The sequence below is a fragment of the Marmota monax genome, unplaced genomic scaffold (genome assembly GCF_021218885.2).
Source record: "Marmota monax isolate L192 unplaced genomic scaffold, Marmota_monax_Labrador192_F-V1.1 WCK01_AAM20220418_F8-fsc00018, whole genome shotgun sequence".
NCBI classification, from domain to species: domain Eukaryota; kingdom Metazoa; phylum Chordata; class Mammalia; order Rodentia; family Sciuridae; genus Marmota; species Marmota monax.
The window spans coordinates 3,919,905-4,172,500 of record NW_026692201.1 but is presented as its reverse complement, the minus strand read 5'-3'; the positions used below and the strand labels follow the sequence as shown (position 1 = coordinate 4,172,500).

The 252,596-nt window shown below is 41.6% G+C and overlaps 1 protein-coding gene and 1 long non-coding RNA gene across 6 annotated transcripts; one reads left to right on the top strand and one right to left on the bottom strand.

The window, feature by feature from the left end:
- Positions 1-14,924: 14,924 nt before the first annotated feature.
- On the bottom strand, positions 14,925-82,798 carry Znf366 (zinc finger protein 366). Of its 2 annotated transcripts, XM_046427297.2 has the most exons (6): positions 82,480-82,798; positions 81,680-81,878; positions 35,467-36,818; positions 31,729-31,920; positions 21,814-21,988; positions 14,925-18,915 (listed from the first exon to the last, which is right to left on the bottom strand). In XM_046427297.2, the coding sequence occupies exons 3-6, from the start codon at positions 36,802-36,804 to the stop codon at positions 18,380-18,382; spliced, it is 2,241 nt and encodes a 746-aa protein (XP_046283253.1). In that variant the 5' UTR covers positions 36,805-36,818; positions 81,680-81,878; positions 82,480-82,798; the 3' UTR covers positions 14,925-18,379. The 2 variants fall into 2 exon arrangements, with proteins under 2 accessions (XP_046283253.1, XP_046283260.1); XM_046427304.2 differs by lacking the exon at positions 82,480-82,798 and having other exon boundaries at positions 81,680-82,078.
- On the top strand, positions 39,639-160,646 carry LOC124081145 (uncharacterized). 4 transcript variants are annotated; one of them, XR_009225381.1, is made up of 6 exons: positions 39,639-39,863; positions 73,745-73,934; positions 78,061-78,239; positions 135,721-135,790; positions 153,193-154,106; positions 155,608-155,686. It is a non-coding gene; the product is annotated as an uncharacterized LOC124081145 (long non-coding RNA). The 4 variants fall into 4 exon arrangements; XR_009225380.1 differs by lacking the exon at positions 155,608-155,686 and adding an exon at positions 160,294-160,646 and having other exon boundaries at positions 39,640-39,863; XR_006847965.2 differs by lacking the exons at positions 135,721-135,790; positions 153,193-154,106; positions 155,608-155,686 and adding an exon at positions 113,633-116,078 and having other exon boundaries at positions 39,648-39,863.
- The last annotated feature ends 91,950 nt before the right edge of the window (positions 160,647-252,596 follow it).

Genomic DNA, 252,596 nt, shown 5'->3' with positions numbered 1-252,596 from the left:
CTGGAGATAATTTCCTATCAGTGCACAAAGAACTTCCTTATTGTTTTCCACAGCATATATAACTGCAATATATGGAGGCAGTGTGATAGTCAGCTTTCTGTTACTGTAACAAATACCTGAGATAATCAACTTATAAAGGGAAAAAGCTTACTTGGGCTCACAGTTTGGAGGTTTTAGCTCATGATTGATTAGCTGTTGCTTTTGGGCCTGTGGCAAGGCAACACATCATGGTAGTAGCATGTGGCAAAACTGCTTACCTCATGGAAGAGATAGGAAAGGGCTAGACTCCCACTGTCTCCTTCAAGGACACATCCCCAATGACCTAAGTCTTCTTGCTAGGCCCTACCCCTTAAAGGTCCCACTACCTCTCAGTGGTGCCAAACTGGGGATCAACCCTTTAACACATGAACTTTTCAGGGACATTCTAGGTATGAATTATAACAGGTAGGTGTTGTAATTTATTTAGACAATTCCCAATGGTTGGACATTTAATTATATTGGTATTTCAAAACATGATTCATGGCTCATATGTGTGCAACCATTTTTGTGAAGGAGTACATATGAAAATGTAGAATAAATCTCTAGAATTGGAGTTCCTGAACTCTAGGCTTTTCGTTCATTATGTAGCACTCATCTGCAGGAATGGCTTTGTTCTTTATGTATTGTCTACCTACTGCTGGTTCTCACCTAAGTGCTGGAAACTCTCTTTTGTGAACTGCCTGGACAATCCTCTAAATAGGGAGAACTTTATGTAAGCTCAGAGAAAACATTAAATAAAATTAAAAAATATTTTGAGGAAACTATTTCAACAAGTCTGTTACTATGTCCTGCATAGCCTTTGAATCAAGAAAAGATGCAAACACTTGCTGTGATAAGGCATTGTGAGGAAGCCAAAAGAAATAAAAGATGTGGTCTTCACTCTTCAAAAGCTGAAAAGCAACCCTGCCTACTAGTTGGGACCCAGAGAGCTGAATTCAATTACTTGTTTTTTTCTCTTTTACAGACATAGCTCCAGTTACCAGGGGAGAAACTGCCTGAGGCCCCTGATAATGTGAATCTACTTTTGGTGGACTGACTGTTTGTCTCTGTCTCTGTGTCTCACACACACCTTTCTATGATAAAGTAAAATTATACCTTATATGGCCATATTATCAAAGAGAGCTACAGCTTCAGTGCAATCCCCATCAAAATATCAATGACATTCTTCTCAGAACTAGAAAAAGCAACCCTAAAATTCATATGGAAGAGCAAAAAACCCAGGATAGTCAAAGAAATCTTGAATAGAAAGAGCAAAGCTGGAGGTATCACCATAACTGACTTCAAATTATACTTCAGAGCCATAGTAACTAAAACAGCATCATGGCCTAAAAACAGACCGGTAGTCCAATAGAATAAAATAAAAGGCCTAGAGACAAAGCCACATAGCTATAGTCATCTGATTCTTGATAAAGACATCCAAAAACATATATTGGAGAAAAAAATAATCTCTTTAGCAATTCAGGCTGGGAAAATTGGATTTCCAGATGTAGAAGAATGAGACTATATCCCTATCCCTCACCTTGTACAAAAGGCAACTCAAAATGTATCAAAGACCTAAGTTAAAGACCAGAAACTTTGTAATTGCTAGAAGAAGCAAAAAGGCAAAGCACTTCAACATATAGGTACAGGCAAAGACTCCCTGAGTAGGACCTCCATAGCTCAGGAAATAAGAAAAAGAATCCAGGAATGGGATGTCATCGAATTTAAAAGCTTCTGCACAAAAAGGAAACAAAAGAGTGAGGAGACAATCCACTGAATGAGAGGACTTCTTTGCCAACTACTTCCCCAACAGAAGACTAATATCCAGAATATTTAAAGAACTTAAAAAAAAACCCCTCAACATTAAAAGAAACAAATGACCCAATCAATGAATGGGCAAATGAGCTAAGGAGACACTCTTCAAATAAGAAGTGAAAATGGCCAACATCTTTAAAATATTCAGCATCTTTATCCATTAGGGAGATACAATCAGATCTATACTGAGATTCTGTCTCACTCCAGTGAGAATGGCAATCATCAAGAACACAAGTAACAATAAATGCTGGTGAGGATTCAGGGGAAAGGAACTTTTATATACTGTTGGTGAGAATATAGAGTCATACAGCCGCTGTGGAATTCATTATGGAGTTTCCTTAAAAGGCTAAAAACAGAACTACCAAATGATCCAATTATACCATTCCTTGGTATTTATCCCAAAGAATTAGAGATACATGTATACCCATGTTTATTGCAGCACAGTTCACATTTGTGAAATCAGCCTAGGTGTCCATCAACAGGTGAATGGATAAAGAAAATTGTACACACACACACACACACACACATACGCACGCACGCACACACACACACATGCACACACAATTAGTACTTAGCCATTCTTACAAGAATGAAATTCTGTCATTTGCAGGAAAATTAATGGAACAGGAGACCATAACTTTGAGTGAAATAACTCAGAGAAAAGAATCATGTGTTGTCATGGTTTGGATCTGGAATGTCTCCGCCCCCCAAAAGCTCAAGTATTCCAAGCATGGTCCCTGATGCAGCAAGGTTCAGAGGCAAGGCTTTTAGGCAATGACTGGATCATGGGTGCTCTCACATTAACAGTGGATTAATCCATTTGATGGATTGATAGCTGAATGGACTACTGGGAGGTAGGAGCTAGCTGGAGGAAGTAGGTCACTGGGGGCATGCCCTGGCACAGTTTATTTTCTCTCCATCCCCTTCTTCTTTCTCTCTGCTTCCCAGTTGCCATGAGCTGGGTAGCGTTCCCCTGCTATGCCCTTCTGCCATGATGTTTCTGCCTTGGAGTCAGTCGACCATGGACTGAACCTCTGAAACTGTGAGCCAAAATAAATCTGTCATTACAGTATTTTGGTCACAGAGATGAAAGCTGAGTAACACGTATGTTTTCTCTCATAAAGGAAACCAACATGAGAAAAGTGATGTCATGAAAGTAGAAGAGAGAGTCTTAGAGGAGGGGATCGAATGAAGGAAGAGGGCCAGGTAGGGAGGCGTTGGGGAGATAAATTGATCAAACTATGTTTTCATGTATGTACAAATATGCCACAGTGAAACCCACCATTCTGTGCAAGTAATATGCACCAATTTAAAAAGATTGAAAAAAACCCCTGCATATTATGAACAGAAGGCATTAATTGAATGCTTAGGTTTTCCATTATCATCATATAATCCTTCAATTCTGAGTGGATGTTTTCATTTGTTCAATACAAATCACATATGATTATTAATGTATATTATCCAGTGTTTAAAGGTTTTCAAACTATTTTGACCATGACCAATAATAAGAAAAGCATTGACGATGCAATCCATGCATTCAATCATCCATCCATCTCTCCCTCCCCCCTCTCTCTCTATATATATACACACACACGTGTGTGTGTGTGATTATACATATCTATCTATCTATCTATCTATATCACCCAAAGCCCTTAGCCTTATTATGCATACAACTCTCTGATATTTTCTATTATAGTTAATGCTGTCTTGTAAAAATACTGGTCTCAGCCCACTTGATTTCATGGTCCCCTAATGGGCCATGACTTGTTGTTTCAAAAACACTACTGTTTATGCCACCCCACCAGCCTGAGGTACAATTCAGGTGTTTGCCTTGTGTAATGCAAACCTTAAAAGCCTTTGCTATCTGCTTGCTAAATTTGTTCTTCCTTTAAAAGTTAGAAGTTATCTTTGCTAAATGTACTGGAAGCAACATCAATTTGAGACTTTCTCAGAAGTCGGCATCAATGCACTGTCATTCGGTGCCGGTGCTGGGAATATCAGTAAGTGCACCTGACGCTGCCATTCTGCTTGATTGTCTGTCACAGTTGGAGAGGTACTTTCCCTCCAGATGCCCTCTGATGCAGTTCACATGAAGAGAATGCTAATGCTAGTCGGCCCTGGCCAAGAATCCATCTCCTCACAGCTGACTTGGTTTCATGGCAGGGAGAGGCGCATGCCTGTGTCATTTGGAAGAGTGATCTGCTGTAAGGGGAAGCCTCCAGGAAAGAGGTGCAGACAGGGAGAATTCTCCCTAACCTAGGCCCTTGCTCCACTAAAAAATGCTGATGATTTCACAGTTGTATTTAGATCAGTTCAAGGACACAGGTTTTTGAGTCACCTGTGTGTCAGTCCCCGCTCTAGGCACATTCCTATGTGGTCAATAAAGTAAATACAAGAGCTAAAGTGTACGGAGTGCTTCTGTGTTTTAGTTATTTACAAGAATTATGTCATTTCCATCTCACAACTTTCATAAGTTGAATACTAGATGATGCCTAATTTTGCAGAGGAGATTGAAGCTTAGGGAGGGAGCCTGATTCCTTGGGGTCACTCAGCCGGTGTGAGCCAGTGCCAGGACCCAGAGCCCAGGCTGCGTGAGTTCAAAGCCTGTGCCTGCCACCACCACCCTGCTTTATTTCTATAGCATAGATGGGAAACTGGCTCAGAAAGATTAAGTAGTGTGTTTAAGATGTCACAGTTAACAGGTGTCACAACCAGGATTCACAGGAGTCTGTCTTGTCATGGTGCCATGTTTTTTTCTTACCAGAGGTCAGGAGTCCACAATGGAGCCTTGTAATTTGATTCTCAGCCCTTGGATATGACCATCTAAGATTAGGCAATTACCTGGGGCGCAGACACAGAAGTATGCAATGAGGCACAGACAGCATTTAGGGCAGGTCTATTATAAGGGGAAGGAAAGGCAAAAGAAAGTGAGATATACCCCAGAGAGAGGGTAGATCTGCTATGGACTGAAAAGATCAAGCTTTGGCTTTTTGTTAGGATGGGGGTGGGTAGAAGCTGTATTGGCCCCAAACCTTGGCCACGCCTCTTTGGGCCCAGTGTTTGTGTAACTGTTGCTATTGCCCTTTTGAGGGAAGTCAGACTTGAGCTGCACTAAACTTGAGAGCATGCACCTGTGTACTTGGGTCATTTTGCCCTTCTGGCCTAGCGCCACTGGCGGAAGGTCATATAATGGTCATCTGACCCCGGAACAGCTTGTGGGTACATGAATGACCTTGGGAACATGATGTGTGTCCATAAATTTAGGAGAGAGAGTACTGGATCTCTTCCTGGAATGTGGAAGAAGACTGGTACCTCTGGGTCAGTTCCCGGTCAAGAGCTCTTCCACAGCCCTGGGGCCCCACCTTCTCCCATTGGTGCTCATCTCCAGCTAATTATGTAGGCTAACATTTTCACAAGAACTGCTTAGTGCTGCTATTTCCCAGGTCCACAGCAACCTGGAGGAACTTAAGGGAAACCTCGTTTTTCCAGGAATGCAAGTTTGAATATGTTTAGGTGGAAAGAACCCAGAACTCCTCTAGAGAAACAGGTATTGTAGTATCAATTGTCTACTAGCCTGATGCGATAGAGGGCAAGGAGAGAGGGTCTCAGAAAACATGACTCTATATCTTCAGACAAACAAATATGCAAGCTCATGGACTTTTCTGATCTCCCTAAGGATCAAAACTAAAAGTGTGAGTGATTTGAAATCTGGTAAGTTAAACATAAATGTAAGACTTGACTTTTAAAATCCTTTCTTGGGAGACTTGGATTGTGGCTCCGTGGTAGAGCACTTGCCTAGTGGTAGAGCCATTGGGAAGGGGGCTCAATTCTTCATCAGCTGTCTGGCTTAGCCGTGGCTGGGGGAGCCAGTACCTTAGCTGGTCATTCATCTGGTATATTGATGTTCTGCATGGAGTTGGGGACATGGGAGTTACTTCTTGGCTAGCAGCCCCCAAGGAATTTTCTTTCACAGCCTCAAGCTTGGTTGATGGTAAGAATGCAGCCCCTAGCTTGTCATGGTCTTCCACTGTTCCTACCGTGTTTCCATGGATACTGTTAAATAATATGCGAGGCGCTGGGTTTGATCCTCAGCACCACATAAAAAAAATAAATTAAAAAAAATCCCTTCTTGATACTTTATTGCTCAGATGTGTAGAACACTTGGTGCTCAAGTTCTTCTCCACAGTTACCTTATAAAGCCTCAGTAAAAGCATTTATAATGCCAGGGAAGACAGTTAAAATTTTGATGAGGGGAGAGTTGTCCGGATTGGTAACATCTACCAATACTACCGCCAAGTACCTAAGTAATCTTCACAGTTGTTAATTTTATATCTAGTTTCAGGCATGGAATTCTAGATCATTGCCTCATCATGAACTTTATTATTATGCTTATGATTTGGAGACTTTTAAAATAGCTGAGGTATTGATGTTTGATAGGTCATTCATATCAGGGGTCTTTTTATAGACTGGCCTACTGATAATGACCTCAAAGGTCACTCAGGACAGTGACTATCACACTTATTCTGGTTATCTCTGGAGCCTCACAGTCACATAGCAGGTGCTCAATAAACATTCGTTGAATATGTAAATGAAGTTGATTCAATTGTTTGATTTCAAATGGAAAAGTGATAGCTATCAGAGGCTAAAGACTTATTTTTAACTTTGAGATCAAGTATCAAGGTTATGGTGAATGAATACTGTTCTTTATTTTTAGTGGTAAAGCTTTGATCACTAATGACTCATTTCTGTCCAAACAAACAAAGTCCCATAGAGTTATTTTTGTTCGCTTGCCCACTTTTTTTGAAGTTTTGACAGTTTTAAATGTGCATGCTTGGACAAGGGGAATGATAGCTTACCACAACTTGAATCCTGGTTGGGTACATATTCTACTGCTCCTGTAAGCACCTACCTCACCCCCAGTGTCATCCCTTGACCCCAGGGGAAGAAGCAGGGCTTGGCTACTCTTCACAGAGGATTCCTGGGAAAGATTCACTCCCAATCTTTTTGATACAAGTTTAAGGTCAATCAAAGGTACAGTCATTTTGCTATAGCTACTACATCATCCTGTACATAGGGTCAAGGGAAAACAGGACCAAAAGTAAAAAATGAAAATGGAACGATAAAACAGGAAAGCGTAGTATCTGGAACAAACCCAAGCAGAGTCCTTGTCCTTCAAAGAATATGAAGAACAAAATGACAGCAAGGTACTGGGAATAAAACCATATAAATCACTGGGATATCCAGTTTCTATTCACAAGGAAACAACTCTAGCTCATCTTTAATTTTCTGCTCATGAGAAAAAAAAAGGAATTATAAAATTAAATATGAATCTCAGCATTAACAACTGAAGAGAGAGAGGAATTTAAATGTTTAATTAAAAATTATGACCACAGTGTGATACTACTTCACGCCGATTAGGATGGCATTTATTTTAAAAAAGGAAGATAGCAAGTGTTGAGAATATGGAGAAAACAGAACCCTTGTGCATTGTTGGTGGGAATATAAAACGGTGCAGTTTCTGTGCAAAACAGTTGGGCAGTAATTTAAAAGGGGAACATAGACAATATGACTCAGCGATTCCACTTCTAGGTATACACCCAAAATGGAAATTGAAAGAATTGACAAGATTGGGACTCAGATATTATTCACAAAAGATAGAAACAACCCTGGTGTCCATCAACAGATAAAAAGATAAACAAAAGGTAGTATAAAAATACAATACACAACCCACGCAACTTCACATCATACACAACCACAGGAATGGGGCTCCTAATTGGAACAAGCTGTACTTTTATTCTATGAATGTATAATTGTCAAAATACACTCTCCTGTCATGAATATCTAGAAAAAACAAATAAAAAGGCAGGAAGTTGTGACGTGGGGTGAATATGGATAAAACTGGATTTAGACACAAAGGGCACATCGTGTGATTCCATGTAAATGAGGCACCTGGGACAGTCAGAAAGCACAGCAGGGATTATAGGGGTGGGTGGGGGTGAGGGGAAAGTGTGAGTTTTTGTGTTATGGGTGCAGAGCTTCTGTTTGGGATGATGAAAAGTTTCTGGAAATGAATAGTGGCGATGGTTATATAACATTGTGAATGTCCTTGATGCCAATGAATTTTACTCTTGAAAATGGCTAAAGTGGTGAATTTTATGTTAGGTATATTTTACCAAAATAAAACTATGTTTTACAACCTGTGAATATATTAATCATATTCACTATGCTGTACAACCATCACCACCAGCAACTGCCATCTGAGGTGATATAGGTCTTCCCTGGCACAAAAGTATGGGAAATGGAATCTGCTGATACTCCCTGACTCAGTGGGCCTTACTTCCCCAGCAAACTGGGGGAGACAGGAGCTGCCATGGGGCTGCCTAGCTAGAGATGCTCTTCTGTGCTCAGAGCCATTGGGAATGGGGCTCAATTCTTCTCCAGCTGTTTGGCTCAGCAGTGGCTGGGGGAGTGGGCACCTTATCTGGTCACTCATCCAGTATATTGATGTTCTGCATGGAGCTGGGGACATGGGAGTTGCTTCTTGGCTGGCAGCCCCCAAGGAATTTTCTTTCACAGCCTCACGCTGGGTCGATGGTAAGGGTGCAGCCCCTAAAGCTTGTCATGGCCTTCCACTGTTCCTACCGTGTTTCCATGGATATTGTTAAAAAAGTACTCCTTAAATAGTTGTAAGTCCTTTGATCAATCACCAAAGATTTTGAATGGTAGTCTTTGCTTGCTAATTTTTATCAATTTAATAGATGAGTCTCTGAAGGAGAGGTTTCTGGGACCCTCAAATTACTATTCTGGAAGGCCCACCCTCCCCCCAAACTCTTCCTCATAGAATTTTAATTAACCATCATGGGAAGATGCATATATTTGAACAGCAGCATTTTATACAGGTCCTCATAAAGATCCATTCATGTGTCAATCTTATACTCTTCTGACAGTATCCCAGGGAGAAGCAGAGCCGGAGACAGTGTGGTGGTGGCCTTGCCCTTTGCCCAGAAAGCTAACAGTTGGCATAAGGCAAAGCATTTGAGTAGATAAGCCCGAGATCAAAAGTGTAGCCTTCCTTCAGGAAGGTAAGGGGATGAGCAGCATGAAGACATTCAGAGCTTTTGGAAAAACACAAGCCCTTTGAAATCCACCAAATCACCTGTGTCTTCAGATAGGGGCTTACACCCTGTCATCAGTGCTTGCTTCAGAGAGATGCATCATTATCCTTGACGGATGCTTACTCAATGTCCCCTGGGAAGATGACATGGTAATAATCTGTTTCTAAGATTCTGCATAACCTTGCTTGGCTTTTTGCTTTTTCTTCCTATGAGGACTTTGCCATTGCTAGGTATCTCACATTTCTTTTATTTTCATCTGTTTTTTATGGTGTGAGAAGAGACGATTGGCTCAATGCTGTGTATGTATAGAATCTTGTAAAATCACCGCTGAGGAATCGGGGTTTTAAATATTATTCTGACTTGGAGAACCTGCCACTCAAAATGAAGCCGTTTTCTTTGCTGTGCTGACTACAGGTTGGAAGGGGAGCTGTCCTTCAAGAATAATGAATGACACAGAGATTGTCTCTGCAAGTCTAGAATGATTAATGGATTTCACCTTACTCACCCCCTCATTTGGGCAGGTTGGAGACCAGTTTCATTATTGCTACTTTGTAGAGGGAAAAAAAATGATTTGCCAGTAAGCTTAATATGATGAATTGCTAAACTGAAAGCAATATGCTTGTAATTCTTTTTGATGTCTCCTGATGTATCTATCCATTTTCCTTCCAGAGACCATTTGTTTATTAAGATCCACTCTGTGAAAAGACTCTCACTGCATATCTCACCCATCAGTTTAATGTATTCTCCAGGTAGGATGCCAGAAATGTTACTAGCCCTCCCCCTCCCATGGCCTCTGTGGTTTTTGGCAAGTCCTGCCAACCCCTCACTCTCTCACCCACTTTGCCCAAGTACATTCTGAATAGCAAGGACTTCTGCTTGGATGTAGTGTTTGGGTCAAGCTCAGAGAGTGTTCTCCTGTTTCTTTCATCACTGAATAAATATGGGTTGGGGGGTGGAGGCCAGGGGAAGCATGCCTTAGAGATGAAGGGCACATTGAGATCTTTGATTCAAAGACTGTGGCTCCTTCACTTTCTCTGACATAGAAATCCTATTCATGCCCCACTTCCTCCTGCAAATCACTTAGGTACAATATGACAATGCAGCAGATACACAAGGACTTTTCCCACATCACACTACAAACACAGCCACCCTCTCCGGGGAACATAAGAGAAACTTTTGGGCTTCCACTTCCCCTCCATTTGTTTGAAGGATCAAGAGAACACAGTTCCATTTTCAACAAAAATTAAAAAGGAAAATCATGAAAAGAGCCAACCTCCTCTTTTTTTTTTTGTTTCTCCCTTAATATATTGTTGCATCCAGGGAAGAGGAAACAGTGAGCGCCACTGATACTGAGTCCCCAGGGACCCCATAAGGGTTACTCCCCATCTATCACAGGAGCATGTCTTCCTCCATTTGCAGAGGGAGTTTATAATGGGCGTGGTGGTTACTCTTGGCTCTCTTCTGATGTGCAAAAAAGGAAAAAGAGAAGGAAAGAAAGAAATGCCACAGTGCTTCAGGGACCCAGGCTGGGTTCACACCTGGACTTTCACAGGGCAAGGAGTTTTTAAGTTTAAGGTGCTGGAGATTGGAGGACTCTTAGCCCTGTTCCCGCTGCTCTCTGCAAGTTGGCTAAGGACTGTGTGTTCCCAAGGGCAAGAACAAATTCCTTCCACATGTTTTCTTTCTTCCTTTCTTTCTTGTTTCTTAAGGTGATAGCAGTGGTGCTATGGGCTGATTGACTTTAAGACTTAAAATATGACAATATCTGTTTTTTTCTGCACTGTTGCTAAGTAAGATGGGTCCTGTATCAATTTTTCCAGATCACTGGCCTGTCACCATTTGAGAACTAATTTTTTTTTTACAGTGGAAATGCAGTTGGACTGCATTTGTTAATACATGTGGTAAGAATGATTAATTCTCCTTTGACAATGCAAACTTATGATCAGGAACATATTATTTTGCTGGCCGGATCGGAGATGTCCTCAGGAGCTGTGCAGATGAACAGGACTCTTTTGCAACCTCACTTTTTGGTGTTGGAGTCCCAGCCTCTTTCCACTGCTATTCTGATTTTCTGTGTGTGTTTTTCTCCCCTTCTGCTATTTCTTCCCAGCATCTGTGTCTGAGAAACTACTGCCTTCCTCCGTCTCAACCCTTTACTTCTTCACCAGTTGTAACTTAGAACCAAATTGAGAGAAACCAGATGGACTTAGTAAGTATATTTCTTAGTAAGTATGCACTCCTGCCAACCAAGTAGAGAGCATGGATATTATAAGAGATATAAATATCTAATTGATCCCTTTAGTCATTATGAGAGGAGCTGAGTTTCATATCAAGTGGCATTTTATTTTGTACTTAGAAAACTATGCATTTTATCTTCTTGTTAAATTTTGCCTTGGGTATTATAAGTCCATTGAATCTCCAAAGCAGATTTTTGACCCATTAATTTCTAAATTCTATGCTACATCCTTATCCAGGCCAATATTACCTCTCACAACATATTAAAACTGCATCTTCATTGTCTGCAAGGATCATTCTGACTTCCTTCCAACCCATTTTCTACACTATAGCCAGAATGAACTTTCAAAAATGTGAGTCTCAAAAAAAAAAAAAAAAAATGTGAGTCTCATTTTTTTTTACTTCCTTGCTCTACAGTTTTCCTTGGAAGTCTCATTGGGTATCACAATCTCTTTCCTGTTGTTAATGCTCCTTGACTGCTCCTTTATACCACAGGAGCTTTGCACAAGTGGTATATTCTGCCTGGAATGTTCTTCCTTCTTCTTATGGCTGGTTCCTTCTAACTTTCAGTTCTCAGATTAAATGGCACTTACTCAGAATGTTAATTCCTGACCATTTCACTTAAAGTAGTATTTACTGTTTTTCTCTGTCTGGGGTAGAGTTACATGATTGACATATGGCAGTGAACAAAAAGTGTGAAAATCTTTGAATCACATGTTAATATTCATCCCAGAAGAGACATCCAGTAGTAACCTGCAAGACAACATGACCTTGCCATTTGACCTTATCCAGCGTCTGTCAATAGCTATCCCAGTGCTGTAACAAGGAATGAAATACAACAGCAGCAGAAAGGGTGATGACATATGAGTTCAACAGCATGAGCTGCATTTACCATGGTTGGTCTAGTTGCTGCCATTACTGAATATCCAATGTGCTGATCATGGGGATTGATGCTGAGCTTCCACCATGATGCCATTACTCAGGAAGAGCCAACAATCCCTTGGTGAAATGTTGACTCTATCAGCTCCCAAAAGGCCAGCAGTGCACTGACACAGGAATAGAGAGGTATTCTGGGTATAAATGTGTCTTTGCTGCTTGTAAGAATTTAGCCAGAGCTGTACAAGTGGGGGAGGGGGGCTTTGGAGTGTTTGTTCTACTGGAACAGAATCCTACAGAACATCACATCAAACCATGAGCTTTGCTTTATAGTAAATGAGGTGTGGAGATGGGTTCATAGCCAAAGAATCTACTGGTCATATCACATGTGTACCACTTAGAGGTGGCCAGCACCCAAGAGTGCTTCTTGGATGAAATACTCTGGATGGATGGCCATCTTCCAGTATATATTGAATCAAAAATTTCTATGGTCCCAAATCCTCAATAGGAAGCCTGCATGGGTCCTGAGTCCAACAGTGGAAACAGGAATGTCCCCCACACTATCACTCCTGATGACACACTGGGAATTTGTATTTCTTATCCCTTTAACTCTGGGCTATGCCGGGTTAGAAGTTTTCAACCTCAAAGAGATTACACTTTCATCTGAGGACATAACAGAAGTATCATTGATAAAAACTAGGGCTGTCACCTAGCCAATTTTGTTCCATGTCTCCAGAGGCCAGCAGACAAGGAGAGGAGTAGCTATCTTGGCAGGGGTAATTGACCTGATCACCAGGTAGAAGTTAGGACTGTTCTTACACAATGTCAGGGAAGAATGATTTGGAAACTGGGTGACCACTGGATTTTTTTTTTTTAATTTTTACTTGACTTATGATTAGAAATGAACAAGTGCAGTAATCCTATTCTGCAAAAGGTATGTGCCTTAATCAGTTTAAGCTGCTATAACAAAATATCACAGGCCTGGTAGCTTAAACAGCATCCATTTGTTTCTGACAGTTCTGGAGGCTGGGAAGTACCAGATCAAGATGCAGTCAGATTTAGTGTCTGATTAGGGCTTATTTCCTGGCTTCCAGACATCTACATTGTCCCATGGTGGAGAGACACAGGTTTTTATCTTCTCTTTTTGTAAGGTCACTAATCCCAGTAAGAGGCCCCCACTCTCATAACTTTATCTAAATCTCATCACATCCCCAAATCCCACTTTCAAATACTATCACATTGGGGAGTCATAGTTTCAACATGAATTTTGGAAGAACACAAAGCATTTAGTTCATAGGGCTCTTGCGGGGTAAGGTAGAAATCTAAGCCATTGAGACTGGCAGTGGTGGTATCTCATGCTGAAGGGAATCTAGACTGGGTATCCTTGTCTGTTTTCTGTTACTATAACAGAATGCCTGAGACTGGATGATCTATAAAGAAGAGGTCCATTTGGATCCCTAGACTCATTGCAGCTGTGGGGGATGAAGTTTGTCCTAACCCTCTTCTTCCATCAGGGAGAGAGGCCCACCAGAACCCTACTGGAGAGGCTCTGTGAATCTAGGTGAAGAAATGGGCTAGAGATTGCCAGGGGTGGAACCACTGTATCTGTGGGAGACGCAGAGAAGAGCCACCTGGTCTCTCTCCAAGGAAGGCTTTGCACCGGCAAGGGGAGTGCAATCAGTCACCAGTCCCCAGCTGCCAGTAATAGGGGGTGGACCCCAGCTGTGGAGGGCATACTCTGACCTGGGCAGCCCACCTCTGGTGACTGAGCAGGGCAGGGGTGTAAAGGCCTGAAATTTTCTGCCATGCCTGGCACAACCCTGATGGGAAGTCTTAGCTCCAGAGCTGCATCCCAGTGGCTGAGGCTCAGTCAGAACTTCACCACAGTTTTTTCCTCTCTTGGCTCCATTTCCTTTCTTTTTTGCCAGTGTTAATCTTTAATAAATATCTTGTACCCAAATTTATCTCAGCAGCTGCTTCCAGAACACTGATCCTGCATCAGGCGGAGTGCTTGGAGGCAAGGTAGATGTTCATTTCCTAAGTAATTTGGGGCTAGTTATTTTACTTTTCTGAACTTCCATTCCCTCATTTGCAAAATAGGGATAATGTCTGCCTTGTGGGGTTGCGAGGCTTAAATGAAATTGAGCGTGTGAATCACCTGGCACAGTGCTTGGCATTTAATTACCTGTGTTCAGTATGTGTTGAAGTTTTACTGTTGTTTTAAAGAAACGTCCTCAGAAATGGACAATCTCCCATGCTAACATAGCTTTGTGACTTTTCTTTCGAGAAGGGAGAACTGAGCATGCGGGTTTTTGGTTATGTTGTTGGTAGTCATGGTGCCTGATTCTGTAGAATGAACTATGAGCCAGAACAATCCTATGAGGAGGGTCCACTTCCCAGTGCCATTCTACAGACAAGGAAACTGAAGACACAGAGAGGTTTGTGAACTGGTCTCAGATCCCAGATATTGGAAGAGGGATAGTAAGACTTGGAACCCAGGCAGGCTGGGTCCAGAATCAGTGCTGTGCTCACTGGAGTCTACTGATTCTTGGTTGAACTTCATTTTATAAAGAACCTGAGGCAGAATGAGGTAATCCTGTCTCCACTTGCCTGTGACAGCCCTCCAGAGTAAATCTTTCTGAATGGGTACGAGGAAAAGGATGGGAAGTGGTCATCTAACTGAAGAGGGGCTAAGGTGCATTAATCCTTTCTGCAGCCCTGAGAGAGGGAGATTTCAAGACCCTTCTCTCCCTGGGTTGAGAAGCTAATGACTGAGGAGCTAACTCTGGCAAAGTGAGATGCCGGAATGAGATGTTTACAATGGCAGCTTCCTCGCAGAATTTCACATATATACAAATAATTGACTCAGTTTTTTCAACATGTCTTTATTTGCTTAAATTAACAAAATATAGGTTACATGCTATTTCTAGGTAAACTGCCTTTTCACTGAAGCAGAAAGCAATATTCACAAACTTGGGCTGCTCAACACTTGGAGTTTTAGTTTTTAAACAGCAAGCCTGAATTCTGTACAAAATCAACATTTGGTGTGATGTTGTCCAAATATGCAAAGGATTTTAAATGTTAGCTCTGTTACATTTTGTTCCAGCAAAGCAGACAAAGATCATAATTCAAAACACAATGTTAATATTTTATTAAAAGCCTTCAGGGCTTAATAAATACAGTATGCATGTTGGGTTTTCTCATGCAACTACTCATATACAAAATAAACTAGTTACTTTTTGTGGATTTATGAAAGGTCAGCTTTAGTCTCATGGCCAATGTGGAATCAAATTTTTAGAAAGAGAAAATGAAAAGAGGGACTACAACGCAACAAGAGGGGCAGTCACAGACTTGAATACAGAGGATGAAAGACCTGCCACCTGGCTGGGTCATTGGTTGGTTCAAAGTGACAGTGGTCAAAAGCCTGGAAAGCATTTGGTCATGTCCCATTTTTAGAGTTTCACAATGTGATGAAGGTCATGGCCTTGGGATGGTGGTAACCTTGGATGACATCATTCCTTCATTCTCTGGGGATGGCCCCAGTGGGCCTTCCTTCAGACCTGCATTCTGGTTAGTCAGCTCAACAGGCAAGGCTGGCCAACCCTTTCTTTAGCTCTGTGTTCATTCACCAGGTGCTCATGTAAGGTATCATATAAGCTGGGATACTTTTGAGGATTAAGGGACACTGTTAGTAATTACCCCGGGACAGGAGATATAAACCAGAATCATCCCAGGAAAAACCAGGATGTTGGTTACAACCAAGATTTCAGCCTTGGCTCTCAGAGGGCCAGTGCTGTAGTACTCATCGGCTTCATTAAGTCTCTCGTATCCAAAGTCAAAAACTAAAAACAGGCCTTGGAACACACCCCATCATAAATTTTTCTTACCTTCCTGAGACCTTTTTTCTCCTGCCAAATGAAACTTTTCTTAGAATATTAACATTCAAAACAGACAAAATTTGAGCCACTTTGAGTGAAGCAGGTGTGGGGACTAAGAGCTTCTCCCCTAGTGGCTCTACAGAGGCCTGAGAGAGACCTTTGACTTCTCAAAACAACTTGAAGACCACTCTTCTAGACCATACTCTCTCCAACTCAACATTAACGGGTTCCTCAAGCATTCCCACAGGATTTGTTTTGGTTGGAAAGGACTAGAGTGTGCTCCTCTAGATTTTCCTGGCTGCTTTTCCAGCTGGGCATATCGGAAGCAACTGAAAGTCTGCAGCACGTGTGGTCAGGCACTGCACATAGTAGGTCTTTAATACAAGGTTGCTGAGTGAATACACATGTAACAGGACCTTAAGGGCTGGGGGTGTCACAGACCACTCTGCCCGCTCCCTGGACAATTTCATCAAAGGCACCGATGAACAGCATTCCTAGGGAATGAAAGAGAACTGGTCCCTCTGAGGACTTGGAATAATTTTTGGCCCAGAGTTGTGCTGGTGGATGTAGAAACCCACAGTATGCTCTCTACCATCCTCTCAGTGGGTTCCATGGAACATGGGTGGCAGTAAGAAACCCAAACTTTAGCACTTCCCAGCGGTGGTGATGCTAAAGGAAGGAAATTTAGGAAGGTGACAGTAGAAATGGATCAGGGATCCCACAGGTCAATGGTGGGGACTAGATGAGGCTAACAGGGAAGAACCATGGCCCATAGAAAAAGCCAGCCTCCAGCCCCTGGAGATGAACTAGCTCTTCAAAAGAAATGTACTGGGGAGTTTGGGAGGAGAGGAAGCAGTAACCAGCAGTACCTAGCTCTACAAATAAAAACTGAAACTCCCAATCCGGAGGCAGTGTTCATGTGCACACGAACACAGACAGTACCTACCAGGGTCAGAGTTGAACATACACAGCCCTATCAGTATTGCTCTACTCAGTGCCAGTGCTTAACTAAAGCCCATGGGCCAGGCCCAACCTGCCATCTAGGTCCTCCGTGCTGGCGGGAGTTGTGGTGCCAGAACCTAACAAGAGCAATGAGTCACTGTCAACATAAAAAGTGACCATGAACAACACAGGCATCTCCTAGTACAAAAAGCGTGTATCCGTATAGAGTATGTGTGTCTCCTTGTGAGGATCTTCCAGAACAGGTACAAAAACCTGAGTCAGCATCATGATTACAGGTATCCTGACCTCCACCTCAATGAGTCTGAAGCCAGGGACAGAAATATTTGTGGAGTCCCTGGGAGGGAGCCCTGGTAGTCACAGAAATGGATGAGGGTTATCAAAGCCCAGTGAATCCTTCTCAATCCTGGCTGTGCATACCCCACTCAGGGTAATCTGGAAATGACCAGAGCAAAGGCTCCATTCCGAACCAATTAAATCAGAATCCTGGGATGGGGCATTGAGACCCTGGCATTAGTATTTTTTAACATGCTCCTCCAGATGTGCATTGAGAACATAGCCCAGGTCTTCCTTATAGTGATTAGCTGATGATTGTTCTAATACCCTGAATAAGTCAGGACTTGTTTCAGGGAGAATTCCCCACCCACTCCCTACCTCCAGCACTGGGGAGAGGTCCATTGCTCACTGCCAACAAGTCTCTCTGCAGCTTTTTTTATGGGGCATGGGGCCACAGAGCAATGGTCTCCAGAAGGGAGCTGTGCTTTGGACACCAGAGGTTAGTCTGAGGAAACGGGACCCCCTGAGCATTGTCCAGTCATCTGCAAATATGTTTCAAATGCCCCATCTGATGAGCCAAAGCAGGACAAAAGATCCAGAAGGAATCCAGAAGCATGGCTGATTTTCCCTTCATCAAAACTACTCATCTTTTTCTGAAGTTTCATCTTTTATCTATAGCAACTACTTGAGAATATCCTTTTCAAAAGCTCACCCTTCTGTGTTATTTCTGGTATTTCTGATTATTTAACAAAGACTATTTTTATATATACAGCTATATATTTCTGGAAAAATATTATCACTTTCATGAACTCGACTAGATAGTTATTAATAAGGTAACTCATCAAGCACCATAGTTTTGCAACTAGAAGGAAATTTACCATGTATTGCATATTAGTAAAAGAAAAACAGAATTTCTGAAAGCACCTCAGGTTCAGCTTACAATTAGAAATCTAAAAGAATATGCATAGTTTGTTACAGGGGTGATGCATAAAATAACACTGAACACCCTGCATGCATGCTAAAATTATGAAGGACCCAAGAAATGACCTGGGAAGCATTTACACTACCTAGGCTGGCTCATTTAGTCTGAGCCATTTGTAAGGACTGGCATCGCCAGTCAGTCCCCAGCAAATGACAGTTCATGCAGAAAGCTATATTTGAACTGCCTACTTCTCATTTTCCAAATGTAATTTTAAAGCTGTCCACTTAGATACCCAAAAGCACTGCTTGTTTTTCCATTTTCCTCTCCAGTAATTCTTTTAAACTCTCATCTCTGTGCTTGAAGTACAAATAATCAGAAAAAGAGGGGCCCCGCCGGGAGCTCTGGAAAACTCTGAGGCTGAGACGCTCGTCTTTGCGGGCACAATCTCGCTCCTGAACACCTTCTGCCTCATGGTGGTCCTTGTTCCTCTCCTCCTCTTCTTCTTTGGGCACATCCTCCTTCTCCTCCTTGCAATTGTCCTCTGGCCCCTCGGGGGCCTGCTCAGGCTTGGTGGACAGATCCTGGGGTGCACCAAGCTGCTGGCTTTGGGGGGCCAGGCCAGGGCTGTAGGGTTCCACCTCATAGCAATTGTCATCGTCCTCCTCCTCATGGCAGGGGCTGCCCCGGGCACTTTCCCCATCCAACTGGAACATGGGCCCCTTTACCCCACGCTTCTGGGAGAGGTCAAAAGGCTCCTCCTGCTCCAAACTCCTCAGGACACCAGCTGACTGCGCCAAGGTGATTCTTCCTCTTCCCAAACCTGTGAGAGCAGAGTGAGAATTCATGCACACACGAAGAACAGTGGAAATGGAGCCTGGGGTGTATTGCAGAAGGGTAACCCAGGGCCATTTAACCTGTTCTGATTGTAAATATAGACACTTCCCAGTAAGAAGGTGGACATGGGAGGCTTGTCAGACAGTATCTAAATCAGCGTAACCCTGTTAAGGTGAACTTGGCAACAGGCACCAAAAGCTTTAAAAATAAGCCTTGACTTAGCAGGACACTACTGAGAATTTAAATGATTAAAAAATAGGCAGGCAGGAGCACAGAATGTATGTATAAGTATGCTCATCACCACGCTTTTTATTATAGTGAAACTGTGAGGACAATTTTGGTATTCAAGTTTTGGTTCAACACATAACAGTACATCCACACAATGAACTATGTGTAGGTGTTATGTGTTATAAAGACCCATTAACCACCATAAAATGTATTCTGTACTTAAAGTTGAAAAATATGCACATGTATTTATAGTGTAGACATGATTCATTTTCTTTCTGTAAAAAAAAAAATTCTAGAAGAATGTATGCCCAAATCTCAAACTTGATGAACTCTGAGATGATTATTACATTTTTCTTTCCATTTCCAAAGTATGTATTATTTTATTTTACACCCCCCCCCAACACACACACACACATACACACTCTACTGTAAGGAAAAAGATAAGCAACAATAAAGATATTCTCATCTTGAAAAAAGACAAAGAGAAATCACTTGAGGCTAGGACATCCACTAGAAGACCATGGCCCCTGTGCCCAGTAGTGAGGATATCTGAGGAGGACACTAAGCCCTTGTGTCTGACCATCAGTGTCCCCATGCTGGGCATGTAATCAGATTTCCAGTTTCAGTTTGAGACCCTGTAGGAATGAGCTTGGCTGTGCCCAACAGACATGGGATGGATAGTGGTTCATTCATCCCTTCTTTATAGGTCTGTGGTGACTCCACAGTCAACCAGGACTGTAAAGAGGAGAAACAGGAAGGGAGGGGTCTGGGATGCAGCTAGGCAGGCTTCAGGGTGGGACATAAAACAGATGGGTAGGGCCCTGAGGTCCAATGTTGAGTACTTTATGGTACCAGGCACTGCTGCTGTCTGTATCTTTAATCTTGCCAGGGGACAGGGAGGATCTTCTAATGACTTTTGAGTCATTTAAAAACCAGAATATAAAAAAAAAAAATGCTAACATTCTTTGTAGATGAAAACACTAGAATCATTGAAAGTCTGTAAAATTTTTCAAAGCAACCCTGCAATACATAGTGATGCTCCTCTTACTTCCCCCAGAGTGACAGAGCTGGTTTGAGCATGCCAGGATATGAACATGGGTACGTGGCAGGCAGTGGGGCCCAGATCAGGCTGTCAGCCAGAGGACCACCTCCTCATTACCTTGGCTGTCTCCCCCCTCAAGCAAGGGGACAAACTTTGCCTCTTCTGGAAAAATACAGGCCTACCTTGGGAAGTGGCTCAGGCAACTAGAGAGTCAATGAATCATTCAGGAGAGTAATTGCTTTTTTAAAAAAAAAAAAAAAAACAAGAATATTTTCAAGGCCTTTAAAAGCTTAAACTCCAGCCCTTTTTTGTGATGACCATGTTCCCTGTCACCCAGGAGTCCCCATAGAGTAAGGGGTTGCAGTGAAATGCCTAAAAGTGACAATCATTTTGAACATGCTGTGTATACAGGAGTGTGTCTTAATTATGAATCTGTGCTGATATCACTGTCATTGTAAGCAGCAAACACAAACAGATCGCCCTAGGTTCTTGCCTAAGGTAGTGAGCCTGGGCTTAATTCAGAAATTCTTTAGTTAGAAGTCCACTTCCACCTTCAGACCTGCTGTCTGACCTCAGCACACCTCTAGGCTTGATCTCCTCTTACCTAAAATGAGAATAACCCAATCTCTTTCATGAATTGGTAGGGGTGAGCAAGAATGCCCTGAAGAGTCTTGCCCTGTGCTTTGATCACATTAGTGGTCAAAAATCAGCTAATATGATTTTGTAAATTATATATATCACTGTCATCTCTCCCCCAACACAGACCTCCTAAAGGGCGGAGGTGGCCTTGTTCCTAAGGATCTGCCACGGCATGCAGCTCACTGTGTTGGACAGAGGTGCGTTTATTGCCGTTTATGAAGGACTGGTTGATTAGGTGACTAAGAAGCAAGTCTGATGAAGGCAGTAGATCCAGAACACAAACTTGACTGCTAAGGGCCCTGGGGATGCCAAGGGAAAGGAGGCGAGTACTTCATTAGCTCAGTTAAGACTCAATTCCAGGTGGAGGACATATACTCCTGCCCTGCCTCCGGGGCAATCAGCGGGAAACCAGTCCTTGGGTGAACAGGGAGGAGGGGGCTGCTACAATTCTGCTAGCAGCAGAACATGCAAACCTGTTTTTTTGTGGTTTTTTTTTTTTTTTTTCAAAAGAAAAGGAACATCACATGCTCTTTAACAGAAGTGGACACAATAAAGACCCTCGAGTCAGAAGGGTCTGCGTTCAAATCCTAACTTGGCAACTTTTCAGATAGGCAACTTGGGAAGCCTCATTTTCCCCATCTGCAAAAAGATATAGAAGTTCTTCCAGCCTGGAAGAGCTATGAAGATTTAAGGAGATAAGGCACCTGAGGGAATGTCTGGAACAAAGGAACCAAGACCTGAGCCAACTGGCATATTGTTTTGCTCTAAATTTACTCTGTGATTCTCTGTTATTTATGTCCTTCCCATATTAGTTATTACATTTCTTCTAGTAGCATTCTAAGTCTTGAAAAGTCACAGTCCTTTTTTTTTGACAAGAATAACCACCCCCAAAGTAATACCCCAAAGTTAAAAACAAATTCCACACCCATCTGCTGCCCACTGGACCTGGCAGCGTGGGGCTTCCTGCAGTGATACCTTGAGAGTGAAGTCCCCGCTCCATCACTCCATGCTTGACTTTCATGTGACGTGTCAGGTTCCCCTTCAGGGTGAATTTGCTGGGGCAGTAGAGGCACTTGAAGGGCTTGCTGTCTGAGTGCAGGTGCATGTGGCCCATTAGGTTGTGCATCCGGTTGAATTCCTTCCCACACAGCTGTTGGAGACAAAGATGAGGAGAACACAGTTATCCTGCCAGAGAGAACCCACATCAGGCCCTTGGAGATGGACATGTGGCGGCCCACAACCACTTTACTCTGCTTGGATCTTGGCATTTCAAAGATCTGTGATTACAAGGAAAATGACCCCTTGGACATCAGGGAGGGGTTGAATTCTGCCCAGCCTTGGAGGTGGAGCACGGAGGAATGGATTCATGAGACATTTGTTGCTGGTGTCCAGGGATCTCTGAATTCAAGGTGGAAAATTGCAAAGCCTGTAAAGCTGTTTTGGATGCAACCTTTAGAAAAGGTGAAGAGCTGAACTGAAAAAGCAGTTGCTGGAAGCTTGTTTAATTATAAGAATGCAGTGATGTGTTTGATATTTAGGGGGTGTTCACAACATGAAGGCATTGCTCTAAGTCTGTCAAGGAATATCTTACTTAATTCCCACATCAATCTTATGAGATGGATGCTATCATCACCCCTATTTAACAGGTGGGAAAACTAAGGGCTTAGGTCATTTGCCTAAGGCTCACAGCTAGTGGGTGCTGGAACTGAGCTAAGGAACTCAGGCCATCAGACCCCAGGGCCAGCAGGGTTCATACTACATCCCCCACAACATAGCTCTTTTATAAGACTGTACCAGACAATGCATTTTTAATTTACTAATTATTAGAATGCATTTCAAAGTTCAAAGAAATGAGATATTTAAGAAAAAGATGTGTCTGTTCTTGGAGTAGGCATATGAAGATGTGAGAATATTATCTCAGGTCTACAAAAACATGGGTTATTCATTTCTTTTTCAACATTTCTCTCTATTTCCATCCAAGTGCCAGTACGTGGAGACACAACAGCAGTTCTCACACTTCCTCTGGAAGAGTAGAACCTTCCTTCCAAACGCAATGTATGGGCAAGCAGAAAGTATAGAACAGTCCTGGGGTTATTTGCCTGTCCCCATGCCTTAGTAGAGCAGGGTTTTAGAAACTCCAGCCCTTCCTTGGCTGTCATGTTAGGGATGCAAGGGAGCATTTCTCTGTTTGCACTTGGACTAGAGTGTTAATGAAGGAGCAATCTCCTCCCACCTCCCCACATAGTCACAGACAGGACTAGAGGTATGGCACCTTCTGGGGCTGAGACAGCAGTGTCCTTTTTCCCTGAGACCCTTTTATGGACACTGTTGGAGATTCAGATTGAATTTTTATTAATGTAGGCAACATTTTTTTCAGGAAAGTGAGAGTTGAGTTGACTCTGGAGGAATGTTCAGACCTAACAAATGATGACTTCAGAAGGTTGGCCTAAAAGAACACTGGGTGGTAAGAGTCAGCCAGTCTAGGATTATGCATTTGTCACAGAATCCACATATGGATTATGAATGGCTGGTTTTGTATTTTTGGATAATTAGTACTTGCGGATTTTAAATACTTTTCCCTTTGCTTCCACACTAGCAAGACTGAATTTGGCAACCTGTATGGGTTTCCAAGCTGTGCACCACCTTCATTTGAAAATAATTATCCCCCTGGAGAAAAGGATGAGAGGATTGGCCTAATTCCAACATCCTCAAGAGAAGTAATATACGTATGGACACATCTTTTCTTTTATTCTCTATAGAGATAATTAATTAAGATATTTCATTTTATGACTCAATTTCACACCTGTATAAAAGTTTTGGTAAAGTTATCAGCTTAGGTTACCTACTTCTCTATTATGGCTAAAGAAATAAAGTTTCAAGATTCTACATGAAGTATTTCCAGTTGTGATCATTTTTAGAAAAGGCATACCTCCTTTGGTTTGTGGAATGGTTCCTGATTATTTGGAGTGATACTGCTGTTTGCAATTGCTAAGTGTGACCAGTACTTGGCTCGATATTTATTTCAGCTGTGTTCTCACCTAGTAGACTGCAATATCCATGAAGGCTCTGCCTGTGTTTTATTGTATTCCTGTCTAGGATAAGCTTGATGCATGCTAGGTTCTCAGAGAGAATGTATTGAGGGAAGGAGTGGGCACCTGGCAGCAGAAAATTACAGAAGAAACAGCCTGATGTGGTGAAGCACAGGCAAGTGGAGAAGAGGAGCTGAAGGCTAGAAGGGCAATTAGGCTACCGCACAAGTCTAGCATGGGTGGAGTCTCTAGGCTAGACAGACATCCTTGGAAAGGATGGGTGCCTTCTTGCACTTGACTCCCATGATGGGAGAAATTCCTCTGTGTTGGCTGAAGTAGTACAGGCTGGACTGACCTGATGAGGTTTTGTAAAGGCGATGGAATTTTAGCCTTTACCTTGAAGAATGTGCAGTGTCTTTTGTTTTTATTTGACCCATAAATAAATTGTCTCCATTAGATTACTTTTAGACACTCCAGTCAAACTTACACCACCAGGAAAAGGAACTATCACTTTTGTGATAATGATGAACTGCGTGTTGCTGTCAGACCTGCTGGGACATGGGAGTCAGGGCTGACCCTGCAATTCACCTGCCTTAAGATTGCACCTATCATCTCCCCTCCCCCACTCCAAATTCGGAGGTGTGCTCGTCAGAGTGGCTGCCTCTAGGCATCCTCCACATTCTGCATCAGCCTCAGATAAACTTCCTTTTATGCTCCTTTACTAGTGTATTTTTTTTCCTATAATGTATTTCTAGCTCAATTCATTCAGTACTGAACTTCTTGGAACATTTTAGCGGCACATAGGGACATTAGGATGTTAAAATGTATTGTCAATATCATTTTATATATATATTATCAAGACCTGTGGCCTCAGGGTAAGTCCATTGTGGGACATGACTGGTCAGCTATATCATGTGTGATTGGTAAAGGAGAATGATTTTTGTACTATTGGTAAGATTTAGTTTTGATATTCTAAATTTATCCTGCATGGTTATGTTAGCCTATTGGACACACCAATGGAGAGCTTTCCCAGGACTAATGGAAGTACACCAACTCTGAAAGGTGTTTGGGGCCCCAGACAGAGTTCCTGGTAATCTCCAATGCAAGGGTCAGCTCCCTTTTCTTTGTAACCAATTTCTCTATCAAGCACAGGACTATACACATATACCTTCAATGAATAGTTAAATATTTGGTCATGAGAATAAATAACCAAGTCAGGAAAATATCATTACCCCATGCAAACTTCTAAAAGCAGCCATTACCAGTTCTCTTCCTTTCCCCACTAAACCTAGACACATTAGTTAGGAAAATACAGTCCTCCCTAGCATGAGGATGGAGCCAATTAACTCAGGCCTAAGGCACCTGAGCTCCATTCACATATCAGCAGTAGTTGCTTAGATTCATCCTCTCAGCCTCTGACCCTTCCAAAAGCCCTTGGGGCCCTGTCCAGAACCAAAGGCCTCTTCATCTTTCTCAGAAGATTATCCTCATATGACATAGCACACAAGAGGACAGAGTTATTTTATGTCTTTGAAATTCAGGGAGAGAGACTTCAGACTGTTAGTGAAGAGGGGGCCAGCTAAGGATCGCACCCTGGGATGACGTCCGAGATGGCAGATCCAAGCAGAAGCACTTCAGTCAGGAGGGAAGCTGGCCTGGGAGAAGAAGAGTGACTGGGAGGAAACAACAAAACTCGTTTCTTCTCTGGATAAAAGCAGCCACTTAGATTAAGTCCCCTTTAAGTCATGAGCTGTGCGGCTAAGAGCTTACCCAAGTTAGGGCCTGCTGAATCATCTCCTACCATGGTCTGCAGAGCTTAAAACAAGGTATACAGGTGCAGGAAGCTGATGGAGGGGTGAGGGCAAAGCTTTCATCTTTTCAGAATCGTCTCAACCACGGTGCCTTTTGCCTGAATCCTCTCTAATGAGCAGCATCAAATGTGCCTCTGACGTTAAATCCCAGATTCTCCACCTACCCACTTTTTAAGAAGGAAGTGGACCTCAAAATCTAATTAAAAAAATAGAAGCAGCCGGGCCTGGTGGTTCACGCCTGTCATCTCAGTAGCTTGGGAGGTGGAGGCAGGAGGATCACAAGTTCAAAGTCAGCCTCAGAAAAATCGAAGAATGAAGCAAGTCAGTGAGACCCTGTCTCTAAGTAAAGTACAAAGTAGGGCTGAGGATGTGGCTCAGCTGGTCAAGTGTCCCTGAATTCAATCCCTGGTACCCCGCCACCAACCACCCCTCCAAAAAGAAAGCATTTTTAACTATACTTTAAAAATAGGTTGCCTGGATCATAAGGTTTTTCGATGACAATGTAGACAGGTGATAGTGGGAACCCAGAACAGAGAACTTGCTTTGTCTTCTCTTCTGTACAATGTTGATGACAGGTAGTTTCTTATGAAGGATGTTGGGAGGATCAAATGACATAATTCTTGCAAAGTGCTTGGCAAACAGCAAAAGCTCAGTAAATATTAGCTCTTATTACTATCATTATGGAGTGCACAGGAGATTCTTTAACATTCTAGAAATAGGATGATCTTCCAAGATGTGAGTTCTGTCTTTTTAAGCTAAATTAACTGAAGGAAATATCAAAGGAAGGATCCAATGAAGAATCCTCTAGGTAAATATCTGTCAGGTTACTTGGAGCCTGATAGAATGCAAGTAGCATGTGGGCCCAGGCTGGGCACTGAGGATGGGCATTGTGTAAATCCTAGCTTGCAGGCTTTGGGAGAGCCCACTCTCTGGCTTCTCAGAAATCAGTCTGCCTTTGAAGCAACTAGCAGATGCCCTGTTTGCTCCAGGCCTTTTCACTTTGGTCTCCTGGTGCCCTTTCCCTACGCAGTCCACGGCCAAGAGGCACCACAGGCTCACTCCCGTGAGCCTCTGCGACATGCTGACAGCCGGTAGCTGCCAGAGAGAGGTCGGCTATGGGGAGAGACAGGGCGATGGCAGTGGCAGCCACTTGGCTGGGGCCAGAGGCCCAGAAAGCCAAAAAGAAGCACACTACCCTGCTCCAGCCCCACGTGAGCTTTGGAGCTGAGATGCCCCAGGAAGCCCGAGTTTTCCTATTCTGAGAGAAAAGGTCAAAGAGCTGCAGGCCGCAGCCGAGAAAAAATGGCCTCACTAAACTGCCCTTCCCTTACATTCTTCTCCCTCTCTCTCCTTTAATAAGAAGGGTGTTCCTTTCCTCAAAGGGAGAGAGAGGGAGGGAGAGAGAGACTGTAAACTGTCCAAAAGGACCGTGAGAAAACAGGAAGCTTTGAAAAGTACAAGAGAAAGCAAGATGAAATCTATTTGCAGGCGGCCCCTGGGGACGCGAGAGGCATTGTTAAGCAGGCAGTTCATACAGCTATATCCTTCCTTCTGCTGAGGAGGGCTTTGCTGCCAAAAGGCTGCTATCTGGTCACTGCCTTAACCCCCTCAGTGCCAGCCTGAAAACCCTGACCCCAACCATGGGGCCTGCAAAGTCCCTCACCTGCTTTCTTCTTTTTAGAACATCAAAGAGCTCCAGAGGATAATGGAGGCAGCTTGGCAGTGGAGGTGGAGACCCTTTTCAGGGAGACTTCACCCCTCTTCTAATGGCTCTGCCCTCCAGCCTTCAGCCCTGTGCTGCAGAAAAGGCTGCAGATGACCTGGTGATTCATAACTTAGGCAGCTCCCGGCTTCACCCATCTCAAAAGAGAATTTGTCCCGGAAATTCTGGATGGCTGCTTTTCCTGGACAGGTTTTCCAAAGACGGCAGCTGGTTCTTTGCTGTTATGGAGTGCGGCCCTACAAGGATAGTATCCAAATCAACCCCTGCGTGCTTACGCAGAATCTGGGAAGCATATTTCTGAAACATGGCTCAAGTGAGTCTGCAGGCGCAAGCCTCTGGACAGACTCCAGCTGGCTTCAAAAAACAAGGAGTCCAGAAGTTGAGCCAATAGCAAAAGAGCCCTGAAGGGCAGTAATTTTTTTTTTTTAATATAAGGAAACAAAATTAAAAAGAAAGAAACAGAATGGAAACCTTTCTTCTCCTCTAATTTTCCATCCTATTGTTAATGCCTAAGACCACAGTTAGTAAATGTTTTTGCTCGCTGGGAACAGCTGTTTCCACTGAGCACAGGGCCATAGAGAACCACTTCATGTTGCAACAGGAGAAAGGATTTATGTTAGGAGGAAATTTTAATGGTAAGAATCGCAAGATATTGGAATCTGTTACCAAGAGAACCTCCCTCGTTGCAAGGTTTTGGGTAAAGAAGACATAGCTAACTATTAGAATATGGCTGCAGCAAGATCTGTCTTTCTTTTCCAAACATGTCAAACACAGGAAGAGAATAACTCTTCCCTGTCACTGCTCCAAGATCTTGTTTGGTTATCTGGGCCTGTTCTCCAATATTACCATGAGCCAGCCAGCCATTGGCCCGACGATTATGAATTGCATAGCCATGATCCTCCATCCCACTCCCAACTCCCAAACCCCTGACAAGGTTCACCCAGGGCCAGATTTCTAAGAAACTGGCACAACATAGATGGAAAGCAAGGTCCACAGGACACATCTCAAGAGGGCCTATCACACAGTTTCTATAAAACACTAAGAGCCTTTTTGCATAATTTGTAAATTCAGGCATGCTCTGGGAGTCTTTTGGAATGAAAAAGAGTGGTGGTACAAAAAGGATACCAAGAAGGGTGACAATTTGCAGAGATATGGTAACGGGGAAAGGAAGAACCTGGAAGTACATTCTAGCACTTTCCAGGAGACAGAGAGCCCTGGGTAGAGGTGACTGCTACCCATTATTGTTTCAAGATATTTAAGAAAGTAGAAGGGCCACCTAAGTTTGGCAAAAATGCCCTTTAATACCTTTTTGTCTAATAATAGATAATGCTTTCTAGGCAATCTAGTGTCTCACAATGTGGCCACATGAGAGAATGTACCCATTAGAAAAAAATGATCTTTGTAGATGACCAGCCCAAATCCTATGCCAGGGCCATCTTCTATTGTGAAATATAAACTGTGCATTATCTCAAAGCTGGCATTCCACTCTGTAAACATTCTCTTATGGGATCTGACAGTGTGGACCAGATATCCAGAGCCTAATCCAACCTCAGGGAGGAGGAGATTTGGAGTTTCTGAACTATGAAGCTGACCATCACATACCTTTTGAACCACTGGGGTGGAGGAGGACACTGTTATCCATGAGGGGCTAAAACTTTCAGATAGGATGGCTCACTCAGGCTGTATTTCTCTGTCCAGAGTTCTGGGCATTGGTACCTGAGAGAACTTCTAGAACTTCCAATACTTCTAGCCTCTAGAAATCCTCAAGGTCAAGGACATTTGAGAGTGGAGAAGCAGAACTGCCTCTGTGCCCACAAATTCAACACAGTATATATTGGCTCTGCCACTGATATATCCCCGATTTGAGGGGCATTCTCTGCCTGGTGGTGCCACAACTGCTGGATCAGAATGAATGAGATGGTTGGTCTGAACAGGTATGGATATTTAGGGGATAAATTGGGCAATGGCTCCCTTCACATTTTAACAACTTTATTCCACCAGAGGTTGATAAGATGAAAAAAAATACAATTCATGCTTTAAGCCCCCCAAATAAATCAACAAAGGGAACAAAGAATGGCAAAGAGACTCTGCTTGCACCTCCATATTAGGAGACAGTAAACCTCTAGAGGAGGGAACAGCTTTGATAAAAGTGAAGCACTATAGGGGCTCAATGGATTGGGAAGGAAATCAAAGATGTGCCTAAGGAGAGACAGAAGAGGTACTCTGTGGAGTCCATTGGTTCATGCAGCCAAGGATGGCTTCACAGGTGTTCAGCATGGGTTTCCTACTCAGAAGGGTACTGAGTCTGATTTGATGCTCTGTTTTCACTGTCTTGAAATTCTGAATAATGTTTGAACAAGAGGCCTTGCCTTTCCATTTTGTATTGGTCCCTGAAACTTATGAAGTCCATCCTGCATGCTGCTTCCTCCCCCTTAACTTGGCTGACTCAAGGTGGATATAAATTGACTTTCAAACCACTGGGAACTTGGAGAAAAGGAGGGGAAACAGAAGTGGGTGGCAGGAAAAGGGTTGGGGGGAGAAGTCTCCCTCTCCCGCCTCCGGACAATGCCCACATGGTCTAGGGAAGCTCTGGTTCCTGACCCCTCACCCCGTCTAGGAGTTGCCAACACAGGAAAGAAGTGAACTTCACAGGGGGTTCCTTTAAGTGGGAGCCATGCTGCAGAGGATGAAAGCAGCAATGTCCCCTAGAAGCAGGGAACCCCACTTCAGAAATATAGATCAATGGAGAATGTCACCCACACCCCATCAGACATGCAGTTACAGAAAGAAGCTCTACAGATGATCTGCATCTGGTATTTCCCTCTTCTCTCGTTCAGCCCTCCCTTCATGACCGGGATGACACTCACCCACACAGTGCTAACTACCCAATCTGAGCAAGATTCCTCATCTTAGAAGCAGAGAAGGAAACAGGGTTAAGGGGTGTGGAAGCCTCAGGAAGCCCGGGAACTTCTGAGCCACATTGGTCAGGGCTTTGGACCTTACGACTCTCCAGCTATGCATTTTCTCATATGATGAAATAAAAATCCAACCAAGTTAATCTGACACAAGAGCTTTTAACAAAGATGCTCCATTCCTGTGCTTTGTGGCACTTAGGAATAAATGAAAAACACTTTAATGACCGTGCTCACAGCATCTCTGAGGTCCTTTGAAGGATTAGCTTCAGAATCCCTTTCTTTTATTCTATTTTTTAGAAAATTTTAATTGACCCATAATAACTGTGTACCTTTATGGAACATTATGTGATATTTGGATTAGTATTTACAATGTGTGATGATCAAATCAGGGTAATTAGCATGTCCACCACCTTAAACATTTTTCACATCTTCATGTTGGGAATATTCCAAATTCTTTCTTCTGTCATATCCAATAAATTGTTAACTTGAGTCACCTCACTATGTTATGAAACACCAGAACTTATTCCTAACTGTATTTTCGGATCCCCTCATCAGCCTCTCTCTATCCTGCCTCCCTCCCTTCTTAGCCCCTGGTAACCCTCCTGCTACTCTCTACTTCTATGAGGTCAACTTAGCTTCCACGCAGGAGTGAGGACATGTGGCATTTGTCTTTCGGTGCCTGACTTATTTTACTTGACATAATGTGCTCCAGGCTCATCCATGTTTCTCTAAATGCCAGGATTCCATTTTTTATAGCTGAATAGCATTCCATTGTGTATATAAAGTACATTTTCTTCATCCATTCATCCTTTGATAGGCACCTAGGTTGATTCCATACTTTAGCTGTTGTGAATAAGTGCTGCAGCTACCGTAAGATCCCACAATCCCACCACTGAGTCTACCTCCAAAGTAAAGGAAATCAACCTGCGGAATCTCTTTCATCCTCTCTGGGAAGCCTGCCTTCAAATTATATAGTTCAGATTAAATGTCAGAAAAGGAGCAGGCAGAGGCAAGGAAAGGGCTATGCTAGAAGCTTCTCTGACTCCTTTCTATATTCAATTTATTGACTGATAAGGGAAAGAGGACCACACCTGTTTCTCCACCCTGGAACAGGAACTCTCCACATCACCTCCATCCCTTACCAACCCATTCTCCAGAAAAGCTGTCCACCCTCAGACCTTCCCCCAGGGCACTGATGACACAGTGAGACAAACTAGACAGGCTCCTCAGGGACCAGCCAAAAGCTTATGTGCACAAAGGTGTAGTGCAAAGAGGGACAGTAGAGGATGGGACTGGGGGTTGGCCATAGACCTACTCTGAGTAGCCCCACTGATGAAACAGAGTAGACTGTTCCCAGGTTCTCTTTCCCTTTGGGTATTTGCCCAACCCTCCTACCCTTCTTTTCTGCCCACCTTGCATTTGAAGGGCTTCACATCAGAATGGACAATCATATGTGCCTTGAGAGTCTGTTTCTGCACGAAGCTCTTGTAGCAGAGGTGACACTGGTAGGCACGGATGTTGGTGTGGATCAGCACGTGTCTCTTCATGTTGGCCAACAGGGTGAACTCACGCCCGCAAATGCCACATTTGTGCTCCTTTACACCCTGTGAGGAGGCAAGATTCAACAAATAATTGGTTAACAGGTAACAGGCTTCTGTGAGGTTTTGTTCTCTCTGCTACATAAATCCACAAACAGCTTGGTGAGGTTCCCAATAGATTACATAATCTAGGTGTTTTTGTTTTTGTTTTTCCTTCTGAACACCATAAACTATCCAGATCGGTAGAGGAAAAGAAAACTATCACTTTTGTTGTTCCTGTAACTTCTGGTATTTAATACTATAGTAACAATTCAAAAGCATTAGTAGGATTTTGATAAAAGCACTGTGGAATGTGTCTGTAATCTGGCTTTCCTGGTAATGAAGAAATAAAATCTTTTAAACTGGTATCATTTGCCATATGAAAAACAACGTCCTCTTGACATTAATGGACAGAAAAATTCCAGGAGAGCAACTCAGCCTCACTTCAATCAATTATGACTTGATTGTTGGTCCCCTGGTTCCCATGGGCCATTCTGAGTTGTATGACATGGTCCTGGATGCTCTCCTTCTGCTGGAGAAATTTGGCAGCTTTCTAATTAGAAAACAGGACAGAAGGTTTCCAGTTTGCTTGCTATCTGCAGAGCAGCGTTTGAATACTTGAGCATCTATGCCCTCAATCCAGAGCACTTCCAGGGACTCACACCTCGAGCAGCCCATTGGCTAAACCTATTGCTTCCCTGCAAAGGTCTTCAAAGATGTCTTGATCCAGAATGAACTTTTGTTTTCTAGGGTGGTCTTGAACTCAGACTCAAGTGATCCTCTACCTCCTAAGTACCTGGGACCACAGCATGCACCACTGTACCTGGCCTGAATGACTTTTTGAAAAGGAATACTTAGAGGACCAGGGATCTAAAATGAAAAATCTTACAGGATGAGAACAGGCTACTAAATGAACAAATCTTATAAATCCATATTTCCTGGAATCTATAGTACAGTATCCTTTCTTAGGTCAAAAGAAGAGTTTCCAAACTCAGCTCAGACTCTGACTATATTTTCACTTATCTAACTTGGAGCATGGTAAGAAAGTACCACTCCTCGGTTTTGGTGAGCCCGTGGTACTGAAGGGTAGGGTTCAGATCTCTGCCCACCCATTTACTGGCTGCAAAACTTTAGATAAATAAGTCCCATGGCTTTTCCTGGTGGAGGCTTCTCTTCTCAAGATGAACCAAAAGGTCTTGAAAATCCTAGGGTTCTTTATAGCTCAGTTTCTAGTCTAAATGATTGCAGATACATATGGATTTATGCTAATAAAGAGATGTAGGGATTGTTCTCCTTTAAAATTAAATTTTAATGCCCTCTAAAACGGTGAAAATACATTGCATATTAGTTGAGTTTAAAATTATGAAATCAATAGAAATAGTTTCTTGATGGTTTTCAAAATTTACTACAGTATCTTTCTTCTTTCCAGATGTTCTCTGGGCTGGGAGTGGCTCAGTGTGTTCAATGCATGCCTACCATGCCCAAGGCCCTGGTTTAATCCCCAACATCAAAAAATAAAAATAAATAAATAAAATATTTAAAAGATTTTCTTTGGGCTGGGCACTGTGGTGCACACCTGTAATACCAATGGTTTGGGGGGCTGAGGCAGAAGGGTCATGAATTCAAAGCCAGCCTCAGCAACTTAGAGTAGCCCTCAGCAGCTCAGCAAGAGCTCTGTCTCTAAATAAAAATATAAACATGGACTGGGGATGTGGCTCAGTGATTAAGTACCCCTGGGTTCAATCCCCATACCAAAAAAAAAAAAAAAAAAATTAAAAGAGAGAGATTTTCTTTGGGTGTGGCTATGATCTAGGACCAAGGAGAAGCCACTATTTTTCACTGGTTTTGGAATTTTTTTCTAGAGAATTCAGTGTCCAAAGTAAGACTCACATGTGGGCCCACAGAAGGCAAGGGAAAAGGAATTTGGACACAACTATGGGGCAACAAAAGAAGCTGTTGTTTCTCTGACAGGACTGGGTGGGGGGAGGTTAGGGATGAGGGGAAAGAAGGGGTGGAAAAGAGGAAGTTGTGAGAGTAAAGTGTTCAAGACTCAGACATTGGTGTCAGGGATTCCCGAGTGGCCTCTCCATGCCTTGGTGTCTTCATCCGCAAACTGAGAGTAGCTCTCATAGTTGTTGGGAAGTAAATAAAGATTAAATGAGAAGTAAAGCACTGGCCATAGAGAAAAAGTATTCAGTACTACCTTTCACTTTTTGCTTAAAATTAAAGCAAAAAATAAATTAAAATTTAATTTTTAATTTTTAATTAAAATGCAGCTTGTTTCCTGATTCAAATGAAATTTATTTTAGACACCAAGATGTTTCTCCCATTTTGACTTAATTTTCTACTATCTTACAGAATCCATATGTTCTAAAATGTACCTTTGATGCCTTTTCCATACGTGCAGGAGTCCCAAAATAAACAAATGGTCCTCTTTGTGGTTGAATCTTGGTCTAGGTCCTTTGTGATGGTTCCTGCACTTGGCAGGCAACTCCCCTCTGATGGTATCTATGGGAGCCCTTTGTAGGGCAGGAGCTGTTTGTGCAGAGCCCACAAGGCAGACCCACATTTCATCTCTGCTTCAGAGCCAGAAAATGCCCCAGGTTTTGTCCTAATCTAACAAATGAAATCCATTATAGCAGAGCAGAAGCATTATCTTGGCTGGGCAAAGTCCTTCACTGACCTTTCAGAATTAAAGAATGTTTTAACAAAACTTTGGCTTGCTAGAAGTCTTTCCTGCCAAGAAAACCACTGAGGTCAAGGGTAATGGATGAGGTCAGCAGGGCAAAACTCCCTTCTCAGCAGTTCAAAGCACTCAAGTCAGCTCAACCAGGCTAAGATTTCAGGAATGCCACTAGGGCCTTGTTTTAGTTCAGTCTGCATGACTCCAGGGCTTTAGTTGCAACCCAGACTGAAGATAGACCCTTGGGCTGTATATCTCCTTGAAGACCTGAGTCCAGGGAAGATAAAAACAAACCAAACAGAAAAGGATGTTTTCTCCTGCCTCCTACAATGCAAACCACAGGCCACCCAATCCACGCAGCTACCTGTCTCACACCCAGGAAGCACAGGCCTTGCAGGACCAGGCCAAGCCCTGCTCTCCTCAGAGCCCCTGCAGAGATCCAGCACACAGATCAAAATGTAGCCCTGCTTCAGCAGCAAAAGACAAGAATTCTCTAGAAGACTCTCACTGGTATATCCTATTGATCAGGGTCTGATGACACACTTGTGCTAGTGCCCTAGATGAAGTTACAGGAAAAAAAAAATTAGGGATTCTTGGGAAGTAGGAAGCAACAGCAAGACAACCAGCTGTTTCTTCATCCTTCCTCACTCTCCTCTCCAAATATCTGCCTTATTTATTTCTGGGCCCACCTTAGACTCTAAAAGGCTAGCCGAGGAAAGGACTTGATTGATAGTCTATGGTCTTGTCATTCTCTCCTGCTTAAAGGTGAGGAAGGGCATCAGGGCTCAGGATAGGCAAGCCTCTTGCCCAGTGTTACACAGCTCCTCAGCATCTATGGTGATCCCTCAAGATCCAGCAACCCTGTCCCTGGGAGGGGAGCCCCTCAATACCTTATGCGTGAGCGAGTGCTGCTTGAGATGGTGGGGCTGCACAAACTCCATGCCACACTCGGAGCAGATGTAGGGCCGGATGTCCTTGTGCTTCATCATGTGGTTCTGCAGCTGGCTCGGGTACTGGAAGGTCTTGTCGCACTCGGAGCAGTTGTACTGGATGGGGCCCCGGTGCGTGGTGAGGTGTCTCTTCAGCTGGGCCAGCGTAGGGAAGTCAAGGCCGCACTCCACACAGATGTTCTCGCGCCCACTGGCGTGCTTGGCCTCGTGGGCCTTGAGCTCGCTGGGGTAGGCGAAGCCCCGGCCGCAAACACGGCAGTTGTGCGGCTTCACCTCGCTGTGCTGCATCATGTGGCGCTTGAGGTGGCTGGTCTGGGTGAAGGCCTTGTGGCACACCTGGCATTTGTGGGGCCGCGTGCCCTGGTGGGTCAGCATGTGGGTGTGCAGATGGCTGAGCTGCTTGAAGAGCTTCCCGCAGCGGGTGCACGCGTGCGGCTTGATCCCGCTGTGGCCCAGGATGTGGGTCACCAGGTTGTACTTGGAGGTGTAGGACTTCTCACAGGTCGGGCACTGCCAGCGCTTCTGCGCCCCACCCACGTCCACATAGTAGCTGTCATCGATCTGGACGTTCACGTCCACCCTCTCCACCTTCTGCTTGGTCTCCTCGCTCTCCTGTGGCTCCACCTTCCTGGGCAACAGGGGTTCCGGTTCCGGGGGCTGCTTGGGCAGGAAGGTGTGCCGGCTGAAGTGGAAGGGTGGGGACGGGGGCACGAAAAAGGGGAACATTAGGCCAGGGTGGACTTTGGGGTAGTAGGGGTAGGGCGAAGGCAGGAAGGGAGGGGGCGTTGGCTGGGGCCACACTGCGCTGGGCTTAATGGGCTCCTGCTTGACAGATTTGCCCCCCAAGTGTTCCAGGGTGCGGTAGAACTGGAAGCCTACGTTGCACAGGTCAATCATCTGGGAGTCATACTTGGGACGTGGGGGCTGCGGGTAGAGCAGAGGGAGGCTCGGAGGGCCATGGTTTTTGTTCTCCTGCGAGTGGAGTGCGAGGGTGGCCTCTTCCGCCGGGTGGTTGTACGGCATCTTTGTGGGCATGCTCTTCCGTTTCCGGGACCCCCCTCCTTCAAAGACCCCAGCAAATCCGTCTAGGTCTCCTGGAGGAGGTTCATACCGAAACTGGGAAAAAGGCCCCCGAAGAGCTTCTGGGAATGGATGTCTTTGGGGTGCTTTACCCCGGGAAGCCACTGGTTGCAGACAGTGGGGAAAGGAGGGGGTGCTCTTCACACCCAAGTTGAAATGTACATCCTCATCTTTGATCATCTTCATTTCCTTCTGCATCCTTGGCAGTTTTCCTTTAAAGAGAAAGAAACTTATTGTGTGGGATTTTTTTTTTTCTTTTTTTGGTTTTGCTTTGTTATGAATCTTCTTTTCCCTTAAAGATCTTGGCTACTCATCAGTACTAAGTTATGAAGAGCAAGCTTAAACACTGACCCTCATTTGTCCTAGGGCTGTTCAAAGTACCACAGTTCTTTCTCCTTTCAAACACTGGCCTTCTGGAGGGAGACCCTAGAGCTGGGTCATACTGGACTCAAATGATGTTCCAACTACCAAACTAAGAAGGCAGGGAGTGGACTTCTCTGTTCTCTGTTTTCACTTAAGATGAGGGTCCCAAGGCCCAGAGAGATGAAATGACCTGCTCAAGTCACACAGTTACTCAGTGGAGGAGTCAGACTGGGACAGGTTCTGCAACAGCTTTTCAGTCTGAGATGTAATTGCATCTACTACTACTGATGATTTAAATGTGTTTATCTAAGGATGGTTTCTTCCTTAAGGGAATGCCTTTTCAGTACTACTCCTTTACTTGGACCTTTGCTTCTAGGGGGTGGGGATATTCAAGGGCACACTGGAGAAGGGACTATAATGCTGAACTCAGATCTAATATTTTGGAGTCTCCACTCTGAGCAAGGTGTGCTGCTGAGGAATATGGAGCAGATGAGATGGACGTGCTTAAGAAAAGCATTTGGGGCAACCCGGGGTATAAAGTCATTTTGACAACATATGTGTTCTAATCTTCTACTGGAAGCAACTCTCCAAGGGAAAATTCCAAGGTTATGAGTCTAAACCTGTATTTGGGGTTCTCCCTTCATGCAGATGTCAAAGTAAAGGGCAGCCTTTGGTGACTCTTATGGTCCCTGACATTTCTCCTTCTGGGCCAGTTATTGCATCCAGGTGATCATGCCAGGCACATTTGAAAGAGTGTCAGGCCAAAGTTTGGACCGGGGGCCATGTTTCCTTTCATAGATCTCTCTGCCATTTTCCTGTCTTCTTCACAAGGACACTAATGGAATGAACTAGTGACTGACTCCACCTTCCCAGGGACGGTCTTTTCTCCCCAGGATCCCTTAGTTTGATGGGTCTCCTTGGCTCATCAGAGATGTCCATGTCATCCTGGCCAGGAGTAAGGCCTGATCTAGAGACTGTCCTGGAGTGATGCAGGGATCTGGTCCCTTGGAATGGCTGAAAACCAGGCAGTGCAGGTTGGGATCCTACAGGGAGAGGGCCAATGGCTTCCTGTGATTTTTGATTTTTTGATTACCAAATCCATGCACAAATAGTCCAACTGAGGGAAAAATACAAGTTCTTTTTATGTGAATATTTGGGCATTATTAACAACTGTTCTGAATTGGTCAGAATCCTAAAAAATAATGTCAATTAATATTTATTTTGTGATTATGTGAGTGATAAGATGACCCTGGGCTGTTGTTCTTTCCTTAGGTTGGGGCTCAGTAATTAAGGGCATGAGCTTATGTGTCCAGCAAATGGGAAATTTGCTTCCTCCTAAACTTCTTACCACAAAGCAAGGTCTTTTACCACTATAGCCTCAGGCAACTGCAGGAAGTGATGAGGGCAGTAAGGAAAGAAAATGCCTAGCTTCACGAGAACCAGAGAGACATGGTGGGTGTTCAGTTGAGAGTTGGGGTACTAATACTGTCAGAAGGGACAGGCAGGTGGGCGGGGACATCAGAGGGTCCTTCATGGTATCCCATGTTTATTAGATGGTCCCTTGGCTTGCAGTGCAACAGGTGCTGATCCCTGAGTTAACACCAAGTTATAGAGGGTGGGGACCTGGTCCAAGAGCTTGTGTCATCTATAAAAATCATTGGCTTTCATACAGGGCTGAACATGCCTGTTGAATATGAGGGAAAATGGCAGATCTTTTCTATGAAATTTCGTTTTAGCTGCAGTTGATTTTCTAACCCCTTTGGAGATAGGTTCCTTTTATGAAAAGTCTGTTCCAAATGTAAAGACTCTTCCTGGTGGTAAGTGGCTCTCATTGCCACAGCCCAGCCATCCAAAAGCAAGCTTCTTCTCTGTTTTATTCTGATCTGATGAAAAGAAACAATAATTTCTAGTCTGTATTAGAGAGTTTGATTTGAGGATTAATGAAAAGGGTTCATGTTAGAACATGGGACAGAACTTAACAAGTCTTTTGTGTATTTTATTCTTAAGAGGATACTAAAAATTCATGGCTAATGATGTGGAGTATCTTTATATCATGTGCTATATATTATACTGGAAAGCAACCTACTTGGAAAGTAATCTTATCACTGATTTTGAAACAGAAGGTATTTCAGCTTATATCCATTATTATTGCCTTGTTTAATATTTTTGTTTTCAGTTATGACATGATTAACTAATTGATTTCTTTTAACATATTAGTGACACTCCTAATGCAATGCTATCTCAAAAGCGTATTTATTTTTGGTGTTTACATTTTTATATTATCATCATTGACCTGTTAAGGCAAAGAAACATTGTTGAGCAGAGATATGGTATGTGGGTGTGTGTGGGTGTGTGTATGTGTATGTGTGTAACATAAATGGCGCAGTTACATCCCCAAGTACAGAGACTACATGTGTGCATTCTCATTTCTTACTTATTTAAATGTTATAAAATTAATTTTCCATTTCCATTTTCTGTCTTGTGTATATGATGATTCTCTTATGCCTGAAGTAGTAGTCTGAGTGCCCTAGAATGAAGTTGTTATCTCCAGCAGGCTTGAAAAAGCATGGAATCCACTGATTGACATTTGCACAGATCTTTAAAACAGCAGTCCCTCCCTGCAGATGATCTTAAGGAGCACTGCCAATCACAAGAGGAGGTCAAGGAGAACTAGTGCTGCTTCCCCCTTGGCCTTCTTGGAGAGAAATCAACTGTGGCTGCTGCTAGCTATTAATATCCCTGACTTTGAGCATCAGGTAATAAGGAGAAGCCCTAGAGGGTAGAGCAACAACAACAAAACCCAGAAAAGAAACCTATACTGAGGATGGTGACTGTTGAAAAGAAAAGTAAGGAAAGTTTATCTTTCTCTGGAGATAACTTACCTTCAAATCAAGGTAAGTTAAAATTCTGGGTGTCCTCAGATAAGATATTAATAGACTCCTAGAAACCTTGGTGTGTTCCCTTTGATTTCTAAAAATAGATCTTTAGCATTCATGACAGCCACAGGATTCCTGTGCAGGAAGCAAGAGAGGCTTGGGGACAAGGATATGATTAGGAGACCCACAGCCTGGAGGGCAGAGCCTGCAGGTGGGAGAGGAGTAGCTTTAAGCCCTTGGTTGCCTATAGCTGATTCCAGAGCTCTGGAGAAAACCAGCAGATTATATGATAGTTTCCCACCAGGCTGTGTTGAAACAATGTACAAAGAGAAAGAAGAACTGAAATTTTAGAAGTAGACAGCTGTGGGATAGTGGAAAGAGCATGGGTTTGGAGCCAGAGGGCCTGGGGTTGAATATTGGCTTCGGTTAGCAGCTTTGAGAAATTGAGCAAATTAATTTTGAGGTCTGGTGTTCTCATCTGTGAAATGGGAGTTTGGATTTCACCAAAGGTTGTTGGGAATTTAAAATCGAGTAGTATGAAAAAGTGTATTGAATACTAGACTTTGTGGTGCCTTTGAGGGGTAAGAAAGAGAAGAGAATTGGGTCAGTAATCAGCGGGTGGACACCGACTGACGTCATCTGTGTTTTCCAATTCGAAGCTGTTGGTCATCATGGACAGCATCCGAGCCTCTGCTTTGCAAGTTCAAAACCAAGACTTTACCCATTTACCCTAAGTTGGTATTTCATAGCAGTAGAGGTAAACACACTCAAAGAGGCCAATGAATATATTAATTCTGGAGGCAATTAGCCCCATTCCTTCTCCAAGCCTCCTTCCCTATGATGAAGACATCTTCTTGCCAACATTAATATCAGACTAGGGAATGGGGAGTTGAAGCTAGAGGGATCAGATGCTCCTGTGAGCTATTTCAGCCAGTATGTGAGAAATTGAAGAATTGCCCCAATCTAGGGATGGGAGGCCTTCTTTGTGAAACCCAGAGTCTCAGACACTGGGGCAGTGCTGGATTAACCATGGCAAAGCAATCCTTAGTGGTCTGTGAGGATAGGTGCTGGGTCTGTTTTGTTCACTGTTGTATCTCCAGTCCCCCAGAGTGTGCCTGACTCAAAGTAAGTGCTCAGAAAACAGCTTTGGAATGAGAGAAGAAATGAATAGTTCCTGTTTTGAAAGTCCCCATATGTAATCTTAAAATGTACAATTTTCTCTTACATAATTTAGATTGCAGATGACTTTTGGTATGACCCCAATCAGATCATCAGTACCCTCATAAATTCTGGGGTAGTTATTGGGAAGTACCTGATTCAGAGACCCTGTGTGAACTGTTACACCTTGGTTTCTAAAGATGCCATTCTCCAACTCCCTTTCAGATGCAGGGTAAGCCCTAAATCCTGGCTACACTAATGCCAGGGAGTCTTTCTCTGAATGCCACAAAGTTCTCTAACTCAGAAAAGATTCCTGAAGAGACCAAAAAGCAGTAGAAAATAGAAAGACTCCTGAATCAAGAGTGGGAATGGTGATCACCATACATTCTTCCACAAGAAGGAACCCAGTCTACCCTTTGTGCCAATGAAGGCAAGAAAAGAAGAATCACACATTTTTCATTGCTGTGGTCAGAAAATGTTCTAAAGTCCCTGGCCTCCTATGTTGAACTTGCAACCATTAAACCCAATAACCATAAATCAGAAAGCAAATAGTTCAAGGGAGAAAATATTGGGTTGATCTGTGTTACAGCTATTTGGAACTCAGAACGTCTTCCTTAACAGATATTACTTATGGGAGTTAGTTATGAGGAAATAAGAAAAGAATGAATTTTTTTAAATCCAAAAAAAATTTTTTGTTTCAACCAAAAAGACTGATCAGAAATACAAAACCTAACTTAGATGAAACCACGTTTAGTTTTGAGGGAAACTGCCTCTAATAATGCCCTTTAATTAGGAATTCACCTACTGCACCAAAATATAAATATTCCCCAGATAAAATTACTGGTATTTCATGGTTCTCATTTGAACTGAAGGTCATTCCAGTAAATGCTATTAGAAGAGCCACAGTGAGTCAGCATGCCAGGGGCAGATTTATCTCTGCTCCATGACATTGATTTCTGTTCATCCTGAAATTCACCAAAGAATATTCACCCTCACATGAAAGAAAGAAACTGTGCTCTTCATTCCTTGAAGTTTTCCAATGTTTTATAGGAAAATGTTGCATTTTAGGAGGCTCTGCTTCTCTTTTAACTTGAGCTTGGTGGTTCATTATGTGGTTTACCCTGGAGCTCTGTCCTCAGCAGAGAGGGAGATGAGGATAAGGAAAAACTGAGGATATGAAGACGCGCTAAGAAGAACAAAATGAGAAGCCTGAGAAGACAGCAAGGAGCAGGAGGGGAGGGTACTGACTGAATTATCTTCTCCCTGTTCGTAAAAGCAACCTTGTTATAAGGCTTCTTTGGAGTAGGATTTTAATAGCTAACTCGGTTCCTTCTGAATCCGTGTTATAGCTGGAGACTTTGAGACAAAAGTAAATGTTCTAATGGCTTAAAATAATCGTCCTAATATATATGTGGTTGTACTTGTTTTGCATCTTTAGGTATTTGGCAAGTAATGTTTGAGTCTTAAATTCTGGATATTGGCAGGAATAGAAGGGTCTTTTATATGTATCTGGCAGATTGAGTGATACGGTCTTAAAGAAATGGATGTCCTGCCTTGTCACTCCTTGGGTCAGTGGGAGGGTCAAGAAGAGATGCTTGGTAGATAGCAGACTGCAGAGCTATTCTGGATGACCTGGCTCCCATTTATTTTACAAACCTCAATTCTTCCTATCCTGTTATAAAAAGTAACCTGTCAGCCCATGGTATGGGCTGAGTCCTATGGGTGACAAGAATATATTATTTGGTGATGAGACTTGTTCACCAAATAGCCAATTGAATTCACATAATTAATTTTTCCAAAAATTCCAAAATACAACTAAGTCATACATAATGTTGAGTTTCATATTGTTTAAAATGTCCTGAGTGAGCATGGGTACACATCACTTTTTTACATTTGTTTTAAAAAGAAGCTCTTGATAAAAAACCAACAGTTGGTTCTGCTCCTTACTTGCATACATTAAAGTGCATGTGGCTTCCATTTAGGAAAGATAGGTCATTCTTCTAAGTGCTCACTACTAAGGTGACTTTCTGAAAAGCTGGAATGAGTACAATGACTTGAGCCCCAGAGCAGCTGCTGGCCTGTTGGGGTTATCTCTGTCCTCGTGGCCCATTGAAAGGAAGGAAATGCATTGGAGATATGACTTAGCAGTTCTCTTCCCAGCCCTCAGAGCTAATGTGTCTCCTGATAGCATTCTAACTGGAGTGCTAGAATTTGTTTCTAACTTTCTCTGGGGGAAGTTGTCCTTAGACTATGCCTTGATTTTTTAAAATTTTGTTTTATGTTCGTAGATCAGATAAACTGGATATACTCATTCTTAGCTAAGTAAATACAAAAATGCTTATTCTTAGCTAAGCAAATATACAAATTCATCTTGTCCATCCTCTGAAATGGCACCATATTGGAGATCAGGCTAAAAAAACTATGACCTTTCATAAGCAGATATGTTCATAACAATGTAACTGATGAGGTTGGTCATCTTTCAAAAAGAACCTATTTTATCTTTTTAAAAATTTGTTCTTTTTAGATAAACATGACAGTAGAATGTATTTTGACATATTATACATACATGGAGTATAACTTATTCTAATTAGGATCCCATTCTTATGGATGTACATAATGTGGAGTTTCACTGGTCATGTATTCGTATATGAACATAGGAAAGTTATGTCCAATTCATTCCACTATCTAAAAAGAACCTATTTTAAAATTGAAACTCAAGACAGTATTTTTTTATGGATAAGAAGATAATAGAAATGTTTTGTATATTTATGGTGGTGATGGTTATACAACTCTGTATTTGTCAAAGCTCACACAACTCAAATAAGGAATTATACTGAATGTAAATTTAAAATATAAAAGAAATATACCCCAAAATGCTACTCTGCACATAATTACTAAAAGAGTAACTAAGAAATTTGTGAAATGTTCAACAATAGCCAAGATGACAAGACTCCTGTAACCAGTTCATATCTGTGGAACACGTCCAATAATGTGTATATGGTATATAAAGAGGGGTATGGAGGGGTTATAGGAATTTGATGGTATGAATTCCTATTCATTTCAATGGGGAGAGTTTAAATACGACAGATATCAGCATTGTGTGTGTGTGTGTGTGTGTGTGTGTGTGTGTACTCTATTCAGCAAGAGTAGTGTGGGATGTTGTATTAACTCTTTGGGTCTTCTAATATTTGTCCCTGATTGCAAGCTCAGTAAACAATCTCCTATAATCACTCCACCATTCTTTGAATTGTAAAGTAGTCTGCCATTGGTAGACAAGATCATTTTGGTCATTAGAAAATATGTTCTTACCCCTTTGTAAAAAAAATAGATTGGTATGGATATTCAGGTTCATAGATGGCTCTTGGGTATCATTTCCCCTAAACCTGAATGATTGAGTTTCCTATAAAAATGGAACTCGTTTGTGAATCTTGAAACTCACAGGCCAGTGCTGAGTCCTTCCATCCACCAGGCTCTTCTCTCCTCGGGGGCTTACCTGAGCAGCCTGCCGCCTTATTTCTTTAAAACCTTGCCTTATGTAAAAATGTGGATGTGTAACCGATGGGATTCTGCAACTTGTAATTGGGGTAAAAATGGGAGTTCATAACCCACTTGAATCAAATGTATGAAAGATGATATGTCATGAGCTATGTAATGTTTTGAACAACCAATAAAAAATAAATAAAAAAAAAACTTGCCTTAGACATAGCAGCCAGACTGCTGCAAAATTCTGCAGGTGGAAAGAACCTCCCCTAGTGGGAGCTTTATGAAATCTTCAAGGTGAAACCTTCCTTTCCACCGCAGCTGGAAGCAAATCCCTCACTTCTCTGAAGTCTGTCGTGTTTCTTTGATGTTCCCCTCATTGGCAGGGTCCTATGCTGTTAGCCACTGCTCTGTGTGCCTGGGGAGACTACATTTCTAACCTAATCTGGTTAGAAAGTCAGAAACTTTGCTGGTGCTTTATATATGGTTGGGAATCAATAATTACTTTGGGAATTTACTTGACAAATACCATATTCTAGCTCCTTGATCTCAGGCAGAATGTTGGTGTTTCCTGAAGGAAGGACTAACTGGTAAATTTATTCTGTCCCAATCCACCCAAGTCAACCTCACACAAATTAACTGCCAAGGACATCTCTAATGAGGAAGGTGGCTTAGCCAAGGCGTGGCAGTGACTGGGGTAGTGCTATATCAGAGAGTACAACCCCTCTTTCATCTTGGCTCAGGATCCTTGACCAATGTGTGTTGTATTCTTTGAACTGAAAGGTGGAATGTCCTGTTTCACTGAAATAATATAAAGGAATGTGGGAGGCTTCTGGAAATTGCCAAGGTGACAGTGGTCAAATGCCACTGAGCCTCTGAGAGAGTGTCACCACAGAGTAGAACATTCCCAAGTTTCCTCCAACAGTATCCAGGAGGAGAGACCACCATGACTGTCCCACTTGAGCAACAGCTGCAGGTTCCCTGTGGCACTCCATGCAATGGCCATTAGCTTTAGGAGGTGCCCATCCTAACGGGTAGATGGATGTGTGGTCCTCCCCTTTCTTTATGTATGGTTTGAATTCCTGCTGTACTTCTGCCTTCAGATGAAGGATCATCTTCATTTGGATACCTTTTCTCCACCTCCCACTTACACTTTTTATTTCAAGGCCTCCTCATTTACCTGCTTCATATTGATTTTTCCTGTGAATTCTACTTACTAAACTCATTCTTAGAAAATATAGCTATACTTATAAAATATACGTCCTCCTCTCATGTTTATGTATCATAGCTCATCTCTTAAGAGCCTGGTTGTCTCCAGAGAGAAGGACCGACCATGCCACTTGGGGGAAAAAGGCTTGGGAGTCCAGTTAGCAACTTCACAAGCAATAGAAAGGTGCCCTTGGAGTTGTGTGGTTCCCTAGGTGGAAAGGAGACTTCTGCTTGTGGATTTTAACCAACTTATACTTTTATATTCTGGGACTGATGTAGCTATTGCAACACTTGCACTAAAAAATAAACATAAAAATGTATACTGGCTTTTGTTAGCAAACACTCAGGCGAAATTAGACCAGGGATAACCTTCCTTTGGAGCTCTGAAGAGTTCCCTCAAAACATTTTATTGGACAACTTGATTTTTCTACCTGAAGTTTTTGGGATTCCCCCAGGCAAATTTCACCCTGGTTTACACCTTGGGAACACAGCTTTCTGACCCAGGCTTATTTATATCCTCAGGGGAATAAGAATAAATCACAGCAGAGATTCAGTCTGTGAGGAACATTCCCTCAGCACGCCACTTTGGGTGCCTCTCATGCCTGCACTATGCAGGGTGCCAGGAAGACAGTGTCAAGTCAGCCAAACACAAGGCTCAAGAAACTCAGCATCTGGTGGGAGAAACTGACAACCAGATGTGGAGAAAAGTGTGGTGGGGGCCACAATAGAAGAATCTTGATCTGGTGGCTTGATTTACTAAATATGAGAGAATAAGTAGCAGAACTACATTTTTTTGACTGACACATGAAACTGTTTTCTTTCAAAATATTCCTCTTCTCTTTTTTATCATTAAAATGTCAGAACAATGTGAAGAGGATGAAGGAATGAATACCTGTGGATGTGAGGGAGGAGAGAAGAATTTCTCCCATTTGACACCGTGTTCTAGCCTCACTATCAGTGTTTTCTGGATGATAGAGGAAGAGTTTTGTGACTTGCAAATTGGGGGTGACCTTGGATTAACTGAATTGAGGAAGCCAGGTGTATAAAAAAATAAAACTACACTCAACCTTGAAAGTTCAGATAAAGATGAGTCGGTATAAAGATTCAGAGTAATTACAAAATCACACACTGCAAATACCACTAATCCATTTTCTCCATTAAGCATCCCTGAGTTTCTCCTTGACTCCTTCCCCAATGTTGAGAAGGAGCTCTGGGAGGTGTCAAGGTGAGATCCTTGGCTCTCTGGCAATGTCACCTCCTTTCCCAGTGCCCTAAAGTGGTTGAGTTGCTTAACAACTCTTTCTGGCTAAAAATCCAATCCCATTTGTGTCATGGTAGGACCATAAAATGTCAAAAAGCTGCAGCCCTCAGATGGACCTAGTCCCTTCTTCCTCTCAGCTCCCACAGTCTGTGTCCCTACCCTTGAGGTAACTTCCTCATGGGGTACTGTAATAAGCTGCCTCCCACATGCTGGGATCCCCTTCAGGCTGGGAGCTTTTCCTAAACCTTTCTGTAACTACACTGTCTTGTGCCATGACTGCTATTTAATAACATTTAGAAAAGATTTTTGGATTGCAACAATTTTCTAGTCTTAAGAAATTTTTATTCTTTTCTTTTACAATAACTACCAAATAACTGCCGCCCCCCCACCACAAAAAAAAAAAGTTCTGTGGAATTCCTTCCTTTTTATTCTTCCCTTTTTGTCCCCATTCTAACAGATATGCAGAATGCTTGCATTATTTAGGGTTAGTCATGAAAAGGAATGTAAGTGATTTTCAGAACGGATTCATTTTTCTTTCTTTCTTTTTATGGTGCTGAAGATGGAGGCGGGGCCTTGGGCGTGCTAGACAAGTGCTCCACCATGATTTCCACCCCCAGCCCTCATTTTGCTTTTTAAGCTTAGATGTATTCTAATGGTCTGTCATGTTTAGAAGATATCCCTGGAAAAATAAGTTCATGTTCCCAAGAAGAAGCATATTCCTATAAGAATCCCCTGACTTGGAAACCAACTCAGCCCTTTCCTACCCATCAGGTGCTTTTTACGTTAAATGTAATAACCTTCCAGGATTTGTTATTGCCCCAACATGTCTCTGATTCTTGATGTTTTCTTTAATAATAAACACTAATAAGTACCCTTCCATTGAAGTGGCACCCCCTTTCTCCACAGAAAAGCCCTCTTTACCATGGCTGATTTTAGGTCTGTCAGCAAAAGAGTCTCTGCAAAAGAGTCCATTGTAGATAAACTTCCTATTTTCATGTCGCCCTATTTACTTGGCCACTGGCCTAGAAGATACCAGCACTCCAGGTGCGGGACACACCCTTACTAGTTTTTCACAAATGTATCCAGTATAGTACTTTGAAGAAATATGCAAACAAGGCCTCTGGCCTTGAGCTGGGCTTCACAGAGATGTCTACATTTTTAAGATAAGTTACAATTGTCTTCTTGGTAACAACTGGCAGGGGGAGGGAAGAAAAGGGAGAAGAAGCTCTCCCCTTCTCAGGTGTTGTCTTTGAAGAGTTAACTTGCCCAAAACAGTGAAAGAAAAAGCTGCTTTTATGTGAACTTCTGCAGACTGTGAACTTCTGAGCCCCTCCCCTTACATGCTGGGTATAAAACTCTGAAACTACCTGAACTCGGGGTTCAGGGGATTGATTGATTACAGCAAAAGCTGTGCCCTCTGAGCCTGGCTGCAGCCAAACAAAACTATTTCCTGCTGTCTTTGGTGCCTTGCCTCATTTGTCCCTACAACACCATCTTCCCTAAGTGTTAACTTTATGCATAGAACTAAAAAGAAAAGGGCCAGGAAGTTAATCATCCACTTTGACCATTCTTTGTAAAGTTAAAATTGTTTTCATTGTTCCTTGGAAATAACTCCTAGTTTCTCTTTTTCTCTCCATTATCATATCCAGGACTCTAGTCCAAATGCTCACCATTTCCTCCTAGATTGCTTTCAATGACTTCCATTTATCCTTCTGGAAGCTTCTCCTTCCTTCTGAATCCCTTGTATACCAAAGCCAAATCCATTTTTAAAAAGTCATCACTTTCTCTGAGGTAACTCAGTTCAGGAACCTACACTATAGTGTGTAGAGATTGCTGCTTGCTGCTCCAGTGTCCACTTCTCCTTTTGCCTTAAGAAACAGAACTCTGATTTTGCTTGTGATGACAATGTACCTAAGAAAATCACTAATCTTCCTAGACACCCTTTCAATAAGGGGCTGCGTTGTGCCACAATTCTGGCCACTGAGACACAAACCAAAGACTGATAAGGATTTCAAAGGAAGTTTTTGCATTTATTCCTTATGCAAAGTTCACCCACCGTCTCCTTTCCTATCTTCTTTCTGCCTGGGATGTAGGTATAAGGCTGGAGAACAGCCATATTAGGACCATGAAGCAACAAGCTTAATGGCAATGCTTCCCACCAAGAAAGAGGGCAAGTTCCACTGTGGGACCCTTGTGCCCACTGGTGCTGGTCTTTCTGCTGTTTGAGAAGATGAACTCTTTAGTCAGTTAAGCAAATGTATTCAGAGTTCTACAGTTTGTAGTTAACCCCAAGGCCTTCCTAACACACAGAGCAAATCAAATGCAAACTCCTCTTCTGACTTTCCAAGTTCTTTATAATCAAGTCTAACTCTAGTCCCCTTCTCTCTAAAAATCCTCTCAACAGCTCTCAGACCAGCCTTTCACCATTCTCTACATTGAGCAAACTAATCCTACCTCTATATCTCTGTTTAGACTGGTTAAACATTCAGGAATATTCCTTTCATTGACCCACCCCATTCTTCCAGGCTGAACTTCAACTTCTTCCAGAAGCCTTTTCTCCCTACTCTATGCCCAATTCTCTCTCTCTTCTTTCAACTCCTGTTGCATCACCCTACTGAGCCCTAGATTGAATACATGTTTTCCCCTGTACTGCACTCTGAGTATTTCATGTTTGTTTTTTTCTGCAGCATGCCATTCTTACTTTCCTGCCTCCCTTTGTACCTTGCATTATACAGGTTGCTATGAACATATTCAATACCATTGCTTGGTTGTGATTCTTTTATCATGCATTGCCATATCTGCTTTTAAAACAGATTTGTTTGATGCCTTAGAAGCACATATGAATTTAGGTTGTATCTCCATCTGGTAAATTAATATTACTGTTGGTTGCCAGCTCAGAATCAGAACGAATTAATTTGTTATGTGGAGAAATTTTGACACTGAAATTGCTGTGGGTTATTTATTGCTGTGAGCATTATGTTGAATTTGCACATTGTTTACAGAACATTTGTTGGTGCTGAAGATCAACCTCCAATCCCTCATGTCTGGGTTTTCCATATGAAGAGGATGTGAGATTGGGACTCTGGCATCCTGTCTTATAAGCCCTACAAAGGCCAGTTGAAAGGCTGGGGGCTGTCAGGTTTGTGCACAGAGTGAGGGCAGGACAACATTGGCGAGCCATGGAAGGTCTCATAGGGCTACACCATTCCTCTAAAGAATGCAAAGAAAGAAAGGAAAGAGGAGACAATGTACCTCTACATAGATCTCTGAAGATTTAATTACCCTTCAATTAAATTGTAATAATCACAGAACCTATGTTTTTCACAGTGTTTGTATTCCCCCTTAGGTTATTGTCACTTCTCACATTTCTGCATTAGTTTTATTCAATGATATATCACCATAGTCATAGCCTCACTTTCTTCCTGTCTCAAATACACGCATGCACCCACGCACGCACACACTCATAAGCCATAGTACACCATCTTTTATCCCAATTACCATATTCTGTGTGTATGTGTGTATGTGTGTATGTATGTGTGTGTGAATGTGTGTATGTGTGTGAATGTGTGTGAATGTGTGTGTGTGTGTGTGTGCGCGCGCTACAACAAAATAGACTGTTCTAGAGATTCCTAATACCTTACCTGGACTTCTTTTTCTGTGTAGAATCTCCCACCTCCTTACCTACAGAATCCTCTTACCTGGACTTCTAAGGCTGCCTTATTGAATAATGATCCCTAGTCTAGGACTTGCAATGACTCTTTAATTGGTGTTTTAATATCAATTTTTAAAATTTTAATTAGAAAAAAGTCAGATGGCATAAAACAATTGCTTTTGGATTTTTCTTTCCAAAGTACAAACACCCACAGAACCCACTGGTAAATGCCTGTGTTTTGGGGTTCCTCTGAGGAGTCCCAACATTGCTTGCTGAGGACTCCCCCAGGGGTCTTGAGGAAAAAGCCTAAAGTTACTATCTTTACTCACACACAAAGGAACTGATGAATAGAAACTCTGAAGCCTGAGGCCTGAAAACCTCCCTAGAGTCCTCAGAGGCTCAGGAGTGACAGTGAGGCTTCAGGCCGGCAGCCTTCACAGACTGACTGACCACTGCTGTGTTTATTACCTACCACGAGCAAGGTCCCTGGCAGGTGGGAGAGAGTGGAGTGTTTGGCAATGATGTATAAAATGGATGCCTTCCTGGGGGAGCTTCTATCTAGTTGGGGAAAACAATGAAAGATCAAAGGCTCATAAATTCTCCCAGTTGGAAGAGATCCAAAAGGTCTAAAAAGCTAAGTCATATTCCAAGTTCTCAATGTTTCAGAGTTGGCTTCCTCATTTATGAAACTGGGCTCATAATGTGCACCTCAGCAATGGAAATGAACTAATTATCCTGCAGAGTGCCTGTACATAAGGATGGTTCAATTTGCTTTTCGTATTATCACAATGTAAGTCAGAAATTGTATTCAATACATGATGCTGACAATAGGCTGTTACTTCCAAGTGGGGTGATCAAAGAAGTTCTCATTAATGGAGGAAACATAATTTTTTTTTTTAAAAAAAGGATTATTCAAGATGTGCCCTATTTGCTATTCATTTAATAGTGGTTAAGAGGGAAGTAGGGGCATTCTGGAACCAAGTTGCTGAGGGTAAGGGATACCTGGTAGCTTCCTGTCCCAGTGGGCAACTTGGGCTAGTCTGCCTAATCAGGGTCCATCAGCCTGCAGAATCTGGGCTCAGGAATCACAAGAAGGCTCACCATCCTGAACACAGTGCTCCGAACTCACTGTAAACTTATGAGTCTCCCCAGCCCCTAGTTTTCTCTTTCATAGTCCTTCATTTTATTTTCCTTACAGACTGATCAGAAAGGTATCTTTGTCATTTCTGTATTTATTAGCTGCCTCCACTAGACCATACGTTCCATGAGAACAGGCATCTGACCCATGTTCAGTGTTTTATCACCCTAGAAGAAAGTCTAGCACATAGTAAGTCTCAACTGGTTATAATCACTTGGGAAGTTCAAACTATACAATGCACCTCCTTCCTAAAAATGCAATGCCCTGGCTCCTCCACAGACCTTAGGGACTGGGGCACAGGCACTGATGTAGGTGATTTTCACAGTCATCCAAGGCTGGGAACCCCTGAAGGGAGATGCTCAATAAATTCTGTTGAATGCAAATGGCATTGCTTATGCAATAAGGGAAGTGTGCATGGGTCAGGGTTGCAGAGGAGGCACTGTGCTGGAAGGAGCCCTGTGACTTTCAGTCATCTCTCCCTTTCCACCACCCATCCAGGCCATTAAGGTTGGGGTGTGAGGGCAAGGAGAATATTTTTCTCTTGCTAAGGCTGAACTAATGAAGCAACAACCATTTGAGATAGCAGGGGTGCGGGAGGTATCTGATAATCCAAAAGAAAGCATACTGAACAGGTCATGCTATCCCCTGGTGGTGGTGGTAGTAGGCACAAGTGCACTATTTGCATTATAAGTGACATGAGTCTTGAACTTGAGACAGATGCCCATCCCTTTTCCTCCTTGCAGATGCCTGCCCCACACCAAGGCCCTGTCCAGCCATCTAGTAAGAACCTGGGATGGGATTTGTCCCCCAAGGGGATGGCTCTTCTAACCTGCCGAACTTGACAATGAGGAAGAGGGCAGGAGAAGGTTTCTCTGCATGACTAGGATCCTTCTGAAAGGTTGGGCTGTGGGATTTTTTTTTTCCTTTTCACTTCTCTCTTGGAAATCACCTCCATGTACAGAATGGACTACAGGATGAGACTTCTGTACGTTGAGAAAGCATTTCCCACCATCTATAGGAGGCTAAGGGAGACTGCTATGTTTTTTTTCAGCTCTTTCAATGGCTTTCCATGCCATTTGTCAAATCATTTCCTTAATTTTTTTTTTAAAATTCTCTAACAACAAACAACTAAATGTGAAATCTTTCCTTATACTTTGATTGATGGTTCACACCTTTTGGAATATCTAGCTTATATTTTTAGAAAGAAGCAGCTGGTACTCTTGACATTTAATTCCCACAAAATGCCTCACTCAGTTCTCCCTCTCCAGATAGGGTACACAGACTATTGGAAAATATTCAATGACATGGATCCAAATGTCTTCCTCAGAGTGGAGGAATGGTAGAATATGCTTTGAATGTCCTGGAAATTGAGCTAATGGCATTGAAATGGCTGATCTTAGGAAAACATGATTGTAGCAGGGAAGGATGCCACTGATATCTGTGGGGCTGAGGGACCTGGGCCAGGGTAAATGTTTTACCCAAAGAGCTTTGCCATCAATCAATGATATTACCAATAATCAAGATAGCTACGGTTAACTGAGGATTTACCATATGCATGATTTTTATATGAATTACCTCATTTAATCATACTGTTATTAGGCCTATCTTATAGATAAGGAATCTGAGGCACAATGAATATAAATGACTTGTCTAAGGTCACACCACCTGGAAGTAGCAGGTCTTAGCCAGGGGCTGGCAGACTCTCACTGTAAAGGGTCAGGCAGCAAATATTTCTGGCTTTGTGAGGCCCATGGTTGAGACTATTCAACCTTGCCACGGTAATGGAAGTAGCAGAGTCATGGCATAAGCCAGCTGGAGTGCCTGAGTTCTAGTAAAACTTGTTTACAAATCAGGTAGTGGGCTGGGTTTGGCCCGCAGGCCTGTGGCTGGAATCTTTTATTTCAATAAGCAATCTTTTACGTTTACTATTGTGAACTCTCACCAAGCCCACTTATATAATGGCCGACTGGGTTAATAATTGAGGGTTTTCTTTTTTTAACAATAACTCATATTTCTCAATGCCAGTTACACTGTAAATGCTAGGATAGGAAAGGGCATTTGGATGAATATGATTATACAAAGACACAAGGGCCTTTAGAGGAAAGCTCCTAAGCCATGTTAGTTCTCAGGAGTTTGTGAGCAAGACAGTGAAGAGGAGTTAGGTTTAGGCAGCGTCTGTTCAGTGTCAGGGCTATATCTATGTTACTCCTTCTATGTAAACTTCAATGTGGCAGTCAAAACCACATGGAACCGCCAGGCATAATGGTGCATGCCTATAATCCATTCTGGAAGTCTAAGGCAAGAAGAATCACGAGTTCAAGCCAGCCTGGGTAATTTATTGAGACATGTCTCAAAAATATATGTATATATTTTTGTCATGCTGGGAATCAGGGCCTTGTTTATGCTAGGCAAGACTAAGCTACATCCTCAGTCTTTTTTATTTGTCTTTAATTTTAAAAACTATTTATTTATTTATTTTGTGGGTACCAGGGATTGAACACAAGGGCTCTTAACCACTGAGCCACAACCCCAGCCCTTTGTATTTTTTATTCTGAGACAGGTTCTCACTAAGTTGCTTAGGGCCTCACTAAGTTGCTAAAGCTGGCTTTGAACTTGGGATTCATTCTCATTTCTCAGCCTCCCAAATCACTGGGATTACAGGCTTGCACCACTGTGCCTGGAATGAGATAAACTTCATTACCCTAGGTACATGTATGATTGCACAAATGGTGCATCTCTATACACTGTGTACAACCAGAGAATTGAAATGCATTTTGCTGTCATGTACAACTAAGTTGAACAAATAAAAAATAAATTAAAAAAATTAAAAAAAATGTTTGTGGGTATAGCACAAAGGTTAAGAGCCCCTGGGTTCAATCCCCAGTACCACCAAAAAAAAAAAAAAAGGAAATGAAGTTACTTCTTGATGAACGTGAGAGTTTAAGTGGCCAAATGGGCAGTTTCTTGCTGTATACCTTGGCTTAGGCCACACCGCCCCTTTAGATGAACTGCACACTTCACCTTGCCTTAATTCAGTTGCTAAGTGAGTTTGGAAAGTTAGTTTAATCTGAGATTCTTTTTGTCTCTACTCTATAAAAAGAATAGGAAACTCTGGGACACCCTTCTCACTTTACATCATTGCTTGGATAATCAAACAAGGAAAGTACGTGGAAAGTCTCTGCAAAGAGGGAAAATATTCTGTGTGATGTGAAGTCAGGTGCCACATGCCAGGAACCAGGTCACAGGAGCAATGAGCCAGGACTTTTACTTCATACCATTGTGGCTGACTCCGGAAAGGGCTCACCCACCCCACAGGATCCCCTCCACTGAATCATTCAAATTATTTAAGCTTGGGAGAAATTGGCTCCCTAAATCTCCTAAAATCATCTCAAAGCTGAAGAGCTTGGAAGAGATTACAGAAGTCAATCAGTTTCTAGTCACATAAATAGTCCTTTTAAAGACTCATAAGTTTCATTGCCATTGCCACCACGGCTACCTTCCTCCTAGACCTCATCTCCTATTTCTATTCTTCCAGTTTTAAAAGGGTTCCCCCTCATTAGGATGAATGTAAATCCAACCCTGTGTCCCAGGTCTGACTCCTGCCCAACTGGTTCAACAACAATGTAGTAGGGAATATGATCCAGCTTTTGTTCAAAGTTTGAAGTTCCAGCTCTTTGGTGGAGTGGGCTTTAGTGTACCCTTACCTTAAACCTATCATACTCCGGTCAATGGTGGACCATATACATATATGACATTGTTTACACAAGGTTATATTGCCTGGTGATACAGTCATTCAGGTCTGGGTAAGCATACTCTGTGATATACGCAAAATGACAAAATCAATCAACCATCCCTTTCTCAAAACATCGCCATTGTTAAGTAATACATGACTGTAATTAATATTATTTGATATCTAAGAGCTTGTATAAGTCAATCATGAAAGTGACTAGTGGAAAATTGAACAAAAACCATCAAAGGCAATACACAAGAACAACAGTAATGATAAAATTTTGAAAATACTTTTTGGGTTAATTTCAAGCAATGCCAGGTACTCAGTTATCATAGAATCACTAGTAATAGAAATGATTAGGCCAAAAATATAGGACTGTATCTTCACATGCCTCTGTGTGTGTATGTGTATATGTGTGTGTGTGTGTCCCAGAGTTTGTGTATGCACACAGAATCTCTCTATATAAACATGTACCATCCTGAGACAGTTTAGCTGAGTAGAGGGCATGGTTTCAGATTTAAAACTTATGAAAACAACCCACACAAATATAACCAAGATTTTAACTCTGAGAATTTCAACAAATGGAGAAAAACTAATATATTTAAGAGGAAGGTGCAAGGAGTCTCACAGATTTGTTATGCAACAATGCCTGGAATGAGATGCACAAAGCCCAAGGCTCATCTAAGGCAAAAATCATCCAGGAGAAAAATTCATTTGTGAAATAAAATCACCCTAATGCAAACGACACTTTGTGAGTAGAGACTAAAACCAAAGTGTGAAGGACATTTTCAAAATCAATGTAAAAGTGTGCAGAAATGGTTGGATCTAAATTAAGTAAGAATTAGGTGACGAATTGATGAGATGGTAAAGAAAAGCCAATTAAGATACTGGCAGACTTGTTCTGCCAGCCTACATGCTGTAAGACTGACTCTAGAAGAAGATTCTGGGTACTTTCTCATTTCTATGTACTTTTTCATGTTCTGTTCCTTGACACTTTTTGACTTTGAGTAGTCCAAAGTGAGTTGGTGCTGGTTGATTTCCATCAATGTCTCTCTCTCCCTCCTTTCTCCCCCTTCCCCTCCTTCATAAGCAACAAGTTGATTCTATTAGATCATAAACCATCTCTGGCTTTCTTATAAAAATGGTACATCTAATGACATCATTCAAAGGTACGTTTAGGAAATGGCCCCTTCAAGTTTTCATCTTATTTTTTGCTGACTGAAGAAATGGTGAGGCTGACCTATGATGGAACTAATTTGAATGACTGAATATATAAATAATGAAACACCTTTCTACTGAGAGTCTCAGCTGGTAAGGGGTAAATTATTTTGATCTATTTCTCAATAATAAAGTATGAACAAATTGAATCTAGGGCTTACAGAACTGCCTATAATTTCTAAAACTTTTGAGTTTTCACAGTAAACAGCTATTTTGTAGAAAATATTGGGAAATTCAACATGAATGAAGGATGTCCTTGCCTTAGAACTTCTTAGGGAGGATTAAGCAAACTACACTAGAAGAGTAACCCTGGGTGTATCTTATGCTAGAAAGAAACAAGCCCTGAACTATTCTATGTCTTGTGAACTTCAAGTGAAGGAAGAGAGTGTAAGAAATTCAAGGAAGGAGTATGTGTGCACCATATGTGGACACCCTAAAACTGACAGGTGACTCAGCTCTCTGGGTGATGGCAAATAGCAGCCGTAATAGAAATACGCACAGTCATGGTAAGCAAAAGAGCAAAACCATAAATGCAGTTGAGATAAACTGGCTACTGATTAAGACATATTAAAAAGACAAAATGTGTTAACACCAACATTCTATTAAGGTGAACAATTCTACATAATTTATTTTAATGATCTTTAAATAATATAAATTCATTACCATTGAAAATTTAATGCCGAAATATCTAAAGAAGAAAATTAAAGTAATCAATAACCCAGAAGTAACTGTGTTAATATTCTGGTTTTTTTCCTTTAAAGTCTTTTACTATGCATCAATGTTTTTCTTCTACAATGTTATTTACTCTGCTTCGGTATGCACTATACAAATGGCACTGCAGTAGGCGGCTTTGTTCATAAATCTTTGTTGAGTCTCTCTCACTTTCCCTGATTAGATTCTCCAGAAATAGAATTAGGGAGAGAAAGTATTTGAGGTTTTTTTTTTTTTTTTTTTTTAGGTCTTAATACATACTGCTAAATCATTTTCCAGAAAGGTCAACTTAATTTATACTCAAGTGACTCATTTCTTTAAATGTGTTTATTTTTCTTTCTATGATTCCTTTCATCTTCCACCTGAGATTAAAAGTAAGCCCTTAAACTTGACCCAACATTGTAAGAGGAATAAAAATTTTTTTTTAAAAACCCCCAAACTCAAGGTTTAATGGGAGAATCATTTCAAGATGTTGTGATAATTTACAATGAAATAATTCTCAACTCTTTTAAAAACTTCCATACCCATTTTTACATTTAGATCCCACGAATACTCTGAAGACGAAAAGGCTTAATTGAGAATTAATCACAGAGTGTGAGGAGCAAGAGGAAGAACTTCTGATACCATCTTGTTCAGATTTAAAGAATGTTTCCCTTTGACAGAGGCACAGGGAAGATGTAAGATATTTAAGTTCTAGAGCCCAAGTGTCTGAACTCTCAGCTCCTGTTACCTTTCTGCTGGATGACCTTTCCTCTAGCTGTCCCTGTCACACTTTGTATCATTCCCAGTTTCCTTCTCCCCCGTGCTGACTCATCAAGCCACTGGGAAGTACACCATTAGACTTCTCCCTCTGTTGCAGAGATAAAGAGAATAACTGTAAATCTGGATTCAGACTCTCAATCAGGGACAGAACAATCTTGAGATGAGTCTTTGATCATGATGTAGATGATAACCTAGAAAAGATCCCCAAGAGCCTGTGGGTGAAAACGAGTCCAGGAAGCCGAGAGAGTCAGATCTGAACTTGTGGTGAACTTCAGAGACCAGAGGGGTCAAGGGAAATTCAGTAAGAATAAGCATGGAGCTCCAGCCTTGATGTATTTCTGTACCCAACTACACTGATCACGAGACTACCAAACTCTGGACTTGCTGTGACACAGGAGAAGACTTTCCTCCAGATAATTCTCACCTACTTATCTGATATAGGAAGCCTAGGTAAATTCTTTGAACAGGCAGGGAGAATTGTCAAGGCAGACCATCTCTGCTCCTTCCACCCCAAAGGACCCGACAGCCCACATTGCAGGTTATCATCTGGCCAATGAACGACAGGATTGCAAAGCATATCACTTAGAAATTGAAATAGCACTTTGCTTATGTTCCACAGTCAATCAACGGTCCACCTTGAACTCTAGTCAACTGTTACCTTGTTTTCCCTGGGGGTTCAAATTTCTTTTATTTAGAAACATCACAGTAGCATTTTTTTTTCTGTGTAATTTTAAATTCTGAGAAACCATTTCTTAAAATGCCTGACATTTAAGAAAATCTGGCACTGTATTGCTACCACTGAAGCCAAGTATCCCATGTGTAGAAAGTAGCACAGTTTAGCATGCAAGTGTGCCAAATTTTCCTTAAAATTAACATTTGTGCCGTATGTTGGTACCCTAAACTCAATACTCCTTTGGCTGTTGAAAATGCAAAAGGAAAACATTCTCAGACTGAGTCCTGTTCTTTCCTTGTAGACACTGTTTTAAAGACATTAGCTAGAGTTGTCCTTTGGAGGTAAAAATGAGTGCCTGCTCTTTAATTCTAGGTGAGAAATCAAACATCCCAATGTCTTTGGTAAGAATTGGGAGGGAGGGGCTGGGGCTGTAGCTCAGTGACAGAGCACTTGCCTTGCACATGTGAGGCACTGGGTTGGATTCTCAGCACCACATAAAAATAAACAAATAAAATAAAGGCAACTACCACTAAAAAAAAAAAAAAGAAAGAAAAGAAAAAAGAACGAAAGCAACAATTGGGAGGTAGAGTCCATTCTCCTCATCTAATAGGACTTTTAAGAGAACAAGGTGGACAGGAAGAGGGGAGAAGTCTTCCACTGAACTTAGAGCATTATGAAAGAAATTCAGACAATGCCCAGGCAACCCAGGGCTACAAGTGGCCTATACATGACCCTCTTGTGGGTCCCAGATGCTGGGCTGCCTAGCCTTTGAAGTCACAATCCCTCTGAGTTTCTTCCTCAGAGAGTTTCCCCCCACCTCTCTTCTGCACCATGCTGTCTCCAAAACACAAGAAGGAAGTAGCATTCTTTAGGTTTGTGGGTTAAGTATCTGCACTTTTTGGTATCTGCAACATGCTTTGGCCAATCAATGACATTTTTTGCCAAGCTCTCTGGGCACCTGTGTGGCTCTGGTGGAGTCTGGGGGCTCTCCTTGAATGGCAACAAACCCTCATTTATGAATATTAATGTAAATGGTACCAAAGGGATGGATGAGGGGGCAAAGTCCCTGAAACCACCAGAGACATTTAAGCTACTATGGGAATTATGTGGCTGGGCTTCATTCTACTGCAGTATTAAATAAGAAGTGTATATTCCTGGTGTTCAAGCTAGTTTTCATCTGCACTATGAAGTATACACAGTATTTAAGGGTAGCTTTTCAAATCCAGAAGTAGAATCCAAGTAAGTCTGAAGATGATGATGATGACAACGATTGGTATCAGGGATTGAACCCAGGGTCACTTAACCACTGAGCAACATCCCCAGGCCTTTTTTATACTTTATTTAAAGACAGAGTCTTGCTGAGTTGTTTAGGGCCTTACTAAGTTCCTGAGGCTGGCTTTGAACTCCCAATCCTCAGCCACTCTAGCTGCTGGGATTACAGGTGTGTGTCACTGCACCCGACTAGATTCTTCTTCTTCCTTTTTAAATGTTTTATTATAGAAAATTCAACCTGTGAAAGTAGAATAATATAATTGGACACCCATGTCACAACCCAATTTCAATCCATGACCATCTCATTTCATTCCTACCTACCCACTCCCAATTTTAATGATTTGGAGGCAGATACACAACAGCATATTGTTTCATCTGTAAATAGAGTTGTCCCTCTGCATTCCTAGGGGACTAATTCTAGGACCTCCCTAGCTATCAAAATCTGGGTGCTCAAGTACCTCATATGAAGTGGGATAGTATTTGCATAAAACCCACATATATCCTTCTGTACACACCAAATCATCTCTAGATTACTTATAATACCTAACACAATGTAAATGCTATGTAAATGCTTGTTATACTGTATTGTTTAGGGAATAATGACAAGAAAAAAATCTGCATACGTTCATCATAAATGTGATTTTAAATAGAATTATTTTTCAATCTGAGGTTGGATGACTTTGTGGATGCATAACCTGCAGCTATGGATTTCAGGAGGCATATCTTAAACCTAAGGACTTCTGAAAACTTAGCCATAATACTATAGCATACCAAAAAAAAAAAAAACCAATGGACTCATTTAGCATTTGAATGTCTAGTCAGTATTCAAATTTCCCTAAAAATATCCACCTTTTTTTTTCTTTGGAATGAAACTCATTCTGGGAGTTGTTAGTTTAGTATTGAACTAGCCAGTTACCTATATTTCCAATATCATAGAAGATCTAGGAGCAATCTGCAGGTCTAAAGGTCACTTCAGGAGCAATGACAAGATGAAGAGAAGGGGAAAGAAAGGCATTTGAACTTTCTAAAGTTAACCTAGAATCAACCATTGACAGGACTGAAGAGGTGAGCATACATTACCCAGCCCACCACACTTCCTTGTGATAAACTGAGGCATGCAGTGGAGGACATGTCTTCAAAGTCACACAGCTGATAAACAGAAAGGATTCACTTTTAAGATGTAAGAAGCACTATTTAAAGCCTTCCTTATTTTTCAAATCCACTGTTTTGCATGTAGATTTCAGGTTTGTGTGGCCGCTTGAGGGTATAGAGCTGGGCTGCCCAGTTCTGTCCTCACTAGTCATGCATGCCTTTTGAGCACATCAGATGTGGCTCATCTGAAATGAGACATGCTAAGCATATAGATTACACACTGAATTTTTAAAAAGTACTTAAAGGGAGAAAAAGGAAAGTACCTCATGAATAATCATTCTGTTGATTGCATTCTGAAATAATATTTTTGGATTATTGGGTGAAATAAAAATTGATTATTCAGATTAATTCCATCTGTTTCTTTTTACTTTTTTAATGTAGCTGCTAGAAAATATACACTTACCTTTGCAGCTTGCATTGGATCATGCTTTTTCTATAGAATAGCACTGATTTAGAGATTGCTTTTCTGTGCAGTACTCTATCAACTTATTTTGTAACCAGGTCATAGGGCTGGAGAGGGCTGAAGGAGGTCATCTCTCCCACCTGTCTCTTTCAATTAAGACTGTACACCAAACCATCCTGTCATACATCTTTATTTTTTGAAAATTTGCAGAAAAATTAATTTTCTCATTTTTTTTGGGAGGGGGGGTGGTACTGGGGATTAAACTCAGGGGCACTTGCCCACTGAGCCACATTCCCAGCATTATTTTGTATTTTATTTAGAGACAGGGTCTCACTGAGTTGCTTAGTGACTCACTTTTGCTGAGGCTGGCTTTAAATTCACAATCCTCCTTCCTCAGCCTCCTGAGCCCCTGAGATTATGGGAATGCACCACTGTGCCCAGCTGAAAAATAAATTTTCCAACTTCCCCTGTGGTTGATCCAATATAAATAGGTGAGTTTTACAAGTAAGAAAGTTTACATCCACTTTACAATGAGTCAAACAAGGTACTAGGAATTATTCTTGAACTCCCCCTCTCTATCAGTCCTCAATCCCAAACTATGTTCTACTTCATGAATACCCTTCAAATCTCTGCATTGATCCTCATCATGATCTCCACCGATTCCCTGGTCTCCCCTGAGCTCCTGCAATGGCTTTACAAATTGTCTCTCAACTCATCCTTACTCCATACCCTTGACTCATTCTTCCCACAGCAGCCACAGTGAGCTTGTCAACAGGCAGGGGTGACCACGCCATTCCCCTGCCTGAAGGATTCTAGGAGCTTCTCACTGACCTTAGTGCAAAATCCAAAGATGGCTCCAGTCTCTTCCTGCTCTCGTTCCCATCCTTTCTTCGCCCCTGTTCTCCAAGCTGTCTGAGTTTTCCTTCTCTCAGTTCCTCTCACACACACCCTATGCCCCCTTTCCTTCAGAACCGCGGTGCATTTCTGTCACCTGTTAACACTATTGCTCTCCTTCTGCCTCACTTTGCTGGGCCCACGTGTATGTATTCAGATGCCAACTCAAGGATCCCTTCGGCAGAACCTCCTGACCAGGAAAGAGACACCAATTCGGACACTTGTCACATCACGGAGTGGTCGTTTAATGTTTATTTGGGTGATCATTCACTTGATGTCTGACTCTGTGAATAGACGGTAGGCCACGCCAGGGCAGGGGTCTTGTTAGTTCAGGGTCACTGTTGTGCCTGATATGTAAGGGACTTTCAGTTAGCAGGAGGGAACAAAGGAAGAATAATAAGATGCCTTCCTGCTGTGGCTGTGACTCTTTTTCCTTGGTCACCCACTAAGTGGAGAGGGGACCCCCCTCACCATGATTCCTCCACAGCTCGTTAGTGTACTTCTGGACAGACCACACAGCAGCCCCTTTATATGAATTAACACATTTCATGGGCTCCATTTTCTGTGTCCACCCACAGTCCAACCACTCCATGGCCCCTACCCTGGTCAAGCCACAGTAACTTCCTTGCAGGATTACTGCAAGAGCCTCCTCACTTCCACCCTCGGCGTCCCTTTAGCCCACTCGACACAAAATAGTCGAGAGGCTGATTCTACTAAAATGAAAGGCAGATCATGTCATTCCCCGGCTCAAAGCTCTCCAGCAATTTTCATCTATTTCAGAAGAAAATCCAAAGTCCACACAGTGGCCTACAAGGCTCTCCTGGTGTCATTTACCTCACACTCTTTCCCTTGCTTAGTCCACTCCAACCTGGCTGGCCTCTGGTGGTTTCTTGTACTTACCAAGCATTCTCCCACCTCAGGCCCTTTGCACTTGCTGTTCTTTCTGCCTGGGCAGTTCCTCCTCCAGATGCCTACATGGTTCACTCTTTAGCTTCCCTCAAGGTTTTGCGCAATATCATTTTTTTCAGTAAGGCAACTCTAACCTTGCCCTTCGAACCTTCCCTATTCTCTCCCTTCCCTTATTTTTCTCTGTGCCTTCCTGTATCCTATACACTCATTTTACTCATTTTTCCCTCCACTAGAAAATAAGTTTCATGAGGGCAGGGTTATTTGTCTTTTGTTCCCTAATGGATCCCTACTACCTAAAACAGTGCCTGGCAAGAGGTGGTCGCTTGATCAATACCTATTGAATGAGAAATTGAGGCTCAGCCTATATGTTTGAGAAATAGGCTAACTGGTAACCAGCTGTCCGGCTTTCACGGGCAGAACTGGCCTGTGTCATCTGGGAGACCCACTTGGCTTTACCTGGCAGCTACTTGGGAAGCAGTTTGGTTCCAGAGAGCGTCTAACAGGACTCCTGCCAACATCCTCCCCACCTCCCTTTCCTCTTCCCTACCACATACAAATATACCACACAACTCTCTCCTTTTCCAAGGACACAACTCAGGCTATTTCTGAAATTGAGATTCTGATCTAAAACAGTAGCATCAGCCAGCACAGAGTGCATCTCCATGTGTACAGGAAAAGACAAGGTACCTCTGAGCAATTTCTTGGCCTTATGTCTCTCCATTCCAGTAAATGAGGCCTTCTTTAGCTCAGGAATCTCTCTCTGAACCAAGCCGATGCCTTAATGATGCATTCCATTTGGTGCATACCACCTGTCTTGTTTCCTTGTTCTTTTATTTTTCCATTTTCCATATATAAAACCACTGGATCCCTTCTGTCCTGAAACTGGACAACCAGCTCTATTAAATGTTGATGGCTAGTTAAGGCACATATAATACTACTGGAGAGTTTCCTTCCTAAATAGGCATTCTATTTAATAATTCATAATAGTTAAATTGCACTCTCCACCTTCAAAGATTTTTGCAAACTTTACACTTCATTAGGCTGAGCAGCACTTGAGTTATGCACTGGACACGAGCAAGGTTAAACAGTTTGCCTCAAGCTATAGCTTGCTTTGTTTCCCACCAAGTACTTTGTCTTTTTTAATGTATAAGGGCAGTATAATGAATAAAAATGTAGTTCTTTAGCAACTGTGTTAATCAGTAAATTAGTTCCAAGTTATTTCCATGTGCTTTTTTTAAGGGCACATTTGGGGTTCTCCTTTGACTGTACTTGCTTTTCTTTGTCTCCTGATATCATTTCATGGTCCTCTTCTCCTTCCTCTCCTCCCCACTTCCTCCTCCTCACCTTTATCCTGCCCTAGCTCCTGGGGTACTTCAGCCACCAAGGGAACACACCATGTATTGCCAATATGACAGCAACTCTTATCCCTCATATCAATTATATGATAAGCATATGGTTGTGGGTTTAAGGTCATGTTTCTAGAGATGATAGAAACCATAGAACAAGCTGGACTATCTCCTGGGCTATCCATTTTATTTAGTTTTGAATACCAACAAAATTTTTAATTCAAACAAACATGAGTATATTACGGAACAGAAAGCAAAACACCAGGACACATTAAAGTCAAATCCCACCTGTAGCAAACCTCTTCAGATCTTTCTTCTTCAGATTTTTCTCTTCCATTAAGGGTACTTGAAATAGAAAAGTCTGAGAAGAACTGACTTAACAAGCCATGTCCTCTGAGCTCCAGGGAGATGAAATACTGGGATTGATTTTCTAAGGGCTAATGGAACCAGTCTTGTCATCTTATTGTTCCTTTGAGCAAGGATTTCCCCCCCACCCCTGGATATTGTTTTTGCTGAAAGGAATAGAGGAAATGTGGGGCATCCTTTCTCCTGGATCTTGAATATCCACCAGTTAGCAGCCTTACTGAACTGAGGAGAGAATGGCCCTTCTCTCCTTATTTAACAAATAAAAGTAATATGAAAGGAAATCGATGACACTCGAGAATAGGATTTGAGAAAGGAATCTGGAAGGTGTTCAGAAATAAAATTTCTGTTACTTGATAATTTCACAGTAAATGTGTTGAAGCCCTTGAAAGAGAACTGAAATGGGCAGATAAAATAATGACTGAGCCACAGTAATTTTGATGTGGCTTTAGCCAGTCCACTGCCTGGGGCACTTGCGTAACCCCTCAAGCCCTAGCAGTAGCATTCGGAGAGGCGGGTAGACACCATGTGCAGCATGCTGTGGAAAGCACCCACCGTGGGAGAGCAAAAAGCTCAGAAGACCACATGACAAAACCAGGCTTCAAAACACAGCTCCACCACTGCTCAGTGGTTTCAGTTTCCTCAGCTATAAAAAAAGAATGATAACACTTTACTCATCAAATATTCTGGTTCTCCTCCTGGGCACGTGGTTGGAATGGATTTTCTTATCCCCTTTTTAAGTGGGTATGGCTGTATGACTTGCTTTAGCCAATAAAGTGTAAGCATGAGTGACATTTTATTTTGTAATTTCAAGAAATGGTCCATGATTTCATATCATATTCGTTTCCTCTACCATAGCAATCTGAAATGTTTCAAATAATAGTTTGCTGTGAGCCAATCATCAGCCGGCAGCTGGAAGTTTGCTGGGGCCCCTTCGGCTGAGCAATAGTTGTTTGGTTAAGACGACCAGGGTCAAAGCCACATAAAGCCTCATTTGATCAATGTGATGGATATGTAATGAACTGAGAAATAAATCCTCTCTCTCTTCTCTCTCTGTGGAGATTTAGGGCCTGTTTGTTATTGAAACATAGCATAGTCTATCCTGACTAACACACTACTTCATGGATCTGGAGGAAGATTAAAATGAGCTTCCTAATATGTAATATGCATGGTACATGGCAATTGCTAAATAAATGTTAGTCCTTTACTCCCTTACCAAATTCCTCTGTTTCCAGATCCTTCCCAAGTCACGGGCAATGCAGCTTTTCAGAGAGATGTTTTCAATTTGAGAAGAATGAAAATGAACTTTAAGACCTTTTAAAGTATTCCCTAGCATCCTTTAAGAAAGTGGGAGAGCCCCTGAGTGGGGCAGAGTTGGGAATTCCCAGGACAGGAATTGAACCTTCTCTCCAAATTTACAAAAGGGAAAGGAGATAAGGGTCTTCTCGAGGGAATCAGTCAGAAAGTAAAACCAATGAACTCAAAAGTTTCCAGTCACAAGAATGCTCTGCGTGGCCACAGCATGCTTCTGTCACCAAGATCCAACACAGGAACCCGGCAGGGACCCAGTACTGACCTTCCTCTGCTGGGTCATCTGTCCTGGCTGGAGCTGGAGTCCTTGATCTGCTTAGTGCCTGTGTGCCTGACGTCCCAGCAAGAATGACAAAGACAGACCTCCAGCTTTAGCTCTTTCCTCACTGCTCCTTACAAGGGGAAGCCAACAGGGCCACTGAGGCTGCTTTGGCCAAGTCACTTAGAGTTAATCACTTAACAACTTAATCATTTAGGCCATGGACCTAATAGCTTTTTAGAGCATTTAATCTACTTTGGAGAAAAATGTTCCCACCTAAAATGACTCTCAAAAGTCAGGCCTTCAAGTTATACTCAAAGGATAAATCTAATTGATCAATTCACAAGGCATTCATTAGTACTGTGGGTTTCCAAATTGTTGAAAACTTTGAAAGGAGGGAAAAAGAAATGGAATAGAGATGAGAGACAGCTAAATAAGGCTTCTACCTTTGAAGGTGGTTCCAGAAATTAGAGGCAAGAACAATGCTCCTGTAGAAGAGGAGAGGAGACATGCAGAAACATGGCAAGGTGAAAAAAGAGAACATTAGTTCAAAATATCTGTACGAAGAATCTGTGGAGGGCTGAGAACTGAGCTGGACATGGAGGGACATGGTGAAAAGAAAGTCACAGCCCTGACCTTCTCAGGGCGGGCGAATAGTCTGGCTATTTTGTGGGGGTTAATTTTTTGTTGTTCCGGACTGTGGTGCGCAGAATGTAACATGCCTGCCCACCACCAGCCACTAGATGCCAAAAGTACCCCCAGCAATTGTGATAATCACAAAGTCCCCTGTCTATTTCCAAGTGCCGCCAGGGGAAACTGGACTGTCCCCCAGTTGAGAACTGGCCTTGAGTATAACAGCTGCTTTACATAACGGAAACTTTAAGAGAGACATAAAGGACCCCACTGGAGGTTGGAGGAACCAAAGAGCAGCCCACCCCAAGACCACTTTCCTTGCTATCTACATCTTGCCCTGACCTGTGGACTCATATTCCACAGAGGCTATTCCAGGTCTAAGGCACCTCGGAGCTCAAAAGACACTGAACACAATTGGGTAGTTCGGAGAGTGAATAAAATTATTTGAAAGAAGAGCAAGAAGCTATAAGGGGTGGGAATTGAGAAAGAATCCTCAGACATTCCATTCCTTGACTGCAAACTCGTTGGCCTAGTTAACAGAGACCTCATAGAGCTGTCCCATCATGGAAGGGCTTAGATGGCTAAAAGTTATCATTTCAGAATTCATGTTATCCAACTATCTCAGGGATGTAGCGCAATTCAAAGCTCTCTTCCTCATTTGTGGATTGCATGAGATTCTTGAAAGGAAAAGAAAGGATCATGAAAGGAAAGGAAACCAGCATTTATTAAGTACCTAGTGTGGCCAGGTGAAGTTCTAAGTATGTTCAAGTGTGTTATATCACAGAGTTTGACAGATATAGAAGGAGCATAAACTTAAAAAGTTGGGCAGCATTCAGTTTGGATTCTATCTCTTTCCAACTATTGGCAAGTTACTTAATCTCTGAGCTTCAATCTTTTCATATGCAAAAATGGAGGTTGAAAAAATAATAACCTAACTTACAGGGTTATTATGATATAAAGTAAGAAATGTAAAGTACCTGGTACCAAACCAAACAAAAAATCTTGATAAATTGTAATTATACTAGTATTTAATCTTCCTAATGACACTGGTAAGATATTCTCAGGGTTATACCGAGGAAGGAGGAAGACCAGAGACAAGATTGGGACTGAAGATATGTAGAAATAGCAAATTAAATCAATGATTCTCCTTCCACCTTTCTTGTTCTTTTACTCCAGGTCCCTTCCCCTGACTTTTTGAGGGAGGATCCTAGAAGTTTCTTTTGGACCTGGAAATGAGCCTGAGAGACCCCAGCCCTATTCTTTACTGGCCAAAATCATTGGGGTGGTAAGGGAAGGGGAATTTCCAAGTAAAACATTATGGACAGGGACAAATCAGAGAATATGCAGAGGAGTATGACCTGATGGCCAAGAGACTAAAGCCCCACCTTGTTGAGATGGCTGAAGTCACCTGGTATGTTCAGAGGGAGGCCTGATAGAGGCTTGGGGGCTTGGTGGCTTATGTTTAAATACTTCAAAGAGTTGACACTTAGATCAACTGGGTTCATTCCATGTGATCCCAGTGGGCAGAAACAGGGCCAGTGGATGGAGATGACCGGGAAATATATTCCTCACTATTCCATAGGAACTTTAATTTTTCTGGAAACTTCTGGAAGGCTCAGACTAGATCTTAACAACTTTAGTGTCTGATATGGTAGCACAGAACCTCCCCACATGGACCTCCAAGGAGCAGTAGCTGCCACTATTATTACTGCTGGTCTCAGAAAAAGCAGTCAGTTCTGAGAAGCTGATGATTTCTTCATTGGCCTATTTGCCTTAAGAAATAACTAAGTCACAGTTATTTTGTTTTTTGTAGGAAATAGATTTCGATATTATTATTAATAGAAAATGTTATAATTCATTATGAGACAACTACTGCACATATGCATTATTCAAAATTGTAATAGATAATCCAAAATAAAATTTAATGTAAAACAAAAAACAAATAAACAAACAAAAAAGAATTATGTCAGTCTGTGCTAAAACTCAGGGCATCCCACCTTTCAAAGTCTAGCAATAGGTTCTTTTCTCTTATATGCAAAACCTCAAGTCTCATGGCATTCCATTAATATGTACCATTTTTATTTTTATTGGATCCATTTAAAAACAAATTTAATTAGTCATTTAAGAAGTCTCACTTGCAAACACCAAAAGACCAAAAATAACTGTTTCTATTAGACTAGAAGGCTGTTGATGTAACAAATCTAAATGTCCACGGGATGAGCTGGAAGTGAAATTTTAAACTGGCTTAAATTTTAAGTTGCTATGAAAGGTCATTCTAACTTCCTTTGACCCTCTGATAACTGTGGTCCTCAGCATTTTGGTTTGTGGCAAGAGAGCATTGCTTCTCTCCTTCAGGGGCTAATGGGCTTGTTTCCTCTTACGGTTGGTAATGAGGAATGAAGCCTGGACCTCACGTTGGCTCTAAGGCCAAATCTTCCTGCTGGTCCCTAAATGCATGTTTTAATGCATCTAACACGCACAGGTGATAGACTTGGAAAGTCTGCTGGGCCAAAGACCCAGAAATATCATTATTCCTCTAACTTGCAATCACCTAGGCAAATACCCCCAACATTGTATCTGCATAAAACCCACTGTCCTAACTGCCTGTGACCAAGGATATGCAAATGAATTGCATTGCTAGATGGCCCTTTATTCCTCCTTCACATGTTCTCTTACCAATTCAATCCCAAAATGTTTATTGAGCATCGTCTATGCATCAAAAACAGTGGCAAGAACAGCATGATTTGCCGAGTATTTTCTATGCAACAAGAATGTGTTGGAGACATCGCATTGTGTGACTGTCACAGCACCCTGTGAGATAGGTGCTATTCTTTGCCACATTTTGTCAATGCGGAAACAAGAACACAAACAGGTTAAGCAAACTGCTCAAGGTCATATACATAATAAAGGAAGAAACCAGGAGTTTTTTTACAGACAGTTATCAGATGAAGGAAGAAATTAACAACAATGATAAATATTTCCATACACTTCACATACTTTATCATATCCCCTTAAAATTTGTTAGTGAAATCCAACTTTTGTCCCAGAAGTGTATCCCAAACTTCTCAGCACAAAATTTTGAAAAATAAACTCATTTTGCAAATCCCTAATAAGTTAGAAAAATACCAAAAAAAATCAAAGCTATTTTGAATTTAGTAACATCTTTAATTTCTAGTTAATTAACCATCCACAACATAACCAAATTTGAAAAACAGAGGTACATATCCCTCTAAAATATTATTTGGTCAGTTTTCCAATAGGAGGTGTTGACATTTTCATACAAACTCTTTGTGGTAACTCCATATTCCCCCAAAGATCCAAGCAGCTGTGTGACTTCTGCTGGTGTGCCCTTTCTGAACCTCTGTTTTCTCATCTCTAAAGTGAACATAATAAGGGCTGTTGTTTTCAGATTACAGGATTTAAAAATCAGAAGTATCCTTAGTGGTCAACTGATCCCTTCATTTTTCAGGTGAGAAAACAGGCTCAGGTATTTGCCCATGGTCATAGCACTGGTATATTTGAAAATCAATCTCTCTCTCTCTCTCTCTCTCTCTCTCTCTCTCTCTCTCTCTCATTGGGAACACAAAAAGGATAGGTAGTTAAGTTTTCCCCTTATACCCATGTCTTCCATCCATCTCATCCCCCCATCTAAAGAAAGATTCTATTGGCAAACCTATTGTATCCTTCCAGAGACGTTCTATACATAGCAAATAGACTTTTGGAAAATGATAGCATTTCATACAATGGAAGCATCTTATTTTTTTCAATACTGAACTATACAGGTTGGTGATTGCTCCATTCTCAGAACATATAGAGCTGCCTTATTCTTCACACCCCCATGTTATGAATTAATTTACATAATACAGAATTCAAGTACTTTAAAATATGCAGTATGATGAGTTCTAGAAAAATTTATACAGTTGTTCAACCATCACTCAAATCTAATTTTGGAATATCTTTTTTTTAAGTATTCAAACTTTTGCTTCTTTTTAATTTGTCTTATTATTAGCAAATTTAAATAATTATTTAAATAGTCTATAAACCAATCTTTACCAAATAAATATATGGAATATATTTCCTCCTAATTTGTGGCTTGTCTTCCCATTTTTAAAATGTTAACTTTACTTGAGGGGAAAAAGATTTTAAGTTTGATGAAGTCTACTTTATCAATTTCTTCATTTGTTACTTGTGCATTTCATGTTTTAACTAAGAGCTATTTGCCTAATCTCCTATGTTTCCTTTTAGAAATTTGATAGTTTTATCTAATTCTTCTATGTAGGCCCATGATCTACTTCAAGTTCATATGTGTGTATAGTGTGAGATAAGAGTCAGTTTCCTTTTTTTTTCATATAGACTTGAGTTGTTCTAGTATCATTCACTGAAAAGACTATCCATATCTCTTTGCATTACCTTCATCTTTGTCAAATCAATCATATATCTTGGAATCCATTTATATTCTCTTTCCTCCTTTTTAAGGATTGACTAATATTCCATTGTACAAATGTACTGTACTTAATTTAGCCCTTCTATTACTCAGAAAATTGTGCTAATATCTCTTTTTTCTGTTTTAAATAATGCTATGGCAAATATATTGCAGCGTGGGTATGTCTTTTCACATCTCCTAAGTGTATTTGTAGGATAAATTCTACTCAGTTTTTCATTTTGATAGACATTTACAAATTGGCCTCTGTAGAAGTTTTCCTAAATTTCAATTACACCAGAAATATCTGAGAGTACTCTCCAGAATCCCAGAAGCATGTGTGCTCAGAAAGGTTTTTTTTTAACTTTTCTTTTCTTTCTTTCTTTTTTTTTTTTTTTGGTACCAGGGCTCTTAACCACTGAGCCACATCCCCAGCCCTTTTTTATATTTTATTTAGAAACAGGGTCTTGCAGAATTGCCTGGGGCCTCACTAAGTTGCTGAGGCTGGCTTTGAACATGCTATCCTCCTGCCTCAGACTTCTGACCTGCTGGGATTACAGGCTGTGCCACTGTGCCTGGCAAAAGGTTTCATCTTTGCTAGTCAAGCAGGTAAAATTTGGCAATCTCAGAGTTTTAGTTTGCATTTTATTATTATAAATGAGGATGAGTATCTTCTATTTTTCACGTTTAAAAGCCAGCTATGTTCCATTTTGTGTGAAATCTGTGTTTCGGGTCACTTTCCTGTGTTTCTGTTTACATTAGGCTTTTTGTGATGCACTTTCAAAAATGTTTTCCCTACTTTTTTGTCTTGATCTTATTCACTGAGTTAGACCTGAAGGAGTTTTTGTTTTAATGTATGATAAATGCTAAGACTTTCAAGTAAAACTAGCAAAGACCTTCCCTACTCTGAGATTCAAAGAGCAAATCTCTCAGTTTTTCTAGTATTTTTATGCCGTCATTTTTAAAAAGAATTTTTAGTGCAATTTGGGATCACAGTAAGTTTGCATTTCTAACATTTTAAGGCTTTGACCTATGTGGAATTTATTTTAGGAAATAAAGTAGCAATATGTTTGTTTTTTTCCTAAATAGCTACTTAGTTGTCTCAACATCATTAATTACACAATTCGACTTCCCCTCTGATATCCAATGCTATTTTTATCATACACTAAATTCCCATCTGCATTTGGGTTCGCTGATTGACCATCTATTCATGTGTCAGTGAGCACACTTCAACCTTTATTCTCTGACTCCAGGTTTAGCTCTTTCTCTTGCATTGCTTACATTCTCAAAATGACACACAGGAAGTGGAAGAAGAACTTTATGAATTACTTGCAATAGTACTTAAGACTTTTCTTATCTTCTTCCTGATGCCACTAGCTAACAAAAACCAAACTCTTTGTAACATCATTTTCAAAAATATACAAAGACAGTAAATGTATTTGGAAGTAAAGGGAACTGAAGATCAGATGCTACATTCTTGCTCCAAATGAACAATTTAGGGCTCATTCCTTGGCTCTTAATGTTCCATAAGGTTCAACAATTTGAGGTAAACTCTGTGTTTATATGTATGTGTGTAAAGCATTTGAGGCATGTACATAAGAGATAGCTCTTTATTAAGCAAAACACCACCCCCCATAAGAAACCTATATTGGTTCAAGAGCAAATATATTTGGCACTTTATGTCCAAAACTGGGATGGGATTTACTCATCATTAAATGACCTTCCCAACTGCATGTATTAAAGATGTGATGTCAAAATTCCTCTCCTAGGACACTCAGAAGGGGCACCAAGGAGCCAGTGTAAGTCAGGTTAAATAGTAGGATATGTCTGAGTAGATGGAGGGGTAAAGACACACAGAAATGGGATTGCCTTCTTCAAAATGGTTGACTGTACCTTCTTTCCCTAAAACTAGGCTCTCTGCTTCTTCTCCAACATCCCTGTTCAGATCCAGGTTGCAGCCAGGAGACAAGTCCCTGGAGACCTGGACCCCACCAGAGATGAGGGATTATGCTGTGACATCGGTGGTGTGCCTGGAGAGCTGTTGGAGGAGAATCCCATGTTCCTGCTGCATTGCTGGGTGTCATAAAGATGGTGCACAGAGCAGTCCCTCTGTGCCCAGCTCCCTGCAGAGCTAGGTAAGAGATGAGATTCTGGATAGACCTGTTAGTAACCTCTTTGCACTTGTGTGTGTTCCTCATCCTACGAAGTCGGTTTCTAACATCTCAGGACCTCATCCTGATGGATTAAGTATAGTGATCCTTATTGCAAAGTGCTCTGTGTCTACATTTCTTAGGATAATGCTGGAGGACCTCTTCTTGTGCTTGTTGTGTGAACTGAGGAAGTTCTGTGGGAGCTGGGGGTGAGGGGAAGGAGGCTCCACTCTGCTATAGGGAGGAAACTGTCTGAAGGAGAAGACGGGCCAGTGAGAGACAGCACAGTGGGCCCTGGAGTGGCAGCTGTGCCACAGAGCAGCCTTGAAACCCTGAAGTCTCTCTGCACTTCCCGTGGAAGGAGGCCAGAGGGTCTCAGTTAAGGGGGAGAAGTCACCATCTCCATCCAGGCAGAGGCCCTGTTTCTTCCCGGCTGCAGCACCAGAAGCTATTCCGGTCCTCTCCCTTGCTCCCTTCCTGCCCTGTTTCCTCTCCCCACCCCTCCAACAATAGTCCCCTCTTGATTTCTGTTCCAAAAGAGAACGGTGAGTCCCCAGAGCAAAGGAAACTCTAAGGATTCTTTCCGCAGAGTTTTCTAAGTGGGAAGAGTGAGGTGAGCATACTGGCATCTCCTCCTTGGCTGGGATGCTGGAGGACAGGGTCCCTCTCCCCTCCCACAACCCAAAGGAGCACGGCAGGATTTCTTGCCCCCATTCTGGAACATTCAAGGACGAAGCTGGCCGGGTACCCATTCTTCCTGGAAAACTACAATGCGCTCTCTCCCACACTCTCTAATTATGTTTTTATGTGTGCTTTTTTTTTTTTTCCAAGCTGCTGAAAAAAGCTAAACTCTTTTTAGGGTAATTCTCCCAAATACACATCACTGCCCTCCCTGGAGATTTCCCTACCCTGAGCCAGTGCCTTGGGTAATGGGCAGAGCCTTGGTTCCCATCCAGACTCCTTCAATCTAGGGAAGGGCCTAGGAATCCTCCCCAGGTGACTTTGATGACCCATGCTCTGAATAGGCTTGAAAATCAAAACTCTGACCTTACCCGAGAGTGGAACCTTTTGGAAAGGAGTTAACTTGCTGGGTGATACCACAATCAGCATGCTCAATGCTGCTTGGAAGGGAAAGGAAAAGAGCCCTCGTTCAGTAATGCCACTATCTAACAGAGAGTTCCGCCATCTTGGTCATGGTCAATACTAAGAAATGGCTTTGTAACTCTGGAAGAAGGATACACATTCCAAGATCAATGTGCATTCAACAGATCAAAACCCTCAAGTCAGTGCTAGTCACACTTGACCGTGCAACTGAGTCATTGGGAGGTCTTGTTAAAATGCAGTTTCTGATTCAGTAGGTCTGGGGGTAGAGCCTACAGATCTGCCTTTCTAACAGACTTCTAGATGATGCCACACTGCTGGTCCCTGGACGACATTTGAAGGGTACTGCCCGAGGGGATATTTAACTTTTAAACAATGATGAGCTACCGTTAACCTTTCCTCCTTCATGCAAAATCTGAAAAGCGCAACATTGATTTAGTGAAGCAAATCACTTCCTCTAGATTATTTGTCTAAAAAAAAATATGTTTTTGCCTTTCTCTAAGATGAGAAGAATAAAGCACCTACTTCTTAGAATGGGAGGGTTCAGTGAAATGATGCATCTTTGGAGGCCCCAAACCTGGTAATGACTCCTCCCCAAGGGGTCTTTGGTGTTAGAGCTGCTGTTAGTTATATTAATTAGTACTTGGTATCAGTGGCCACAGAGAATGAGGTCAAAATGGGGTCATATGTATCAGGGAGATGGGAGAAAGGGACAGAATTGACTTTGTGTCTCCTGTACTCAACACTAAAGAGATCGGCTTCATCAATGTAAATAGAGAAAGCTTTTTCAGTTACTACTATAAATTGCAGAACCCTTGGACCCCAATGGTGTTAAATGTAGCAGTATCATCCAAAATTGTTAGCATCATCCCAATTTGTTATTAAACCTTTCTATTTACCACTTTAAATTTGCCAAATAAATGTAAAACTGCCTCAATCCAGTATTTTGGCAATCTTCATTGCCTTTAATTACATAAAAGAAAATAGTATTGTCCTCAACGAGGATATCACATTTCTGTCCCCAAATTCACCCCGTGGTGTTTTGCAAACTCACCCCTAGTGACATCCCTTTAACTTGGATTTACAGCTTTGCCCACAGTAAACCAGAGTGCTGCGCATTCTCAAGGCTGAATGCTGGCTCACAGCTCTTTCAGTCAAGGAAAGACAAATGATCATTTTCTCTGTCTGACCAAAAACAATTTGCTAACCAGTCATCTGCCTAGAAAACACATGGAAATAAAATGCAACTAACAGTCTTTCAGTGTACCTATCTGATAAATGTTTATCTCCCATGAATGGGGGTGGTGAGGGTCCTTGCCAGGATGAGTTTATTTTTAATAGACTCATAGCAGCTGCATGCACAAAATGATAGAACAAACCCATAAGATTTCAGTCAATTCAGGTTAGGCATACATCTGTCAAGCTGGAAGTTTGGCATTGTCCAGACCCCAAAAACACTTAACAAACTTTTTTTTTTTTACGCTGCTTCATTTTGTATGATATAAAGATAGCACATGTCACTCAACAGTCCATTTAATTCATTCATTCATCTATTCAACAGATATTTATTGTGCATCTGTTATATGCTATGAACTATTCTGGGCCCTGCACATACAGCAGTGGACAGAACAAAGTTCCTGTCTTTGTGGTGCTTACTTTCTACTTATACGCCCACCTGATGAGGAGATAGTTTTATTCTTTTATCTAAATACCGTTGTTTTATGTCAATGGATTTGGTATTTGAATAGGAAGAAGAGTCATTTCTGAGGGTACATGTCAGTGTTAGTGGTCTCCATGAGCCTGTCAGATGGAGACTGTGTTCACTGCTACTCTGTTTCATTAACCATCCAGACATATGAGGGAAAAAATTAAGTAAGATCAGGAAAATCAGAACAACTTTTTTGATAAGCTACATATTTTTCTTATAATTAAAGCCAATTTAACATGACTATTGAGTGCTGATTTTTCAAAACCACTGCCAATTTAACATGACTATTGAGTGCTGATTTTTCAAAACCACTATCAATTCTTTGGCCTTTCCACATCACTATTAACTTAGGGAGAAGGATATAACTTCTAAGACAGGCTGAACACAGCACACATGATAAGATGTTTAAAAAGCAAAACCTTACAAGATCAAATCTACTAGTGTTCTAAGAAAGAAAATAGAAAATATTTAATATTTGTGTTTTTCTTGATAAAGAAAAATATATGTCACTATATGTAAGATGCAAATAATAGGGAAATACATAAATTAAAAATTCTGTTTATACAGAATTATAATATTCATAGTTCCAAATAACTGATTTTTTCATGGTCTATACAGTTGCCCCTTGGTGTGGATGAGGGATGAGCTCCAGGATTCCTACAGATACCCAAATCCATGGATTAGTATTTGCATATAACCTACACACACACACTCCCAGATACTTAAAATCACCTATAGATAATTTGTGATACCTAATACAATGTAACTGTTTTGTAAATAGTTGTTAAACTATAATGTTTAGGGAATAATGGCAATGAAAAAAAAAAAGCCTGTATGTATTCAGTAGAAAGGCATTTTCCCCCAGTCTGTGGTTGATTAAATCCCTGGGGCCAAGGGTATAGAGAAATAGAGAATTGATTATACACACTTATTGTACATTGATCAGTATCATCAGATTGCTTAACTGGCTGGGACATTTCTGATTCCATAATACTAAAAGCTTCTAGAATAACATTACCTTCAAATAATGCTACCTTCAAAACTAACTTCTAAAGAGAACATTTAGTGCGTAACATACATTTCATTTAAAAGCATGGCTCTCAAAACATCAATGTAGAGTTAGCATCGGTGCCATCCTGAAGAAGGCAGAGCTAGAGACCACCCTCAGGATATCAGCAGCAGAATCTGGTAGATCTTGCGGGGCAGTGAGCATGGCAGGAGGAGTGTAAACAAGGCCCAGGTGAATTCTGCTACACACTCACACACAGGTCACTGATTGAGTCCCTCTCCAACATTGCACAGAGAAGAAAATGAGAGTCCAAGGAAATGAAGAAACCTGGCAAGTCACCATACAGTGAGAGGCAGAGGTGGGCTGAGAACAAGAGTGATAATCTGCTCTTTGATCTACTGCATCCTGCCGCATTAGAAGTGCCTTTTGTACATTAGTGCAGAAGAAATCAGCTTCAATTTGTTCCCCTAAGGTGAGTGTTCAGACAAGTCCCTCTTGTATCTGAGCCTTTTATTCTAACACAAGAAACTCAAATTTCTGGGCTGATGGTGGTAGATGTTCAGTCATTTTTGCTGTTGTGTGTTTTGCTTTTGAAAAGGGAAAGGAAATTTAAGACCTAAAAAGAGTATCATTATTATTTGATGAAATAACATGCATGTAGGTTTTGAAGTTCAGAGTGAGAAAAAAATTGTTGTTGGATCCAACACGCCCCCCTACACACACACACATACACACACACACACATGTGACAGGGTGTCCTCTTGACTGGTGTGAAGGTGAGTAGGTTGCTGCTGGAATGTTTGAGGACAGGGAACTCCGAGTGTACTCAGCCCTGGGTTGGGGGAGAATGTGTCACTTCCAGGGCTTTTCTCTCTAGCTGAGTCATGGCACAGCCACCATGAAGTCCAAAATAAGTGTCTGCAGTCCTCTGCAGCCAGGGAAAAGGTCACCATCAACACAGAGCTTGGGAGCTTGGGGAAGTGGGTAAGAGGAGACTGCCGTGTCATGTCTACTGCACATTCCTCTAAGTTGAAAACTTGGGTCCCAGAGAAAACGTTCCCTGCTCTGAGCTCCATCAGCTACAGCTGACCTACAGTGAGGCCAAAGTGGGTGCTTCTGCCGGAATCAGAGATGAATATCAGCACATTAAACCCCACCTTCTTTTATAAGAATTTGGAATCCAGAATGTGTCAATGTGTGCCCAACTGAATAGCTAGAGGGAAAAAGCTTTGTTCTGAAAGACGCTTGGCACAGCATTGAACAAGAATAATAATCCAGATTACAGAAGATTGAATTCTATTCCTTCTATTTGTAAAAATACAGGACTCTTCAATGTTAACAAATGGCTCTTGAAAAATCACAGCTAATATTGGTTGACTCTTAGTACTTCCCAAGCATTGTGTTAACTGCTTTATATTAATAATCATATTTAATCATCAGAACAACTCAGTTATGTTGATGCAGTTTTATGTTTGGGGATACTGAGACTTAGGGTAAGGACCCCACCTAAGGCTCATGATCAGTAAGTCACCAAGTTGGAATTCAACCCCAAATTTGCATACAACAGAAACCAAAGTGCTTTTGATGTTCTGTTGGCTCTGATTTAAGTACCAGCACCCAGAGCTGCAGGACATATATGCTCACATGATTTAAACTATATATTGGGGCTGGGGGTATAGATAAGTGGTAGAGTGTGTGCTGAGCATGCACTAGGCCCTGGGTTCAGTGCCCAGTACCTTGAGAAAAAAAAAAGTATGACAAATGATAACTAGCTATGTGGACACTTTTGGCAAAAATTAATTAACAAAATCTTGTGTGAGTCAAATTCTGCATCATTCCAAACTGGAATTCCCCTAATGATGCCACAAGAGAGCTTCTGATGACCCCAGAGAACAGTCATTCTGGAAGTTTCCAGAAATGCCAATTCACTCCTTGGAGTTGAATAAGGTAGTTTGAGAGGTAGCGGCAGAGCCTAAACTAGTCAGTGGCTACTATCTTCAGGTAGCCAAACTTTCCACCATCACCCCTCCACACCCCGTATCTAATAAACATTCTCATGGCAATGACATTACGATGTTCACTGAAATATTGAATATGTATTTTTTCTCTTAAAGAAAATTGCATGTTCCCTGCTTGTTAGGCTCGAGTCACGGGCCAAGACGGATCTTGCCATAATGAGTTCTTGGTAACATAATCCTTTCCCACCTTTGCCTTCCTTGTCTTTGGTCAGAGTGACTCTGCTTTTATTTATGCTGCATCCAACCCTTTTACTCCATAAGTAAAACCAGAGAGTGTCCTGTGCAGTTGTTTTAATTGGGTCCAACATTAAACATTATCAAGGAGAAATGAAACTGAAAGAAGCAAGTCAAGATAGCAGCCCTGAGTTTTCTTCTGGGATCACAGTGGCTGATAAATGATGCAAAAAGCCCAAGATGACCAGCCCCAGCTACTTTTTTGACCTGAAGACCTATGAGACAGGGTGTTGGGGTAGGTAGCAAAGAGCTGGAAACCACCAGCGACTGCCATTAGAATCGCTTTGCATCCTCAAGCAGGCAAACACTAATCACACCTCTTTTATTAATGGTGATTCTAAGGAAATTTCTTTGAAAATAGAAGAAAAAGGAGGTCTTACTAATGGAACCAAACCTACATAACAGACCAGGTTCATCGTATTTTCTCATTAAGATGATGGCTCAGTTTCACATAAAGATTAATTACTTAATTGTGAGGAAAGTATAATCTTGCCAAATTAATTTTAAAATGAGAGTCCAGCTATTTTTATTATACTCTTCAGATCCCAGGAAATTTCTGCCAGTACATTTCATAGAAATTAATATTGTAAAATTTATGTATGGCTGTTGTCCCTCACCCATTTAGCGCCTCTCTGAATTGAATTATTGATATCAGTAAACACACACAGTCTTTTGGAATGACCTTGCTGACCTATTTTTGACAGCATGATCTCGGCTCCCTCATGGCTTGCCATAATGAGTTCTTGGTAACATTATCCTTTCTGACGAATTTAATGGAAGCAAGTGAGTCTTTAGAAACTGGTCGTGTGCATAAGCTCCATTAGCTTTCTGTGTTCTATCTGGTGCTTGGAAAACCAGGCACCAAAGAATGTTTTTCAATCGCATCTATGGCTTAGCTTTTCACTCCTACTGACACAGCGATTAATCTTAATCATCCCATTCTAGTCTCACACTGTTTTCCAAAACTAAAGCTACATGCCCCAAAATCTTTGCCTCCTTTTGTGTGGCAGATGACATCTTCCATCAACAGTGAATAATAATAAATTTACATTCAACCCACATGTGGCACCTGAACACCTAAGCCTCCCTCCAACTGCTGTTCCAAAGTGACATTCCCTTCTTATATTTCCCTTCTACTTCAGTGATGCAGAATAACAGTCACAAATTAACAGTCCCCCTTTTTTTGGGAGGGGAGAGGGTGTCGGGTGCTGAATGAAAGAAAAGTACAAGAGAAGGGCAACTCAATCCAGACAATATGTAATAAAAACCCAGAGCGAACCACAGTTCTTAACAGACTCCCTGAGAAGGTTCCCAGGCACAGCACTGAGGAGGAGTGAATTCTCCAGTAGGACACATCACACACTCCAGTGGCTCCTGGTTAACCTTGCCACATTATCTGTGCCAAAATTCAGATTTCACACACTGTCCTCCTTAACCCCAATGCAATTCTATTTCCAGTTCTGCCAGCCTCAGATCCGCAAAGCATCAGTATTCTATTAAAAAAAAAAAAAGTATAAGCTCAAATTCTGGGTCATCTAGCAGTCGCACCCTGTGATTAAGGACTACACCCAGGAAGGTATTTTCTGTGGAAGATGCCCAGGCCCGTCTCCATCCCAGGGACTTTGAAATGGAAGCAGAAAGGATTGTGTGGGTAACTTACCAGCTTCTGAGGTCAGAATGGCTGCAGCAGCCCCACCGATTTACCTGGTCCCTGGCTCTCTCTGTCTCTCTCCCTCTCTCTCTCCCTCTTTCTCTTGTGTACAGATTGCAGGGAACTTAAAGAACTCGCAGGGACAGTGTTTCAAATGACTTAAGAAGAACAGGAACAATACTTCGTTCTCTTTTTCTCAGATGAGTACCTTCGGGAAGAAGGAAGGAAGGGAGGGGAGAGGGAGGAAGTCAACAACCCTTTGCTTTCCTGAAAAAAAATAAGGAAACAGAAGATAGACATCTCATTTTCTCTTAAACAAAATGTTGGAAGGGGCAAAAAAAAAAAATCTTTGAAAGAAGGAATTCCTCAAATATGCTTTCTGCCCTGGGAGCTTTAAAGAGACGAAAACGCCTTAGTGGCCTGTCCTGTCCGAATAAATGGTGTTCCAGAAAGGCAGGCTCTCCTGAGCTTGCAGCCTCTCATATCTGGTTTGCAGAACTGACACAGCCAAAAGGGAACAAATCCTGTCATGTCGACTCTGAGCAGGGGGGACGCCTGGTCCATTGTGCTAACGGAGACAAACCTGCAGCCTGGGAGACAGGACCTCGTGGCCAGTCGGCCAGGACTTTTGGCTTTTCCTAGGCCCTTGGAAACACCAGCATTGCTGCAATTCCTCGGCTAACGCTAGATCCTTAGAGTTCTTTCAGGATCAAATAGCAGATTTATGCACTGGTCACTGAGCTTTATGCAATGGATCAAATCCAGCTTCCATCTTGCTGATGGATGAAAAAGGAAAAGAAGTCACTTACCACAGTGCTGCGGACATAGTTATCTCGGAGCTGCTGTTTATATTGTCCTCTTCTTTACATTCCTAAGGCTTCTTGGATGTAATCACCTCTGGAAAACTGGAGGGATATTTCTAATTTGTTTTCAAAACATTGCAAAGCAGTGTAGACCTTATATAAATTAGCCACCGTTTTTGAAAAAGGATGGAGAAGCTGATTAGAAGGAGTAGAGGAAATGGAGGGAACATCCTTTAGCAAGGAAGGGACCTGTGAGTTCAGGGGACAGGCATCCTGTGCAGGGAGCACTTAGGATTAAGCTTGGTTTAAATTGCTCCAATTTGTATAGTGTGGACTTCATTCATCTGTTATGACCATCGTCACCACAAACAGGAACCAGCATGGACCTTTGTGGTAGCACAAGAAAAACCAGCCTTGAGCTGCTTCCTCATTTACTCAATTGTGAAAAAATGGGGTGGAGAGTTACACCTGATTGCAGAGGACACTTACATGAGCTGGGGGAGAGGACGATTCTGATTCAGTGTCCATGTGAGACTCTTATTGGGTACCAGGGTCTGTAAGATTATATATTCCGAGTTTCTCTCTCTCTCTCTCTCTCTGTCTCTCTCTCTCTCTGTCATCTACATGGACCTATTAATCAGTCTATCTGAAGATGTGTGCACATTTCAAAGAGAACATGATATTGTTACTTGACAACCTGTCAGCTCCAGAGCAGAGTGTGATTCTTTGCATTCACCATGCACTGACACCGACTAGACGCATAGATTCCTGGCATGGGTGACCCCTGCCCCACACACCGTGGACAGATGAGAAGAAGAGCCAATAGCACAAGGGCCTCAGCCTCTGCACTTTTCCCAGAGTCACACACAGCAGTGGTAAAACCCCAAATGATCAGTTCGTTGGCCTCCTGGGTCCAGCTCTAGGGCTCTTGCCCTCTGCTGGCCTTCCTCTGCATCCTGCCTTTGTAAGGATGGGAAGGAAAATGAAAATGAAAATCTAAGAAAGCAAGGGAAGAGCATGAGAGAACAGAGCAGGGCAGGAGTCGGAGCTGGGGCTTTCAGTGGTGGGGCAAATCTCTGAGTGTCTTGAGGCTAAAGAGTCCAACTCACCCTAGGAAGTGGGTCCATGGGAGTGTGGGGAGTGAGGAGCAATAGGGAGGGGGTGGGCATCAGCCAGCAGAGGAAGGAGGGGACCAGAGGGTCAAAGAAGCTCAGGCTACAGAGTCCTTGCAGAAATGAAGCCACCTCTAATCACCTGAAGAGCCAATCACCATATACAGCCTTTTCCATGTTATTTCTCTTTGTAGCCTCAGGGCCAGGCCAGGGCTGAGCCCCAGGAGTCCAGTCAGAATCCAAAGGATTTCCCTTTTAAGTCTGCAGAATGTGGGGATGGTCACGTTGAAGCCCTGTTGTTGTCTCCAAGCCAGCTGACCCGCCCAGAGTCCCCTGGACGGGGCGTGTCCATTCAGTCTGTGTGGCTTTGATTTCACTCAGCAGAACCCAGCAGAGATCTGGCGACACCCACGGGGCTGGCCAGGGGATCCTCAGCCCTGCCTGGTGCCAGGCTCTCCAACCCGTGAGAACCACAGAAAGGTTTCTCCTTCCTTCTCTGGGCTGCCAGGCATATGAAAAGTTGCCCCCTGAGGCTTGTCACGCCGTCCACTGGTCCTCAGACCTTCCCATTCGGTTTGGAGGGAGAGATTTTGAATCAGGCTTCCCAAGTTCCAGCCAGCTCCTGGCTGCTCTGGATCCCTGGGTCCCACTGAGAGTGAGGGGCATGGACGCCTGTTCTGCAGCCGACAGAGGCTACAATGTGCAGGGTGGATGTGGCCTTGCCTAGGACCCATCTGTAAGCCCCAAATTGCATGACATACTACAGAGATCATTCGAGTGGAGAGAGAGGGCTTCATGCCCATGGGACTGGATCAGGACACCATGAGAAAAACCAAAGTGAGGCCAAGCAGTGACCCGAACACTCAGAACCAACACCACAGAAATAGGAGCTCTGCTCAAATTGGTTTCCCATCTCTAAAGCGCCCAAATTTGTACATCTCCAGTTGTGATGATCCTGAACTCTAGGGCCATCCGTTCAACCCAGGACAAACTTGATCCAGATTGTATAGATGGGGGGAAAATGAAGGGAACGTTGAAATGTAACGTGTTTTCAGAAAAGTGCCAAAAAATAAATACGCACATGAGTCAGTTAGGCTCCCAAAATGGAGAGATGTGACTGGTCAGGATTCAATAAAGAATCAGGACCAAAGACCCTGGTGCTCATCGTGCCACTTCGTCTCCTCAGGGGACACTTCCTAACTTCTAACACCTGATGCAGATGAGCATTACCTGGTTCTGAAGTTGCATGAGAAATGGAATGGGTTTGTGGTTTTCAGTTTTGGGTTTCTTTGCCTCGACGTAGCATCAGCAGGATTCATCCCTGTTCTTAAGGGTGGTCATGCTGCCTTCACTCCTGTGCTGGATAGGGTTTCATTCTGTGAATGTGCCACAAGTTTTATATCTGCTCTACTGAAAAGAGACCTCCGGGTTGTTTTTAGCATGGGGTATCAAACCAGTGCCAGGAATATTCCTGTCCCTGACAGATGTCTTCCTAAAAGTCTACTATGGGACTCTACTTTTGACAGGAAGAGGGTCCCCTCTAGTGACTCACAACCTTTTTATTTGATTCTCTTTGGTATCCACTTCCTCTCACATGGGATACATGGCATCCATTTTTTAATTCAAATGAATTTGGTTTGAGAACATGGAGATACCTTGGAGACACTGGCAGTGATCCTGGGGAGCTTTGAACCATCAGGAGCCACTGTTCTTGCTTCCTGCTGCAACCTGGAGATGCTAGTTCCTGCTGCTCCAAGTCACACTACAGGGGCTCCATCTCCCCTCGAGATTCTGTGGAGAGCGTCTCCTCCCCACCCTGGGCTTCCCACGGATGTGCAAAGTTCCATTATATTCACGTTCAGGAGGGATGGCCAAGTCCCCAGCCTGAAACTGCTTTGAAACTTCCTTTGTTTCTTTGATTTATTGTCTTCATCTTGCCAAGCCCCTATGTCTTCCAAGTTCCAACTCTCAAAAATGTGAGAACATTCATTCTGTCTTCCTTTTTAGTTTTTTTTTTTAGTCTAAAAAACCGATCTAAAGGATTCATTTAAACACATTATTGAAAAAAATCTATTTTATGCAGCCAGTTTTCTCATTTGACAAGTGGGGATAATAAAATACCTATTTTGTATATTATTAGTAGTAAATAAGAATAGTGAACATCGTTCACAGCCCACGTGTCAGGCATGTTCTAAATACTTCTCCTGACATGATCTACCCAAGATTTTCACAACCCTGTGAAGTAGCTGCTGTTATCATCCGCCGACCCATCTACCCTTTTATAGGTGAGGAAACCAAGTCATGAAGGTGTTATGCTGCTTCTCCAACACAGCATAATAAGTTAGATTTCAAACCCAGGGAATTCTGGCTCACAGTCCTAATTTTTAACCACAGAGCAAACTTGCTTTGCCTTCTGGCCAAACAATGCCGATCACAGAGTAAAAACCCAATGCGTGGAAATCCCAAAGCAGAAGTCAATTACATGTCCTGGAAAGAAAATGAAGTGCACATACACATAAAATAATTGGTTTTAAACTTTAAAAATTACAAAATTAAAATGTTTTCCCCAGGATGTGGTGGCACGTGCCTGTAATCTCAGCGGCTTGGGAGGAGGAGCAAGAGGGTTGAAAGTTCAAAGCCAGCCTCAGTAACTTAGTGAGGCCCTAAGCCACTTAGTGAGTTGTTTCAAAATAAACAAACAAATAAATAAGTACTGGGGGTGTGACTCAATGGTTAAGTGGCCTGGGTTCAATCCCCCCATACAAAAAATATTAAGTAATATGTGTATATTACTTAATATTTGTATATAATATTATATCTATATGTATGTTGGTTTTTATCATCCAAGGTGTTAATGATTTATTTAATAGATTATTAAAATACTTCATAAAATTATTTCCCTCATTTTGTTCTTTTTCATGTCCTATTCAAATTGCATGCATATTCTATAAAATAATAGCAAACATCCCCCCGCCAAAAAAATAAAACCAATCCAATTCATGCTCCCTAAAATTGAAGAACACTTTGTTCTATGATGAAAAAGGCAAAAATATATGGCACCGAGTTTTCTTAGGCAATCATTTGGTGAGCACATCATAAGGACCAGGAGACCCCAGGCTATGGGTGGCTAATGTGCTTCTGAAGTTTTGCCTGGAGGAAGAGAAGTACAGTGAACAAGTCAAGAGGAAGGGAAGTCTGGGAGTTAGAACAGCATTTGGCATGGTACAGACTCTGGACAAGAAGGTCAGAGAAGATCTTCTTAAGAAAACGGCATGTCAGCTAAGATGGTGGTGAGAGGGCTGCTCACACAAGGAGCAGCCCAGAAGGTCTGAGTTCAGATTTTATTCTTGATCCCAGAGAGGATGGGAAACCATTAAAGATTCTACACAGGGAGTGAAATGATCCGGTTTGCATTCCAGGAAGACTATTTTGGTCACTGTGCAAAGAACAGATCATGGAAGGGCAAGAACGGAAGCAGATGAGCAGGTGTACAGTGTAGGCTACACTTGATGGTACCCACGAGGACTGGAGGAGACACAGGTGAACATGTTGGTGTTTGCAGAGGTCGTGGGATGACAAAGCTTGATGGCTACACTGCTACGCTGTATGACAAGGAATTAAATAGGCGATGCTCGGTATAAAAATACCGCTAAAGAAAGATCTGAACTTTCAAACGGCAACATCTCTACTCTGCCTCTACTCCCTCTCCAGTTTCCAGAGCCTCCAAAGCTGAGTACCTACTTGCCTTTAGTCTGTCCCGGCCTCTGCCTGCTTGCCTTCATGAGATGTATCCTCACACCTGAATTCATCCACACCCACCCAGCAGACAGTTCTCTTGCCTTTTCACCTCTCTAGTGCTGTTAACAAAGATATCCCAAAAGCTGGCCTGAGCGTGGCAGGCAAGTCTGAGTGATGGGTTAGAGATCAGTGGTTGAACTATAAGGCTAAGGACCATGTTCTCTATCTAGGTATTCCATGTTAGAATAGAGTTTGAAATTTTCTAAGGAAACTCTGCCACGCGTGGTTGATTGACAGTGTTATGATCAAGTTTTAGCACATTGTGGTTGTAAGGACTGGTATCTGAGGCAATGGGAGAAAAAAAGACTCTGTTTCTCTTACTGCACCCTCACAACTCAGACATTTCTGACGGCAGATATGGGGGATACTTCCCTACACACCAAGCAAGAGATCAGTTCTAGAAGATACCAACTAGGTGTCCTCTAATTCAACGCTATTCTGACATTCTCTGCCGAGAAATAGCATCAGATGCTCCAGGTTGGGAGCTCAGTACCATAAGTCTGCCCCCACTTCAGGGACCAACTGCAAACCGAAAGGTGTTCACTTGTGTTTCTAAGCAGCCCATTACTAATGGGCGGGGAGGGTCCCACAGGGGACCTTGCGGAGGGGACCTTGGGGTTAATTCATTTTCTGTGCTAGTTCACAGAACTCAGTAAAACACATACACTTACTGGATTATTATAAAGGATACAATGAACACTAGAGGAAAACATGGAGAGGACAAGACATGGAAAGGGAGCAGAACTTCCATGACCTCCTTGTGCACACGTCCCTGTAGGAACTGGCACATGTTTAGCTCTCTGGAAGTTCTCACACCTGGTCCTTACAGGAACTTATGGAAGCATAGTGGATTAAATCACTGTCCATCGGCGATCAGCTTCGAAGGTAAGCAGCGAGGCTAAAACCCTCTAATCCTGCTTTCGTCTTTCCTGTGCCAGACCTCAGGTTGAAACCACTGAGAGAATGCCATCCATCAAGTCAACTCATGAGCACCCAGAAAGACATCACTTTGGAGACCCCAAGAGTTCTTTCTTGTATGCCAGGAAACAGGAGGGCCAAGTATGTCTTTAACAATATCACAAGTGGCTTGAGGACTTAACCACCAAAGAGCATGTGGTTTCTACAGGAAAATCCATTCTGAGCTCCAAATATCTAGCATGAACAAATAAACATATTCAAGCTGAGGAACAGCTGAAGCTGCATTAAAAAGCAACTGTGGGTTTATTGTCAGGCCAGAGGCAAGAGTCATTCCCCTCCGGCATTCACTTCTCTAATTCTGTGGGGGCCCACCTTCTTGCAGCTTCCTCCAGGGTGGTTGGAAAGGTCTCTTCTTCTACTGATAGGCTCTCTCTGAACATCCCAAGAGCTTATGTGTCTGTGATGCATAAGGAACAGGAAATAATTTTATTTTTCTATATTAAATACGATAAGAGTTCCCTCTCCTCAATAACATTGGCTAACAATTCTATATCATGAACTTTTTTTTTTTTTTTTTACAGATCCCACACCCTTCCTTTGGTTGTACCAGACCTAGTACTCACACAGTCCTAGGAAGACAGCAGCACTGAGCCTTGACCCATGACAGTCGATCCATGGTCCTGTTAAAGGTGGCTCTATGCTCTCAGTGTCAGGATTTGTCAGAACATCCACCCAATCTTCCAATATCTAGTGCCTAATGCCCACATCACCACTGTTAGCCCACAGAGATGAGACCCAAGGTTACTGCTGCTGTAAGAAAACCACAAGGTATCACATTTCCCAATCTTCTGGGACCCAACTCACACCAGGATTGTCACATCATCCAGCTTCATCAAGTCTAGACTGTGTTTAGATCAACACTCAAATCTTAAATAGACCAAGCAGGTAACACAAATGGGCTAAATAAGTGCCTATGTGTAATACAAGAGGGAGTGGTGGGGGACATGGCAAATTGAAGAGTCACAAACCATTTTGGAACATAGACCTAGTGTGACCTAGTGTGCTAGAGAGTTGACTCAATGGCTGGCACTCCATAGGTAGCTTCAGTATGGGACTGGTCATAGGAAAGACCAGGGCAGGATTATAGGGTTGGATCTTTCAACCACACCATTCACCTTCTAAATCGATCGCCAATGGCCTTGTAAAAACATAGACCTAGTGTGGCCTGATTTCATTTTATTTTTTAAATAAGACAAATCTGGATTTTTATGTGGAGTTTCTTGATTTTAAAATATAAAATTTTAAAAAATGGTTTTAAAATATGTTAAGGACTCTTATTAATTTTGTTGGGTGTGATAACAATGTGGTAGTTTTGTTTTAAAAATACATGATGAAGTCTTAACAGATGAAATAAAAATTTTTTTTAAGATTCTCTAAGAAAAAAAAAACATGTGAAGGAACCCTAATGTGATAGTTTTACATTATGGCCATAAATTATTTGATATTCCTTCCCTCAAGAGGTAGCATCTAATTCCCTATTCTTCCAGAGTGAACTGGGACTTGGTGATTTGTTCCTAAGGAACAGAATAAGGCAGAAGGGAGAGTAAGGGACTTAGGAGGCAAGGTCACAACAGGTATTGAGGCTTGCTCTTCTTTCCCTTTTGGATTGCTTTCTCTGGGGGAAATTAGCTGCTGTGTGGTAAGGATACTCAAATGACTTTGGGGGAGGGCCCACATAGAAGTCAGGGGCCCTCCTTCTAATAGCTCTCTGAGTGTACATGCTAGATAACAGGTCATCTAGCCCAACTGAGTTCTCGGTATAGACCCTGCCACATTCTGACACAACCTCAGGAATGACGCTGAGCCACATCCCCCAGATAAGCTGTTCCTCAATTCCTGAACCACAGAAATAATGAGATTAATATTTGTTTATCTTAATCCATTTTCTGTTGCTATCACATAATACTTGAGACTGAGGCGTTCATAAGGAAAAGAAGCCTTTTTATCTCACAGTTCTGGAGGCTAGACGTCCAAGACTGGGCCACTACCCTGGTGCACCCTCATGCTACATCATAACATGATGGAAAAGGGAAGGACGAGTGGATGGAAAGTTGTTATTTTTTTAAGGAAAAAAAAATGAATAGTACCCTTTCACCAAAACATAATTTTTCCTGGAAACTAATACAGATGATAGAATATGAAAGATGTGAAACTCAGACTTTCTGGTTCACTGCTATATTCTCAGGTCTGCAAGTCTCTGGTGGGTGAGGATTGCCCAATAAATGTGTGTAGAATTATTGATTGTCTGAATAATAAAAAAGCCCAAAGAGAATCTGCTCAGTGGCCTTCCCTTCTTCCTGCATTCTCCCTGCAACCCCCCTTCCTTCATTCCATACCCAAATGTCATCACTGAGGCATGAGAAATCCAGGGTTAAATCTAAAGAGAGGGAAGAACACTTTCAGACTGGATTAGGGCAGACCTGGCCTCCGCCCTTGGTCCTTCCATTTACAGACCACAAGGCCCTGGCAGTTGGCTTCACTGTTCTTTGGTTCTGATTTCTTATTCTGCAAAATGCAATAGTCATTGTATTTCTTCTGTGAAGTGTCTGTTCAATTCCTTAGCCCATTTATTTATTGAGTTATTTATTTTTTGTTGTTCAGTTTTTTATGTATCCTGGAGATTAGTGCTCTATCTCAGGTGGGTATGGCAAAGATTTTCTCCCATTCTGTAGGCTCTCTCTTCATATTATGGATTGTTTTCTTTGCTGAGAAGAAGCTTTTTGATTTGAATCCATCCCATTTATTGATTCTTGATTTTACTTCTTGTGCTTTAGAAGTCTTGTTAAGGAAATCAGATCCTAAGCCAAAATGGTGAAGATTTGGGCTCAAAAAAACTTAACACCAAAAAACCAATAACCCAATCAATAAATAGGCTAAGGAACTGAACACTTAACAGAAGAAGAAATACAATCGATTAACAAAGATTTGAAAAAATGTTCAATATCTCTAGCAATTAGAGAAATGCAAATCAAAACCACAATGAGATTTCTTCTCACTCTACTCAGATTGGCAATTATCAAGAATACAAGGAAAAATAAATGTTGGTGAGAATGTGGGGGGAAAAGTAAACTCATACATTGCTGGTGGGAGCGCAAATTGGTGAAACCATATGGAAATCAGTATGGAGATTCCTCAGAAAACTTGGAAAGGAACCACCATTTGACCCAGCTATCCTACTCCTCGGTTTATACCCGAAGACTTAAAATCAGCATACTACAGTGACGCATCCACATCAATGTTTATAGCAGTTCAACTCATAATTGCTAAAGTATGGAACCAATCTAGGTGTCCTCCAGCAGATGAACTGATAAAGAAAATATGGTATATATACACAATGGAATATTAGCCTTAAAGAAGAATAAAACAATTATGTTTGCAAATAAATGCATGGAGCTGGAGAATATCATCCTAAGTGAAATAAGCCAATCTCCAAAAATCAAAGGCCAAATGTTTTCTCCGATATGTGGATACTAATCCACAATAAGGGGTGGGGGGATAGAGAAGAATAGTGTTGCTTTAGACTGGGCAGAGGAGAGTGAAGGGAGGGAAGGGGATACAGGGGAAGGAAAGATAGTACAATGAATCAGGCATTATCACCCTATGTACCTAACACAACTACCCACCGGTGTGATTCTACATCATGTACAACCAAAAAATGAGAAATGATACTCCATATATGTGTGATGTGTTAAAGTGCATTCTTCTGTCAGGTATAATAAAATAGAACAAATTTTTTAAATCTTGAAAAAAAAAAAAGTAATGCAATGAATGCTTCCAGCCTCTCAGAGGTTTCAGGGTCTGGCCCGGGCTTCCCTCTCTTTTAACCTCCGCCCTGAAGGAGGCAAGTCACCACTTGTGCTTTGAAGCTAACAAACTGGAGACCTCAGAGCGATGTGACCAGAGGCACACAGCTTGGCAGATGACCTGGTGTGACTGATGTTCAAAGCAGCGTCCGTCCGTCCGTGAACAGAGGCAGCCTGCACAAAGGAGCCAGCCAAAAATAATGAGAGAGGTGAAGAGGAAAAAAAAAAAAAACAGAAGAAGAAGAAAGAAACCCAGCAGGGCAGGGCTGTGGGGTCCCCTGTGTTTCCTCTGGTCTAACCTCCTCCCTCTCTTCCTCTACCCAGTCCTCAAACGACCCCCTCCTGCCTCCTTCTAGAGACAAAAAGTTAAAAGCTTTCTTGGGGAACAGAGTCGTTTGCTTAGACTTCTGCTGTTTACCTTTGGTAGGACAGCCATTGGTGGTGAGTTCAAACACAGGAAAAGGCCTCTGGTTACAGGAAGGGCTGCAGACGGGCCTGGAAGGCTGGTGGTGCTACCCAGGGAATGCTTTTCCCCACTGGTGCTCGGCCCTGGGATCTGACTCCAGGCCCTTCCCTGGACATCAGGCCACCAGCCTTCAGCTACTCCTTGGACCATTTCCTTCCCTCGGGAATATTGCCCCTAAAGCAGAAAGATGGTAAGGAGTGGAGGAATGGATCTGCAGGGAGAAGGAACAGAAAGAGCAAAAGGGGCTTCCATTACAAACCAGTACACTATCACCTTTCTCTTTTCCAATCTAGTATGAAAAGCATCACTGCAACAAGCAGCAAATTTGGGATTTACATTTCAAGGCACTTTATTTGTTTCCAACCATTACAATAATCCTCCATGAACTAAGGAGGCCCCATTTTTCAAATCAGGGTCACAGTGCTACACGGGTGAAATTGATTTTACTGCAGCTGGCAATCCAGAACTCTGGGATTTGTTGGTGAAAAGGAAAGAAATGCATCTGCCTGTTTATATTTCAAAGTCCTTGCTGGGGAGACCTACCCTGAGGAAAAGGAAATTGAGGAAAAGTGAGTTGAGAAAACAAATGCTGTGAAATAATCAAAATCTTCTGGGCTTTCCCCATTTCCCCCAAATTTCTTTCCTCTAATTCCATTTCAAAAATCCCCCTGACTCCAAGAAGCACTAGACTTTCTGGTCACACCATTCTCAAGTTTATCATAAGGATCTCACTTCTCTTTCCCTGATTTTAGAGTCACTGGTGTCAAAATCTCTCTGTCTTCCAGAGAGTGTTTGGCTTCTCCACCAAATCTGCCTCAAATAAAGTGAAGGGCTGCTGATGTCCTCTCCAGCTCATCACCTCCCGCTCATCTGTCCTGGACTTGTTTGTATTATGGAAAGCAGCAATTTACCCCCCCCATTGAAAAATGTCCCCCAGTTCTTAACAATTTAGGAATCACTAAAATTGGCAGTTTGCTTGGCGTGGAACAAGTGACGTCTAATAAGGTCCTTTGTGTTCTTTCAAGGGTTTTCTCCTTAACAGTGGTTTTCCATGTGTGTGTGCGTGTGTGTGTGTGTGTGTGTGCCTGTTTTCTCTTCTTCCTAAACTGGCAAATTTTTATCTTTCTCAAAAATCTGGAAAATTTCCAGTGTTCTTTTTCTCAAGAAAATTTTTTCCGTCTCATTTTTCTGTCTTCTTCTCTGACTCCAATTACACATATATTAGCGTTTTTGATATGCTCTACAATTTTCAGAGGTTCTATTCTTTTCTTAAAAATCTCTTTTCTCTCTGTTCTTTATATTGGATGGATTCTTTGGACCTATTTTAAGTTCAGTGATATTTTTTTTCTGTTACCTTTACTTCACTGTTAAGCCAAACCAGTTATTATTTTTAAAATTTTAATTATGTTAATTAACTATGTTAATCTTTGGTTCTAGAATTTTTATTTGCTTATTTTTTTAATAAAAATAGTTTTTGCTTTTTTGAACTTTCCTGTCTTTTCGTTTATTAGAAATGCATTTTCCTTTATGCCCTTGAACATGGTTATAATAACTGCTTTTTAGTCTGCAAATCCTGTAATCTGCATTATCTCCAGATTGGTCTCAATTGATTTTTTTTCTCTTGAGACTGGATTATATTTTTTTGTTTCTTCAAATGCTGAGGAATTTTGGAATGTATCCTGGCTATTATTAATGACACATTTCAGAGACTTTGTATTTTGTTATGCTACTCTGAAGAATATTTTGCTTTTTTACCTAGGCAAACAGTTAGTTTGGCTGAATTCTCAAAGTAACCCTGGTATGCCCTGAAGTATGCAGCTGCTCAAATCAAAGTTCAATTTTTTGGCTTCAGCTAGAGGCTGGCAGTCCGCCCCACACATGAGATACAGAGTTCAACCAGAAATTTAACAGTAGCATTTGGGCCCTCTCTTCATGAACCTCTCCATGAAATTTCTCTCTTACTGTCATGAAGCTGTGGTTGGTTGTCTTGAACTCTAACATCTGGCTCTTCAAGTCAGGAAGACTGGGTTTCTATCTGAGTTTCAGTCACCCCCATGTGGCACCACCTATAGCCTGCCCTCAGGATTAAAAACAACAACAACAACAACAACAACAAAAACCCTTTTTTTTAAAAAAATCATAAAACTTAATTTGTGCAATTCCTTACTCAAGTATAGAATCTCCTTTAATATCTACCTACTTTTTTATTCATCTTTCAAAGCCTTCAGGTAATTGTTTTTGTTTTTCCAAAATTTTAAACTATTGTCTGCAGGATAGTTGGTTTGATAAGAGGTAATTAAGCTTTAACAGAAAGTGGACTCTCCTTCTTTTGTTCCTTCAATAAGTACCATTCAAATGTTTCCCAAGATATTGCCAATTATGTTATCCAGCAGATGTTTGTCTCAATTTTCTATTCTGTTCTCAAACTTTGTGTTTTATTTGCTTGTGGTTCTATAGTTCAGCAATTTGGACCAGATCAACTGGGAAGTTCTTCTGCTAGTCTGCCTATAGTTATATGCAAAGTTTTAGTCATCTTGTACTTGCTTGGGGCTATACAGTCTAAGGTGTTTTTGCTCTCTGGAGATTGGCTTGGCCTGTCTTTCTACAAGGCCTCTCATCCTCAGGCTTCTGCACATAAATGCCTCAGGGTACAAGTGAAAGCTGCCATTGTCTTTGCAGCCTACCTTGCAAAGATGTAGTGTCATTTCCACCACAACCTATTGATTAAAGCAGCTCATAGAGTAGCCCAGATTTAAGGGGATAGAGATTGGATTGTGTGTCTATTGACAAGAGGAATTTTGGTCATTTCTTGTAATGCAGCACACCATTATAAAAAGATTATTATGCAATAATAATGGTAACAATCTTACTAAATTTTAACCTATTTTCTAAATCATCCACCTCACTCATATGTGAAACATTCACATGAATGGTAGAATCCTTTTCTTGGTTCATTTAAGGAAACCAGGAAATTGGGAGGTTAAGCAGATTTATCAAGATTGGAGAGGCAATGACAGACAGAGCCAGGGTAGATGACATATGCATGGAAGAAGGAAGAAGGTACCATCAAAGGAAAGGAGGAAATTAAGAAGGGCAGGAGTGGGAGAGTTTGTAATTTTAAATAGGATGCATAAGGAAGGCCTCACTGAGAAGATAAAGACAGAGAAAATACCTGAAAGAGGGAAGGGAAGGGAAAGAGTAAGCACCCTTGGTGGAATCTGATATTATGGAAGTATGTCATAGAGATTCACTGGATCTCCATTACATTTTTATGAATTGGTGGAGCATACATTTATTATAGTGGATCCCAAAGGCTAGAAGTAGCCATGACTTAAACTTGTTTTATAAATAATTTCCTGTCACACTACATTGGGTTCTTTGAAGACTTCATGAATGCTGCATAAAAATTTTGGTTATATAGAATATATTACATTCTTGGATACGTAAAGCACTTTATAGTGATTAACACATTCAAAAACATGAAGTAGAAATAGAAAACTATGAAAATTTTCCCTTTCTCTGATGAACACATATACTGAAACTTCTACTCCCAGTAACTGATAATTAGGAAATTTGGCAGACCTCCCATTGAGGGCACTTCAAGAACTCCATGAAAAATAAAAAATATCTTAAAAGCAACAAGTGCTAACAAGATGATTGAGGAAAACTTGGAAGTGGAGAACCCAAGAACAAGATCAACATCCAAATATGACTTTGCCCCAAAGGCATTTGCTACTCCTAAAAACACAGCTGCATAACTGAGCTGTACTTTTGGCAAACTCCTGAGACAAGGGGGCAAAAGGCCAGACCTGCTATGTCCACCTGAGCTGAGGATTCTAATAAACCTCCCCACTCTAAAGTGGGATCCCAAACAGCTGCAGCTTCGGGTAACAAATCATGAGTAAACTAATCCCTGCAAAAAAATTGTATCTGGAGTTATAACATCTGGGTGGTCAAGGGAACCGCAAAACTTGAACTTGGTTAAAGATGGTTGTAGACTAGAGGTGCCTTAGGCTTCTGGCTGAGGCAAATGAAAATCCCCTTTGAAAGAGGATGCTATCATGCTGGGCTTCAAACTATTCTCACAAGTAATTTTTAAAACACAATGTTCAACACAGTGTCAAAAACAACCAGTTATACATGGAAACAAAACAAATTGATCAAGCACCCACAGAAACAACAGACAGCAAAAACAGATCCATAAGCACTGCAGATAATGTCTACTGAAATTATTAGTCGCAAACTATAAAGTAATGCTTTAAGATATAGCTGACTATTCAAAACTAATAAAAGATATAAATCCATAGATTCAAGATGTCTAGTAGACTCTACCCAACATAAATTTAGAGAAGAGTACTCCCAGATATGTCATAACAAAACCGTAGAAAAACCAAAGAAGCAGAACTCTGTGTATATATATGTACAAATACATATATGCATATATATATACATATATTATATATTAAAATCAGCCATAGAGAAAAGGACATGTTACTTTCAGATAAGTAAAGTTGACAGCAGAGTTTTAAAAATCAACAGTTAAAGTCAGAAGGCAGCAAAAAAAAAAAAAGTCCCAGAAAATATATATAAAGAGAAAAAAATCTTAAATGAGGGAGTTTGGGAAATTCTAAAACTTTTTTTATTTAAAGGAGAAATAAAATGATGTAGATAGAAAGTCTGCAATGTAAGAAGAAATAAATAAACAAAAGTGTCTTATGGAATCTGGTGGAATTTAAACCTGGTATAGAAATTTAAATTGTTACAATAGCAAATTAGTTGAGATGTGGGTGAATAGGGTTAAAAGACCTTAATGTTTCTGAATTACATAGGCCAGAAATAAAGATCAATATTTATATTGTGTTTGGATAAGTTAATGCAAGACTAAGGAGAAAATAATAAGTGTCAAATAAAAATAATAATTTTTAGGTCAGCCACTGGAACAATTGATGACTTTCCAAAATAAATAAATCTTCCAAAATAGTAAAGAAGAAATTAATGATTAACAATTCTTCGCCTATCAGTAAGAAGTCAAAAAAGAAGGGAAAAAAAGAATCCTAGAAGAGGTAGAACATACCAGAATCATCAAATTGGATAATAGACTAAAACCTGAATATATCAGTAATTACATTAAATGTAAATGGACTAATCTTACTATTTCTTAATAAATGCTCATTCACCAGCTGCAGGGGAATATTAGGAGACACACTGGGTATAGGGTCGGAGGCCTGAATTTCAGCCCTGGTTTAGTCATCAGCTAACCATGGAATTCTGAGCAGTTTTCTGGGCCTCAATTCACATAGAAAATGAGGACTTTAGTTGGATAATGACAGAACTTCATTCAGTCCTTTTAGACTTAAGAGACTGTTCTCATGAGCTCTTTCCATAGGTCCCTGGTCTTCTATTGTCTCATGTTGCTTAGGGCTCATCACATTCCTAGAAGGATGTGATGCCCTCTGCTGAGACAAAATGGAATTATTTTAAGTCTCAGATGTCCTACTGAGCAAGACACCTGAGGAGGCACATGGAAAGGGGATAGTGAGAGGTGGCTGGGGCGAGTTTTAGAAAGATGTCTTCATGCCTAACAACAGATAAGAAAAGACACCCTCCTTTGGTTTCCTCTGGGTATTAAAAATGTCTGGATGTGACTCCTGGAACTTTATAGGTGTGTACTGACCTCAACCTGAGCCAGATGAGAGCAGAGTGGGAGCCAGTAAGATGTCATTGACATGCTGAGTTAATGACCCAGCAATTCCAAGCCTCAGACTGCAGCTCTGCAAGATGACACTTTTTTGTTTTTTAAACTTACACCACTCTGAGTGTTTCTGCTCCTTGAACACTGAAGCCTCCTACTTAATACTAGGTGCTTCCAAACACCTAGTGACAATAGGGTCATCTAAACCAGTGCTATCTAAAAGGAAGGCAACATGGTCACATGTGTGAGTTTAAAATTTTAGTAGACACATTAGGATGAAATTAATTTCAGACATATACTTTATTCAACCCAATGTGTGCTAAATAGTATCACAAAAATTATTGATACATTTTACCATATTTTTTTTGTTGAGAGCCACAGCCGAGTCAGAACACACCTGGCATATTGCCAGAGGGAATGGTTGAAAGGTGACACCAGGGAACCATTGAGATGATGATTTGAGTTAAGCTGTATATAATTGCTATGATGCTGGATTGATTGAGTCGTATATGGACCCTGCTCTAGGAATAGGGCGGCTCCAGGAATCTGCCTTGGGTGCCCGTGCCCGCTACTTTACTAAATAAACCTCTTCCTGACAAAGTACACAGCCTTAAATATTTTGTTACAACAACAGAAAATGGACCAAGACTCAATCCCTTGGTGTATTTGCTGAACCTAATAATACCTTACAGAAGCAGATGGAAATGAGGTTGAGAGAAGGAGGTATCACCTCTTCAGTGCAAGTGCCAAGACACCAAAAGGGCATAGTGAGTGGGTTCTCTCCAGTATGATAATGTTGCGCATAACCCCAGTTGCAAAGTTGCAGGCAGGGTTCTGAGAAGCTGCTCTCACAGCGGCTCTGTTGGCCTTTATCTGTCTTTCCTTCTCTGGTGTCCAAAGTGGCTGTTAGTATTCTGCCGGCAAAAGAGCTGTCCTGGATTCTTGCCTCTTGGAATGAGTTTGGATGCCTCTGTCACCAGTGTGAACCAACAACCAGGTTGTGAAAATGTGCACAGCAGGCCTCCTGGGGGAGCTGGGCAGTCACTGACTTCGATCTGCTTTTGCGTCTGGGACCACATTTCTGAAGGACCACTGCTCTGGAAGTCCAGCCCAGCCTGGGGGAAGATCTGTCAGCAATCTTCTGGCAAGCAAGCAGGGAGGCTTGCAGTGGCCTCTAAGGGAAAATCAGCTTGTAAATAAGGTAGTCTTTTAAAATGACAGCAAAGTGGGGTGTGGTGGCCAACGCCTATAATCCCAGCAACTCAGAAGGCTGAGGAAGGAGGAGCGAAAGTTTGAGGCCCGCCTAGGCCACTTTGTGAGATGCTGTCTAAAAACAAAAAAACAGTAAAGGGATGTGGTTCAGTGGTTAAGCACCTCTCATTTCAATCTCCAGTGCCGAAAAATAATAATAAACTAGTAATAACAAAAATATGAAGAACAATTCTAAAGACACTTACACATGCATTTTTACAAGTCATTGTGTTGATCTGAGAGAAATCTAAAACCATGTGTCTTTTTAAAATCTTCTTGAGATTGTAGAAGGTGGACATCTCCCATAAGGACAAGATCCATCTCTGGTTATGGATGAGGAATGCTTACTACAAATAGCATTAATATTTTAAAACTACTACTTGAAAGTATTAGAGGGTCAGTAAAAGCAGGAGGGTATTGAGAGAGTTTGAAATCTAGAAGATGGGAATGGCATTGGATGAGTTTGCCATTTTTTGTTCTATAGTTTATAGTTGGAAGATAGACCTAGTCCATGCTTCACAGGACACAGAAACCTGTAATCCTGTGGCTTGAAGAACCAGGGGCAGGAATCAGGACAATCACAGCAAATGAAAAGTGTGTGTGCGTGGGGGGAGGAATTCCAAAGTGGACAGAGTTAGAGAAGAGAGTCCCAAAATCTGCTTGTGATCTCTGCTCATATTCTGGCTGAATCATCCTTGTCTGGTCAGACTCTAAGCAACCCCAATACAGCGAAAGCCAGAGCTGATGTTTAAGACTTTACTTCTGCTGCTTAAAAAAAAAAATCAATATTCTTTGGAGGAACATAACAGAACCAAGTATCTCTATGTGTTTCCCATAGTATCGAGGCAACAATAAAAAATTATTAGACACATGAAGAAACAAGAAAATGTGAGTCACAGTCAAGAGAAAAAAAACAATCAAGGGAAATCAACCCTGAAATATCCCAGATAAAACTGGCACACAAGGACTTTAAAATAGCCACTAAACTGTGCTTAACGATCAGAGGAAAATGTGCTCACACAAGAAGAAGTAACCAATTTTAGTAGTCCTGCATCTACTAAACAGATGTAGACTAGAAAAAACTTGACAATACTAATTTCCTATTTTATAATCCCATTGAGCTTTTATTCAGCAACTTTTTACTTGTGTTGAAAAATCTTATTCAAATCAACTCAAGACATTTTGATCAGCTGATTAGATGAGTTGAAGTTTGTTCTGAGGGAGACATGGAACAGGGGAACTGCACCAATAAGCAAGAACTTATTGGTTAATCAAGGGTGCACAAAAGATAGCCCACCTTCAGCGGATTTTCCTCATCTTTCTGGGGAGGAAGTGAAGGGAGAAGAGGTAGAAAGAAATAGAAACAAGGAGGAGAGAAGCATCAACCACAGCTAGGACTCCAGCCCCCCAGTGATTATTAATGCCAACAGTAAAGGATCATAAGGTTTAGCTGTGGATTTGAGCATAGAACTGGAGGCCAAGGAGGAGGAAGAAGGCCTATGGTACACATCACCTGAATGTTTTAAGCTGAAAGTTGAACATTTTCTTTTCTTTCTTTTTTTTTTTGGTGGTGGTGCTGAGGATTGAACTCAGGGCCTTGTACTCTACCAACTGAGCTACATCCCCAGCCCCTTGATCATTTTCTTTAGACTAAGTTAAAGTGTCACATGTGCATCCCGATACTGACTCCCCCGGAGTCCTACTGTGATGTGTACAGCTCCCATTCTCCTTGGTAAAATTATACGCCACGAGTAAGACCAAGCAGGGAGTAGGAATAGCAAAAGAGTTACATTTAAAGTATTCCCCAAGTATTCCCAGAAATCCCAGAGACAAGACTCCATGGCATTTTTCTCAAGCTGGGTTTTGAAGACATCTTCTTAAGTTAATTGTAACAACCGTGATTCCGTGTACTCAATTCTGTGCTTAACTGAGTTGGGATGTAGCTATGAATTTGTCTAATATTCCTTCACTAAGAACTCTAATGAACACTAATGATAAGTAAGTAAGTCACAAAGAAAGGGTTTAATGAGCTACATTTTGGGGAAGTCCTGTGTTAAACACATTTTTTTTTTCTTGCAGGGCCTTTTAGAGCCTTCAACATAGGAATATGCATAGTAGGTCACCAAGGGTGTCAGGGTCAGGGTCTGGCAATCACATGCAGAGCAGGGACTCAGGATATGGCCAGGCCTCTTAATTTTCCCAAGAGGGGAACTCACTCATTCATTTAACAAACATTAATTGAACATCTACTTAATCTAGACACTTTTAAATATGCAGTAGATATAGCACCGCTTTCATTGAGCTGTTTGGCCAGAGAAATAGAAAAAAAAAACAAATAAGCTAACAAAGTATCATTATAAGTAACAACGAGTGCTTCAAAGCAAAGGGACAATAGAGAGTAATGGAGCCAGGCTAGAACATACCTAGATAGCATGGCTAGGAAAGACCACTGAGGAAGTGATACATATCCTGAGACCTGAACAACAAGAAAGAAACAGGCTGCGAAGGGCCAAGGGAAGAGCTTCAGAGAGAGGAAGCAGCTCCTAGGGAGGATAGAAGGCAGGAAGTACTTTGCGTGTTTAAGCCTCTGAGAGGGGGCCAGGTGGCTTGCAGCATGAAGGATCATCTAGAAGATGGAAGGTGTTAAAGAAGGAAATGTCTAAAGCACGCAACAAATGAGGCAGAGTCTATTACCTGCAGGCCCAAAAGCACATACCCGGGAAGAAGTATGCTGAGCTCCCTGCTAGTGGCAAGGCGAAACCCTATGGTCGCTTTGCAAAATAGTTTGTTTCCTAACAAAGGCAAATATACACTTATGATATGGGGCATCATTCTATTCCTCAGTATTTATCACTGAGAAATTAAAGTGCATGTCTGCATAAAGAATTTTTAAAAAATAATCATTATAGCATTGTTTTTGTAATACCTCAAATCTAAAAATAACCCAAATGTTCCTCAACAGGTTAATGAATAAAAACTTAGGTATGTTCCTAGAATGGAATAAAACAATAGAAGGAAAAAGCTAATAAACACACAGAGAGACACGCACACACACACACAAGATATTTAGCAAAAACACAGTTGTGCAGGTAGAAAGTCCAAAGAAACTGTGGAGGTGCTGAGAAGCTTTAAGTAGTGGATCGAGCAATGAGAGGTGTGGGAGTGTAGGACCCCAGTCTCTCTCGTGCTTCCTGTCTGAAGATGTGATTCTCCCTCCTATAGGTCCTCCTGCCATTGCCATCCATCTTCTGTCATATGGCCCTTACAAGAGATTGTGATATGCTACTTGAACTTTTAACTTCCAAAGCTGAGCTAAATAAACCTCTTCGCTTTATTAAATTAACCACCTCATATATTTTGTTATGGTAACGGAGAAGCGACTAATACAATCTAACTGTAAGATAAAACCCATGAGTAAGTCTAAACAATCTTGGAGTAAGCAAAGATTTCTTAGGACACACACACACACACACACACACACACACACCAATCCACAAACCATAAGAAAAAAATTTGATAAATTGGATTTCATCAAGATTAAAATTCTGTGTTCTTTGGAAAATATCATTAAGAAAATGAAAAGACATGTCACAGACTGGGAGAAACTATTCATGATACATAGATTTGATGAAGGATCCTAATATCTAAAGAACTTTTACAACTCAATAATAAGAAGATCAGCTGGGTGCAGTGGCACATGACTGTCATGCGGCTTGGGAGGCTGGGACAGGAGGATCGTGAGTTCAAAACCAGCAACTTAGTGAGGCCCTAAGCAATTCAGTGAGACTGTCTCTAAATAAAATATAAAAGGGGCTGGGGATGTAGCTCAGTGGTTAAGCGTCCCTGGATTCAATCCCCAGTACAAAATAATAAGAAATAAGAAGGTAAGTATCTGATAAAAATATGCAGATTTATGTGACATTGGTATGTTTCACATAAGAACACATGCCAATGGCCAATAAATATAAGAAAAGATGCTCAATAAAATTGATCATGAGGGAAACACAAATTAAAAATTCAGTGAGAAATATCTACACACCCAGACAGAATGACTGAAATAAAGAAGATGGGAAAGAGTATGCACTGGTAAGGACAGGGGACAACTAAAACTGATATGTTGCTGGGGGTGCACTTTATTGTGTGTAAACTATCTCAATAGAGTTTTAAAAAGAGTTAAATCAATGAAGCTTTAAAAACAATGGCTATAATTTATAAGAAAAGAAAAGGGAAGAAAAAAACATCCCGAAGGACTTCGGCTTGATTCCTGTGTTTCCGGAGGCGCTGTGCTATATCCATGCTATGCAGTTCCTGGCTTGATCTTAATAAAGAGCCTCTGAGATGAATCCACTTATCATCTCTCTTTTAGAGTTGGGCAAACTGCCGTTCACAGAAAATAAGTGGTGAAGCCCGGGCAGGCTGACTACAGTACCTAAGCCCTTAAGCATGAAGCCAAAGAAGCTGAAATTGCCGCCTTGCAGGGTTTCTTTAAAGCTGGTTATAAAATGGAGTGAATGCAATGCTCCATATATACTAAATTTTCCTTGAGTCCAATTCCAATTTTATATGCAGCACCCTAGGTAGTAAGATCTTTATGGAATTAATTGACTTGAAAAGGCTCGGGCTCCACAATACACCAGCCCCATCCTAGCTGCAAATCCCTCCCCCTTGGTTTCTTCAACTGTGAAATGGAGATCTAATCCCTGCCTTCCCTACCTCGGAGGTCTACTGTGAGGATGAAATAAGCCTCATAGTTGAAAGTGCTTTGTAAACTGTACAGCCCTAAACAGTTGCAAAATCATTTGAATAAACAAGAAAGCCTTGGTGGAGATGCCATTCTACATGGGATTTCTTGTTCCAATTTTCAATTAGGTTTCAAGGACCTGCAGATTCTGAATTTACTGTCATTGATTGCATGAGTGAACCAACTAGCCAGTATTTATTGATTCTGACTATGTGTTCAGTGCTAGTTTGTGGTAATTAGAAAAAGATGCTTCAGCTCCTGCCTTTGGGGGCTTAGAGTAAAACCAAAGGGATAAACAACAACCAGGCTATCCCAGAAGCAATGCAGGTAAAATTTACACCTGGTCTCTGTTCAGGTGTATCCACTAGAATATCCTAAGGATAATGAAATCCTCTGAGATATCAACCATTTTTAGAAAAGTCTCAGGAAAATACCAAAGAGAAAGAGAACCTCAGGAAATGTCAGAAACTCAAGACAAGAAGGCAAAACCAATGTGAAGGAGAAAAGCTTTTGACACATGGTCTATGAGGAAATTCAATTGCAGTCATTCCTCCGTATCAGAGTGGAACTGGTTCCAAGAAACAATCCCCCCCAACCCCCACAATGGATACTAAAGTCCAAGGATGCTCAAGTCCCTTATAGAAAATGATGTGGCATTTGCTTATGACCTATGAAATCTACCTATACACTTTAATTCATCTCTAGATTACTCATAGTCCCTAATATGATGTCAATGCTATTGTAAATAGCTCTTACGTTGTATTGTTTAGGAGGAAATGACAATAAAAAAATGTACATATGTTCAGTTCAGATGCAGACTTGGGGGGAATATTTTTGCCCTCAGTTGAATTCTCAGATGTGGGAGATGTAGAGGGTTAACGAGGTATACCAGCAGAATAAATTGGCAGTAGAAGAGAATCTTGCATGGGTGTAAAAACATGAGCTGGGAGCTGGGACCAGGGTCTTCCTGGTCTCTAATACTCTAATACCAGCCTTCCAGAAATCTGGACAAGAAGTCTTCATCCTATCTTCAGCAGACAAGCACACAGTCTCTTTTCAAGAACAAAGAACTGGTTGGGCATGATGACGCATGCCTGGAATCCTAGTGGTTTGGGAGGCTGAGGCAGAAGGATAGCAAGTTCAAAGCCAGCCTCAGCAATTTAGCAAGGCCCTAAGCAATTTAGTAAGAACCTGTCCCTAAATAAAATACAAAAAAAGGTCTGGGGGTGTGGCTCAGTGTTTAAGCACCCCTGGTTTCAGTCCCTGGTACCAAAACAAAACGAAACTTATTTCTATGCATTTATGAGTTGGTCAGGATGAACCCAGCTACTATGTAAAACCATAAAGCTCCAATTAAAAAAAAATAAGACAAAGAGCTTACTATCTGCAGCAAGTCTTGAGTTCAGTTCTTTGGGAAGTTACTATAAATAAGCAGATAGATTTGAAAATCACCCAGTTTGAATACATGTTTCCATCTCTGTTTTCCACCCAGTGAAGCACCCAGTAGGAAAGAAGTCAAATGAAAACTCAACAATTTTCCTAAAACCAAGAGGCTATGATGAACTACAGTAGACAAGCATTTTAGCTGGGTGCTTCACCACAATGAGCAAAGTGAAACTTCTCTAGCAAAAAGTAGGTTCCTGGGGCTGGGGTTGTGGCTCAGTGGTACAGTGCTCGCCTAGCATGTGTAAGGCCTGGGTTCAATCCTCAGCACCACATAAAGAGAAATAAATAAAGGTATTGTGTCCATCTACAAATGAAAAAATATATATATATATATAAAGAACATCCTGAGGATAATGAAATATCCTAAATATCATATATATGTATATATATATATATATATATATGTGTGTGTGTGTGTGTGTGTGTGTGTGTGTGTGTGTGTGTGTGTGTGTATAAAATAAAAGAACAGGTTGCAGAAAATAAGTAGGCTGTTGAGTAGGGGACTTTATTAGTGGCTTTACTATTTTATTTGAAATCCTGAAAGTTTTCAGACAACTAGTTATTCTTATAAATAAATTCTCATAAAGCATCTTTTAAAATGATTTGGAAAATTTAAATTATTTGAAAATTTGAATTTATCATACCAATATAACCCACATGCAGTACAAATATCATGACTGATTCCACAAATAGAAAATGTAACTTGTTCATCAATATGTATGACTCCCCTTTGTGTTTCGTCTTTTGGGCACAGGTCTATTTATGTATTTTGTCTTAGTTTAGGGCTCTTTCAGATCTGAATCAGAGATAAGGATTGGAAAGAAAGCAGTTTCTCTGGGAGGTAAAGGGAATGCTGTTCAGGGAGTGGGGAAATGAGGGAAGAAAGGGACCCAAGGAGAATGATAGAAGTTCCATTATCAACCCTGCCGCCATGCTGGTGATGAAATTAAACTCCACTGTGGAAGCTCTGGGAAAACACCTGCCCCACAGCCACCCACCTGAGGGACGAAAGAGGGGACATGCTTATACTCCTATCAAAAATGGGCACCGATTCAAATAAATACAGAAGGAGAATGCAGTTGATACTTGGAGGGGTGAAACAGGCAATTCCAAAAACAGAAGAGCCAGCCCTTCCCCAAGGAATAATAATAATAATAATAATAATAATGAAAGAACTACTCTTCATGGGCAAGGCAGCCTTTTAAAAGGACATTAAAAAACATAAAATTTCAAATAATAGTTATCAAATTTAGAGGAAAAAAATCAAATCTCTTTATCACCAACTGAAATGGAGATATATATATACTGGTGTCAATCACTGCAGACAGTTGAATTTCTACCCCAGCCAACCCAGGCTTTTTTCACACCTTGGCAACTTTGTGTTTCAGCACCTCATGTCACCCCTTCCGAGGAAGCTTCTCCTTCTGTTCCAGGATGGATTCCCTGATGAGACTTCATCTGACATCGTTCTACTTGTACTCAGTTGAGTTTTATTTACAAATTAACTCCACTTCTTACTCCTTCCTAAGTATAGGCAAAATATTCTCTAATTGCTTCATCTATAGCTCTAATTTCTTTCAAGTCAGTGAATTTTCCAAAGAGTGGGAACATCTTATTCTTTTATAATAGCCATACCACTAGCACAGTACCAGGAACAGAAGGAATGAAATCTGCATTTAAATGTGGTAAAAGAGGGAGGCACAGGTGTGGTTTGATGAGATCACAGGAAATGGATCTATAGAACTGCTGTGGATCCTCTTCAAGTTTCTTCATTTATAAACAGGGAATGAAGTATCTCCTTGGAAATTTATGGTTAGGATCAAATAAATTAATATATGCCAAGTGCCTAGCACAAAGCAGGCTTAGGCTATATTTATTCTTTTCTCCTTCCTAATAGAAAGCAATGTGCTTCATGTTCTAATAGAATGTTAACCCTTAGGTTAATGTTAATCCTTAGTCTGGAGTCCAGAATAAACTTGAGACTCTGTTTGCCCATATCCATGTGAATTGTTCTAAAAGTGTTTTTTTGTTGTTGTTGTTTTGTTTTTGTTTTTGTTTTTTAATGTGGACTCACTATGTTGTCCAGCCTGGCCTCAAACTCTTAGGCTCAAGGGATCCTCTTGCCTCAGCCTCTGGAGTAGTTAGAACCATTGAACCATGCCCAGCTTGAGAAATATTTATCCTAATTCATCCTTGATGTGTAAGGGTAATTGAGACATGCTCACATTTGTAAGGGCCTTTGTGCAAATGTAGGGAGAATCTGGTTACAGTCAATCAGAAAAAGGAAGTCCCTTTGAGCACAGGATTTAGCAGAAGCTAAAGACACCAAGCAGAAAGCAGGTCAAGTGGACTCTGCAAAAATTCAAGTTCAGTGCTCTTCCCTAGTGCGACTCTAGTTCTTGTCCTGCCAGGCTCAACTCTAGAAATCTCTGACTTGCCTTGTCCTATTGCATCTCTCTGAATCTGGCTATGCCCTTGGTCTGACTTAAATTAGCACAATGGGCCTTTCTCATCATTATGAGGATTCAGCAATTAATGATGTGGACCTCCATGGCAGCAAAAGGAAATCAGCTTTGATTCTTCCTTTCACCAAATTTGAAACAATAAAATTTTATTTGATGGCAAGGAGGTACAAAAGCAAGTCAAGGTCCATACCTGTTCTGATTTAGCATCTAGGTGTGTGTGTGAGAGAAAGACAGAGACACACAGAGACAGAGGCAAGATGCAGAGACACAGAGAAAGGGGACATAAAGATTGTTGTTCAGTAGTTTTTAGAAGCCTGGGCAGAGTTCTGTTTACATTTACCATGATACCGTTTGGATGGTTAAAGGCCCATGGTTAAAGGCTAGTTGCCCAAGTTGGCACTGTTGGACTTTTAGGAGGCAGAGCCTAGTGGGAGGTCATTAAAACCATGCCTCCAAGAGGGAGCCTGGCCAGTCCTCTTTCCCTTTTGCTTCCTGGTTGATGAGATGACCAGTTTTGCTCTGCTGCCTTCTCCCACTGTGATGTGCGACCCCATAGCAAGCCCCCAACAATGGGGCCAATCAATCATGAATGGGAATCTCCCAAACTGTGAGCCAGAATAAACCTTTTCTCTTGTAAGTTAACTAGCTCAGGTATTTCCTTAGAGTGACAGAAAATTGGCTACGACACACAACCTTTCCATTTCTGTCATGCGTGACCCACCCTCATCAACAGATAAGGACACCAAAGACCAGAAAGAGCCTCTATGTTTTGCTCAAAGGCACACGCCAAAATGCTCATTTGTGTCCTCAGTCCAGCTCTAGTCGTCTTGCCCTCAAGGGCCTTCCTCTGCATCCTGCCTTTGTAAGGATGGGAAGAAAATAAAAAATGAAATTCTAAACAGCAAGGGAAGAGCATGAGAGAATGGAGTGGAGCAGGAACAGGAGAAGAGGCTCTCAGAAACGACAGCAGAGGGGTGGCCAGCCCCTGAGGGATAATGGGGTTAAAGAGCACCGAGCTGGAACTTACTGCAAATAATAGATCAGTGGACAGAGGTTTATACCCAGAATACCACATATTTATACCCAGGATATAGAAAGAACTCAGAAAACCTAATACCAAGATGAATAACCCTCAATAAATGGGCAAACGAACTGGACAGACCCTTCTCAAAAAAAAAAAAGAAGTATAAACAGCCAATAGTTATAAGAAAACATATTCCACACTTTTAGCCATCAAGGAAATGCAAATCAGAATTACACTGAAATTCCATCTCACCTCAATCGGAATGGCTATTATCAAGAATACAAAAATCTAGCCAGGTGTGGTGGTGCACGCCTATAATAACCAGCGGCTTGGGAGGCTGAGGCAGGAGGATCTCAAGTTGAAAAACAGCCTCAGCAAAAACGAGGCACTAAGCAACTCAGTGAGACCCGGTCTCTAAATAAAATATAAAATAGGGCTGGGGATGCGGCTCAGGAGTCAAGTGCCCTTGAGTTCAATCCCCAGTACCCTCCCCTCCAAAAAAAAAGAAAAACTAATAAGTGCTGTGGAGGATGTAGGGAAAAAGGAACATGTATACACTATTGCTGAGAACGTAAATTAGTATAATTACTGGAAATAACTATGGAAGTTCCTCCAAAAGCTAAAAATAGAACTACCATATGATCCAGTGAGACCACTCCTTGGTATAGATCTGAAGGAATGAAAGTAGCATACTATGAAAATACCCCGAATACACATATCTATTGAGGCACAATTCATAATAGCCAAGTTAGGAGATCAGCCTACGTGCTCCAAAACAGATGAATGGATGAAGAAAATGTGCTGTAAATACACAATGGAGCATTATTCAACCATAACAAGTCCAAAATCCTGTCATTTACTGGAAAATGAATGGAACTGGAGATCATTGTGTTAAGCAAAATAAACCAGACTGAGAGAGAGATGTATCACGTGTTTTCTCTCAAATATGGTATCTAGGGGAAAAAAAAGACAACGTGAAAGTAGAAGGAAGACTATTAGAAGAAGAAGGGGAGCGGGGGAGGGGAGGAAAGGAGGGTAATGGGGGTGGAAATGATCAAAATATGTTCAGTGCATATACAAGTAATCCACAATGAAACCTATGACTCTGTATAATTAATAGGAACTAATAAAATTTAAAAAGTGGGTTCGTGGAAATGAGTTTAATGAGGAGCAATAGGGAGGGCGTGGGCATCAGCCAGCAGAGGAAAGGAGGGAACCGGAAGGCAGAAAGCTCAGGCTACGGAATCCTTGCAGAAATGAAGCCATCTCTGATCATTTGGAAGAGCCACCTACAGCACTTTCCATGTTATTCCTCTTTGTAGCCTCAGGGCCAGGCCAGGGCTGAGCCCCAGGAGTCCAGTCAGAATCCAAAGGATTTCCCTTTTAAGTCTGCAGAATGTGGGGACGGTCACGTTGAGGCCCTGTTGTTGTCTCCAAGCCAGCTGACCCGCCCAGAGTCCCCTGGACGGGGCATGTCCATTCAGTCTGTGTGGCTTTGATTTCACTCAGCAGAACCCAGCAGAGATCTGGCGACACCCACGGGGCTGGCCAGGGGATCCTCAGCCCTGCCTGGTGCCAGGCTCTCCATCCCGTGAGAACCACAGAAAGGCTTCTCCTTCCTTCCCTGGGCTGCCAGGCATATGAAAAGTTGCCCCCAGAGGCTTGTCACACCGTCCACTGGTCCTCAGACCTTCCCATACGGTTTGGAGGGAGAGATTTTGAATCAGGCTGCCCAAGTTCCAGCCAGCTCCTGGCTGCTCTGGATCCCTGGGTCCCACTGAGAGTGAGGGGCATGGACGCCTGTCCTGCAGCCGAGAGGCTACAATGTGCAGGGTGGATGTGGCCTTGCCTAGGACCCCACTGATAAGCTCTAAATCGTATACTGTTTCACAATTTGAATAAGAACCGGAGGTTTGAAAACCCTTGTGATGGGGGAAGAAAGAGAGATAGACAACGACTTTACCTGATTGATCAGGTAAAATTTGTAACAAGCAGAAATCTGAACTGGCAACCAAAATCCAAAACTCTATTCAAGATGTTCTCCCATCTGCAAGGCATCTTTATTCCCACTTGCCATCCAGTTATTCAGACCAGCTGGGAAGTCCATTCAACCTTGGACTAATTTAACCCCAGACCCCTGCAGGGTTTTGTTTATTTTTAAATGTTATCAAAGTGTAACATTAAAAAAAAAAAGGTAAGAGCATAAAAATCGTAGTCAGCTGTTTTAATTTTCACAAAGTGAGCCCAGGCCTGTAAACTACCTCCAAATCCAGAAACACAACACAGTTAGCACCCAGAAGCCCCTGCAAATCCTTTCAGCAACTTCCTCCTCAGGTATAACCATGACCCTGACCAACTTCTAACCATGACAACCTGTTTTGCCTGTTTTGGGCCTTACATAAAAAATGGAATCACACACACAGTATACTCTTTTATGCTATTTTTGGCATTCAACATCATCTGTGTAATTTATAATTGGAGTTTATTGACTTTCATTGTGGTAAAATATCCCGTTGTTTAAATACACATGATTTGTCAATCCATTCTATCAAAAGGGGCATTTGGGTTGGTCTGGTGGGTAATCACATGCATAGTGTTGCCCTGAACATTATTACACAAGCCAGGTCCTGTTTTCAAAGTCTGATACAAAACCACCTACCGTTGCTGCGGCCCTCTTTACCAAGATGTTTCACTCCCAAGATTTCACAGTTTTGGGACCCCACTTAACTTCCTCCCATAATGATTTATGTTATATTTTTTAATACAAATTACCCTGGCTGAAGAGCATGTTAATATCATCAGCATTTACTCATCTATGTGTGCCCACAGAGCTTTGTCTAGTGCCCTGCACAAAGCAAGTGTTCAACATTTTCTCAGTTAAATGGAATTGTTTGAGAATGAGCCCTACATACCCATCATCTCCCCTAGTCCCACTTCTCCATCTTCTCCAAACAAAATATCATCTCTCCCTGAAACATCCATTACAGCAATGGTGCTCAATTATTTTGTTTTTATATCTCCAATGTAAATAAATGGAAAACTCTATTCCCATGCACAAATTTTTAAATTTGTATATTTATCACTATTTTAAATAAATAGAGTGAAATTTCTGCCATATTGGAAATTGTTTAATACTGCAAATATTTTTTAAAAAGTTGAAACTGCAAATTTGGCTCATAGAAGTTATGGACAGTATTCACCATATTACATAATTGGCAAAGCAGTCTTCATTGACAAGTTAATTAACATTCAGATATGACTTCCCACTATTTTAAAAAATTATTTCAAATAAACATGTTATGGCAAACTTTACTTGTAAATCATAATTCTGAGCCACATAACTGTATGGGTTGGTGGATGATGGATGGGTAGATGGGTTAGATGGGTGAATAGATAGATGGATGAATGAATGGATGGACAGGTAGGTGAATGGGGGAATTGGTGGGTAGACGATGGATGAATGGATGCATGGGTGGGTGGGTGTCTGGGTAGGTGAGTGAATGTGTGGAGGCACAGAAATTCACCATGACCCTTTCACGTGAATGAAACAAAATTCCATACCTTCAATCTCCTCCCAAACCTTTCTTTGCTTTGCTTTCATGTGACTTTCTAGAAGGGATGCCTTCCTGCATTCTTTATATGTTAAATGTCCCAAAATCTGTTGCATTCCAGGACAATAAGTCTCCAACAAGAAGATCCAGGGAAGTGAAGAGTCAGTTCTTCCTTTCTGATGTGGGGGCAGAAAAAAAGAAGGTAGAAAGCTGTGTTTTGAACACATTTGCTCTGTGCTTGCTTTCTAAAATCATGATAAGAAGAGAGTGATTGGCGTTTGAAGATATTGGATCACTTTATTTTCTCATGCTACCCAGTCAAACCATGAACCTTAATTCTATCTCCGTGTCATACATAAAAGACACACAGCAATCCAAAAACTAGACAGAGATCTGTTTTCCAGTCTCTCAAGAAAATGGACAGCAAGGGATTTCCTAATAATGCTCACCTGGCATTTAGAAAGTTTAAAATTCTCCCTCTGAATTATTTTTCTATTTTACTTGTTATACTACGATCAGGTGTTTTCTAGGAAGGGTTAGAATCAGCACTAAAACGTTCTTAATTACCAAACAATATTTATTTCATTCATTACCTGAGTTCAATTTTTAATTTGGGTTGACTTTTCCCTGAAATTTAGCATAATAAACATTTTAGCTCATTTGCCCCCCACAGCTCAACTAGTTTGAGCTCATGGAATGCAAACTAATTTTAAAATAAGCAAGGGACTTGAAAGGCAAGCTTTTGCTGCCAAAATAAAAAGGAAAGAAAGAACATACTGCATTAATAGCCAAGTGGTATTTCTCTGACATCTGGGATCCTCTAATTCTCCAGAACAGCTGCAAACCTGAAAATACCCCCAAAGGCCTCTGGAAGTGAGCAGTGGTTCACTCTGGGAAGATTCTCACTTTGAAAACGACAGAAGAAAAGAGGAAACCGACTGTTCCCTTGGACAACTGCACACCCAGCAATGCAGACCTCTGAGGGCTGAAGAAGGTGGCCAACAAGCAGTCCAGACCCAGAAGCCTGGAGAAGTGGATCCCCAAGAATGAAGAGTAGGGACTCGGGGAACCCCAAAGACAACTAAGAAGAAGTTTGATCACTCCAAAGAGAAGAGCAGCAGATAGGGACAATATCAGCTGCCTTACCCCAGACACCTCAGGACCTCTGAGGGCCTGTGCATGGTATTAACACAAGGGTCCTCCTCCTGTACCTACCCTTTTGACTGTAAGGAGTTGACACCTCTGTGTATCAGCTCCTCAATCTTCCCTCAGTCAACCGTGTACCTGCTCCACCATGGCTATTGCTCCTCATTACTTTGCCCACTTGCATACCACCAGGGGCTTTTCATCCCAACTTTTATATCACAGATGGTTTACTTACACTGCCATCTCACAACACTCTACCTCTTTCCATGTTTGGTTTGAATTTCTGAGTATCCTATTTGTCCAACTTGACTTTTGAAGCCAAACTACGGGCCAAGACTCATTGACCAGCTTGTAGACTGGCTACTTTTGGGACAGGTGCCCATTTTGATTCCACCAATTATAAGTGGGTTTGGGAAAGACATGTGATTCAAAACAGGGCTACTCTAGAGCTTCCCATTAGCAGAAATTGTGGTAAGCAATATATATATAATATATGTTTAGTGAGACCCTGAACCATCTAGGAGTATCAATTTGGTTTAATATTCTTGGCTTAATAAAAAGCAGGAAAATCTGATATGATTTCCAATGAAAACTTTTACCTCTTAAAATAATAACTTTAAATCATGTGGAAAGTTCATGTGAGTACCATACAACAGAGAGGCAATTAACTATTCTTTCTCAGATGATACGGAGGATTTGTAAATATTTTTTCATCTTCCTGGAGTGTTAAAGTGGCTATTGGGATGTTATGTTCAGTCAGTTTTCTGTTGAATACAGCTAGCTCTCTTTTGCTATTGGAAAGTATTCCTACCAATACTCTCTAATCCATTTATCCCAGAGCTTGCCACAACCACAGGAAACATGAGCCATGTCTTTCTTAGGTCTTTTATGTGTTGGAGTTTAAGCATCAGGTCTAAGTGCTGACTCTAAAAATTCTCACGACGTAGCTAAAAAAAAAAAATACACATTGGTCCCTGGGCAAAATGGTAAACAGATGTCTCTTCACCCCTACATAATGATATCATATTCTTACTAAAAACATGGCCATAGTCTAAAATCCAATGAGAATGAAGTTAGTATAAACCATTAGCAATTTCCCTAATCAGAGTACATTTCTCCTGCCCCTCTGACAAACCACACCCACTTGTCCTTCCAAGTCCAGCTAAACAAAATTTCTTGTTTTGAAATTCCTGAGATAATGGCTGGAAGAAGGACAGAAGGGCAAAATCCTAGGAAGTAGTTTGGGTAACTAGGAAAGGTTCCTGCAGGCAAGAATAAAGAGAGATTGCAGGGGAAAAGGCAGTTCATATCAGGAAGAAGCCTTAGTTTAGTGGCTAGAATTACCCCCAGGAGTAGCTACTTTAGCAGGATCAGTCTTAGATGCTACAATGAGGGAAGAAAAGAACATCTCACTTCCAGGCCAGTGAAAGGTGTTGGGGACAGGGCAGAGAGATACTGGTCTGGAATCCAAAATCAGGGTTGGAACAACAGAAAGAATAATGGGATCTGAGCCAGCATTCTGGCCAAGGGCAAGGCCAGACAGGTGCAATGTATGAAGTTTGAAATAGGGTAGAAAGAACCAAGGGGCCAGGTAACTTGGAACTTTTCCAAGTTCAGAAAAGAGAAGGACAAAAAAAATCAAGATTTTAACTGACCTATATTCTCTGCACTCTTGGAAGTTCTTAATATGCAATTATCATACAGTTTAGCATTCACCTGTTCTTACCTTCTCTCCTAATGTTACGGGTCTGTGAGGTGTCCCCCAAAATTTCATGTGTGAGACAAAGGTTTAGAGGAGTAATTATTGAATTATGAGAGCCCTTGTGACTTAATCCCCTCATGGAATTACTGAGTGGTAACTGAAGGCAGGCAGGGTGTGGCTGGAGGAGGTGGGTTATTGGGAGGGTGTCTTTGGGGTATATACTTTGCATCTGGCAAATGAGTCTCTCTCTCTCTCTCTCTCTGTCTCTCTCTCTCTGCTTTCTGATCATCATGTGAGCTGCTTGCCTCTGCCATACCCTTCCTCCATGATGTTCTGCCTCACCTCAAACCCCAAGGAATGGAGCCTGTTGTCTATGGAGAGAGACCTCTGAAACCCTGAGCCCCCAAAATAAACATTTGCTCATCTACAATTTTTCTGGTTAAGTCTTTTAGTCACAACAGCAAAAAAAAAAAAAAAAAAAAAAGCTGATTAAAACACCCATTCAAGCACCTATCATTAATTTATTGAGTTTCTGTTTCCTAAATGTAAATTCCTTAGTAGAGAAATCTGAGTTGGCTTTTCATTTCCAGAAAGTCTCTTAAGAATATGGGTTGTGGGGCTGGGGCTGGGGCTCAGCGGTAGCACACTTGCCTTGCATGTGTGAGGCACTGGGTTCGATTCTCAGCACCATGTATAAATAAAATAAAGATCTATCAACAACTAAGGGAAAAAATATTTTAAAAAAAAAGAATATGGGTCAAATGTTAATTTCCAATGACCTGGAATGGGGGCAGAACTCCGGAAGGAGACCTGTGGACTGTAGTTATGTATGAGGGGAACACATGTTTCTAGGACACATTCTCAATGGGTTGCAGAATTCTGGAGGGGTAGGGTGGTGGCATATCTGAGACATACACGAAGTAGAAGCTCTCTTTGTCGGCCTTCACTTCGCTGACTCCAAACTTTCTTCTGCTCTCCACTCCCTCTAGAAGACCTGCCACATGATGGCCCTGGCATAGAGAAGTCTCTCAGTCTCTGTCTACTCCTGCCCTTGCCAGCTGGGCTGTGAGCTTGCCACACATTAGCCTGTCTGGCCCTGCTCCTGTTCACACTAGTGGTGCTTGTATTATAATTGTATAATTAAATAATGAATAGGTAAACTCAGAGCATGTACATTGAAAAAAAAAGAATTATCTCTACAAAGATGAATTTGAGGGCTTTGAAAAGACCCATAAAGTTTCACCATCAAATAAGATGTGAGAAAGACAACTCAAAATGGGAGGAGTACCTGCACATCTACAAGTATTCTGCACTCAACTTACTTGAAAACTGTTTTTAAGTTGTTCATTCACTTGAAAAAACCCCAAACTAGAAATCATGGATGATTTACTACAGATATGATTTATTCCAGAAAGATAATATGAAACCCCAGTCAGTTGTCCCTGAATTAAAGTGAAGGTCTTAACCTGCCATGGAAAAATGGCAAGTGAGTTTACATTTTTTTTTTTGCATTTTGTATGAATATATGTGTTTACATATTAATTTACATGCATGTGTATACTGAAAACATTTTAGGTCATATACTTTTTTTATTATTTTCTTCAGTAACTGCCAACCATCAGTGTAATCAACTTGGTGGGAGGACTTTTATTGCAATTTTAGTCCTTCCTGCTGCTTCCTATCAATAACTTGCTTAGCACCAAAGCATCATGGTCATTAGTGACCCCTTGTTCCCTGACAACCTCAAAGGAGGTAAATAGGCCAAACAGTGAGAAACAATAGCTTGTGCCCAAATTATCATCACAGCCCAATACTCCTTGAAGACTGAGTGAAATGGAAGTAATAGTGAATCGTTAGTTCTGGAAAAAAAGAAATAATAATATGGTCTCTTGCCTTGACTTCATTGTTAAGATATTTGGCACTGGCACTTTTAAATACTCCCCTAAATGGCAGAGAACTTGTCTTAAACATGGCCCCCATGGAGAACCAAACAATAGGGAAAAATCAAGATCATGATCAGGCACTCTTGTCCTCCCAGCCAGTGCAATGGGTGAGAGCTCCGCTCTAGAATCAGGTGCCTTAATATCAATTTGCCAAAAAGCATCCACAATAATTTAACGTTTCTAAGTCTCAGTTTTCTCTGCTGTGAGTTGGACTCTTGTTGAGAACTGAATGCTGTGATGAATGCATCACAAGGTAAGGTCTTCTTGGCCTTCATTCCTTCTCCTTTTTCATCTTCTATCCACCCTAGAGAAGGAGAAGGTGATGAACACAGTAGAGGGAAGAAATTTGTCATCCATATAAGGCCTGGAGTTGAAAAAGAAATATGCATTATGTTTGCCCCACTCTGAAGTATATGAAGGGCCTCGAGCCTCCCCAACACCTCACTGGCTCAGAACAAAAGCACCTGGAAACTTTTCTTGAAGATGCAACCTTTCCTTCATGTGTCCACCAAGCACTAGCTATGTGCCAGACACTGAGGTGCAGCAGTGAACAAATCGAGGTCTCCACTCTCAGGGAACTTACTAATAATCTGACTGAAGAAAAGCCAAAGACCAAGAAAGAGTTTCCATGTGAAAACTAAGCACAATGCCTAGCACACAGTAAGCACTCAATAGACACCAGCTACTTTAACACTGGTCATTATTACTCCAGTTGAAAAACCTAATTTAGGATTGTTAAAGTATACCCCTGACTTCACCCCTGTTTCCCACTTAAAAGATGGACTAACCTTCCACTAAATTTCTCAAGAGCCATCCTTGGGACCTCTGTGACCCTGTTCCAAAACACAGACCTCCCTGTGTTTTATGAGCTTTCCCTTCCCCTACTTTTCTGTTTTCAAAAGTCACTACCACTTTACAGCTCTGCAGCAGCTGGGAAAGGAAAAGCTGGGGTCATCAAAGCTGCAATGCTCTATTAAAATATAACCAATCCATGTCCAGCCTTCCATCCCATTCCAGCAGTAAAAGGCATGCGTCTTCAAGGATCTCCAGGTCTGTGCAAACCTATGGACACAAAGGAGGGCTCTTCAAAGTGTCACCTGCTAATCTGAGCACAGACTAATTCCTGCCAGGCAGGTTTCCACAGCCTGAGTCCTCCTGGGGCCTACCTAGGCCCCTACTTAATACTGGACCCCTCCACACTCTACCTCACTCTAGTTTTTCTTTACCATCATCTAACCCATAATTCATGTATTTATTATGCTCATTCTTTATTTCTCTTTCCTCCATGGTGATGTAAATTCTTATGAGGGCAAAGATGTAAATTTTGTTACCACTCTGCCTGGTCTATATTAGATGCTCAGTAAATATTTTTCAAACGAATGAATGAAAACCACAGAGGAAAAGCTGCTTACCAGTCCTGGAAGTCCTGTGGCCCTTAGCCAGCACTCCAGAAGGCAAAACCAACTCACACTTGGACAACTCACTGAGACTGTTTCCATGTACACGGAAAGGAGAGTGGGAAAGGTGGGGGAAGCAAATGAGGGACAGTGCTGCTTCTGTTTTCTGGAATGTTCCCTGTGTATTGAAGGACTGAATGCATCTCCACACACACACACACACACACACACACACACACGCACACACCACATCATACACACCCAGCCTAAGTAGCCCTCGTTGGGATTCCGCAGATAGCAAACATATAATGAAACTGGGATTTGAAAGCACCATCTTCAGTTGTTAAGATTTTGTTTCTAAGAAGGCAGACAAGAAGAGCTCGGGCAGACAGGGCTGTTGCAGGGCTGCCATCTCTTTTGCCAGGACAGGCAGAGCTGTAGCGGGCAGAGGAGGGAGTGGCCCAGGGTCCTCCCCTCGCTCCCAAGCGCCTACAAAGGGCAGCTGGGGTTGAGCCTTGCTGAGCCAAAGCAGCAGCATACAGCAAAGGAAATGGGTGGAGAGGACACTGGGGGCCAACAGTATGGAGCCAGGCAGAGGAGAGGGACCAGAGGTCCCCAAGGGGCTGGCACAGCAGGCGGAGAGCCTCCTCCCTGCAGGCTCCGAGCGTGCCAGGATCCCTAGACTGCCTCCCCCGTGGGCACGGGGGTGCTTATGCGCCCTGGGAGAGTGGGGCTTCACCATGCAGACTGGTTTCTGCCTTTTCACATTTTTTGCTCCAGAACCCAAGGTTTCTGAGCGGGGAGTGAGGGGCAGGGGCATAGAGGGACCCCCCAGAGGGAACCCAATTGCTCTAGCTGCGCCCTTCCCTGCTGTTCCGGGGTGCCCACTCCAGCCCCTCAATTCCCCGAAGTCTTCTGACCGCTCATACTTCTGTGATCCCCACTCCCGAGTTCCCGCAGGAAACACAACATTGCATCTCTTAGTTCAGGTCTTTCCCTGGACAAATTGTAAATCACATGAAGAGCCTTATTCTCTTTTGCCCAAGTTTTATTTCTCTTTTTCCTTTTTAAATTTTTTCTTCTGATTATAAAGTGTTTCTGTGGATTCTGTTTAATCCAAAGCAGTAATTTTGCCCAGCCATTAATAGTGTGACCTCAAGAAAACACTCTCTGGAGTAAGTTTTCTCGTGTGCAAAATGAGATTTCTAAGGTCCCTGACGCTTTTAAATTCCAGACTTTCCAAGGAGTCCTAGGGTTGGTTTATTAGTTAGAGTTGTCCTGACTACAGTGGTTTTAGGTCTAAATGCAGTTTCTGGGACAGAGGCAGGGATGGGGCTTCCCCTTGGGCATCTGTGAGCAACCAGCAGGAAGAGAGCCCTGCAGTCAGCCTGGTCTGTCCCCCCTGGGGTACACACTACGTGCCCCAGTTCTTCATACATATAACCACTCTGATAGTGGCTGAGGTGTAGGGAAAAAAATCTCTTTTACTGCAAGGCCAACTCTGAAAGGGGGGATTTTTCAGAAAGAACTTTTGCTAGGAAATTATGAAGTCCAAAACCACAAAACTACCTTCATCCAGTCAGAGCCCACATTCTTGTGAATGACTTTAATAAAAGGCAGACATTGGTTAGTAAATTTTAGTAACCTAGAGTCCCAGGTTATTTCCCTCAACTGATCCATGAAGAGAAGGGTGCCCAGGCCAAGGAATTCAAACCATCACCATGCAGTATATGTGGCCCTTTCTAGGATCTGTACAGAGGAAAAAGCTTGGGCTTCCAGATCATTCTCATGCAAATTCAATTCCAGTGTTGCCCTTTTTTTTGGCCATCTTGTTTTGGATCTCCTTCTTATTTATTTGTTTGTTCGAAATTGGTATGTATGACAGCAGAACGCATTTTGATTCACTGCATACAAATGGAGCACAATTGTTCATTTCTCTGTTTGTACACGATGTAGCGTCACACCACATGCAGTCATACACGTGCCTAGGGTAATGATGTCCATCTCATTCCACCATCTTTCCTGCCCCCATGGCCCCTCCCCTTTGCCCAGTCAGAGTTAGGACAGCCTTCTTACTTCTCTGATCTCCATTTCTTTTCTTCTAAATAGAAATAATATCTTCTGTGCCACTGGGTTAAATGAATATTAAAGGCGAATAAATGTGAATCATTTGGAGTTCTTAATGATATACATGGAACTGACCCCTGTTCAGCATAACAGCAATTTATTAAGGGATGCTCCACACAATCCTGAGAAAGCCAGTGAATCAGGCTTGGAGGCCATGAAGCCACAAAGGCTTCCCAAATAACATCTGCCTCTGCAGGTGGCTTGGGACAGACAGCTTTTAGCTCCTATCCTGGCCTGTAGTGTGTCTATCAGGGCTCTGCTGCTGCCGCCACCAGCAAGGCTTCTCAGACTACCTCTTGCAGCATTGCCTTCCAAATCAAAGGCTCACATAACCTAACAGTGTCCTCTGTTATTCCTTCAGATCTGTCTCTGGTCCTGGGAAGCTACTTTTCTTCATTTTGTTTGATTCATTTGAGACAATCCTCCATCTGTTTTTAAGACTGATTCTGCCCCTGGGTGAAATTAGCTTTTCACCTCTTTTTTGGGAACAGAATGGTGTGACCTTGGCAGAAGGCACTGTAACCTCACCACTCCATCCCATTGCAGCTCTAAGTTAGTACCTTGTTTCTTCCTGTTTCGAAGCCTAGACTATCTTTGGAACATCTGAGAAATTCCCACTTCTTGTTTGAGTCAAGTTTGCATTACCAGCTGAGCCACCACCTGGCTGTTCTTTGGTTCAATACCCTAATGCCTCCAAGGCTAGATCAGTGGTTCCCAGCCTTGCCTGCACATTAGAAGGTGCAGGGGTTGGGCCTTGGAGAGTCTGATTTAATTGGTCCCGAGTAATCCCAGGTATGAGCATTTTTAACAGCTCCCCCATTTAATTATCAGGGGAATTGTCTTCTAAAATCCCATCAAGGTTTTTCCTCCAACACCAAAAGCTTTAGGCAAGGAATTAAAATTGAACATATTGTATCAAACAAGAGGGTAACGTACTCCCAGTCTCTCCTAACTATCTGCAAATATTAAGTTTTGAGTTAACATTTTGCAAATAGGAGCTGTGAATGAGCCTTTTTGGATACTTCAGCTTCTGGATTTGAAAGTCACATTGATCCCTCTGAGGCTGTTGTTACCTATTCAGATTGAATTTAAATAGAAAAGGGGAGAAGGAGTCCTTAAGGGATGTGACACAATCCCTGGTGGTCCAAGCTCTCTAAGGTAAGTGAGGAATGACAAATTCTCAATTCTGCTTACTTCAAATATTTGGTTTGTTCAGTAACATGAATCATCTAATGATAAAGTGACTGAGGTAAAAGTATTGACAACTGTGAGAATACCAGGGGGTTTATTACTTTTCCCATCTATTTATCAGTCCAAACTGTCAATTATACTCATAAGAAACGAGCAGAAGGAATTGATAGGCCTTCACTGATGGCATAGCTAAAATGCTATAGAACAATGGAAAAATGTGGAAATGACATCTCAGTGTGACTCACTTTACATATATAAGTCAGCAGTGTTTTGAGTGGTTGGTGATAACTATGGAGACAACTGATCTCCTCCTCCTCTTCCTCCTCCTCCTCCTCTTTCTTCTTCTAAAAAGTCATAAGAAGCCTTACCCCAAACTGTCATTTGATGTACAACCTGTAGAAATGCTGAAGTCCCCACCACTGGGGACCTTGTCATTCTTTTTTGTCCAAACAACATCTGGGTTGGAATCTCCCATCTCCCAAATGGCAGATGCTAAGAGTGCCAGACTCTCACCTGGCCTGCTGCCCCTGAAGCTGAGGCATGGGCCCAGCTACAGAAATAGGCTCCACCAATCACAGACAACCACTAGACTTGCAATCAAAGCTCACTGATCAGCAGTGATGCAAGATGGCAGCAGGTTTTATTTGTCTGATGCAACAGTGGCAGGTGTTTCCAGCATCTGAGGCTCTGGGGGCAGACTGCCACCTTGGGCAGGATGGCAGTGGAGGAAGCATTGCGGAGACAGTTCTACCTATAATGGAGCTAGCTGTCAGCCCTGTGAGATATTTAATGAGCTACCCAATATCCTTTCAATAAAATTTTTCTTTTCTCCTTAAATTATCCTGGATTATTGCAACAGTCACGCAGTTGTCTCTCTACTTCAATCCTGCCCTTCTTTGGTATATTCTGAATGAAGTAGCTAGAATATTCTTGTTTAAACATCAACCATGGCATAACATTTCTCAGCTCAGAATTCTATGGCACCCTATCTCACTCCAAATAAAGCTTTGATGGTGGCCTATCTTTATAGGTCTTATGCAGCTCTGCCCCCTCTGTCTTTCTGGGTAGTTTAAACACTGAGGGATAGTCAAAGGCAATATCGAAGGACTCTGTTTTTTTTTTTTTTTACATTTGGATAATATGTTGATCTTTTTCAGTTCAAGATGAGCAAGAAGGAACCTGCCATCATGGTAGTGGTCACAAATTCTGATCATGGAACAGTTGCATAAACCCATTTTATAGGAAGAGCTGGGCAGTGTAATTATGTTAATGATAATAGCAGCTACACTTACTGAGTGCTTACCAAATGCTAGGCACCTCTTTATAGGTTTTACATGGATTATCCCACTTAATCCTTACAATGAATTTATGGGGTAGGCACCATTTTAATTTACCATTTTACAAATAATAAAATGAGAGGCTAAACAACTTGCCAAGAGCCACATGCCCATAACGACTTCATGAATCATTTGGTTATGTTTTAAGATAAGAAGAAAGAAAAATTGAAGTCTGTCCAGCTACCTTGTATTCTAAAAATAACCCTACGAAATTGTGGGCACCAAACACAATGTCATAGAACACAGACAGGCAGATGGATTTGACCTTCACATCTGAGATTCACTTCGTGACAAGGCAAGTTACTTAACAATCTGGCTTTAGAGTTCCTCTTTTGCACAATGTGAAGTTATGTGTTCCTTGCAGCTTTATGAGATTAAATATAGTTACACAGAGAAACACTGTAATAATGCATGTCCTAGAGAAGGCTTTGAAGAAATGGCATCATTATCACTATGATTGTTGTTGATATCACTGAAGGAATCCAGGGTCCAGCCTCTTAGCTCTCTACTTGTGAATGCCCACACCCTTGCTTCTCAAACAGCATTTCACATCAACTGGCTAGCAACTGAGAAGTGCAAATTCCTGAGTTCCAACATGCAGAGATTCTATAGATACATTGGGGGCTAGAAATCTGACTCTGAGGTGGGAAATTGACATTCTCTTAGCTCCAGAAAGAGAGAGAACCTCCACCTCCTTCTTTATGACGCTTTGCTCCCTACTGCACACTGCCCCAAGTCTCCCTGCAGTGCTGCCTCTGCTGAAGGAACCACTCGTGCTTACACTCCGGGGCCTTGGGCAGGCACTTGAACCTCTCTGCCTCAAATTGGAATAACTAACGATAAAGGAATGAATGAAGGCTTAAAGTAAACATGTAAAACAATTAGGAAGAGCCTGGCATCAATTAGGTTAAATGAAAATGAACTATTACCATATTATCATTTGATTCTACTTCCCATTCTTTGATCTTCTATTGATGGAATGATAGCCAAAAGGAAAAAAAAGGAGGAAGAAGAGGTGGAAGGAAAAGAAAAAAAAAATCTTTTTTTTTTTCTCAAAAAATTGTCTCTAGCTGGGTGCAGTGGTACACGTCTGTAATCCCAGGCTGAGTTCAAAGCCAGCCTTAGCATGGCAAGGTGCTAAGCAACTCAGTGAGACCTTGTCTCTAAATAAAACACAAAATAGGACTGGGGATGTGGCTCAGTGGTTGAATGCCCCTGGGTTTAATCCCTGGTACCTCCCCTCCAAAAAAAAGTGTCTCTGGTTGGTCTTCACTGCTCCAAGAGACAACACACTATGCCCACTTGTGTTCTGCAGGGCCTGTACAAAATAAAGAAGCTCAAGCCTGCCAAGGGCCCAGGCTCACCTTCAGGAGACTGCCAGTGTTTCATATATGTGAACTTAGGGAACGTTTCTTAATAGCTAGTCTAAATCTCACAGATGAACCTTCCATATATCCATGGTGTAGGGAAGAAAATGAGCATCCATTCCCCTGACCCCTACCCCGTCACTCTCAGGATCCAGCAGTTCCTGGCCTTGGTCATTCTTGCCTGCCCAAGGCTCAGCACTTTTCCTCTGCCTGGAATCAGCTCTCCACTCTTGGCCTAGCTCCTGCTCCTTAATATCGAGGCTTTCTCTGACTGCACCCTTAAAATATCCCCTCCTGCTCTCCAGGACCCAGGTGGGCACAACACCACTCTGCCATTTCCTCTACCTCTGTACTTGACTTCACAGCCTCACCACAGCGTACGATCATCTCTCTCATTTTTCCGCTTTCCTGTTTCCAGGCTGTGACCCCCTCACCACAGAACTAACTAGAAGATCTAGGAACCACATTTATCTGTTCCCCACTTGTCATGAGCGTCTGTCTCACATAAGCAGCTCTCAACAAATATTGAAATAATACTGAATGAATTTAACATCTTGGTTCTAAAAAGGCATTTCCTCTGGACTATTTTATCTGAAAGAAAAGGCAAGGGGATGGATCTGAATAAATAGAAAAGGAACAAAAACATTAATCACAACCTCTGCAATTTCCTAGAGTATGGCCATTAGTGAGGTCCCCAGCAAGGCTTTTAAAATCATTAAATGAAGATTTTTCCACCTTAAATGTGAAAACCAGTAGCTACACAAAGCCTGCTGAAGTTTCAAAGTCATCACAAAGGATTGTGAGTAAAATAAAGTACAGTAGGGTTTTTCTTTAAATTATTTTTCTGAGAAAGAAAAAACTTTGATGAGATCAGATCTAAAATCTCTTGATCTTTCTGAGAGGAAAGAAATTGGGTCTTTTCTTCTCTACAATTTTGTCATATTAATTTTGAAGCTTGATTGTTCCCTTCCCTTGGCTTCCAACTGAAATGTCGTCTGCTCCCTCTGTGCCCCATGCCCTCCCCACCTGTAGGAACAACTTGGAGCTGGAGGGACTTTGAAAATCATCTTGTTCAATTCTTTCTTTTTGTTCAAGAGGAAAAAAAAGAAGTCCAGCCACATTGAGACTGAACTCAGAAGGGATCCTAGGTCTCTAGACTTCCTGGCTCACCCCCCACTCCTCCATGGTCAATTCGAGTCACTTGGACTCAGCCCCTCCTGACTCATCAGGGCTCACCCACTTTCCAACCCCAGTACAATAGTTCAGGTGTTGGCAACAGGTCCACCTTGGCCCCTGGAGCCCTACCTCCACTAGTTTGTTCTGCATGCCAGTGTGGCCAGCTCACAAGGCCATGGCGAACTTGCGGTTTTTCTGTTCCTGCTTATCCGTCTGAGACATATGTATCCCACGGGAATGCCTTGACCTTTTCTGGTCTGATGGACTTATTGTTAAGGGAGGTTTCGGTACCTGACAATAATAGATGTTGAAACTAAATTTCTCCCCCCTCCCTCCTGCTTTTGGGTAGTTTTCCACTTCTGCTGCTTGGGGTATAAAAAAAGGTGTGTTAGCAATAAAGATTATTGACTCCTGGATGAAGAACCTTGGTGTCCTGTGTGTCTTTTAACCTCGCCGTCCCTCGCCGGACTCGGCTCCCTTGGCCGGACGCGGCAATTGGAGGCTCCCACCGAGATCCGGAAAGCAGGGGTAAGCGGACGGGGCTCACCTTCTAAGAAAGAAGGGGGAGGATTGGTTTAAAGATATTTTAAAGAGACAGGGTACGTACCATGGGTAACTCAACAGCGAAGGTTCGTCTGGCCAACGAACTGAAAGAGCTGTTAAATACACAAGGAACAGGAATAAAAACTAAGACTGCAACCGAATTCGTTGAAATTATTGCCCAGGCTTGTCCTTGGTTTCTGACAGGAGGATTTCTTAATAATAGTGACTGGGACCTGGTGAGGCATGACCTTCAGAAATTATTGAGGGACCGGGGCTCGGACAGTGTCCCAGTTGCCACCTTTTCCTTATGGAGGTTGGTAAAGGATGCTTTATTAACAGATAAAGTAAAAATCAAGGATCAGCTTGCTGAATGTGAACAGGCCCTTAATCAGGTGCAGGAAGAGCAAATGGCAGAATCCTTAAAGGATGAGGGTCCTCTTGAGGACTCGGGCTCGGAGGGTAGGAAACGCCTCCAGATTTCTAAGCCCAAAAATGATCCTGAGGACCTCAGTTCTCTCTCTGAGGAAGAGGAGGGATTAGAAAGGGAGATAGAGGAATTAGAACATCGCCTTAAAAGGGCAAATGTGAGGGTGCCTAGGGCCCCCTCAGTTGCCGCACCTCCTCCCTATAATCCTGATTGGAATGAGGACACCCCTACTAGACGGGCGGGGGTCCACTGGGGTTCTAGAGCGGCTCAGGTTTTTCCAATGATTGAAAACGCCGATGCTGATGGACAGCCGGCCAGAGCCCATGTCCCCCTAGCCTTCAAGGACATAAAACAGCTTAAGGAGGCGGTCATTAATTATGGACCTCATGCCCCTTTCACATTGACCCTCTTCGAGTCTTTCTCAGCCAGTCAACTGATACCTAATGATTGGCAGCAACTTTGCAGGGCTGTGTTATCTGGAGGGGATTTCTTATTGTGGAAAAGTGAATATCATGAAAGGTGCCGCGAGCTGGCTCAGATTAACCTGAATGCGGGCCATCAACGGCGAAATGCTGAAATGTTGACAGGAACTGGGCAGTATGCCACCATAGGCCAACAAATTAATTACGACCCAGGTGTTTATGCTCAAATAGCCTCAGCTGCAGTTCATGCCTGGAAAGCCCTGCCCGTTTCTAAGACTGAAGCAAAAATTTCCAAGATCTCTCAAGGACCCTCTGAACCTTATTCAGACTTTATAGCCCGCCTAATGCAGGCTGCTGGAAAAATATTCCCTAATCTAGAACAGGCTATGCCACTTATTAGACAACTGGCATATAAAAACGCTAACACTTACTGCCAAAATGCTATTAAGTCCTCCTGGGCCAAAAGTATAGATGACATGATTCGAGCATGCAAAGATATAGATGGGCCTCATATTACTGGTCAGGTTTTGGCTGCTGCCCTTAAGACTGGAATGCAAAAAGCTGATAACAGGGGAACCCGCTCTAAGGGGTGTTTTAAATGTGGGAAAGAGGGACATATAAAGAGAAACTGCCCGGAAAGGAGCGAGGGTGCTGGCAGAGGGATGCCTGGACTTTGTCCTAGATGTCATAAAGGAAATCATTGGAGCAGTGAGTGCAGGTCAAAATTTGACATCCAGGGTAACCCAATACTGTCGGGAAACGGGAGCAGGGGCCCGCCCCGGGCCCCGGAAGCCAAAGTGTACGGGGCAGTGCAGGGACAGAACAGTGCCCCAGGGAGTGGGCGTCTCCGCCGCCTCCCACTGACCAACCCCTTTCTATCTGGGAACTCCCCAGGGGAACACCAGGAAGCGCAGGACTGGACCTCAGTTCCACCTCCCGAGCGGTATTAACTCCCCAAATGGGACCTCAGACGCTGCCTACTGGGGTTTTTGGACCCCTGCCAGAGAGGACGGTGGGACTAGTGTTGGGACGAGGTAGCGCAACTCAGTGGGGCTTGAAGATTCTTACGGGGGTTGTTGATGCTGATTATCAGGGAGAGATAAAGATAGTAGTAGAAGCTACCCAAGGAATTGTTATTCTTCCCCCCGGGGAGCGTATAGCTCAATTGCTGCTGCTACCCTTAGCTTCCATTCCTGGGCACACCCTCCGTGGGTCCCGGGGCGACGGCAGCTTTGGCTCCACTGGAACTCCCCAGGCCTTTTGGGTAGCTCATTTGGATTCGCATCCCAACCTGACCATTGAGATACAGGACAAGGCTTTCAAGGGAATACTAGATACGGGGGCGGATGTCTCTGTCATTTCTGAAAAACAATGGCCACCTGCCTGGCCCCTCCAGAGTCCCTCGGCCATATTACAGGGGATAGGACAGACCCGACCAAAAAGAAGTGCCTCCTTTTTAAAATGGAGAGATGGCGAAGGACATAGTGGCCATTTCCAGCCCTATGTGGTGACTGGACTCCCCACGAACCTTTGGGGGAGGGACTTGCTTCATCAAATGGGGGCTATTCTCACTACCCAGACTTTGAAAGGAAATAATGACTTTGTTAATGATACAATGCTAGACATGGGATGGATCCCTGGAAGGGGACTAGGAAAGAGACATGAGGGCAGAATATCACCCGTGAATCCAGCAGAACAGGTTACCCGGCGGGGAAGAGACCGGAGAGGACTGGGAAATTTATCCTAGGGGCCACTGAAGTGCGGCCACCTCCACTGTCCATTACTTGGTTATCAGATGACCCTGTGTGGGTAGAACAGTGGCCCCTAACTAAGGACAAATTACAGGCCGCTTCCCTATTAGTTCAAGACCAGCTTAAGTTAGGACATGTGGTGCCCTCTACCTCCCCTTGGAATACCCCTATTTTTGTTATACAAAAGGGGTCTGGGAAGTGGAGACTTCTTCAGGACCTACGAGCTATTAATAAAACTATGCAACCCATGGGACCCTTACAGCCAGGGCTACCCTTTCCTACTGCGATCCCAAAGGATTGGCATCTTATTGTCATAGATTTAAAAGATTGTTTCTTCTCTATCCCCTTAGACCCACGAGACCGAAAGTGTTTCGCTTTTTCCTTGCCTTCCACAAACTTTAGGGAACCTTACCAACGGTATGAATGGACTGTCCTACCTCAAGGGATGACTAATAGTCCTACAATGTGCCAATATTTTGTAGCTGAGGTTTTGCGACCCTTTCGACAGCAGTTCCCACAGCTCTACCTCATTCATTATATGGATGACATCTTACTGGCAGGGCCCAAGAAAGAAAGGCTTCTTCAATCTTATGAAGTCCTCCAATCCCTTCTAAAAGGGGCAGGGCTGGTCATAGCACCCGAAAAGGTGCAGTTTCAACACCCTTACAATTATTTGGGATACATCATTAATAACATAGGAATCTTTCCCCAGAGACCCCAGTTCCAGATAAATCAGCTCAAAACTTTACATCAGTGGCAGACATTCCTCGGAGAAATACAGTGGCTGCGCCCATCCTTTCATATTCCAACTGGAGAGCTCAAACCCCTGTATGACCTCTTGCGAGGAGATCCTTCTCCTACATCGTGTAGAGTACCTACACCAGAAGCCTTACGAGCACTGAGGCTAATAGAAGAGGCTCTGCAGGACATGCAGATTACGCAGATAGATTATTCTCTGCCCTTGTCATTTATAGTTCTACCTTCTAAAATTACTCCCACAGGAGTGTTCTGGCAAACGGGTCCCATTTATTGGGTCCACTTGCCGGCTTCTAACCCCCGGGTACTGACTCCCTTTTATGAGCTAGTTATTAACTTAATTTGGAAGGCTAAATATTTGGGTGATGCATTGTTTGCAAAAACCTTTGACATACTTATTCAACCTTACACTCAAGATATGATACACAAGTTACAACAAGAACATGACCTTTGGTGTCTTTTCCTGTGCAGCTTCAAGGGTCAGATTGATAATCACTTCCCTAAACATAGACTTTTGGAGGGCTTTAAAAGGTGTCCCATTATCTTCCCAAAGATTATGAAAAGGGAACCTATTCCAAAGGCCCAAACTGTATATACAGATGGGGCCAAAAATGGATTTGCCGTCGTTTTTGATGGATCTCAAATTCTCCGACAACCTGTGTCAGGTCAGTCGGCCCAAAAGGCAGAAGTTGAAGCTTTAATCATAGCTCTCAAAGTCTGTAGTTCTATTCCTCTTAATGTATATACTGACAGCTTGTATGTAGCCAATCTGGCTCTAGTCATAGAAACAACATCATATATTGGAAAGCAATCCACCATCACAGAACAACTACAGGTAGTTCAGCTTCTCATTTGGGCTAGAGGAGATCCTTTATACATTGGCCACATCCGAAGCCATTCAGGGCTCCCTGGACCTTTGTCAGAGGGCAACGCAAAAGCAGACGCTGCTACTCATGCTGTTGGCCTTTCCTGTGTGACGACCGAATATGATAAGGCCTTACAATTCCATAACAAATTTCATTTAAATGCACAGTCTTTACGCTTCCACACAGGATGTTCACGAGACCAAGCTTTACAGATTGTCTCATTATGTCCAACCTGTGCACCATTTATTCATTCTCCTTCCCTTGGGGTTAATCCAAGAGGACTACAACCTAATGATGTCTGGCAAACTGATGTTACACACTTCCCTAGCTTTGGTAAGCTCTCCTTTATACATGTTTCCACTGACACATATTCTGGCTTCATTTTTGCCACCTTACATACTGGAGAGAAGGCTAAGGACGTAATCAGTCATCTTCTAAAAGCCTTTTCCTCCATGGGCACCCCACGATGCCTCAAAACCGATAATGGTCCCACATATGTAAGCCAGGCGGTTCAACGGTTTTGCACCCAATGGGAAATTAATCATAAGACTGGAATCCCTTATAATCCACAGGGACAAGCTATCGTGGAACGAGCCCATCAACATTTAAAAACTTATTTACAAAAAACAAAAGAGGGGGAGATATACCGGAATTGTCAGGGACCACAAGCACTTCTAAGCATAACCTTATTTACTTTAAATTTTTTACTCACTGACACTGGAGGGCGCACGGCTGCACAACGCCACTTTTCCCCTCCCACTGTACAAGATGCTTAAATAAGGTGGAAAGATTTATCCACTGGAAAGTGGCAACCCCTGGCTCCACTCTTAGCTAGAGTGAGGGGAGCTGTATGTGTTTTTCCCCCAGGAACTGAGAAGCCCATTTGGATCCCGGAGCGCTGCACCAAACTGGTGAATGAAAATTCAAGACAAAATGAAGTTCCCAAGATGGCTGATCCTGCCGCTGTTGTTCTCACCCCTTCAAGTGAGTGCCGAGACACACCTCATGAGCTGGACCCCTCTTGTGGCACTCCTTCTGGACAGGTTTGCTGAAGGAGGGCTTGACCCCCCACCTGGGAATATTCATGAATATCTTTTTGGAGCCCCTTGTGAGTGTAAGGGAGGGCCCCAGCACTCGGCCCCCTCTGGTTATATCCAGAGCATTGATTGTGGGACTAAAGTAGCCTACATGGTGGCTGAACTCAATGAAAACATCGGAGGATTTAAGCAACCAAAATGGGTGTGTGTTAATAAGCCCGGACTTGTTGTCCCTAATCCGACTGAGACTCTTGGAAGCTGTCCCGCCACTTGTCATTACACCCCGGCAATGCACATCTCCTGTTATACATCGGCCTCAATTTGTGTTAATAATCAAGGAAAACAGTATTTTGAGGCCATCCTAACTAACACCCGTGGAGAATGGGGGACCACTTATAATTATATTCCTTTTCTTGGTGACCGGGGAGGGGAAGGCATCACGACTCGGTTAACGGAGGCGGGATGTGAGGGCGTCGTGGGTAAACCTTCCTGCTGGCCCATGCAGGCCCCCATCGGAGTCTCTGATGGAGGGGGACCCACTGATGCTATCAAACACCTTCAGGTGATTAAGCTTTTAAAGCCGGAGATCCCTAAGCCTACATACCACCCCTTGATATTGCCCAAATCCCAGTTTCCTGATTTAGATGCCAATACATTAGATATCCTAGAAACTACCTTTTCTTTACTTAACAGTTCCAATCCTACATCATCCTAGATGATGTGCAAACCCTGTCGGGAACCATTAAAGACTTACAAGACCAGATAGACTCCCTAGCAGAAGTAGTTCTTCAGAACAGGCGGGGTTTAGACTTGCTTACTGCCAATCAAGGGGCAATTTGTTTAGCCCTTGGGGAGAGGTGCTGTTTTTATGCTAACAAATCTGGCATAGTTCGCACAAAAATTAAACAACTCCAAGAAGACCTAGAAAAAAGGAGGAGGGAATTATTTGAGAACCCTCTCTGGACTGGACTTAATGGATTTTTGCCTTATCTTCTTCCCTTATTGGGACCATTGTTAGGCCTCCTTCTAGTAGTGGCAATAGGACCCTGCATTGTAAATAAGATAGTACAATTCATTAAGGATCAAATTAATATCTTAGCCTTTAAGCCGATACAGGTTCACTATCAACGTTTGAAGATGGATGATCGCCTCTCTGAGATATACTTCAGACCTATCCGAAGATGAGTGTCCTCCTTAAAAGAAGAACTCCTGCCATATCTTTTCTCTATGCATACCTCTCCCTCTTGCCTTCCTGTACTAGGATCTTTGCTGTCTAATCTCTCGGTCCAATCACATCTGCCATTCGGCGGTGACGGTCATGGGTCCCGTAGGTGGAGACGGTTAAGCTTTTACCGCAATAATGTCTTGATAGGTCATAACACCTTGAGCTGATCTTGTAGTACCCAGTGACGGGCAACTTTCACGCTTGCTGTGCGACCTAAGCCAGGGAATCGGGGCCTTCCCAGAGACGGGTAAGCATCGCAAGGGCTGTGAACGACCTAAGACAGGGGCTACTTGATTCCCACTGGCATGCAAAAAACAAAAGAGGGGGACTTGTTGGCAACAGGTCCACCTTGGCCCCTGGAGCCCTACCTCCACTAGTTTGTTCTGCATGCCAGTGTGGCCAGCTCACAAGGCCATGGCGAACTTGCGGTTTTTCTGTTCCTGCTTATCCGTCTGAGACATATGTATCCCACGGGAATGCCTTGACCTTTTCTGGTCTGATGGACTTATTGTTAAGGGAGGTTTCGGTACCTGACAATAATAGATGTTGAAACTAAATTTCTCCCCCCTCCCTCCTGCTTTTGGGTAGTTTTCCACTTCTGCTGCTTGGGGTATAAAAAAAGGTGTGTTAGCAATAAAGATTATTGACTCCTGGATGAAGAACCTTGGTGTCCTGTGTGTCTTTTAACCTCGCCGTCCCTCGCCGGACTCGGCTCCCTTGGCCGGACGCGGCATTCAGGAGGAAGCTAGTCCAGGTTCTGTCTGCTTTGAAGCCAGGAACTACATCACAGATGTCAGCAGAGAGTGTTCCTTCTGGAAGTATTAACCGAGCCTTCTTTTCTCCAAGTAGCCATCCAGCCAGAATATTTCCAACTATCCTCAAAGATAATCTCTCCTGTCCTTCATCAATCTGGGTTCATTCCCAAAGTCTGACCCTCAGTGGTGGAAATAGGTGTGGGGCTTTCCCCACCATCCTAATCAGGAAGCCTGGCTCTCTCTCTCCCTGGCACCGCCAAGGCCAGAACATTTTTAGTCTTCTTTTGCCCAATTCTCCACCTCCAGAAGGAAAGGTCTCCCACAACTGCTTTGGTGAAGCATACAATAGAGCTAAGTCTTGGTGGGCCATGGAAGTATTGGGAAAAGACCATGTCGTCCTTTATGGCCACCCTGGGGCACTGCTCTGGTCTCATACAGACAGACCCTGAGGTCTGAGCTGAGCCAGTTAGTTCTGCCTTCCCTCCTTTCTGTCCACCTCCACTGCAGAATCTGAGAAATGCTGGAGAAATCCTTTGCTCTGATCCCTTTCTCTCTAGAAACTCTATTCCCTCACAATAAAGCTCATGGGGAGTTCATTGTTTTCACATGGTCCCATTTTACTCTTGAATTTGTATTGGTGGTTTTGGTATTTTTGACAAGAGGGAAAGGAAAGACAGGTAGGGGTTGATAATTTTTAAGATAAAAATATCTCTTATCTCAATCTCTCAAATTGTCTTTGTCTAAACTTGTTTTCCCTCATCACTCTGACTCATCTAATAAACAATACTGGTACTTGGATTTTTATTGATTTCTATTTTTATTGTGTTCAAGGGTTTTATGCTTTGTTTCATTTTGGTCCCGGTGGGAGGATTATTGATTTTAAAAATAAGGAGTCCACCTTCACCTCAGGTTCTAAAATTGTCTGCACCTGAACTAAAACTTCTTTTCATACTAGAGTTCTTCAGGTGTCCTCAGTATATTATCACCTTCCTGTTCTCTCAGTCTGAAAGCTGGATTATCTTTGATTGATTCCACTTTTCTTCATCTACCAGTTCTTCTTAAAAGAGCTTCTCAAACAAACTTAATTTTGGTAACTTCCAGCAGCTTTGTATTAGTCATAGATCTTAAAAAGTATTGGCATGAACTCCAGTCAAGATGGTGCTGTGAATCCAAAATTTGAGGCTTTGTTTTGCTCCAGAAGCATTGCTGTGGCATAAAAAATAGAGAAAAGAAAAGGACATGATCATGTTAAAAGAAGATAAATATCTCAATGTACTACAATCAAAAGAGAAAAAAAAGTGGAATCTAGAATCACTAGGGTCTGAACCTGGAGTGAACAGAGGTGGCCAGGCGTTCCAGCTCCTGTAGGATTATGGGAATAGAGGTGAGGACAGAAGCAAGGTCCTCTGCTAGGTGCTATCCAAAGCCCCTTCTGAAGGAACAGTGCTAGAAAGCCATATTTTGAACATCACCTTACCCCACTCTCTCCAAAGCTACTGATTAGACCAAGATGCCTCTCCCAAGGTCATCCAACCATAGCTTTTAAGAGGGTCCTAGAATGGCAAGTTCTATCAAACAGAAAAGAGTTGGTTCCATGAGATTCTTATTCCAATGAAATTACTGAATTGTAACGTGGTGGAGAGCAAGTGTGCTATTTCATGTCGCTCCCCCTCTTCTTACAAAGCCACTAATGCCACAATGGGGGCCTCATCCCCGTGACTTCATCTACTCTTTTTTTTTTTTTTTTTTTAGTATTCGATGGATACAACATCTTTGTTTGTATGTGGTGCTGAGGATGGAACCCGGGCCGCATGCATGCCAGGTGAGCGCGCTACCGCTTGAGCCACATCTCTAGCCCCAAATCTACTCTTGATTATCTCCTAAAAGCCATACCTCCAAATAGCATTAACATAATTGAGGGATTTAGTTTCCAACCCATGAACTTTTGAGGGACTCATTCAAACCATAGCTCTGAAATAGCAAAACTTACCAGCTTTAGAGAAAAGCTCCAGATAGAAGAATGAAAATGCCAGTCAATAATTAAAAGAGAGAACCAGATCCATAGAGAGATTTGGGGTCATCTTCAGGGAGAGAAGGAAAGCAAAACTCTGCAACTCCCACTGCTAGGATCTGGTGAAGGACTGTGGAGCCCAACTTCTGACTTCAGCCTTGAGAGCTCTCACTCTACAAGAATCTGGGCCCTTCCTGAGACTTTGGCTCCTTATTAGCTGCTGGGAATGTGCACGGTACATTTTCCAGACTCTCTTTGCCAGTGGGCTTCTGATTCACTGAGAGGCTTACTGGCATGAAATTGAGGAGCAGGAGGAAAGGGAAGCCAGAGAATTTCTCCCCCTATATTTTGGACAGCAGCTCTGTCAATGGCCGCATATTCTTCTTGTACCAGATTCCACAAGAGGAACTTTTCTTGATGTTCCCGGATCTCACCATGCAGCTCCTGACTCTCCAGGGTTAGGGGTGAGAGCATTTTCCTGATTTTACAAATCTTTGGATGACCTCACTCTATCCTGTTTAGCATTTCACCCCTTGAACCCATTGGTAAGTTCTCCATGTTAAATTTCATCTATTAACTAGCATAGATATAGCAGTTACTAAATGGCCCAGTGAGGAGCTGAAGTTAGGTCTGTGTGATTCTAAAACCTATATCATAAGTCCATATTATATTGACAGTCAAATCACAGAGAGATTTCTCTGAATGTCCACTGCAAACTAGTGATGTTTCCCCCAGAGAAAGCCCAAAGAGCTTCCCACATTGTGTTTTCATGGTCATGAGTTGACTTTATAACGCCACAACTCTAAAGACTAAAATGGGGCTAGTAGAGTTCACGTCTAAGGATGGTACCTGGTACTACATCTCTTTGCTTTGTTCTGACTCTGCTCCCTGAATCCTCAGGGTCCATCTGTTTAGTCCTGGATTTGCTACCAGATGAGGAATTCCCCGGGCACCAAGTGTGGCACTGTGGCAGGTTGAAATTCAGATTGCTCAATAGGCTTGCCACTAATTAAAAGCAATGAACAATCTCTTGCTAGTACTCTTGGCTCCCCGCCTCTCCCCTAATTTCAACCCTTGGAGACTCTGTCCTTTCAGGATGACCTATCCTCTTAACACTTTCAGGTCTCTCTCTCTTCACCCCTTCCCCCCTCTTTTTCCTCTCCCTCTACGAGATTCTTGAATTTCTGATTATCTAACCTCCAAAGCCAGAAGTGTCTTCTATGGTAGATCATGTATTAGTATTATATTAATATTCCTATGTGGTCATTTCATTAAGGTCAATATCTCCCACAAAAGCTGTCATCCTCTGTTTAATGTTGCACTAAGATCTGGCATTCTGTGCCAGAAACCTGGAAGAGGGTGACTATCAGATTTATTTTCAAAACTAAATGCTCCTCCAGAAGAAGCAGAAGATTTATATCATCTTCCCTGAAAAATCTAAAAAGAAAAAAAAATCAAAGAAAGAGGAATCAACTTTATAATCTTGAAATAAACCCATGATTGCTTCCCTAATTGCAAATGGCTCCTGCACCTGGTCTCAGTCCTTTAAACTCTAAGTTTAGACTACTTGTGGTAAAGGTGCATAATTTCAGCATTCAATTAACAAGTATGTGATGGGAAATGTATTAAACTCTTGAGGTTTGTACTATACAATATCCCATACTGCTGTAGAGTGACAGTCTATAGTTCATAGACCACAGTTGAACAATCTGCATGATCATTTGTAAAAATAACCAAGTCTTGTTAAAGAAATGGGGTGTTATCTTTGGCATCTCCCTCCACGCTCCTTCCAGCTACCACCTCCCACATCCCAGCTGTCGCCTAATCCTGTGAGGGTTTCTGTTTCCCCAAAAACTTTAGTGATTTCTGTGTTCTTTTCTTTTCTCTCTCTAAGGAAATCTCAGTGTTAACAGAGACTAAAATGGATGGCCATATGTTACAGAGAATGAATCTCTTCCTAATTCCTCTCTTCCAAGGTGAACTAGAAGCCAGCCATTCTACTCAAAAGGAAGGTCTATATGAGGAAGGAAGGTCCCTAATCCCACCCCAACCCCACCAGCAGTAGCTAGCTCCCACTCACCATTTAGCTCTCAGAAAAGAGTGGCATCCTTGGAGAAATGCTGTCCAGCTCTCGGTCTAAGTCAGGATCTTTGTTATTCAATTAGAACCACCATCCTTTCCTTAATGGTAATTAGCTCAGCTTGTAAATTCCTCATCTGGGTTCTTTGGATGATGACTCTCCATTCCAGTAGTCTGTATGATCCATGAATATGTATGTGCCAAACTATATTTTATGAAAGTGGTGGAGGCAGGGGATCCTGTGGCAAATTAATTTAGCAAATGCTGGATTAAACCAAGTTAAGCAAATTTCTTTACTGAAGGATTTCCTGGAGACTTTAGAAGGCTAATGTGTATAGCCACTGGCATTTACCAAACTATGTTAACCATGGGACTTTAGCACACATTACCACCTGGAAGAACTAATGTTCTGTGGAATAGAGTTTGAGAAAAGTCAAGCAGAATGAATTACAATTTCTGCCCTTACTCGATCAATACAGCATTGTGGTAATTCACAAGAACAGATTTTGAATGGTCTTGGGAGCTGCAGTGGAAAATTGTAACAAGACTTCAGAGTGAAATAATCACACTGGAAGAGATAGTAAGGATAAGAGTAACCGAGGAAGACACCACATGCAAAAAAAAAAGAGTAATGAGAAAGAAGGCTGGCTTATCAAGTATTCAAGGATAGAGTTCCAATTAAAGTAGAATCCGTGCCAAGCAAGAGAGTAAAAAGAGAACTGGTAAGATTCTTCTTGATATAGTGTTGAGTAAGAACCAATATGGCTTCCGTTATTGGGCAATAGGGGGAAGAGTGTTGATCTAGGGATTTCTGTCTAACTTTCAGATATAACAACTATATAGTTAATTTGTTCATGATAATGTGAAAACTGAATGTTAGGGTCTGTAAACAAGTCAAGATGGCACCTGGCATTTTGCCAGGGGGAGTGGTTTGTGAAGTAACGCCAGCGAGCCATTAAGTGTGGAGATTCCTTATTGGTTGACTGCTGTATCTAGTTTATGTTAATTAAGATAAGCTGTGTGGAATGTATATATACCCCTCCTGTCCTACAATAGACAGCGGCTCCCACTCCTGCTGTATCAATCTACACAAGTTTCTCGTCACCCCCGCCCCCCGGTTATTTTGCTGCAGCCGGACTGTGGCAACTGAATAATTTCATGTTCCATAGGATTCTAATAATTGTTCAAGAAAATTTCAATCTAAAAATTATAGTTGATTATATTAAATAATATAAAATATATTTACCATATAATTTTTAATAAAATCTTTTTTTTTGGTACTGGAGGTTGAACCCTGGGGCACTTTTTCTTTTTTTTTTTTTTAGAGAGAGAGAGAATTTTTTAATATTTATTTTTCAATTTTCGGTGGACACAACATCTTTATTTTATTTTATGTGGTGCTGAGGATCGAACCCAGCTCCCTGAGCATGCCAGGCGAGCGCGTTACCGCTTAAGCCACATCCCCAGCCCCTGGGGCACTTTCACTGAGCTACATTTCAAGTCCTTTTATATATGTATATTTTAGTTGTAGTTGAGCATAATACCTTTATTTTATCCTATCACTCCTATGTGGTTCTGAGGATAGAACACAGCACCTCGCATGTGCTAGACGAGTGCTCTACTGCTGAGCCACAACCCCAGCTCTGCCCCAGTCCTTTTCAATTTTTTTTTTTTTTTGAAGCAAGGTCTTGCTAAGTTGTTATGGGTCTCACTAAGTTGCTGAGGCTGGCCTCAAACTTGTGATCTTCCTGCCTCAGCCTCCCGAATCTCTAGGATTATAGGCAGGCACCTTATGTCTAGCAAATCATTAATTTTTTTGAAGACTTAGCAGTACTCCCGTGACTATTATTTTATCTGAGAGATGTAAATAGATGCTTATTAATATTCTAAGGGACTATCTCAGATCTTTTTAGAAAATGGAGAAGACTTATGAGAAAACTATAAAAAGAGTTATTTCAAGTTTAGTGGGTAATAAGATGATGTCCAGGAGTTTACTGTGCTATAATTACCCTTTGGAATTAATAGGGTTTGTAGGGATTTTGGTTTTTAGTTTTATTTCACAATAAGGCATACAATTACACATGAACAATGGGAATTGAGAGGGAAGAGCTTGTTTTGCAAATCAACTAACATTTAGTTTTCCACTTCAGTCAATCAATTCAGATGACTGTTTTTATTGTGAAGAATTGAGACTGCATTAGGTAAAATTCCCCTATTATGTATGAAGAGAGAACTCAGAGTTGGTGGTTGGGAAGTCTACAGGCTTTCAGACATTTACAATGTTGCTTAAAACAAGCGGTAATCTCATGTAGAATATTTCTGTCAGATAATGTGAACACAGATATACGGTATAAAGGCAAAAAAAGGAAAAGACTCTGGAAAATGTCAGTGTGGATTTGGCTTTACTGAGGCTCTCTTTTATGTCAACCCTGAACTCTGTCTTCAATGATTATTAAAAAGAGATTGAATTCAAAGTATCACTACTACACTAACATGGTCCTGGGGTCTTGATACTTGGATGCAAAAACAGGACTTACATGGTCTGCCCGGAAGGGTGGTTAGAAGAGATTTATTTTAAGCCTCTGTGCTCCCGAGAGGCTATTTCACTAAGTTCTTAACTAAGGAAGTTGAGTTCTAGGGGCAAAATTAGAGAAGGTGTTGGTCCGGAGTGGGCTATGGAAGCTCCCTAAGGGAAGGGAGGTTGCTGGCTCGGGTGAGTAAGGAGCTTTCCCATGTTGCGAGTCCCCATCTGCTTCTCCTCCACCTGCCGGGCTCAGGGAACTCCCTCGGCCCTGCCTTTTGAGTCCAGCCACCCTCATCTCCGTGGCAGGGGCCGCTCTCTATCCACCCTTACCCTTGCAGAGGTGCTACCCAGTTTAAACTTCCTCAAGGACCTGAAAGCATGAGAGTTCTTTACTTCCCCTCCCAGAAACGTAGGGACGTATGCATGTGTGTGTGGGGGTGTGAGCACTTGTGCTTGAGTTCTCTTGGTGCAAGCTGTTGTGTGAAGCCTTAGATTTTTAGAACCATGATACTAGACCTTCTTCCCTGAGGTGTGGGTAGACACTGAGACTAGTAAGCCTTTGTTCTTTTCTTGGGGTCGGGGAGAACGGGGATGAACTCAGGGGCACTGAAACACTAAGCCACATCCCCAGCCCTATTTTGTATTTTTTAATTTAAAGACAGGGTCTCACTGAGTTGCTTAGCACCTCATGTTTTGCTGAGGCTGGCTTTGAACTCACGATCCTCCTGCCTTAGCCTCCGGAGCCGCTGGGAGGCTTTGTTCTTAATACCTACTCTGCTCCAAGAGGAATAAGAACTCACTGAGTTTTGTTTTTCTGTTGCTGTTCTTGTTTTTAATACCATATTTTCAATTATCATTTTCTTGTTTTTCTTTATTTTTAATTTGTTCTAATTAGTTATACATGACAACACATTTTAACACATTGTACATAAATGGAGCATAACTTCTCATTCTTCTTGTACATGATGTGGAATCACACTGATCATGTAATCATATATGAAACATAGGGTGATAATGTCCTATTCATTTTCCTCTTCTTTCTACCCACATACCCCCTCCTCTCTCATCACTCCCCTTTGCCTAATCCAAAATACCTCTATTCTTCCCTGACACCTCCCCCCTTATTGTGAATTACCATCTGCATATCAGAGAAAATATTCAGCTTTTGATTTCGGGGAGATTGGCTTATTTCACATAGCATAATATTCTCCAGCTCCATCCATTTACTTTAAAAGGCTATGATTTCATTCTTCTTTAAGACTGAGTAATATTCCATTGTGTATATATACCACATTTTCTTTATCCGTGCATCTATTGAAGGTATCTAGTTGGGTTCCATAGTTTAGCTATTATGAATTGAGCTGCTATAAACATTGATGTGGCTGTGTCCCTGTAGTATGCTGTTTTTAAGTTCTTTGGGTGTAAACTGAGGAGTGGGATAGTTGGCTCAAATGGTGGTTCCATTCCAGGTTTTCTGAGGAGTCTCCATACTGCTTTCCATAGTGGTTACACCAATTTGCATCCCTCCAGCAATGCATGAGTGTGCCTTTTCCCCCACATCCTCGACAACATTAATTGTTATTTGTATTCTTGATAATTGAACCCTGGTCTCTAAACAGACTGAACCAGCCACTTAGCTAGGCTCTAAAACATGTGAAAACTGGCCTGAGCCTGCTGTCTGGTGTCTGCCTCACTCACCTGCTCACCTGTTTTTGCTCTTGCCTTCTCCACCTTTTGGACATTTCCAGCTTGCTCCCATATGTCTCAGACCTGCTTGTTCCAAACTTTTCCAGATACACTCCTCTGTCTCTAGTCCCAGTCTTTCAGATCTGACATGATGCCAGCAGTTTCTTCCAAGCTCCAGGACTCCAAGAGCTATTGCTGCCTTGAGACATTCTAACTCTTTCCAAGAGAGGCAGAACACAGCCCCAGAAGAGGCAGTCTTTAGTCAAGTCTTCAAGAAAAGAATCTCTTTCTCTCTCCAGGCAAATCAAGAAGTTGACTTCGATCCTACAGCCAGGGCTAGAGCATCATGCCCACTGTGGAGACCACTGCCTTTGAACTCCCCACAGACCCCTTTGGAGAAGGTCAAGCTTCTCTCTTCCTCCTATTACACTTGGCCTGGTTATTCAACCCAAAAGGGGAAGCAAGGGTTGGGGCCAGGGTTTGAACTTGACCTGCAGTTCCTGAAGTTCTCCCTCCTACTTTCTGTCTTTCTCACCCAAACTAGGAGGCTACCACCAGTTGTGGTCAAAATTGTCCCAGTGGTTTCCAAAACTCCTTTCATAGTCACTGTAGACCTTTAGGTTTGACTTCTCTTCTGTGGGACATGTCACCACAAAGAGTCCCTTCAGCTCCAGCTGACAATCATTTTACACACACATACCCAAGTTGTCATTGAGGATGAAACTGGATGTCAACCTTCCCTCCCCCTAGAGCAGAGATGGGGCTGAACAGCCTCTCTGCCACAACCCCATATCAGAGACAGCCCTATGGTCCGGTCAGCACTGACCCTCCTTGCTATCTTCAGGTCCTTTGTCTAAACCCGTGGTGAGCAGTGGTTTTTCTACTCATGGTTCAGTTCCAAGAAAGCTATATATTGTTACAACCTATATTTCATTTAAAAGGAGTATGGCTTCATTGATTCCTGTGGGAATATGTGCTCTTTCATTTTAGCTTATAATAATAAATAAGATAAATAAAACCAATAAGGTAAATAAAACCAATGAATAAGGGCACCAAAAGTTAACATTCACATGTTTGAGAAGCAGTGACTTGGAGACAGCTTTCTGATCATGCATCCTGAGTGGAGAGGATCAGCAGTTCACTATGTGCACCCATCCCTCACCTGCTCTTAGTGATGAAGCCATATCTATTATGATTCCAAGCCCCATTCATGCCTTTTTCCAAAACTCCAACCTCTAAAGCATTTTTTGGAGTGACCTTGTGAGTCAGGGGCAGGCTTCTGGCTCATCGAGGGTGGAGGACCAGGCCTGTGCCTTCTGCTCTTTCTAGGTGCCAAGCCCAATCAGCTCCACCCTCCCCGGGGAAGAGCTACAAAGAATGTGTTTCCAGGCAAGCATCTTCCCCCTCCTCTTCTGCTCCCTGAGGGGTCCTACTGTGCACTAAAGGGATGAAGAGGAGAAACAAGCACTCCGAAGTGAGATTCCTGGAGGTTATCTCACTTTTCCACTTACAATAATCCTCAAACTATCTTAATAAGTTTTGCAACATTTCAATTCATTTCATTTATCTGCTTTAGATAAGATGGAAAAAAAGTTTTAAAAATGACCTCAGGGCCCTTTGCATCAACTAGATAAATGGTCAGGTCTATGAGAGGTTAATGCTTTGTGGCACTGTGTCTCTCAGCGTCCCACCAGGGCATTGTCATTTGTCTCATACCAACAGGATGCCTCTAGTCGCCTGCAAGGAGTTATCAACTAATTTCAGAATAGAGATAAAAGACTATGAAATATGCAAAGGCTCCTTTCTAATTAAATGATTCACTGAACAAATTTGGTTAAAATTGAGCTTTCCCATTTAGAACAAGGGCTAAGTCCTCAAGGAGATGGGACAGTGGGTGACAGATGAGTTTTTGGTGACCAAATTTGATGATCATCTGCTCACAGATGGTATGTCTGCCACATGGAGGGTTTTTAGAAAAGGACTTAAATTATACTTTGGTCTCTATCCTATCTATTCTACAAACCCTTTACAAAAGTTAAACTCTGGCCCATGCCAGAACAGTGGGAAGCTCCCCCTGCCTCCACTCTGGTCCTAGCCATCTCGATCTTCCTCCCTGATTATTGAAGTTATTGAAATCGCATTTTAGATGGAGTCCCTTCTTCTATTCTTCTCTCCCTACATTCTATTCTCAACACAGCAATCAGACTGATCCTGGTAAAATGTGAATCGGCCCCATCAATACATGAAATTTTATATTTTGACATATCAGTTTAAAAATAAATTCAATTTTTAAAACAGTGAGTCAGATCATAAAATTCCTCTGATCAAAACCCTCCAATAATTTCTCATCTCACCCAAATTGGAAACAAAGACTTCGATGACCTGCAGGGCCCTTCCTAACCAGCTGTCTACCCCTCATCAATCTGACCTCTCTCCCCAGTCACCCTGTGCCCCCTGCTATCTTCTTAGGTTTCTTGGCCATCTCTTCCGGGTGGCCTTCCTCCACCTAATTTAACATTGCACCCCTTCTATGTTCTACAATCCTCTCTTCTGCTTTATTTTCTCTGAAGCACTTTTAACACTGTGATGTAATGTATAATTTGCACATTCATCAAGTTTATACCCCCCCCCCCATATACCTATCCCACACACCTACACTAGAACGTAAGCTCTACAAAGGCAGTTGATTTTGCTGGTTTTCTTCCATGCTTTATTCACAGGGTCTTGATCAGTGCCTGGCATATAGTAGGCACTCACTAAATGCTTGTTGAATGAGTGAATGACCTGAGTATGAGCCAAGGATTTGGAGGCCGTTTGCACAGAAGTAAGCAGATGCTGCAAAGGAGAGGCAGACGCCTATGAGGTGCGGTGGGAGTGGCAGGAAGCAGAGCAAGGAGAAAATACGAAGCCCTCAGAGACAGAAGGCCTTGCTCCTCGAGGCTCTGGTTCCGATTTATGATTTCTATTAGGCCTCTGACATGTAATTTGTTTCCTGTCTTTGAATTGGCCATGTAGGTACAAAATAGGACCCACTTTATCCCTATAGCACTATTTAACTTGAACTGGTTTTGAAAGAGACAATGTTAGAAAAGAAACGGCAGACCAATTCATGAAAGGCTTTGCAGGCCACTCTATATTCTTCAGTTTCTGATCTGTTTGAAATTCAAGGACAAATGCAGTTTTTGATCAGAGGAGTGGCTTGCTGATTTTCATTTTAAGTAGCTCCCTGTAACTGCTGTATAGAGAAAACTGTCATAAGGAGTTATATTTGTCAGGGATCTCCAGAGAACAGAGTCAACTGGAAATTAGATAGATAGATAGATAGATAGATAGATAGATAGATAGATAGACAGATAGATAGACAGATAGACAGATTTTAAATAATTGTCTTACTCAATTGTGGGAGCTAAAATATACATGGCAAGGCAGACTAGGTTCACTGAAGAGTTGATGTTGCAGTCTTGAGTTCAAAGCCTGGACTTGCAGGTAGAATTTCTACATGGCAGTCTAGAGGTAGACTTTCTTCTTCGGGGAGCCCTCGTCTTTAGTCTTAAGTCGTTCAACTGATTGGACATTGCCACATCATGGAAGGTAATCTGCTTTATTCAAAATGTACTGATTGAAATGTTAATCACATCTTCAAAAATGTCTTCACAATGATACCTGGACTAGCATTTAATCAAAACTTAGAGGGCACCACAGCCTGACTAAGTTGACACGTACATTTAGCCATCACAGGATGTTAGAGTAGAATCAGGGCAGGAAGGAGACAATTGGGAGAATCCAGATGTGCAGTAATGATAGCTTGGACCACAGTGGTAAGCAGCACAGGTAATATAGCTGGATGTATTTTGGAGGCCAAGCTGACAGAATTTGATAATCGTGTGTGGGGTGTGAGAGAATATGAGAGGCCCAGGATGACTCCAAATTATTGTCCTGAGCAACCAGAAGAACAGAGTTTCCATCAACTAAAGTGGGGACAAGATATGGTGGCACACACCTATAATCCAAGCAGCTCAGGAGGCTGAGGCAGGATCCCAAGTTCAAAGCCAGCCTTAGCAGCTTAGTGAAGCTCTCAGAAATTTAACAAAACCCTGTCTCAAAAAAAATTTTTTTTAAAAAAGGAAGAGTGCTGGGGATGTGGCTCAGTGGTTGAGCACCCCTGGGTTCAATTCCTGGTACGAAAAAAAAAATTATAAAAAATATTAACATAGAGAGGGCTGCAGGGTATCAGTCTGTAGGGAGGAGGAAAACTTAGGGGTGTGTTTTGCATCTGTTATGTTGAAATGCTTAGTAAACATTCAAGTAAGATGATGGACACACAGATATATGAATCTGGAGTTCAGAGGAGAGGTCTGGAGTGGATAGAGAAGAGTTGGAGCCTCAGGATACCACTGTAGTATCAAGCCACGAGACAAATGACTTCCACCGTAGCCATTCTGTGGGAGTGATGGGCCAAGAGCTTGATAAGAGGAAGTTCAAGAGAGAATGAGAAGAGGGGGATGGTAAAGAGTCTTCAGATCTCAAAGTGTTTTAAAATAAATATATTCAAAATGTTCATCAAGATGAGGATAAGACTAGGTCCCGTTAGACAAAATAGGATGTTTTAAAGAAAAGAGCAGGTAGATCTGAAAGATTAAAAAAAATGAGAAAACTTAATGAAAAGAATTTTTTTTAAATATGAAGAGGTCTCCCCACAGGTGAGGAAAGAAGTAACTAGAAAGGGTTGAAGAGTCGTTAAAACAATGAACTACCCATTACTGGCAAAATGGATTACCAAAGATTACTCTCTGCTCACTGGAGTATGAAGAGTTTAAATGTTTAATTTTCCTAATTACTGACTCCCAAATAGTCTCACTGACACCCTCTTCCCAGTGGGATAACTGGCCACAAATAGCTCTTGGCCAGATCTCTTAAAGCGCTTATCACTTATGGTTTCTGAAACTGTCTCTTTTTATATTTAGACTCCATCTTACTTATTTTAAAACTTCATTCCCACTCATTTCTCCTCGTTCCCTCAGCTCTGGAAGTAAATGAAATCTGCTCTTCTCGTTGTGCTCTCTTTCTCTGTCTTTGGCCCTTCTCTGACTCCACCCTTCAGATTCTGGGCCCAACTCTTATCTACTTCTGGTGGCCTCTACAGATGGGTGTTCTGCTCAGAAAAGGTGCCCAAGGTTCTCCTAGGGTGGTGATCAGAGCCCTCCATTGTGGATCCCCTTTCACCAAAGAGAGTAGTTCCATCTCCCCTCAGGCCCCTGGGAGGACACAATGGGACTCTTATGTTGGATGGACATCCAGTCATATAAGCTGGAGGTGGCCGTTTGGCAGCTCTGTAGATCCTGCCTTTCCACCATCCTTGAGCTTCTCTGCACGGACATAGGAATCCACCTCATGCCCTCCCGGGACTCTTCCTCTTCTTCCAAACTCCCTGGCTACCCACTGAACTTGGACTGCAGAGTACTAATTGCCTATCAGGCTTAGCTTTGGTTTAGTCACAATTCAGACCCAAGAGAAAAAGTATAGCTCAAAGTCCTGAGGGTCCACACCATGCCCTGTCCTTCACTGACAGGAGGAGCCTTGGGGAAGTTAGTCCACTGCCTAGCTGGTAACCCAGAAAGTCTGAGATCAAATGTAAACCTTTCTGACTCCAAAGTCAAGGCCTGTGCCAGGTTTTGGTTTAAAAGAGGGTATGTTAAGTCTAGAAAGATTTGCAGGAAATTGACTAACTCCCCATCCTGGGAGAATCAGCCCCAAACTTCAGCAGGAGAAAGGGCATCTGGGGGATTCATAGGCCTCAAGCCTGGGCCAGCTCCTACCTGCAAGCCCTTGATCTGAGAGACTAGACCAGGGGCAGGGAGCCGCCTCTAATGTGGAGGCACTGGGGCTCCTAGGGGAAAGAACAGGAGGGTAAAGGACTATCTTTTTGTGCTTTGGAAGACAATCCCAAGAGACAAGGCAGGATCCCTGCTCTGGTTGAATCTAGGCTTGAAAGAAGGAAATAAAAACCCCTCTGATTTTCTTTCAGGTTGTCCACAAAGCTCATCATACTAGGATTTGGGGCTGGGGGTTAGCTGGGAGCGTAACACTGTCAGGAAGCTGAGCATCAGTGGCCTGGTTACAAAAAGGTGAGAAATGACCATCTTCCCACTAACCGCATGCTCCTGGGGAGAATGGGCACATATCCACATTTTTCAAGTGAGGATTGAGCCAAGCTCAGACATTGGGTAGAACTTGCCAAAAGATACCCAGCTCTTAAGAAACGGAGTCAGGACTGTACTCCAGCTTGCCACGAGAATGTTCCATACTCTTCACAGGCTGGCTGCCTTCTCTACTGTCAGCTTCCACGTCCCTCTTCGGCTTTACTTCTTGGCCAAGGACAGACGAGAGAAGAGTAGGGAAGGAACACAGTATATATAAAAACACTTTGAAAACCGTAAAGCTACATAGATACTAGGAAGTATTACTATTAAGCATGGAAATGGTTTATCACACTGTCTTTTCCATGATGACTAATCATTTTTATTTCCCACCTTCCCTGAGAGTTGACTATTAAGATAGGGCTAACGGGGAGTTGGGCTTGACATGGGGATGCTCACATTGAAGCATAGTAAAGAAAGATTGCAAAGAAATGAAAGTTGAAGCCCATTTCTCCAGGTCCTTCAGAGAGCAGAATAGGCCACGGAACTGATCATTCAATGAATGAGCAGCCACCAAAAATGGTTTTCCATGAAAGCAGCTCTAATTTTTTTTTTTAAAGTAACCTGGTTGGGGATACCAAACACCCAGACGAGAAGGAATGATGGGAAGAAAAATGTGAAAACTTCAGGAAGAATCTGTCGGCCTCACAAGTGAAAGATTGACCTAATTTGGGGTCATGTGTGAAGGAAGAAAGCAGCACTGAGCCAAAAGGAGCGCGCTGAGTCAGAGGGACCTGTGCTTCTCACTTAACCACCAAATTCTCAGCCAGCCCCAAAGAGAAACCACATGATCCCATTGAAGTACTTTTTTAATGAGAAACTAGGCCAGTCATCATCTAGCTGATGAGGGCTTCGTACCAAGGAAATGAGCGCGTTTACCAGTCTCCAATGTGTTTATCAGTGGTTATCTAAATGTGACCCCTAGTGTCCAATTCGTGTGGCACTCCTGGAGGAAAGGCTGGAGGACTGGAGGGCGGCCAACTGTAGAACCAGGGGATGAGTGAGCTGGAAGGGATTAGAGGACACTCAGTCTCCTTTCCTCCCCTCACAAGGGAGGGATCAAAGCCTGGGGGTGATTAGGTGACTCCTGGGATCACAGATTGTGGCAGAGCTGGAACGGAGCCCAGGTCTGACCCAGGTTGGTTCTATCTCTTGAGAATATTTTTCCAAAACTGCAATCGGCCTTAGGTAGTTTGTTACAGGGTCGACCTAGGGAAAAATACAAGATATAGGCGTTTATTTCACATGAACTGAGTTATAAAGCAGGTGCTGACATCATTCACATGACCTGAAGCAGCGCTGAGCAGTCACTTGAATTAAGAATTGTTCAAAAGATTTGAAACCTCTCCATATTTTCCTCATTACGCACCACGCATTTAAGTGAGAGTCGTGCCATTCCTTGTCAGCCCAGGGTTCATAGCCATCTTCAAAGGTAAGTCATCATATCATGTAACGGGAACAATCAGTTCCAGATGAAAATCAGTCGGACCAGGTCTCCTGAGATTCCCAGCTGTGGGCGTTTGTGTCAACAGCTGTTCTGCTCCATCCATTTCCTGTCCTGCTCACAGTGTGCTGAGTGATGCCAGAGGACATCATGTCCCCACGCATACTGGTTCTCCTAGAAACCCAGACGCTCTCACCTCAGCTGGCTCCTCTCGAACTTCCAAAAGTATTTGGGACGCTCACCCTCAAATTCCTGCCAATAGCTGTTCAACGTCCATCGTCCGTCCTCAAGTCTCAAGCTCCTGTCCTCTCCTCGATCCCCTCAGCTATAGAAAGATCTTACCCCCAATTTCACTGAGAAAAATCAAGGTCGTTCAACATGACCTAACAAAATTCCCTTTTATTTATTTATTTTGTTACTCTAAAGTGTCTAACGTCCATCCTGTTTCAAAGGAAGAAATGTTCCTTTTCAGAGTCTAGAACTCCACTTGCCTTTGAGAATTCTCCCAAGACGTCATTCTATCAATGTCCAATGTCTACTCCTTCAGTTTTGTTTTCTTTTCTCCCCTTTTTGACTCTTCTTGCCTAGAAAAATACCTAAATATCCTTTAACCTTAAAAAAAATGTTTTAGCTGATTCCTCTCACGTTGAAACCATCGCTCCCTTCCCTTTTAATTCTAATGATCTGTATTCTCTGCCTCCTTCACTCTTTGCAATCTCAATTTTATTCCAATTGTCTTCTGAAATCATCTTTAGAGAGAAATCAATCAAACTGTGGTCATTAGACTCAGTGGTCGATTCTTAGATTTTAATCTTTTTTTTTTTTTCAAACTTGCCACAGAGTTTTGTTCTCTCAGGAAATATTTATTCAACACTACTTTGGCAGGGCCCTGAACTGAATCCTGTAGGGAATAAAGATGAGTGATACCCTGCCAAGAGCTTGCGAACTAGTAGTAGAAACAAACACAGAATTGCCTCCAGTGAAGGCCTTTTCCTTATAATCTCAGCAATTTGGTTACATAATTTAATGATATTTTTGCACATTATTTGTGTACGTGTCTAATTGCCTACCTTAGAGTGTAAGTTCCTTGAGAGAAGATATCCTGCCTTTTGTCCCTAGTTGAGCCCAGCCCATAATGAGTTTCTGTGGGAGTCAGATGACTCCAGTGAATCTCACCTCCTGGTATTCATGACTGAATTGGGCTGGTCTGTGCACCCCATAGGATGTCAAGGAATTGATGGTTTGTGACTTCTGGCACTAGGTTATAAAAGACATGCAAGTTGGCTTGCTCTCTCTTGGATCACTTTAGGTGAGGCTGGTTATCATGACACTCAAACAGCCTTATAATGAAGGCCTTATGCTAAAGCCAAGTGAGCCATCTTGGAAATGGATCTTCTAATCCTAGTCAAGCCTTCTGGTGACTGCAGCTCTAATTGACATCTTGACTACAATATTATAAAAGAACATGAGTCAAACCCCCCGCCAAATAAACTATTATCAAATTCCTGGCTCACAGAGACGGTGTGAGATAATACCTATTTCTTGTCTTGAGATGCTAAGTTTTTTAGCATTTTATTATACAACAGTAGATACCTAATTCAGACTTTAGTAACTGCAAGTGCAATCCTGCTGCTATAACAAAAACCTAATACATGAAAGTGGCTTTGGAAGTAGGAAGCTGGCAGAAGTAGAAGAAACTGCCAGAGCAGGGGACGTAGTCAGTAGTAGAGCACTTTTCTATCATGCACAAGACCTTGTGTTCCATCCCCATTGCAGGGAGAGAAGAAGAAAAACTGCTAGACAAGACTGAGCTGTCTTAAAGGGTCTGATGGTAGAAGCTTAGTGGCCTTTGAGGCAGCTACAGGTGGAAGCTTAAAGGAAAATGTGACTAAAAACTCAAGGAAAGTGAATTCTTCCTACGAAGAGGCAAAAAGTTCAGTGACGTGGTAGAAAATAGAAAATATACCTGATGAGCTTGCAGATCTACCTAAGGTAATTTCCAGTCAGAATGTTGAAGGTGCCACCTGGTGTCTTTTTGCTGCTAATAGTAAAATGTAAAAGGGGAGAGATGAGTTAAAGGAAAGACTGATAATCAAAAAGACCTCAGGAAGTGTTATATTTAAAGTTTCCCAGTTTTCTCTTCTGAGCAAAGACTGAAGTCTCAGGAAAACATGGTCCAAAAATAAAACCAAAGAAATGATTATTACATCCTTTGTTAAGATCTCAGAAAGATCGGGGTTGTGCCTCAGGTAACTATTCAGTCAAAAAATAGAGTTTCTAAGAAGTTTATGAGCATATCTCTCAGCAGCCTCAGAGAAGCTCACATAGAGAAAAAGGGATCTTGAAGCAACTCGTGGATGTGGCTTTGATCTGAGGATGTGAGTCCCAATACGATTACTGAAAACCTACAAAGTTTTGTCAGAGATATGTCAAGCTTGTATTAAAAGGGACAGAGACAGTACAAAAGCAAAAGTGGCCTCTGGACCCCCCAAGCATGTACAGACAGGAAACGAGCGGAGAACACTATGAGGCTGCAAATGCAGGCTACCTTTTATGGAAAGGTAAAGGTGTCTCAGAGCGGGGAGCCAAGACCAATAAGAATCATTCTGGGAAGAAATAACACGGACTAGTGAGACCTCCTACAAACCACCCGTGAAAAACTGAGGGAGGACTCCTGCCAGCAGCCTTGTGGGTGTGCCATCTTGGAAGTGGATCCCTCAGCCCTGGTCAAGCTCTCAGATGACAGCAGCCCCAGTGACACCTCAACTGCTCTGAATTCCTGATCCACAGACACCTTGTGAGATAATTAGCATTTTTATGCTAAGCCATGAAGTTTTGTAGCAATTTTTATGCAGCAATAGAAAACTAAGATAGTGTTTAATAAATATTTGTTAGGGAAATAAAAGAGATAATATCTCAAGAAAGAACATAATAAAGTCACTGGTGTGCTCAGTAATTAAACCCCAAAACCCCATGAAATGTGTACTCTTAGGCTCTTGGTAGGGATAAAAAGTGACTTCTAAAACAACCATTACATTTCCTCTTTATAGGCCCATAATCTAGGAGAAAGCAAGCAGAGTCTCTGTGATCCACCCCACTTTGACCAATGTAGCACATACACTGTTGCCTCTGGATTGAATGTTCATGGAACGACATGGGAAACAGATCACGTGATCCCAGAGATGCTGACCTATGATAGTTAGGGTTCATCACACACTCATCGTCCCTCCTTCCATCTCCTTTAGCCTGAATTTACCTTTGTTATCATTGCTTTATTTTCCAGGATAATAGGAAAGACCCAAAGTCTGCTAAGAAGAAGGGACATCAGAGGAACCCCTACCTTATTTTTATGCATCTGGAAGCCTTATTTGGAGCAGGAGGGGTTTACATGCTCAAACCCCATCAAGCTAACACGGAAGCACTATTCCAGGGAGCCAGCAAGGGAGATAGAATGCTGCTTCTTAAATTAGTCCCCTAGGATCGATGGAATGTTGTCCCCAGAGAAGAGAACTGCCACCATATTGGGGCTGAAGGCCTACTGAGAAGTGTACTTACCTGGCACGGGCTTTCATAGGTCTGGCCTTGAGCTCTCCAGAGAAGCTCATGTCAGTGAGCAGAAATTGATAACCCCAAGATATAAAACTGTTGGGTTTTGTTGCTATTTAACTTTTACTAAACTCAACAACATTGCTGAGGAATTATCCTCTGAACCAGATTGCCCTGAAGTCAGGCCTACAATTGATGACAAGGAAAAAACTCTCCTGAAAATGGCTTCAACATACTTTATATACAGAGATACGAAAAATTGTGCTCTATATGTATCATAACAATTGTAATGCATTCCACTGTTGTCACGTATTTAATAAAAAAATAATAAAATTAATTAAAAAAAAAAAGAAAGAAAATGGCTTCAAGAGGCAAGGTTCCTCCATCACGTGGGAAGGCAGCCAGGAGTTGGCAACCCAGCTCCTCTGACTTCTTGTCTTGCCATCCTTCAAGCATGGCTGTCACATCCAGGCAGACATCCTGATCATGTTCCAAGTAGAAAGAAGAACCAGATAGAAAAAAGGGAGAATGGGCATCCAATCCCATCTGTCCCTTTTCCAAAGCTTTCCCAGAAGCTGTACCCAGCAACTCCTACCCACAATTCATTGGCCAAGACAGGACCTCCACTACCTGTGAAGGAGGCTAAAAAAGGTGAGTCTTCTTTTCTTACCTTATCAATAGAGGAGAGCAGGGAGAAGGGAAGTACAAATGCACTGGGGTCAGCACACCATGGTCTAGTCCATAGCTGAGACTACCAGAAAAAACTGAATGTTTCTGTCAATCTTTTCTTCTTCTTCAAACAAGATTATTCTCCAAGCATCACTCTCCATTAGAGTACATGGTGAATATTGGAATATGGAAGAGGAGTTATTGCCCCTTGCCCCCTTCACAGAAGAACAAAACAGCAAGATGTGCTTTTTTAGAAAACAGACACCTAGTGAGTTACTTCACTTGGGGCCAAACCTGTGTTCTCAGCAGCAAAGGTGATTATTTTTCCTAATTACTATTGCTTTGCATCTTGTTATGTGAGCTGTCAGCGTCTTAATTTAGCTGATGACTTCCCACAATCATTTTAGATTTATTTAGTACCTAATTTACTTTACATAGCTTCTGCTGTGAACGTTAATCAGAGGCCCAAAAACTCTTAATAAGCTCAATATTTTACAGTGAACATGACCCTGAGGAGTGCTTCATTGAAAATGATGACAAAGCACAGGGGCCGTCGCTTTCAGAATCAATAAGTTGCCGACTAACGAATTAACGAGGCCCGGAACTCGTACTTCACTCCAGGCCTCCCGTAGCTGATGCACAAATGAGCATGTGGAAATATAGCTGGTTCTTAGGAGAAAATTTCCACTCACCCAGCAGCCAGATGTAGGAGCATCTCTGTAGTCTTATAAATAATGACCAAAAAACATACACTGTTCCATCATTAAAACACTCTTGGCTTTGCCACCATCTCTTCAGCTAACTCTCTGGAGGTGAAACTCTTTTGTTTTAATGTTTCCAGCAGTACTGACCTTTTATATTAGTGGGGGAAAAATAAGGTTGGCAAAAATTGTCCTTTTGAGGTGTCTCTCTCCATATAGCAATTAGCAGCAAGTGTGAAAGGCAGGGACCCTGTCCCCACCCCATCTAATGCCTTTCGTATTACTGTCACTCCTAAGTTATCTGAAAAGTGCCCTGCAAAAAAAGTAGGAGCTCAGAGAACCTTGGTTGAATACATAAATGACCTTCATGGTGGCAGAGAGTCAAAGAAGGCAGAGGATGAGACTGAGCAGGATATATGGCAGAGGGTGGCCAGGGGATATGTGCTATAGAAAAGGCTGGAGTTCTCTGTTCCTTTCAGGTAGAGAAAGTGTTATGGTTTGGATCTGAGGTGTGCCCCCATATCTCACTTGTGAGACAGTGCAAGAAGTTTCAAAGGAGAAATGATTGGGTTGTAAGAGTCTCAATCCAATCAGTGATTTAATCCCCTGGTAGGGATTAACCTAGGGGTAACTGAAGTGGTTGGGCGTGGCTGGAGGAGGTGGGGATTTGGCACGGCTTTGGGTACCTATTTGTATCTGTAAAGTGGAATCTCCCTCTGTTTTCTGATCATCATGTGAACTGCGTTCCTCTCTTCTGCCATGATGTTCTGCCTCACCTCAAGCCCAGAGGAATGGAGCCGGCCTTCTATGGACTAAGACCTTTGAAACCTTGAGCCCCTAAATAAATCTTTTCTCATCTTTTCTGGTTGGATTTTTCAGTCTCAGATGTGAAAAAAGCTGACCAAAACTGAAAGAATTATGGAAAAACTGGGATTAAAAAGAGCAGCAGAGGGGCTGGGGTTGTGGCTCAGTGGTGGAGCGCTTACCTAGCATGTGTGAGACACTGGGTTTGATTCTCAGCATCACATACAAATAAAAAAAATAAAGTCCATAGGCAACATACATATATGAGGAGAGAGAGAGAGAAAGAGAGACAGAGACAGAGACAGAGAAGCAGAGAAAACTTACCTTCCAGGTTGGGTTAGGAGAAACTGATCCAAGCTTCTAGGCTCAAGTCCAGAAGGTGCAGACGATGGGGAAGAATCTGAAAAACAGACAATGAGAACCCAAAAAGTGAGAGAGAGGGAGGAGGTGAAAGAAGCAAAGTCTCTTGGATTTTGAGCCTCTATCCCTTCATCCCTGAATTAAGAACCGGAATACTTCCTCTGCCTATCTGAAAAAGTTGGTGAGGATTCAGTGAAATGGTAGATGCAAAAGTGTTTTCAAATCTTCCAAAGAGCTTGGGCACAGTGGTGCATGGCTATAATGCCAGCTACTCTGGAGGCTGAGGCCAGAACGTGGCCAGCCTTAGCAACCCAGTGAGACCTTGTCTCGAAATAAAATAAAAAGTGGTGGGATTGTGGTTCCATGGTACAGCACCCCTGAATTCAAAATTCCCAGTACTGGAAAAACAAAATGCTTTTGTTCAAACTTTCAAAACATTATGTTAATGTAATGGGTCCTTTTAAAACTAATTTTAGTCCTGGAATGAGTAATCAGGTGGCTTTGCTCACTACGGTGGTAAACTGGGTGCAGAGTGTGTCACGAAGGGATGATGCTCATGGGTATAAATGGCCATGGGGCTTCAAAGTCTCTCAGTGGGAGTTTCAGACACCCTATGTGTTGTAGGACTCCACAGTTCCTAAAATGCTTTCACACAGGATATTTTCTCACTAGCAAGAATTCATGAGTATTGAGGAGTCCGAGACTCTATAGCTAGCTAGAAGCAGAGCCAGAATGAGAGCCCCAGCCCTTTGGCTCCTAGTCTAAAGCTCCAGCCATTGCAGGAAAGGCCTCCAGCATGATTTAAACCCATGACTTCTTTGTTTCAATCCATGTAAGTTAAGAGCAAGAACTAGGAGAGGTTACACACGCCCCTGGACTCTAATACCTCAACTCAGAGCAGAGGAACAGAAAAAGTAAGGGCACCATGTTTCTCTAAATTGGTTTCCTTTTTGCAAGGTCAAATTTGTCTATTTCTCTAGGAAGGAATGCTGGGTGTCTGTGGCTCCCTGTGGAGTTCTGCATGGGAGTTTGGCAAGTGGAAAGAGACATCACAATGAGCCAGCCCACCTGGCCTTCATCATGGAAGACCCAGACCCATAATCAATTGCAAAGGGCTCATCTGTTTGAGAGGCTGGCTCATTTGAACCAAATGCCTTTAACTGAAAGCTGGGAAATACATTGAGTTAGGTGGTCATGCTAAAGAGTTATGAGTGGTTTTTTTTTTTTTTTTTTTTTTTTGCCTTGGCTGTTGACATTGACTGTCTGAATTATATCATTCTAAAGAGTGTAAGCAGTGGTCCGTTTTTTGATTTCAATTACAGAAACCATTTTCATTCCTGCTGAAGAGAGAGTAGAATGAATATGCAATAAAATAAGTAGTTTTGTGAAATGAACTGAGGAAGGTGTGTGATCTGATACAGGTGACCTCATTCCCCTTTCATAGTGTAAATGACTACTGCTACCAAAGCAAATCCATATCATAAACTTTTTACCAGGGACTTACACATACATAATTTATATGTGTGTACATGCTTGCAGGCTTTTATGAGCCTTAGAAAACCAACCTGGAAATATACTTCATATTACTTTTATAGTCTAGACCACACAATTAAGCATTTAATTATGCAATAATTCTTTTCACATGTTAGTTTTGAAAACCCTTCCAAGTAGAAGATGATGTGCAAAACTTCTTTCATGTCCTCCACGAGACCTAAAACAATCGTCAGCAAGTAGCTGGTATTCCAGAAATATTTTTTCCTTAGTTAATTTCAACTAATAAAATATTAATCATTAGATATTAACAAAGAGCTGGAAAGGTAAGAAAGAGCACATTGATAAAAGTTGTAAATATGTCAAAGAAGGGGATGACACTTGCAGCTTAGGGAGATGACTCTGAAGTTGAATAGAAGATGAGGCTAGAATGGGGCAGAAAGAAGCAAGAGATGGTGGCAGCCGGGAGAGCTTTTGGAAACTGCTGGAAGATCCAAGTGGGAAAATGTCCAATCATGGAGACCTGGGAAAAGATGAGCCAGATGCAAGAGATGTAGTAAATGCAATCAGTGGGGTCCCATTGGAGTGGGAAGGAAGGGATTCTGCAATGACTCCTAGGTTTCAGGCTTGGACAGGTGTGTCATTATCCAAAATAGAAAACATAGCATGATGAAGAGGTGCAAAGAGATACAGTTCTACATTGAACATTTTGGGTTTTGAAGACAGCTGGAAATCTGCATCAAAATAGCTAGTTATAATTTATAAATGTAATGGCCAAACTTAAAAGAGGAAGTTTAGGCTAGAAATTAGACTTTGGGTTGTCAGACACGGACGGTGATTAAAGACATGGGTGTCAATGAGAACACCCAAGAACTGTCAAGAGAAAGAGTGGATAAAGAAGGATGTTCTAATGCAAGGCAGGCCCATGGCAAAACTCAGGGAAAAGTTTTAGAGGGGCAGAAGGTAATCCAGGGTGACACCTTGAGGGATCATACAGGTGAGAAGGTCCAAGGTCTCAAAGAGATCAAAAACCTGGAGAAAGGGAATTTAAAAAGTGGGTGGTTGGTGATTGTAATTCAGAGAAAGCTATGTCAGCTTAATGAGAGTGTCTAGAAGGTGGCCACAGGGGACACTGTCTGAAATTGAATGGTGAAATCTTGTCCCTGCACGCTGTCTCTGTGCCAGAGTCTCAAACTTTTTCCTCTTTCTTCTTTTGACCCACACCTTCCCTTCTCCCCTAATCTCACAATTCAGCCATAGTCCAGCTCACTCTTGCATGTAATCCATCTATCGTTTCCTACCATAGATCCTGTTGTTTGGTTTGAAATTGGGCCACTGGGGAAGTACTTGGTAGAGAGAAAGTGGAGCTACTTGACCAGAAGACAACACTGGGTCTCTGCAGACAGAAAATGCAGTCTGATTTTCTAGTCTTTCAGTGAATATTTAAATGTGATGTTGTTTGCTGGTGGTAATTGTTATTTGAGTAATGAGAAAGGTTTAAAGGTCACCTTTTGAAAAAAAAAACAAGGGAGAGAATTAAATTACAGCAGATGGGATAGAGAGAGAAGATGGGAGGGGAGGGGAGGGGGGATAGTAGAGGATAGGAAAGGTAGCAGAATACAACAGTTACTAATATGGCATTATGTAAAAATGTGGATGTGTAACCGATGTGATTCTGCAATCTGTATATGGGGTAAAAATGGGAGTTCATAACCCACTTGAATCTAAAGTATGAAATATGAGATGTCAAGAGCTATGTAATGTTTTGAACAACCAATAAAAAATAAATAAAAATAAAGGTCACCTTTTACTGGACCAAAGAAATTTTATATTGCACAAAGTATAGAGGGCAGGGTGATGGCCCAACTGCATTTGCACAAGTTAGATCGAAACTTACCTATGTGTAGTATGAAGAGTGGATGTTTAGTCTGGGAAGAAATAGGGGTACAAATAACAGACAAGGTATTTTAATATGACTGCAGTTTAAAAAGATAAAAAGGACCAACATGTATTTATCAGGCACTGCATTCTATAGAAGCTTTACACATATTACCTCATTTAACACCTGCAAAATCAGAAAGAGATAAAACAATAACTCACCCAGATATCACTTACTCAGTTCTTTAAACAGTCTGACAATTTAAGTACTAATATCACCCCCATTTTTCAGAAAAGGAAACTAGGGCACTGAGATGCGAAAGCAGCCCGTTCTAAGGCAAGCTAGTATATATTGGAGCCTGAATTTGAGCTAAGGCCTCTGGACATCAGAGTCCAGCTCTTCAGCACTTTGCTAAAAGATTATCTTGAGCATTTTGCAGGTGAGAAAAATAATGCACAGAAAAAATAAGCCACTGCTCCACAATTACACAGATGAGAAAGACAAAAAAAGGAATCAAAAGCCACTGGCACAACTAGGAGGCCAATTGTGATTCAATATAAAAAGACTCATCTAATTACCAAGCTGCAAAGCAATGCAACAGGCTGCCCTGTGGATCCCCAGCACCCAGGTATCTCCTGGAAAAAAGGCATTAATATCTTTTATTTCCAACACAATTTATCATTTCCAAGGTGCTTTCTAGGGAGACTCCCCTTTTTGCTTCCTAATTCACTCTGGCCAAGGGCTTCCAACTGAAAACAAACAAATGTCACTGATATTTAGTTGGTTTTAAGAGGTCCTCAATGTTTTTGTTGCCAATGTTGTTTTTTACTATTGAGCAGCATTTGCTGCCCCTTTAATCTCTAGTTCTGTGCACGCACCCATCCATTCATGAGTTCATTCAGCTCACATTTACTTCTTGTTTGTGAAATGCCAGGTGCTGTCCAGGTGCTGAGGATGCACGCAGGAAGAAGGCACAGCCCTGCAGTGTTCAGAGCCACAGTCGAAGGGGCCCCAGTAAACTTTCAGACTGCCAGCTGATGATTGGCTCACAGAGGCCCCAGCAACTTCTAGCTGATTGGCTCCTCTATGGTGATGCTCATTGGGCTGTTTCCCCGCCCTTTCAGACTACAGAGCTGCTCACTGGGGGACTTTTTTTGGCTCCACCCATGCGACCCAGCCAATTGGCCTCAAGAGCAGGAGGAGTGGGGGAGGTTGAGAGGCTTGTGGGAAGTCGGTGGTGGCAGTTGGGCTCTGAAGGTTTTTCCTGAGGAGCTGTTTTGTTTGGCGTGTGTGGTTCTAAAAATAAAGTTCGTTTCTTTTGACAAGTGGCTCCTGAATTGTGCCCAGCCAGACTGCGGCACCGCAGCAGCCCCTTATCCTGAGGGTCACCAGCACACAGATGCCGCACAGGCCAAAGGCGTCTGGCCTGTTTCTACCTGAGGGTATTCTCTGGTCATGGCATGCTTGGCCCTGGTTCCAGAACATTTCTCAGCCTGAAAAGGGAGGAGCTGGTGGGTATGCTCTGTCCTTGCCCTCCAGTGGGATGATGGTGAGGTGTGTTCTTTCCAGACTGTCCAGAGCTCCCCGCAGCACTGAGGCCCGGTGCTAGGACCACAGCAGGAGCATTGCTGATGTTCCCGATGCTGTTCCCTTCATGCCCTGTCTCTCTCCCTCAAGCCCTCACTGTTCTTGGGATAATTTTTTAAATGAACTACTTGAACACATAGCCTCAGGCTGTGCTTTGAGGGAAACTTGTCTGTAAGACATTTTCAATCCAGTGGTTGGGACATATATGCATTACTATTGAGGCCTCAGATTCCTCTAGCTAAAACATACTAAGAAAAATCAGAGGCACCTTCCTTAGGAAGGACAAATATATGACTATTCCTTTCTGTGCCTTTAGATAAGAATCTACTGGAACAAAGACCCAGGGGCACCTGAGGGCAAAGCCAGGCCACAGCATGGGAGATAGAATTTCTAAGTGCCCTGCAAATATCATCCGTCACCTGCATGGAGGAAAGACAGAGCCCTTTGCCCCTACTGTAGCATAGTGGGTGCTGGCTGCTGGTCTACTTGAAGGAAACTTGAAGCATATGGACTTCATGTCCCCAAAAGAGCAGCATCAATGGGAGCAGTGTATAAGGATCTGATAGGCAGCCTAGTGCTCTTTACCAAGGTTATGGAATGCAGCTTTAAGCAGGTTAGGATCACAACCACATCTTTATCCAAAACTATCTCCTGTCCCTGTGTCAGACTTGCTTTGTGCCATGAAGACACAGGGTGAACTTTAGAGTCTGCTCCCTTCTAGATTTTCTGCTCTCTGCAAAGGAGTTAAGCTTAAGCATGTTTAGCAAGCCATTGGAAAAGCTCCTAGATCAGTCTGTATCATAATCTGATTTTATTGTTATTAGGAGAAAGCTTTGCGTTTTGCTCTCTGTTGGAAAGCAGGCAGATGTGAGGCATCTATCACCTACCAGGCCCAAAGGCTGGGTTAGTTCAGCCCTGTCTAGAGGGCTGAGGACTCCAGGGCAAGGTAGAAGATGTTGTGTGTCCTCCCAAAGCGCTCTCTGATTGACTCATGGGAGACCCAAGCAGGGCTGCTCTGGGGTCTACATGTCAGCAGGCGCTCAGGAGCAATGGTCCTCTCCTGCTTTCCAGGCTTGGGTGTCTGTGGAGGAGGGAGCCAGCAGACATGCCCACTTTGCTGGCCAACTATGTTGTGGTGGCCAGATCCCCTTGTACTGATGAAGTCTGCAGACCATGGTGAAGAGACTGACAGGAAACCATGAGAGTTCTCTGGGAACTCTTATACAGTACCCTCAAGTATCCCAGAGTAACTAGCAGACATTGTTGATTAGGACCGAGAGGGAATTTGCCTCTTAAATGAGGAGTAAGCATGGAAGTGGAAGTCAAGAAGGCAGGATTCAAGAAATCAGTGAATTATGAATATCAAGGTTAGTGTTATCCTGGGACAATGGGCCTGAATTTTGCAATTTAAAAATGTCTGTATCAAGGCTAATTCACAATGTGGGGGGGGGGGGGGGCTAGGAAAAAATGGATGTACTTTAGATTAGGTAGAGGGGAATGAAGGAGGGGAGGGGTCATGGAGGTAGGAAGGAGAGGAGAATGAATCAGACATTATTACCCTATGTACACACATGACTGTATGACTGGTGAGATTCTTCATCATGTATAACCAGAAGAATCAGAATTATACTCTATTATATATGCTATATCAAAGTGCATTCTACTGTCATGTATAACTAATGACAGCAAATTAAAATTTTTAAAAAAAAAAGGTTGGGGAAATGTCAAAACATTGATTTAGTCTCCAGAAGCAGGCCCAGGCAAATGCGGCTCAACAGCCCCTAGGAAACCAAAGGCAGATCCACCCTCCATGGGGTCTTCAAGGGTCCCAGGCTGAATTCAGATCCAGCTTCAGTAGAGCAGGCTGCTTCTGAGTAGGAACAATGAAATTCCAGCCATGGAGCCTGTTTCCAAAGGCCACAGGTTCAAAATTTGACTTTAAAGGTGCTCAACTCATCTTCAGGGTTTTTAACTATTATTACAAATTTCTTTTACTTTTGCACCTTTATTCTTAGCCAAGTTCTATGCACAGGGTACACATTTAGGACTGTTGGATCTCTGAATTACTACAAAGTCAGCCATCAGATTTGGCAGATAAACACAGATCATCCAGTTAAATTTGAATTTTAAATAAATAAAGAATGATTTTTTAGTATAAAAATCAGTATGCAATAGTTAGGACAGCTACTAAAATTATTCTTTACATAAAGTTCAAATTAACTAGACATACTCTATTTCATGTCAACCCTAATCAAAATAGTTCTTTCCCTAGAATGCAGACAGCAAAACATTTGGAACAAAGAAAATTCCTGTGGTCCCTCTTTCTACCAAGTCAAATGAATGGTTGATGGAAGGATTTCGGGTTTTTTTAATATTCATTTTTAAAATTTTTTGTCCTTTTTAGATATACATGACAGTATATCATAGAGAACATTTGGCTTTGGTTTTTTGTAATTGGCTTATTTCACTTAGCCTGATAGTCTGCAGTTCCATCCATTTACAGGCAAATGCCATAATTTCATTTCTCTTTATGGCTGAGTAATATTCCATTGTGTATATATACCACATTGTCTTTATCCGTTCATCTGTTGAAGGGTACCTAGGCTTGTTCCATAGTTTAGCTATGGTAAATTGAGCTGTTATAAACACTGGTGTGCCAGTGTCATATAGTACGCTGATTTTAAGTCCTTTGGATATAAACTGAGGAGTGGGATAACTAGGTAAATAATAGTTCCATTCCAAGCTTTCTGAGGAATCTCCATCTGTTCCACCAGCAAAGTATGAGTGAACCTTTTCCCCTACATCCTCACCGACATTTATTGTTACTTGTATTTTTGATAATTGCTATTCTGACTGGAGTGAGGTGAAATCTCAGTGTAGTTTTAATTTGCATTTCTCCAATTGCTAGAGATGTTGAACTTTTTAAAAAAAAAAAAAAAAAAAAAAAATATATATATATATATATATATATATATATATATATATATATATATATATTTGTTGACCAATCATATTTCCTCTTTTGTGAAGGGCTTGTTTCATTTGATTTGTCTTTCTTAACATGCCTTCCCTTTTTAATTCCCAAATGATTGAAGTATCATGAAACAAAAGGCACACACGATAAAACCATTGAAGTAGAAATAGAAAATCAAATGAAATAGAAAGGGTCAAGCAAGTTTGAATTCCAAAAGCCTTAACTGACGCAGTGGTGGTTAATCTTGACATTAGCTTCTGAACTCTTTGTTAGCTTGAAGCCAAAACAAAAATGTGATCTAATATATGAAAGCAGGCAGTTGAAACTTTCTTCCTGAACCCTATTCTTAGAGGACGTGATCCTGTGGTTCATCATGCCTGCAACAGCCTGCTAGCCAGTGCGAAGGGATGCTGGACATGGTCTCAGACAGCTTAAATGGGGTTTTGAGCCTCATTTTCACCATCATTCTACCTCTGTGGCCTTATTTTTTCATATATGATGATTTGTCATGTAATAACGCATTACAAATAAGACATTACTAGTGGCACCGACAGTTAATGGTTTTACATAAGACGCATAAACGTTCTTAAAATTACTGTTATTATATTTACCCTTGTGTTCAAAAGACTAAGATACAATATTAAAATGTAATATTAAAATGTAAAGTGAAAGCTTTTTTAAAAGGCAGGTCATAAAGGCAAAGTCATCCTATGGGCCCCTTTGGACTTCTCAGGTGAGATGGAGGTCAGGGCCTGCTGTGGGTGTCATGGCTTCAGAGTACATGTAAGCCAAGGAGTGCTGCCCCCCAGCCCGCAACTGAGAATCTATTGCCTTAACCTAAAAGTGAGCCAAAAGCAAGCGCCAGAGTCCATCCAAACCCATGGCAGGGTTGCAGGCCATACTTCTCTCAAGGAATTAGCAACATTAGCCAGGAGAAAGAAAGGATCCTACTGAATTTGCAGACAGGCTATGGAATGCAACCACAGAGTCACTAAGAAATGGCTGCAGGGAGCCTGCTTTAGTTAGTGTTTGCATCGCTGTGACCAAAATACCTAACAAAAATGGCTTTGAAAAGGAAAAGTTGATTTGGAGCCCATAGTTTCAGACGGCCAGTCCTTTGCTCTGGGACCAAAGGGAGGCAGCTGGGGAAGGGCCCAGCAAAGGAAAACTGCTCAACTCATGAGGGATCAAGAGGAAGAAAGAGAGGAGGGAAGGCACCCTTCCAGGGCACCCCTCTAGTGACCCACCTCCTCCAGCCACAGTCTCTCTGCTGTGGTTACCATCCAGTCATTCAAACTAGGATGGACTGATTATGCTACAGCACTGGCAATCCAACCACTTTAACTCTGAACATTCCTGCATCAACACAGGAGCTTTTGCTCGTATCCAAACCATAACAGAGCTGATGGAATATCGGCATGACCCTCCCTAGGTTCCTTGTGCATTGGCCATGTTTGTATAGTGCTTTTTTTTGTTCATAGGGGAGAGCCAGAGTTCACTCACCCTCTCACAGAATTCCTCAAGAAAATATTCTTTATTTTAAAAATAAAAATTGGGGCTGGGGTTGTGGTTCAGAGGTAGAATGCTCGCCTGGCATGCGTGAGGCCCTGGGTTCGATCCTCAACACCACATAAAAATAAATAAACAAAATAAAGGTATTATGTACAAGTAAAAAATAAAAAAAAAAACTATTAAAAATAACAATCTAAGAATGATAAAGATGGCAGCTACCATTATATATGGTGCTGTTTTATATGCCTGACCTCACTAAATTCTTGTGAGAAAATTCTATTATTATTGGCATTTGACTACAAGAAAATAGATTTGAAAATAATCCTGTCTTCCAGGTGAGTAAGAGGGGAAAAGCCCCCTGATACCACGAAAGAAGATTGTTCAATTCTCTGTTCTTATGTGCAAGGCTGGCCTACTTTGACTGGGAGAGATGCAAAATCTGAGAGTCAAATATTCACAAATCCGAATGAGTCCTAAGTACATATCGGAGTGGCATTGACCTAATTGGCAGGAGGATGCAAAGATGGCTGCTATGATCACATACCATTTTGTCTGCTCTACACATAAAATGAGGTAGAACATAGATACCATGGAAGGGCACCTACCACCTTACAGCCCTCTAACCAACAGGCTTTTGGGCGGTGAACCTGAATATCAAAGGCACTCAGAGATGTGAGATGAGGGGAACTTGCTCCTGCCTACTCCCCCAAGAGAGCATTTTGCTGACTCCTTTGAATGAGTTCCCTGATTCTCCTGGATGCACAGAAACCTTTCAAACCTCAGGGTCCACAGTGATGTCACCATTCGAAGGACATCAACCATTAGAGACTCTGACTCCCCTTATTTTTCATCAAAAGCACAGTAGCCCTCCCTTATCAACAGTCCCACTTCCTTTAGTTTTAATTACCCTCAGCCAACCACAGTTGGAAAATTCCAGAAACAACCCACCCATAAGTTTTTAATGACATGACTTTCTGAATAGCATGATAAAACATGCTGTCCCACTCCATCCCTCTAGGGACATGAATCATCACTTTGTCCAGTGCATCCACATTGTATGTTGCCTGCCTGTGACTTAGTTAGCTTCTTGATTATCAGGTTGACTGCCATGATATTATTTGATATAGTCCCAAATTGTAAGAGTAGTGATGCTGGGAATTTTGTTGCAGTAAATAGTTATAATGTTCTATTTTGTTATTAGTTAATTTGGTCAATTTCTTACCTTGCCTACTATATTAATTTAAAATATGTATATATATATATATATATGGTTCACTAGTACCTGCAGATTCAAGCAGGTATTGGAGGTCTTGGAATGTATCCCCATGTATAAGGAGAACCACTGTAGTTACCATTGCCCTTCAGGTAGGGAGCAGAGGAGGAGGTATGGGGATGGAGACTAATTCAGCCTCTGGTCAAGAAACTTGGCTGAAAACAGGCCGCACTAGTCAGTAAGGATGAAAATGGTTGGCTGCAGAGGTAGGTGGTATGTCTGTCCTTATGGAAGGTGTCATTGCAGGGGCCACTGCCCAGAGCCTCAGCCCTGTAGGAAAGAGGACCTGGCCCTCCAAAGGACTCCCAAGCCAGTCCCCAGATGCAAATTCAGGAAAACCTGTGGTGTTCTCTGCACATGCCTCTCCACTCTCCTGTTTTCAGAGCCTGTGGCCTGCACCAAGGAGTTTCCTCCTTGGCTTTGTGTACTTCCTGCATTTTTAAGCAGCAGTTTCAGAGAACAGATGCTCTCAGCTCTCCTTCCCTGTGCCCCTCTGCACAAACAGCAGATTGCCTGCTTCTGTCATCTTCATCAAGGGAGGGAGAGAAACATGCTAATCATGTTATTTTTCTCTTCCTTCTGCTTACAATTAGCTACACGAGCCAAAGGCTCTTTCCTCCCTCAGCTCTCCTGGTGCCATGTGAACACTCCAGGCAGGGGACTTTTCTGGGCCCATCCCACCAAGCCTGTTTCCCATTTGTCTGAGGGTTTCTTTGAAATAGACACCGTGAGGTTTTGTTAGTTTAGATATTTGCTTCCTTTGGCCTTCTAGAAGTCAGGTGGCATGCAGCCACTGAAAACTTCTAGATTTCTGGCTTCCCCGTTTATTAGAGACCGAAGAGCAGGTTGAGATCCATGGAGACCATCGGCATAAAAATTACTCTCACACCTCCTTCTCCGGGTGCTGCCACACTGCACAACTGCAGAAGCATTGATTGTTTACATAAGATTGTGCATCTGTCTGATAATCATGCAACACCATGCACAGATGTCATGTAAAACAAGCACAATGCTAAGCCATGAAATGAAGGCAATGAAGTACAACAAATTCTCTTCCATTTTCTTCTCATGGAAACGGCTTTGATGCTTATTTTGAAATGTCAAATATAAATGCCCCTCTAGCACTTTTGTTTGGTGCCATAAACTCGTGAGTAGTGAGCTGGAACCGTTTGAGCAGTCCACCTGAAGGCTCCTGCACCTCCTAGTTTTGGCAGGTGCCACATGCACCAGGGAACTAATGGACATATTTCATCCTGTGAAAAAAGAGGAGACCAGCATCAAGATTTGCCTTCTACAAAAAAATCAATCTCCATAGAAAGAATCTAAACTTGAAACAGGCTAGATTCAGTCTTGAGAAACTGTTAATGATGCCTTATATGGTAGTGATGGGGATTCTCTCCCTCTTATAGGTTCTTGGTTTATATTGTTTGGCCCAGACCTACCTTTTGGGGCTGCTCGGAGGAAAAGCCCAGCAGGCCTCCTCCTCCTTCCCAGCAAGATAGAGAAGTGGAGCCTGGGAGGGGTCTGCATCAGAGTGGAGGTGTAGCAGCTGGAGACTAAGCAGCAAAACAGAAACCAGGCAAGCACTTAAACCAGAGAGCGTTGAATGCAGCAACTAGGTTATACGGACATCTCCACCTGGGTTCTGCAGGAGACCCACAGACAAAGACTCCAATACAAGTAGCCTTGCTGGGAGGTAAAGCCAGGAGATGCTACTAGAGGAGTTGTGAGACCGTTGCTGGAAGGAAACCAATCTAAATATGTAATATTAAGCGTGTTCCCACTATGGAACTGGAGTTCGCTACCCTGTGGAGTCCCCTAGAGCCATTGTAGAATACGCCTCAGGGTCCCGCTTCCCCTAGGAGTAGGAGAGCTGGGGCATTTATTTGTCAACATGCCTTCAGAGTTGTAGCTGCTTCTGGGGACATTAATTCTTCAGCTTGCTCTGAACACAGGCTACACATGTTCCAATGGCCAGAACCAAAGCCCTCAGCAGGGAGTATCAGGTGTGTATTAAGACGCCTTTGGCTTGTAAAGTGAATACCTAGAGGATGCTGGGAGGGCACAATAGGTCTCCTGCATGGGTGGTGGAAGAGCTGAGGAGCCAAATAAACAAAACAGGGAAGCCACTCTGAGATGAGCAATAGCAGAAAGTGTCTGCCACTTCTAGGCTGGGAAGCCATGTTCCTACAGCCCAGGGGTTGGGGCCACATGGCAGCAGCTGGAACCATGAAATAAACAATGATTTTGCAGAAACAGAACACCAGAGGAGATGTGTCTGCTGCAAGAAACACTGCCCAAGGTAGAAATAGGGGACAAATACCTAGGGTCCTCTCTTCCTCCCTCCCTCCCTTCATTCTTTCAATCTCTCACCAAGGACCAAGCATGTAGTATCAAGCATGTTCCCACTGTGGAGGCTGGGAGCTGGAAAACGGAGGCTGCATGGTTAGCTGACACCCTCTTCTTCTCATTTCCCTGTCATTCCCACCCACCCATGAAACAGGGGAAGAAGAGCAGGCAACGGACCTGGGAGCAACTTGACCAAGAGGGCACTGGAAGAACAGAATCAGCTTCCCCCACCACCTGCTCTGCACACACGGCACATACAGTAAGAGGACGAAGAGGTGTCCAGGCAGGATGTGTCAGTCCTGAGGAGATGCAGGGATCATTTCAACCTGTGCCCTGTCCTGCGAGGTCCACAGAGCTGATGACCAAGTATTTCCTGACCATATGATCCACACGGGTTAATTCCAGAATACCGAAGACCTGGGAAGAGGACTGTGGTGGGTGACGGATATGCTAGAACAGGGTCCCATCTTCACTCTGAGGATTTGGAGGGCCTTGAAAGTGCTGGGAAGGGTCATAGTGAAATGCAGTGTCATCCAAAGTCCATTCAGGGATGGGCAGCATTTTCTGAAGAACGTCCTGCTACAATATAATAACTGAATGTTCTATACACTTCTGGAAGATTCCAAATGTGCTAGCATATTAAAGGCTCTGAGAAATACTTCAACATTGCTTAAAACTGCTCTGAGATGGTTAAGAAACTCTCAACTAGAGAATTTGCAATTAAGAGTGTTGAAATCTCCAGGAGAGTATTTTTATGAAGTTTCTGGTGGAGTGTGGAATCAATGAAAGTATGATCAGCCGCTAATTGCAGTTGTATCCACAGGTGTGCTGAAGCCAGCTCTCACCCACTCATTAAAGTTACAGGAATATTATGAGCTGGTTGTCAAAACACGACCATTATTAAAGATTAAATCATAAGAAGTTACAATTAAATGTTTATCAAAAATAAAGGAAATAAATACTCCAAATGGGTCATGACGCAAAATCTAAGTGATTTTGCTGGTATCTATGTTATTTCTTTGATTTGCTCCTATGGTCTCAGGAATGTGGAAAACACCATGTGATGGTCACTTACTGTGCCTCTCTTCCTGCTCCACACTCAGCGATGTTATGTGGGGAGCTAATAATCAGCCATGAAATAGTGCTGTAACTCGGGGCTTAATGTATTGTTTTGTTGGCTGCCTGGATTTAAGATGACATACAAAATGTTCACAACGAGGATTAAACTGAAAACTCGTCACTCTGTACTGCTGCTCTGTGAATAGCACACCCCCCCCCCAAACGGAGGAAATGTCCTTCTAGCTTTCAAAAACCTATAATCCAAGTCAGTAGAGAAATTGCTCACAGCACCGAAAAATAAGTGAAGTTCAGAAATGTGCAGAGCCAAAGCCAAAAGAAGCTTCAGTTTAATGGTTATCATTTTATATGCATAAGAAATAACACAATAGAATGGTCTAATAGATTACATATCAGAGTAATGACAATAAATTTATTGGGAAAAAAGAGGAGTGATATGCAACCCCATTTGTTAAATTGTAGTTTAGTTGCAATCCTTACATGGCTGAAATACAAGAGTTCAGCAAAAATCAATGAAAACATTCTGGGAGAATCAATTGGCCAGGTGAAATGTACAGTAAGAAGCATTCTATATTTTATTATCATTTGTAACTTGTACAAAACATTGCCTTTATCAATAAATTTTATTATAAGCATTTATACATATCTATTACATATTTAACTTTTTCCTGGAGAGCTCAAGTCTATACCAGGTGAAACACATTCATTTAAAGGTGATTCTGTCCCAAGAGTTGTACTGTATTGAGGACCTTGCACATGTCATCTGGTCCAGATATCTCCACGTGTAGGAAAATATTCTGAATCTAAAGAATCACACTTTCTGTTTCTTTCAATTCAATTCACCACATACTTATGGAGCATTTACTGTGTGAGGGAAAGGTTTAATCATAGTCTTAGAGCTCTAAGAAATCTTTGAGACATTTGAGTTTAACCTCATTTTTAAAAATTGAGACAAAATTCACATAACATGAAATTCACCATTTTGACCAGTTTTTAGTTGTTGTGCAACCATGACGTTGTGCAATCATTACTACTGCCTAGTTTCAGGATATTTTTATCACCCCCAAAAGAAACCTTGGACCCAGTAAACGATCCCTTCCCATTGCTCTCCATTCACTACCCAGCCCCTGCCAAACACTAATCCACCTTCTATCTCTGTGGATTTGCATGTTCTAGGCATTTCATACAAATGGACTCCTACACTACGTGGCCATTTGTGTCTGGTTTCTCTCCATTTGTTTTTCAAGGTTTTCAAGGTTCACCATGTGTGGTGGATATCGGAACATCTTTTTTTATTATTATTAGTTGTTCAAAATATTACAAAGCTCTTGACATATCATATTTCATACATTTGATTCAAGTGGGTTATGAACTCCCATTTTTACCCCATATACAGATTGCATCTTTCTTTTTATGGGCAAATAAGATTTTATTGTTTGAACATATCACATTTCTTATCCATCCATCTGTTGATGGTTGTTCCACTTTTCTGGTCTCATGAACAAAGTTGCCATGAACACTCACTTATAAGTTTTTATTTGAACGTGTTTTTAGTTCTCTCAGGTGTGGGATTGATGGGTGACATGGTAGCTTCACATTTCCCTGTGAGAAATTACTAGGCAGGTTCCACAGTGGCTGCACCATCTTGCATGCCCACCATCAGCATATGGGAGAAACACCTTGGTTTCAAAATGAGGATTCTAAAGCCCAAAGTGAGGATTCTAAGGCCCAGGAAGATTATGTGACTTGCACAAAGTCACAACAGAAGGAGCTCTAAAATCAAGTCTCGCAAGGCATCAATGACACTCCCTGTACCATCACATGTTCCACCCTCAGGCCAATGCTATGAGCTCTTTCTAACATATACTTTGGAGCAGTAAAGTAGCCATCGTAGGAAAAATTTCCATATTGGTGAAAACAAAAAAAGGAGCAGTTTTCAGTTATTCTGAGTTAACTAGAAAATTCAATTAATCAGAACCCACCTCTTTATCACTTACTCTACCCCACCCCCACTGACCTGGCTTTACCAATTTCTGCTCTGCACAGCTAACCTTTCCAATAATACACTGACCTGAGCATGATGACTCAGAACAATAAGCTCACATCCATTTTTAAGGTAGCTTTCTGTGAGATGAGCCTTAATTCTTTTCCCTTTCTTCAATTCCTTGCTCTACTTCTGGCTCCTGTCATTCTTACAGGGGCTTCTATGACAGCAGCTTCTCTGGTCTTACTGCTTTCTGTTTTTCCCACTGCCCCTCCTATGTTACCTGTCCCCAGCCAACTCTTCAAACAAGAACCTAGCCATATGGCTCCCCTGCTGTAAAGAACATTGGTGATTTCTCAGAGTTTAAATTCCTTAGTTAAGCACTTAAAGACCTTCCTAATTTCAACTCTACTTACCCTTCTAGTTTATATCTGCATCGTCTCACTCATTCTGTGCTTAGGTGAGACCAAAAGAACTATAGCTTGGTCAATATGCCCAACGCCTTCATGCTTTTCATATTTTTTCCAAATTAATTTTAAAAACCAATAATGAAAACCTTTTATGTGCCAGCCTGGAGACACATTATAGGAGAAGTTCTCCATAAGCCAAGGACAACAGTAGAATCTGATATATAAAATATCATCTGATAGACAGCAACCGAATCTGACCCATTTAAAAGTGCAGAAGCAGGAAATTAATTCCCTCCAGGAATAGTTTATAAAAGGATGAATCCTACAGGTCAAGGCTTTGTAGGATGAAGAGGAGTTCACCAACTGAACATGGAGGAAGACTAATCCAAGCAGAAGGAATAAACATCAAAAAAAAAAAAAAAAAAAACACAAAAGCAAAAGACACACTAGGGAATTCATGGGCAGCTCTGGAGAGCTGGGATAGGACACAGGCTGGAGAATGGCAGGAGATAGCCCCAGAAGGGTGTGTGGGGGGCCAGATACAAAACAAAGGAATGCCAGCTTTGAACTCTGCACTTTTACCTGAAGATTATAAGTTTTAATCATGAATTGGTTGATGTTTATGTAGATTATTCAAAGGACAAGGGAGGAAATTAATTCGAGGGGCTCCCAAGAGTGGAGACAAGAAGACTCTCATCACAGTTCAGGTGCAAGACAATGAAGGGCTGACTTAAGGCAGCTGGGTGACAGCAATGGAGCAGGGAGACTCACTGTCCCTATTCTGCCTGGCAAACCATCTCCTCCCTGAGCTCCTATTTTTCCCTGTGGAGTTAAGACCCTCTGTTCTGTTATGTAGGGCTTGATACAGACGTCTGGAGAGCTCTCCCTTGTGGAATGAGTTCTCTTTTAATTCAGCAGTCTTTCCCCCACCCCCATCCTGCAGCTCTGGGAAGACATAGGCCAGAATACCTTATATCCCCACCGTTCAGTCCTGTGTTGCTTCCTACAGTGCTTCTCAAACTTTGATTAAAATGCAGACTTTGATTCAGTAGGTCTGAGCGGAGGTGAGATTCTGCGTTTCTAATAAGGTCCCAGGTGCGTGGCACAGACTCCACTTTGAGTATCAGCAACTTAGCATAGACCAACCCCTTGTTGACTGGACAAAGAACCGCTCCTAGAACGTAGCCTCCCACAGCACCCCCACTTCTGCTTCCCGGTCCTGACAAAAGGACTCCACATCAATAGGCGTTGGGTTCTCAGTCAAGGGGAGAGAAATTCTGGTGGAAGTTCTCCTTAATTAAGCCCCTTGTTTTCCATGGAAATGCACACCATTGTTGAGTCAGAATGGCGAAGAAGTCCATATCCTTCCGATAGACACTGAACTACTGAGCAAAGAGCCAATCAGCCCTCAATATGTTAATGAATGTCCTTGGTAGGCAGAGAGTCCTTGAATAATTGATAAAAGGAACCGTTCAGTGTTTGCTGCAGCTCTGGCCAACACTGCTCATTATGGAAGATGATTCACTCAGTTCCATGGAACAAATTGTTCCAAGGTCTAACTCCACTTCCCTTGCTATTTTTTAAATAAAAAGCATGCACCTGTGGAATTCATATGCATGCAACTGTGTCCGGAATATAAATGAGAGAATTCATTTGTGTCCCACAGCCCATAATAGAGCAACCTCAGAGGCCCCAGCTAAGGGGCTTAGCTTTGGAAATGACTTCTTTCCCCAGAGAGGACGAAAGATATAGATATGTCAAGTCTCTCTTGGCAACAAAGACTGCAAGAGCAGGATGAATTGAAATGAGACCATCTTCCCCAATAAAGCTTGCTGTTTGCGAGGTTTGGCAAAGGGAAAGTTGGTGTTCAGATTGTGTGCCTATAGTTTAGACGGCATCTGGGAGCTAATTTAGTGTGTCCAGTTTCTGTTAGCCATGTGCTTAGGGAGACCTTGTGAATTAGATTCAGAGAACAGTTTGATTTTGTTTTGGGAGCCTGATGATTTAACAAGGGTGTGTCAACCTGCTATGTCTTGCCTATATTCCTTCTCTGTCCCCCAAGTTTGGAAATGTCTCTATTTCTTCTTCCTAACTTATCATTTGATGAAAAAATATCTATTCATTTTGTAAAACCAAGACAAAAAAAAAAATGGTTGTCAGACTAACCACTTGGCTGTACATGTTTCTGTAATGGTTGGCCCACAGGCAGCTTCAGCCCAGATGAAATCTGGAGTGAGAGAAGGAGAAGGTAAGGGGCCAAGACACAAAGTCCTCTTTATCCATCAAGAATGAGAGAGACAGGTGGTCCAGCAAAGCCTAATTATGCTGAGATCCAAGCACAAACATTGAAAAAATATTATTACCCATTTTTTGTCCCAAATCCTGCTCCTTCTCAGACGCTAATGCTACTCCACCCAGTCCCTAGCGTATCATCTGGATTGGGATGGACTTCAGAGGCTGGACCAAGTCCAGCCCTCTTTTGCCTGTCTCCAGCAAGGACTTGCACTGAACTAGACCCAGGGTGGGCCTACCTCCAAAGACTAGATTTCTCTGCCAGACTGAAATAAACCAGTTCTTGAGGAATCCTAGGATCCAGAATGACCAGCTCTGGGCCACCAGAAGATAATGCAGCCTTCCTTCCCCTACTTTGATTGGGACCACATTTGTAGGACCTAACGAGTCAGTGGCCTTTGAGGATGGAGAGAAGAAACAGGTTTTAGAATCTTTGCTCTGCTCTTTTCCTGGGAGATTTTCAACCATTGGCTAAACAAAGGAGCTAGAAATGTAGGGGGAAGCAGAGCCTCAGTCTCTCCTCTCTTCTTCTTTGGCTCCTTCTGCTATGCACTCCTGGAAGTTTGGCCTGGCTGGCAAACTCTCATCACCCTCACTGGTGCACATTTGGAAGGGGCAGTGACTGAACAGCCGTCCTTTGTCTTCAGGCTGATCCTAGAGTCACTGAAGATATCAGACCAGCTCCCTCATTCCCACCTCCACTGTTGCTCTCAAGTTCAGTGTTCTCTTCTGTGCATGGAGGTGTCCTGTGTGCCATGGAAGTAGCATGGACGTGAAAGAGATGAGAATGCCTGTTGGGCAAGAACACCAACCCATGCCATGCTGAGGGATGCATCTCCATGGTCCCCCTCATGGATGGTGTTACAGACTGCTGCTGCTGCTGCTGCTCAGTCTTTTTCTGGCCAAAGGCAAGGACTTCATAGGAACTTAGACAAGTGAATCATAAGTGCCAGTGTTAGAGGAGAACCTAAGATCAGCAAGTCACGACCCACGTGATATTCAAATCCCACCTACACTATCCTTCCCAGGAACCAGGAGGAACTTCCTTGAATGGCCTGTATTTATCTGGATACTCTGCAAAGCAGGTCTCAATGAAGGAAGGAACATGCGAAGACTCCGTTAATGGAAATAGCTAAATGAAAGGAATAGGAAAGGAGCCAGAGAAGGCAGAAGAGTCATCACCAAGGTGCAAGACCAACCCCAAGTGAAGGACAGAGGGAGGGAAGATTGGGTAGAACCTTCCTAAACCATCTAGAAGTTGAAGAAAGTTTAGTAAAGCCTTTGGAGAATCCTGAGAGCAAATCAGCTAGCAGAGAAGCCCTACATATCCCTGGAATGGGCTTGCCTCAGTATCCCTGCCACACACAGCCCTAACAGGAGCAGCCCACAGAGGAAGGGCTGTTGGGTTTGTCTCTCCCTAGCTGGACTCCATGGGTTCCAGCAGTTGGAGCTACCCTAGATCAGCCTCCCTCCCTCCCTCCCAGAACAGGGAGAAATGACCATGAGATCACCAAGTGATTCTAGACCAGCTCAGAGGAGAGAGGACAAGACTGGTAACCAGGAAGCAACAGAAACTCACTCCTGCTCCCATAGGGGACTTGGGGAAATCTTTGACAGTACTCAAATTCTGGGAATCACAGGGCTCCAACATGGCCCACGTTTAAGGGGAAGAAGTAAAGGCTAGATCTACAGCATCTTATTTTAACACCAAATTTAGCTTTGGTTATGATAAAAACCCAAGCAATGAAACAGACAAGTCTATTTTCAATTTTCACCTTGCCCCAGCTGACATTTAGATGAATACTGATCAGAATTTAGAGGGTGTAGTCTTCTACTGGAAACTGGTAACTTGAAATGCCCACTCATTCGAGATCTCATTGTTGGAAAAGAAACATTTTTATACTGTTGGTGGATTATAAATTAGTAAAATCACTTGGAAATCAGTATGGAGTTTCCTCAAAAGACTAGGCATGGACCCAGCTATCCCTCTCCTTGGTCTTACCCAAAGGACTTAAAAACAGCATACTCCAGGGACACAGCCACATCAATGTTTATAGCAGCACAATTCACAATAACTAAACCATGGAACCAACCTAGATGCCCTTCAGTAGATGACTGGATAAAGAAAATGTGGTATATATACACAATGGAATATTACTCAGCAATAAAAGAGAACAAAATCATGGAATTTGCAGGTAAATGGATGGAGTTGGAGAATACAGTGCTAAGTGAAGTAAGCCAATCCCCAAAAAACAAATGCTGAATGTTTTCTGTGATATAAGGATGCTGATTCATAATGGGGATGTGGGGGCGGGGGAGCATGGGAGGAATAGATGAACTCTAGACAGGGTACGGGGGAGGGAGGGAAAGGGAGGGGGCATGGGGGAGGAGAGGCAGTGGAATGAGATAGACATCATCACTCTAAGTACATGTATGAAGACACAAATGGTGCGACTTACTTTGTGTACAATCAGAAACATGAAAAATTGTGTTCTATATGTGTACTACGAATTGAAATGCATTCTACTATCATGTACAAAAAATTAGAGTAAATATTTTTTTAAAAAAGAATTAAATTTGGCATATTCAGTGATATGATATATGATATTTATGGTAACATAAAATATGCATACCCATATTTATGGTAACACAATTCATAATAGCTAAGTTATGAAACCAACCTAAGTGTCCATCAACAAATGAATAAAGAAAATGTGGTATATATACACAATGCAGATTTATTCAGGCATAAAGAAAAATGAAATCATGTCATTTGCAGGAAAGTGGATAGAACTTGAGACCATTGTAGTAAGTGAAATAAACCAAACTCAGGTCAAGAGTCATATATTTTCTCCATTTGTGGAAGCTAGAGAGGAAAAAAGAAAAGAAAGGTGGGGATCTCGTGAAACTCAAAAGGAGATCAGTAAAGGAAAGGGATCAGGGTTGGGAGGAAGAGAAGGAGGGGGGAAGCGTTAGGAAGTGATATTGGCCCAGTTACAATGTTATAATCTTGTGCATGTAAAAATATGCCACAATAAATCACATCATCATGTACAACCACGATGCACCAATAAAAATGTGGAAAGGAAAAAAGAGATCTCATTGTTGCCTTTCTTTTTTGTAAAAACAATAGCTGTTCTGCAGCAGCTGGAAACTGCTATTTTAGAAAACCTTGAGGAAATGGCTAAAAACACCACAAAATTGTCAAATGTTTCAGAAATTCTTAGTGATAGTATACAGCATGGTGGGATCAAGCTCATAGTTAATCTGGGGGAGCTCCTGCATTCAGCCTTTGGGGCTTCTGACAGGATATTATAGACCTTCATCCCTAGTCTCTGATTTCTAATGTGGTCCTTAGGATGAGCCTGAGGAGTTGCCATGGAAAGTGTTCAGAGCTGGTGAACCTAAATCAGGTTTGAGTTTGACTGGTGCACATGCTATATTTTGTGGCCAGGATTTTATGTAATCATATTCAGAAATTCATATAACTAACACACACACACACCATGACAACTGAAATCAGTCAGTGAATAGCTTCCAACGACAGACATTGGTTTTTTTTTTACTCAATTTTCATTTTGATAAAATGAGAGATCTAGAATTTAGCAGTATTAAGAACAATAGAATCTACTTTCTTTACATTCTATGTGCAGTATGACCGATATTATACACTTAGCAACTAAAGTAAATAAATAAGAAAGAGGAGTTTTAAAGGAAAAAAATATTTTAAAGTACAGTTTCGGGGGCTGGGGTTGTGGCTCAGCAGTAGAGCACTCGCCTAGCATGTGTGAGGGCCTAGGTTCGATCTCCAGCACCACATAAAAATTAAAAAATAAAATAAAGGTATTGTGTGCATCTACAACTAAAAAACAAATATTTTTTTAAAAATAAAATACAGTTTCGATTCTGGTAATATACCAGAATAATAGAACAATTTAAGGACACAAAACATGCTTTATAGGAATATACAATGATTTTAAAATGGTGTCTTCAGCAATAATGTGGACAAATTTTAAAACTTATTAAGTGGAATAGAAGCAGCCACAGACAAAAAAGTATCTGCTCTGTAGCTTCATTTATGTGAAGTTCAAAACTAACTTAGTCAGAATTGTGGTTGTCTAGGACGTGGTAAGTAGTGAATTAACTGGAAAGGAGATGAGGGAATTTCTGGGAGCATGAATTGTTCTCCATCTTGGTGGGGATGGTGGTAACATGGTTCACTAACACAGCAGGGGGCTGAGCTCCTCTCTTTCACTCTGGAGAGGCAACACTTGAGCCATGAGTAAGATTTTAGAGCTAATCATTAAACCATCACGAGCCTGAAATCAGCCACAGCAGAAGTATTTACACCATGGAAATCAGCAAATATCACAAAATCAGGTTTGGTTTTTCTTTTTTCCTAGAGAGCTAGTTTATCAGCATACCCCCTTAATGTATTGTCAAGCTTCATCAAAGCATACACTTAAGATCTATGAATTTTACTGTATATAAATGATACTTCAATAAAGCACTGGTGGCAAAAAAAGGGGGGGTGATGGTGTCTTCAGTGAGTGACCCAGTCCAGTTGTGCATCTATGACATTCATGCCCTCATGTGCCTTTTCAAAACCTCGAGTCCAATTTCCTAAATTGACAGCTAGCTTGGTGCAATATTCTGTAAGTTATTGCACTGCATTTGATTCATATAATAAAGTTAGTATTCATCCTAATTTTTTCTCACCACTCATTTTCTTGAAGTTTGATATACCGAACAGAGCAAATATTATATTATTGAATATTGACTTAGTTCACAAGTATATTTTTTAATAAGGTAAATTCCTTGTTGATTTTATGCCTTATTTTCATTACCGTGTGTGTGTGTGTGTGTGTGTGTGTGTGTGTGTGTGTGTTGGGGGAGAGTGTTTTATGCTATAAAAAGAGCAATGATTACATCAAATTCAAACAACACAAAGAGGCCAAAGAAAATGCCTTTTTCAGAAGGTATCCTGCTTCTCACTCTCAGAATGCCACTGAGATTGAACACTAAGGTAGTGGCCTAATATTTTTCTGTATCTATACTCCTTACAAATAAAAATATATAAATGCATGTACACACACCACATTTTTAAAAAACAAAAACAGGATTATATGTAACGCTACATGACTTGGTCCGTTTAATCTTCCTTGGTCATCTACCTCATATTTTTAAAAGCTTTAAATAAAACCATTTAAATAACCATTTATTTAATCAGTCTCCTCTTGGTGAATGTTTACGCCTTCCTCAAACTATCATTATTACAAAATTCTCCTATGAACACCCTTGTAATGAGCTAAATCATTTGAAATTACTGTTTTTATATATCAAAACCCAACAAGTAGCAGTAATTTCATTGGCTCCAGGCTGTACATTATAGGATGTGCTTTTTAAAAGGGGATCGGTACAAAGAAGAACACATGCATTTTTTTTTCTGATGGCAACTACTACATTTCTTTCCTAAAAATATGCCAGTTTATACGAAGTCCACTCCCCCATGCCCTTGACAATAATACCAGCTTTCAATCTCTTTAATTTCTGCTAGAAAATTATCCTTTGGTGTTTAGATTTGCTTTTCTTTCATTATTCGTGAGGAGGTTGAACATCTTTCCATACACATATTACACCCATGGCATTTAAAACATCACTCGATTCCCCGCCCCCACCCCACTCTCCAACTTCTATGTGCAAAAAAGAGAATCAAACCTGTTTTTGAAAGAATTAAAGAATACAGGCCTATATTGAAAGCACTTCTTTTAGGAAGCTGGAATGGATTATTTTTCTGCCTTCAGATTTCTATTTGTGTCTGTTACTGGACACACAAACATGCATTGTTTTTGCCCAGAGTGAACTCCTTTGACCTCAGTCTTCTGTTTTCTGAATTTGAATGGCTTAGAAAATCCACTGGGCTTGGGATCTGAAGGAAAGCAGAGACTGGGCTGTCAGCAAGGCTGTGTCTTTGTCGCTGTGTGGCTTGCCTGCCAGCAGGGGGCCTCTGCAGCTCTGAAAGGCCTCCTGGCCAGAGCTCCATTTTCTCACCCTAAACAAACTTCCATCTCTCTCCCCAGCACTGAGAGGCAATTGTGGGCTTCTGCTTAGGCAGACTAATTTACTGAATTAAAGTCATTTGGCTTCCACCATAGCAATTAGTATGCAAATTACCGGTATATTACCTGCCGAGTCATAAATTACATTGACAAACTTAATATTCACAGATTCAACATACCAGTGTGGGTAATTTTTCTATTTTTCAGTAATTGTAGACCAGGGCGATTCATCGCGTTATTGAACCGTTACACATTAAATCAACAGTTGAAAAATTAAGCATTTTTTCAAAGCATTTTGTTATGCATTTATTTCTTTCAGCAGGCAATAAAGTGGAACATTAAATATGCAATGTGTCTAAGTATACTAAATGGCTGGTGAATACTTTTAAGTTTAAAACAGTTCTTTTGTGAATTAAAAAGAGACACCACAAAGGAAAATCTATACCACAATGCAACCTATTGGATCCACTTCATCATCATTAGAACCAAATATTTTCTAGTTCAGGTTCTGGTAAGTAAGTGTAAAGAATCTTTAATCCCCAGTATGTGAGTCCTGCTAATGCTGCTCATGAATAGAAAATGGCTGGTAAATAGGATTCAAGCTTCAAAATTGTCACCAAGGTGTTTCACTGTGGCAAAGCCCTTTAACCTTTGTCATGAATTCATTAAGTGATGGTATCCACCTTTTTATTTATTTATTTATTTTACAGTTTTGATTAAGTAAGTTATTGGGCCTTCTGATTGGGAGAGAGGAGAGTGAGTCCAAGGGGCAAGGGGATGGGCAGGTTCCAGTCCAATGACATGAATAGTTTTTCCTTCTTTCATTCATCCAAGAAATCAACTGGGCTCGAGTAAGTGCTCACTGGGCTGGTTCAGCAGTAGATGCTGAGCTAAGGGACTTTGATTCCAACTATCCTTAAGTCTCCCAGTGAGCACTAATCCCTAAAGAGTCCTAGAGACCCTCTTGTCACCTTGACCACATCTAGCCACAAAAGCCACTGAGAGCTCCAGAATTCTCTGTGCATGCTTCCACAAAATAAAATTACCTTTGCTTTCAGAGTCTAAGTTTTTTTGTTAAGGTGATCAAAGGACATATTTGTTGATGATATAAGCAAGGAAATATGTGCTGGTGTTATGTCACCCAAGAAAAATCTTTCACTTACATGTCAGTGTCAAATCATACCTAATTTTAAAAATTGATGGATTATTAGTGTGAATTTTAAAGTTTGAGCACACAAACTTTATTCATTGAAGAAAATTATTTTGAAAGCAATTTCTACCTGTTTTCTTCCTTTTATTTTTTGACAAGTAAAAGTTGCATATTTACTATATACAAAATAATAATTCCAAATATGCATATGTTGTCCAATGGCTAAATGGAGCCAAATAATATGTGCACTACCTCATATTTGTTGATTTGGGGATGAGAACACTTAAAGCCTTCTCTTAGAGATTTTCAAGAATACAATACAAAAAAAATACAATATATTGTTATTTACTATGGTCTCCATGTTGTACCATAAACCTGGAAACTTATTCCTCCTAACTGAAATGTTGTATCCTTTAACCAACTTCTCCCCAATTATCTCCAACCCCCATGGTGACCACCTCTCTACTCTCTGCTTCTATGAGTTCAAACTTTCTAGATTCCACATTTATGAAAGCTCATCTGGTTTTTGTCTTATTGTGCCTGGCTTATTTCTCTTAATGTAATATCCTCCAGGTTCATCCATGTTGTCTCAAGTGACAGGAATTCCTTCTTATTTTAAGGCTGATAGTATTCCATTGTGCGTATGCAGCACATTTTCTTTATCCCTTCATCAATGATAGATACCTAGGTTGCTTCTATTTCTTGGCTACTATGAATAGTGTTGCAATGGACTCAGGAAGCAGATGTCTCTTTAATACATTGATTTTTTTTTCTTTTCTTTTCATATGCATCTGGGAGTGGGATTGCTACACACATAACAGTTGGTTTTTGCTTTTTGCTTTTTGCTGTTTTTTAAGGAACCACTATACTGTTTTCCATAAGAGCACTACAAATTTACATTCCCATTAATGGTATACAAGGTTCTTCTTTCTCTGTATCTTTCATCTTCTGATAGTTCATTTTAACAGAAATCAGGTGATATTGCATTATGGTTTTAATTTGCATTTCCTTGATGACTAGTGATGTTGAGCATTTTTTATATACACCTGTTGACTATTTGCATCTTTGAGAAAGGTTTATTCAGGTCCTTTGCCCATTTATATATGAGGCTCTTTGTTTGCCTGCTATGGAGTTATATGAATTCTTTATATATATAATTTTAAATACTAATCCATTATCAATTGTATGCTTTGCAAATGTTTTCTCCCACTCTATAGATTTTTCTCTTCGGTCTGTTGATTGTTTCCTTTGCTGTGTGGCAGTTTTTTTTTTTTTTTGTTTTGTTTTTTTTTTAGTTTGGTATAATCCCATTTGTCCATTTTTAATTTCATTGTCTATGTTTTGGGGTTATCCCAAAAAATCATTACCCAGATCCATATCATGGAGCTTTCTACCTGTTTTCTTCCTTTTATTTTATAATTTTAAGAAGAGGTCCTCTTTCCTCAATCTTTGTATTGAGTAAATACAAATAATATTTGAAGAGCTACTAAGTGCAATACAAGGTTTTTAGGTAGTGAATATGTGAGCAAGACCAAAAGAAAATACATGGAATCCAGAGTATAAGCCCTCTAAGGGACTGGGATCAAATCCTGACTATGCCATTGCTGATTGGCCTTAGTGAGATGTCTTAGTTGAGTTTTGCCTTATCTGTGTACTTATAAAATCCAGAAAAAGATCCTTGTGAGGGCTTCTTGCAAATTAAATGAGATAATACAATTTTAAAGCTTTGACCAGTGCCTACCAAATAATGAGCATTCTCTACTATAAGCAGTTACTACCTATAATTACTTACAGCCCCTTTGTATTCATGGGTTCCACATCCATGTATTCAACCAACTATGGATTAACAATATTTTTTAGATGCATCTATACTAAACATAGACTTTTTCCTGTCATTATTCCCTAATCGTAACAACTATTTACATAGCATTCATATTGTATTAGAAAGTATAAGTAATCTAGAGCTTATGTGAAGAGTACCAAGAGGATGTATATAGGTTGTATGCAAACACTATACCGTTTTATTATATAAGAGACTTGAGCAGCCTCAGATTTGGGTAACCATGGGAGGTCCTGGAACCAATCTCCCACAGATACTGAGGGATAACTGTATCATCATTAGATAACAATGCAGCCCATAGAACTAACAGTGACTCAAAGTCTATGAGTATCTTATGAAATAAATGTGACCTTTAAAATCACATTCTAATTGTCCATTCCAATGGGCACAGTTCATTCTCTATCTCACATAGCATCTCCACAGCCTAGAATATGCTACTCCTTCCATCTCAAACCTATATCATTATCATTTGTTACCTTTTTCTTATCCCAATCGCACTCCACACTCAACATACACAAAAACTCTATCTTCCATTACCATCAGAATTTTTTTTCAAAAATTATTTCCTTCAAAAATTAAATATAAACCTCCTAGCATGGCTTACAAGATACCATCAGTAATTGTAACTAACTATTGCTGTTATTTACAAATACTCAGTACATACCAGGTATTAGCAAGATTTATATATGTATTATATCATTTAATTATTGCAAAGCTCTATGGAATAGGTACTATTCTTCCCATTTGTTAGTGATCTGGACTACAATTCTTCAACTTTCCTTTTTACTGGCCCTGAGTGTTACCTGTACTTGAGTTCTGGACTTTAGGAGGCTGTTGGCCTCATATGCCCCTAATATGCTATGCTTTTAACCATGCAGTCCCTCTGCTTGGAAATCATCAAATCAATCTGAATTACTTATACACAAAAATCAACACTCAACCAATCATCATGACCCTGGAAGTCTTTCTAATTCCTCCAGATTGTTTTGTTACCTCCTTCACAAATCTGTATACTCCTTTTAGTAAAGGAGTGAATATGTGTAAGTCTGCCTTCATGTCAGTTAGATACAAAAGTCTCTGCTCCTATTAATAGCAAGATAACCCTGATTAACACAAATCATACTTTCCTATGGGACTATTGGAAAACAGTTGAAGCAAGAAAGCCTTGATCAACTGAAATGCCAAAGAAGAATATTTCATCACTAAGCAGAGAATTGTGTCAGTGTCCTAGGGGTAAGAGTTGGACACAGTTGAGAACAGCTGGAGGAAGAAGACTGCCAAAGAGACATTACTGGGTCAGAAAAATATTTGGAGAAATAATGCCAATTTTTTTTCAAAATCAAATAAATCAACCCACATATCCAAAAAGCATTTATAAAAAGAGGGAGAAAGGAGGGAGGAAGGGAAGGAAGGAGGGAAAGGGAGGGGAAGAGAAAGGCGAAGCAAGGCAAAGCAAGGCAAGAAACCTAAAAAATGATGTTACATATAATGGTGAAATATTAAATCACCTTCCTCCTGTTTAAAAACAAAGTGTGAATACTTGCTCTCACCATTTATATGGATTGTACTGGAGTTGACTGCCAAGGCAATAAAGCAAGAAAAATAAATAAAAGGCATAAAAAATAAAAAAGAAGAAAAAATTTAGAAGTCTTTATATAGTATATGATTATATAACAAGAATATCCCAAAGAATCCCCAAAGGCGGAAAGACTTAGCTTGAATAAATAAAAATCAGCAAACTCTCAAGGTATAAAGATGCTCATGGGATAGAAGACTATATTGTAATGTCAATTGTCTCCAATTGATCCTCAAATTTAATGCATTTCCCATCAAAATCCTAGGAGGCTTTTTTTGTAGACATTTGCAAGCTGAGATTAAAATTTATATTGGCCTGGAAAAGACAAAATAATCTTGAGAAAAAAACAAAATTAAAGAACATAGACTCACAAACTTTAAAACTTACCATATAATTATGGTGACTCTTAAAGTGTGGGTATAAACAAATATAGACAAATGGATTACTTGAACTCAATATGAAATTCACAAATAGACTCACACATCTATAGTTAAATGATTTTCGACAAAATATGTCAATGTGATTTAATGAGGAAAAGGAAAGGCTTTCAACAATGAGTGTTAGAACAATTAGATACTACCCAGAAAAAAAAATCATAGCCTTTATCCTCATCTCACACTATACCCAGTAGTTGTTCCAGATGGAATGTAGGCCCCAACATAAAAGCTAAAACTAGGGACCTCCTAAAGGAAAATATATTCTCAACATGGGATAATCAAAGATTTGTTGGGAGAATGTCAAAATAAATAAATAAATAAATACATAACCATCAGATAAAACTTTATAAATTTGACTTATGCTCATCAAAAATTAGTTACCTGATTGGGGATATATATCTCCCACAAAGACTTACATGCAAAACATGAAAAGAATTACTATATATCAGTAATAAGAAGACAAATAACCTCATTAAAAGATGTCAAAAGACTTGGACAGTTAATTTACAAAAAAGAATACACAGTGGCTAATAAGCATGACAAGATGCTCAACATCATTAGCTAGCATGAAAATGCAAATTAAAACCATATTGGTATACCACTATACCCACTACGTACTCTTTACAATGACTAAATTTACAAGACTGGCCATACCTGTGGTCACTGCTGGTGGAAATGTAAAATGCTACAAACATATTGGAAAACAGTGTGGCAGTTTGTCATAAAGTTAAACATATACCTGGTTATAACCAAGAAATTTCACTCCTAGATATCTACCCATGGCAAATGAGAATAAATGTTCACAAAAAAGACTCATATAAGAATATTTATTGCTACTTCATTCATATAGCAAAGAATAAAAAAGGGTTCCAATATTCTCAGTGGAAGAATGAATAAATAAATTATAGTAAATTTATATAATTATACTTAGCAATAAAATAAATGAACTACTGATAAACACAATATGAATCTCATAAAATTATATTGAATGAAAGAAAACAAACTAATCAAGTTCATACTGTAAGAACAGGTAAAAGAAATTTCCATAATTATAGAGATTATCTAGGAAGGATTGTAGCAATTTTCTATATTTTGTTTAAAGTGTTGGGTGTCTGGATATATACATATGTCAAAACTCATAGAGCTACACATCTAAGAATTGTGCATTTTAGTATATTTAATTATACTTCAATAAATATTTTAATATCAAAAAAGTAAATGAATAAGTGAGAAATTAAGAAATCAACAAAATTTCACTGTTGGCCACAGTAGTCAAGCAAGACCTCATGAAGACATTCAATTGTATAAATGAGATTTGAGTGAAAGCAAAGAAGTGGATAATCACCCCCATACGAATAAGGACAAGAGAGAGGATCATGAAAAAGAAAATGTAAAAATATACCTGTGTTAGTCAGCTTTTTGTCCTGGTGACCAAAATACTTGACATAAACAACTTAAGGAAGGAAAAGTATATTTGGGATCACGGTTTCAGTACATGGTCAGCTGGCTTCACTGATTTGGGCTTGAGGTAAGGCTCCACGTCACGATAGAAGGGCATGGTCGAGTGAAATTCTCATCTCAGGGCAGCCAGGAAGCAGGGAGAGTGAGGAGAGAGAATAGTGTGTGCATGCAAAGGGGTTGAGGACAAAAAAAAAAAAAAAAATCCTCCTGGGGCACAGCCGCAGTGATTTATTTTCATCGATGCCCCACCTCCTAAAATTTCCACCACCTCCCATAATGCCTTCAAATTATTAATCCATCCATAGATTACCTGTTGATTGATCTACTGATGAGGTTAGAGCCCTCATAATCTAATCATTTCCCCAAAGCCCCACCTCTGAGCATGCAGCATTGGGGACCAAGCCTGCATGAGCCTTTAGGGGATATTTCATATCCAAATATAACAACACCTCTAATATTTTCCTCCTCCCTTCTACCATCAGTCAAAAGCTATAGAGCATTGAGACATAAAAAAGATCAGACTTACACCAATAACCACTAGTAAGGTGCTCTAGGTTAGCAACTCAGGGTGTCTGAGTCTGCCATGAGATGAAAGGTTTGTAACTGACTTCATCTAAAGGTGAGAGTGGGGAGGTCCCTTCTTTCCTAAAAGGAAGGAAATATCTTTGCTACCTACATTGTGCTCCTTAGATTTGGTCTCAGCCCAAATAACCTGGAGATCAACATTTAAAATTTTACTTCAAGGCAAAACATGGATGTCCTCGGATGCAGTTGTAGCTCAGTTGGTAGAGTGCTTGCATCTCATGCACAAAGCCCTGGGTTCGATTCTGAGTACAACCAAAAAAAAAAAAAAAAAGGATGTTCTTGCATCTCAGACTTCATTTCCTCAAGAAGATTAGACTGTTGCAAGTGTCCTGGGAGTTGACTCCAGGCCTTGACAGTTCTAAGATAAATTTAGATGTTGTTGGGTCCTGCCAACAGAACACAGGGCTCTGTACACTTCCATCTGGAGGTAAAACCCCCAGTCTCATGAGGATGGTGTTCCAGGGGCTATAAGAGACCCAAGAACAGAATGTTAGATGAGATGTGGTTCATCACACCCAAAAGGTTGAAAATAATGGGGCGGGGGTGGGTGGTATCTCCTACATTTCTATTTTTACATGTAGGTCAAATACAAATTTTAACAATTAAAAAATAAATAAATAGGGTTGGGGGCGAAGCTCAGTGATCAAACACATACTTAGCATGTGCAAGGCTCTGAGTTCAGTATCAAATTCTAAATAAATAAATAAATAAATAGGAGATTTCTGTTTTTAAAGAAACTATAAAGAAATATTCAGAATATTTTGTGGCGATGATTTTATCACCTAGAAGTTTTCTGTCTTGGCCTTGCTTACCCACTGATAGGAGGTACAGAACAGTGAGGGGAATATTTTCCCTTTCTCTGCTTCATCCAGGAGTTGGATTACAGTCACATGGTTCTAAAACTGTGGAACCAGTGGATTTATATTTTTAGAGGCAACTGGCAGAGTATACATGGAAAAGAGGTCAAAAGTGATAGGAGTAGGCAGCAACCCGTAGTCACTTTTTTCCCTAGTGTCAGCTTACTTTGCAAGTGTTTGCCATGTAAGCATTTCTTGTCTCCCTTCAGACACAGAGAAATAAGGCAGGCAGTGATTAAGTGCCTGGCACAAGTCAATCCAGTAGGTTACTACCAAGGTTTTAGACTCTAGTCCTCCTAACTCCAAATCCGTTCTCCTGCCTTCAACCACAACCATTTCCTGTTCAATCACATGTACCTTGTTAGGGATTACGGAAGTGAACATTTGGAATTCAAATGCATTTTCCTCAACTAGCACAGTGACTCACTAGAAATAATTATGATAGCAAAATACATTTATATCATCCAAAGAAAAGACACTGACATTTCCTGCTTCCTTGCCTAACAGTAATTTTGAGTATCTCGCCATAAGTAAATGAAGTTAATTCTCAGAAATGGAGAAGGATATAACCGAAGCGCCCCATCTGAGACCAGATGCATCATTACAGAAGGCAGAGAGAGTCACAGTAAGGAAGGACATTCATATCCCATGACAATAAACTCCAGAAGGATAACCATGGAAGTCAGGCCATTCATTGCCTTGGGACAAAACTATTCCAATTCTCTGTCTTCCCCTGAGTCTATCAGCATCTGTACTCTGTGCACTCAGCTCAGAGAGAAAGAACGGATGCAACATAGAAAGACTCTCACTCCCATTACAAGAGTTTAGCTGGAGAGACAAATAAGTAGGTCATAATGCTGGGGAAATCAAAGAAATGCCAGCTCTTTTCTCCTGCCTTGTAGAAATTGGCAAGGGGACAGAGAAGAAGTGAGACAAGTCACAGGGGTCAACAGCCTTTTCTCTCTATCCACTGACCTGAAGAATGGGGATATTAGATATATCAAGGGGAGAACCAAAGGCAAGGTCATTTCCCTTGGTTCCTGTGTCAGTCATCTGCTGTAACTGAATAATATAAACTGGAGCATTTTAAAGAAATGAGATTTCGAATGCAAGTTGGTGCAACCACTATGGAAAGCAGTATGGAGATTCCTCAGAAAACTTGGAATGGAACCACCATTTGACCTAGTTATCTCACTCCTTGGTATATACCTAAAGGAGTTAAAATCAGCTACAGTGACACTGTCACATCAATGTTTATAGCAGCTCAGTTCACAATAGCTAAGCTATGAAGCCAACCTAGGTGCCCTTCAATAGATGAATGGATAAAGAAAATATATATACCCAATGGGATATTATTCAGCCATAAAGAAAAATGAAATTATGGCACTTGCTGGTAAATGGATGGAACTGGAGACTCATGCTAAGTGAAGTAAGCCAATCCCAAAATACCAAAGGCTGAGTGGTCTGTCTGATGTGCAGATGCTGACTCACAGTTAGGGGTCAGGGGGAGAGAAGTTCATTGGATTAGACAAAGAAGAATGAAGGGAAGGAAGGGGGGATGTGAATGGGAAAGACAAAAGAATGAATCAGACATAACTTTCCTATGTTCATATATGAATACACAACCAGTGTAACTTCACATCATGCACAACCACAAGAATGGGAAGTTATACTCCATGTATGCATAATATGTTAAAATATACTCTACTGTCATGTATATCTAAAAGGAACAAATAAAAATAAATAAATAAAATCAGACACACACACACACACACACACACACAGGAGGCTTTTACACTTACAGTTTTGAAGGCTGGAAAGTTCAAATTCTAATAGCAAAATGTAATGAGGTCTTTCTTGCTATTGGGATCTCTGCTGGGTCCCACATAGATGCAGGATATTAAATGGAAAGCATCCCATCTCAGGCCTCTTTCTCTTCTTATACAGCCACAATCCCATTGAATTAGGGTCCCACATTTATGGTCTTATTTACTTTTAATCACCTTCCAAAGGTCCTTCCTTCAAATGACATAGTTGGATTAAGTTTCAAGCAACTTAATATCTCCCAGTGGGAATTAAATTTCAATATCAGTTTTGGTGGAAACATTCAAACCGTATAAGTTCCTTTGCATGTTGGATTCCAGGAGTGTGGGACAAACTGACCTTGGAGGAAAGCCTGGGATGAACCACCAGTTCAGATGTCTGACTTTAGAAATAGAAATGCTGGGTCACCTCCTGTGAGAGTTTATAGTTGAGTTATCAAAGGTGAGGTCAAGAGAATGGATCACAAGTACTGGTAATATAGAGGAACTTTGGCAGCCACAGAAACACTCGGAAACCCCAAATCCAGTTTTTCAGGCCATACCTTTAGCGGTCCATCAGGAATGAGCTAGTACAAACAGAATCAGTCAGAGGCCATTTTTGTACAATGTGATGATGATACATAAATCCCTCCCCAACCTCCACTGGATGATAACTTGAGGGGAAAAGCCTGAAACAAGCTTCAGAGACTGATCGTTTTTATTTAAATGACACTAATTCCTTTAGAGACCATTTAAATTGTATCAGACTCAAATATTGCGACAGTGTGGTAGACAAAAATCAAAGAAGAATTCATTATACAAAAATTGAAGAAGCTCTATTCTCTTCATTTAGCTGTACCATATGTTAGAGCTGGCAAATATCCAGTGTAGTAGGAGGTCCACCTCCTAATCTGTTATTTTCCAAGAATACAAGTAATATGTACCACATCAATATCTTATTCTTTTAAAATCACATCAGAAGGGTGTCTGCACACCTTGGAATACTGTTTTTAAAGAGATCCCAAACTGAGATGTAATGATGTCACAGGCTTTACTGATCGAGCAAAGGGATCTATCTCAACAGTTTAAAAGGAAATGGAATAAAATGCATCAAATGAAAAACCCTACAGATTTACTTAACTCTCATTTTAATTCTGTCTCTTTTATGAAATAAAATTGTTATATAGCCCAGAAAAGTCTTGACAAATATGGTAATATGTACTCAATATGTTCAAATCTCCTTGCCAAGAAAAAAAATATATACCTTCCAACACAAAAATATCCTGTCCATGAGAAAAGCCTACCACTGTGACTGGTCTTACAAGAATTGCAAAAGATGAGAAAGGTTTCAGAAAAAAATAAACATAGTCATATGTAGAATAAATGTTCAAAAAGGAGGAGATGGTCAATGCTGTGAACTAGAAACAAGTGATCTTGATCGGTCCTAGACTGGAGAGTTAGGACTGGTCCATGCTCCCTTAGCATAGGAAATGATCAGTTAAAACCAACACTGGCTCACTATGCATAAATCTTGCCAGACTGGACTTCTTTTGTCCTCTGTAGCAATGATACCAGACTGAATAGAAGCATGCTTTAGGAATTCAGCACTTAAATTTTGGCAATAGATTTTGCATAATATATGAGAAGGAGAAAATGAGGGCAAGTCCCAGTGCCACAGATTTGTGACTTATCTGAGTGGTGATCAATGCCAACCATAATGGAGGTTCTGGTGTGGACTGTGCAGTTTCTGTCACATACCTGATACTATTTTTTGAAGTAATGATTTGAAGGGAATAGTAATGAAGGTTTATGAAATCCATGTGAGAAGCTTTAAAGGGACAGGAAGTATATTTGGAAACAAGGATCCAAAAAGATTTCAGCAGGCTAAAATGATAAACAGGTATAACCCAATTTATATTTAATAGTTCTTCTCTTTGATGTTGGGTCCTCTGCATCCCCTCTAGAGAAAGGTCAGCAACAAAGACATCATGTCAGTACAGAAGACAGAATGACATCAAGTTCAAGAGTTCTAGTTTGGGGCTCAGATCTCTTAGGCAAGTCTCTACTTGTTTGAGCCTCTGCCTATCCACAATATGGAACTAAGGATACTTGCTGCTTTATTGGGTTGATGTCAGGATTAAATGAGATGCAAAAGATGCAAAGTATTTAGCACATTGCCTTGTCCATAATAAGCACTCAGCAGATAATAACTATATATAGCTCTATATACACACGGTGGCTTAGCAGGAGCATGTGTGAAAAAGTCCTGTGGTTTTAATAGACTCCAGGTTCAAAATGAGCCAATGATCTGATGTGGTCTCCAAAAATAACTGACAAGACTTCAGCTGTCTTTAAAGAGCCATGGTAGGCTGACTAAACGGTGTGACAATTCTTGCTGGATTCTGCAAGGACAGACCACAATGGAGTCCCATGTTCTGCTCCCAGTATCCTGCCGTTAGAACAGACTTTATACACTGAAATCTCACCCAGCGGGGGGAGTCCAGGACAAGAAGAGCACTTACAACCATGGCCTATGAAGAACTGGACTCATCTAGCCTGAACTGAAGAATACTTAAGGGCATCAAACAGCTGCTTCAAATATTTTTAGGACAGTCACATGGGAGAGGAATTAGTGTTCATCACAAGGCCAAACTGGCATTAAAAAAAAAAATCTTTCTACATAGGAAATGCCAGGGGCTTGGAAGGGATAAAAGTATAAATCATAATAACGAAATAAGAGTTTTCACTCTACCCTGAACAAAAATCTAGTTCAGCCCTGGGCCATTTTTTGATCATTAAGCACAGGGAAATGTCTCTCTGAAAAAGATCTTTCCAGAGATTTTGATCGGATGTTCAACTTGGTATGCAACACCACCATTCCATTTCCAGGACAAGAAATTGAAATAAAGGAAAAGCATGTCAGTACCAGTCACGTTCTGTGGGGAGATTGGAACTCAGCACTCCATTTTCCTCCCCCTCCCGTCACTGATGGGCTGAAACTCCCGCTGAAACTGATGGGCTATTAAGTCAATAGCAATCTCCTTGGAGTTAGGAACATGGAAATGGCTTTGGATGACATTCTTCCCTACCACCCTGCCTCTGTTTAAGCTGTATTTATATTAATGCTCTTAATATTTAAAACTTGACCCTACAGAAGAGTATGAAGAAAGCATTTTTGTGGACAGATATGTAGCCAGCTACCACGAGGCCCAGAGCAATACACAGTGACTTCACCTGACACGTACATGGTTTCTGGAACACCATCTCAAATTCTCATCTGTGCATTGCCCTGGGATTCTGTTTTAAAATAGGCTATATATTTTTTTTTTAAAGAACTGGAATCAGGTGATTTGTATTCTGGTCACAATACAGGGCTTTGATGGAACAGGCTCGATTTCTCTCATCTGATCACTGCATCTAAATGAGAAAAAACGGAATCCCATTCACAATGCAAATAATACAGAAAAGCAGAAATCATTCTCCCTTATAATCAAAACCAGAAAGCTGTATTGTAGCTCTGTACCATTTCCGGAGACTATTAACTCACTGCTGAAAGCCTGTCCTAAAATGAAAATCTAGGCAGCATGACATTGTTTCTGCTAAAGAACCACTTTGTGTTAGCAATTCATTTCCAAAGTCAGGGATGAAGTTGACCGACAATAACTAACTAATTTGGGCACTTTGTTCTGGTCACATATTTAAGAATAAAAAATTAACTTCAGACAGTACCAGTCAGAAATTAAGTAATTAGGACAATGCCTGCCCTGGTGACATTTATTAGTGACGGGAATTAACATGCTTTCTTCAGTTAATATTATGTTTTATAAACACTATGAACTTCTCGAGGTAAATCTAACACTGTAATTGTTGATTCTGAGTATTTAAAGCATTGTTTGAAGAGTTTCCCCAGGGATTCTTTTTTCCTCCCTTCATTCTTCCAACAAAACATTATTTGGCAGGAAACTTCAAAGGATCCAACAGTGATTTTCAATTATATTTATTATTAGCTCCATAATCAGCCAGCCTATTAAAAAGAGCAAAGGCAGGAACTTGGACCGCTTGGGAATTGGCATCAGGTTTCTAAGTGACATTTGGCTCATATAGATGGTAACATATTTGATGAAGATTTTTATCCCACTTCTCTTTTGTTTTGTTTCAGTTCTCTACCAGTGGTTCCCAAGTTTCAGATAGCACTGTTGCCTTCATCCAAGTGTAAAAATCAAATCAAAATATTTTAGGTATTTTCTTTAAAAAAAAAAAAAGTATCTCCTAGGTCCTTACACTGCCTATTTATTTGTCCTGGGTTTTCTCTTTGATTTTCAGATTTGTTTTAAAACATTGCTAGATTATTTGTAATGTTAAATAAATTACACTGCCTTAGATTGCAATGATGACTGCTATTGATATAATAAAACAAAAAAATTTTTGATAATTATAGGTCAATGATATCATCCTCAATTGAGAATCCTAAGTAAATATGATCAATGAGTCAAGAGGTAACACATACTTTTTTCAGGGTTTCAAATGATGATTTCTGAGCACCATCTCCAAATTTCACCGGAGACACCACTCTTCATCTCCAGTCCTCACACTCGGCATCATATCCCTGCTGTGAGTCAATTTCCCCAAGAGGGGTTGAAAATTTATTCCAAGGAGAAGAGGATGTTGCTTATACCTACAGCCACATCAATCAAATGCTCTGGAATTCAAAAGAACTATAATGACTTCATTCATGGCAGAATGTTATGTTCTTTAAAAATCCAAGACAGCATTGTCAGGGTGAGAGCACAGAGCAGACACACCGGAAGATGCCAGGGAGAGGAAAGAAAGGGCTCGAGGTTGGACTGGACAGGGGAGGTCTCGTGCTGGTAGCCCATCCAGAATAGGACAGATTTGACTCTTGATATCTGTTTCTCTGCAGTCTCCCAGCAGAATAACCTCCCAGTGATTTATAGCCACAATTGGCATCCTTATCACTGGACAAGACCCAACAACCACTCTCAAACTTGGCCATGGCCTTGCTGCCGCACTACACAGGCTAGTTACAAATTGCATACAGCATGTGATCATCTATGGGCTCAGAGTGAGTTGGGCACATTAAAAATGCAAACAATGCCTTGGCTTTTATTTGCCGCAAAACAAATGCTCAGAGATAGCCCCCTAGATCAAGAGCCCTTCCATCCAAGGTGGCTGCCACTGACCATGGTTTTACAGGCAATTCACACTGTCAGTTCTGCAGATGGGCTGGGGCACACACACTAGAGATGGCTTGTTGGGTCCTATTTTAACACTGGCCTCTTTATAATGTTGAAACTAAGCCTTAGCTTCTCATCTGATTTAGTTCTTAAAATGTGATATAGAATGTTCACTGATTCCTGAAATAATATTTTAACATTCTCAGTTATAAAATGATAAGGACAAGGGTTCCTTCAGAAAAAAAATCTAAAATTATAAGATCTATAAAGTAACGGTGATAGATAATTCATATCACTGTAAGACACATTACATTTTTAAAGTTCTATCTCCTGCTTTATTGTGTCATTGTGTCATTACAGACAATGATATTATTTACCATAGATATCTACATTCGAGTAAGGAAAGCAAGTTTGATTAAAAATGAAGATGCAGAAACTCAGGTTAGCCAGAAGCCAGTAATTTTCCATCACAAATCAAAACCCAATAGAACCACATAGAGAAACCAACCTCTTTCAGCTCTTTGTGGTCTTTCTTCACTGATATTGATGGTGAAGGTCAAGAGCATTGGTCAATTATGAAAAGCAAGAGCAAAAGAAAAAGTCAAGTGAAATTCTACTGGTTCAAATAGTTTATGACCATATAGAAATATGCTTTTTGAATAAGATTAGATTAGTCAACTTTTCATTTCTTTGACCCAAATACATGACAAGAACAACTTAGAGGAAGAAAAGTTCATTTTGGCTCATGGTTTCAGAGGTCTCAGTCCATGTTTGGGACTGACTCCATTACTCTGGGCCTGAGGTGAAAGTAGAACATCATGGCAGAAGGGCATAGCATCTGAAAGCTGTTTAGCTCATGACAGCCAGGAAGCAGAGAGGGTGGGAGGGAGGGAAAGGGCCAGAGAGAGGATAATCCTTCTAGTGCATATCCTCAGTGACTTAGTTCCTCCAATTAGGATCCACCTCCCAATAGTCCATTCAGCCATCATTGGATTAATCCACTGATGAGGTCAGAATCCCCATGACCTAATCTCTTCCAAGAAAATTTCCATTTCTGAACACGTGAGACTTTGGGGGATATTACAGATCCAAACCATAACAAAGACCATCAAGAGCTTAGCTCAACCAACAGACTTCTCACCTTGGTTTCATCAAAAAACAAAACAAACAAACAAACAAAAAAACTCACCATGATCTGCAAAAACAAAGGTTCTCTGAATCCAAGTCTCATCTCAACCAATAAACAGGTCCAATGGCAATGCAGTCTCTGATAAGAGTTTGGGTGTTAAATATACGCCAAAGGCCATGTGTTAAAGGTTTAAACTCCAACATGGTACTATGTGGAGGTGGTGGAGACATAGTGGCCTAGTAGAAGGTCTTTACGTCATTGGTGAGGGTGACTTTGAAGGAGATTGTGGAATCCCAACACTTTTTCTTTTATTTCCTGGTCATTAGATAAATAGTTTTGCTTTGCCACATGTTCCCCACCATGACTGGCTACCTCGCCAGAGACCCAAAGCAATGGGCCAATTGATTGAGGACTAGAATCTCTAAAACTGTAAGCCAAAATAAACCTTTTTATCTTTATGAGGTGATTATCTCGTGCATTTCATTATTGTAATGGGAAGTTAACAACCTCTACAGAGATCCAAAAGCTGATACATACATATTCATACAGAAAATCTATGAATAAGATAAATATAAAGATATAAGAACCAAGAAGTTGATGAGGGCTTAATATTTCTGGTTCGCTGAGCCCTCTGAATGAAAGGTACCATATGAAAGTGTAAGTTTACATTGTCATTACTAAATGTCACAAAATTCAAGCTTTCTCCATCTCTCAAAAAGTGACATTTCTTGAGAAATGTTTCTAAGCCTTTACTGGTCTTGAACTTGACAAGAAAACCTGAGCTCCTTTTTCCATGAAAACACAATACATTGTCTTTACATTTGGCATATTTAGTTTCTACTGCTTCAGTTTCCGAGATTAGCAATGCAATTGTAGGCAGTTCCAGTGGAAGTTATTCAATGCTTTCATTGTCTGTCGTCTGAAAGCTACACTGAGTGAATTTGGCCTAATACAGTAGTGTTGGAATCCAGTAGTTTCCTTGCAGCAAATGGGAAAATAATTTTTTTAAAGTTGCATACAAAGGCTGTGACTAGTTTCATAGTTACCACTGTAAAATGCAGTATTCTTTACCCATATAGAGACTACTCATTTAATTATCTAGTGCATTTCAGGATTTTCATGTCAAATGTCCATTTTTTAAAATAAATAAAGGTGGTGGGGGGGAACTGAAGATGTCTTTCTTTATAGGATTCTCACGTAAAAACACACCAAAACAAAGCATTAAAAATCACTGCTAAGGGGCTGGGGTTATGGCTCAGTGGTTGAGTGCTCGCCTCGCATGTGCAAGGCCCTGGATTCGATCCTCAGCACCACATAAAAATAAATAAATAAATAAAATTATTGTGTCCAACTACAAAAATTTTTTTTTTAAATCGCTCCTAAGTTACAAAATATTTTCAAGATCAGATAAGGTTTCCCAGGTCAGGGAGATGTAAAAGAAAACATTTTAGACCTTAGTGGGCTTCCTGGGAGTGAAAAGGCAATGTTGAGTCCCCTCTGTGTACCTGTGACACTCTTCTCTTATAGTAGCCCTGGAATTTTTCCACAGTCTCTAAGCTCATAAATGATATAGTCAGGAGTCTAATTTGGGTTGTCAATCCTTTTGCTCAGTTACCATAGGCCTTACAGCTTACTTTGACTCTGCCTCTAATGTTGACTTTCTCTATAGCCTCTAACCCTTCTGGAGTTTTCTTCTTATAGAACTAATTGAGTTGACAAATTTGAAGGAGGCTGGGATGATCCTTGTCAAGTCTGAGAGAACCCACATCACAAAATAATATGGAACAGAAAAGATTTGCATTCCACAACCCATGCCTAACTCCACGGTGAAGTCATAGAATTCCCCCTTCTCTCCACATTTAGGTTAGCTGTGACTCTTGGAAGTCACAAACTCCATTTTCTTTCTCCAAGATAAAAATTGAAGCAATACTACTGGGTTCTGAAGAGCTTAAGGAAACACTCTCTTAACCAAGTGGAAATAGAAACTTCAAACCAAACTCTCGCATGTTGATGTATGCATGTTGATGTATGCAGTACCACCAAAATTCTTCAAACCATATGCAGAATTTTCTATATATAGGGTAGCATGATTATTCTCCAAGAAGAATTTTACAGAAAGAAATTTTATACAGAAAGAATATAGAGAGGTAGAAAGACAATTAAATTCTGAAAGAGTTGAGCTCTTCTGAGAGCACAGACCATGGTCATACAGTGTTGAATCTGATAGCAGCAAGCTCTTTCATGAATCTCTGCATGTTAGGCTCAGCCAAGAGTGCGTTTCTAAGTCCTTCTTCAGTACCAAATGCTACCCAAAAGAGTAAGAATATGGGAGCCCTGGCCTCTCCTCCTTCACCGCCTGTTCCTTGATGTAGCACCTTCTTTGCAGAAGCCTTCTCTGCCAGCAGCACTCTCTGTCTCTGGACCCCCTCCATGGAAGAAAGCAGAGGATGGTTATTCTTTGGGCACGTTTTCATACTGTCTTTCAAATCAGTATTCCCAGGGTAAGATGAAAAAATGATCAGCTTTCCTAAGTATAGCTGCAAATAAGAGATGCCAAGGGGCCACAGCATAGTACCTGCTGGTAAGTGATACCTTGCTATGGGGAATTTCTTGGCCTGGTTGGTGTCACAAACCCAGAGGTCCAGTTCCAATGTCAGTGCACCCAAGGTAACAGCTGGAGGGTTGCCATGGGATTCACCTGTCAGATTTACCCCTCACGTGAATTCCTTCTTAAAAGGAAAAGCAAGCCAGCAGTGCCATACCATTGCACGCTTTGGAAGCCATCAGTAGGAACCCCAAAGATCCCCTCAGGAGCTATATGTTTACCTATTCCATAGGAGGACCATATGAAAGTGGGTACATCATTCATCATTAATGTATAAAATAAATTCACATTTGTTTTTTTTTAACTTTTAAAATTTATTTTTTAATTGAAATATATCATTGCATGTTTTATCTTGTACAATATGATGTTATGGTCTGTCTATACACACACACTGTAGCATTGTTAAACAGCTCATTAGCAAATGATGTTATGAAATATGTATATACACAGTAGGATAGTTAAACTTGACTAATACATGCATTTTCTCACATAGTCTTGTGATAGCACATAATTTCCATTCTCTTCACATTTTCAATAATACATTGTCATTAGCTATAGTCACTTTGCTATACAGTATATTTCTTGAAATTTATTCTTTCCACTGACCTGTAGAATTCTTTGACTAACATCTCCCCATCCCCCATCTCCCATCTCCTCCCTTACTACCTGAGCCTCTGGCAATCACCATTACACTCTCTACTTCTATTAGATCAACTTTTTTAGATTATATGAATGAGATCATGCGATATTTGTCTTTCTGTGCCTGTCTTATTTCGCTTAGTGTAATAACCTCTAGGTTCATCTATAGTATTACAAATTGCAGGATTTTATTATAAATTCACATTTGTAAAAACTATTCTCACTTCCAAGTTCTTCCACATTTGCGACTGAAAAACTAGAGCAAGTTTGATGAAGTTACAAAATCAGACTTTTATTCCGGAGATTTCTGCAAATTATGTGTCACTACTTGTGTCTAACTTCCTCTCAGTTATATTAGAAATGACCTGATCGGTAAAGAAAAAATGTCTTTTGTTGTTGTTGTTTTGCTAAATTTTTCATTCTTGCCAACCTACAGTATAGATTGCATAGACTCAAATGGTCAGATAACATCATCCAATCATAACTTCTTGGGCCCAGTGACCAACTGTGAATCCAACTGTGGGCTGCCTTCAGCACAGATGATTTGGTTGTCCATGATCATTAGATCCTGAGCAATGCTACTGATTATGCAACCAGTTTATGATGTTTTGACCATGATTTTGGCTATAGTTAGTTTTGTACAGACTTATCCAGATATCATAACTCAATAATTTACTTCTTTGTTAGGAGGAAGCATCACAGCATAGTAGACTGATTGAAAGATAAACACAAACACCATGTCATTTAGGGTAGAGAGTTCATGCAGAAAATCCACCCTCAGCTGAAGCGATGGCTGCTGTTTGGCTAAGGAGGGAAGGAAGGTGTGCTCAATCACACTACAGAAGACACCACAAGGCCTGAGGCCAGGACCCTTGGGAAGGAGGTAGATAGATTTATTTTTTGCTGGCTGAAATACTTTCCTATGTGGTAGAATTTCATCCTAATTTACTATACGACATCATTTTCTCTGTTTTTCCTGCCAAATCACTTATCCTTTGTATGGCTTTGTCTTGGAAGGCAGTTCCCAATTTTGAAAATTATATGTACACACGGATCCGTATTCACAAACATCGGTGCCCGGTCCTCCATACTGGGTCCTATGCCAAAGTTCTTGCCAAGAGAGTTGCTGTGAATAATTAAAGAAAAACAAATAGAGATTGAGAGAGTCTGCCATCTCAGGATTGAGAAAAGAAGATGTGCATTGACATTCACATTCCTAGGAAGCAGTCTCAGATGGGGTGCAGTGGATTTACGGGGGATCAAGAGTAGCAGGACTGAGCCAGGCACAGTGGCACAAGCCTTTAACCCCAGGAGCCTGAGGCAGGAGGATTGCAAGTTCATAGCCAGCCCCAGCAAAAGCAAGGCTCTAAGCAACTCAGTGAGACCCTGACTCTAAATAAAATACAAAATACGGCTGGGGATATGCCTCAGAGGTAGAGTGCCCTGAGTTCAATCCTTGATTCCCTACCCCTCCAAAATAAGGTAGCCGAACTAGACAAAGGAATAAGCTGGGCAGTGATGCAGCTACAACAGAGGCTTCTGCCCAGCCCATAGAGGAGCTCCAGAGCTTGACTAGCCTTGCAGATCTATAATAATAAAGGTCTATCAACAACTAAAAAAAATATTTTTAAAACAAATTATGCAAGAACTTCCTTAGAGGATCAATTTAAAGGACAGATGAGCTTCGTCTGTTCAATGTATAACTCGATTTACCAAATGCAGCGGCATGAAGAGAACGTTCCCAGGAACCCCCGCCCCCACACTCCATTAGGCTGAATAAGCACTCTCCTGTAGGTGGTCTGTGCAGCCTTCACAGAGATCTTCATCTCGGCTTCCATGAGGTCAAGGTTTGTCCTTCTTTGAAAGCAACTCCTGGTCTGGCCCTTGGAAAGTTACCACTCTTGACTGACTGCAATTTCAGATATATATACTTGAAAAACCACCTTTTCCCTTTTTATATTGGTGTTGAAATGTCACTTTTCTATGACAGGGAGAAAAAGCACAGAGGGCCTTTTCTTCAGAGGGGACCTAGAGTTCTGACATGAACATGGCTTTGGAGTCAGGAACCTGCTTTCCAAGGCTGGCTCTCCTTTCCACTAGTTCTGTGATCTCAAAGCCAATCCCTTATCCTCTCTGGACCCTACTCTTCTCAACTCACAAGTTGATCTGTTGTGAAGATGGGGTTAATAGACATGACAACACATTGTAAATTGGAATACACAAGTAAGTGTCCTGTTACATCTTGTTAAAGCTGGAAGGAAGGCTAGCATCATCTTGGTAAGTTGTTCAGTGGCCAAATGACTACCAGGAGTCCCACGGAGGTCAGAGGACTCGCCTAAGATGGCACCGTCCTGTAAGAGGCAGAGCTAGGGCCAGCATCCCACTCTCCTGCTCCCAGGCAGTACTTTTCCACACAGGCCTATTTCTGATCCCTCTTCCTGCTCAGTTTTCCTCGCTGTAGCATGGCGGGACTGGGTGTTGCTCTGTCCCAGAGCCTTCAGGAGGATTACAGGGGGCTGGGGATATAGCTAAGCTGGCAAAGTGCTTGCCTCGCATGAACAAGGCCCTGGGTTCAATCCCCAGCACCACCAAAAAAAAAAAGGATTACAAAAGGCATGTTTGCTGATGCTTTGAGCCCATGTACTGGAAGCAAGACACTCTTCAGATGAAGAACTATTGTTCAAAAATGGTCACCTGGATCATTATGCTAAAATGCACCTTGGGCTACAGGAAAGAGGAGGAAAGGAGCTCGTCTCATATTGGTAATAGAATTACTGAGCATGCACATCCATCTGGGTATGGGGCTGTCACAGAGGGAGACAGGGAAAGAGGGCAGAGGAGAGAGAAAGAGAGCCTCTTTAAAGAGCAAATTACTGTGGCATGTATTTCATATTATTTCCTGCCCCACTTATTTAATCAGTCCAAATTGAGAGTTCTTGTAATTCCCCAGCATCAGTGGATAAGCTCTCAGCATCCTCAAGTGCTGCAGGGCCTGCAGTTTTTCTGCTCTTCTGTAGGTATTCATTTCCAAAATTTCATTACCATCCCACATGTGAGTCATTCACTCCCATGCATGCCATTTACAATATCCAGCAGGAGACAGCCCTGCTGGCTGAAAAGGCTGAGCCTATTCATTTGGCATGTGGAGGACTCATCAAAGCGACATGGGAGAGAAGCGTCCAGTGGGGTCTCCCCCAGGGAAGCAGCAGAAGATGTGACAGCAGCTGATCTCCACCTACTTCACTTTCCTCCCCAGGAGGGCTCTTTAATTTTGCTGTAGGCTTCATGCAGGGGAGTCCAGGGGAAGTGCTGTTGGTAAGAAAGAAGACAGAAAAACTCCTTTGGCAGGATAATAAAAAACTTAAGCTGATTATTGTTGAAAAACAATCACACAAGCCCTATGCAAGAGCTTCTTTGATCAGGAATCAGAGGATTCAGGTCTAGCCTTGTTTTTGCCATCAAGAGCTCACGTGACCCAGGGCAAGTTATTTAACCTTTCGGAGACCTCAGTGTACAAAAAGTCAATATCCATATCCCTCTGTTCTTTCTGCAGACAGACATGGGGCATGCCACCCAAAAATAAACACAGCGATAGCAATAAAGCATACAGCAAAATAAAGGGGCAGGGATGGGTAAGGAATGTGATGAAGGATTTCTGTAAATGAGCCTTACTATCTACCTTATCCTCTTTCTGAGTTTGAGTTTATGGGTCCTGGTTGGCCTCGTGTAACATACATTTGCAGAGCAACTCTTCATGTGTTGTATAAGAGGTTTAATTGTTTGAATAATTGGCCTCTCTCAGAGAGTACTGACCACAGGATAATACGTACGTTTGGATGTCAATGAAGATGACAAAGGATGCGAAAGAAGGACCAATCAGAAGAGACACTTAAAGTTATATCAATTGGGAATTCCACCAGAAACAGAAGTACACTCCTAGGGGGCTGAGCCCAAAAGGGAGTATTCACCAAAGATCTGGCAGGGACCAGGGAGATGTGGGGATCATGCAGAATCCCATAGCTAGGAACAGTGCAGCTCTTACCACTCCAGGGCTAATGACAGAGGGAACGCACAGTCACTGGAACTCTCACTGACAGTTTTGTGAGAAGCTTAAACTAAGAGTGGCCTTTAGTCCAAACAAGCAGCCATCCTGGGGTGCCCGACTAGGGAGGAAGCAGTGAACCAAGACCCCAATATCCACCTCCTTCCCCTCTCTAAGCTACTTCTAGGCCTCTCCATTGGGCAAGAGATAATGGAGTCCATTTATGTGGGCCAAGCAGCTCAACCTCCTGCCCATAGAGCAGGTAGAGAGAATTTCTAGAGGGCAAAAGCAGGAAAGATGTTCAGGACACGGTGCCCCAAGATTTAAGGATCAGGCCCCACCTATAGGTTCTTTATAAACTCTGTTAAAAAATTAAAAAGCACTGGACAAGCCCAATTGAGGAAAGATTCCTGAAATTAGTCTTCACCTATATTTTAAGAAAGAAGGGCTTGTGGCTAGGGGAGGGCCAGAAGTGACTGGTGATGTTGCTAGCATCTTCAACAGTTTTTGCTATATTTTAAGGCTGCTGTCCAGAATTCAGTGAGGCCAAAAAGAAAAGACAAGGTAGTTCTACATTTCAGGGACTTTTCTCTATGTCCAGGACTGCAGCTATCTGAAGGCCACTTGGCCGTCTCCGAAGGAACAGAGGATAAGTGAACCCTGCTTCACCAACTGTAGTGCCAGACACTTCCCGGAAGTAGTGGCTCCAGAATCACATGGGACTTGCTGTCTGAATCCTGGTTATGCCACTAAATAACTGTAACTGTAAGCCTTGGCAATTGAAATACCTCCTTCCTAGTATTTGAGTGAACAGTAAAAAAGAAATAATGCTTATATATTAGTAAAAATTTTTCAAGACAAATAATAGCCTCTGATTATGATTAGCTTGGGGTGGGGGGAGAAGTGCTATGGTTCAGATATCATTTGAACATGTCCCCCAAGAATTCATGTGTCAGAAAAGTTGGTCTCCAGTGCAGTGATGGTAGAAAGGTGGAACAAACTCTAAGTGGTGCAATCTAGTGAAGGTGATGAGGTTATTGGGGTGCTACCCTCAGAATAGCTCAAGGTAATTCCCATGGGACTCCCAAGTTAGTCCTTAAGAAGGCAAATTCTTGTAAATTCAACCACCTACATGCTTGCTTCTTCTGCATGCGGCCATTTTCCTTCCTAATTCTCTGCATGTTGTGATACAGCCGAGGGACCCTCGCCAGAGGCCAAAAAGATGGGGCTGTCTCACCTTGGACTTTAGGCTTCCAAAATTGTGAGCTGAAAAGCCTCTTTTCTTTATAAAGTACTTAGCTGGTCTTTCATTATAGCAACAGAAAATAGACTAAGCAGGAAGGGAAGAAGGGAGGTTGTCTCAGTGTTCAAGGAAGATCTTAAGAAAGAGAGTGATGCAAGTGCCCATCACGTACAGACCTCAGCGTAGCTCTTTTTTTGTTTGTTTTTCTTTTTGGTACCCAGGATTAAACTCACAAGTACTTAACCACTGAGCCACCTTCCCAGTCCCTTTTTTATATATTATTTAGAGACAGGGTCCCGCTAAATCGCTGAGGCTGGCTTTGAATTTGCAATGCTCCTGCCTCAGTCTCCCCAGCCACTGAGATTACAGGTGTGTGCCACTTGGCCCAGCTCAATATAGTTCTTAATAACCTTCAGCTTGGAAAACTTCTGAGCAAGTAGAAACCAGGACGACTCCAGAACACCAGCAGCAATAATTGTGTTGCTTCTGGAATGTATGGGTGTGTGGCTCAGTTTCAGTGGCTGTAGTCCTTCACCTCTTCATTCCACATGCAAATTCCAGGGAGCTAAATTTCACTGGCTCAGCTTGGGTCGGGTCAGTCAAGCATGGTCAGGAGGGAGAGAGGCCTCAATGGTCATGCAGTGGATGTGACTACTGAAGTCTGAATTTGTGTTTCTAGAGGGCAGTTCTGGGGACAAAGAAATGAGGATGAGCCATGCATCTCTCCTTCCTATAGGAAAGTCAGAGCTAGAGGCCCAACACAGAGACTTCCTGGGTGTCAGCTATTACCATTTCAATGGTTGTAAAACAGGTACCATTTGCAATGGAAGTTTTTTTCTCTTGAAGATCTTTGGAAAACTATCACCTATTACTATTAAAAGTTTTTATTTGTCCTATTTCTCTCATTAGATTATAAATCCATGTAGAGAGAGACCTTTTTATTCCCCTCTATATCTCTAAAACCTCATTATTTAATGTTTTGTAAATAGTGGATGCCTGATAGATATGGCCTAACCAGTAAAATTCATTAATCTCTATTGATATCAAAGCTACTATAAGCAAAATGTGCCTCTACTTGCCCTTCCTTGACCTTAAACCAAAACATAAAATCGGGATCTGTTCACTGAGCTAGCGATTTGGACTCAAAGAAAATTCCTCAATATTTTAATTTTAAGAAAAAAATTCATGGGGCTGGGGATATAACTCAGTTGGTAGAGTGCCTGCCTCACATGCACAAGACCCTTGGTTCAATCCCAGCACCCCCCCAAAAAAATTTCATTATATTGAACCCCACCCAATATCTCAAAAAAACATTGAAAGTAGCTTACCATAAATGTGTATCCTGCCAATTTAGATCAAGTAGCAGGAGTTTCCTGGCATGATGTTGAAAAGTTTAAAGAAAAAAAAAATCTGATACTGAGAAAATACCATCATTGATTATTAATGTCTGGGATGGACAGAAGGTTGGAAAGTGTTAACAGGTATCAGGAAGAGCTCCTGAACAATAATCAGAAATGGGAAGAAATAGAAGAACCAGAATCTGCACGGAAAAAAACTAAGATAAATTTGAAGCAAGAACAAGACACATTATTATAATATTATCCTCAACTTGGAGATGATCCAAGGATTGGTTGAAGGCAGATTATGTCAGAGGAAGATTAATGTATACAAATATTGCCTTACCATTAGACATCATCAACATTATTCTATTTAAACAACAATAGAGCAAGAGATGATTGTCAAGATTGCAGCTAAGCACTTTTTATCCACAGAGAAAGAGACTGTTCTATTCCCCATATGTCTCTATAAACTTATAATTCAATATTTCATAAATAGTGAGTCCCCAGTAGATGTGGCCTTTATCCTTTAAAATCAGGAGTTTCCAATCTGGCATTTAGTTGGTGACTGAATATGGTTACCTTATGTGAGGTTAGGCTTCGGTTCAACTACACAAAACAGAAAACTCAGATAAAAGTAGCTTAGTAGAGAGAGGCTTACTGTATTTTTCTTCCCTGTATACATACCAATCCAAGGCGGGTATGGAACTCCACAGGCATCAGGAACCTGGTCATCTTCTATCTTTATGTTCTGCCTTCATCAGCAGAAGGTCTTCAATGTTGCCTCATTGCCCACGACAACTGCTGAAACGCTAGCCATAATGTCTCCATTCCAGTCAGGAAGAAAAAGAAAGAAAAAATATCAAGTGGATATGTTTTCCAGTTCCAGCCCTGTTTTAAATTGTTTCCCCAGAACCCCCAATCATTGGCTTTCAATTACATTCCATTATCACCTCAAACAGTAAGGAAAATTAGGAGCACATTGCTATCTAGAGAGGGGAAAATGGGTATTTGACAAACAGGCTACTAAGGCTCTCTGCCTACTTTGCCTACAAGAAACAGGCTACCTCTAAGCATTGAGTGAGTCCACTGGACTGTGCACTCTATGAGAGTAGGGGTGGTGTCTGTTTTGCTCACTGTAGACCCCATCCCCACCTGACCCAGTGCCCTGCACACTGCATGGAATAAAGAGCAAAGGTCAGGCCAAGATTACCCACAAGTTAGTGAAACAGATTTTGGGATCTGCAGAACAGAGGCCATTGGCTATAGGGAGAGGGAGGTGGCAAGAATTGCAGTTTTCTAGTTGGCATGGTGTGGAGATCAAGACAACATAACTAATAGGGAACTGAAGCAGAGATGCAGAGTGGTTGTCCACAGGAAAAACACAACAGGATAGCCACGCAGAACAGTGGGATAACTCCGTCCAGCCAGGGGAGTGGCAGAATGTGCCTGTTCTTAACCTCCTCAGATGACCACATGCGTATAATCTTTAGTCTTTGTAAAACTGTTTCTGTTACAGGCTGAACAACTAGAAAAGAAGAATGCATGAGAACAAATCACCTCTGAGCAAGCTTATTTGGCTCAAAATCCCACTGAAAGTGGGCAGGGTATTGCCCAGGCTGGCCAGCGTGTGCTACAGCTCTGTACCAATGACTCCAGGCCCAGCAGCTACAAGACCTCTTTGAAAATTAGAGCCAATAGAAGACACAGAAACATGGGCTTTTTAAACCTGGTGATATGAAAATCTCTCCTCCCTTCTGGTGATAATAATCAGGGTTTGCATTTGATTTTGTTTGTTTTTTGCTTTGCCTCGAACAACTGCATTTGGGGTAGAATGTGCTGGTTGTCTCCCTAATCCAGAAGTCATGCAAAATTAAAGACAAGCTAAACATTTGGAAACATTAGAGATATGAATTGTTCGACCGAAGCCTGACATCCCCATGGCCAAAGCATTGGTTCTTGGCTCCTCTTTATTGTCTGAACAACTCGAAATTCACCAGACATTATTTTGCTCACAATTATTTGGACAGCATTCTCCTTCCAATTATTGCTTTGGTGAATGTTTTACAAAGTTTTTGAAATAGGAACAAATTTGATTTATGCATCAGAACATAACATCAGCCAGTTGATTTAATTACAGGACAGAAATTCATACGGGAATGCTTAAAAGAAATTTCCACTGTCAGTTTTGAAAAACAAAGTAAATTCAAAACTTTAAATCAAAAGAGATCCATAGTAAGCTATGAAAGGCTATTGTAAGGCCAGCAATATGTAACTTATCCCCTTTATTACCACTCCCCAAACGTCTTGTTATTAAAATGTTTCGAAAATATTTTACTGTCTATTTATTTCCCACATTCAATTACAACTTGATGGATTAGTTTCATTAAAAAGTTACAATACAATAAAAAAAATTTAAAAAAAAGTTACAATAATTGGGATAAATATTCAATAATAGTGGCAATAATAAAATACACCAAACCCAAATAAAATAATAAATACAAGAAGAAAGCAACATAATACCCAGGGTAGAAGTCCTTCATTTTCTACCTTTGATGATTCCATTGCTAATTTGCTTTTGCTTTCTTTTTAGTTTCCTTAGAATTTAAGGGTCAAATATTTAAGTTAAGCAATTCCTGGCGTCTGCTTTGTCAGTTAAGATAGCCATTATTCAGCCTTGTTTTTGCTAACAACCCTTTAAAGATTTGAGGATATAATTGTCCCCACCTCATTAATTTCCTAATGAGCAAAGAATTATTCTAAATATATTGAGAGTTCCAGGCATTTTTTGTTTGTTTGTTTGTTTGTTTAAGAATTGCCAGTTAGGCCTTGTGTCCCATGTCCAAATCCAACTTTCAGGACATGAGCATCCAGGCAGAAATAGTCCCACCTGCCATTAGTAATACCTGCCAGGTCATGCCATCCATGCCTTATAGAGCTGGAAGGAAACCAATAGGTTGAAGGTCTATTTGTATTCTGAGATCTCTAGCCTGACTCTCTTTGATGTTTCTCTGGGTGTCTTTGAATATGTAATCCCTTTCATTGCCTAGACCATAATATCTCATAAACTTTCCAAATGAATAACTACTGATATACCCAATGTGACATATCATATTACCTTTTTATAGGTGGATTTATGAGAGAGAAATAGACACCATATTAGAAAATTTGGTCCTGCACATTTTTTAAGCACTCAAGATTAGAGTACAAATGTAACCAAATGCCTTTTGCCCCCATGAAAGCCTAGAAGGATCCAAACTTTATTGCTATACTCAAGAACTACTTCCAAAGTCAGCCAGGGAACCAAACCTATACCCCTAGGCTGAAAGAAAATGACATTTAAATCAATATCACTCAAAAGAACTTCTGCTTTCTCACTGCTTAAGGACTTCTTTTCAAGGGCTGGGGTTGTAGCTCAGTGGTAGAGCTTGCCTTGCATGCATGAGGCCCTGGGTTCGATCCTCAGCACCACATAAAAAAGTAAATAAAAATAAAGATATTGTGTATATCTACAACTAAAAATTGGTTTTTTTTTAAAAAAAGGACTTCTTTTCAAAACATAGTTATAAGCTATAACCCACTGTGAGCTCCCACTGAAGGTACAGATAGAATTTTCAGCAAATATATCACTTAGAAAACCAACTTTGTCACAATAGCACTGTTCTAATTCAAACCACAACTCCTTCTCTAAAATAAAAACCTGTCTTGTATATGCAGAAACAGAAAGTGCAACATGTTGGTTTCTGAGCATCTGCCACTCTAGTCTCTTTTGAACACTTATAAAAAAACAACAACAACAAAAAAAAAACGAACAAAAGTCCAGTTCCTTCATGAAGGCTCCCCTACCTTGGCAGCAGTGAGGCCCAAGTTCAAGGCCACCAATCCAGAGATGCTAGCACCACACAGCCCACAGTAATCCACTGTGAAAGAAAACTATCAGTGTGAACTTATCATCCCTTATCTTACTTTTGTTTTATCCTATTTTATCTGGATTCTGTAGCATATCACACATTTAAGATACTGTATTTATTTTTCTTCTTTCCATTGGGTTCTGTGTTCCCTACCAATGACAACAGTTTCAGCTCTTAAAGGATCTGAAGTGCTTGGCTACAAGTTTATTCTATGGAAAAGCATTTAATACAGGAAGAATTTGGATCTCCTCATTCTTTCATTTGGGCAAACCAAAGCAAACTGATTAAAAAAAAAACTTGCTAATAACCCCTGTTTATTAGCTAACACTTCCTTTGCCCTCTATCATTCTCTAGTTGAACTAAATGCAATAGACAGGGAAGGCTCGGGGCTCTTGTTTAACAGGAGTAGCTGTTGCTTATAGATTATTTCAATAATCTGGGTGATCCAGGAACATAAGAATATTATATGCATACACTTGCTTCACTGGAAGGATTTTTTAAATTGTTTTAAGTTATAGATGGACTCAATATCTTTGTTTGTTTATTTTTTTTAATGTGGTGCCAAGGATCTAACCCAGTGCCTCACACATGCTAGACAAGCGCTCTACCACTGAGCTACAACCCCAGCCCTGGAAGGATTCCCCCACCCTTTTTTTCCCCCAGGAAATCTGAATAACCATGTTTAATTCCTGGCAAAGAAGTCAGGTTCTGGAATCTAATGGTATGAACTCAGATCTTAGCTCCACCACTTCCATGAGGGATGTTGACCTCAATTTTCTGATTGGTGAAATAGTTACCATCATCATCGGATCCCACCTGGAGGGGCTGTAGAGAGGAGGAGAAGGAAGAAGAGCTCAGTGTGGATTGAGGAGGTGGAAGGAGGGGCCGGGCAGAGACCTCCCTCCGGAGCTTCCTCTTTTCAGACTCTGGCCCCTGAGTGTCTGTCACCCCAGTTGTTGTTTTCCTGCTGCTCTCTTAATCCAAGAACTAATTGCAAACATCGCAGAGCAGAGAATTGCTCTGTTAGCCCAGCATTTGTGTCAGCAGGTCGCGCGGCGAATCCATGTGCTTTGGCAAGTCCAGTTTATTTCATGCACAGCTTGAAACTTCTATTTAAAATATGGGGTTGCACATGGGCTGGGTTTCCTACGGGAGGAGGCCTTCCAAGACTCCACTTTGGCATCTTACCCACTTTCCTATTTCTGCCTGGAGGCTGTTGACAATCATAGTCATTCCCATGACTTCACAGTCAACCTCTAATTCTGGCTAGGTCCTACCATGCGCCAGGAAACTTTCCTTGTCATATACTTCACATGGCATCGATTTGTATTCTTTGTTAAACTATTCTTTTTAACTCAGGGAATTTAAGGGAAACTCAGGAATTTAAGTCACTTGCCCAAGACCACACAGCTAGGAATGAACTGGGCGCCTATTGGAAGTTAGTCCTGAATAGTCCTGAATAGTTACTATCAAGGAAGGCAAATCACTGATGCACTGGAGGTAGGCGAGTGCTGTGTTAAGAAGTTTAGTGAAGCTGGGCCCAGCTCAGGGGAGTGAATGACATTAACAATGAGCCATGTCTGCTTGGGCACGGCAGGGAGAAGCCTGCCTCTGGCCAATCCACCAGAGTCTACTTACCGGAGGGGAGGGGTTCATTCACCCCCTCCGACACTTCTTTATACCCTCTAGCGATATTCTGTTTGTTTTAATAAGCAGAGTATATCTCTTGTTTGACGCTTTTTAGCCCCACTAAAGGAGTCTTTTCTGCAATTCTCTTTGCTCAGGGCTGATCTTGCACCTGGGCTGCAGGGAGACCAGCAACAGCTAATTTCACACACCTCCTCTAACTCAGGGCAGCTTTCCTTCCTACTAGATTTGTGGCCTGGGAAAATTACTTAATCTCTCTGATTATAGTTTTCTTATCTTTCTTTAAAAGAGAGAGAGAGAGAGACAGAGAGACAGAGGAGAGACAGAGAAAGGATGTGGGTGTATGTGTGTGTGTGTGCATGCGTGCAGAAGATGAACAGAGATTCTCAACCCTTCCTACACTCAGAATCACCTGGGAAGCTTTATAATCACACCCATGTCTGGGTCCCTGTTCAGATCTGTTGAGTCAATCTCTGGAGCTGGGCCCAAAGATCAAAATCACCCAGATGCTTCTAATATTCAGTTATTGGAAGCAGAAAACCACAGAACAACCAGTCTAATATTCAAGGAATTAATTCATATCTATTCAGTAAACTAGCTAGTTTTGGGTTCATTCCATACCTCTTTTATGGGCTAATTAGCCCCCTTGTAACACTTGCCTACACATTTTTTAAAACACAGCTTTTAGACAGGTTTTAGATATAGGAATTTTCTCATGGAACTGTTACAAAATTATATTGGGTTTATTAGTCTTCTGGCTTTTGCAAAGTATAGTATTTTGATATGGCTTATAATTCACTGTATTTGCTAAGTCAAGTGTTTCTCAACATTCCATCTCCGGAGCATCTACGTCACAACCACCTGACATGATTCTTTAAGAAAAGCAAAGATTCCCAGGCCCCCTGAGACCTACTAGATCTGAGCCTCTGGGGACAGTGCCTGGGAGTCTCATGTCTTTTAAGAAGCACCTGTAACAATTTGTTAGCACTCCAAAGTGTAAGAAGGATTCGCTTGTGTTTAGACTAATTTTTACCTGACATTCACCATAGCACTGGGCACACATGATAGTCAGTAAACACCATCTGAACATTGCCATTATGAAACACACAGACCACCGGTGTTGCATTTGCATATATCTATATATATTTTTAAACATATGCTTCCACATTGTCTTAATAGCCTTTACTAAGGAAACCACTCTAGTTGAATGTAACTGCTCAGTGTGTGTTTAGGTTTGGTTTTCAGTGTTCCATCCTTTTTAATCATTTCAGCTAAATAACATAGATCTTGATATCAGGCCCAATGGGCTGCTCTCTGCTGAGGTGCCTTGTAAACAGGGTTAACCTAGAGGACATTTTCCCTGTTACACAGACCAATTGTCTTGGGGGTCAGGGGAGTGGTGGATAATGAGGCCCCCGAGAGTTGGGTTTGAAAATAGAAGCTTCGATGTGATGTTCAGCTCTCCACTGACCTACTCAGAGCTTAGTCCTGCTCCCTGAATTCCTCGATTCTTATGTTTTCTTACCAAAAAAAATCACGAGAAACTGGTCTCGAAAGCCCAGGCATCATTGATGAGCCAGTGGGTACACAATCTTTTGTATAACTGATATAAGAGCCCCATTTAATGTACACATCAACCCTTCGTTACATTAGTAATGATGAGTGACTTATTTTGGTAAATCTAGAATTCAATATGGTATTTTCTAAGATCAGGTAGACTTCACTACAAAGGCAGTCAGGAAAGTGGAATTTACCTGCAGCTGAGGATGAGGACGAGGCCTTGCTCTCACAGAACACCTTCTTTCCAGGAGGAAATCCTCTCTCTTCCTTGGACTGTAGGACCATCACTGTGCTACTGTAGGTTCACGATGATGTCAAAGGCTGGCTTCTTCTAGAAGATGACTAGCCATCCCCAGCTGACTCCATGAGATCATATTTTCCTGTACCCATCAGTTCCTGAGATCATTTTAAGTCATTTTTATTTTCTTGAATTAAAAAAGGAGATAATTTTTTTCTGAAAGGAGTCTCACTTTATACCCTATGAAGCAAAGAAATGAGATCACTGATGTTATGATCCATGCATATTTCCAAACACATTGCTCTTGGCCAACAGATTTGCCCATTCAGAGACCCCTTGATTTCAGTCTATGGATACTCAAGACCAATAGTATCTGGGTGAGGACAAAATGAGCTCATTCTCCTGGATAAAGGGAAAACCCAGCTTGCCGATTCTGTCCCTACTTCCACTCTAACAGTGTCATGATTCTTCATCACAACCATGAAAGTGTGACGTACTTTAGAGTTTAAAAATCACTCTGTAATATTATAAAGATAATAATAAGTAAGAATGATTTCATAAAGTCATCCTTCCTAGAAAAAAAGTCCATTATCTTTAAAACAAACAACAACCAACATTTTATAAGATCATGCACCAGGAAAATTGCAAGTACTGGGACTGGGGTTGTGGCTCAGTGGTACAGGGCTCGCCTTGCCTGTGTGAGACCCTGGGTTCAACCTCAGCACCACATAAAAATAAATAAGTGAAATAAAGGTATTATGACCAACTACATCTAAAAACAATATAAATATTTTTTAAAAATTGCAAGTACTTCTTATGTATTATTTCATTTAGTCCCCATAGCAAATCCAACAGTGATACTCTTAATTATCCTAGTCTATAGAAGAAGAAGCTAAAGCACACAGGTAAGCGACAGCTAGTCATGGTCAGAGACCAGTTTAAATAGGTCTGTCAGATTCCAGAGCCCATCCTCTTACCACATGATAGGTTAGGTCATTTTATAAGAATGATATTGCATCAACTGACATTTGAATGCTAGGTATGGGTCAGATAAATTGGACACACTTTACATGTAATAATTCACCTTTACAGGTAACTATTATTAACACCAGTTTGCAGATGAAAAAAACTGAGGCTGAGAAATGTTAAGCAACTTTCCCAAAGTCTCAGGACTAGAAATGGCAAAATCATGGCATAGGGTGGGTTCACCTTGACCTTGTCCATCTCCCAGGCAATTGTGCTCTGATGGCTATGGAATGGCTGTCCAAAGTAAGAGTTACAGAGATTCTGTGTTGTACAGACATCTCTCCTGAGCACCCAGGAGGGACAGGGCTCCAAACTGAGAAGGGCTCTGGTGGCTGAGACAGAACATGAGAGAAAAATAATACAGGGCAGGAACCCGAGCAAGAATCAGAGGGTCAAAGGTAAGATTGGATACAACAAAGAATGTGTGGACAGTGGGCACATCCAAGAGCCTGGGTAGAGGGAAACAACTGGATCCAAAGCAAGAGAATTTGAGTCAGGGAAGTAAGACAGGATGGGCAAGTTTGGACAGACAGCCATGGGTGAGACTCTGAGTCTTGAAGAGTGGAAGCAGAACCCGTGTGTGACTTGGAGACAAGGTAGCCAAAAATGCAGTGTGATGAGGGACAGGGATGCACCCCACCACAGCCCTCATCCAACTCCTAATTTACTGAGTTAACCGATCTCAGACTAAATCAAAACCACAATCCTGATGGGCTTTATTTCTGATCTCTTCCCCACAGAGACAAAGAAATCTATGGTCCTCCAGCCCAGAGCTTCCTAACATCCACACTCGCCATCTCAATTTACTTGGACTGTAACAGCCATCCACTGAATTCATGGAAGGTTTTTGTTGTGAGAGTGTCTTAACTCTGGTTAGTGTCTTCAATAAAACATGTCTCACTTTGTTCTCTATCAGTCCATCTCCCTGGACACCCACATAATCATCCTTTTGTAAACAAAGCAGGCTTTGAAGCCACCAGGAGTCCTGCAAGGCTGAGTGAGATGAGAATGAGCTGCAGGCTCCCTGGTGTGAACCAGAGACTGTTTTGTCTGATTATGAAAGTAATGAGTGTTCATTGTAGAAAATACACCAAAGCTTCAAGAAAACAACTGTTATCCAACAGAGATAACCCAACAATATCTGGTTTAGAGTATTACAACATAGGCAGATGGTAGCTATTTTTTTGACTTACGACATTAAATTATGTGCAGTTATATTTCCTGATTTTTTTTCAATTGACGTAGATCAAAAGCATGTTCCCATGTCAAATCAATATTCACCATAAGCATTTTTCGTGATTGTATATTGGCAAATCCTACAGTATGTCAGGGTTTCTTACAGTCTTATATCAGGCTGCTGTGTTTGCTCTGTGCTACATATTCATATCCTACCCCCTCAGTTTCCTCTTTAAACTTTCTGAAATTTCAGACGCTGCTTCTAAGATCCAAAAGATCCTACTAAATTAGTCCTGGGAAATGGAAATTCTGGATTTTATCTGGAACTCTGCCATGGTTCCCCAAGCAGCTGTGGCCAATCTTCTCTGTGTGTCATCCCCCACATCTGTTACATTACGCTGTCGAATAGAAAGTAGGGCAGTATGGTAAATGAGAGGATTCCTTCTGGCCAGCCACGGTACTAAACTGCAGAGCCCAAACCAGAGTGAGAAGAGCTGGTGACTTCTATAGAGCAACTATCTTATTAACCTATACCAGGCATTGTGTTAAGCCCAACACACACATTTTTAATTGGTTGTTCTCAATATCCCAGTGAGGCAAGAACTATTATTATTCACCTGTGGCAGAAAGGGAAACTGAGGCTGGGAGGTTAAGTAACACAGCAGAAACTGAGCAAGCAACTTGATGGAGTCAAACCCAGCCCGAGCTCGTGGACTGTGCTGATGAGTCTGTGGATATAGCTGTTGCTTTGCGAAGGGAAAGCGCACTTCCCCAAAGACTCTGTCTGGTCTCTGGGGCCACTTCCTGTGAAAGAGCATTTGATCAGCTGCTTTTCAAAGATAACACACTTGCACATTTTAGAAGCCAGTGGAAGTTCATACATGAGGCAAATCTGTCGAGCGTTCAAATCAAGTAGGAAGGACTAAGAACTGTTGTGTGTCACATGGAAAGAAAAATGGCTTTTCAGACAGAACTCTGGAAAATTAAGATGACTATAGGATCCAGTTTGAAAAAGAATCTCAGATCCTGACATATCTGCTTTCCCTAGTCTTCATTCTCCTTCCTGAATACTTTAATCACAAGAGCATAGAGCTCTTTAATATATTCCCCTGTATTTCTCCTCCCCTGCACAGAGAAATGGTATTTTGAGTCTTGGTAACCACTCCACAAACACGGATCTATTTTTGTGACTCCAGACAAAGCCTTCCATATTCCCTCCCTATCCCCTCCTCTGCTGTCAGTCCCTCACTCCCACCCCCACACAACAGAGAGCTCATGAGGAGGTCTCAAAATAGAGAGGACCCCCCCCCCTTGCCTCTCTTCCCTGCCCCCACCCCCCACGATGACTCACACATACCCAGAGCACAAGACAGAAGAGAGCTCATCCCAAAACAAGCCTATTGTCACACTCTGTCCTGAGCCTTTACAGCCACCACCCCAGCCTGCCCTGTTACTGTCTCTGTTCAGCATCCTCCCACTGTATTCTGGAAGAAAGAAAATGGAGATGAGATGGCAGTGGCTTTGCCTTGCTGGGACCAAAGGTGTACTGTCTGATTCAACAGCCATTAGCAACATGTGGGTAGTAAGCATTTAAAATGTGGTTAGTTCAAATTGAGGTGCTCTAGATATAAAAGCTGCACCAGAATTCAAACATTTTGTATAGAAAAAAAATATATAAAATATCTCAGTAATAATTTTTAACTGAGCATGTATCCAAATGATGATATTTGATGATATACTGATGATAAATGATGATATACTGAGTTAATAAAATCTATTGAAAAAATCAAGGTTAACTGTTTCTTTTTACTTTTTGTCATCTGGCCCCTGGCAACCATTCAACAGCATATATGGCTTGCACTGCATCTTTATCAGATTTCTATTAGGCTGCACTGAAGCTATCAGTGTTTCTACTGATAAGTGAATAAGGTAGGACTTGACTGTGTGGCCTCTGCCTCTACAGTGGTGGGGCCAATCAGTCCTTGCTTCACCCAGCTGCTGTCTCAGTGGGGTCGGACCTGATGGATTTGAAAGGAACCCATCCTAGCGTGTAACAATCCCAGGGCATTAGTCTTTTTCTGGCTTCCTTAAAGAAGAGGAAGGACACTGTCCCCACTGCCAAAAGCACTGTCCTTCCTCAAGGACACTTCTATGTGTCCCACCCTGTCCCTGCAAACCCCTTCTCTTCCCTCTTCCCAAGTCAGAAGACCACCTCCTAGGGAAGTCTATGCAGGGGAAAGACTGCCAGTCCAATGGGATGTGGAGGAAGACCCTTTAGTGGTGGCTTTGGGTACCCCACACAAGCAAACTTTAGCCAAGTCCCATCATCTTCTGATATACAGAAAGAGCAGAGAGGATGGTAATATCCAGGAAATATGACTGAGCAACCTTCTCCCAAGCCCTACCCTGAAAACTCCAAAGGAGTCTTCAAAGAAAATTCCAAAGAAGCTTGCCTCCAGGAGCACATTGCTCCAGGGACCACAGCTGCAGTGTAAAAAAATGTGATGATCACTGAGCACCAGGGTACAGTGTAACACAAAGTGTGGTCAGACAGGAACAACATTAGAGATGCAGATTTATGGACCCCACCCCAGATTTTCTGAATTAGAATCTCCAAGACTGAGCTCTAGGATGTCAAACAAGATCCCTGGGTGACTCAGATGCACACTAAAGTTGCAATAACACTGCTAGAATTGGTATCCACTGCTTCTGCCTAATCATATCCATACCCACTACTCTTCTCCCAATAACCTCCTTTGGTTTGCCTCAGGAAACCACCCTACTTCCCATTCTCAAGTGAAGGGCTGGAGTGAGAATGTTAACCAGTTGCCTTTATGCCAAGAAGGACATGTGACCCAGTCCTGGCCAATCAGGGCATGGCATCACCCCAGCCAATGATTGGTTCAGATTTTTGTCTTGTGACACAAAACAGGCCAATCATAGCAAATGATATTTAATTTTAGGATCTTGGCCAAAATCATTTGAAGAGGTAGCCATGATGTTTTATATTAGTTTCGCTGAGAAAAAAGGATCTAAACCCCATAGAAGGCATGAGGGAGGGAAGGAGGGAGGGAAGGAGGGAAGGAGGGAGACAAGTGCTCTCTGGATTCTACCTTAGCCAGTTTTTCTCAGGGCTGCTGAGTTTCATTTTCTGTGCACTATATCAACCCAAGGGGCATCATTCACCTCCTGATCATTTAGGTTTGTTCATTTATTATAAAGTTTTCTGGCAGATAGCAGGATAATATCTTGAGGAATATGTATTTTTCTAATTTCCAAGATGCCATGGGGGTCAGTAGTGGCCCAGGCTCAACTCCCCAATTTTTTTATGTATCAGTAAATTCTCTTTCGGACTTAAGCTGGTTTGATTTACCTGCCACTTATAACTAAGAGTCTTGATCCTACTGTGTGCATCACACAAGTATTGGGATAGGGAGGTAGAAAACATATGACACTCAAACAGTGGGTTGACCCGAAGACATTAGGCTGGACTAACATTTCCTCAGCTGGGCAAACCCACAAACATCTCCAAGCTCTCCTAGGACCCAGGAGATTCTGAAGGTGTGGAGTCTAGGCATCTGTCATCATTTTTCTTTCCTAAGCCTTCCCTAACACAAAGGTTTTTGTGGGATTAATTTATTTGATCTGAATGATGCCCAAGGTCTTTTCCAGGCCTGTGGCTCTAACATCTGGTGCTTCATCAGTTCCCTCCCAGACATGGCTCTAGGGTCAAGCAAGCCCAGAAGATGCTGCTGAAAAGGAGAGCATCCCCTAGAGGTGAGTGTCCTCCTTAGACTGCCATCCTTCTAGCATGGAAGATTTCCAGTGCCAACAAATTTACCTCATTTCTAACCTCCTTAGAGACCACAGAGTGATGATCAGCTAACCTGTTCACAACCTCTTTTGTGAATATTCACCCTAAAGACCAGTCTTCAAAATCCAGCCTCTAGATGTGGGGAAAAAGGTACACTCATACTTTGCTGGTGGGACTGCAAATTGGTGTAACCACTATGGAAAGCAGTATGGAGATTCCTCAGAAAACTTGGAATGAAACCAACATTTGACCCAGTTATCCCACTCCTTGGCATATACCTGAAGGACTTAAAATTAGCATACTATAGTGATGCTGCCACATCAATGTTTACAGCGACTCAATTCACAATAACTAAGTATGAAACCAACCTATGTGCCCTTCAACAGATGAATGGATAAAGAAAATGTGGCATATATACACAATGGGATACTACTCAGCCATAAAGAAGAATGAAATTATAGCATTTTCTGGTAAATGGATGGAACTGGAGACTGTCATGTTAAGTGAAATAAGCCAATCCCAAAAAAACACAAAGGCCAAATGGTGTCTCTAATATGTAGATGCTAACACAAAATAAGTGGGAAGGGGATAGAAATTCATTGGATTAGACAAAGGGGAATGAAGGAAAGGGATGGAGGATGGGAAATGGAAACACAGTAGAATGAATTGGACGTAACTTTCCTATGTTCATATAGGAATACATGACTAGTGTAACTCCACATCATACACAACTATAAGAATGGGAACTTATATTCCATGTATGTATGATATGTCAAAATACACTCTACTGTCATGTATATCTAAAAAGAACAACTAAAGTAAAATACAGCCTCTAACAATACCTGTGTGCTGCCTGACTGCTCAGTTTCTGGGGCTTCACTTTATAAATAATAGGAATCCTGGGGTTTCATGTGTTACCAAATTGGCTCCCCAAGAGTTTTCCAGGAGGAAGTGCTGGGTATTAGTGTAGGGGAGATATTTTACAATCAGTCCTGGGGATATCTATCTGTCTCTATCTATCTATCTCCCCCCGCCCCGCCATCTCCCCATCTTAGAACTTCAAGTCAGAGACTCTCAACCTCCATTTCTGTACCTGAAAATATGTAACTTTGGCTGCCACCAGGGTTGTTGTGAAGACTACAGACAGTAATGGGACACTTTCAGAACACAGAAGAGGCTCAGCAGTTGATAATAGCTAATAATAAGAGGTGTGGGCTCTTGTGTTCTATATTACTGGAAAATGTATTGACCCAGCCTCTCCAGAATGGACCAAATGTGCTCAGGTATGGAGAAGCCAATCAAGGAAGAAAGAGAAGGCAGGTTGATAAAAAGCAGCTTGGATTTATAGATTTGAAGTCTTCGAAAAGAACTATTACTTGGTTGACAGGGAAAGAGGACATTTGCTCAGCTCAAGAGACTGACTAAATGGAACTTGAAATATGGATTCTCTCTTTGAACAGGGGATCCATCAAGAACTTAATCACAGAAAGATTTCAGGAAGAAACATCTCCCAAACTGGCCAAAGCTAAATTCTCCATCTTCTGCATGCAACTGCTATTACTTACCCACATAGTATATGTCCTCATTCCCGAATGAAACTTGTGTTAACCACACTTGAGAAAAATGGTTAAAGACTATGTTAGTAACTTCATCCTTCAGGGGAGGCCCTCCAAAGCAGAAGGAAGAAATATTGGGGTTATACTGCTAATCTTCTCTTTTTAACCCTCTAGCTTGAAACAAGTTATTTCACATGCCCAGCTTGATTAAAACTAGAAAATGACAGTCTGAACCAGATGATCTCCAGGGCCTCTTTCAGCTCTGACAGAAGGCGGAATGCAGACTTCTGAGGAGGGGCTTGTCCGCATTCCCAACTCTGCAGCCACAAGGAGCCCTTGCCCCGAGCCAGAGAACACAGCCTCTGGGACACACACATGTAGGGCCAGCTATACCCTGCTCCCTTCCAAGTCTGTTTCCACTTAGCTCACGAGGGACTGCCAGCCAGAAACCCCTTTCGTGCAGACTAGCACAAAGCACATGAAGGCCTCCCTCTTGGGTTCTCTCCACAAAAAGATGGAGCTCTGGGCTAGCTTCCATTACCTCTTCCCTCCCCTATTTTCCTGCAGTCAACCACAGTCTAACACTTGCAGCTCAAAGCTTTAGAAGGGGCAGCTCCCTATGCCAAAGGCCATCCTGCTTTCCCCAGGACCATGCTCCTTTAAGGAACATAAAAACCTTCCTTTTAAGGGCCTCTGAAAAATTTCCCTTCTTTCTCCCCTTAGAGAGAGGAGTACATACAAGCTCTGTATAGACAACTGCCGGGCAGGTAGTCCCAAATAGCAAGGCTGGAGCAAGCCACACTCCAGCCCACTTTCTTTGAGAGCCCAGATTGTGCAGGGTTGGGCTCTCATGACAGGCTGAGTCGGTCTTTCCTCAGCTGAAGAGAAGGAAAGCTGAAGATTGAGAAAGTCTCTTTCAAGACTCTTGCATCCCGTCTGGGGCCTCTAGAGCAGAGCTGGGAATGGTTGGTTGTTATTACTTGGATTTAGGACTTCTTCTCCAAGTCCTGCTCTTCCTAAGAACGATTTTGAATAATGCCGCAGCTGGATGCAGAACCGGAAACAGGGATCCAGCAGAGATGCCAGATGGAAAAGTTCAGGGGGGAATTAGGCATGGCCTCTCCATACTCTTTTGCCCTGGGACTGTCAGCTGCGTAGAAATTTCCTTAGGAACTGCTTAACATGGCCCTAGGGTTCCACTTCTCCTTGGCTGGGCTGTTAGACTATCCATATAGGTTTTTAAGCAGCTCTGAGTTTCAGGTAGAGTGTTCCATATTTTCCCTTCCTTCCTGCTGTCAATCAGTATTGCAGTTTTCCTTTTCTTTTCCCTGGACTGAAACATAAAACCACAAGCAGGACCTCAAAGATATTGGTCACACATGTTCATAGCAGCATTATTTGTAATAGTCAAAAGGCAGAAGCAACCAGAGTGTTCATAGATGGATGAGTGAATGAATAAAATTCAATGAACTATTGGCCTAAAAAAGAAGGAAATTCTGATGAGGCCACAGTATGGAAAATATTGACAATATTATGAATATGAAAACATTATGCCAAGAATAATAAGTCATATATAGAATGACAGATATTGTTATATTCCACTTATATAAAGTGCATGGAATAGGCAAATCCACAGACCCAAAAAGTAGAATGGAAGTTGCTATGGGCTGAGGGGATTGGTGGGAATGGGAATCATCTTTTAATAGGCACAGAGTTTCAGTTTTACAAGATGAAAAAGTTCTGGGGATTGTTTGCACAACAATGTAAAGGTACTTGCTGTTACCAAACTGAACATTTAAAAATGATTATGATGGTAAATTTCATGTTGTGTATATTTTATGATATTTTTAAATATTAAAATTAAGAAGAGAACAGTGGTGGAGTGCGCAGATGAAATACACAGGAAAGCAAGGCCAGTGGATGTGTTGGCATGTGTCTCCACTGTTCTAATGACAAGGCCACAGTGTCACTAGAAGTACTTGACACCTAAGTGTGTCCTGGGGCTGAGCCCTTGCAAAGAGGGGAGATGTCTCTGCCCCAGAGCCCACAACCACATTCCCTGTCAGTCAGAAGAGGTTGGCCCGTTTTGCACCTAGGTTCCATCTGGATGGCTGAAGCCTTCGCCATGCAAGATACCTGAACACACGCCCAAGGGAGTCATCACCAGGATTCAGGTATGACTGTCCATGTGTGTTAACCCTGTAATAAGAAGAGATGGAAAACAGCCCCTGCTTCAACACTCACTGGTTCACGCCTACAAAGAAAGTCACCCCTGAGAAGCATATTTTCTCATCCTGACATCCCAAACCAAGGCACTTGTGGGATGCTATTCTTCTTCTCTTTCTTTTCATTCTCACTTTCTTGTTTTCTTTCCTAACTTCCCTCTCTCATACTCCCCAAGCTCTAGAATAGAATTGTTCAAGACGGGCAGGTCCTGGAAGCAAACTACCTAAATCTGAATCTTGGTTCTGCATTTTATTCACCATTTTGATGTGAGTTCAAACCTTTCCATAATCCATCTTTGCTATGGGATTAATGATACAGATGCTTGTTTGAGTTTTGGGAGGATTAAATGAGATTCTACTAGGGAGTCTTTATCCTAGAGCCTGTTACTCTTTCCCCTTCCCAGTCAGATTCTACCCATATTCTAAGAACTAGTGCAGGCCCCTTCTCCTCCTTAAAGTCTTCCAAGAGCCACCATGGGCGAACAGCTCAGCATGAACTCTCCCTTAACACCAATTGTCTGCACCCTTTCCCCTTGTAGCAATCCCTCAGGGGTTGATCCATCAGACCTGTCCACACTGCAGGGTGGAGTGGGTTGAGAGCTATCATTCTTAGAACTCCCAAATACACTGGTTCTTGGTTTGTTCTTAATAATGTAGGATTTGAAACATGGCCTTGTTTATTCTTGCAGTTGAGATTAACTTCATTTGTGTTCTATGAATTTGAGGGGTTCAGAAAAGACTTTCCCTCCTAAAACTCTGTAGATGTGAAGAGGGCCTCTAGAGTTGGTCACTTTGGTTTCACCTGTCACCAGGCTGCCTTTTTGAAGCGTCAGTCTTTCCTGTGAGAGATGCCACATTCACCAGACCCGAGTGATTTCTTGATTTTTTTTCTGAGACCATCTTTAGAATTGTGAATTTACTGTGTTTGGAAGCAAGGATTCAGAAAGCAAAGGAGATGGATCGCAGAGAAAACCTGACCTACTTTTAAAATTAATCCATCTGTTCATTCTGCCCGATCGAACGCTCACTAGTAAACATTTCTTGAACCTTCGCCACGTGCAGGGCACTGTTTGCTCTGGCAGAAATGGTTCTACTCAACAGCTCTCCTAAAACCTCTGAAAAGGCATTCTCCAGGCTTTCCAAAGCTGCCTCCGCATCCAGAGCACCCAGCGCCTCAGAATCAGTGCAAGGGGTGCCTCGCTCACTCTTCCTCCCGAGGGCAGGGCCCTTTCCTAAAAATGGGTTCAGTCATTCCTTCCCTCTCTGATTAATCTCTTCGAGTAATCTCCACCCTTCCTCAGGCTCTCCTCCCTGTCCCCTAAGGGCAGTAGGAGACTCATAAGCTGCCTTAAGTCTGGGAGGATGATCTTGTCCCTCTGCCAGCTCTGTTGTCAGGGTGATAAACCTATTTCACATCACAGTTGATGCACAGCCTGGCTTGGCATCAAAATACCCACCCACTGCCCTGGAAATGCTGTGCAGTGTTGATGGGGTGTTAGGGAGGAGCACATTCCTCCCCATGCTGCTGCTGCTCCTCCTCCTCCTCCTCCTCCTCCTCCTCCTCCTCCTTCTCCTCCCCATCCTCTTCCTCTTCATTATCCTCTTTCTCTTCTCTCCTCCCTCTCCTCTGCCTCCTTCTATCTCTATCTCCCAGGAGCCCACCTGCCTGCTCCCTAATGGTGGGGAGGCCCGTGGCTCTCCAGCATATCTGGAGACTGGGTACCTAGATCTGCCTAAACTATTAGGAAGCCCTCTGAACTACCAAGGTCACATAACTGACATAGCACTGTCCATAAATGTGTAGGTATTTTTCTCTCCTTCTGACTGACTCTACATCTATCTCAATTGTTTGCAAACTGAATGAGGAACAATAACATTATTGACCTTCCTAAAACTCCAACAAGGCCCTCCTTCCTAGTACCTACGGCCATCAGAATTCAAGGTACTATTCAATGTACTACACTGAAATGGCTTCAGTTTCTCCCAAAATGGGAAATGCTACATATTATACCTTCTTCTGGGGTATTCACAATGATCATGACTATATTAAAGGCGCTTGGAAGCCTGACAGTAAAAAACCAGCTAACAAAGATCTTGCCAAACTTTTTTTAATGGGTGTATAACAGTTTAATCTATTTGATCTTAAACTCCCTTCTCCCCCCCAAAAAAATATATTTATAACAATCCAGGAAACAAGATTACACAGTAAGAACACTTTTGAGAAGTTTGCATATGCCATTCCTTCCTCCTGGAATGTCCTTTCACATTGTCCCCATGGTCTCATACACTTGGGTTGCTGGGTACACCAAGAATGCGAGGCCCTGGCCACTCTATTTGGGCCATTTCTCAGGGCTGCATTTGCAGTGAGCAGTCTTGAAGGCTGAGGCCTGGTATGCAGAGCAGGCTCACTACACAGGAGGAGGATCCTCCATGCCCTGTGTTTCTGCATGCTCATCACCGGGGCACCAGGAGTCCAGGAAAACTGGAACAACGTCCTGCTCCGGCTGTTTACTGTACCATGACTCCTCATCTGGGAATCTCATCTCCTCCTCTAACATACAGTAACTGGCTGACTCATTAGCTCACAAGCAAGTGAAAATCCCTAACACCTACACCCACATTCTCTATCTGATAAACTCCCTCTTCTTTTTTTTTTTCTTTTTTCTTATTTTGCCCCACTGAGGATTGAACTCAGGGCCTTGCACATGCTGAGCAAGTGCTCTACCACCAAGCTACATCCCCAGCCCTTCCTCAGCTTAAAAATCAAACTAAAACTCTACCTCACCTGTGGAACCCTCCTATACTTTCCCTTGTCTGGACCCCTGTTACCCCTTCATGCTTATCTTTATTCAACATATGATTATACTGAATTCTAATTATTCATGTAGCATCCCCTACTACACTGAGAGAGAACACCTTTGGACAGAGATTGTATTGTATTCTTCTTTGATACCCAATATAGTATCTAATAGATAACAATCACCTGATACTTTTTTTGAATTAGCAGATGTTGCTGTGGACCTACTATGTGCATAAACAACATCAAGAGAGAATGAGTGAAGTGGGTCCTTCAATCTGGGTTTAATTGCAGATTACAGAAAGCACTCTAGTCGGTTTATGCAGAAAGAGATTTAATACAGGGAATTAGGTGCTAACAAAATTCACCGACCAGGCTAGAAAAGAAGACTTTAACTGGAGCCTCCAGAAAGGTCCCAGCAAAAATAACATGACAAGAAGTGTTACTGCTTCTGCAGTCAGGAAACTCCAGCATCAGAAAGCTGTTGTTCCAGCTGACGGTTCTGGGCCTTCTCAGTCTGCAGTGATCCTTGACCAGCAGGAGCTCCTCAGCACCCCAGAGTTATAGACCCAACCCTGAGATCTTAGTACCAATGCCTCCACGATGGGGCTTGCCAGCAGAAACTGCACAGGCATAACCTCTGTCTCACCTGCATGTGCCAGATCTCTCCAGCATGCATCTTTGGGGTAGGAGCCAGGTCTTAAGAATTATACAGGAATAGATTACACAAGAGCTGAAATACCTAGGAGTCCAAGAAATATATTCTTTAGCACTATATTTGGTCTCTATTATGTATTAAGCCATGCTTAAAGGGGTTGGAATGCCTCTGAGAGAGACAATTGTTAACATAGCCACAAGAAGGCCTTTCACTGTGTATAAGTGAAGTCTACGTGATGTCCCACTGAGTAATCTTTATGACCAGGTGGCTCAAGTTGCTGTTTAATTAGTGGAGAACTGCAAGACAAGTCTGAAACAAGCTTGCATGTCGTCTAACCAAATGTTCCAGGTGAAGATTGAGGGCATGTGATCCTCATGCTGCTACTCAAGCCTTTGATGTGACCTCACTCCAAGGACTTAGGACCTGGATGTTTCAAAGTTAGAATTACGTCTGGCACCAAACTATGAGTCTTCATAAACAGTTTTCATTCAGATTCATTCTCCTTGGAGTAACTTGTACGTACCATTGGCAAATACCCCAATGTAAAAACAGTTCAGTGGAAGGAAGTGTCCCACCAGGAAACAGCAATAGCCATTAATGGCCACAACTGACTTACAGCAAAAGGCACAGCAAAGAGGAACAAATCCATAGTTGGACCCACGCCCAGCTCCCCGCCATGTACCTCTCCAGGAATTGCCTTTCTCTGAGATCACATACTACTGGGGAAAACAAGTGAGCCCCTAATGGCCAGCCCCCTTGTCTTGAAATGAGTGTTATGGTTTGGTTCTGGAATGTTCTGCCAAAGCTCATGCATTAGGCAATGGAGCAATGCTCAGAGGTAAAAAGATGGGATAGCGAGGGCTTTGACCTCACCAGTGGGTGAATCCATTTTTGATGGATTAATAATCTGAATGAGTTTATTGGGAGGTGGTGAAAACTACAGGCAGGTGGAGCAAGGTTGCGGGAAATGGGTCACTAGGGACATGACCTTGGAGACTGTATCTGGTGCCTTCCTCCCTGCCCCCTCTCTGCTTTCCAGCTGTCATGGGCTGAGAAGCTTTCCTCTGCTGTGTTTCTGCCTTGGAGCCAGCTGACCATGGATTGAACTGGGAGCCAAAATAAACTTTTCTGAATTAGAGCAAATTGTATTCCTGGCTTGTGCAATTTTTTTTTTCAAAATGAATCCCAATATTATGTATAACTGTAAAGCACTGATTAAAAAAAGAAAATGATTCTTTAGAAAAATAAGTATTTTGAAAAATAAATATTTTCCCCTCTCAGTTATTCTTGTTGTGTATTTTGGACATAGCAACAGAAAGCTAACTAACTTAGTAACCTGGAAGAGCCACCAGATGAGAGCTCTCCACCAGATCAGCAACCGCAAGACATTTCACCTCCTCCCTCTGCCCAGTCCTGCAGCTTATGCTTCAATGAGCAGTGATCTCCACTGCAGAGTCTGGTTCCCAGGGCACCAGACCTAATGCAATATTCTATTAAAGAAATGCAATGAAGACTAGCACAGGACATCTGTACGAGGCTGTGAATGAGTGCTCCATTGCAGGAAGAGCCATCATGAAGCAAGCACAAAATCACACCGACTGAGTCCAAGGGAATCTACAGAGCAGAGAGTATAAATGGCCCATAATTGTTGACCAGTCCCAACGTTGTAATCTAGATTCGTCACTTATCACCTCTAACACCGCAGAGTCTCGGTCATGACATCACAAGACAATCATGAAATGTGTTGTTAAAAATATTAATGCCTAGGCCTCATCTCAGACCAACTCAATCTCCTGAGGTGAAGGCTTGCCATTAGTCTTTGGTAATCACTTAATCTCTCTGGGCCTTGGTTTCCTCATCTGTTAAAAAGGCAATAGCATTCAGCCTTCCTACAGGGCTGACACGCATGTACCAGCTTGTTTTCCTTTTGAATGTCTCCCCTGCCTTCCTACCTAACAGAATGATTATGAAATCCAGATGTTCACAATGAGGTTGCCAAAGCACAAGTATTGCTCATGTTGTCGGGTACTGTGTCAGACAGCTTTCTAAAATACCTGAAATAAACAACTTTCAAGGAGGAAAGGTTTATTTTGGCTCATGGTGTCAGAGGTTTCAGTGCATGGTCACTTGGCCCTGGTGCTCTGGACCTGTGTCAGCACAGTGCAGTAAGGAGGAGGCTTGGCAGAGGAGGCTTCTCACTCCATGGTGACTAGGATACAAAGACAGACAGAGAGGAAGGAGCCAGGATCCCAATGTCCCTTTTAAGGGCGTGTCCCCAATGACCTACTTCTTCCAATGAGGACCTACCTCCTAATAGTACTGTGGGCTGAGGACCAAGCCTTTAACATATGGGCCTTTAGAGAACATTCTGGATCCAACTATCACAGGTGCCTTCACATCAAGGGCATCCTTTCTACCATCCCTCAAGATGAAGGTCTTCCTAGAGATTTTCTAGGATCTTGGGTGAATTCAGCATGTTCTTGGACAGAATTAATTAATGTTTCTAGGAAATTGATCTCCTTTTTGATATGTGGTAATATGAAAACTAATACAAGATTTTTTAATCAGCAAAAAATTTGTTCAAAGCCATTTGTCTAATTTAGGACACACTATTTTGCTTCCAAGACTACTTGAGCTCATATACCATCCTCACATCTTCACTGTGTGACCTTGGGGAGGCCACTGAAACTCCCTTGCCTCAGTTTCTCCACCTGAAAAATAGCATCACCTTCCCCATAGGAGTACTGAGGGGATTAAATGACTCTGCTTGTGAAATATTTGCTAGAGTGATTGGCAAAGAGAAAGTACTTAATGAACGTAAGCTACTTTCATCAAGTCTTGAAATGACTTAAAGTGTGATAAGTGAATTTTAACATTCTAATTCTATTAATATGATTAAAAATATAACCATATGGGGATATGTAGATTGGATTTTAAGCATTTTTTTCTAATAAGAAAAAAGAGTGAATCAGGCACATCACCTAACATCAACAAAGCTGAAATAAAACACCTAATTCTCAGAATTTAATCATTTGGTTCTAAGCCTTGGAGAGACCAGGACTTATGGGTATTTCAAGTTCAGCTGTCTTATGGAGGTCACAGGAGAAAAAGGCAGATTTGTTCAGGTTATCTTGGAATTTATTAAGAAAGATTAATGGGTGTCTTATGTTTTAATATTAAGTTCTTATTTGTTGTATTTTTATGACCTTCATTTCTTGAGGTTTAGAGGAAAATAATTACATTTGTTTCTGCATTGTCCTCTGTATCAACTGAAAATCATGCTCAGCTACTGGTAACTGAGACTTAAAATGTTGGCTTAAATCAAAGCAGAGGTTTCTTTTCCCTTTATAAAATAAGATGTCAAGTTATATAGTCCAGAGCAGACATGATGACTCCAAAATGTCATTAGGGACCTAGGCCTCTTCCATTTCCAGGCCCTACCATCATAGGGTGTGATCTTTGTCCTCAGGTTTACAAGATGGCTACTGGAGTTCCAGCCCTCACATTAGTGCTCAAGGCACAGGAAGGAAGATGCCTGCTGGATGATTCAGCTCCCTTTAAAAAGCTTTCTCTGTAAGCCACACACAGTGACTTCCAATTACATTTCATTGCCTCCCATTACATACAAATCTATGCAAAGGAGACTGGCAAAAATGATGTCTGAGTGCACACCCTTCCCCATTCAAAGATGCATTGATTCCATTAGTAAAAAAGGAAGGAAGGATTGTACTGGCTAAAGGCCTAGCAAACTTTTCTGCAGACAGCTTTTCATAAACTATTGTAAAAAAAAAATTTTAAAAGAAAAAGAAAAAAGGAGGAGGAAGATGAAGAAGAAAATACCTCCTAGCTTACCTTTTTGGACTTTGATAAGCAACCTGAGGCCAGGGACTCTGCTTCCTTCATTATTGTATCTCCAGGACCTAGCTCAGTACCTAGCACACAGTAAATGCTCAATAAACATCTGATGATTAGACTAAAGAATGAGGTCTAAATATAAATACTAGGACTGAATTTACAGGTTCACATGAAAATCTGTCCCCTGAATCTGGATACTTGGCCTTTAAAGAACTATTCTAGCCAATTTTAAAAATGTGGAAAGAGAAAATAGATGATAGATAGATAGATAAAAGAAAATGAACAAACGAAAGAATTATTCAAGCAACAACCCCATAAGAGAGAGTACAGTTGTCCTTGGTATCTGTGAAGGGCAAGTTATAGGACTGTCCTCCCCAAACACCAAAATCCAAAAATTCTCAAGCCCCTTACATAATATGGCTCAGTATTCCTCTATAACCTACACACAGACTCCCACATATTTTCAATCTCCTCTAGATCACTTATAATACCTTATACAAAGTAAGTCCTATATAAACATAAGGTTGTTACACCATCATGTTTAGGGAACAATGACAAGGAGAAAAGTCTGTATAGGGTCAGTAAAGTTGCACTTTCTTTTTCAAGTATTTTTAATCCACGATTGGTTGAATGTGTGGATTTGGAACCCACAGATATGGAACATGGACTGTACTATAATTGTACTTATTCTGTACATGAGCAAACCTGGGCTAAGAGAGCTTAAGTAACGTGCCCTATGTGAGACATTCTCAGGCTAAGACCTCCCCATCGCCACCAGATATCTGCCAGCAAGGCCAATGTCACTGCGGGGCACAAGGGAATGATTCTAGATAGATTAGCTAATTTCCTTCCTATTTCACAAACGAGAACACTGGATTCCCAGAGAAGCTGGGCATCGTGTGCAAGGCCATAGAGCTCAGAGAGAGGAGAGTGGTCTTTAGAATCAGGTGTAACAGCTCTTGTCTGAGCTGAATAAGACCCAAAGTTCCCTTCAACTCCGTCCTCTCCAGGAATCAGTGTGATTGTCTGGCATCAGACTTGGACGAGCTGTGAGAGGCTCAAGATACACCCTGGCCAACAGGTTCCACTCCTTCGGAAGCCCTTCCAGCATATTGGGGATGGAATGTCAGATTGTAGTCAGCAGATTTCAGCAGCATTGGAGGGAAAGGAGGCATTCATGAAAATCAGAGAGTATAGACATCATCAGAATTGTCACATGCACAATCATGCCAGCAGCCTCTAGGAGCAAGCCCCTTGGCTCTGGCCCAGGGTTGGGAGCTGTGATCACTAGGAGGGTGAGCAACCATCCTGATTGCCCAGGACTGAACCAATTTTAGTACTGAAAGTCCTACAACCCAGATCCTGACAAAGGGATCACTTGGTCACCCCAGTCTACTTCTCTGTTGTTTCTCTTAGATCACACATCTAAAGACTTTCAGTGGACACTGGGAGAATTGGAGAATAGGAAGAAACCTAAGAGAGGTGGTCTACCATGTTGGATCCAACCCAACCCATTTGTCAAGTTCCAAGTTGATGGAAAGCACAATGCTGGGTCTTTCTTGAACCTAGAACCACCATTGCTAGCATTTGAGTGACACTCACCGAGCGCCAAGAGGGAATGATTTCATATGGTGAATGTGTGACCCTCACAACAAGCTGAGAAGGCAGATCCTATGGTTCTCCCACTCACAGAGGAATCGGGGGCACAAGGATATTAGGGAATGTGCCCAAAGTTCACCAGTTGTTAGAAAGTAGGTTTGGAACAGGCCGACTCCGGGATCCCAGCACTCCCTTCAGTTCTTCGTGGAGGCAGATGAGCTCCACCTCTTTACTCAAGAAGGATGCATTGGGCAGGAAGAGATCAAAGCTCAGACCCAACAGGGAGCAGCAACAGTGGCCTTGGCTGAGGCTCTGTGGGTCAGGCCATCAGCCTCTACATCAAATGTCTGTTGTAACCCGTCATGGTAAGTCTGTATGGTGCTGTGGTCATGCCCACACATTTCACACAGGCAGGCTGGCTGGAAGAGGCCAAGCACCTCTCACAGTCACACAGGGGTGCAGCTGGGGCGCAGATCCACAGAACCACTCCAGTGAGAGGCCACACTGCAGCTTGGGCAGGAGCTCCCGCCTCCACCCAGGCTGGGTAAGGGCCCAACCAGAGCTACAGAAGGCTCAGCACATCCAGCTGCTTCTGTCTTAATTTCCCCTCGGAAGAAGAGTTCTCCAGTATTGAGTCGGGGGCTGGATTTTGCCAATGGCCTCAGAGCTGGAGGTGGCCACCATTTTTTCTGCAAGCTAAGAAGCCAAAAGCCACACTCACAGAGCTCCTCAAGGGAACACAGAATGTTCAATTCTATCGTCATGTGCTGGTCTTTCCTTTGAGGACAAATGCCACAGCACAGTGCTATTCTGGGAAGCAGCTTTCAGCACCCACCCCAGCCTACTCTCCTATTGTTGCTGAGCGCTTGCTGCTCCAGAGAAGGGGCGAGGACACGTCATCTACCTCCACACGGTCGGCCCTGGAGGAAGGAGGCCTTGTCAGGCCAGCTCCTCCCAGAGCTGCCAGACTCGGGTTATTATTACTGCATAACCAGAAAGCACCCACAGCACACCTGTGTTGCAGACATAACTGGTTCCAAGGTCATTCAAGGGACAGATGATGAGGGAGCTGCTGATATGCCCATAGCCTTCCTGGGTGACAGCGCGTTCTGGCAGCTCCGACCTCCCGTCTGAAATCCACGGACCACAGAAACATTTTCTGAGAGAATCTAGCTTCTTTTACCAGCTCTTGCTTTGTGACAGTGTCCCTGAGGCTCCTGGATGGCAAGCAGGGTTGGTTCTAAGAAGGACCACTCCATCCTTCTGAGGTAGGCTGATAAGAGGTTCCCTAGAAAACAAAGCAAACCTGATGTGTCTCTTACAAGCAAAAGGGAGAGCGAACCCAAAGCAGAGGGGAGGTTCACTTCCCCAGAAGTAAAGTCACCTTCCTGAGTGAGCATCAAAATTTCCCAAGCTGCTAAGGCCAAGAAGGCCCAGTATATATTGGAGTTAGAGAATCTGGTAGGAAATCAGTAATGACTGTGATGATCAGGACACACTGGAGCTCGTGTGGAATGATAATGATTAAAATTAGTCATCATCTTTGTTTACCACCTGCTGGGCACTGATCTAACCACTTTCCATATGCACTTGATATTTGTGACTATCCTGGGTGGTGTTGTTATCATCTCCATGCTGCAGATGTGGCACAGAGAGATTAAGGTACTTACATCAGATCACACAGCTAGAAAGTGACAGAGCTAGGATTTGAACCCAAGAGGTCTGTGGAAAACTGTGAGAGTTCCAAGTAGGTGACAGATCAGAGGGTGACACCAGATTCTCTGAGAAGACACTGGTCCCTGAGTCTCTAGAGTGGGGACCTGTTGTTGGACACCCTGCCTGTTGTAGAATGTGGGTTCTGATTTTCCTCTGTTTTAACAAGGCCGCCTTTGGGCACTATATGCAGGTTGCCTGCAGGCCCCAAGGACTGCTCAGCAAGACAATTCCCCAGGTTACTAGCTGAAAGCTACAGCAAGAAAAATGTGTGATCTCTGATGCAAAGTGTCTGACACCAGAATCACCTGCAAATGTGTTATGTTACCCTGCTTTACCAGCCAGGTCAGACCAAATTAAGGTTTTCTCCACCTGTGCAGAGGAGGTCAGCGAGCATGGTTCACCTGTCCGGGCTGGATTGAAGAGTCCTAACTCTGCAGACCTCAAGGATCCACTTTTGTCTGTCTATGTCCTCTCCTCACTGACCTCCTCCCAGATCAGGCCCCAATACAGTGGGCCCCAGAGAGGACACGGCACTTCTTCTGGCCCAGCTCAGTGTTCGCAGGTGTGATCAACCTGATTTACACCCAACGCTGAATAAGAAGTCCATTTGTCTGAAGAAAGAACCCCCAAACAGAAGCAGTGATTGTGATCTATCTCTAAATTTAAAAACCAAGTCATGGGCTGGGGATGTGGCTCAAGCGGTAGCGCGCTCGCCTAGCATGTGTGCGGCCTGGGTTCGATCCTCAGCACCACATACAAAAAACAAAGATGTTGTGTCCGCCGAAAACTAAAAAAATAAATATAATTCTCTCTCTCTCTTTAAAAACCAAGTCACAAAACAATATGTAAGCTATAATGGCGTCTGGGGAGAAAAGAACCGCAGTAACAATAACAGCTAACGTGAGGCAGGTCGTGCAGGAGTAATAAGCACACTGAGACTTTTTTTTTTTTTTGGCAGTATTGGGGATTGAACCCAGGGCTTTGTGCATGCAAGGAAAGCACTCTACCATTTGAGCTATATCCCCAGCCCTAACACTGAGACTTTTTGAAAGATGAAACAAACCACCCAAACCATCCACGATGAAACCAGGAATTGAACCCAGCCTGACAGATGGCAGAGATGCTCTCCTTGACCAAACTCCAGCCAGGCTCCTCTGAGCCCTCACTCCTTGACTATGCCTAAATTTTGGATCATAAACTCTTGAACAAAACGCTAACATAGCCGAGCGCAGCAGTGCACACCTATAATGCCAGTGGCTCAGGAGGCGGAGGCAGGGAGGATTGCAAGTTCAAAGCCAGCCTCGGCATCTTAGCGAGGCCCTAAGTAACTTAGTGAGCTGGAATGTGGTTCAGTGGTTAAGTGCCTCTAGGTTCAATCTCTAGTACCCGCCCCCCCCCAAAAAAAAAAGAAAGAAAGAAGGAAACACTAACATGGCTTCTAACAGCTCAAACTGCACTGCTAGGATGAACATGCCCCCGTCTAAAACTCCTGCCTGAAAAACCACACAGCTGCCAAAAGAATTCACAGTCCATTCCAGGCAAACCCTGAAGACAGGGCCCCTGTCTCCCAGCATGGACAGGAAGGGAGGAGCCTGACTGTCAGCGCAGCTTAGCAAACCCGGGTGGGTTCCACATGCACCAACCACCCCCCAACTTCTCTAGTTTTTCACTTTCTTAAACCTATTAAGCCCTCGCTCACCTCTCTGCTTCCTCATTTTTTTTTCTTGAAAATATCTAGTCACCTCTGTACAAACTGAAGTTCAATCCAACTGTCCTCTTCTCCCTATTGTCACAGCATCTTACTGATCAAGACCTGCCCTTTCTGCTTTAACCAGGGTCTGCCTCTGTCTGGCCTTAACAGTGACCGTGTGCACTGTTCACAGCCCCATTTCACTGTCCGGCCTCCACCACGACCGAGGTGTTAGAATCAGATTATTCTTTTTGCTTTGTGTATTTCCCAAATTTTACACACTAAGAATACCTCACTTCCGAATGAAAAATAAAAAGTAGAGATATGTTTTTAAATAAGAAAAACAAGGGCTGGGGTGGTAGCTCAGTGGTGGAGCACTTGCCTACCACGTGCGAGACACTAGGTTTGATTCTCAGCACCGCACATACATAAATAAATAAACAAATAAATAAATAAATAAAATAAAGATATTGTGTCCATCTGCAAATTAAAAAAAAAAAGAAAAACAGACATAGGACCCTAAAAGCCATTGATTTCTGTAGCTCACAATCAGTCATCTAGACCCTAGGCTCTGCCACCTACTGAGATCATTACACAGGTACAGGAAGTCTCCCCCTCTGCTGTCCGCCCTCCTCTGCTCCTTACCACTGGTGTGGCCTTCTGCTACCCCACAGCCCTTGGCAGGCAGCCTCCCCCATCTGACTGGAGTAGCAAAGCCCATCTTTGCCCTCTTTGAACAAGAGGGCAACTGCCACCCAACTGCCCCTCCTTTTAACTGCTTCTCTCATGTCTTCCGGGACATGGATGACTGACAAGGTAGTTGATGGGACAAGACTGAACAGATTTTCCAGGTAGCCATGTTGTGTAAAGGGTTTTTCCAGACATTGGACCAAAATACCAGAAAATAGCATTAGTCTGAAAGTACTACAACCTCACCATCCTCAGCCCTAAGGAAACCCAAGAGAGGTGTGTAACTCACAGCCAGCCAGTGTGCACTGTGAACAGCATACTCTTGTGTGTTCCCAGTGTTAGGAGACAATCCCCTGTCGATGTCTTGTTTCTGCCCATCTTAACAAGCAAGGCACTGACTGCCCTTTGTTCTAAACTACATTTTCAAGAATATTTGTATAATGAAAAGTTGTGGAAGACAGGGATAGCGTGTCCCACCAGAGCAAAAAGCAGGTTTGCCCAGTGCCCATTATAAAAGATGTGGGCTCCTCAAACTCAGGATTCTGTGTGCAGTGCAACCTACTGCCGGTGTGGGAGTCATTTGGCTTATTACTATTATACTGATTTCTCTGTTCAGGAGTCTTGAGTCTTCGTCTTCTCCCAGCACCCTCAGCCCTAAGGAAACCCAAAAGAGCTGCCTCTGCACTCTGTAAACGGTGGCAGGCTAACTTGTTAGCTTGTAAGGAGGGTCAGATTCCTAACCCTTCAGCTCGTGCCACTTAGCCAGTGTGTTGTAACATGGATACTCTGCTTCTCTGAGCATTAGCACTGTCTATTCCATTTCCTCAGCTGAGTACTCTCCTGTTGCCATTATTTTCTTTTCTGTGGATGGTTTTAATGAATCATGACTGAAAACAGGGTATACAAGAAACCATGCTTAATCTGCTGAAAGTAAATAAAGGGGAAATTCCTCCAACCAAAATGATAAGTATAATGGTAGCTTAAGTTTCCTTCATGAAAATTTTTAGGAAATTAACAGTGCAGACAAAAGGGAAAAGAGGATTCTTTGATTTAAAACACACACACACACAAACACACACCAAAACAACATTAAAATACTACTGTTGCCAGGGTGGGATGATAAACAGTTACAAAAAGAAATAAAGAGAATGGCAGAGCAATGGCCCACATATACACTGAGACTGCATCCTCTCTGGGATGTGACATGAGGACCAAACAACACTGATTTAACTTAGAGCTTCCATCCCCAGGGCTGCGTTTGCTAAGCAAGATACTCTTAGTTCATCATATGGCATAGGTTACAAATGCCATAGAAATTTATAAGCTGGAATTTATTCCAGATTCCAGTCCTATAAGAGGTTAAAAATTAACCATAGCCAGGTGCCTTGGCACACACCTATAATCCCAGCAACTTGGGAGGCTAAGGCAAGAAAATCGCAAGTCTGAGGTTAGCCTCGGCCATTTAGAGAGGCCATAAACTAAAACTTAGTGAAACCCTGTGCCAAAAAAGGACGGAGGATGTGGCTTCATGGTGAAGCATCCCTGGAGTCAATCCTCAGTTCCAAAAAATAAATAAATAAAATTTGTTCATAATTGTGTAAATTTGGCCATATTGAAACTCTGTCCTAAAAAAAACTGCTGGGAGGGAAAAGTAATTATAAGGTTTAGCCAAAAACATTTCACACAATTATTCCCTTTAATTTTGCTTTCAGCCATGGGCAGTAATGACCATGCTACATATAATAAGCCCTGAAAATAGAGCATTCAAGAAAAGAGTTTAGTAATCAAAATGCATGATAAAATTAATTTGACTCAAATTTTCCAGTATAAACAATCATTGTGCTACCTGGTGACTAGGGATAAGCATATCATATCCATTAGTATGGATGTAATTAGTATTGTTTTGTTATAAAAGCCAAGGGTTTACAGTTCTTCCCTTTTCTCTCATTTCCACCATCCTTCAACCTCATACATCAAGGACACAAAAGGGCACACAGGAAGTCTTCCCTACCACAGGATCAAGCTTTTAGTGGCTGGAGGAAAGCCACCCAATTGCCCCTCCTTTTAACTGCTTCTCTCAGGAATGGACACTGCAGTTGTGTTTCTGATGGGCTCAGGTGCCCTCAGGGAGAAGGGAGGAATCCAAGCTTAGGTTGTGGGGCTGTGAGACCCACCCCAGATCCACCCAATTTAGTCAAACAGAACAACAGAAGCTCTAACTGGGAATAAAGAGGTGAATTCTCAGAGGATAGAGGTCCCCAGAAAGAGAGGAGGTGGGAGAACCTTAGAATTCTTTTCCAACTTACCATGCCCAGTGCAACTAAATCACCATTCATATTTTCTCCCTCTCTCCCTCTCTCATCACACACACAGACTCTCTCCAACCCCCACCCATGCACATTTACCTTTGTGACTGCCAACACCAGTGACACGCAGGCCTGTAAACATTTTCAAGAGAATCTTGTCTTACACACTTCTGTCGAGTTTCCTGAGAACTGAGAAGCCCTCCCTTACTGCCCTGTACATGAATGTAACACACAACGACTTACTAAGAACTGGCTTTCAAATCCCCATTCTTTTTATTTAAAGAGACTCCTCCTGATCGTCTTATTTTTGCATTATTACAGCTTTATTAAAACATAATTCCCATACTATATAAGTCAGGGTTGTCTAGAGGAACAGAATCAACAGGAAGTATGATTATAAAAAGGGAATTTATTAGATTGGATTACATAACTAGAAGCTGGATAGTCCACAATGGCCTTCTGCAGGCCGGAGAACTGGAGAAAGCAAGAGCTGCGCAGTCCAAGAGGCTGAAGCCTCAAAACAAGAGAGATCAACAGCACTACGTTAGTCTGAGACTGAAGGCTCTGGAAATTCCCTGGAGAATCACTGGCGAGTCCACTTTGGAAGAGTGAAGAAGTGAGAGTCTGATATCCTTAGGCAATTGCAGCAGCAATCAAGAACCCCTTTAAGAAGAATCCAGCTTGCATTGGGGCTGCTTCCTTGTTCTTTTAACTTTTATTCTATCCAAGCCATCCTCCTATTGGATGGAGCTCCCCATGCTTAGGGATGGTCTCCACTTCAGTTCGCTATCCAACATGCCAATCATTCCTAGACACAACCTCTTTGACACCCCAGAAGCCTCTTAATCATCCGCATCTCTTAATCCAATCAAGTTGACAATTCAAATTATCCATTACACATACCATGTGATACACCCATTAAAAGGCACAGCGATTTATATTCAGAATGGTGTGACTAGGCTCACAATTCATTTTAAACATTTTATCACCCCAAAAAGAAACTCTTATAGTCACTCACCTTTGTCCTCCAACCTTCCACTTCACATCCTACCCTAGCCCTAGACAAACACTAATATCCTCCATCTCTATGGATTTTTACACACTCTGGATTTTGCATAGATGGGACGATATCATGTGTGGCATTCTGTGACTGGTTTCTTTGACTAGAATAATGTTTACAGAGCCCATTCATGTTGTTGTAAGTATCAGTACCACATTTGGGTGTGTTCCACTTTGGGGTCCTTTTGAACAACGCTGTTATGAGTATTCACATACCACTTTTTGTGTGGACATTGCTTTTATCTCTTTGGGGGATACCTAGAGTGGAAGTGCTGAGTTATATGGTATATCTCTAGAGGAACTGCCAGACTGTTCTTCCAAGCAGTTACAGAGTTTTAGCCACCAGCAATGTTTGAGGGTTCCAATGTATTCTCATAAACACTTGTTACTGTTTGTTTATTACTATCTTAATGGGTGTGAAGGGATATCTTATTGTGACTTCTATTTGTATTTTTCCCTACTGGCTAATCCAACTGAGTATCTTTTCTTGTACTCATTTACCATTTTTAGATGTTCTTTGGAGTATCTATTAGATTTTTTTTTTTAATTATAGGGAACCCTGTGAAGGTAGCTCTTTCTCTTAAAAGAATTACAGCAGATATCATCAGGTCAGGCTAGGAAATTATTGTTTTCCTGCTGAAAATTTGCCACCTCCTTGAGCCCTTGGTTAGCCATCACCAACTGCATACCAAATTGGTACTCAGGAAAAACAGGAAGAACAGCAGAGTAGCAACCTGGAAAGCATCTCCTTGCCTCAAAAATCTGGAAAGGTCCTCTGTTTTCTCAGATATCACTTCCAAGTTAGGTGATGAGAATGAATATTCCATTGGAGACACAAGTTGCCCAGACACAAGTTTCTTGGATCCCTTTGTATTCTGGAATACGTGTTCAGTACCATCTCCAGTTGTTTCCATCTCTAATACCACTCTTGTGTGTGTGTGTGGTGAGGGGGGCATTACCGGGAATTTAATTCAGGGGCATTTGACCACTGACCAACATCCCCAGCCCTATTTTGTATTTTATTTAGAGACAAGGTCTCACTGAGTTGCTTAGCACCTCACATTTTGCTGAGGCTGGCTTTGAACTCGAGATCCTCCTGCCTCAGCCTCCCGAGCTGCTAGGATTACAGGCATGCGTCACCATGCCCAGCTCTAATGCCTCTCTTAAGCATTACACAGGATCAGAATCACCTCGTATGTTTATTTAAAAATCTATCTTCCTCAGTGTGTTAGTCAGATTTTCATTGCTGTGACCAAAATACCAGAGGGAAAAAAAATCAACTTAAAGGAGGAAGATTCATTTTGGTTTATGGTTTCAGTCCCTGATCAGCTGGTCCCATTGTATCTGGGCCTGTAGTGTAGTACGTCATGGCAGAAGGGAGTGGCAGAGCACAGATGCTCACCTCAGGGCAACAGCTCAGAAACAGAACAGGAGGGAGGGAGATGCCAGAGACAAGAAATACCCTTCCAAGGCACCACCCCAATGACCTACTTCTTCCAACTAGGCCCTACTGCCTACAGTTTCCACCACCTCCTAATAATGCCAACAATTTATTAATACATCAATGGATTAGTCCATTGATGAAGTCAGAACCCCAATGACTTCCCAAGAGCCCCACCTTTGAACGTTGCTGCATTGAAGACCAAGCCTTCAACACATGAACCTTTAGGGAACTTTCCAGATCCAAACCATAGCACTCAGTCTTACCCCAGAATGGTAAATGCCCTTTAAACAGGCAACCAAGATGATTCTGAGTCAGGTGGTTCCTGGACCTGTTTTGGCAAGGTTGCCCTGAAGGTTACCCAAGGACTCTGATTTGTTTTTAACTCTATTCCTTAGGATGGCTTTCTCAGGACAAGGGTGAGAAGAGGAGATGAGGGTGCTAGAAGCTGAGCATGGGAAGTGAGATGGGAAAAAAGATTTTGGCAAAGAACAGATACAAGACTTCTTCAGATAGGGAGGAAGGTAGAGAAAAGGTAGCCACATGTAAATATCAGTCATCTTATTATTTATCTGTTTTCCTTGTATCAATTCATCTAACATTGCTACCTCCTTTAGCCTTACCCTGAGAAATAATATCCAGTTTAGTTATTTTTTCAAATATGCATTACAAAAAATCTATAAGACTGTGTATGGGGTGAAGGTGGGAGTTCATAACCCACTAGAATCAAAGTGTGGAATATGATATGTCAAGAAATTTGTAATGTTTTGAACAACCCACAATAAAAAATTAAAAAAAAAAAAAATCTATAAGATTGACATTTATAAAAATGTCAACACACTACTAAAGTCTTTGCAGACCTACTAGTGATGAAATCACCCTCCTTAAAAAAAGTTCCCTGCCCCCTACAAGGTTCTAGAAGGCAGACATGACATTTTCTCCCTTGGCAAATCCTTGTGATGCCCATTCTTCATGTTACTAAGAAAGTTTGTAAACAAAAGCCTGTGTTCTAGAGTCTAGATTAACCTCTTGACTACCTTCTGACTAGGGCATGGCTCATTAGAGGTTGGGAGTCGGGAATGATTTGATCTCAGAGTTTGCACAGACTTGATTGCCACTGTAAAATGCAAATAGGCTACAAATTAAAAATTAATGCAATCTCGCCCAAGGGTATTAGAATTAAAATCAGAGCTCTACTCTTTGTTTTCTTTAAAAGTTCAGGCTTTCACGTAGGGTTTTAGAGTTAACAAAGTATTCCTGATATTCCAAAGTGAATACATTCAAGACACTTAGAGGAAATTTCTTTGAAGTGGAAAATATGCGCAATGTAATCTTTTTTGCAAGGTTCAAGTTCTGTGGTTAATACAAAAGAATGTGTTCATATGAATTTTAAATACGTCTTTATCAGTGACCATTCCTCTTCCAACAATTCTTATTAGAAGAGACAATAATGAAGCTGCCTGTACATGCAATAGTAAATTCATATCTCAGTGTGCCAGGAAATAATGCATCCATAGTTTGCAAATGCAAATTTAGGGGAGTCACTAGACTCGGTAAATAAAGATTTATGAGATTGTCTCATTAATATTTCTTGGAAACCAGACATTGCACAAAAGTAGTGAAATGAAATCCTCTATAGCATTTTGAGCAACCAGCTCATAATGAGATATGTAAATGTTGCAAATCAGAGAGTATATGATAATGTTTTTTATACTAATAGGAAAGCTCAGTCCCATTTATGATATGTTTGGTTCGATTTGTTGAAGGAGTGCTGTATTCACACCAGTCGCCATTTTGCAGGACATAAAATGGAAGCATAAATTGATGCTTCTTTTCCTGCCTTAATGTTTTCATTGTGCCAATTGAGTAAACATCCACAGGGAAAATACAAATGCTTTAGGCAGAGCAGAAATTTTGCATTTTCATCAAAGCCCTAGCCTCTTTTGTTCGTGTAGCTAAAAGAAAAGAAGTATCTGTATGTACTAAAAACACATTGGGAATGCAAAGCCCCAAAGAACACACTTAATTTTTAAAGGATTTTTATTATATTTTGCAATATGTACGTGTGGGTGAGCAAGGTTTCAGAACACAAAATGCCCCACCAGACTAAACTAGACCAATTACTTAGAAAAAAACACAAGCACACATAGGATTTGGATTTCTGTAATGTTCTACATAAGCAGTCATTATCATCCTAAGGATGTTGGTGATTTCTTGAAATGTGCTTATCCTGAATCCTTCAGGGTATCTGTGCCTAAACAAATAAAATTCTCATGTCTAGGGCTTCACTTGCCATTTCTCTCATATTTTTCAGGATCAGTACCCACTAGCACACAGATTTCATCGACCTTAAAAAATAGCTAACTCCACTTGGATAGGCAATTCAGGGGAATCAGAATTGAAAGTAAAATCCTTATTTGTATAATTGCTTGTGTGGCAGAATAGCTTGACTGAAAAATTACCCTGGGCTCTTTTCTCAGCAAGAGACTCAAGAAGAAAGTCTGAGTAGTGTTACTCCCTCCCCTATTCAAGGCAGGAAGGGCTTCCCTTTCCCTAGGGCATAGTACAGAGACTTTGGATTTATTAATATTAAATGAAAAATTCTAGAAATAAACAATTCATAAGTCTTAAAATGCTCACTGTTCTGAGTAGCATGATGAAATATTGTACCATCCTGCTCTATCCAACCTGGAAAGTGAATCATCCTTTGTCCACCTTAACCATGTTGTATATGTTACCTGTCTGTCACTCACTCAGTAGCTGTCTCAAGAATCAGATTGACTGTCACAGTATCTCAGCGCTTGTATCCAAGTAACTGATTTGACCTAATAACAGCCCCAAAGCACAAGAGCAGTGATGCTGGCAATTTAGACATGCCAAAAAGGAACCATAAAGTGCTTCCTTTAAGTAAAAAGGTGAAAGTTTTTTTTACTTCAGAAAAAAGAAAATTGTGGGGAAGAGTAGTATACTAGAAGGTACTTTTAAGAGAGAGGCCACATTCACATACTTTTATTACAGTACATTGTTACAATTGTTCTATGTTATTATTGGTTGTCATTGATCCCTCACTGTGCCTAATTTATCAATTAAACTTCATTATCAGTGTGAATAGGAAAAAAACTATAATGTGCTTAAGGTTAGGTGTCATCTATGGTTTAGACATCTGTTGGAAGTCTTGGAAAGTATTCCCTGCAGATAAGGCAGAGGGGACTACGGTACTGTTATGATTTGTGTATGAAGTGTCCCGCAAAGACGAATGTGCTCAAGGCTTGGTCCTCAATGCAGCAATGTTCAAAGGTGGAGCTTTGGGAAAGTATTTGATCTGACCTCAGCAGTGGATTAACCCATTGATAGCTGAAAAGGCATCAATGGCAACTGTAGGCTGTGAGAACTGGTTGAAGGAAGGAGGTCACTGGAGGTGTGCTTTGGAGAGGTCGTTCTTGTTCCCATGCTCACCCCGCACCTCTGCTTCATAGCTACCATGAGGTAAACAGTTTTTTTTTCTGCCACACCCTTTCACCATGATGTCTCTGCCTCCCTATTGGCCTAAAAGCAATGGAGCTGACCGTGGATTGAAGCCATGAGCCAAAATAATCCTTTGCTCCTTTAAGATGTTTGTGTTCAATATTTAGGTCAGAGCAATGAAAATCTGACTGATACATGAATTTATAACTTATTGAGCATTAGATGTTATGTACCAGGGTTTCAGGATCTCCTCTCTACTGTTCACACTTCAGCCCTTTTAAATCATTTAACCCTTCAGATGCCTAAAATTTCTTTCTCCTAATCTTTTCCTCCCTCCCAGTTTCCTGAATGAGCCCACCACAAGGCCTTCACATAATGAGAGCAGGGGGCTAGTTCAAAGGGATGAACTTAGACGTCAAAAACCATCAGTTATCACCCTGGCTGTGGCAGTTGAGATGTATTCCTGTCTGTCCCACTGCCAGTCTTCTCAGCTCCAAGGGACAGTGTCATGCTAGGACATCTCAAAACCCCACTCCAGCCTGGACTTGATACAGGCACAGCTTGCTTAATGAGCCCAGGACATACACCTGTCAGTTCTTGATTTATGGCTAAGCACACTATTTGCTCTGACTACTTTTAAACATAGATATTTGTTTCCGCTTAAGACAGGATTTTTGTGTAGCTACTCCATTCTGTTGCCTTGTGTAGCCTTAGAGATGTCACTAAGCCTATGACAACTTGGAGAAAAACTACATGGAGCCCTGCAATTTGAATCCTCAGAGTGGACAATGTGCTGCACACTGGAAGAGAGGGCTTGGTGGTGGCACTGTTACTTAACACCCCCCTTCTTCCCTCCTTTCCTTCTCTCTTCTCCCCCACCCCCACCCTCGCCACCTTCCTTCATCCATTTCCACCCTTGTTCCCTTCTTTCCTTAAGTATTTACTGAGCATACATAATATAGAGTCAAATATCATGGTAAACAAAACAGAAATGGTCCTAGCCTTCAAGAAGCTTATAATGGTGAGGGAGATAGACATTATGTCCGTGGAATGAATATGATTTGGGTCATAATACTTGGGCATAAGAAATGCCATACTATCTTTAAAAATCAAATTAATTTTAGCCTAAGGAATAAAAAGGTAGGGTTAGGGATAGCCTATCTCCCTCACCTGGGACTCACAAATTTAAGAGGTTTAAGGGATCCAAGCACTTAAGAAATCAAGGAAACCTGAGAAAAGGCCTCTGACCTTTAAGCTCTTGGACTGGTCATGTAGCAATCCCAGTTGAGACCTGCCGTGTCCAAAGAAAAGTGAAGATTCTGTAGCTCTTGGCACTCATTCTCTTGGAGATGCAATGCTATAATGGATTTATGTTAATTTACTTGCAAATACTTCAGTTTGAAGCGCATGATATAGATAAATAAGTCCATCTGAATTAAATAATTAAAGAAGTTCATCTGAATTAACTTTCCTCTCAATTTGCTATGGACCTAAATCTTCTTTAAAAATATATATACTAATTTTTCGTTATAAAGAGAAACTACCAAAGAAAACCTAATGGATGAATTAAGCAACTAATTAGACATAGTTAATGAATTAATTCATTAACAATAACTTAAAAGAAATTATATACGATGCACATAAGACCAAAAAAATGCATACATAAATATATATTTATATTCTTCGTAATTAGAAATTAAACTCAGAAGTACAGAGAAGAGAATAAGAAGAATCAATATATATCCTCTCAGAGTTTCAGACGTTGTAGATTATAGAAAGGATAAAGGAATACGACATTTGTAGAGTTTGTGGGGAATTCCAGAATATTCCATGAACTCTCCATTAAGAAACATAATGAATTCCAAATAAGGATAAAATAAATAAAAGGGGTATAAAGTTTAGGTAACTCATCATAGTAAAAAAGAAGAATGCTTCAGATAAAGAGATCACTGTGAGAGCAGCAGGAGACAAGGTAAATATCAACAAAGAAGAGACAAGTAAACTGATCGCTGCCTTTTCAAAAACAGCGGTGGAAGCCAATGTGAGGGGATTTCTCCAAGTGCTGAGTGAAAACTCACAAATACGAACCTGGCATTTTATCCTTCAAAAACTGACATTCACAAACACGATAAAAATATTTCAGAAGATCAAAATCTGAAATCCTCAATACAGAATTTCTAAAGGGCATACATCAAGGAAAAGGAAAGTTATGCCAGAAGAAAGTCTGAACTCCAAGAAAAAATGTTTTTTTAAAAATAAATAATATGATAATCAACTCTAAACATTGACAAGTTAATATTACCTCAGCTATAATGTGTAACTCGTGGACTAAAAAGGGACCTAAAATACCAGGGAAAGAAAAAAACGGAAGAATTCAAAGAGAAAGGATGATGGGGCTTTCAAATTTCTAAGGTTCTTTATTTCTTTGAAGGAAGAAAAACTTAAGCAACAAAAAGCACATTTTATTAAAATTGCTTTCCCAAATAAATCTATTTGTATCTTTGAAAAAGAATGGTTAAGATTTTCAAGGATAGCTACCAAAATTACAGAGGATCACCAAAGCCAGAGTTGTTATTTAAAAGAAATTATATCAATATTGTTATTATACCATATAATACAGTTATATTATTATATTAATATAGTATGTTTAATATATTAATACAGTATAATATTCAAGCAAGAAACTAATATAGTATAATATGTGTATACATATAATGAAGCTAGACATTCCAAGTATGGAAAAGATTTAAAAGACACTAAGGATAATAATAGCTTTATTCCAATAAATGTGAAAATGTAGACAAAATGAAAAACTTTCTAGAAAGCTATAACTTACCAAGAGGAAAAATCTGAATAGTACTGTAACACTAAAGTCAAATCGGTAGTTAAAAGTCTTCCTCCAAAGAAAACATTAAACCTATATGTTTTCAGACAAATATTCAAGGTACAGATTTTTCTAATTTTATGAATAGGCTAGTATAACTTTAATACAAAATTTAGATGAGGCTGGTACAAGAAAGAAAAAATTATAGGTGAATAGCATTTGAGCAAAAATCCTGAAAAGAATATTAACAGACCAAATTCAGAGGAAATAATAAAGACTGTCTATATTTACTGAAATGTCTTTTAGAAATGCAAGAATACTTTAACACTAGAAAATCTATTAATTCAACTTACCACATTGACAGATTAAAGTAAAAAAACTGTATGAATACCACAATGAATGCAAAGAAAATTTGATAAAAATACTATATTTGATTTGCTAAAAACTTAGTAAACTTGGCATAGAAAATAAATTCTTCATTATTAATCTATTAAATAATAACTACCAAAAAGCTTACAGCCAACACTTTACTCCCCTTTGAACAGTTCCTCTGTAGAGGCATCTTAACAATCAGAAACAAGACAAACTAGAAATACTTTGTAACCTAAAGTTTAAAAAAAAGAATGCCTTCTATTTTATCACTTTTATTCAATATTAACCTGACCTATGTAGTAAATAAAGAAAAAGAAAATATAAAGTGTAAGAATTGGAAGGAAGAAACAAAACTGTTATCATTTTCCAATGTTATAATTTCCTACATAGCAAAAACTACACTAATTTTTATTTTTATTTCTGTCTTTTGGATACAGGGTCTCATTTATGTTTCCCAAGATAGTCACAAATACACTACTTTTTAGAATTAGTAGAAGTGTTGCACAAGGTGCTTTTACATACCTACAAAATAATTGTTAAAGTTTAACATACAAAAATAATTGCACTTCTATACATTTGTAATAAACGCTTCAAAATGTAAATCCTTTAAGTTACCATTATTCATTGTACTGTTAATTCTACTTTTCTATATATTTGAACTTTTTTAATATTTATTTTTTAGTTGTAGTTGGACACAATATCTTTATTTTATTTATTTATTTATTTTTTAATGTGGTGCTGAGGATTGAATCCAGGGCCTCGCATATGTTAGGCAAGCAGCTAGGCAAGCAGTCTACCGCTGAGCCACAACCCCAGCCCCTATATTTGAACTTTTTAAAATATAAATTAGGAAGAAATAGTGAACAAATGATGATCAAAACAAAGTAGAGAGATAATATTGACTGTAGCCACACACACACACAAAAAAAAATGAGATACCTAGGAATAAATCAAATAAAAATAGACAACCTCAGTGAAGAAAGTTACAAAATTTTATTTTGAAAGTCATTAGGCATAATACAATAAAATAGAAATCCATATTCATGGATGGAGACTCAATATCATGCAGATGTTAGCTGTCCTCTAGTTGGTCTGCTTTGGTTGTTGAACAGAGTCACCTATTCTGGTAACCCACACCCTAGACACAGCAAAGCAATTAAGGCCAGCTTCTTGCACAGAAGACACCACCTTCCCTAATCTCCAGGAAAATTTCAGCAAATATCTCTGTGTGTTCCCATTTGTGCATGCCTCTCTTACAGCGGCAGTGACAACACATTATAAATTCTAAGCCCAGACATTATGCTTAGGGAAGGGTTCCTCAGCCCTAGCACTACTGACATTTGGAACTAGATAATTTTGTTGTGGGGACTGTCCTGTGCATGATAGAATGTTTAGTAACATCCTAGGCCGCTACTCACTGGATTGCAGTAACACACACACACACACACACACACACACACACACATAGAGTTGTGAGCATCAAATATCTGTAGACATTTTCCAATATCTCCTGCAGGGCAAAATCACTCCCAGTTAAGAACTATATGTTTATCATGCAATGTGACAAAGGAGTACATTTCCTGTGGACATTTCTCCCTTATTCACCTCTTTTTCCACTGAACTTTCTTCAGTCAGTTGCCAAATACTACATCCCAGATGCAAAAAAAAAAAAAAAAAGAAAGAAAGAAAAAGAAAAAAAAAGCCATCAGAATATGAGCAGCCAGAAGATAAAAAGGGAATGCCTTTTAAATTGTAAGGAGAAATTATTTCCAACTATAATTGAGAATTCCAGTCTTCATAACATTCTTATTTCTCCTCTCTAAATGAAATACGTGCAGGCTCATTTCCCAGTAACTAGGAGGTCCATGTGACTGAATTTTGATCAATGGGACATGGGGAAAAGCGTCATACACTGCTTCCAGGCCAGTCCTCTGAAGACTTTCCCATGAACCTTCCATGTTTTCTTCCCTTGTCACCTGCAGAGTTTCAGAAAACCTAGAGGAAGCTCCAGTTCCTTGATGGAGCCTCCAGATGGGAGAAGCTTAGATCCCTAAATCACCATTTAAGAAGCTGCCCGTGAAACATCTGTGCTTAACAATTAGTTGGGCAAAATCTTTTTGGTGTTAAATGACTGAAATTTGAACAGTTAGCTGTTCTGACTAGTGCACCAACCTGGAATTCAGGACCATCCAGACCATCAAATAAGGAGAGGATAAGTGTCCAAAATTTACCTTCTCTACACCCTTCCTCAAAAAGACAAGTAGAGGTACACTCCATCAAAATAAGGGAGTAAAACAAAGAAGTTGTGCAATTTGAGTGGCTAGGAACCTGATCCAGGAGTCAGATGAAGGGAATCCTCAGGATGATGGCCAAGAAGAATCTGAGGATGGTAACTAGGCAGCAGACCTGGAGAGCGACCAAAAGAGATTAAAGCAAAAGGGCAAGGGTTTCAGAAGGAATTAATAGATTACCTTAAGTCTTTGGTTATACAGAAATGTTTTGTATCTGGAGTTATATTACTAATGGATGCATATGAAACCAAAGAAGGAAACACCAAAATAGAGGCGATCAGCTCCAGGGAAAACAAAAAGTTGAACAAAAAAGGAAAAGTAATCAAAAGACACTTTGACGCTGAATTATAAACAGTACTTAAGTATTCATAATAATATTTGTCCAGAATACTGACTTATCCCCCAAATTATTGTACATGTATATTGGGAGGAAGGAAAGTTAGGAAAGATTGGGGTGCAAGGGGTTAAGCAGAAAAACACGTAACAGGTAAATTCTTATGTTCTGCAATAGGAAGTTCATGAATAATGTCTAAAATTGAAAAATCATAAAGTAGCAATTGTAAACATGCTATTTAGAAATGCTGAGGCAAACTGATCCCTCACCCCAAATAAAAAGACATAATAGCTAAAAGAAGTAGAACTGGTTGCTTAGGGGAAGAAGAATCAGGGTAAGAAAGTTGGAAAAGGAGCTGATATTCTTTGTAACTAGGCATCTAAGTGGGGGAACAAAGCAAATTATAAAACAGTATTATATGGTGTGGTGGTTCATAACATGATTTTTATATTATATAGGTGTCACTTTGCTTCAAAATTGAAATTTAAGATGAGGAAAGATAAAGATATTTACAAATGGGCAACTCATAAAGGAAACATAGTAAGGATATCAAAACTGTTTACTTTCAAATCAAGGAAATAGAAAGTAAAATAAGGTAATATTTATTTTTACTTATCAAACTAGAAAAGATTTTGAAAAAAGAATGACAACATTCAATGTTGGGTGTGGAAAAATGTGTCCACTGCCATATAAACTTGGATGACCTTTTAGGAGGTCAATTTGGCATCTGTAGTCTATCACTCTGCCAAGCACATTCCAAATATGCATTGCAGATATTGCTTATCAATCATGAATTTTTCCAGCTGAACTTAGAACAGAGCTTTCAGAGTTTTTCCTCAATGCAACAACACTCCAGATAGTCTCAATCAATTGATCAGGATTCAAATGTAAAGTTAAACAAACCTATTTGCCATCCTGGGATAAAAGTACAATAGTATCATCTTAGCCAAAATTCACTAGGAGATAGTGTGTGCGGTCAGAGCTTTTGTGCTACTGTTTTATTGAAAGTGCAACCTGAAGGAAGCATGAGTGAAAGAAACAGGAAAGAGGGAGACCCAACACTTGTGGTGTGTGAAGCAACAGTATTGTTTGCTCAAAATGTGTCCTAAGAGATGGCATGCAACCCTGCTTGTCAGGACGTCCGTTGGACGGAGAAAGGATGAACAATTTGTCTGTGAAGGGCATTAGCCCCCTCACACCTATCTGGATTGACCTCTCCAGGTGGCTACTGGAAATGCCACAACCTCTACAGGGGTCCGCTCCATGCAGGTGGCAGCAGTAGCCCCAGGTAGAGTTTGTAGCTGGCGCTTGACAGGGCAGCTCCATCAGGGAAGCAAGAAGAAGCAATACTCACAAGATTTGGGGTATTGCATAACTGGGTTTGGTAGCTGTTTAATTTTTGAAAAAAAAAATTTAAAGTCTGTGCATGATATTATCACATGTATATATTTGCACAGGGAAGCTTAGAGAGATTTAGCTAAAAATATTTATAGGGATTACATCCAAGTAGTTTGTTTGTTTCTTTCTTTCTTTACTCTCTGTCCTTTCTGCTGCAACATGCTTTTATTTCCT

Excerpts from the sequence above, each read along its gene's own strand:
- Znf366 (XM_046427297.2), bottom strand. The coding sequence starts at position 36,804 with ATGCAGAAGGAAATGAAGATGATCAAAGATGAGGATGTACATTTCAAC. Across the intron at positions 31,921-35,466 it reads AGCACTCGCTCACGCATAAG|GGTGTAAAGGAGCACAAATG; the intron begins GTATTGAGGGGC and ends GCCTCCTCACAG. Across the intron at positions 18,916-21,813 it reads GCGGGGACTTCACTCTCAAG|GTTTGGGAAGAGGAAGAATC; the intron begins GTATCACTGCAG and ends CTGCTCTCACAG.